Source organism: Carcharhinus amblyrhynchos, chromosome 14 (genome assembly GCF_965287045.1).
Source record: "Carcharhinus amblyrhynchos chromosome 14, sCarAmb.v2.hapA, whole genome shotgun sequence".
Taxonomy (NCBI): Eukaryota; Metazoa; Chordata; class Chondrichthyes; order Carcharhiniformes; family Carcharhinidae; genus Carcharhinus; species Carcharhinus amblyrhynchos.
The window spans coordinates 22,793,439-23,081,796 of NC_137337.1; the positions used below are offsets into that span (position 1 = coordinate 22,793,439).

Consider the following 288,358-nt stretch of genomic DNA (forward strand, 5'->3'; position numbering starts at 1 on the left):
ACCGAATAACCTCCTTCAGCACTAAAGGGATTCTATGATAAACTTCCTCCGAATCCCCTCAAATGCATTTACATCCTTCTTTAAATAAGGAGATGTAAACTGTACACAGTGTTCAAGATGTGGGCTGAAGATTTCCCATCTCGCCCACCACAGGAACCGTAGCAGGTGAGACAGAAAATTTAGCAGACTATGTATGAGCTCGGGCAGGAATTTCTGGTCCTGGGGCACGCGCAGCTGGAAAATCCCAGCAGTATAAATGAAGCATGATGTGGAGATGCCAGCGTTGGACTGGGGTAAACACAGTAAGAAGTCTCACAACACTAGGTTAAAGTCCAACTGGTTTATTTGGTAGCAAAATCCACTAGCTTTTGGAACGCTGCTCCTGCTTCAAGTTACAAGAATCAGTGTCCGAAAGCTAGTGGATTTTTCTACCAAATAATCCTGTTGGACTTTAACGTGGTGTTGTGAGCCTTCTTACTAAATGAAGCATAACATCCTGATATTTATGGAGAGAAAAAAGCTGACGTTTCAAATCCAGATGACCCTTTGTCAAAGCTCTGACAAGGGGTCATCTGGACTCGAAACATCAGCTCTTTTCTCTCCTTATGGATGCTGCCAGACCTGCTGAGATTTTCCAACATTTTCTCTTCTGGTTTCAGATTCCAGTAGAAATTTGCTTTTATCCTTATATTTATATTCAATTCCTCTTAGGTAAAGGATAGCATTGCAATCGCCCTCTTCGTAGTTGAGCCCAGAGGCGGTGTAGGCGTGAAAGTAAAGTAAAGTTTATTTGTTAGTCACAAGTAAGGCTTACATTAACACTGCAGTGAAGTTACTGTGAAATTCCCCTGGTCGCCACAGTAAGGTGCCTGTTGGGGTCAATGTACGTAACCAGCACGTCTTTCAGAATGTGGGAGGAAACTGGAGCACCTGGAGTAAACTCATGCAAACATGGAGAGAACATGCAAAGTACACACAGACAGTGACCCAAACCAGGAATCGAACCCAAGTCCCTGGCACGGTGAGGCAGCAGTGCTAACTACTGTGCCACTGTGCTGCATGACTGAGGGTTTCAGCAGCAGCAGCGGAGTCAAGACAGGAGGGAAGATCTTACAGAATTGGAAATAGTAATGGTGTGGGTGTGTGGTTCGTAAACATGTACTTTGCCACAAAATGATTTTGGGAGGATAATGTCAAGGGATTCAAGGAGCTCTACATTCTCTCTTCCACCTACTTCCTTCGGGAAAAAGATACAAAAGTCTGCGGTTGCCTACCAACCAACTCAAGAACAGTTCCTTCCCTGCTGTCGTCAGACTTTTGAATGGATTTATCTTGCATTGAGTTGATCTTTCGCTACACCCTAGCTATGACTGTAACACTGCATTCTGCACTCTCTCCTTCTCTATGAATGGTGTGTTTTGTCTGTATAGAGCGCAAGAAACAATACTTTTCACTGTATGTTAGTACATGTGACAATAATAAATCAAATCAAAAGCTAATAAATCAGGAACAGTCGCCTTCTTTTAATCTTGTGCACCAAAACCAACATTTGAAGTTTAGTCAGCAGCCTCAGCTTCTGCATCCAGATACAAATGGCTTTGAAACCTCTTTATAGTTTTACCTTCAGGTGTAAATTAATTCCAGTGTTGTAAGGTGCTGAGAGTTAGGGGTTATTCTGCAATGGTGATGCTATAGCAGCCCTGTGGTAATTTAATCAGGATTGTAAAGTTTATTATTTGATTGATCCTGTAGTATTAAAATAAATGAGAGGTCAGGTATCCTGTTGTAAGGTTGCAGTTTAATCTTGAACAGTTATGTGACATGCACACATAACTTGTGGTTGGCTCTCATGTTTTACGTCATCATCTAATCCCCTCAAGTCTCATAATTCAGTGCCAACCATCCGACCTTCAATATTTAATTAAAATCCTGATCCAGATTTTCATTCCTCCCTCATATTAATGCAAACTCCTGATCTGTCTAACCACAACACAACATGCCTCACAGCTATCAGAGCAGAAAAGCTGTCCCTTCCACTAATTTTCACAGTTGCTTTATTTTTACACAATGCTCGGAGCTGAACGTCCGTGGCCCGCCTCCCCCCAGCCGTCTCTGCTGCCCTGCAGCCTTTGTTCTGGCAATGGGAGAGGACATAAAGGGAGGACCATTTGTTCCAAAGATGTGATCCGAAATTTATAGCTAACCTCCCAGTGGTGACTGCTGGGAAAAAGCAGGAGCTTGGCCACGTGGCACTTGTGTTTGACCATTTTCGCGTCACTTCCTACAACCAGCATTGAAATAGAGGAGAGCACAGCGGCACTGTGATTAAAACTACTGCCCCACAGTGCCAGGGACCCAGGTTCGATTCCTGCCTTAGGTGACTGCCTTTATACTTTCACCCTATGCCTGCTTGGGTTTTATTTTATTATTTATTTACTAGTCACAAGTAAGGCTTATACTAACACTGCAATGGAGTTACTGTGAAATTCCCCTAGTCGCCACAGTCTGTTCGAGTTAATGCACCTAACCAGTATGTCTTTCAGACTGGGAGGAAACTGGAGCACCCGGAGAAAAGGCACGCAGACACGGGGAGAATGTGCAAACTCCACACAGACAGTAACTCAAGCCAGGAATCAAAGCTAGGTCCCTGACGCTGTGAGGCAGCAGTGCTAACCGCTGTACTGGGTTTCTTCCAGGTGCTCCAGTTTCCTTCCACAGTCCAAAGATGTGTGGGTCAGGTTGATTGACTACGGAAAATTGCCCCTCAGTGTCAGGGGGATTAGCAGGTGGGGTTACCGGGATAAGGCCTTGATGGGATAGTTGTTGGTGCAGACACAACGGGCAGACTGGCCTGCTTCTGCACTGTAGAGGTTTTATGAATCTAATTGCTAGCTTGCCAGACACATTCATTGTGTCTGGTGCCTGGAATTCATTGTGCTCTACGTGCCTGCGGTGTTACACTCACCCAGAGGAAAAGGAAAACCAAGACCACTGGTTCTCAAGGGGAGATTAATTGAAGGCTGTAGGTGCTTAACTGTATAATCAAGTGAAGTTAAGAGATCCATTGCTCATTCAACTTTGCTTTATTCCCCAAAAGGGATGTGTCTGGCAAGCTAGTAATTAGAATCATACAATCTCTACAGTGCAGAAGGAGGCCAGTCAGCCCATCAAGCCTGCACCAACAATCCCATCAAGGCCCTATCCCCATAACCCCACGTATTTGACAACGTGCAAATTCTGGATAGTCTGTTCGATGGTATATCTATCTTCCTGTTTAAGTTGAATTGCAGGCCGTTGGAAATTTTATGTCATTTTATACTTGCTCTGTAAACTGTATAACCATTTCCTGATCTTTTGGGGTTAGAAAATGTTCTGCTCTCAATACCTGGCATCCCACAAAGATAATTTCTAACTGGCTGAAGTTCTCACAGATGTACATTTCTCAGAAGTGTTGAGAAGTGTAAGTGAATAGTGGGAGATATTTGAACTGGGTTTCAAACCCACTGATTATATTTAAAGTAGTTAATTTGAATATGAATCGGGTTTCTGTCTCCTGTGGGTAGGAACCCAATCGAGGCTGGCAGCCTGGCCTGGAATGGGTTTGGTAACTATTGTGGTACCCATTTTTCCACCCACTCCCAATTCTCTGGGCCATCGTGATCCACGCTGCAAGTTAGCAAACCCAGAGAATCTGGAATATAGAGAGGCAAAGCCTAGCTGTGAGAGAGAGCGCACAAACCTCTCAACCCCTCATCCACCAAAACCTTCAATGACCACCTGCCTCACACGTGGCACAGCCTGCAGATGGTGCAGTGGACCTATCAGACTTTTCAGAACCCATCAAACTGGAGGAGGGGCAAGTCATCCTTGATCCTGAGGGGCTGCCCATGGACAAGGTTTGTGTCAGTAAAGTTTCTGTCCCTTGGTTCTCTCTACCCACCCCCATCTAAGACCTCCCCCTCAAGCCCCTAACTCCCATCCGCCACCAACATTTTTCCACTTCCTGCTGGCTCCCCGACTGCAGCCTGGAGTAATAACCTCCCCATCCAACAGCCAACCAGCTTTCTCAAGCTAGCAGTTGTGACTGGGAAATGGATATTAAAATTTTTTCATGTCCGCTATGACTCTCATTAATCTTTACAGCTGCACGACAGAAAGCATCCTTTCCAGATGTATCACATCTTGGCACGACTCCTGCTCTGACCAAGAATGCAAGAAACTACAAGGGCTTGTGAACAAGGCTCAGTCCATCACACAAACCAGCCTCCCATCCATTTACACTCTCTATGTTTCCTGCTGCCTCAGAAGAGCAACCGGCATAATCAAGAACCCCTCTCAGCTTGGACATACTCTCTTCCACCTTCTTCCATTGTAAAAAAGATTCACAAGTCTGAAAACATGTACCAACCAACTCAAGACAGCTTCTTCCCTGCTGCCAGAAGCTTTTGAATGGCCCAACTTGCATTAAGTTGATCTTTCTCTACGCCTTAGCTACACCCTGTAACACCACATTCCGCACTCTCTCTTTTCCCTCTTCCCTATGTACTCTGTGAATGGTATGCTTTGAGTGCATAATGCGCAAGAAACAATGCTTTTCACTATATCCCAATACATGTGGCAACAATAAATCAAATCTAATCAAAATCAAATCAAAAAATGGTAATTAAATGCTGTATTAAATTCCCTCAGATCTCTTGACCTAATATCCCCCTCCACCTTAACTTCCCCCCCACCCCGTGCACCTCCTCCCACTCCTCCTTATAAATGGTGACCACTGTGCTTGTACAGCTCTTTACCGGGGCCATACTTCCTCCAGAACATGGGTGCTCTCATTTCCACCATCATTGGTAAAAAAACTGCTGTAAGATATTTATCTATCATCTCTGCCATATCCTTACTTGTGCGATCAGAATCCATTCTTAACCCGTGAGTTATCCTTTCGCTTTATTTTTAAAAACTCTTCTATTTCCTTCTAGAATAGCAGCTATCTTTTCTTAATAGTACTATTGAATGCAATCATGAAAAGAACTATGGATAGTTCTCCTATCATTATTCCCTCAGAAGTGCTAAGACCAACAGTGGCATGGTGGGAATGATATAGAGGCTCAGGCTAATACTCTGGCAGCATGGGGTTCAAATCCCGCGATGGAAGCTGGCACAATTTGAATTCAGTTAATAAATCCGGAATATAGAAACCAGTAGCCAGAAAATCATTGTTGATTGCTATAAAAAAAACCCATTTGGTTCACTAATGCCCTTTAGGGAGGGAAATCTACTCTTCATACCCCATCCACAGCAATGTTGACTCTTAACTGTTCTCTGAAATGGCCTGGTGGGCAATTAGGGATGGACAACAAATGCCGGTTTTGCCTGCGATGCCCACATCCCATAAAAGAATAAAAGAATTTCAGCTAATTGAGACCAGATGAGAAGCTGGAACCTCCAGTGAACATGTAAAGCTCACCAACTCACTGAGTCATTCGACGATTAGATCAATTGTTACTTAGAATGTAAGGGACAGATTAAAGTTTGAATAACATTTGGAGGACAGTAAATGAAGATGAACTGTTTCCATAAATTGATCGGTGTCAGTATATTAAAATTGAAGATTTAGACTTTTAAAATCTGTCAGGTAAAACTCCTGCTTTTTTTTGTCAGCTCTCTAAATTACTTTAAATAAAAGCAGTCCCTAATTTTCAATAATATTAAAGCTAAACCAATGGCTCTCAAAGTGTGGTCCACAGATCACTGGTAATCTGCCACCCCCCTCGAGTGGTCCATGGACTATCCCAAAATGGAAGCCATTGATTTGCAATGTCAGGGCTGAGTCTGCGTGTGAGAGTAGGCCCGAAGCCACCTGATCCCCACTACTTGTAATGCATCACGCGAGCAGACCAGCTTCTGTGTAGGTGACATGGGCCATCAGGAACAGTGTGGCTTTATCAGCAGGATTCCTGTTACTGTTACAATGGCAAGATCAGATTTACAACACTTGCGGGGATAAAAATAAGGAAGAGGAACCAGCTTAAACACAAAGTCTGGCATGAGATTAAGGTTCTCCAGCTTGGAATCAAATATTACCACATCAGTGTTTCATCGAAAGCAGCTCCATCTTCCCATGGATTCTGATAATATTTTTTGTGGTGACAAGTGAAAGTGATTCTGGCAGTATCTGTAGGTGTAATAGATCAAGGGTGACTCAATGTGGCTTGGATGAACTATTATTGCCAAATAAAGAATAATATATACAACAAGTTCTGACTAAATTACCCTACTCATAGAATCCCTACAGTACAGAAGGAGGCCATTCAGCCCATCGACTCTGCAGCAACCACGGTCCTACTCCCGTAACCCCGCATATTTACCCTGCTAATCCCTTGGCGCGAGGGCCAGTTTAGCATGGCCAATCAGCCTAACCCACACGTCTTTGAACTATGGGAGGGAACTGGAGCACCCGGAGAAAACCCACACAGAAATGGGGAGAAAGTGCAAACTCCACACAGACAGCGACCCAAGCCAGGAATGAAATCCAGGTCCCTGGTGCTGTGAGGCAGCAGTGCTGCCCTCGAAGACTCTTTGGCCCCTTGAACCATGATATGTGCCCTCCTGCTGATTGGCTCAGCTTCCTGCTGACACGATCCATAGGTTCCCTCATGATCATGTGGCCCTCGCAAAATGCCCCACCCCCACTTAAAGAGTCACACTACTCCAGGAGGTAGCCAATCTCTGTGATCCACAGACAAAAAGATCAGAGAGTCACTGAGGGGGAGCGTGGCCAACTACAACCAACTCTCATCATTCACTACTCATCACTTCAATTACTCCAGCAATTGTTTCTCCTCCAAAAATCCTTCTGCGTTTATTACGCCAACTTAATAAATAATGAGTGCCATATAAATAACATACCAACCTATGCAATGCAGTCTGAAAACAAATCTACAAATGAACCTTTTGGTAGGAATAGTGCTTCTCGAGTCTGCATTGACTTGCATAGAGCAGATCACAGCAGCCCTGGATTTAGGGTAAGCATAAATCAGCTGTGGTTCTCCGTGTGAAATCCCATCCGGAGATCCCTGTTAGACGTACATATGTGTTGACGATATTTGAGATTAAATTGGGCTGCAAAGCCCCATGATTAAAGAGTTTGTTGAGTATGATAATTCAGGCTCACACTTCATCTGGGTACTCGAAGACAAGAACAAAACAAACGCTAGCCAACCTAGGATTGAGTCATGAGGGAAAGACACTGAGTGATTCCAGGAATTTGTCTTCTCCAAGTTGCCCAGTACGTCTGTGAATCCATTAAAGTCCGGCTTGTACTGAGATAATGCTGCTACAACTACATTTGACATAGAATCATAGACTCTCTACAGTGCAGAAAGAGGCCATTCAGTCCATTGAGCCTACACCAAAAATAATCCCACCCAGGCCCTATCCCCATAAACCTATACATTTACCCTGCTAATCCCCCTGACACTATGGGGCAATTGAGTATGATTTGTCACTGATACAACAATGCTTCATAAGTGGTTTTCAATGGTCCGATATCGTTTATGTTGCGATGGCCAAGATTCCTTCAGGACACAGCAGCCATCTGGGACCTTGCTCTTCCACTGTTGTGTACATGAGACAGATTGATAGTAAAATGGGGGCAATCACAATATCTGACCCTCTTCCTGTCCCCATCTAATGTCCACACCTCTCTATTTTCAAAAGGGTTACTGAATAACTCCCTAAGGTCACTAAAGCATTTTTAATTGGTGTTGTTTGACACCAGACTTCCATTGTATTCACCTGCTTCGGGGGCCTTCCTCATCGGACGTTGACCTGCAAATTGAATAATTTTTTATCGTACCCATGGAGACAAGGGAGCTGGTTCTGAATAGAGAGTTGACCCCATCAGTTGATGAGATGAGGGAGAAAACTGGAGGATTCAAACACAGGGAGGCACAGTGGGACAATGGTTAGTACTGCTGCCTCGTAACACCCGGGACCAGAGTTTAATTCCCGGCTTGGGTCACTGCCTGTACGGAGTCTGTACGATCTCCCCATGTCTGTGTGGGTTTCCTCCAGGTCCTCTGCTTTCCTCTCAAAGTCCAAAAGACGTGCTGGTTAGATGCACTGGCCTGGCTAAATTCTTCCTCAGTGTAGCCAAACAGAGGCCAGAGTATGGCAACTAAGGGATTTTCACAGTAACTTCACTGCAGTATTAATGTAAGCCATACTTGTGACATGAATAAATTAACTTTACGTGCACAGAGAATTAGACCTTCATTCAGAGACGTGATACTGTATACTGGCAATTTCATACTGTACCCAATAATTGTTCCTATGTGAATTTTACAAGTGGTGAATTAAAAAAGAATATTTATTATGCTTACGAATGCATCATCCCAGGACATGCTCCCACAAGTTCAGCAGTGTTTAAGAATCTCTGTTGAGTTGTGAGTCGAGACAATGAATATCAGAAGGGATCGGAAGCTCACAGCAGAATCTCAGAGTGCACAACTGTACACATTCTAGCATTGGATCATGGTCAGGAATGCCAGATTTTGTTCCTTTGTTAACCCAGGGTGTCTGAGGCTGACTGCAATGGCCCTACCACTACAATGGTGAAATCAGCTAACAGCATGGAAAACATCCAAATCTGGCATCGCCTCAGCCTGTGTGACTCAGCTGCTGTCTGGACGACACAATTGCTCAATCAGTCTTCAGCACAGCTTTTATAAGCATTATTTTTTAAATGATGGCATTTGTTGATCAATGACATAAATTGTATCGTTGAACAAGTTTTTCAAAGTAGTTTCCAATGCTGGCAATGTCTCTTTAAGAACACACTCAACTCAAGAGCATTGTGTTTAGCCCTTTGTACGGGGCAGATAATTAGCACCATAACTTACACTCATAACCCAACTAAACCCATGTAAGCAGTAAACTCAGTATAATCAAACAAGGCTGTTTAGCTGCCAGGCTGAACGATCAGGATACAATGTCAAGCTCCCTTTACAGCACCCTCAGAATTCCCAGTAACCTTTAGCTGAGAAACACAATTGCTGTTTGTAAGTACTGTGGCAATTTAATCCTTCTTACATCCTGACCCTGTGAAGTGGCAGAGTGGAATTGTCTAATTGGGGGTTGCTTTGTGCAGAAATGACATGCTACCTGGGAACTGGATTAAGATGTCCCTTCTTGTTATCTGTTCCTGTGACAGCACGGGCGGATGATTATTCTAACTGTGTGGCTGGAGCTGAACTACTCCCTGAAGCCGAGAGAACTATCTTTAAACAGACTGGTTTTGCAAGTTACTGTTGCATTTTGTTTCATCATTTTCAAAGCCTGTTCATATTTCCTGGTTTTGCTGTGATTAATTTGGTCCCTTACACTGTAATTTAAATTCCAGATAAATACATCTCTGGTTACGTGGATATTGCATGCATCACTCTCTGACTATCCCGACTACACTGAAATCTGCTGCAATATTTTATTCTCAACTGAATCATTCTCAAGTTCTCAAAACTCCAGGCTGCGCAATATTTGGTTCCTTTTTGTTTCATTGAGAAGGACATCTGTGCAGGTGACACCCACATGCTTCAGGGGCACTTGACGCAGCGTAATCCTGCGTTCATACAGTCCTCAGGGCTGCTGAGATGCCAAACTTCCTCATCTGAACTATGCAGGCCCATTGTGCGTCATTCTACAAAGAGCAAGCTTTGAGCTACAGAATGGGGCCTCAAGCAATGTTGTGTAAAGTGCCAGACATCTGACATGCTGTTAATTTGGTTTTGAGAAGAGGTCGCAAAGTTCTGCCTGGAAGCACACGAGGATGCTTCCGGAGCGACTTTCCTGACTTCCTGGTTTGGTTTGGGGGTGGGGGGTGGGGGGGGGTGATGGTGGTTGGGGAAGGGTAGTGGTGGTGCTACTGCAGGGAGGATAGAGGGTTTGGATAAACTCAAAATACTGAGGATGCTGGAATCTGAAACAAAAACAGAAAAATGCTGGAAAACCTCAGCAGGTCTGACAGCATCTGTGGAGAGAGAACAGAGCCGACTCTCCTTCTTCTCAGTTCTGAGGAAGGGTCATCTCGACTCGAGGCTCTCTCTCCACAGATGCTGTCAGACCTGCTGAGGATTTTCCAGCATTTTTCTGTAGAGGGTTTGGAGGCTGCACACAGTAAGGCAACAATATATGTACAGGGGCCACAGTGACAGTGTCTCTGGGGTGGCAGTACAACAGGGAGCTGGAGCAGAGGCTATGGAGGGGGCAAACTCCGTGTGATTCCCTCCATTAACTTGGAATTAGACTTGTCCATGCTCCTTGAGAGCGACTGGAGGATATCTGTCAGGTCAACCAATGCACACAATATTTGGGAGAGCAAATCCATCAGTGATTTCCACATGCCATCTCCATTAGGGTTCTCATCTGATTCTTTTGCAACAGAAATTGTCTGCAGTCCACATCCTCTGGTAACGCCAACCACCCATGACTCAGTAACTCACCACACACTGATCTCAACTCTAAACCAGTCTCCAGGGTATTTGCAGTGCCAATGCCTGAGCTAGTGACTGTTAGTGTCAGAGTGAATGATGGGGCAATGATGTGTTGTTGGCACTTTTCCTCCCCCTGGGCTGCAGGGACAGGGCAATTGGTTCTTGTAAATTCAGAAGGGGAAGGTTGGTACTGAGGGAAAGGCTTTTGGTTGGAAAGTAAGGTAACCATAGTGACACCATCTGCCACTTGCCCAGTATGCCATTAGGCAGGATAAGGGAGGGTTGGAAGTTGAGAAGGGGCAACTCATCCTGATTGTATTCAGTGATGCTGGATTCTCGTGGCATTGCTACCAGGTCCTCATGAACTGTCTAACCACCTGTTCCCACAATTGCTTCCGAAGAAAGCCCTCAACAGGCTCCCAATCTCCGGCCCACTTCCACCACTAACCCCTCCAGTGCTGCCTCTGTCACCCCGGAACCCTCTCTCTGCCCTGGTGGAGCATTTTCCATGTTTTAAATTGCAGCGGTAAGATTCAGTGCAGCTTTCCATTTCAGGAGGACAGACTGCCTTTAAGAGCAGCGAGCTGGCTGCACCATGCATTACTCAGCCCTCTCAGAGTGCAGAGACAGGCAGAAGTGCATAAGTGATGCATGGTCCCACACTATAATCATGGAATGAAATGGCAGTGGCAAATTCTGTTGCCCATCTCCAACTGAACCAATGATGAATCATGTCTCCTGTACAAGATTATATCACTTTTAGCCCCTGGAGTTTATTATTTCCCTCAGTTTAATAATTGTTTCCCCTGATTTACCAAATCTGCACTTTTGTGACTTGGAGCTATTGGTTTTGGCCCCTTTTCTGTGTTTCTCAATAGAAATTGGACCAACATTTGAAGTATTCAACAATTAAACTCTCATAGAATCCCGGCACTGCAGAAGGATGCCATTCAGCCTATTGAGTACACATCAAGTCTCTAACGGAGTATATTAACTCGGCCCACCACTGTGCCCAATCCCTGTAACCCCGTACAATTGCCATGGCTAATCCACCTAACCTACACACCTTGGGACAATGGGAGGAAACTGGAGCACCCGGAGAAAACCCACACCGGGAGAATGTGCAGACTCCAAACAGACAGTCACCCAAGCCGGGAATTGAACCCAGGTCCCTGGCACTGATTATGCAACCTTAATGTGAGATCGAGATGAAGGATATAGTGTTAGTCTGTGGAATTGGATAAAGGCTGAAAAAGGACCCAGCAATCATGCTGTGTGATAAACCTCTACTTGTTGCTACCAATGCAGGCATCTTGCTTCCTGCACACTTCAATGAGATCTGTATGCAGGCATCTGGTAAACATGCTGCTATGTGGTTGTAGTCCTCTGCAGGAAGTACAAAACTGTGAAAGAATAGAATGGTTTAAGCTAACCTGCACCACCAAAGGCTAATCTGTAACATTCCCATCTTTCCAATGCCGTATCCCTCAATCAGTGCCATTGAGTGGGGGACCCCTCCCAATCCCGGGAGCCCACAAGGTTTGCTTGTGGTGCTGCTCACATGGTAATACCCATGCCCATCAGTGGATTAATGCCAGTGACAGCAGAATGAAATGCCAGGGCAGAAAGGTCTTCCTGTCACAAACGTGACCAAATGTAGATGTGAGAAATTGGCACGGTCCCCACCTGCCACCTTCCTGCCCGATCAAATGCCTCCCATCACCAAATGCACCTTGGGGGAGGGCACCAAATTCCGCCCCAAGGTCTTTACCTGGTGCCACACTGCTCCCTAAAGATTTCACCAATTTTTCATGACAGTTCATTCCTTCAAACACTTCTATCAACAGCCAGCAGAAATCATGGAAACAGAAAAACAAAGAAAAGCAGGGAAAGGCCATTCAGCCCTTCGGGCCTGCTCCACCATTCATCACAACCATGGCTGATTGTCCAACTCAATAATTCTGTTTTCCCCCCGTAACCTTTAAACTCATTCACCCCAAGTGCTGTATCCAGCTGCTTGTAGAATGCGTTCAGTGCTTTGGCATCAACTACTTACTGTAGCAATGAATTCCACAGGCTCACCACTCTTTGGGTAAAGGTGTGTCTCCTTATCTCTGTCCTAAATGGCCTATTCTGTATCGTCAAAGTGTCAGCCCTGGTTTTGGACTCCCCTACCATCGGGAATACCCTCCCTGCATTTACCATGTCTAGTCCTGTTAGAATTTTATAAGTCTCTATGAGATCCCCCTCATCAAACAGCAACGAACGTGAAAATAGTTGATGATCCTTTTATATAATCCTTCCTGCTGGTGAATGCATGCCAGCTGGATGAGCTGAAGAAAGAGCATTGGATTGCATGCTGAGCTGAGAAGTGGCACAGCTCACTTTAAGTCAATGTTACAAGCTGACCCTCTGTTTATGCCTGGTACACACTCCCAGTACCTGCGCTGATGACCTACGCAAAACAGAACTGGCCACAGCTCGTACAAGAAGTGTTCAGCTTCGACGTCATTTTGGATCTGAAGCTGCACTTGCTGTGGTGGAAATTTGAGTAGAGGCAACTGAATTTTGCTTCCTACAACATTAGATGAACCTAATTACATACAAATTGCAGGTATTGCATTTAAGCAGGGGGCGGCACAGTGGCATAATAGTTAGCACTGCTGTCTCTCAATGCCAGAGACCCGGGTTTAATTCCTGGCTTGGGTCACTGTCTCTGTGGAGTTTGCATGCTCTTCCCGTGTCTGCGTGTGTTTGCTCCGGTTTCCTCCTACATTCTAAAAGACTGGCTGGTTAGGTGCATTGACCCGAACAGATACTGAAGTATGGCGACTAGGGAAATTTCACAGTAACTTCACCGCAGTGAAGCCATTGAGACTAATAAATAAATTTTACTTTAAGAATGTGAGCTGGCCGTCTAACATGACACTGAAGCTCTGGGTTACTTTCAACCTCTATCATAAATGGTTTTATTGTGTGATAACTATTTCAAATTAATTCCATTTCGTACTGCTTTCAAGATTGCATAATCTTGGCCATCCAATGGACACAATTCTGGGAAAGGTTTAATTTTTAATGATGTAATTCCAAGGTAAGCTTTATTGTATGTTCACGAGACGTGAATGTTGCTGGCATGGCCAGCATGTGTTGCCCATTATAAATTCCTTTCAGAAGGTGCCAGTGATCACCCGCGATCTTACCAGCTCGTCATGCTGATCAGCCGAGATCACCACCTCAGTCTTTCCTGAATTAATTGCTGTCAGTTAATGCGGCAGTACAGAAGTTTATTTACCACCAGTACTCTTGGCAAGGCTAGTGTTTGTTGCCCATATAAATTCCCTTGAGAAGGTGGCAGTGAGCTGCCTTTTTGAACCGCTGCAGCCCATCTGATGTCGATACACCAGTGCTGTTAGGAAGGCAGTTCCAAGATTCTGGCAACCATCAGCTCTAACATCTTGGAAGTAAAAATGACTCAAAGCCAAGCTGACCTGATTTCCAGAAAGCAGGTTCTGCTGGATGTTTGTATCCATGTCACCATGTGGAAACATTTATGTGGCTTTAAGAAGGATATAATCAAACAGTATCCTTGCTCTAAATGTAATTTAGTTGTCTGCATATCTTGTGGCATTAACCAGCCAAATGTATTTCAAAGTAAGTTATAGATCTCTGTAGAATATGCAAGTCCAATGCCCAGTTTAATCCATGGTGATAATATAGAGATATTATATGTCAAGGAATTATTTGAAGCAAGTTAACATTCTCAATTTAAATGGTCAGTTAGAATTTCAAATTTAGTCTTTCTTGAGTTAGTTGCTGCCAGTCAATGCGGCTGTAAAGAGGTTATATTCCCATTGGTAGCCTTGTCAAGGCTAGTATTTATTGCCTATATAAATTCTCCAGAAAAGGTGGCCGTTCTGAATCGCTGCAGTCGACCTGATGTTGTTAGGTAGGGAGTTCTAGGAGTTTTGCAAGCATCTTCCCTTGGGATTGAGAAAGGAAAATGGACCAGGTTTCACACTCCATATGCTATCCAATAAGCCTAACAGCAAGTATTCTTATACATGTTGAAGGAGGGCAGAATCAGGCCTATCGATATTGCCCTCCCAGTCAGATAACTTTCCAGCTCCCACTAATAAGGCTCAATACAAGGTTGACTGTTCCTTGCACTCGGTGGCGGCCTGGTCACACTGGGAACTGGAAGATTTCCCAATTGTACACATGAATGCTTCCATAGCACTGCATTGTCAGCGCTTCTTCAAAGAATTCTGTGTGTTTTGCAGGGTGAGCCAGTTTTCCCCATGCTTGCATGAGGTCTGGTGAGTTTTGGAAGACTTCTGAAAATATACCTTGTTTCAGAGTTTGTGAACCTTGAGGGAGATCTGCTAGTTTGGTTACAGTTACAAGTTAATTGTGTTTTTGCTGCAGTGATTGGTCATAGGGTTCAGTCCTGTAAAGATAAGTTGACCATCACATTGACCAGCATTGTGTAAGTGTTGAAATGCATTAGAATTCATTTCCTTTTGGGAAGAATGCTATTATACATTCAAAACAACAGAAAATAAGTGCTTGGAAAGTCTAGTATTATGCTCCAAAGTGATTCAAATGTCCACAGTAACTACATTTTTGAAAATACTGGCCTGCAACTTTCATTCAGAAAATGATACAGGCACCTAACCTGGTATGCTTTGATTGACAGGCCAACTAGTGCAGCTTAGGAAAACCTAGCCATCTGTTATTTCAATTTTCTGAAAAGGCTTCATTGTTTGCAGTTGCAAGGCTTAGCTTTGACAGCTGAGTTCATTGTGAATGCTTGGCTAAGCTTCAAAAGCTGTTGAACCACTTTTCTCAGCAGGGGTTTACACTGTACACTGTTCGACAGTTTTAAAAGGCTGTTAAAGGAAGATCTATTTATGAAATAGCTACTGAGTAGATGCTTGGAAATTTAAGTTTTTTTATTGAGCATGGAAAACTTTTTCAATTTGAATGGTTGTGTTTTTTCAGTGGTAGCTCTATTAGGTTGTTAAAAATTTGTGTTTTATCATATCCATTTCAAAGATTTCAAATATTGTTCCATGGTTCCAGAGGACTGTACATAGCGGTTACTGGGTGAGTGGCCATGGGGGATAGATGAGGGTCTGGGTGTGACAGATGGGTGAGAGCTATGGGGCATAAGAATAATGAGGAGAGCTGGGCTGATGTCCCAGTGAACAGAAATAGTCTTCAAAACAAAACAAACTGCTGACAAGCCCTCCTCAGCACTCACACTCCAATGATGCTGCCTCAGGAGATAGGAACCCGAGCCCTGCTGCTAGGAGTTGAAAATATGGTGGTACATTGAATCCCTACAGTGCAGGAGGCCATTCAGCCTATTAAGCTTGCACTGACTCTCTGACAAAGCATCTTACTCAGGCCCACCCCCTGCCCTATACCCCATTAGTTCCCCCCACCCCCGCTGCCCGACCTACACATATTTGAATGCTAAGGGGCAATTTATCATTGCCAATCCACTTAATGTGCATATCTTTGGACTGTGGGAGGAACCCAGAGGAAACCCACACAGACAAGGGGAGAATTTGCAAACAGTCAGCCAAAGCTGGAGTTTCTAAATGGGAAGGAATGGCTTGAATCATGTTCCTTAAACTCAACATTGAAATCCAGCCTATAGAAATCCAATGTAACACTAGGGAACGCTTATAAACAATGGGCATGATTCTTTGGCCTCCCAGCCACATATTTCCCGCTGATGGGAGGTGATACGATGTTTGCTAGTGGCAGGATTCTCTAGTCCCGCTGCTGTCAATGGGAATTCCCATTGACATCACCCCATGCCAGTGGGAAGCCCAGGGCTGCAAGTGGAACCGAAGAATCCCGCCAGTGTGAATGACCGGAGCCGGCCTATCTGTTTAGCAGAAGAAGGAAGAAAAATTGCATTATAAAGAGACAGGGAGGGAGGTGAGAACAGGAAAGTAATTTTAATTCAAGGCGTCAATCAATTTAAAATGGAAATATCCCGGTGGTTTTGTGCCAGAATTGGTAAATATGCTTCATATTACCTTCTTGACTAAACTCCGCAAGAAAGTCGTGGAAAGTTTTAATAGCCTAACAAGATAATTGCAAATTATCAACAAAATTAATTAAGGCAGTGACCACAGAGTAAAGTTGAAGATGATTTGTTGAGCTAGAAATATCAAAGGATAGAAACCATAATTTTAAAGGAGATAAGTACAGTTAAATGAAAGAACAGCAAAGAAAGGCCAGCAGAGATTGTCCAAAAATACTTCAGCAGAGGACAAGAGGAAAAGTATAATGCTGAAAATGAAGGATAGGTATATTCACCAAAGGGGAAGTTCAACGAGGCAAATGTGGCCTTAAATTGGTTAATAAATTAAAGGCGAGAGGAAGGGGTAAACAAATCTTGTACAAATCTGGCTAGGAGAAAGATTGGAGGAATCTAAGAGACCGTTGAAAGATATGCACGTTAGTTGCATTGACCATGCCAAATTCTGTAAGAAATCTCACAACACCAGGCTAAAGTCCAATAGGTTTATTTGGCAGCACAAGCTTTCTGAGTGTTCCTCCTTCATCAGGTGAGTGTGGACTCTTCCTACCCCAGTCCAATGCCGGCATCTCCACATCATGCCAAATTCTCCCAGAATGTATGCGAACAGGCACCGGAGTATGACGTCTAGGGGATTTTCACACTAACTTCATTGCAGTGTTAATGTAAGCCTACTTGTGATATTAAATAAACTTGAAAATGTTATTAAAATGGTGATTGCATGAGAGTCACACCAAAGGGTAGTTACTGAGGTGAAACATGGGTTAAAAAAATTTAGTACAGCGACAGATAGAGGACAATCTAAAAACAATTATGAAATCATAGGCTCAAAACTGTTGGTGAGCATAAATAATAAACATTTTGAATAATTACTTCTTCCAAGGTAACGCCACATACACCATAGAAAGTCCAATCAATTCTTATCTACAGTAGCAATCAAAGTATTGTACACATCAAAGGGTTCCAGTTTGCACATCAGAAGGGGCTTTCTGTCTGAAACATGCAGGCATTTTTACTGTCTAATATCAACTCCCTTTAAGAATAATAGTAGCTTGACCGTTTGGTCACTGTATCCCAATTTAGATCTTCACCAGCAAATGGGTGTTGGGCCGAAGGGCCTGTTTCTATGTTGTAAACAACTAAATCTCTAAGACTCTTTCCAAGTAAACGTTGGCTCCAAAGGTGGAAGCCATTAGGAATCTTTGAAGAAATGGTTGAACGTTGCCTGTTGGAGGACGAGGCGGATGGGGACAGAGAAGAGGCTTCTGGATCTCCCACGACAAATAACATGAGTTTAAGTTTATTTCTTAGTACCAGAAATTAGCTTACATTAACACTGCAGTGTAGTTACTGTGAAAATCGCTTAGTTGCCATATTCCGGCACCTGTTCAGGTACACTGATGGAGAATTTAGCATGGCTAGAGCACGTAACCAGCGTATCTTTCAGACTGTGGGAGGAAATCGGAGCGCCCAGAGGAAATCCATGCAGACACAGGGAGAATGTGCAAACTCCACACAGACAGTAACCCAAACTGAGAATCGACCTCATGTCCTTTGCGCTGTGAGGCAGCAGTGCTAACCACTCTGCCACCATGCCTCCCCTTAGGTAACCAGGATATACATCCATCAATTATCAAGTGTTCTTTGGCAGACTGTGTTCCAATTGCCTCATTAGCCACTTTGGACATAGCAAGTCCCTTAACATTAATTGGCCTCTCTCAGCAAATCATCCCAAAGGCACAAAATCAAACACTTGTTTGTCTATCAGCTTGTTCTTGCCTGTCCAGGATTCCAGCAAGAAACCCAAATAAAGTGAATTGTGCAATTATTGTGCTATTGCTGCATCACTCCCCTTGCATGATATAAATGATGGCTTCTTTTGAAAAAAATCTATAATTACTGATGTGCTGCTTTTTTTCTGACCTTTCAGAATCTAAAACAGAAACTGAACTGAGCTCAATCACTCTGTGTCTTGTAACTAAAGCTGAGAGTACGGGAGCAATCAACGTAAAAGGTTTGATTGCTTCGATGACATTAAATCATGGAAAGTTTGAAATAGGTTCTCTTTTGTTTTATTTCACCCAATTTTTCAAAATAATTCTGCTCAGTGTCACACAGTTTTCCTCAGCACCATTCTTACAGGATTCTTGTGAGCCAATGTTCACTGTGCTGTCATCAGCAATTCAGGTTTACTTCAATTTGTTAACAACAACTTGCATTTATATAGCACTTTTACATAGCAATGTATCCCATGATGCATCACAAGGGCATTTTCAAACAAGATTTGATGCCAAAGTCACATGAGTGACACTTGGCCAGATGATCAACAGCTTGGCAGATGGATTTAAAGATGCGTCTCATTAGTTTATCTCGGCACAATGGTTAGCACTGCTGCCTCACAGTGATAGGGACCCAAATTTGATTCCTGGCTTGGGGCACTGTCTGTATGGAGTTTGCATGTTCTCCCCATGTCTGCATGTGTTTCCTCCAGGTGCTCCGGTTTCCTCCCACAGTCCAAAGATGCGTGGGTTAGGCTGATAGGTCATGCTAAATTGCCCCTTAGTGCCAGGGATAGGAATGGGGCCTGGGTGGGATTGTTGTCAGTGCACACTCGATGGGCTGAATGGCCTCCTTCTGCACTGCAGGGATTCTAAGTAGGCTTCCATTAACACTGCAATGACGTTACTGTGAAAATCCCCTAGTCGCCACACTCCAACGCCTGTTCAGGTACACTGAGGAAGAATTTAGCATGGCAGCTAAACAGTTCATCTTTCAGACTGTGGAAGGAAACCCGAGCAACCAGAGGAAACCCAAACAGACACGGGGAGAATGTGCAGACCACACACAGACAGTGACCCATGCCGGGAATCGAACCCACGTTCCTGGTGCTGTGAGGCAGCAGTGCTGATCACCGTGCCACCCCTCAAAGAAGTGAAGTGAAGAAGTGGAGAGGTTTTGGCAGAGAATTCCAAATATTCGGTCCTCTACAGCTGCAGGCGCAGAAACCAGCTGTGGGTCACTGGAATGTGAGGGATGTACGACAGGAGGAGGTGACAGAGATAGGGAGCAGCAAGGCAGTGGAGGAATTTGAAAATTAAAATCAAGGCATTGTTCAATTGGGAATTGCTGCAGGAATTGTGTAGCTGTCATGTTTAAGTGTGGGTTCACCCAGTGCCTGATGTCAGGATTCATGGATCAGCTTGTGGGCAATTTAGGATATGTGCCAAAGGCCACCTCTTTACTCACTCATTTTCATTTGTTGGACATGGGATGTCATTGGCTGGCCAGCATTCATTGCCCATTCCTAGTTGCCTGACGGCAGTTGAGAGTCATCCACATTGATGTGACCCTCGCGTCACTTGTAGGCCAGACCAGGTAAGGACAGCAGATTTCCTCCCCTAAAGGAGAAACATGAGTTCATAACCCAACAGGTTTAGCACAGTGTGGGGGGAGAATTATGTCAACGAAAAATTAAAATCATTGATTATTCATTGGTTTATTAAGTAAAATTATACAGCAACTTGGACTTTATGGACCTAGCACCTTTACATGAGTAATATTAGAAAGGATTGGCACGGTTATAATTAGGATGTGCAAATATAGGTTAAACGCTTTGGTGTTGCATTAGGATTAATTCAGGATTTAAAAGATTTATTTTCAAACTCTACTGACACAGCAATCAGTTCTGGCATAGCAAAACAATTGTATTGGAAACCTGGAAATGAGACAACATTTCATTGATCAAATTATTTCCTTAATTGGTTCATATTGGGTGGCATGGGGCACAGTGGTTAGCACTGCTGCGTCACAGCTCCAGGTACCCGGGTTCGATTCCTGCTTGGGCCACTGTCTGTGTGGAGTTCTCACATTCTCCCTGCGTCCGTGTGGATTTCTTTCAGATGCTCCAGTTTCCTCCCACAGTCCAAAGATGTGCGGGTTGGGTTGATTGGCTATGCTAAATTGACCTTTAATGTCCTGGGATGCATAGGTTAAAGGGATTAGCGGGTTAAAGATGTGGAGTTACGGGGATAGGGCCTGGGTGGGATTGTTGTCGGTACAGATCTGATGGGCCGAATAGCCCCCTCTGCACTGTAGGATTCTATGATTCCATACTAATTAACAGGAACATTTCACAACTCTATTTGTAGTTGTCTACCTGGTTCTTTGAATTTCAGAAGTTCCCCAAAAGGTGCAAATGGTGGTTTACACCTGGAAATGATTTGTTGGTGACGTTAGCAAATGAATAATTTCCTACCACTACATCCTTTTGTCAACTATTTTAATGCAGGAATTAACATGGTTATTTTAAATATGCTTACACCATGGGCTAACTGTTTAAATAGCAAACAGATAAAAATGGCCTGAATGTGTGCAGTATTCATTGGTTAAAGTTGAAAGTTTATTTATTACTGTTACACGTAGGCTTACAGTAACACTGCAATGAAGTTACTGTGCAAATCCTTGAGTTGTCAAACTTTGGCACCTGTTCGGTGCCAAACAGAGGCAGAATTTAGCACGGCCAATGCGTCTAACCAGAATGTCTTTCCGACTGTGGGAGGCAACCCATGCAGACATGCGGAGAACGTGCAAATTCCACATAGACAGTGACCCAAGCCGGGAATTAAACTTGGGTCCCTGGCGCTGTGAGGCAGCATTGCTAACCACTGTGCTACTGTGTTTGCATTTAAAGGATGCAATGGTGGGGGGTCTCAGTTGGGGAACCAAGGTCCTATTCTACCTTGTAGAGAAGACTCACTGAATCAATCAAACACTTAACTGGACAGTGCTAACCACTGTGCCACCACAGGAAACAGCAATTTCATGTCATATAGTCATTGAAGTATATAACTCTGACAAAGGTCCTTTAGCCCATCATGTCTGCACCAGTCAAAAACACCTAGCTATCCTAATCTTATTTTCCAGCTCTTGGTGCATACGCTTGTACGCCTTGCTATCACAAGTGAACATCAAAATATTTCTTAAATGTTATGATGGTCTCTGCCTCTACTACGCTTTGAGGCAGAATTCCAGACTCCAACCACTATTTGGGTGAAATGTTTTTCCTCACGTTCTCACTAAAGCTCCTGTCCCTTACCTTAAATCTATGCTCACTAGTCATTGATCCCTCCATCAAGAAGAAAAGTTTCTTCCTGTCTATTCTATGTCCCTCCTAATTTTATACATCTCAATCATGTCCTCTGCAAGATTCTCTGCTCCAAAGAAAACAGCCGCAGTCTATCCAATCTCTCTTCATGACTAAAACTCTCCAGCCCAGGCAACATCATAGTAAATCTCCTCTGCACCCTTTCCAATGCAATGGCATCCCTCTTATAATGTGGATTCCAGAACTGCATATTACACTCCTGCTTGGCCAAACCAACAATTTATACAGTTCCAGCATCATCTCCCTGCTCTTGATCCCTGTCAGGATGTGTGCAAGAAGAGGGAAGGAATCTGACTGTATTTGTATTTTGTTGATAAAGTATATTTCCTTTACATTTCAGGTATATTTCTTTCAGGAATATTATTTTGGGATACAGTACAAGAAGAGTAATTTAAGACATGACATATGACAAGTGTCGCACACTTGGGGATGAACGGGTAACTTTGGTTGCCAAAGTTTTCCACAAAAGGGAATTTTTCTCATCTTGTTCCTTGGTCTGTTGAAGACCTATTGATACAAACTAGCTCCACAATTGGACAATAAGTCCATTAGCGTTGACCTGATTTTGCTCTCTGCAGTAAAAAGCAGCTCTTGCTATTCACCATGTGTGCAATTGCCCAAAGACACTTTGTTGGCTTGCCAGCAGAAATTTCAACTAACGTCATGTCTGATCCAGAGTGGCACTCTCTACAGGGGATCTGTGGTGTTTGTGAGTAGCAAGACAGCAGCAAGGGCTCTTCAATAAAAGGGAATGAAGAATTCTCACTGAAACATGCAGACTGCTAACTCGGAAGTGAGCAAATAGAACTAGGGGGCAAAGCCTCAAAATACGGGGGATCAGATTTAGGACTGAGCTAAGGAAAAACTTCTTCATCCAAAGGATTGTGAATCTGTGGAATTCCCTGCCCAGTGAAGCAGCTGAAGTTACCTCATTAAATGTTTTTTAACGCAAAGATAGATTTTTGAACAGTAAAAGGAATTAAGGGTTATGGTGAGCAGGCAGGTGAGTGAACCTGAGCCATGGTCTTATTGAATGGCGGAGCAGGCTCGAGAGGCCAGATGGCCTACTCCTGCTCCTAGTTCTTATGTTCTGGATAGGAAATTTAAAAATTGGAACATACCGCTGCGATTAACAGATAAAAAGGAACAAGAAAAACATCAAAAAATACGTCTAAGAATCTGCAACATTAATTTTTTTCTGATAGAATTAGGGTCCATACCTTTTTAGGATCAGAGAGATTGATAAACAGCAATAAACACGTGGGTGGCACAGTGGCACTGTGGTTAGCACTGCTGTCTCACAGTTTTAGGGGCTCATCTTCAATTCCGGCTTTGGGTGACTGTGAGTTTGCTTGTTCTCCCTGTGTCTGCGTGGGTTTTCTTCTGGTGCTCTAGTTTCCTCCCACAGTCCAAAAGATGTGCAGGTTAGGTTGATTGACCCAAACCAAATTGCCCCGAACTATCAGGGAATTTGCAAGGTAAATATATGGGGTAACAGGGATAGGAGTGAGTGGGGTTGTTGTCAGTACAGGCTCAATGGGCTGAATGGCCTCCTTCTGTACTGTAGAGATTCTATGAACATTTATTAGGCTCTTGAGAACTCAATGCATTAGCTGACTGCATTAACCCTGACTTTTCCAGCATTTTTTGTGCTCAGGTAGTGGGAGATTATCTGAATTCACCACGTTACAATGATTTTGGTGTCAAATCAATTGGCATGAACAACAGTTGCCTTTGTGAGGAGGAGAGATCGATCTCTGACAGCAAGTTCTAGATTTCCACTCTTAGCCTCACTGTTATTATTACAGAAAAATCCAGCCCATTGTATCATTGACTACCGGGATGGTAGAAGACAAGATGAATGGGCTTTGCTTATCATTTGTCTAGCAATTTCTACTTCCTAATTAGAAGGGAGAAAGGTCTAAAGCAAGAGGAACTTGTACATTCTTAGGTTACTTTGGGAACACTCCTAATCTTTGACTGCTTTTGACCCAGTTCTGACATATTATTTTACTCAAATTCTCAGACACAACTCTGAAAAAATGGCAGGACCTTCTTTGGAACAATTAATACAAACAAAAACACACGAATCAAATGTGAAGATTCAATCCTATCCACTTTCTAATTCAACATTGGCAAAGGTTAATTATCCTTCCTCATCCTTCTCGACTTGCTTGCAGTCTTGGACAAGAACAAGCACACCTTACTTCTTAACTAACAAGAGAGTCAAAGCTTATTGGGAGCAGGCGAAATGTGGAGTTGAGGCCACAATTAGACTAGACCAGTACCACTCAGCTTGACAACCGTGAAGAGGATTAGAAGATGGTGTATGAACATATGAATGGTGGAGCAGACTGGAAGGGCTGAATGGCCTATTCCCACTACTAATTCATATGTCAAACTGGATGGAACTGCTCTTGCCTGGTTCCATTCCTATCTACCTAATCATAGCCAAAGTATCAACTTGTAATGGTTCCTCTTCTTGTTGCCTCAATGTTAAAGTCTAGTTTCTCCCACGGATCTTTCTTCGCCCCACTCCTTTTTCTCATTGAGATGCAGCCCCTTGGTTACATCACCTGAAGGCACCCCACACATTTGCTGATGACAGTTCCAGCTCTCTCAATTCCTCCATTGCCGTTAAATTATCAGACTGCTTATCCAATGTCCAGTCCTGCCAACGTCAAAATTTCCCCACAGTCAAACTTTGGGGAAGTTTGAAGTCATTGTTTTCCAAATCTGCTTCAAACTCTACTCTCTGGGTATTAACTCCATTTGCCTGGCTCCATCTCCATATGTCTCCATCTGAGACAAAACCAGACTGTTTACAACCTTGGTGTCATCTTTGAGATGAACTCCTGCCCATACATCCTCAGCATCACTAAGACCACCTCTGTATCATCATGTGACTTTGCCCTACCACAGCTCAATTGCTGCTGAAACTCTCATCATGCCAACAATCTTTTTCAGATATCTGCACTCACTTAATTCTGACCTCTTCAGTATCCTCGATTTTAATCGCTCCACCATTGGTGGCTGCCCCTTCAGTTGCCTAGGCCCCAAGCTCTGGCATTCCCACCATACCTCACCTGCTTCCTTTAAGAAGCTCCTTAAATCCTTCCTCTTTATGTGGCTCTGTATAATACCTTCTGCATTTCTTCTGTGAAGAACATTGGGGCAATTTGTTACATCACTTGTATCATATAAATATAGAAACATAGAAGATAGTGTTAGAATGTAACCAATAACTTTGTATTGGATGTAAGGTGACCAATAGGAACAATGTGCAAGGGTCAGCTGACCTAGTAAAACATGGAACCCATTACAGAGTGATGGGATAGTCAGCTGACCAGCTGATTCACTAAAAATAAGGAACTGTGTAGAATTGTGGGGAGCTTGGACTGGCTCAGGCTGAGGCCCCAGGTTTGGAGTAATGATGTTTTATTATTAAACCCTTTCTTTGATCCATAAATTGGAGCAAGTTTTATGTAGTTTCATTAGCTGCATTTTGAAGAGTTCCTTCTGAAGAAACAGATAGGAGCAGGAGGAGGCATTTGGCCCTTTGAGCTTGCTCCGCCATTCATTACGATCTTGGCTGATTGCCCAACCTAATAGCCTAATCCTGTTTTCTCCCCATTAACCTTTGTTCCTATTAGCTCCAAGAACTATATCTAAAAGTTGTTACAGTTCACGTTGACTTTCTGTTTACCTTGTCACTGAAATTAAAATGTAATAAGGAATACAGAAAAATATCATTTACTCTGACATTCTTGGATAACCGTACACAGCGGCAACAACTTTGACATGAAGCAAGTACAGCCATAGCTAAAGTGTTGTCGACTCCCTCAGCCTAATGTACACAAGGAATAGTTTGCCGTGTTCATCAGCAAGCTATGCAAGATTTCTTCTTGGCTTTTTGGCTAAGGCCAAGTGGCAGAACAAGCCCAAGATCAGGTGCAATATATTTCCTTGTCAGCTTAGATCTTGTATGTCTTCCTTATGGTGACCATGAATTGGATACAATTTGAATTGGTTTTTGGAAGTAAATAGGGAAGTGGATTTGAGTCAGTCGGGTCCACTCTGCACATTGGCTTTGTAACTTTAAATATGGAGTAAAATTTTTAAAAAATAACCACTATGAGACCAAATCATAGGGAAAGGGTGATCTGTTACAAGTGAGGGAAGGACATTGAAGAGCAGCTTACACATTTGCTTCCACTTAACCTGAGTTTAATTGTAAGCAAAAAGTCACATTTAAAAAAAAACTGGTCAACTTTAATGAGACACAAGACTGTACAATTCAATAGGACAACAGCAATACGTTATTGACGGTACTGGATAATCAGCACAGGCAGAAACCCTTTTGTACCTGCTCCCCCCACCCCATGCACGAGTTTACAAAAATCCACTCAGAATCAGTTTATTGTTTCTCATGCCACAGCATCTCGCGTATCGTGCAGCTCCAAAAAAACTGGCCCGTTTTAATCTTTTGAGAGCTTTTTAAATACAAAATAAGCATGTTTTTAACGTTTATTTGCCAACAGCTATAACATATATACACAAGACAGCGCACTGTCTCCATTCCATATGCTGCTCCAATAGTGCATTGAAACTTTAAGATGGCTACTTCAGGCAATCAGTAAAGTACGAGGTAAAACAACATGCTGGCTATTCCATCCCGCCAATAAACAAATAGGGTCCCTGAAGACAGATTTCTACTGCAAAGAGTCAGTTACAGCTTGTGAAAGTGCAGAATTGCTTCCGCATAACAGATTTCTGTTTCTTGCTAATAGATATGCAGCTAATTAAATACCTAGACAGCCAACTTCAAATGGAAGATGCATAATTTAATAAGGGTTTGCCGTGACAATACTTACTTGTAAATGACTGCTCCATGATGACAATCAGCACTGACATTCAGAAAGGCAAGTTGGAGGAGAGTTAATGGATAACAGCACAAAGCCACTGGATTTGACTAAGTTACACAGCACAAAAACGCATTATAAATTGCATGCCACTTCTCCCTCAGCAACTTAAAATAATGTTTGTGTCTGAATAAACTCTCTGCATCATCAAGACGCAATAACAATTCCACTTGATTGAGGTGGGTGCCAGGGATTGTCAGGGTTATGAGATTGTCTTCCCATTGATGAATCGGGATTCATATTTCATGCACACGTTGCTTCGGCGACAAACGAGAATCCCTTAAATTCATCCTGATTGATCATTCGGATCAGAGTTTCATCAATCGGTGTCAGCACAGGCTTCTCGGTGGTGAAGTCTCGATCAAAGTTATTTACATCCCGGCTTGTTTTCTGACGGAAAAGATAAACGAGACACCTTATGAGTGGACTGATCCCATTTGTCATGAATATCCACCTTTAACCAAGCAAAGCATTCAATTTTAAGCATTGCCATTTTTCTTTATTCTCCGATGGGGTGTGGGCTTTGCTAGCAAAGTGAGCATTCACTGTCCGTCCCTAATTGCCCTTGAACTGAGTGACTTGCCAGGCCATTTCAGAGGGCAGTTGAGAGTCAACCACATTGCTGTGGCTCTGAGTCACATGTAGACCAGACTAGGTAAGGATGGCAGATTTCCTTCCCTAAAGGGCATTAGTGAACCAGGTCAGTTTTAGGCCATGAAACCATAAGATATAGGAGCAGAATTAGGCCAATTGGCTCATCGAGTCTGCTCCGCCAATCAAGTTTTTTTTGTGACAATTGACAGTGGTTTCATAATGATTAGACTCTTGATTTCAGATTTTTTAAAAACTGCATTCAAATTTCACTATTTGCCATGGTGGGATTTGAACCCAGTACAGGGTAACCTGAGTCCCCAGAGCATTACTCTGGGTCTCTGGATTATACTTCAGTGACAATACCAATACATCTTCACCTCCTCTTTTCTGGCTCTACATGCAATCTCATGTTTCGTCCCAGATTGAGGACACAAAGGTTGCCTTGTGCTGGGGAAAGTACCTACTTCAGTATGTAGTTACAGGAGAGCTTAGCCTGGGTATTTAGATAAAGGTTATTTTTGATAACTCATTTGTTTCAAACTGGTTAATGCCAGCGTTCAGTAAAGCCAGTCTGAAAACCAAAAGGTGACATCCATAAATTCAGTGAATTAAAGGGCCATGCAGTGGGAAGTTACAGCTGGTCAGGTTTAGCAAGACATATTGTTTTACATCTTTGAGTGTTCAAAATATTCCACTATTGTCAGTTTATTCATGTTCAACATTTACAATGTACTTAACCTTTGCACATTTTCAAAACATTACACTCTTGAATACCTGCACAGTTATGGCAGACATTGTAATTACTCTCCTCAACTTCCTAACTCCCATCTGTCAAATGTCCATTCGAGTGTCACCTATTTGCAGAGTTATTTACTACGCATTATAACAAAGTGATACCAGCCATTTCATGTGACTGAAAACAAGAAAAAGAGCCATTCGTTGACTAAATGAGATATAAAGAATCATAGAAACCCTACAGTGCAGAAAGAAGCCATTCAGCCCATCGAGTCTGCACCAACCACAATCCCAACCAGGCCCTACCCCCATATCCTTCATATTTACCTGCTAATCCCTCTAACCCTACACATCACAGGACTCTAAGGGGCAATCTTCAGCATGGCCAATCAACCTAACTCGCACATCCTTGGACTGTAGGAGGAAACGGGAGCACCCGGAGGAAACCCACGCAGACATAAGGAGAATGTGCAAACTCCACACAGACAGTGACCCAATCCGGAATCGAACCCAGGGCCTTGGAGCTGTGAAGCAGCTGTGCTAACCACAGTGCTACTGTGACGCCCATTTATATAGCATGATGGCACAGTGGTTAGCACTGGTCTCTCAGTGCCAGAGACCCAGGTTCAATTCCCAGCTTGTGTCATTGTTGGTGCGGAGTCTGCATGGGTTTCCTCCAGATGTTCTGGTTTCCTCTCATAAGGACTCACCACAAAACATTACTGTACATCTCACTTCTTTGGGGCCTTTGGTTCACATCACTCCTATACAAACTAGCCCAGAACTGATGCAGTTTATAACTGTCAGAGATAATTTTGGTCATTTACTCTTCCTTAGAACATGTAACTTGTCTGAATGGACAATAAATCTATGGGTTTCATGAAGTAAGATATATACAGACTGAATGTACTTGGATTGATTGTGCAGGATCTGTAATAGATTTTATACACAGAAGCATGGGACATCTTCCTGCATGATTAAGTTGATGGTGTGAAGGCCAATAGACAACCTGCCCATCCTGGTGCCAATTGAGGCCCTTAAGTCCCTCACCTTGTGGCCATTGCTGCTGATGTTAACCCAGCAATGCTGGGGCTGGGGGCTTGCCATGCGGGTGCACAGTGGGCAAACCTATGCAGTGTTCCTCATGGGCTCCCAAGGAAGTCACTCTTTCGAGGGCTATTGAGACCCAATCAAAGAAACCACCATTGGGAAGGGGGGTGTCGCTCAGAGCCACCTCCCCCCTCCTCAACTTTGCTGATGACCCTTTCCATCATCACTCACTCACTCCTGGCCTGGAATCCAGCAACAAGCCTGGGCCTTGGGTGAGTGTTGTACCAGCAGCAACCATCACCTCCTTGGTGGAGCTTCCATTCAATAGAAGTGCTGGCCTCTGACTTGCTGATGTCTCTTGGCAACCCAGGGTTCTTGATCCTGAAGAAAGTGCCTGATTGATTCAGTGGGTCGTCTCTAGGAGGTAAAATGGGGCTTTGGCTCCCCAGTTGAAACGCCCATTGCCTCCTTTAAATGCAGACACAGTGGCACAGTGATTAGCACTGCTGCCTCACAGTGCCAGGGACCAGATTCGATTCCCGGCTTGGGTCACTGTCTATGCGGAGTCTGCATGTTCTCCCTGTGTCTGTGTGGGTTTCCTCTGGGTGCTCCGGTTTCTTCCTACAGACTGAAAGTGTACCTGAACAGGTGTCAGAGAGTGGCAACTAGGGGATTTTCACAGTAACTTAATTGCAGAGTTCATGTAAGCCTACTTGTGACTAATAAATTACTAATAAACCATGGTGTGAAAATTAGGCCACAGCTATTTATCCTTCTTGGCATTAGCTGGGCATTGGCAATGCTGTTTTTAACTTAGTGTTACCCAACGGAAACCCTGACTTCAGGATGAATGCTGCGAAGTATACATAGGATCATAAAAACCACAGAGTGCAGAGGGAGGCCCTTCGGCCCATCAAGTCTGCACCAACAACAATCCCACCTAGGCCTTATCCCTATAACCCTACATATTTACTCCGCTAATCCATCTAACCTACGCATCCTGGGACACTAATGGGGCAATTTAGCATGGCCGACGCACCTAACCTGCACATCTTTTGGACTGTGGGAGGAAACCGGAGCACCCAGAGGAACCCAGAGGCACACAGACGCGGGGAGAACATGCAAACTCCACACACAAAGAGGCCAAGAATTGAACCAGGTTCCTGGAGCTGTGAGGCGGCAGTGCTAACCACTGTGCCACCATGTCACGCTGGGTTGATTCTGAAGAAGGCAGCAAAGAGAATGACTCGCGGGAGTATTTGTTCCTCCACTGTTAGCGATGGCAGAGTTAAAACAGCAGCATAAATAGCTTCTGCTAACGACATGCGTGTCAGCTGGATGCACAGACTCAATCTTTCATAGCTGGCGGCTTGAGCAAATGTGGTTATTGGCCGCACAAACTTTCCCAGGTCTGCAACTTTGGAATAATTGACCACCGCAATGTAAACCAGACAGATTCCACAGCTCCAACAGCCAAGTCAAACAGAACGGCTTCTATATGAAGTGTGCCGGTAAAATGGGACTGAAAAGTGAGGCAGAATGAGCAGAAATGCATAGGCAGCCACAGCAATCAATATTGATCATCTGCCTTTTTAGCCCTGCTGTCAATAGTTTAAAACTGATTATAAAAGCTTTGGAGCTTTAAGGAATCACACAAATTATCTTTGGGCAGGCAGAACTGCAGGTAACTGAGGTAGGAGAAGATCTATGTCTTTTAAAACGCGCTCCAGAAAGGTTTTATAATGTTGTCTCCATAGGGAAACTACACACTGTCGACGCTTTTAAATCTTGTTGCCAAAAGGTGACAGGCTTCCATTTTATGATCGCTTAAGCGCAGAGCACATTTGTGTCAGAAGCAGGAAGCAGTAGCATAGCTGAATCATATAAAAGATGTGTGTGAGAGAACAGCGTGTCCTTGCCTATTATCACCCACATACAAGCGGGCAGTCTTTTATAAGGAGTTGGAAGGGAAGCATCATAAAACGCTTTTTCATCTAACTTACAATCCTGGGTCTGAAAGGCGGCTTGACTCTTCGCTGTTCGAGCAGATCCCAGTCGATTCCTTGGAAGAAGGGATGGTTGAGAATGGCCTGTTCCCCACCTTGTGCTGTGACACAGCCGAGGCGTTTGTTTGGATTTTTTATCATGAACTGGTACAAGAGAAAAGAAAGGACAAGATGATTATTGTTCAGTTACATAGATTCAGAACTTGGGGAAATAGTTAAACACCTAAACATCCAGCACCGATGGGTGGCACCGTGGTTAGCACTGCTGCCTCACAGTGTCAGGAATGCAGGCTCAGTCCCAGATTTGGGTGACTGTCTGTGTGGAGTTTGCATGTTCTCCCCGTGTGTGGGTGGGTTTCCTCCAGGTACTCCGGTTTCCCCCCACAGTCCAAAGATCACAGAATTCCTACAGTGTAGGAGAAGGCCAGTCGGCCCATCGAGTCTGCACCGACCACAATCCCAGCCAGGCTCTATTCCCGTAACCTCACATTTTTACCCAATTAATCCCTCGACACTAGGGTCGATTTAGTATGGCCAATCAACCTGGATTGTGGGAGGAAACCGGAGTACCCAGAGGAAACCCATGCAGATGTGCAGGTATGCTGGTAAGGTTGATTGGCCGTGCAAAATTGACCCTACCCTAGTGTCAGGGGGATTAGCAGGGTAAATGGTTACGGGAATAGGGCCTGAGTGGTGTTGTGGTCAGTACAGGCTCGATGGACCAAATGGCCTCCTTGTGTACTGTAGGGATACTATGAATCCCTGACCAACATTTTCTGCTCTGCTTTCTTGACTGCAATAACCAGGAACAGATTATTGATAGTCAGCCATACTTCACTTTCTTTTAATATTTTGGTCTCATTCTACTTTTGATCGATCCATTCTTAAGATCTTTCCCAGATTAAATAAACAAAACCAAAAGCAGTTTGTTAGATAATTACAGCATGTGGTGTGGGAGGGCAGGGGGTGGGGGGGTTGGTGGGGAGAGGGTGCAGGCAATCACTATAACTGGCTTCAGCGTCCCTGAGTCGAGGGTTAGGAGAAAGGAGAAATCAAACATCAGATATACTGAAACTGAGACACTGTGAGGCTTGGCATGTGGGCAGGATGTCTTGATGACGCTGATTGCCCACACAATGAGATATCCAGAACACTCACATCCATAGAACTGTGTTTCAATATGAGTCAGCACATCAAAGGCATAGGGCTTCTCTGAAAGTTGTAAAGCTGCTGACGGTAAAATGCACATGTATGTCAGCATCAGCCCAGAATGTAGGAAATCACCATTTTCTGAGGGTGCAGATGGAAACAGACTCAAGACTTCAATACACTGCCACTTTCCCTTATAGTAAAACTAGCCTTTCGCCAGAAGCATCAAATTCTAATTCACTGCTGAAATCAACCACATTTCATCTTTTGACAACTCTTAATTCTGCCTTGCCGATGGAGACATTCCAAAGGCCAACTATCATAGAATCTCTACAGTGTGGAAGGAGGCCATTCGGCCCGTCAAATCAGCTCCAACTCTCTGACAGAGTATCTTAGTAAGAAGTTTCACAACACCAGGTTAAATTCCAACAGGTTTATTTGGTAGCACAAGCTTTTGGAGTGTCGCTCCTTCTTCAGGTGAGCAACTCTTCACTCACCTGAGGAAGAAGCGACACTCTGAAAGCTTGTGCTACCAAATAAACATGTTGGATTTTAACCTAGGTTGTGAGACTTTTTACTGCGCATGCCCCAGTTCTACACCGGCATCTCCACATGAACAGTATTTTACCCAAGCCTTGCTTTATTCCCATAACGCCACATATTACCCATGGCTAATCCATCTAATCTTGTGACACTAAGGGGTAACTTAACATGGCCAATCCACCTAATCTGCACACCTTTGGAGTGTGGGAGGAAGCCAGAGCACCCGGGGGAAACTAAGGGAGAATGTGCAAACTCCACACAGACAGTGATCCGAGGCCGAAATTGAACCCGGGTCCCTGGCACTGTGAGGCAGAAGTGCAAACCACTGTGCCACTCCCATAAAACATGGTGTAAAAGGAATGCCTCAGAGGTGTGCTGTTCTAGAACGCTACCAAAGCCTAAGCGCCAAACCTGGGGTATAAGACGATCTTATTTTGTAGGACCCAAAATTGTGTCTTTGCATATGCCGGGGCTCTCTAATCAGCCACAACATGCTCTGTTCACATTAATAGTCAGTCTCAATATTTGACTCCATCAAAGCCTGTTTTACTTATAACTGGACACAACTGATTGAGCAGATCTTGCAAAGGAGTTTAAAACCTATTTAAACAGGGCAGATGCCCCATGGCGGATAACAAGGAGAAATTAGTTTTACCCCAATAAAATGAATGAAATACGAAGCTGCTTTCAAGCAAAAAGTTGTAACCTTTGCTAATGTGTCAAATTACTGCTGCAGCGAGGGGATTCAGTGCTAGCGTAAGACTGACCACACAACACCAGGTTAAAGTCCAACAGGTTTATTTGGTAGCACAAGCTTTTGGAGCACTGCCCCTTCATTAGACACATCAGCGCGGCTCCTTCATCACTCATCTGATGAAGGAGCAGCGTTCCAAAAGCTCAGGCTACCAGATAAACCTGTTGGATTTTAACTTGGTACTGTGAGACTACTTACTGTGCTTACCTCAGTCCAATGCTGGCCACTCCACATCATAGCGTAAGACTAGTGCTAAAAGAAAGAATCCACCCTGAAGATACCCAAGATTAAATGTGTCATCAGAACAGTGACCAGCCAGAACACTGGCCTTCCCTGAAGACAGTAAGAAGTCTCACAACACCTGGTTAGAGTCCAACCAGTTTACACACCTGACGAAGGAACACCGTTTCAAAGCTTGTGGGATTACTATCAAATAAACTGGCTGGACTCTAACCTGGTGTTGTGAGACTTCTTACTGTGTTTACCCCAGTCCAACGCCGGCATCTCTACATCATGACTTCCCTGAAGAACCATTGATCAGAATTGGTCCTCAAAAATCATCAGATTTCAGGGGACCAAAAAAGATTTCAGAGCAACAAGTGAGTTGACCTATCAACTATTAATGTATCTGCTTCATGGATCAAAGGTGTCTCGTGGTGCTGCAGAAGATCAAAATGGCTCAGAGATGAACCGAAAGACCCTGATATCAAGATGACCAGTTGCCAGTGGCAAAGTGCCAATCATACCACGCCGACAGCACAGTTGAAATGCTCATGAACTTCAACATGCCCATAATCGAACTGTGGAATAGAAGGATTTGAAAACGGTTCTAATGAAAATGACAGGACATGAGGAGATAAGGTTTATGGTAGCCCACATAGCTGCTGGAATTAAATTAAATCTTATGGTAATTTTCAAACATAAAACTGTGCTGAAAATTCAAATCCCCATAGAGGTTTTTGTGCGTGTCCATGACAACGGTTAGATGGGCGAGGATAGAGTGAAGTTGTGGGATCGATAATGTTTGGAACAGGAGTCCCAGTGGCCAACGTAATGGATGCAGCTTTATTAGTGTGGGAGATGTTCAGGTCCTATATAAGAGGTTCCTGTAAAGAAATAGTATCTATATTGCTGTTATATCAGGGGGTCTGATGTCCTTAGTTCAATCTTTGGTTGTGTGTCTCAAAGGGATAGTGTTCGTGCTAAATGAGATTGCGGGATCATTGTCAGAGAAAGTAATCTTCATCCAGAGTGGAAATATGTGCGAACTTTGATGTTTTGTGCGATTTCATCACCAAATCATGGGATGGCTATTTGTGAACACAGATTGTTCCAGAAATGGGAAATTTCTAATTCAATGGACGGAGAGGAATATGATTTATTTTTGGAGGGCGATTACAAAACTGAAAGCACCAAATCTGATCCATTGTGAGATCCTGACAATGATGCCATAGCCAAAGTGATGAATTTGACAAATTCTTTGCCTCAGATGAGGAAGGCAATGAATTTGAAGGGTTTTAAAGTGCCTTCACTGGGGCTAAAAATATCCCTATACGATTAATTCATTCAACAAGTTGTGCCACAGTAATTTATTGTGTATGACCGGAATCATAGCTTTTTTCACATTAGCGTGTGTGACAACCCTGGTTCACATCTTATACTCGCCGTTTAAGTTGACCCCTATTTTTGGAGTGACTTTTTTGGGGTTAAATGCCAACACGGAATCACAAAATGTTTATGACACAGAAAGAGGCTGTTTGGACTCGTTTTGATGCCAGCTGGAAAATGACCCACCTAGCCTGATCCCACTTCCCAGCTTTTATTTCATAACCCTGATGCTTATGATTCTTGAGGTGAATATCCAGATGCCTTTTACACGCACTGGGGGTTTCTGCCTCCATCACCCTGTCGGGAGGTGAGTTCCAGACTCCACAACCTTCTGGGTGAGAAAGTATTTTCTCATCTCTCCTCTGAACCCACTACCAATCATTTTAAATCTGTGCCCCCCTTGTCACTGATCACTGATAGACCATTCCCATTCACTCTGTCCAGGCCCCTCACAATTCTGTACATCTCAATCAAATCTCCCCAAACAGAACAATCCCAGCTTATCCAATTTTGCCTCATAGCTGTAACTGACCAGGAGAACAACCTCATAAATCTCCTCTGTAGCCTTCCTTTTGCAACACACCCTTTCTGTCATGACGTGCACACTGTATTTAAATTGTGATCTAATTAATGTTTCATATGACTCCAGCATACCCTCCCTGCTCTTATTCCTCAGCTAAGGTAGGATCCCGTCTGCCTTTTTAGTCACTATGTCAGCCTGTCTTGCTACCTTCACGGATGTTATTGCAATAATAATGTTGTTATTCTTGACTCATCCAAATCCAGACTGTATTCCACCCTTTCTGTCCAAGAGTTGATGTGAATTATTTTTGCTAGGTTCTAAAGTGTATTGAAATAAAGACAATGCAATCATTGTTAAAGTAATACAGTATAATTATGTAAGGAATGACCCAGAGGTGAGCTGGCAGCTACTGCACTGGAACATAAATCAGAGGTGGACAATATTTGGTAACATCAGGAGGGGGAGAATTTCCCGTCCCGCCAGGGGAATCACAGCGGGCGAGAGGCAGACCTTGAGTGGATTTTCCGGTTTTAGGGTCTCTGGGACATTAAAGTTTATTTATCAGTGTTACAAGTAGGCTTACATGAAGAAGGCAATGAATCTGATAGGTTTTAAAGTGCTTTCATTGGGGTTAAAGCTATCCCTGTACGATTGATTCATTTAACAAACTGTGCCGCAGTAATTTATTGCTTATTACCGGAATTATGGATTTTTTTCACATTTCGATGCGTGACAACACACAGCCACATTGCTGGTTCATGTTTTATACTCATCGTTTAAGTTGACCTGGTTTTTGGAATTTTTCTGGAGATTTAAATGCCTGCACGGAATCATAGAAAGTTTACAGCACAGAAAGAGGCCATTTGGGCCATCATGTTGAGGCCAAATGAGCCACCCAGCCTGATCCCACTTCCCAGCTTTTATTTTGTAACCCTGATGGTTATGGTTCTTGAGGTGAATATCGAGATGCCTCTTACATACGTTGAGGGCTTCTGCCTCCATCACCCTATCGGGAGGTGCGTGCCAGACTCCACAACCCTCTGGGTGCAAAAGTATTTCCTCATCTCCCCTCCGAACTTTCTACCAATCACTTTAAATCTGAGCCCCCTTGTCACTGATAGACCATTCCCATTCAGTCTGTCCAGGCCCCTCACAATTCTGTACATCTCAGTCAAATCTCCCTTCAGCCTCTTCTGTTCCAAGGAGAATAATCCCAGCTTATCCAATTTTACCTCATAGCTGCAACTGACCAGGAGAACAACTCGTAAATCTCCGCTGTATCCTTCCTTATGCAACACATCCTGTCATGAGTGCACACAGCATTTAAATTGTGATCTAATTAATGTTTTATATGGCTCCAGCATACCCTCTCTGCTCTTATTCCTCAGCTAAGGTAGGATCCCGTCTGCCTTTTTAGCCACTATGTCAGCCTGTCTTGCTACCTTCCCAGATGTTATTGTAATAATAATGTTGTTATCCTTGACTCATCCAAATCCAGACTGTATTCCACCCTTTCTGCCCAAGGGTTGATGTCAATTATTTTCGCTAAGTTCTCAAGTGTATTGAAATAAAGACAATGCAATCATTGTTAAAGGAATACAGTACAATTATGAAAGGAATGACCCAGAGGTGAGCTGGCAGCTACTGCACTGGAACATAAATCAGAGGTGGACAATAGTTGGCAAAAATCAGGAGGGGGAAAATTTCCCATCCCGCCAGGGGAATCACAGCAGGCGGGGGGCGGGGTGCAGACCATGCATAGGTCCATTGACCTTGAATGGGATTTTCCAGTTTTGGGATCTCTGGGGCATTAAAGTTTATTTACATTAATAGTAGGGTTACATTAAACACTGCAATGAAGTTACCATGAAAATCCCCTAGTGGTCACACTCCAGCACCTGTTTGAGTACACCAAGGGAGAATTTAGTATGGTCAATGCACCTAACCAGCACGCCTTTTGGACTACGGGAGGAAACCAGGCACCCAGAGGAAACCCACGCAGACACGGGGAGAACGTGCAGACCCAAGCCAGGAATCAAACCCGGGTCCCTGGGCACTGTGAGGCAGCAGTGCTAACCACTGTGCCACCATGTTGCCCTTTAATTCATTCCTCCAATCTCTTTCCTTTTGTAGGACAAGTGGATATTTGGTAAGGCAAAAGGTAGTGTTGGGCTTTCCCAACACTAAAGTGCAGCTCTGCTTTGTGTACTTTCAATGTTGTCTGAAAGATTTAGACCTACATACTTGTCAAGCAATTAAATTGCTCTCCTGGCAACAATTATACCACCATGAAACAGATGCCTGCTCTAACCTGTTTGCCTAGACAGCTTGTTGATATTGGCTTACAAAACCAGTTCCAGATTCTTTTGTCCTCTTACAAAGTTTTAGCAATCTACCACACAAAGATTAATCAACAACTGATAACACTCTCCCCTGAAAACCAAGCGTTGATAATCAGTTTACAATATTCTGAAAATTAAACCAAGTATTACAGTTCGGGAGATGGATAGTTCATACTGATCCTCTAACTTATGGAGATTTCGATAAGACAGAATAGACCATTAAAAATCAAGAAAGAGGAAGAGGAGATCAAAGACCATGGAACCGTATCTCTCCAATAAATTCAGTCTCTGAAGAGTACCAGCTTTCTATTTGTGAGGCTGTCGATGGTTAGATAAGTGAACATTTCCAGTTAATCGTACTCCTTTTATTGTAAATACATGTTTTTGGGATGGCTGAGATTATGTACAGAGCAGAGGACTGTGTGTAGAATATTAAATCTAAAAGTATGATTAAATAAATGAATCACACACATAGTAGGACGTTGTATAGCGAATGGTGTTGCAAAATTACACACAACTGTTATTTCCTCTGTTCAAATTGTTAACATTATTTTTTCTCCTCCAGTTTAGAGAAAGTCACACACAAACAGACAGACTCACACACATGCAAACTCAACCTTTTACACACACACACACACACACACACACACATCTATTCAGGCAGATACCATGAGAGACACATGCACATAACATAAAAACACACACAGACACAAACTCACACACACGCAAAATCACTGCTTTTTACATACACACATGCAAACTCATTTTACTTTTTACGCACACACGCAGTCCAGCTGGTTTGAGGTGTTCATCCTTTCTGCCCCATGGAGGGGCCTGTGGCTGAGGAGAAGGTCAATGATACAGCTCATGGTAATACCAGCTCTCAATGGAAAGAGCTGGTGTTACCTTCGGCGCAGGGTTGGAGGGCCGATCGTGATGCCTGCCTAAACGAAAACCGTTTGTACTTATGGAGTCCATATCCTTCCATTCCCATCCTATTCATGTATTTGTTTGGTTGTTCCTTAAAATGCCGCCACTTCCCCAGGCAGCATGTTCCAGACATTCACCATCCTCTGTGTTAAAAATTGACCTCGCACATCTCTAAGCTTTTCCCCACAAATCTTAGGGATGGCACGGTGGCACGGTGATTAGCACTGCTGCCTCTCAGTGCCAGAGATCCGGATTTGATTCTTGGCTTGGGTTACTGTCTGTGTGGAGTTTGCACATTCTCCCCATGTCTGCGTGGGTTTCTTCCAAATGTTCTGGTTTCCTCCCACAGTTCAAAAATGTCTGGGTTAGGTGGATTGGCCATGCTAAATTGACCCTAGTGTCAGGGGATTAGTAAGCTAAATATGTGGGGTTATGGGAATAAGCCCTGAGTGGGATTGTGGTTGGTGCAGATTCGATGAGCTGGAAGTCCTCCCTCTGCACCGTAGGGATTCTATGATTCAATGTCCCCTCGTACTTGATTTTTCTACCCTTGGAAAGAGCATCTGACTATCCACTCTGTCCATGCCACTCAATCTTGTAAACCTCTATCAAGTCATCCCTCAACCTCCAGTTGTTCCAGTGAGAACAAACCAAGTTTATCCAACCTCTCCTCATATTTAATAACCTCCAGAACAGGAACATCCTGGTAAACCTTTCCTCCACCCCCTCCAAAGCATCCTTCTGGGAGTGTGGCAACTAGAATTGTACACAATATTCTAAATGAGGCCTAACTAAGGTTCTGTACAGCTGCAGCATGACCTGCCAATATTTATACTCAATGCCCCGACCGATGAAACATATACCTTAACATGGATTCCTTCAGCTCAGTCAATAGATCTGCACAGGTCATGGAAAGCTGCCAATGTCATGAGGCAACACACACCTTTCCTGGCACATAACTTTGAGATATCTGATTAAACTGAAACCATGCCATTAAAGCTGAAGGCGGTGACATTCTTATCCAGATCTTTCTGGAAAGGAAGTTAATGTTATTATTTATCGCAACGTGATGATTTTGTTTTTACTTTTTCCGTGTTACAAATCCACAAGCCTGACGCAAGTGAGCATCAGCAAGTTATTTCACCAATGTTCCAGTCACTATTACTATCCAACAACCTCACTGGATGTGTTTATACGTGTGTGCTGGTTTGTATTGTCAAATTCTTGGAAGGTACTTCAACGCCCCCCTCAGCTGCACTTCTTGCTGCCAGCCTTGACATGGGGAGATGCTGGCATTGGACTGGGCAGGACACAGTAAGAATTCTCACAACACCACGTTAAAAGCCAAGAGGTTTATTTAGTAGCATGAGTTTTTGGAGTGCTTCCCCTTCATCAGGTGATTCCTTCATCCTTCAGAAGGATGCGGATGTGGATGCTTTGGAGAGGATACCGAAGAGGTTTATCAGAATGTTGCCTGGTCTGAGGGGGTATTAGCTATGAGGAGAGGTTGGATAAACTCGGTTTGTTCTCACTGGAGCAACGGAGGTTGAGGGGTGATCTGGTAGAGGTTTACAAGATTATGAGTGGCATGGACAGAGTGGATAGTCAGAAGCTCTTTCTTAGGGTAGAAAAGTCAAGAACTTGTGGACATCGAATCCCTACAGTGCAGAAGGGCTCACCTGATAAAGGAACGATACTCCGAAAGCTTGTGCTATCAAATAAACCTGTTGGACTTTAACCTGTGATACTTTTTATAGTGCCCACCCCAGTCCAACACCTGCATCTCCACATCAAACCTTCACAAGGGCACAGGAGCAGGTTTGTTACTTAACTTTTCACCTCTTCTGAGACAGGAAAGCAAATACCACAGCACCAAGCACAGGAGCTACCTTCTCCTCAGTCACAGGCCCCTCCATGGGGCAGAGGGGATAAACACTATGACCCAGCTGGAAGAAGGACCAACACAGGGTCTACAGGCACAGTGGCTGAATGACCTCTGTCTGTGCTCCATCGTTCTATGATTGTATCCAATTTGTTGACATGGGAATGATCATCAGTGGCATATAACGGAGCCCAGTTCTGACTAACTACTGATTTAAAATTAAATTCTTGCACAGTTTCTGTCAATCAAGTTCAATTTGTGCTGTTTCCCTCTTCTGCTTGCAAGGAACAGAAGCTCCCAAACAGTTCAGGAAAGGCAGACTTGGGAAGGATAAAGAGCAGGATGCCAACTCCACGTGGGGTCGGTAATGTTGTACTAAATGAGCAACTGTGCTTCCTACTCAGGTCTTGGAAGCGAAAAAAAAACGCACAATGTTCCTCATTTCTATACTTGGAGACAGGACACCAGCACTGATGATTCACTCGGTATTTTTCTCTGTGCATCAAATTAGCAATCCTGTGAACTTGCCCTCAAATAGCAACTGAATGTGAAAAACCACATTTGCAGAAATACTTGGTAAAATATTAAAGCATGAAGAGCGTGACTGCTACTGCAAAAACAGGTAATCCCTCTCCGATCGATCAGAGCTTCACTAGAGCCATCGAGTTTTGTATTTAAGGGAAGGTAAAAGCTGTAGGGATGGTTTATTGCAGCAAAGGGGAAATTCTGCTGTGGAAAAAACACAGGTGTCACTGTGCAGTATACACACTGCACAGCAAGTGGATAGGGTCGGGCTATTGAGCTGATGGTCTTCATGTGCACCATATAAGTTACGGCTGGACTTCAGAGGGAACAGACTTCTGTTTTAAGTTTATTTATTAGTGTCACAAGTGGGTTTACATTAACACTGCAATGTCGTTTCTGTGAAAATCCGCTAGTCACCACATTCTGGCACCTGTTCGGGTACACCGAGGGAGAGTTTAGCACAGCCAATGGACCTAACCTGTATGTATTTGGACTGTGAGAGGAAACCAGAGCACCCGGAGGAAACCCACGCAGATACAGGGAGAATGTGCAAACTCCACGCAGACAGTGACCTAGGAATCGAATCGCTGGTGCTGTGAGGTAGTAGTGCTAACCGCTGTGCCACTTTCCCGCCCTGTATTGCTGCAGGGATAACTGGAAACTGCACTGTGATGTGGCAACACAGCTCAAAACAAGTGGCTGTTATTAATTGCAAGATTAAACTTCACCTTCAATGTCCAGAGTTATTCATGGTTTTGATGAAGAAGGAAAATACTAAAGGATAGTTTTGTTTCACCTGTTCTTGTGCAACTCTGTTGACTAAAAATGAGCTGAGGAAAGATAAAGTTGAAAAGTGAATGGTAATGCCTGGAGGAAAGTGATAAATAAACTGAATTCTTCACTCAGGTATACTTGCTGTAAGATAGTAACAACCACATTCAGTCAGTGTACGTAATTAACTTGAATTTCTCAAGGCCATTTGATAAAGTTCTGTTGTTGAGGCTTTTAAATCTGCTCAATAGCAAAGGCCAGAAGAAGGTGGTGCCAGTGGTGGATTAACCATTAGGCTGAGTAGACTTAAGCCTAGGGGCCCAGAGGGAGGGGGGCCCGAGAGCCACTTTCAGAAGTACATTCAAGGACAATCCGGTGATGATGTCACTGTTACTGGGATGTATCGAGCTCTGGCAGGAGATCGACTGCACGAGGTGTATCCAAATACATACATTTGCTTTAGAATTTATCTGTCCTTAACGATCACCAACTGTTCGGGTCAGCATTCATTTTTGGCACTGAAGAGGATCAAAATCTATCTGCGGTGAGAAACTTAGTCATCTGGCACTCATGCACATTGAATCAGATATACTTTGATCTGCTGATTTACTTGCGGTTATCGACACTTTTGTAAACCAAAAAGACACAGAAGCTTTTTAAAATACAAATGTAAAGAAAATGAAAAACAAATGAACAAAAGGGCTACCATTGATTCATATAACTTTATGATATTACACATGTAGCACATTGTACATAGTACAACGATTTAAGTTATCTAACGTCACTTTATTTTATTCATCAAAGGGTGGGCAGGAGGCAGGGGGCAAGGTCAGGGGGCCTTACTAAAGCTCAGCCTAGGGGTCCGGGTGGTGCTGGAGTGAAATCCTCTCGGTAGCTAATCTTAACCGTGGCAACCATTGGCATACCACAAGTGACCTCAGGAGGGGACAAATTTGCCAGGATTCCCACTCCCACTTGTTCTCTGGTGATTACAATTAAACTTGGCCCAGCAGTGGTATTCCCCCAAGTCTGTGCTGCCACAACTCACCCTTGTAGAATGAGGACCTGCTCACATGAAGTAAGACCTGGACAACATTCAGGTTTGACAGCTAAGAGGCAAATGATATGGAACTCTGAGGAGAGCATGTTATAAGATAGTTACTCAGAAACAAGTCTGATCACCATCAGGTGTCAATAGATGATACATGGAGGGGTGCCAAATTTTATAAACTCAATAGACATGTTATTATCTCCTCGAGCAAGCTGAAGGAAATGTGTGGTACAGCAGTCAAAATGTTTGCAACACACAACATCTGACTCCAGTGATAATACATTATCTGTGATATAATCGTCATTGCCTACAGTGGAACATTTTCAGCACAGTTTTAGCCAGTGCAACAACAGAACTTTGACCTCCCTCCCCAAAGGCTCAAAAACATCTTTTGTTGAATCTGAATGAGCAAACTGTAATTGGAGATCAAGGTTGGAATTTACACGACAATAAAGAAACTGGCACTAAAATGAATACAATGTGCTTGATTTGAAAAGCCCTATAATGCAATGCACGAGGAGGTAGGGGCATTAATAGTGTAATGACTTCAACTAGACCCTTAAGGTTGGCCTATTGGAGTATGAGCTCCCTGATTGAGGCCACAATTACCTGCCCAATCACGGAGTCTCACCTGCATATAAATATTCGAGTGTCAGGTCAATGGACACTCTGGATTCTGACTTTGTATTTGAAGCGCTCTTAGGAATGGAACTGAGTTTGTAAATAAAGGGAATCTGGTAAAGAGACACTGGCCTCGGAGGAGTTATTTCAAATAGGTAATAGTTTTATTTTGTCACAGCTGAGGTTTCTCATTTACCCTTTGCATGCTCAAATGAAAACCAGATGGAAAAATTCTGCTATTTACTAAACTTACATTTTCCACTTCTTTCTCTGTCACGACACAGGGACATTTAAACGTTAAAGATTTCAGTGAATTGTCTTTCATTGGTGGGAAAAAATAAACTCAAAATTGGGGCCTAAATGGTGCTCCCTGTCCCACCAGCATTCTTAAGAAATAAGAACATAAGAACATAAGAAATAGGAGCAGGAGTAGGCCATCTAGCCCCTCGAGCCTGCCCCGCCATTCAATAAGATCATGGCTGATCTGTCGTGGCTCAGTTCCACTTTCCCGCCCTCTCCCCATAACCCTTAATCCCCTCTCTTATCAAGAACCCATCAACCCGCTTCTTAAAAATATTTAGCGAGGCAGCCTCCACCACTTCAACGGGCAGAGAATTCCAGAGATTCACCACCCTTTGAGTGAAGAAGTTCCTCCTCAACTCCGTTCTAAACCGCCTCCCCTTTATCTTGAGGCTGTGCCCCCTAGTTCTACTGTCTTTTTTGAGCGGGAAGAGTCTCTCCACCTCTATCCTATCCATCCCATTCATCATCTTATATGTCTCAATGAGGTCTCCCCTCATTCTTCTAAACTCTAGCGAGTACAAGCCTAGCTTATTCAGCCTCTCCTCATAGCTCAACCCCCTCAACTCCGGTATCAGCCTAGTAAACCTCCTCTGCACTCCCTCCAGGGCCAAAACATCCTTGCGCAGGTGCGACGCCCAAAACTGCACACAGTACTCCAGCTGCGGCCTCACCAATGCCCTATACAGCTGCAGCAAGACCTCCCTACTTTTATATTCAATCCCCCTCGCTATGAAGGCCAGCATCCCATTCACCTTCCTGACCACCTGCTGCACCTGCAAGCTGGGTTTTTGCGACTCATGCACAAGGACCCCGAGGTCCCTCTGCACCGTCGCCTGCTGCAGTTTTTCGCCACGTAAGTAATAGTCCTTCCTACCATTCTTCCTACCAAAGTGGACCACCTCACACTTGCCAACATTAAATTCCATTTGCCATTTCCTGGCCCATTCGCCCAGCCTATCTAGATCCTTCTGCAGACTCTCCACACCCTCCGCACAATTTGCCTTTCCCCCAATCTTGGTGTCATCAGCAAATTTCGACACCCTGCACTCGGTTCCCTCCTCCAGATCGGGACTAAAAGAAAGATGGCTGCTTCAGCACCATATTATTTTTGTGGTACTTTTATCTATAAATTAATTCTCCTCCCTTTCTCACCTGACCACCCCAGTTTCATAAGCCTTACAGCACTGTTCCAAGACCAGCACTGAATGTGCCCAATAGCCATGAGATTACTTTGTTCTGTTTCATTTTAAAGTTTATTTATCAGCGCCACAAATAGGCTTACATTGACACCGCAATGAAGTCACTGTGAAAATCCTCTAGTCACCACACTCTGGCATCTGTTCAGAAAAACTGAGGGAGAATTTAGCATAGCCAATGCACCTATCCAGCTAACCACCTTTTGGACTGGGAGGAAAGCGCAGCACCCGGAGGAAACCCATGCAGACATGGGGAGAACGTGCAGACTCTGCACAGACAGTGACCCAAGCTGGGAATCAAATCCAGGTCCCTGGAGCTATAAGGCAGCAGTGCCAACCACTGTGCCACCACGCTGTCCTTTTTCCATTTTCTCCTTTTCCAAGGAGTTGGATCAGGAACTCTGTATAGGTCACCAAAGCTTTGGTAGATTAATGTGCTGCACCACTGAGAGACTTTCTTCAGCACTTAGAGGTAGAGGAATGTTGTGTTCTGCGTTGTAAGGCATGAGGAACGGGGGCTGGAGGTCTTACCCAGGCCAGTTTGAGAAGCATTCAGATGGGAATTTTTGCCCTTTATTTTGTTAAAAGATTCAGTGAAAAGAGATGCCCTGGTGGTGCAGTGGGTGAAAGCAATGCTACAATACTAATTCAAATAAACTAGAAAAAGCCACAGACCCACTTCCTAGCCCACACTGAATGAAAAGACAAATGAAACCTCTGCAGTTACGTGGCATCTTTCACAACCTCAGTGATCTCAAAAAGTACGTGAGATGTGTTTCGGTTATCGTTCACCATTATTCTCCTCGGAGAAGTACAGGAACAAGAATATTTGCCTCAGCCCCTTGAGCCTATCTGCTATTTTGTTGGAAGAGTGCTGCTCTGTTTCTATACCTGATCTTCTTGCCTTATTTCTGTCACCTTCAATCCTCTGACACAACAAAAATCAATCTTGTTGAAATTTTCAATTGACCCCAGCCTTAACAGCTTTCTGTGGAGGGTTCCAGAGTTCCTCTACTATTTGTGTATGGGGTGTCAGGGAGGGGTATTACCTTTGAAGGGGGAACATGTCACGTCCTTTCAGGGCAGTTTGTCTGTCCTTTGTCCCCACCTGGCACTCAGCTCTCACCTGTGACTCCCCGTAGCTGTCTGCATGTGGCCACACCCCGGGCAACGGCCTTGACAAGACGGCTAAACCAGGTGAGGGTAGCCGACGGGTCTCAACTCTTGGTGAGATAGGGAGATGTCTGTTCCAGCAAGTGAAGGCAGAGTCTGGCGGATTGAGCGGATGAGACCAATGGAAGGTCCAATGGTCAAGAAGGTGGTCTCTGCAAGCGTCGTGGAACGCACAGAGCAGGACAAGACACAGAAGACGCCCTGGTCATCCACTGCGCCAAGTCCACCTCCAGCCGCCTTGACTCTTGTCTTGCCACTGGACGTAGATAGGAATTGGGAAGAGAGAGTGAGGCTGACGCTGCGCAACTCTCCCTCACTTTAATCCAAATCAAGCGCTAGTTTCGACACCATCATCATCGTCATCAGTGTCCTGTTCAACCCTTTAAGTCCTGTGGCGATGGGCAAGCAACAAAGCAGCAGGTGTGGATACACTGGGAGCTGTAGTCACAGACCTGCACACAGGCGGCTCAGGTCTAATGGTCATTTTCCGCTGACCGAAGCAGCAGTGGAACTCAGCGTCTACCTGAGCGACTGAGCAGTCCTCTTCAGGAACGCACTGCTCACCTCCGTAGAATGAGGAAGGGGCTAGAAAAGGTGCCCTAAACATTGCCTGCTTCACTACACCCTGGCCAGTTTATCGCAGCTGGCGGGGATCCCATCTTGCGGTCGAACTAACAAATAAAACACAAGGTGACACTGCTCACCACTGGCACTTGGAATGTGCGCACGCTTTTGGACAACCCTACAGCAGACAGACCAGAGAGAAGAACAGCCTTAGTTGCCAGAGAGCTTGCAAGATACAACATTGACATTGCAGCCCTGAGCGAAACTCGTCTTGCCAACCTAGGTCAGTTGACTGAAACTGGAGGTGGATACACTTTTTTCTGGAGCGATCATGGCAGCGATGAGCATCTTGATGTTGGAGTTGGATTCGGATTCGCCATCAGGAATCACCTTGTTCGGAAACTTGATAGACTACCCAAGGGTGTGAACGACTGGCTTATGACATTACAGCTTCTGCTACAGAACAGAAGTCAAGCCACCCTGATCAAGCGCCTATGCCCCCACAATGAACAACCCAGACCGAGATGAAAGACAAGTTCTACGCAGAACTAGATGCCCTACTATCAGCCGTCAGCAGTACCGACAAGCTGATCTTGCTTGGCGATTTCAATGCAAGAGTAGGGTGTGACTCTGCAATCTGGCAGGGAGTCATTGGGAGGCATGGAGTGGGCAAGTGTAACAGTAACGGCCTACTCTTAATGAAGACCTGTGCAACACACGACCTCCTCATCAACACAACCTTCCGTCTGCCTACCTGTAACAAGACCTCCTGGATGCATCCCCGTTCTAAGCACTGGCATCTTATCGACTATGTCATTGTCAGGAGAAAAGACAGGCAGGATATCAGAGTGACCAAGGCCATGTGTGCTGCTGACTGCTGGACAGGCTCATTGTCTCCAAAATGAGGCGCCGCATCAGACCCAAGAGGCGACCACAAGGAAGCAAGGTTATGAAAAGAATCAATGTGGCCAAGATAAAGAACCCCAGCATTGCTTCAGCACTGGCTGAAGACTTAGAAATCAAGCTTGCTGACCTTCACCTCGCAGGCAGCACTGAGGATAACTGGGAATGCTTCAGGGATGCTATCCATACATCTGCGCCAAAGACACTCGGGCCCTCCAGCAAGCAGCATGATTGGTTCGAAGAGAATGATGAGGAGATACAGGCTGTACTTGTTGAAAAGCACTGTCTTTATCGGGCCTGTCAGAACGACCCATCTTCAGCTGCCAAGAAAAATGCTTTTACCAGTGCTCACAGGACAGTCCAATATAAACTGCGTAAAATGCAGGAAGCCTGGCTGAGCGCCAAGGCAGATGAAATACAGGGACATGCTATCAGAAACAACTTGAAACGGTTCTATGAAGCCCTCAACACTCTCTACGAACCTCAGTCTCTCGGGAGTTCCCCCCTCCTGAGTACAGATGGTACAACTCTCATTACAGAGAAGGCTCAGACCCTGCAGAGATGGGCTAAATACTTTGAAGCCATCCTCAACCAACCGTCATCTATTAACGATGAGGCAATAGACAGGATTCCCCAGGTTGACCCCATGGATGACCCACCAGTAGTAGCCGAAGTCACGAAAGCTGTCAGCCAGCTAAGTAGTGGCAAAGCCCCAGGGGCAGATGCCATACCCGCAGAGATCTATAAAGCTGCATTTATCGAGAAGCTCGCCGAGTTGTTCCAGTCCTTTTGGAAGCAAGGATCCATTCCTCAGGAACTTAAAGATGTTTCCATTGTACACCTCTACAAGAAGGACAATCGGCAAGTATGCTACAACCGAGGAACCTTGCTGCTTTCCATCACAGGAAAAACCCTTGCAAGAGTCTTGCTAAATTGTCTGGTCACTCATCTGAAGCTGGGCCTGCTTCCAGAGTCACAGTGTGGCTTCTGAAAAGGTCATGGGACTACTGACATGATTTTTGCTGCGCGCCAGATTCAGGAGAAGTGTCAGGAGCAAAATCGTGAGCTCTACACAACCTTTGTTGACCTCGCGAAAGCCTTTGACACTGTAAGCCGACAAGGCCTGTGGAGGATCATGTCAAAGTCTGGCTGCCCCCCGCCCCCCCCCAACACACACACACACACACACACACACACACACACACACACACACACACACAAATTCATTCAGATGGTACACCAGTTCCATGATGGCAAGATGGCCAGAGTACTGGATGGCGGAGAATCCTCTGAGGCATTCCCAGTCACCAATGGCGTCAAACAGGGCTGTGTGCTCGCACCCACACTGTTCAGCATGATGTTTACTGCCATGCTGAATGATGCCTTCCAGGACAGTGTTGCTGGAATCAGCCTCAAGTACAGAGTGGATGGGAAGCTCTTCAACCTGAGGAGACTTCAAGCTATTACCAAAGTGAAGGAGACTGTTCTGAGAGATTTCCTGTTTGCCGATGACTGCATCCTGTACGCTGGCTCACAGCCAGAGATGCAAGTCAATATGGACACGTTCTCCACGGCTTGTGACAACTTTGGACTCACCATCAACATTAAAAAGACAGAAGTCATGCACCAGCCTGCTCCTCATGCCCCATACACAGAACCCATAATCACAATCAAAGGCCAGAAACTACAGGCAGCACCCTTTCCCAAGCAGTGACTATTGATGCAGAAGTTAACTGCAGAGTAACAAAGGCAAGTTCTGCTTTCGGTAGACTGTGCTCCACTGTATGGGAATGTCGAGGACCCAGCCCAGCAACAAAACTGAAGGTTTACAGTGCTGTGGTTCTCACTATCCTCCTGTATGCCTGTGAAACGTGGACTGTGTATTGAAGGCATGCAAGACAGCTCAATCATTTCCACATGACTTGTCTTCACAGAATATTATGCATCTGATGGCAAGACAAAGTACCGGAGACTGAAGTTCTCTCTAGAGCAAGTCTACCATCAGTCCACACGCTGCTGATGAGAGCGCAGACCCGGTGGGCAGGTCATGTCATCTGTATGTCAGACGAGCACATACCCAAGCAGCTCCTTTTTGGGGAACTCTCTGCTGGAAGGCGCTCGCATGGAGGGCAGAAGAAACATTTCAAAGACACACGCAAGGCCTCCCTGAAGTTGTTTGACATTGACACGACCACCTGGGAAACACTGGCACAAAACCACCCTACCTAGTACTGCCTCGTCCACAAAGGCTGTCAAGCTCACAAAGCAAGGTGTATTGCTGAAGCACAACTTAAGTGCGAGCTGCGCAAGTCCAGAGCCACCAGCGCAACAGCTACAGTGTCTACACAAGTCTGTCCAATATGTGCCAGGACACTCCGTGCCCGAATTGGCCTGATCAGTCATCTTCAGACACACCGCAACCAGCCTCAAAATGACTAATAGTGTCGAGGTCCTCATCGATGACGACGGACGAACGACAACCCCAAAACATTTTGTTGGCAATGACGCATTTATGAAGTGTAGTGGTTGTGATAGCAGGGGAAATGCAGCTTTCAACTTGTACACTGACAGCAGAAAGTGACACCTTTGGCAGTGCAGCACTTTCTCAGTACTGACTGGAACGTCAGCCTGGTTCACTAAGTTCAAGTCTTTGGAGTGGAACTTGAGCTTACAGCTTCAGTGTCAAGGCTAGACTGGAACCAACTGAATTAAGCAATCTCAGTCAGGCCATCAAGTTAGCGTGCTAGAATTGTAGTCAGTGGGCTGAATGTCTCAATTTTACTTTCCAAAGTGTTGTCCAGTGGGAAAAGAGAATACCTATATAGTTTCTAGTACCATCATTAATTTACTATCAAATTATAAGACTATGAATACCTTAATAAGACCTAACGAAGTATGTCCAACATTTTACAGAACATAACTACCAATTCTATCCCTCTGCCTGGCAACTGTCTGAGGCTAAACTAGGCTGCTGGTCTCATATTTAACCCTGAGTTGAGATTCTAACTACATTTAAACACATTGGGTGGCACAGTGGTTAGTACTGCTGCCTTGCAGTGCCAGGGACCTGGGTTCGATTCCCAGCTTGGGTCACTGTCTGTGTGGAGTTTGCACATTCTCCCCATGTCTGCGTGGGTTTCCCCTGGGGGCTCCGGTTTCCTCCCACATGCTAAAGATGTACGGGTTAGGTGGATTGGCCACGCTATATTGCCCCTTAGTGTCAGGGGAACTAGCTAGGATAAATGCATGGGGTTACGGGGATAGGGCCTGGGTGAATTGTGGTCAGTGTAGACCCGATGGGCCAAATAGCCTCCCTCTGTAGTGTAGTATTCTACGATAATTTTTGTGTTAATCCTAAGGCCACCAATTTCTGTCTTCATAACATTATGTGATTTCACTCCTGTCTCAGCTCACCCACTGCTAAAACCCTCATTCATACCGTTATTCCAATGGAGCTGATTATTCCAGCGCACTCCCAGCTGGTCTCCCACAATCTTCCCTCCGGAAATCTCAGAGGTCCATCTGAAACTTTGTTGAACGCGTCCTAACTTGCACCATGTCCTGTTCCCCTATCATCGCTGAGCTCACTGATTCCCCCCCACCCTCCGACCCTCCTCCCTATTTTGGGAAGCTCCTCCAATCCCAAACCTTTCATAATACCTGCACTCCTCTAATTCTGACCTATTGAGCCATCTCTCCACTATTGGTGGTCAGCCTTCAGCTCTGGAATTCCCTCCCTACACCTCTCTGCCTCTCCAACGCATTCTCCTCCTTTTGAACACCACTTAAAACTTAGCTCTCTGACCAAGCATTTGGCCACCTGATTTAATAGCTTGAGTGGCTTGGTGTCACAGCTTGTTTTATACTGCTCTAATGAAGTGCCTTATATTAAAGATACAATATAAATACAAGTGCATGCTGTCGATGTTAGAAACAGGCTGCTGCTATCAAATTGCACTTTAATAGCTTTAGGCAAGGAGGGCATAAAGTAAATCATAGAATATCTGCAGCGCAGAAAATGGTATTTTGGCCCATTGAGCTGCACAATCCCACCCAGGCCCTAGTCCCGTCACCCACATATTTGCCTTGCTAATCCCCCTGACACTAAGGGCCATTTTATCATGGCCAGTCAACCTAACCTGCACATCATTGGATTGTGGGAGGAAACCTGAGCACTCGGAGGAAACCCACGCAGACACAGGGAGAATGTGCAAACTCCACTCAAGGCCGGTGCTATGAGTAGGAGTGCTAACCACTGTGTCACCCTGCAACAGCACGTAGTGTGGGCGGTATGGTGGCATAGTGGTTAGCACCAGTGACGAAGGTTCACTTCCCAGCTTGGGTCATTGTCTGTGCAGAGTCTGCACGTTCTCCTCGTACCATCATTTATATCACACAAGGGGAGTGATTCAGCAAGCACAATTTACTTGACTTGGGTTTCTTGCTGGAATCCTGGACAGGCAAAAACAAGCTGATAGACAAACAAGTGTTTGATTTCATGCCTTTGGGATGATTTACTGAGAGGGGCCAGTTAATGTTGAGGGATCTGCCAAATCCCAAGTGGCTAATGAAGGAATTGGAGCAGAGTCTGCAAAAGATCACTCAGTAATTGATGGATGGACATCCTGGTCACCTAAGGGGCATCACAGTGGCACAGTGGTTAGCACTGCTGCCTCACAGCACCAAGGATCCTGGTTCAATTCCTGGCTTGGATCACTGTCTGTGCGGAGTCTGCACATTCTCCCCATACCTGCGTTACCTCTAGGTGCACCGGTTTCCTCCCACAGTCCAAAAAGCGTGCTGGTTAGGTGCATTGGCTATGCTAAATTCTCCCTCAGTATACCCGAACAAGCGCCAGAGTGTGGCGACTCGGGGATTTTCACACTAACTTCATTGCAGTGTTAATGTAAGCCTACTTGTGACAATAATAAATAAACAAAGCCATTTATTAACTGAGCCACCAGGATAATGGGAAATGCTTTGTATATACTTTTGGATGGCCAGGTGGCACAGTGGTTAGCACTGCTGCCTCACAGCGCCAGGGGCCCAGGTTCAATTCCCGGCTTGGGTCACTGTCTGTATGGAATCTACACGTTCTCCTCACGTCTGGGTGGCTTCCTCCGGATGCTTCGGTTTCTTCCCACAGTCTGAAAGATACGCTGGTTAAGTGCATTGGTCATACTAAATTCTGGCTCTGTGTACCCGAACAGGCGCCGGAGCATGGCAACTAGAGAATTTTCACAGTAACTTCATTGCAGTGTTAATGTCAGTCTACTTGTAACATCAATAACTAAACTTTAGGAGTTACTTCAAGATCATTAATTCCATTTCTGCCTTGGCCACTTTGCCCTGGAGTTGCAAAAGCAGTGACTCAGCCTAGCACGCCGCTGAGAGTTAGGGAATGGATCTCAACTTACTGCTTTGAGGATGGCTATTGCACGGTCACTCAGCCAGACTGGGTAAAGGACCTCGTCATTCAGGATGGATTCAAACAGGTCGTCTTCATTCTCAGCCTCAAATGGGGGCTGGCCGCACAGCATCTCGTACAACAGGACACCCAGTGCCCACCAGTCCACAGAGGAACCATACTGCAACTCCTGCAGAATCTGTCCAGAGAAACAGAATTCCCGTCAATCCACCAAATTTAACCAGAAACTTCAATACGGTAGCAATGTTAAGATTCCCGTCTGAATGGGATTGCAAAGCATGAAAGCAACACAGTCAGGAATGCTATATGTGTCACCAACAGTGGGGACCCAGAAAATCTGTCACTTCTCCCAGTCGCTTCCATCTGGCTTACTCCATCTCAGCTGTGCGATCAAATGTCCTAATGAGTTGAACAGACCTATAACTGTACCATGTGCTACCTAGGAAATAGGTTGTGGGTCAATGAGGCATAAAACACATAACAGATCCAGAACTCTACTTTTGTTTGACAGATGCTAGGTGCAGCAGTTACCATATTAATTATTTGATGGCATTCGGGCCCATTGAGGCATTTCATGACTTCAGAACCCTGAATTAGAACATGGATATCTGCTTCAATTACCTCCAAGGTGCAAGGCAGATGGACACCATTAAGCAGACTGCCTGGAACATCTCAAGTGAAAAAGAAAATCTAAATAAAACAAATAGCTGAAGGAAATTCAGGTAGAAACAGTTGTTCTCAGTAACACAATCTGTCCACCTCCGTGGATAAATACTTAAAAGGTTTAAAGAATTCAGGGAGAAAGAGTAGGGGGGAGGTTGGGATTATTTTGACAGCTCTTTCAACGGGCTGGCATAGGCGCAATGGGCCAACTGACGACTTTTCGTCTTCCATGATTCCGTGATCGCGCATTGTGTCCAGTTCTCCAACACACGTGCCTTAGTTGGAGAACTCCGCACACCTCGAAACCCAGAAGGGAACATGGTTTATATGGGGAGTGAGAGGGAGAGTGAAATTCTGGCATACCGTGACCAACTCAAACTAAATTACTTGGCGAACCATTATTGAGCAGTGCTGAGTAGCCGGCAGGGGTTGGAGGGAGCGGGAGGAGAATAATGCAGCAACTTGCAACATCTTTCATAATGTAAAACAGCCTAGGAGCACATGATACACAAGAGCAGTGTCAAACAAAATCTGCCACAGCCACAGGAGAACATCTCAGGCAGGTGGAAGAAGTGGATTTTAAGGAATATCTTAAAGGTGGGAAGAGAGGTAAAGAGCAGGGAGGTTAAGGGAGGGAATTCCAAAGCCTAGACCTCAGCCACTGTAGGCATGGCCACCAATGGTCCAAAGGTGAAGAAATTTAATCAGGGACTGTGTAAGAGTTCAGAATTGGAGATGTCTCTGAGGATTGTAGTGAATCATAGAATCCTACAGTGCAGAAGGAGGCCATTCGGCCCATCGAGTCTGCACCTACCACTATCCCACCCAGACCCTGTCCCCATAACCCCATGTATTACCCCAGATAGTCCCATGACACTAAGGGACAATTTAGCTTGACCAATCCACCTAACCCGCACATCTTTGGAACAGAGGAGGTAGTGAGGGCGAGATTGAGGAGGGGTTTGAAAACAAGGAGAATTTTCAAATCAAGACATTGTCGAACTGGGTGTCAATGAAAGTACGAGATGATGGGTGAACAGGACTGAGTATGAATTAGGACATGGGCATCAGAGTTGTCGGTGACCTTGGCTTCATGAAGAGTGAAAAATGGAAGGCTGATCTGGAGTGTTTTGGAATAGTCAAACTTGGAAGCAGCAAAGTAAGGGGCTTCCAGGTGAGCTGAGGCAGGTGTAGAGGCAGAGGGTGGTATGGACACGGAAAAAGTATCCATCATCATGGTGCAGATAGGTGATCAGGACCTCAACTCAGACCGTGGCCAGGGATGGAGTGGGTGGCTAGAGAACAGAACTTGTGGTGATAATGAGTCACACAAGGCCTTACAAGGAACTTAAGCTGTGTTCTGGCCATGTTGAGTCACTGATTCATTTGCCACTTCAGGAAGAGGAATATTCAGTGAAGACGTCCACTGGTCTGAGGGGTCAAGGTTCAAATTCAGTTCAGATCGATTTAATAACATTCTCTTCCATGAAACATTGTGGGCGGAATTTACCAGCTGTTCGTGCCGGCGATATTATCCGATCTCACTACAGTGAATGGAGATTTGGCTGAGTGCCAAGTTCTCTGTCCTCGTCTGCAGGGCCAGCAGGGCATGAGCAGCTGGAAAATTCCGATCCTAGTGAGGGCCTTACTTGAAAAAAAGCATTTGAGTAACCTCAACCTACATCCTAAAGGAAAAGGCTCAGAGTGCAACACTGCACGTATCACAGAATCTCTGTAGAAGTGTAGAAGGAGACCATTCAGCACTGACACTCTGACAGAGCATCTTACCCAGGTCCACACTCTGTCCTGTCTCCATATTAATCCAGCAAAACATTGGCAGTATAATGGTGATCTCTATCAGAGACCAAAAGTCCCACACTATACTCTCAGGAATGCTTCTACAAAGGTATTTTTGAACCAACATGGTTCTAAATTCTTGCATCTGATCATGTCACAAGCGGCTGAGAGGAGTGTTTGACAGAGACAAGGGATAAGAGAAGTTACAAAGTGTCTCAAATTTGTCCAAAATTTGCATTTCCAATCTTACAAACACAACTTTCAGCAAAATAGAGATTTTGAGCCCAGCCTGTCAACATTACAGCGAGAACATTGATTGTTACTGCTATCACTCAACTGATATGAAGCATTCTTATATGGCTGTGTGGATTTGTTCTGAATGCCGTATCTTTGAACATCTGAGCCTTGGCAGTTGATCAGATAAGGGAAGGTTTTCAGTCATCCTATTTTCATTATGAAGCGCAGATCGTTTGGAATGGATGCTGAACTGAACTCATATCTCTGAGAATGCATGATCATCTCTTGAAGTGGTTCGGAAACACTACCTTCTGGTAATTGTCACGTGGCACAGTTTACACCATACTTAAGCTACTTGTGTGGACCGGCACACTTGCAAAGGCGCAACTGTTTCTAAGTCATAAAATATAATTTAGTTCCTGGTTCCTGTACTTTCCCCAGTTCTCAGGGACAACACTGCCAAACCAAAGTGTCACTGCTCAAAAGATAAATGTGTCGCTGGATATAGCACAGATCGAAAGGAACCAGTTGGGCTTCTGGTAGACACAGATAACTGATGACAGCCAAGACAGTAATACAATGCCAAACCCATCTATGATTTTAGGCTTATAATGTAGCTTCTGAGGCTCAGCAGTGTTGGAAATGCACATGATAGACTTTCCGGCACATGTGAAACAAGGGGAAGTATTTAATGGAGACAAGAGCCCCATGTCATTTCTTTTAGAGAGGGTTGCTGAGAGAAGTTCAGGCACTTAACTGGGCAGCAATGGGTCTTCCTGGGATCAAAGACCCCAAGGGCAAAAGTCCTGTCCGCTGAGAGCTATGAACCAGTGGCTCTACTGTATCGCTGAGGCGGTGGTGGCTTCTGCCTGCATGATATCTGGCCATGGTCTAGAATCGCCACTGGATCCTAGGCATAAGTGATGGTGGGAGAATGGTCATAGATTAGAGGTTGCGGGAGGTCAAGGGGATGGGTGCTCATCATAGGCATCCCCCTTTCCCACTGCTGTGTTCCCCAGGTGCTGAATGCATTTGAATTTGGACCTGCTCCTGAGAGCCACGAAGCAAACTCACACTGGTTTGTGTGTCGTGTTCCCTGCAGGGTTAATAGAAATGGTGGCAGGATGAAACCCTTAAGGGCGTCAATTGGCAGTGGAGGTGTCCACAGGCCCTTCCATTGTGTACTTTACTGGATTAGAGGTGAGAAGGTGGCAGGAACACCAACCCCACCCTCCCACCTGTTTAAATGACCGTCTGCCACCAGACCTGCTGTGATGAGGTCATTAAATAATCCCATAATGGATCAAACTATGCTAAAATTTGATTTGATTTGATTTATTATTGTCATGTGTATTGGGATACAGTGAAAAGTATTGTTACTTGCACGCCATACAAAGCATACCGTTTATAGGGTACATGGGAGAGAAAGGAGGAGAGGGTGCAGAATATAGCAGCAAAGTGGTTAGCATAGCTGCCTCACAGCGCTAGGAAGCCTGGTTCAATTCTGGCCTCGGGTCACTGTCTGTGTGGAGTTTGCACATTCTCCCTGTGTCTGCATGGGTTTCCTCTGGGCGCTCCAGTTCCCTCCCACAGTCCAAAGATGTGCAGGCTAAGTTGATTGGCCATGCTCAATTGTCTCTTAGTGTCAGGGCAATTAGCAGGGTAAATGTGTGGGGTTACGGGGATATAAGGCCTGGGTGGGATTGTGGTCGGTGCAGACTCAATGGGCCGAATGGCCTCCTTCGGCATTGTAGGGTTTCTATGATCCATGATTCTAGAAAGATCAACTTAATATAAGGTCAAAAGTCTGAAGGCAGCAGGGAAGAAGCTGTTGTGGAGTCGTTTGATACGAAGTCCAGTACTTAGCACCATGTTGAGAGTAGCATAAGTTTGCAGGCAGATAGCTTCAGAAATAGTGGCAAAAGCAAGGATTCAATATGGTGAAGAAACATCAGCTGATACCCAGCTTCAAGGGAATCCTCATCCTTATTCTCAACTGAATCTCTAACAAAACTGTCTGCCAGGAAGGATTTTCATTTGCCTTTGACCTACCTCTGGTGCAATGTAGTCGGGCGTACCACAAAAGGTCCCAGTCGTGTAATTATTATAGATACCCTCTTTGCACATTCCAAAGTCCGCCAGTTTGCAATGTCCCTCTGAATCCAACAGAACGTTATCCAGTTTCAAATCTCTGTGAGAGAGGAAAATACACAATGACACATCTTTGCGACTTCGGAGTAACAGAGGATCTTATACATTGTGTGACTATATCTACTGAGTATCGGATCAATGATAAAATAGGACAGTATAACTGGGTTGTCAGATGAAAAGGTAATAGATTTCATTACAAAGCATTCACTGTTCTTCTGTGCAGCACCTGTTAAGCGTTTTACAATGACTTCAGAGAGCGAGAATTTGAGGAATGATAAAGGGACAAGAGCTGGGTTTGTAGTTCCTGATTGTTATTAGTGACCCTGTCGGAAACACAGTGTGTGAACATACCCAGCAGTGAAGCATTCTAGGGTCGAATGGCATTCCAACAATTATTATCCTGGCTCACTTCTGGGACAAAGCACCTATGCATTTGGTGGAATATGCCAGCAAGAATAAGTATAAGGGGCAGAAAGAAAGAATGCTGACAGTGATTCTCCCATACCGGAGTGCTAATCTTTTAGCGCCTTGGGACAGGGGATTCTCACATCGGCCGATTTGTGGGGTTCGCGCACTTGTTCCCGCTGTGATAACGTCTCCCAGCGCCAGATTTCCAGCGGCATGTGTTTTATGCTGGAAATTGGCAGGGAGACAGGAGAATCATTGGCATATCCATTTTTAAGGGGTGGCACAGTGGCACAATGGTTAGCACCGCTGCCTCACAGCTCCAGAGACCCGGGTTCAATTCCCGGTTTGGGTTACTGTCAGTGTAGAGTTTGAACATTCTCCCCACGTCTGAGAGTATTTCCTCCGGGTGCTCTGGTTTCCTCCTACAGTCCAAAAGATGTGCTGGTTAGGTGCACTGGCCATGTTATATTCTCCCTCAGTGTACCCGAACAGGTGCCGGAGTGTGACAACTCGGGGATTTTCATAGCAACTTCATTAGTGTGAATGTAAGCCTACTTGTGACTAATAAATAAACTTTAACCTTTCATGTAATTTAAATGAAACTAGTATGACAGAACTGAAGTCTCCGGGCCCACCAAAATCCCTCCCCCCACCCCCCCAGCCTGCAGGGATTACAATAGGTCCCCACTTTTGAGGAACTAGCAGCTGGACCCCGCTGAAGTGAAAAGGGGGCTGGAGACAATCGGGGACCAGCTGAGGGTCGGGCAGCTTGGGGTGGGGGGGGTGGGGAGCTGGGAATTGACACCCTGGCAGTGCCAGCCTGGGTCCCCTGACATTGCCCAAGGGGCAAAGTGCCAATGCCCACAAGGTACCTTGGCATTTCTCGTTGGGCATGGGACAGTTGACAGACTTCTTACTGTGTTTACCCCAGTCCAACGCCAGCATCTCCACATCATGACCACTATCGACAAAGCTTGCGAGTTTACTATCAAATAAACCTGTTGGACTTTAACCTGGTGTTGTGAGACTTCTTACCATTGGACAGGGCCAGGGGATAGGGCTGGATGGGGGTAGGGGGGATAGGTGGGGTGGGGGGGGAGGGTCCCTTTGCCACTTTGCAGTCGGAATCGATGGGGGGGGGGGGGGGAGGAGGGAGGCCAGTGATTGGGGAGAGTTTGGGAGGGTGACAGCCAGCTGTCAGGGGGAACACTGGGGGTGGGTGGGGGGGCTGGAGATCGCAGCGGGCTGCAGGAGGGGGGGGGTTCAGGAACGATCAGGGGCTAGCAATCCGGCTGTGGGGAGGTGGTCGGGGCGGGGGGGGGGGGGCGGAGTTTTGCACAGCTGGCATTGTAGGGATTGCTGGTTCTTCAGCTTTACACTAGCTCTGTTCAGAATTGGATTTATTCCTGTTGAGAAATTATCCAGAGTTTGGAAAAGCAGTGGGAGGGGTAATCGGGAGCCCCAACTAGCAGCAGGGGGCACAGAACCCATATTAGACGTGATTAATTTCACGTCCGGAATGGATATTACATTCCTTGGCCTCCCTGTGTCATACTGTGGAATTCTTATGAATACTTTGCATCCAGTCACCAACATGTTGGAAATTTGGCTACAGAACACGTCCAGCAACAGTCAGTGCTGTCAGCTTCCAGAAAACCAACAAGTAGGCCTCTCTCCCAAATTCAGCTGGAAGCAGAACAAAAAAAAACCCTGAAATGACAGCAGTTTTTCCAGTAAGAATGACAAGGCTGACTTGAGTTCTGTGTCTATTCCATTTAAAGGCTGATTCATGAACCAGATCGCGAGTATTTATTTTTGAAAGAAAGAACAGTTGCATTTACATTCCGCCCTACGTATCCTCAACACATCCCAGAGAATTTTCCAGCCAAATTACTTCAGAAATGTGGTTACTGGAAGCAGCCAGTTTACAGTGGGGAAAATTGGCTTCGAAAATACATGTGTCGTATCAAACAGCTGACAGAGAAAGAAGAATATACAAAATGCTGCAAATTGGAAATAGAAAATATCGGCAACACAACAGATCTGTCAGTGCCTTTCTTTTACAGATATTAATGGACTCTGTGAATTGTCTGTCTTTGCTCTATTTTAGTTGTGTTACTAAATTCAATTGGATTAAGACAGCATTTTTACAAATCTGATTAGAAGGTTAAGTGGGGGGGATAGTTGGTGATGGAGATCCTTCTGCCCCTTCTACACTCAAAATCAAACATTGCCATGGCAACCGGGTAGAGCAAAGCTTGTGTGTTTCTTGATTGGATTTCAAGATGTTTCTAGGAATGACTGAAACGGAGAGAAGATTACACTGGCCACAGGGTTTCAGATCAGCGCTCGAGGGATGGACCATCAGCCTCAGTTGACACTGACATAGCTAGGACTGGACAAAATCCAAATCACTTTGTGCATCCATCTCCAGCTGGAGTTGAAATGCTAATGTTCCGGATGCTCATGCTTCCTTCAGTATGAGGGTGCTCTTGGCTAATTTGTTGAAGAGATTGTAAGTGGCAAATTGTGACACATGGGAAGAATGCTTTCTCCCTTCAATATTCTCCCCATCACTCCCCCTATGCTCCTGAAGCGAGTGACTCGAACATTTGACATGTACCAGCAGCCTCCAGTCACTTAAAGTTTCATGCCAGGTCAATAATAGTAATATCTGTGGGACAAGGCCAGCTAGTCATGGGAACACCTTCGCCGCCTAGTTCCTCTCCCAGTTATGCATCATTCTAACTTGGACATTTATCACTGTTCTTTCAACATCACTGGGTCAACATCCGGGAACTTTGGACTGAACAACATCGTCGAGTGTGTGCACTACATCAATGGCAGTGTTACAAGAAGGCTTAACACCACCTTTTCAAGGGTGCCACACTTTAGGAGGAATGTGGAGAATTTGTACAGAAGAGCTTTGCTGGAATGGTTCCAGGGGTGAGGGATTGCAGTTGGGTGGACAGACTACAGAAGCTGGGCTTTCTCCTTAGTGCCAAGCATACAAAAGAGGAGATTTGACAGGGGTGGTTAAAATCATGAAGGGTTTAGGCAGAGGGAATAAAGAGAAACTGTCCCCAGCAGCTGAAGGGTTGATAGCCAGGGGCTACAGATTTAATCTGATTGGGGAAAGAACAAGAGACAACCTGGGGGAATTTGGAATGCACTGTCAGATAGGTCGGCAGAAACAAATTCAACAGTGGATTTCATAAAGGATTGGACAATTACATGAAGTAATTACAGTAATGGAAGGATATTGAGAAATAGTGAGATTGCGGTTACTAACTGGATTGCTTTTCAAAAGAGTTGGCACAGGCTTAATGGGCCCCTCTCTGGTAATTATGAATGGGCAATAAATCCCAGTGATACCCACAACCCGAGAATGAATTTTTAATCAGTCAATAAATGTTCCTGAGCCATTTGATTGCAACAGCTTTGCATTAGGGATCCTTGCACACACATGCCCTGGCGTGTTTGCTGTGACTGAGTGGCGAGCACTCCTGTCTCTGCATCACTTGGTTCAAGGTTCAAGTCCAACCCCAGGTCTGATGCTGCTCTTGGCATGTTCTCCTACCCTCTCCTTTGAACCATGATTAATGATAATGTCAGACTGAGGGATATGCCAAGACATATATCAAGGCTGACACTCCCCTTTGTCATTCAGCAACACTATCATCGCTGAATTCGACACCATTAGCGTTCTGGGAGCTTGCCCAGAAACTCCATTGGACTAGCCACACAAATACTGTGAGAGCAAGTCAGAGGCTAAGTATTCAGCAGTGAGCTACCCAGCAACTGACTCCCCAAAATCTGTCCACCAACCACAAGGCCAAATCAGGAATGTACTCTCTCTTTACCCAGGTATGTGCAGCTCCAAAAGCACTCAAGAAGCTTGACACAACTCAGGATGAAGCAGTCCGCTTGTTCAGCATCCTATCCACCATCTCCCTCCAGCACTGGTGTGTGGGGACAGCAGCGAGTCCCATCTGCAGGATGCAGTGCAGTAACTCACCAAGCTGCCTTCAACAGCACCTTCAAAACCCACAACATCCAACACGTGGAAGGACAAGGGCAACAGGCGCCTGAGAACACCTGCAAGTTCCCCTTCAAGGCCAACAACATCCAGATTCGGGAACCGTTCCTTTGCTGTCCCGGGGTCAAAATCCTGGAAGTCCCTTCCTAAAGCACTGCGGGCGTACCTATAATCACAGGGACTGCAGCAGTTCAAGGCAGCAACTCACCACCACCTTCTCAAGGGGCAATTAGGAATGGGCAACAAATGCTGACCTATCCAGCGACACCCACCTTCCCCCCAACCCCCCCCCCCCCCACATGCTCTGAATGAATAAAAAGAAAAGAAGAAGGAAAGAAAAATCCTGATTGAAAACAATTCTAGAGATAAGGAAGTTTCTAGGCAAAACTGGGGTGGCACGGTGGCACAGTGATTAGCACTGCTGCCTCACAGCGCCAGGCACCTGGGTTCGATTCCCAGCTTGGGTCACTATCTGTGCAGAGTCTGCAAGTTCTCCCCATGTCTGCATGGGTTTCTTGGTGCTCCGGTTTCTTCCCACAGTCTGAAAGGCGTGCTAGTTAGATGCATTGGCCATGCTAGGGTGGCATAGTGGTGAGCACTAGTGCCTTACAGCTCCAGGGACCCGAGTTCGTTTCCTGGCTTGGGTCACTGTCTGTGTGGATTCTGCATCATATCCCTGTGTCTGCATGAGTTTCCTCTGGGTGCTCCGGTTTCCTCCCACACTCTGAAAGACATGTTGGTTAGGTGCGTCGGCCATGCTAAATTCTCCCTCAGTGTACCCAAACAGGTGATGGAGTGTAGCGACTAGGGGATTTTCACAGTGCCTTCAGTGCTGTATTAATGCAAACCTGCTTGTAACGCTAATAAATAACCTTTAAATTCTCCCTCAGTGTATCTGAGCAAGTGGCGGAGTGTGGCGACCAGGTGATTTTCACAGTAACTTCACTGCAGTGTTAATGTAATGTGTGACACTAATGAATAAATTCTAAACTTTAACTTTGATGTTGGTATGTTTCCATATCTTTCCATCGTTGCTCATCTGAAAATAGTATTACTCCTTTAATAAACAAAGCAGCATTCACTAACTTACACAGAAACAATTGTAAAAGTGAACGTGCCTTCCTGAGGTTTTAAGATACAAATTCAATGCTTCTGTGACAAATCTATAAGCTCGACATTAAAAATGGCAGGTTAGGCTTGACACAGGATTGGGGTGTAACACGCTGCCATTGAGGGTTAAGATCAGGAAGGATGGGGACCGTGAGACAGGATCACATTGCCACTGACAGAACGTGGCATGCTGCCAACCTTAATGTTACAGGAGTGTTTTAGATCAAGTAGTTACGGGTTTTGTTATTCCTGGCAGCACTCCCAGTATCAGCAGAACTATAAAGTGTGAACGTCCTGTATACTGCAGTTGAGTTTAAACAAGCAAGTTTAGAGTTATCTTTAAAGTATTCTTTGGCAGAGTGAAACTTTAGCTAACACATAAGGGACGTTATTTTCTCAAAGGAATCCAAAAAGTTGGGTTCCAACCAACTTTCTTTAGGAAATTAGTTTATCTTTGACACTGTAGAATGCCAAATGTAGCTTATTCAAAATGCATTCTGCAGACGAATAAGAAAACAATAAACAATTTAAATGTTCTAATTTATTCGTCCAAGTTTTTAACCTGGATAGGTTAACGGCAGGAAAAGACAATTAAACTTGTCCCCTGAATGTCTACCCTGAGGCAGGATGATTACCTTTGCTTTATTGTTGATGAAGTGTGTCATTCGCTTGCATAGTCAATATTTTCTCTACCAAGAAAATAAGAAGAATCATAGAATCCCTACAGTACAGAAGGAGGCCATTCGGCCCATCCAGCCTGCACCGACAGCTATCCCACCCTATCCCCGTAACTCCACATTTACCTTGCTAAACCTCCCCCGACCCTGAAACTAGGGTCAATTTAGCCTGACCAATCAACCTAACCCGCATATCATTGGGAGTGTGGGAGGAAACTGGAGCACCTGGAGTATATCCCCGCAGACAGAGGGAGAACATGCAAACTCCAAATAAAGCTGCCATATCAGGAAAACTCTTTTTTTAAAGAGAAGAATAATATAACTGTACTTGGAAACTCAGTGTCCTTTGAATTTCAGTTCCAAGATCATCATAATAATTTAAAATGGTCACTTCAGAAACTGCCATGTTTGAAGGGCAGAGTCTATAAATTGCATCAAGTTCAAAATGTGGCCATAAAAAGACAACTGGTGTGGAGTGAATAGAGAACAGGGTTAAACAACCCAGCCTGTGGAGTAATGCTCGATTAACCTTTAAAGGGGAACTTGTGGAGCGGGCAGCAGTGCACGGGAAAATAGTTTAAAGAACCGCAAAATGAATAGGGTAAAGCCATATTTCTCCATGACTTTGTGGGCCTTTTCTAGAATTCATTATTATTCGATATGGTCTTAATGTGAGCAAGAACATCAGATATAGGGGAGGCAATGACCTGGTGGTATTATTGCAGAAACTCAGCTAATGTTCTGGGAATGTGGGTTTGAATCCTGCCACAGAATTTGAATTCAATAAAAAATATCTGGAATTAAGAGTCTACTGATGACCATGAAACCATTGTCAATTGTTGGAAAAACTCATCTGGTTCAACAATGCCCATGAGAGAAGAGAAATCTGCCGTCCTTTGGCCTACATGTGACTCCAGAGCCATAGCAATATGGTTCACTCTGAACTGCCCTCCAAGGGCAACTAGGGATGAGCAATAAATGCTGGCCAACCAGCGATGCCCATGTCCCACAAATGAATAAATTGTGAGTGCTACATAGAAATAATGGGCAGGATTTTCCAGTGGCAAAGAGAACCAGCTATTGGCCAGCGTGGGATCTTACAGTCCCGTTGATGTTTCCGGGGTTTTGCTTGATCTGCCCCCATCCCGGTTAAGGCTCACTATCAGCAGGACCGAAAGGTTCTACCGGCAGGAAAGGCTGGAAAATTCCGCCCAAGAGAAAGAAGAAAAGAACTCGCATTTATTTGGCGCATTTCATGATCACACAATGTCCCAAAACACTTCCTAGCCAATGATATCATTCTGAAGTGTAGTCCCAGTGAAAAACAGCAGCCAATTTGTAAGCATTAGGGCCCCACAAACAGTAACATGATAATAACTAGGCCATCAGTTTCAGTGACGGTTATTGAGGGTTAACTGTTGGACAGAACACCAAGAGGGCCTCCGTACTCTCTGCATAGTGCAGTGGGATCTTTCTAACTGCACCTAAGGTGACGGACTGGCTTTGTTGTTACATCTGTCGCATAGTCAATGGGCCAAATGGCTTCTTTCGCACTGTATGGATTTTATGATTCGATGATCTCTTTCTGAAAGACGTGGCCACTAATCAGGAGTGCTTCAGCATTGAACCACTCTGTTATTTTGTTTCATTTGCTCCCCGTAATCATTATCAGCCGGTCTCACATTTCAGGTTAAAGGGAAACATGTCACTTAGTTTGTTCAGATCGATGATCGTTAATAACGGATCTTATGTTCAGATTGAAAGACAGTGTGTAATTTAGCTGATTCAGATCAATCCTCCAATTGATTCTGATGCACACAGCTTTATTAATTAAACCCATTCATTGTTCTATTCTGGTGGTTTCATGACCTTCCAGCTAACCGTCACGTTTGTAAAGCGTCCGTTTTTTTAAGCTGGCAGCTCCCAGATCTGCCGTATGGTAGGGTGACCCAATTCACCTTTTGGTTGACCTTGTAGAGCCTCCAAGCTGCTTCCACTGCTCTGGTCTGATCAAGCTCGGATCACACAGGCTTAACCGTACACAGTGACTTACAGACCACACTCACTCCCACAATGTTAACCTTCATGTTGAAAATAAGATTAATGCGACACGAGAACAGACCAACTCCCCAAGGACAAACTCACAATTCAGATTCCGAAGTACTTATACAAGAGTGTCAAATTGAAGGCTGCACTCTAAGACTTCTCATACTTAGGATCATAGAATGCCGATAGTGCAGAAGGCAGCCCTTCGAGCCTGCACCGACCACAACCTCACCCAGACCCTTTTCCCGTAACGCCACATATTTACTCTGCTAATCCCTCTGGCACTAAACGGCAACATACCGTGGCCAATCAACCTAATTCGCACATCTTTGGATTGTGGGAGGAAACCAGAGCACCCTGAAGAAAACCCACACAGATACGGGGAGAATGTGCGAACTTCACACAGGCAGTGACCCAAGCCAGGAATCAAACCCAGGTCCCTGGCTCCATGAGGCAGCAGTGCTAATCACTCCGCCACCATACCATGCAATATCTTCCCTTTGAGAGAAAGTATAAGTATTATATGCTTAACAATTAAAACACTGAGGTATCAAGGATGGCCAAGCACAGTGACCATTTGAGGCAGTTAAGATATGGCCGCATCTTAGCGTCACAATAATAGATGTCCCACTGGACTTTGTCAGGTGGTTCAATTTTTAGTCACATTTAGGTAAGAGCTTGATGAACTCCTGCGGAAGTTGTCTCTGATATGTGAAATATCACACAGAGCAACCTTTCACAGAAAAGGTGAGGGAGTCTGGGAATGTTTCCTCTGTTAGCGTGTTCTCTGTGCACATGGTCAGAAAGGCTGCTTCCCCAATTGTTTCACTAACGGGAGGGAATCTCCAATCCTCTCCGCGCCTGCCCCACTGCAAGAAAGAATGGAGAATTTGGTGGTCCAGCCAAAACTCCATTCACTTCCGGAGAATAAGGATGGAGGTTCTGGCTGCTGTGGATGTAGCCTGACAGAAATCTGCATCGAAGTGGTATTGCTTGTGTATTTTGCACTTTCCTCCTGAGTTGGCCCATTGTCTATATAATGATTCTTCACGTGTGAGCTTCAAAAGCAAAGGTCTGCAAGGTCAATGACTAAAGAGCAACCTGCCTGTTCTGTATTCAGAGATGTCATCACACGGACTTTCTGGAGGTGTAACCACAGCAACCAGATATCGGCCATGTTTCGACCCTTCCAGCCCATCCACACCAAGACTTCTACTCTTAAAAGCGTCTGCATGGGTTTCCTCTGGGTGCCCCGGTTTCCTCCCACAGTCCAAAGATGTCCAGGCTAGGTTAATTGGCTATGCCTCAATTGACTCTAGTATCAGGGCAATTAGCAGAGTAAATATGTGGGGTTATGGGAATAGGGCCTGAGTGGGATTGTGGTTGGCATGACCTGATGGGCTGAATGGCCTCCTTCTGCACTGTAGGGATTCCATGATTCTAAAAGGCAGAGAAACCAATTACACTACTGCAGGGGGAGACCCACTAACTCTGTAGAGACCAGGATCTCTCTGGACTACATGGCTCAGCTGCCCATTGACCTCACCATTTAACTATCCTTGAATTTAACCATTGGAGCTGGTGTTGATAACAGCTGACCAGAAACTGCACCAGATATGTGAAAATGGGGACAGAAATAGAAATTTCCCCACTGTTACGAAGCCACCATGACCAGATTACATAATGAGGCACCTGATTGGATTTTACTAATGTTTCATTCTTTCTGGTTCAAAGCACTGCTGCGAACCTTACTGAAAATAGAAGTCAGAGCCAGTAGTAGGGTGTGGGGAACGTCTCCATTTCCAAGATACCCTTAAGCAACTCTGCCTTTATTGTTTCCGAGATATTGAGTCAGCCATTTGTGTATGTATTCACAGGTGTTTTCTGGCATCCCAGTTTAAAGGATCTCCTCAGTATCCAGGATAATTACAAAGAGGATATTCAGTGGTTTGGATGCCTCCTGTGACTGTCAGATTTACAGGGAGTCTCTGGGTGCCCTCCTTTTAGAGAATGCGCTTCTGTTGTGTACACCGATAAAAGCCACTTTACTGTAGCACAGAGCTTTTGCTGAAAATAGCACAGTGCATATTAAATTTGCTTACAAACAAATCCCCCTGGGCATGAAACACAGAAAGTAGCAAAGGCTGGAGCAAACTGCTTACATCAAGTAGAAGTATAATATTTCTATAATGGCTCATCCTTCATGCTATCAAGTTACAGTCACAAAGGCTCATTCACAGTGTACAGATGTCTCAACTACCATTGTAATAAATTGCAGTGAAGGCCTGATCTCAACAGAGTGTGTTTAGATGTGTATTTGATTTTTAACTTTATTTATTAGTGTTTCACAAGCGGACATACATTAACACTGCAATGAAGTTACTGTGAAAATCTCCTAGTCACCCCGCTCCAATGCCTGTTTGGGTACACCAGAGAGAATTTAGCAAGGCCAATGCACCTAATCAGCCCATCTTTCAGACTGTGGGAGGAATCCAGAACGCCCGGAGACAACGCACACAGACATGGGTAGAAAGTACAGACTCTGCACAGACAATGGCCCAAGCTGGGAATCGAACCTGGGTTCCCTGGCGATGCTGGGCAGCAGTGTTAACCACTGTGCCACCGTGTCACCCAGTTATTCGTAACAGTGGATAAGGTACCAACACAAACATGCTCTAAACTCACTTCTCTCCAATTGGTTTGGCAATGCTGAGTGCACTCACTGAACCCATTGATCAATTATGATGCAAATGTTTAAACATTGGCAATTTATTGTGCACCCATTATAACCGAACCAGCAACCAGGGGATAGCAGTGCAGGTGGCATTTACTAGAAATTATGACTTTCAGATCAAACATTGCAAGGGTTTGCATTATGGGCTCTTAACTGTCTGAAAAGATCTCCGCTTTCCATCATTTTTAAGGGTAGGAAGTGATTCATCACAACACAAGTACGTCAGAACAAATCATGCAATTTTTACCCAACGCTCCGCTTTCCCCTCAACTTCTCCCACAATCATTGGACTTTAAATTTAAATGTCTAATGCTGAACAAAATATCGATCTGATCCCTGTCACAGCTCAGCTTACAGTCAACAAATGCTCAGCTCCCTGTTTACTCAACAGCATTTTTTTTTATTCATTCATGGGACGTGAACATCGCTGGCTGGCCAACGTTATTGCCCAGCCCTAATTGCCCTTGTTTAGAGAGCAGTTGGGAATCAAAGTCATTATTGTGGCTCTGGAGTCACATGTAGGCCAGACTGGGTGAGATGGCAGATTTCCTTCCCCAAAGGACGTTAGTGAACCAGATGGGTTTTTTTCTGACTAATCAACAATGGCGTCATGGTCATCAGTAGATTCTTAATTCCAGATTTTTAAATTAAATTCGAATTCCACCATCTGCTGTGGTGGGATTTGAACTCAGTTCGCAGAACATTAGCCGAGTTTCTGGATTAATAATCCAGTGATAATGCCGCTCGGCCATTGCCTCCCCCTAAAACAAGCAGCTGAATAAAAGAGCTAGCAAGCAGCTAGCCTGCTTATCGTAAGAACGGCTCATTCCTGCCCTATATTAAAAATCCTTTCGTTGTTTGATAGGTGGAAAGACAGTACTGATTAAAATTAAAGTTCAGTGAATAGACAAAGTTCATGCAATTTTAAACAGCAGCAGTTACAGCTGCTCTCAGAGTTTACAAATAATTCAGTTCCACTCCACTCACTATTTCCAAATGGAATGAAAAGTGCTAGTGGTGGAGTGATGGTATTGTCACTGGACTAGCAATCCAGACACCCAGGGGAACTGGGGACCTGGGCTTGAATCCCACCACAGCACGTGGTGAAATTTGAATTCAGTAAAAACCTGGAAAGTCTAATGATGACCATGAAACCATTGTTGGATTTTGTAAAAATCCATCTGGTTCACTAACGTCCTTTAAGAAAGGAAATCTGTCGTCCTTACCTGGTCTGACCTACATGTGATTCCAGACCCACAGCAATGTGGTCAGCTCTTGAAATGCCCTCTGAAATACCACTTGGTTCAAGGGCAATCAGGGATGGGCAATAAATGCTGGCTCAACCAGCGATGCCCACATCCCATGAATGAATATAAAGAGAAAGGCCCACTCCACAACAGACATTAGGATTGGATCAGTGAAGGACCAACACAAAATGGATGAGCCATTATATCCGCTGTAAATTTCTATGTGATTCACCACTGAAATCATTTGAGTCACCTTGTACATCTTACAATGGTGCTACACGGTTATGTAAAGACACAGACTTTTATCCTTACCGGTAGATAACTTTCTTACTGTGAAGAAAGATTAACGCTGATGTAATTTCCGCGGCATAGAACTGCGCACGTGCCTCGTCGAATTTCCGCACTTGTTGGATTTGGAACATTAAATCTCCCCCGTTGACATACTCCATCACAAAAAACATCCGATCCTGCAAGAAGTAACACACAAAGGTTAACACATCATCACCAAACCTACAAACCAGAAGTTGAAGGCTGAAGTGAGAGACTTGTCATGAATGGGGAGATTATAAAGAAGGTGGGGAGGGGGGAAATAAAGACAAGTCATAAGAACATAAGAAATAGGAGCAGGAGTAGGCCATCTAGCCCTTCGAGCCTGCCCCGCCATTCAATAAGATCATGGCTGATCTGTCGTGGCTCAGTACCACATTCCTGCCCTCTCCCCATAACCCTTAATCATAAGAACATAAGAACATAAGAAATAGGAGCAGGAGTAGGCCATCTGGCCCTTCGAGCCTGCCCCGCCATTCAATAAGATCATGGCTGATCTGTCGTGGCTCAGTTCCACTTTCCCGCCCTCTCCCCATAACCCTTAATCCCCTCTCTTATCAAAAACCCATCAACCCGCTTCTTAAAAATATTTAGCGAGGCAGCCTCCACCACTTCAACGGGCAGAGAATTCCAGAGATTCACCACCCTTTGAGTGAAGAAGTTCCTCCTCAACTCCGTTCTGAACTGCCCCCCCTTTATCTTGAGGCTGTGCCCCCTAGTCCTACTGTCTTTTTTGAGCGGGAAGAGTCTTTCCACCTCTATCCTATCCATCCCATTCATCATCTTATACGTCTCAATGAGATCTCCCCTCATTCTTCTAAACTCTAACGAGTACAAGCCTAGTTTATTCAGCCTCTCCCCATAGCTCAACCCCCTCAACTCCAGCATCAGCCAGTAAACCTCCTCTGCACTCCCTCCAAAGCCAAAATATCCTTGCGTAAGTACGGCGCCCAAAACTGCACACGGTACTCCAGCTGCGGCCTCACCAATGCCCTGTACAGCCGCAGCAAGACCTCCTTACTTTTATATTCAATCCCCCTCGCTATGAAGGCCAGCATCCCATTTGCCTTCCTGACCACCTGCTGCACCTGCAAGCTGGGTTTTTGCGACTCATGCACAAGGACCCCAAGGTCCCTCTGCACCGTCGCCTGCTGCAGTTTTTCGCCACGTAAGTAATAATCCTTCCTACCATTATTCCTACCAAAGTGGACCACCTCGCACTTGCCAACATTAAATTCCATTTGCCATTTCCTGGCCCATTCGCCCAGCCTATCCAGATCCTTCTGTAGACTCTCCCCACCCTCCGCACAATTTGCCTTTCCTCCAATCTTGGTGTCATCAGCAAATTTCGACACCCTACACTCGGTTCCCTCCTCCAGATCATCTATATAAATGGTAAATAGCTGAGGCCCCAGCACCGACCCCTGAGGCACTCCACTAGTCACCAACCGCCAATCTGAATAGCACCCATTGACCCCCACTCTCTGCCTCCTATTTGACAACCAATCCTCTATCCACGCTAACACCCTACCCCCAACTCCATGTCCCCTGACCTTCTGCAATAACCTCCTGTGAGGTACCTTGTCAAACGCCTTCTGAAAATCCAGAAAGACCACATCCACCGGCTCTCCTCTATCCACCGCCCTAGACACATCCTCATAGAACTCCAGTAAATTTGTCAGACACGACTTCCCCTTAACGAAACCGTGCTGTGTCTGCTCTATCAAGCAATTCCTCTCAAGATGCCTCGTTATTTCCTCCTTGATGACGGATTCTAACATTTTACCTACAACAGACGTTAAACTAACCGGCCTATAATTCCCTGCCTTTTGCCTGGCACCCTTCTTAAACAATGGCGTAACATTAGCCGCTTTCCAATCTTCCGGCACTTCCCCGGAATCCAGCGACGTTTGGAAAATAACCATCCACTATCACCTCCGCCATCAACAAAGGACAGATTGCAATCTTACAAGACAGCTTCTCATCCACAAGTAAAATATAATATCAACCTTCACAGCCAATGACGCACCATCCAAGAACAAGTACTTGGATTTCTCACCCATATTGTTGGGTCTAGCTCTCTTCCAGGATTGGTTAAGGTGCTCACTAAAGTGGAAGCTGCCACTTTAGCAGCAAGGCTGCTTTAGAAAATGGTTAAAACCCCAATATCAGCTTGGACGAAGGATTTCCTGACATTCTTTTCAATAGATCAATGCTGAGAACTTTTGGTGCATGGGGTTTCGGGGATAGGGCCTGGGTGGGATTGTGGTCAGTGCAGACTCGATGGGCTGAATGGCCTCCTTCTGCACTGTAGGGATACTATGAACACTATTAATACTGAAATTCCAAATACAAAGAAGAAAGTTGCCCAAAAAACTGGCTATTATTCTGTGTGTTGTATTGATTCACTACCAGATATAGAAAAACTAATTGACCATTAATCTATATTAATAACATAGATCTACACTTTTTTGCTTCAATGGATTAAATCATGACAGTATTTACGAATGCTACTTTTATTAAAAACTGCATTGTAACTACACTCCCGGGAATCTGTACTGGAACCTCAGCTTTTTATCAAACATACATTAATAACCTCCATGCAGGACTGTGTATTCAAATGTTGTCGATGACACACATTATGTTATGAGGTATAATGTGTTGGGCGGATAAAAATTACAGAGGGATATAGACAAATTAAGTGAGTGCACAAACAATGATAAATGGAACTCAAAGTGAGAAACTCTGGGGTTGTCTATTCACAAATCTGAATCTAACTTCTCAGTGAGAGACGAGGATTTGATCCGATTTGAGATGTGAATGAACCGAAGAATGTAGCCGCCATGCACACAAATCACTCAAAGCTGGTTCACTGGTACAACTAGTAATCAGAAAGGCGAAAAACTTTTAATATCAAGTGGGCTGGAATTCGGAAGTGTGGAAGTGATTGTTCACTTGTACAATGCCTTGGTCGGACCTGACATGAAACACTGTATTGCTTTTGGCCATGTTGTTGTTGAACGGGGAATATTTAATCTGTTTAAGCAACTGACTGCAAGAATTGAAGTGTTTTGTTGGTTATCTATAAGTAAGACTGCCATTGAAGCTTGGCACTGTGGTTACCGATTGCCTTGATTAATTGCCTAAGATCAACACTCCCCTCTTGTTCATACAGTTGCCACACTATCAGAATGAAAAGTATTGTTGGAGTTTTACGATGTTTAAACAAGCTTGTGCTAAAGAAGCCAATATGTAAAACAGTACATGCAAACTAAATTCAGCATGTTGAGACATCAACCCCTCTATCATCATAGCCTAAGTATGAATAGTTTCTACATACCATGTCTGATTTAATTTGCAATCTACCTGACCCAAATTTGGAGCTATTAAATTCTTCCTGTGCTCGTTCTTCTTGCCCAAGTTGCTCTCACAGCACAGTTCCACCTTTCACTTGTTGGATGCAAGGTCCCCGCACCCCCCTAGATTCTTAACCCTAGACCATGACCCCATCCTAATAAAATGGTGCTGAGTTCAAAAGGATCATGTGTGCTCAACACAGACTGGATAGAGATTGTGCCTGGGATTTTCCAAGTCAAGGTAACTTAGAGATTCATTTATTAATTTGCTGAATAATCCCACAGTCTTATTTATATCTGGAATGTATGTGTACCTCCTATAAAATGGAAAAAATATGGTCTGCATTTTCCACTATTAATATAAAATCTCTGGTCAAAGTTTCTACACATATGATCTTCATAGAATCCCGACTGTGCAGAAGAAGCACACTCAGCCTATCAAGTCTGCACCAACTCTCTTGTAGAGTGTAGGGAACCTGCTTTCCCTGGCATGAAGGTGCTCTTGACTCTCAGTTATCCTGGGTGCGGAGTCTTCTGTTACCCGCAGACGTATCGCACAATGCCTGAAAAAAAGCAGCAAGTCACTCATCCTGACTCCAAGCAGGAAGGATCATCCTATCCTTTGCCCATCAGGCAATTAAGGGCCTTCTTCCCAACTGAGGACCCTGGGATCTGTTGTCTGGCCCGCCTACTGTTGCTGGCCAATTAGAGGCTGGCAGCTCTTACACTTGGTAGCACCATGGAGGAGGCTGTGGCCATTGACAGAACAACAGCTACCCGAGTCCTTGGATTGCAGAGAAATGCAGGAAAACAGTAAGTGTCTTTGAGGAGGTGCAGGTTCCGTAAGATGGAGGCCCTGGGGAGTGGCAGCAAGAGCAGTGGGGGCTGTCAGGAGCCAATCCTCTGCCTGATGTCCATGTCTTTGATCATGTACAGATTAGTGCAGACCAAGGGACATCATCCACCAGGTACACGGTACGTACACTTGCAACTTGGCCAACATTGTCTACCTGATACATTGCAGGAAAGGATGCCCTGAGGCATGGTACATTGGGGAGACCATGCCGATGCTACGACAAGAGATGAATGAACATTGCTCGATCAAGGGACCTTCCATTCCAATTGGCATGAAGTCTATTCAGTTTAACCCAACAGCGGGCAACCTGCAGCCTGGAGGCCACATGCAGCTCATTTGAATTCTGAGAGACGCCACGAGACCTTTTGTTGGCTGTTGCCAATGCGCAGAGTTGCTGCATGCTGCTGATTTCCATCTGCATAGTTTATTTCCTCCTGGTATGACTGAGGTCTCACGCTGGGGCAAGTGAAATGCAATAGATGTTGGTTTCACACAACATTGACTGGGAGCGCTGTGCACTCCCTCTGTGTCCAAAGCGGAAATAATTTTATTTTTACCATTTTAAGTTGATGACAGTTCTATCAATATATAAATGACTAAGCATTTTCTATAGCTTATTATAAAATATTCAGTGTGTATTAAATATATCGAATCCAGTTCATGAGGCCATGCTTAGTGAACAAACCCGATTTCAATCTCGCGGCCACTGAGATGAAGGAGGACTATTCATGCAGCCCTACTCACTAGCCTAGGTTGCCTATCACTAGCTTAGCCAGACATGCTGGTACCATGTCGGCTGGCCTGCCTGGAGCATGGGGAATTGCAGCAGAGGCAGGAACAGGCCCTAAGTGATCATTAATAAGGCTCCAAGTTGAGGCGGGGAGGGAAGGTTAACCACGGACCTTTCTGCCTGGGACATGCTTCCAACAGGTGGCATTGGGTTCTGATGCCAAACCACCTCATTTTCAGGCCTTCCTGCTTCCTTCCTCGTCTCCTGCAGAGGCAGAATAGTCTGATCCACTTTTATTATTGAACAACGTTTGCATTCAAATCTTTCTTGCCACAACCCACGGTGTCCATACTTCCTCTTTCATAGAATCACAGAGGTTTACAACATGGAAACAGGCCCTTTGACCCAACTTGTCCATGCCGCTCCTTTTTTTAAAACTACTAAGCTAGTCCCAATTGCTTGCATTTGGCCCATATTCCTCTATACCCATCTTACCCACGTAACTGTCTAAATGCTTTTTAAAAGTCAAAATTGTACCCACCTCTACTACAACCTCTGGCAGCTTGTTCCAGACACCCACCTTTTGTATACCCCCCTCTCACCTTAAAACTGTGCCCTCTAGTTTTAGGCTTTCAGTTGGGGCAGGCAGCCAGGATTATTGACCCAGCTGTACGATCCTGAGATCAGGTGAGTCACCATTAATGTCAGCAGTGGCAGGAGCACATTGATTCCCGCCAGGGCTGCAAGATGGAGCACTCCATCTGCTGGCTCCATTTAGAACTGGAACCACATGTCCATTGAAGTCTCAGCTATTAGAAACCATCCTTTAGTTTACAAGTTCAGCCGAATTGCATTTGAGCTGAAAACCTGTAATTGTTTTAAGTAGTTTGTCTTGTGATGCGGGCAACATAGACACACCCAGATTTATTCCCCATCTTCAGTTGGTTTAAGAAGATGCAGTAGAGGTTCTTGTTCAGCTGCTTCACTCTATATGGTGACAGTGCTCCCATGTTGGGTCTAGGTAGGTCAACTCTGAAATACTGAGCCCGCAGTGATGCATGAATGTTTAAATTATGCATTTTCATTTTCAAACACAAGCACATCAATCAGGCGCATAAAGAATAAAAGTGGGAACAAGCTACATCTCCAGTGAAGCGGAGAGGAATTGTCCAGACTGGTATGTTATTTAGAAATAACGCGAAAATGCATCTGGCAAAGCCTAATCAACAATAACATTCATTCTTCAATGAAGCAGTTGGAGTGGTTTAAACGATTGACTGCAATGACTGATAGGATTCTGTCACTATCACAGCACAACCAGTATCAGCTCATTGTGGGACTGTATTCATCCGGAACAGTTCCACAGACTGTTCAGAAACTTCTGAGTGGATGAAGAATTATATTCATTCACGGAGCGTGGATGTCGCTGGCTGACCAGAATTTATTGACTATCCCCAATTGCCCTTGAAGAGGTGGTGATGAGCTACCTTCTTGAATCACTGCGGATGCAGTAGGTACACGCATGGTGCTGGTAGGTCGCAACTTCCAGGATTTTGATCTACTGACGCTGTCGGAACATCAATGGGAAGAGGGATTTTACAACCTCGCCCGTCCCAAAACCCGCCCAAGGTCAACGGACCTTCCCATGGTCTGCCCCTTGTCCGCTGGAGGGCGGGAGGGTAAAGTTCCAGCCGATGTATTTCCAAGTCAGTGGTGTGGAATTTGGAAGGAGACTTAGAGGTGGCGGTGTTTCCTTGTCTATCTAAGTGGTAGGGGTAGGGGTTACAGATTTAGTTATCCTTGCTGCAGTCCATGCTGTGGATTGTACACAAAGCAGTCATGGTGTATCAGTGGTGAAGGGACTGAACCCTCACAGTAGCGGATGGGGTCCCCCAACCAACCACTGAAAGCATGAAGCGCAGTTAAATGTACTCAGGATTATGGAGTTGTTTTTGGATCCGGGAAGTCACAAACTGTTCCCTTTGGTATTACATTTACCGGCATTCTAAGTAATTCGACAAGGATAATTGCTCGGAAATCAGGACAAATTAAAAGGTCGAACACTGACATCAGAAAGGGAATACAACCACAGGATTACTGCAGTTGTACCAGGGGCACTGGATAACACTGATGATTTCACATCCCCCACAGACAATGACTCGACCATCGGTTCCACTGATTGCACTAAATAATGCAAAGCACACACACAGACACACACACACTGCTTCTGGATAACTGCCAGGCGAACCTGATCTGGGATCAACAAATAATGTCAGTGCCTTTCTGCTGGCAAATGGCCCAACAGGCTGGGGGGGGAGCGGGATGAAAACAAAAGGGCCCAGTTCTTGTGTATCGACACGGGGAGACGAGCTGATACAGGACGGGCAGAGCATTGAAAATATGAGTGCCAGCCAGCTCTAATAAGATGTGCAGCCGACAGGAAAGAATAAAGCCTGTCTAATCTGCTTACGCTCTTAATTGTGTGTCCTTCCCCCCTTTGAAAAGACGCAGTTTCCCATAACCCTGCAATGGAAAAGATATAAACGTAACTGTCACTGGATGGTTACTCATCAATCAGGACAATGCGAGGAGCTGAATCATTAACAGTAACCATTGTTCATTTAGGGCACTGCACCCAGTTCTTCTGCCATATAAGCACTAACTAGATTTAAAATGAAATGGAAATCATTTGATACGATTAAAATTGAACTTTAGTTTGAAAGACAAACCAAGGTGCTTCAATGTGACCAGTACTCTTGACTATAATTGAATTGGACATTCGTTTCAGATCAGTTTTAGTGTGCCTCACTGCACAAGCAATTCACTTGCCCTTTCTGTTCATGCAATCTTTCACTGCACTCTATATTTCCGCAGCGATACATTAGTGAGTCATCCACAACAGCAGCCGAAGATGATACCATGAACAGAAAGACGCATCACGGGCATTGGTGCAGTTTGAGACACTGTTGACCAAGAATTACTGCTCGAGTTTCTGGCATCTCACCTTCTTCAAACACTTATGGTGCGATCATTCATTTTTTTCTCCTCTCCGAAAATAAGTCGACCAAATGGCAGCAATGACAAATAGCATTTTCACAGGGTAGAAAGAGCTGACATGATCGAGTGCCTTTTCACAGAATCGTACGGTGCAGAAGAGGCCCTTCAGCCCATTGAGTCTTCACCAGCTCGTGAGAAATACCTGATCTCCCACCTAATCCAATTTACCAAAACTTGGCCCATTGCCTTGAATGTTATGATGTGCCAAGTGCCCATCCAGGTATTTATTGACAGACGTGTGGCAATCCTCCCCCACCACCCTCCCAGCAGCACATTCCAGGACATCACCACCCTCCAGGTAAAAAAGTTTCCTCCTATCCCCCCAACTGTCCCACCCCTCACCTTGAACTTGGGTCACCTCGTGACTGACCCTTCAATTAAAGGGAAAAGCTGTTCCCAATCTGTCCAGTCCATGGCCCTAATTGTGTACACCTTGATCAGGTTGCTCCTCAGTCTTCTCTGGTCTAATGAAAACAACCCAAATCTATCTCTTCGTAACTTAAATGTCACAGCCTCTGCAATCTCTTCCCCTTTGCATCCCACAGCCTGGGACACAATTCACATGGACCTGGAGATTTGTTCACTTTTAAGCGTGCCAACACCTTCAATACCTTGTCATTCCCGATGTTAATTTGTTCCAACACCTCGCAGTCTCTTTCCCTGTTTTCCATGTCTTCTTTCTCATTCTCTTGGGTGAAGTATTTGTTCAGCATCTTATTGATGTCCTCTGGCTCCACCCATAGATTGCCCCCCTTGAGCCCTATCCTTTCCCTGGTTATATTCTTCCCATAAAGAATAACTTGGGATTTTCCCTACTTTTATCAGATGGAGCTTTCTCATATCCCCTCTTTGCATTCCTAGTTGCCTTCTTAAGCTCATCCTGTACTTTCTGTACTCAACTACTACCTCTGCTGATTTGCTCCCCTTGTACCTGCTAAAAGCCTCTCTTTTCCTTCTCATCGCATGCTGAATATCCCTGGTCATCAATAGTTCTCTATTACTGCTTCCTATCACCCTAGAGGGAATATGTTGGGCCTGCGCCCTCCTCACTTCCTTTGTGAACCCACCCCCTTCACCCTTCCTCCCTCCCCTTTTTTGTAGCCTGGAAGGTAGCTCATCCAGGCTTCAGAAATGCTGTGCATTTTTGCGGGCTTTTTGACAGATTTGGCCAATCTGTGACATTTCATCGCTCCATATATGTCAAGGACAGATAGGAATGCGTCACTCTGACAGAGCTGCGGGAGGAGACTCCTTACATTGTGTGTCTGGAGAGCGTCATCTCTGACCATGTGTGTCAAGTGGCTTCCCGCGATCACTGTCTGGGCATCCTCACCCTGCCTCTAAAGAAAAGTGCTCTAGATGTGCAACATTTTATTTTGATGTCCCACAAGCATGAAGATGGCCTCAACCAGGAATTTTATCAATCAGTTCTCCAAAACAGCTGTGAGGCCCCAGTTGCACATGTTTGGTGCCTGTGTCAGGTACACACAGAATGCCTACAGAGGGGCATTTCCAGCCTGGTGGGGACTGCATTTCTGGCATTGCATGATGTACTCTTGCCACCTGCCAGTTGCCATTTTAACCTCTTTCCGATCCCAAGGCCAAAACAATTGGAAATATTAGGGTGGCACGGTGGCACAGTGGTTAGCACTGATGCCTCATAGCACCAGAGACCTGGGTTCAATTCCCAGCTTAGTGTGTGTGTCTGTGTGGAGTTTCCACATTCTCTGTTTCCTTTCACAGTCCAAAGATGTGCAGATTAGATGGATTGGCCATGCTAAATTGCCTCTTAGTGTCAGGGGAGTTAGCTAGGGTAAATACATGGGGTTATGAGGATAGGGCCTGGGTGGGATTGTGGTTGGTGCAGACTAGATGGGCCAAATGGCCTCCTTCTGTACTGTAGGATCCTATTAGCAAGTTTTAAACTTTGAAGTGGGTGATAAATTATTTGTAAATATATTGAGGGGAATTGGGATGATGTATATTTTGTCAGGGATTTGAGTTTACATGTTGACTGTGAAGTCTGTCAAAGTACATGCAGTCTGCATTTACAAAGCAGCCTATTATAATTTCAGTTGGTTTGGAGAAAGTGCATTTGCGCTAATTAATCTGTTTTAATTAATTAGTGGCTGGAATACCAATGCCATTGTACACACTTGTCTCTCCTGTTTGATCCTTCCTCATTTTCTGTAAGGATTTGTTAAGTCAAAAACATTCATTTCCATTTAACCCTGATTTTAGGTGCTGCATTCACAAAATTGAAGGCTGGGGTGAGGAACTTTAACACCGGGCACCTATTAAAGCTCAGGTACAAGTTTACCTGGAGTTTTGGGTATATTTCAATCAGTAACAAGATGAAGTTATGAGCTGTTATGATTCAATGACATATTGAAGCAATCATGTATATTTGAATACAAAGGCAAAACAACTCTTAACTAACCAACCACCTCAAGGACCCCAAAGAACAAGATAAAGATGCTCAAATTATTCCTGGAAGGGACAATCAAAATATAACACCATGATCTCTCATTAATACTTCTCCAAAAAACAGCCTTGATTGTTACAAAATTGATCCTGTTGCCAAGGTAATTCATGGAATCCCTACAGTGCAGAAGACTATTCGGCCCATTGAGTCTGTACTGACCACAATCCCACCCAGGCCCTATTCCCATAACCCCACACATTGACCCGAGTGTCAAGGGGATTAGCAGGGTCAATTTAGCATGGCCAATCAACCTAACCCACACATCTTTGGACTGTAGGAGGAAACCAGAGCACCTGGAGGAAACCCATGCAGACATGGAGAGAATGTGCAAACTCCACACAGACAGTAACCTGAGGCTGGAACTGAATCTGTGTCCCTGGCGCTGTGAAGCAGCAATGCTAACCACTGCCACCCCATCATATAGAGGAACCCCAGTACAGAGGGTTTAAATCTATAACTTTCTGACTCCTAGGTAAGAATGCTATCAACTCAGCCACAGTTTTAGTTGAGTTAGCTTCAAGTAATTGAATGGTTCTAAAATTAGTCATTGAAAGTCATTTTTATATTATAATTTTATAGGTGCAAGTAGTTTGCACATCTCAAACCTGTGATGCCACTGAAAACTATTTATTTACACTTGTGAAATAACTCCTCAGAGGCCGGTGTCCTTTCACCAGATTCCCTTTATTTACAAACTCAGTTCCACTTCTAACAGTGCCTCAGGTACACAGTCGGAATCCAGAGTGTCAGTAGCCCTGACAGTCTTCAATATTGACACAGGCGAGACTCCCTGATTGGCCAGGCAAACATTACCTCAATCAAGGAGTTCATACTCCAAGAAGCCCACCTCATGGGCCTTGTTGAGGTCATTCTAACCTGACATGGTGCAACTAAACCCTCCCACTGATGGCTCCATACCATTTCAATTTTGTATCTCCCCAGTTCCTCCACTCAAAGCCGCAAAAATGCATCAGACTGCTTTGCAGCCAAGGATTTACTTCTGAAATGCATTCACGGTTGTGATGTTAGGAAGCAAAGCAACACATTTCTGTAGAGCAAGAACCCACAAACAGCAATGAGGGCGTTGATAAGATCTGTGTTGTTGATGTGGGTTAAACTGCAAAAAAATTCTAAGCTCCAGTGACCTCAATTTCACCTCTCAAATTAACTCACCCATTGCTGCATAAATAATCTGAAAGTATAATTAAAAGTGGCAAAATACATGTTTAAATTGGGGGCATGTTGCATTTATTATATTTCTTATTGAAAAAGTTATGCCTATTCACCCGAAGATTATACTTGGTCTTTACTACCCCATGTGTCATACCAGGAACAAATAATAATTAAAAAAAACTTTCTTGTGCAACATGGTCAGATAGGGAAGTTACAGCACAGAAGAAGTGCCATTTGTATCAGTGCCAGCCAAGAAAAAAAATGAACTCATTCCTCAATGTGCAGCATAAGAAACACCTTTATGCACCCACTGTGTAGTGTAAGGGTCTGGCACACATCGGGTTAATGAGGGACTGAGTACACTGCTATCCATACAGGAAGAACATGATCCATGCTCAGGGTCAGTCGATTGTTGGACAGAGCTAGCACAGAGACAGCCTTTAACATGTACCCTTTATTGTATATGTGTAAATAATCCTAAGAGTGATTGAAAACTTACAGTTAACCTATGTATGCTTCAGTGCAACAGGATTGGATACTGTGGCAAACTGCGCAGGGCAAAAACTCTGAAACACATAGAAGGCCCAAGGATTATCCATGAGGTCAGGACTGCAAGCCCAGAAGAGATAAAGGGAGTGATCTTCCCAAAAAAAATTCTAAGTCCAGGACAGGTGGGAAAATGGGACAGTTTCTCATCTGTTTTCTGGGCGAGTTTAAATCCAGAATTATATGCACTTTGTGCATGCAAAAATGGGCTAAACCATTCCCTGTCTGTACGGGATGGGGCCGGGGCCTAAATCACTAGCCAGCTTGCTGTAGCGGCACAGGGAGCTATTGCGCATGTGCAAATGTTGCTGGCTGCATATCCACAATTGCAACAGCAGAGGCCTGACAGGTCTGAGAAAGAGATCTTTCAGGCCTCTGTGGCTGCAGGCAGCCTTGACCCAGTTCTACCCCCTTGCAATCATGATCCTACATCGTCTGGAAATATTGCCACCTGCCCTCTCCCTACCACACCCAGACCGAATGCACTTCCTTCCCCCCAACAAACTCCTGTAGAGTGGTGGCAGGGACCCCCTCCCTACCCCACTGGACAGCCCTGACCCCTGACTCTGCCCCTTTTAGGCCCAACCTCCATAGGCCCCTTACCTTCAGGTTCCATCCCAGCACTGCCCGGTGGGCAATGCCAATGTCCCAGGCTGCACTGCCAAGGGGCACACCCACCATTGCATTCTACTTCCTCAGCTTCAATGGCCTCCAGTCCTACTGGTGAGACCATCACAACTGTTCCCTGTTCCAGGTGTTTTCCTCTGGTAAGAACCTTTTACGGCGAGGCCACAAAGGCAAGTCAACCAGGATGATTGCATCCTGGGCTCATTAAATCAATGTAAATGGGCGAGAGACTAATTGTACCGGATAAGCGGTGCCAGTAAGATTGCGAGAGGCAATCATGCTTCTTGGGCGAGGCCAAAGATCTTACTTTCAATTTTTGGAATTCGGACATTTCAATCAATAGGCCATTTAACAAATTTGAAGTTAAACATAGGAGAACTAGAACAAAGTCCAGCTGGACAAATTACTGTGGCTAAAAGACCTCTGGATTCAAACAAGAGACACATGGGCTCAGAGAAGTCTGACTTCCAGTTATAGGCATGATTCTGGAACTACTAAGATATAACAGCAAAACAATGTTTGAGCCAATGTACATCATCCATAACCAGCCTTTCTCTCTCTTCAGCAGAGATGCCTGTGTAGCCCTGGATTGCCACAATACGGCAGAAGATGTCAAAATGTCAGAAGATGTAAAGACAACTCATACATCACCACAACTCTCACAATGACAGAGGAAGTGAAGAGGTAGCTGAGAACAATGCTTTTCCACCCTGAGTTAGGATGGCAACCACCAATGGGCACAACGGCCAGACTGACCAAGCGCGGTTCAACACGAAGAAAAGGCTGCAAACATACCCAGATAACCAGAACAAGCTCCAAACCTCCAGGAAGAACCAACAGCCACAGAGCCTATCATCCTTCCTCCACCAGTAATGTGAACAAACTACTTTAAATTCAAGGACTCAAAGATGGGGTAGTGATAACGTGGTAATGATAATGCAAATGTGTGCAAGTAATTACAATGCAAGACATTTAAACTATAATCACTGAAAATATTTTTGATTCAGACTTGGGGAGGAGGCAAAGCGTAAGAGCTTGGCGCACATAGGGTTAACGTGAAACTGAGTACAGTACCACCCTACATAGAGAGCACACGATCCACACTCAGGGTCAGTTGAGTGTTGGACAGAGCTGTGTGTAGATGTAAGCGTGGAGATAACTCCCCTTACTGAATATTAGCAAACAGTTCTAAGTTTGATATAGAGCCTTGGGCCCAACTTGTCCATGCCACCCAGTTTTCAATCACTAAAATAGTCCCAATTGCCTGCATTTGGCCCATATCCCTCCATACCCATCTTACCCATGTAACTGTCTAAATGCTTTTCAAAAGACAAAATTGTATTCGCCTCTACTACTACCTCTAGCAGTTGTTCCAGACACTCACCACCCCTCTGTGTGATAAGATTGCTCCTCTGGACCCTTTTCTATCGCTCCCCTCTCACCTTAAACTTATGTATAATGATGCAGACTTTTCCAGACCCACCAAGCTTTAACCGACACCCTACAACACATTCTGACCATCCCAATAGGTAGGAAGAATGAATTCTGGTCAATGAGTATTCTTCCCCAACTATCTGCTTTTAAGGGTGATGGATGTCACTGCACTGCAGTAAACACTTACACTAACACGTACGTTTAGCAAAAACCTCCCAAAGTACCAGAGGGGAAAGCAGACATTAAACACAAACCTGAAGGATCAGAAAAGTTTATTTATTAGTGTCACGAGTAGGCTTACTTTAACACTGCAGTGAAGTTACTGTGAAAATCCCCTAATCCCTACACTCCAGCATCTCTTCGGGTACATTGAGGGAGAATTTAGCATGGCCAATGCACCTAACCAGCACGTCTTTCAGATAGTGGGAGGAAATCGGAGCACCTGCAGGAAACCCACAAGAGGCACGGGGAGAATGTGCAAATTCCGTACAGACAGTGTCTCAAGAATCGAATCTGGGTCCCTGGTACTGTGAGACATCAGTGCTAACCTCTGTGCCGCCGCAGAAAAATGACTAGAAGCATGTTTAAAGAGGGTGGTTTTGAGGGAGCAGAAAGGTTTCGCAAAGGAGAGGAAATAGTACAAACGTGGAATAAAATCTAGTCGAAACATGGGATAGGCGTGAGTCAGTCGGTTAGACAATGCTGATATATTCTTCAACTCCATTCCCACGTCAATTCTCCATTTCACTCCATACATTTACCCAACAAAGATATCTCCAAGGCAGGTTCACTGCTTTCAGATATCTGAGGCAAGGGCACTTTATGGTGATTAAATAAATTAAATTCTGATTTTCTGAAATGATATTCCAGGATCTTACATATATTCCTGGGATAACATCTGAACCACACACCCTACCCACTCATTGCTGCTGTTTACAAGAATCCTATTTCTAAATCCATTTCAAAGTAAACAGAAAAACAAGTCATTTTCCCTTAATCAAGGGCACTGAGTTATAGTAACAAGATAGATCAAATTCTATCCTTATTGCAATTTGAGGATGGCATACAGCAATCTGAATCAGGTTTCCACGGAAACCAAAATCTGATGGCACATTTGTTCACTCACTTTCTGTTAATCGCTCTCTATCCATTCAGCCCTGTCTCTCTTTCTGTTCACCCCTCTATCTCTCACTCTGTTCACCTCTTTCTATCTTCTTCTCTCTCTCTCTTTATCCTTCTTGCGCTTGCAGCATGTTTGGAAAAGGCAATACATTCCTGCTAGTTTTCCCAGTCAAGCCATTTTTCAAAAAAATCACCACATTGAAATCTCTGTACTGTCTGCCCCCGAGCATCAACAGCTCTCTGTCATTCTGAAAATCCCCTTGGGAGTGATGCAAATCTAAAAATAAAACACACAGTAGCATTTCAGAGCCCAGACCGAGGTTTTATTTTTATACTTGGACACGGATGTACTGTACAAAACATATCTCAGGTGCCCCCTCACCACGTGCACACACACACACTATGTACAGATACACATATGAACATTATATACAGATATACAGACGAACACAGTATATAGCCATATACACAATGACACACACACACACACACACACACACACACACACACACACACACACACACACACACACACACACACACACACACACACAGACACACACACACACAGAAATTTTGTCATTCTGCCCACCACGGGAATCGTAGCGGGTAAGGGTCGGACCATGGAAAGGTTCATTGACCTCAGGCAGGATTTTCCAGTTTCAGAATGAGCATGGCCAGAAAATCCCACCCAATATATAGCCACATACACAGTGATACAGGTACACAGACAGACAACACACATTAGATTCTGAATTAACACACAACCAGGAAGCACATTCTATTTTCGCTGATAGTCAGATTCAAAACTGTGCTTTTATGTGCAGGAATACAAGAAATCCCAATCATGTTTTATTGCCACACTTTATATGATGGCCCAGTGTACATAGAACGGAATATTGCAGTTTAGTGCAGTGGCATGTAGTGCCTATGTTGTTGTGTGCACATACATGTGTGCTGCAGTCTATCATGCACATAATTACAGGATTTAAATTCCAGTCTCATGCATTCTCCACACGAACACGTTGCAAATTGCAATCTAGTGCATTATGTATTATTATTCCTCTTAACAGGTATAAAGGTGATTATTTGTGTGATGTGCAAGAAGTAATTACTTTAATCCTTAATGAGGTTTATCACTCCCTTATTGCTTTTCAATTACATTTTCCATCCTTCTTTCCATTCTGATTTCTTACAGATTTGCAAAAATGTGACTGACGTCAGCACCTAAAACCACCTCAAGGCTCATTACAATAAACTAATTCACAACAAAATATTTGAATAACTAAACATACTAATGACCTCTTATTCCCAATTACAGATTAGAACTGCACTTTTCTCTAATTAGTACCAGTTTGTTTACAATGATAATTGTAGCCTTCCTATTTAACAGCATTAACCCACTGTGTGAAGAGGACTGATCCAGTAATTAAACTAACAAGCACCAGTGTATGTTTGCAAGAAGAAGGTGGAAGTACTGTCTCTCTCTCTCTCTCTCTCTCTCTGTGGAAGGAGAGGCTACAGGGCCAAGCTTCCTGGTGGAAGTTTTCCAGAGTTGGCACTGCAAAACATCCAGAGTCTTTACCTGATCTAGAACCTAACCGACTGGAAAATTACAGCTTTCCATTTTCGTCTAATCATTGATCTTGGGAAAATCATGGAACCAGGAACTAGTCAGATACATTCAACAGTCTACAAATCATAGAAAGATAGAAACTAGAAAGGGTAGGCCATTCAGCCCTTTGAGCCTGCTCCACCTTCATATTGATCATGGCTGATCATTGAATTCAATATCCTGATCTCCCCCTTCCTCTCATATCCCTTGATCCCTTTAGCCTCAAGAGCTACATCTAATTTCTTCTTTAAATCAGACAATATGTTTTGGCCTCGACTACATTCAGTGGTCGTGAATTCCACACATTCACCACACTCTGGATGAAGAAATCTCTCCTCACCTCAGTTCTAAAAGATTTACCCCTTATCCTCAAACTATGACCCCTGGTTCTGGACTCCCCCACCATTGGAACCATTCTTTCTGAATCTATCCTGTCTAACCCTGTTAGAATATTCTAAGTTTCTATGAGATCCCTTCTCACTCTTCTAAACTCCAGTGAATATAATCCTAACTGACTCAGTCTCTCCTCACATGTCAGACCCGCCATCCCAGGAATCAGCCTGACAAATATTCACTGTACTCTCTCTATAGTAAGGACATCCTTCCTCAGATAAGGACACCAAAATTGCACACAATATCCCAGGCTGGTTCATCACTTCCTGTATTGGGCTTGATCTCATGATCCAAGCTGATTGGAGCAGGCATTGCACCTCCTCCAAGGCTTGATCTCATTTGCATCTTAACTAAGCCATGCCGGTGCTTTATGCTGATGGGCCGAAGGGCCTCTTTTTTGTGCAGTTAAACTCTACGACGACCACATGTTCTGTTTTAAAAGCCCCTTATCATCATTCTGGCTGGGACTTTCCCCTGTTAGGGAATGATCAGTATGCACACCATCAGAATCAGTATGACACAATTATCACCCAGGGGGTTTTAACATGTGAGGAAATGATTGTCTAAAGAGATTTTTCAGTACCTTTCAATCTTTCAATATGAGACTTCAATCTCATTTGGATACCGGAGACCAGAATCCATTGCAAATAAATCTGGTTCCCTTACCCCTGTAAGCAGTCACATGGGTCTGTGATAAACTGAGGATTACAAGTCAACCATTGGGACAAGATAGCTGGATTTTGTAGGGAGACACTGGGCACCAGCTCATTGACACATATCCAAATTAAAACAGGAACAGCATTAAAGTATCCAATTGTTACAGGGTTGCCCAAGAGTGCTGATACTGGAGAGAGCATCAGAAGGCGGAACCTAACTAGTCTCATCATTATGTTTACCATAAAGCACTCAGCGTTATGGATCAGTGAGTCAAAAAGCAACATTCAGACACTACCCGTTAGCAGCTGATTGTGGAAATCAGGAAGTTGTTGCCCAAGCTTCTCTCTGATCAGTAACCCAGAGATGAAATATCCTGTGAAACGCATGGGAAGTGTGAAGATCCACTACTTACTCAGAAGTTACCCACTCAACTTTCCGAAAACAGGTTAAGGCTTGTCCATTCCAATATACGTTGATATTTACTGGCATGATAAATCTTAATTACTGGCCAACAACCTTTCCAGCACTGAAAGTTAACTTTAATAAAGTGATTAGCGCTGCTGCCTCACAGCGCCAGGGACCCGGGTTCAATTCCAGCCTCGGGTGACTGTCTGTCTGAAGTTTGCACGTTCTCCCTGTGTCTGTGTGGGTTTCCTCCGGGTGGTCCAGTTTCCTCCCACAGTTCAAAGATGTGCAGGTTAGATGGCTTGGCCATGCTAAATTGCCCTTCGGTATCCCAAAACGTGTCGGTTAATGGATTAGCCACAGTAAATATGTGAGGGTATGGGGATAGGACGGGAGGGGGTGGGCCCAAGTAAAATACCCTGCCAGAGAGTTGGTGCAGTCTCGATGGACCGAATGGCATCCTTCTGCATTGTAGGGGTTCTATAAGCATAGTCTCATTCCTTTAGCTTTTGATTACTGTTGAAGATTTAAACTGTCAAAAAAAAATCAATTTGTGTTCCTTTGATAACTCTCAATTTAACATACTTTTTTCCTCTTTGTGTGCTGTATCTAATTTAATGTTGAATTCTGTATTTGGACTGACATTTCCTGGTTTAAACTTTGCACTGCTGATTAAAAATTCCTCAAACTAATTGATTAACAAGGTACACAGTTTCTTGTCCTATTCAGACAGAACCTAAATACCATGTAGAAGATGCAGCACTGAATACAATTCCAATCACTGCCCATGGAAAATCTGCAAGTTGCTGAACGGACAGATACGTTGCCAAAGTTTGTGGTTTTGCACTCATCAGGACATATGCAATAATGTCAAATTTCAAGCAAACATAACAGGAGGCAAGGGTGTTGATTGGTTGGCAAGTTGACTCCAGTTGGCTGAGGCATTGCCATGGGGAAAGCGACAGGGAACTATAGGTTCCCCAAGCTTCCAGCTAACTCTAAAAATGTGCAAGGCTTTAATACAGTTAACCAGCAGCACTTTTATCATCTGTAGTACAAATTGTGACTGTTTCAAATTTGGCATTTGTGTGTTTATCCTTGGGAGTGCATGATGAAAATCTTTGGCAACATGTTACTTTTTTCAGCAAAATTGTGCTCCTAAGTGGCTGTAAGCGGAAATAGCAAAGTTTTCTGTTGACACAAAATGTTGCGAATTATAAACTTGGAGACACACCAAGCTAGTCAAGGGTGTGATACTGCATAACCCAAGACAACAGTGTCTTCATCTGCATAAAAATGAATTCACTTCAATAAACTCATTAAACTAATTGCACTTCATTCAAGTGTAGTTCTAAAAATGCCATTTTTTTCAGTATCTCCTATTTGTTTAATACAGTAATCTAACTTTAGCCACCGTGTGAGCTGAGTAACGTTACCAGATGCCATCTGTTGTTGGAGTCAAGGCACTGCACAATAACATGGCCATCAGGTGAAGCAGGACAAATAGAAAAGGACCACAGGATTTCACAAACTAAATCCTAGTTTTCATGTCACCATTCCTACAACACCACACCAGTCACGACTTACTCCTTTCCTTCACAGACATCCACAATGCAACCGCACTTCCTGGTGGAGCTGTGGGAAGATCATCTCGAACACCGCATGGAGAGATCAAGACCATTCTCTCAAATACCACGTAGAGTGATCTTCCAAGTGAATCCAACCAAAACTGCCAGCTTTTCACAGCATGGTGGCACAGTGGTTAGCGCTGCTGCCTCAGAGCGCCAAGGACCCGGGTTCGATTCCCGGCTTGGGTCACTGTCTGTGCTGAGTCAGCACATTCTCCCCGTGTCTGCGTGGGTTTCCTCTGAGTGCTCTGGTTTCCCCCCACAGTCCGAAGGTGTGCAGTTTAGGTTGATTGGCCATGCTAAATTGACCCTAGTTTCGGGGGGGGAAATCATAATTGAATGGGATTCCCATTGGAATCAGGGTAAATATATGGGGTTATGGGGATAGGGTGGGTGCAGGCCCAATAGGCTGGATGGCCTCCTTCTGTACTGTAGGGATTCTATGATTCTTTACATGTTCCTCCTCAAAACCCAGTGAAAGCAGAGAGTGCAAATAATCAACAGCTTCCACTTTCACTGCAGCTTCCATGTTGAAGAGCCCATTGGGAGATTTGCAGAGGAGATAAAGGGACACTGAACCTTTCAGCGGGAGTTGATAGGTGGTCAAAGAGATGGAGAGATAGAGTTGAGGTTTCAATCAGATCAGCCATGATCCTATTGACTAATGGAGCAGACTCGAGTAACCTACTCCTACCTTGTGTGTTTGTCTGTATGTTCGTGCGGTAATATTTCCTCTATTATGTTTCTAAATGTAGTAATCAAAGAAATGGGTAATGGTAGGGGTCATGGTGGCTGCTTATCTGTTTGTTTGCCTATTGTCATCTTTGACTTTATTGTGATAAAATACGTTTTAATTAATAATCTGACGTGTAACATCACCACTTTTGCCAGGGCAGATCGGTTCCTACCCTCTAACTCCATGCTGAGCTGGTCTGCATGGACAGCACTGTACTGCTGGACCCACGGACCCACCTGTGTCACTGACTCAGATCAGTACTGTGCCTGGGGTTGGGGAATACAGGGCGTCTCCTCGTCCCTGGTACCACACACCAGTGTCTATCTGGGCAGTCCTGTCCTGCGGGATTCATGCAGTCACTGCAACAAAAGTCCGAAGTTTGAGCAGGGGTGGAGAGTGAGATGAGGCTGGGGTGGTGGCCTGACAATGGAAAGAGGGCGGAGGGGCAATGTGGAGGGAGAGCTGTGCAAGGAGGGGGTGGGGGCAGGGCAAGGGACTCACAAAGTCAGGCAACGAGCAGAAGGGTGGATGAGGAAGATGAACAATGGAAGGCAGATGGAAGACGAAGGGGAGAGAAGCTGGATCCTGACTAGGGTGCATGAGAAGCTCCCAGGCAAATGGGTTAAAGAGATACCACATTGCCTACTGGAAGGAGATAGATGAAGACTCCAGATGTGATGGGTAGAGGTCCAAAAGGGGTATTGGCACCCGAATAGACACAAGAACCAGACGAGAGGGAGTAAAGAGAAGGATTTGTGGATGGTGTCAGGATGGGAGGAGGTTTGGCATAAACACTGGCACGTATGAACTTGTTGGGTGGAGTGACCATTTTCTGTACTGTAAATACCATACAATGCCTCTATTCATTCTTATGCTCAATAAATTACTACACCAGACTTGCAGAACCAAAACATGCACAGGCTTATCTTCCACTTCCCATGGGAATCACATTCAATTATGATGAATAAGAAAGGTATATGCAGCAATATAATAGCAATGTTGTGGTGTGTGAGACAAGGTCGTCACCGGAGACACTTTTTGAGACACTCGGTTTAATTGATCTCCATGTTACTCACTGCGGTTTGGAAGCAACAGAAGATCTGTGTGAGGTATGGGTGGTTTTTGGCTAGTGACAGGATCCGTTTCTCAGTCATGGTACACTCCACGTCATCGTCTTGGAGAATCATGTCTTTCTTCAATATCTTCACTGCGTACACGTCCTCCGTGCCTTTTAACTCAGCCAGCATCACCTGGAGACAGACAGCGAGCTTATACAGGTGGCATTTCTGGCTCGGTATAGAATTAACAAACAAATGGACACTTCCCTCTGAATGGCTTCATCGGTTAACATGTTTGTTCTGATTTGCCACTGCTCCAGTTTATAAAATAAATAATTAAGTGGGCCTGAGCCTCCTCAGAGTGGCAAACAGCATCAAATTGCCATTCCATGCCTGATAACTTATCTCATTCTTTTATCGATTCTCTCCTGTCTGACCTTCTGCCACAGGCCAAAGGGGAGCCGGGCAGAGCAACGCCCCCTAGAGCCCAGCACTGAAGCCCAGGAGAGCTGAAGTGGAAGAGGTCATACTCCTTTGTTGCAGTAGTAGTTGTCGCAAACCAGGTAAGTTAGTTTGAAGACCCCATGATGTTTAAAGGATCTTGACAGGCCAGGGAGGTGGTGGTGGTGGATAGGATTTGGGCTTTGGTGGGGGGGGGTGGGGTTCAGATTGGAGGTCGTGTGACATTAGGTCAGGGTGTTGAGTGGACTTCAGGGAGAGGGGAAATGCGTCCTCAGGGTGGTGAGGGGGTTAGTGTCAGGTCTGCAGGCATGGGGTGTAGGGGAAGGTGTTGGGCCTCAGGTGGAGACTGGAGGGAAGTCAGGCCTTGGTGGAGTGGGGAATGCGGTGGTGCAGGGGTGGAGCATAGGTTGCTGGGGGCCTTGGTTTGAATCACAGCTGGCCTGGAGGGAGTTGGGCGTGAGAGTTAAGAGTCTATTTATTAGTCACAAGTAAGGCTTACATTAACACTGCAATGAAGTGAAATTCCCGTATTCACCTCACTCCGGCGCCTGTTCAGGTCGAGGCACCTAACCAGCACGTCTTTCAGGCTGTAGGAGAAAACCGGAGCACCCAGAAGAAACTGGATGCAGACACTGGGAGAATGTGCAAACTTCACACAGACAGTGACCCAAGCTGGGAATCGAACCCGGATCCCTGGCACGGTGAGGCAACAGTGTTAACCACTGTGCCGCCCCTCTCTGCGGGGTTTTGTGTGCCCTGCATCCTTTGCACACTGGGGAATGTGCTGCGGGGATTACAGGGGGTGGAATTCTGTGAGATTGGAAGATCCTGCCAGTGGGAAGGGCTGGAAAATTTTGGCAAAAATGTCCAGAAATGAGTTCATTCAGAATATAGATATTACTCTGACAACATTGTGGGGAATATAACTGAATAGCTTCATACATAATGGATTGATTTAAAAAGAGGACCAGAGAAGGTCTTCTCATCCTGTTACCACAGGCAGCATGTGCGCTGTTTTGTTGTGTTCCAACATGAGATTATGTTAGATATCAGTGTGTGAATGGCCATATTTTGTTCTTTCTGGAATCCGGTTTTCCTCCATTTTCTCCGACATAAGAACATAAGAAATAGGAGCAGGAGTAGGCCATCTAGCCCTTCGAGCCTGCCCCGCCATTCAATAAGATCATGGCTGATCTGTCGTGGCTCAGTTCCACATTCCCGCCCTCTCCCCATAACCCTTAATCTCCTCTCTTATCAAAAACCTATCAACCCGCATCTTAAAAATATTTAGCGAGGTAGCCTCCACCACTTCAATGGGCAGAGAATTCCAGAGATTCACCACCCTTTGAGTGAAGAAGTTCCTCCTCAACTCCGTTCTAAGCCGCCCCCCCCTTTATCTTGAGGCTGTGCCCCCTAGTCCTACTGTCCTTTCTGAGCGGGAAGAGTCTCTCCACCTCTATCCTATCCATCCCATTCATCATCTTATACGTCTCAATGAGATCTCCCCTCATTCTTCTAAACTCTAATGAGTACAAGCCTAGTTTATTCAGCCTCTCCTCATAGCTCAACCCCCTCAACTCCGGTATCAGCCTAGTAAACCTCCTCTGCACTCCCTCCAAGGCCAAAATATCCTTGTGTAAGTGCGGCGACCAAAACTGCACACAGTACTCCAGCTGCGGCCTTACCAATGCCCTATACAGCTGCAGCAAGACCTCCCTACTTTTATATTCAATCCCCGTCGCTATGAAGGCCAGCATCCCATTCGCCTTCCTGACCACCTGCTGCACCTGCAGGCTGGGTTTTTGCGACATGTGCCATTTTCCCCTATTTGCAGTTTGGGAATGCCCAGTGTGCAAACCAGCCACTGCTGAAACCGGGACAAAGACCAGATTTCCATTTTCAGCTGTGGTATGGGTTATTGGACAGCAATTGAAAGCACACCAAGGTCTGCGAGTTAGTGAAGAAAACAGAGAGTTAAGGAGTTGGAAGCACTCTGAAAGGTGTATATAAAGTGTTTTTCACACCTGCAAATATCACCACTATGTGCTGAATTATAATGTAGATGTGGTTTCAATGCAGTGATTTATCCTCTGAGGGTAAGTTGACCCTAATAGTGACCAGCTTCCTGGATTTGTTCACATGCATTTCAAAGCTTTTCCAATGGAGAAAAGGAAGAACGTTCATGGTTTATGGAGAGAAGGCAGGGAAATGACACTCGGTGCGTTGCTCATTCAGAGAGCTGGTACAGACATGATGGGCCAAGAGGCCTCCTTCTGTGTCATAACAATTTTGTGATTTGGTGATTCTACAGCCAGTCTGTTTGTACTGTGATCTTTTCTACTGTGATTTAAATGACTCTGGCTGATTTAAAAAATGATTTAGACACTTAACCTTCATACTGATTGACAGACAGTCTAATTGGAAATTGAAACTAGTGCGATAGGTATTCCATTTATCTGAGAATGAATGACAGTTTGGTAGAAACTGTCTCAAGATTGCCCCTTGGGGTATGGTTTCTGGTTAGTTGACAAAGGCTAATAGAATTATAAATAGTATTACAAGTTCCTTAATGTGGCAGAACTACTTTTTTTCTCATTATCAATGATATGGAGACTTTTATTAGATGGTGAGAGGTTTATTTTTCTCCTGAGAAATAGGAAATATTTTCCACTGATATTGCATGTAATCTGAGGGCTATATTTAGGACATACTGGCTCAATGGCTATAAAATCATAGAACAGAACCACAGAAACAGAAGGAGGCCATTTGGCCCATCTAGCCTGCACCAACCACAATCCCACTCGGGCCCTATTCCTGTAACCCCATATTTAGCCTGCTAGTCTCCCTAACTCTAGTATGGCCAATCAACCTAACCTGCACATTTTTGGAGTGTGGGAGGAAACCGGAGCACCTAAAGGAAGCCCACGCAGGCACAGGGAGAACGTGCAAACTGACAGTGACCCGATGCCAGAATTGAACCCAGGTCCCTGTGAGGCAGCAGTGCTAACCACTGTGCCACCGTGCCTTGCCTATGGAGTATACATGGGAGACATAGTGAAGGCATAGGGGGGCATGGGTGATCTGAGTGGACATGGAAGAAGCAAGGGGAACATAGAGATGGCATTAGTTATCTGAGGAGGCATGGCTGATATGGGGGTGAATGGGGGAGGCAGTAAGAGGGAGGTAAGGAATGCGGTTTAGGGAGCTTTAAACATCACTAGGAACCGTGTTGCTGTGTTGGGGAACCAATTTGAGGGCCATCTATGTGACGTACAAACCGCACTGTGAACCTGACCCCGGTGTGACAAGATAAAAATGACATGCAAGATCACCCATGGGTTGGGTGTGCGGAAGAATATTCAGCTTCAGGTCATAACGTGTCCCCAGTTTCTTACCTTCCCGAAGCTGCCTTTCCCTAAAACACTGAGGAAGGTGAAATCGTCGATGCCCAGTTTGCGTTGTACTTGCTGGCTGTTACTGCTGTCTACGGTATCACCCAAGGCCTCATTTTCTTTGTGGTTCTTGTGACTTTGCCTCTTTTTAATGAAAAGAAATATAAAAAGAGTTACTGCAGAGAACTGAATAACGCACTAAAGTTTGAAGCTTTAAAGTTTAAAGGTTAAGTTTATTTATTAGTCACAAGTAGGCTCCCATTAACACTGCAATGAAGTTACTGTAAAAATCCCCGAGTCATTACACAGAGAGAATTTAACGTGGCCAATGCACCTAACCAGCACATCTTGCAGACTGTGGAAGGAAACCAGTGCACCAGAGGAAACCCATGCAGACACAGGGAGAACGTGCAGACTCCACACAGACAGTGACCCAAGCCAGGAATTGAACCCGGGTCCCTGGCACTGTGAGGCAGCAGTGCTAACCACTGTCACTGTGCAGCCCAATAAATGGTCTACTGAAACATATAAATGTCCTGGGATTGCGAAACCGAAAGAGTGAAACAAAGCATGTTCTTCAAAGGGAACAACAGAGATAGACTCACAAGTATCAAATCTGACAGACACAACTACTTCATAGAATCCTACAGCAATGAGAGAGACTATTCAGCCCCTCACTCTGTGATGGCCCTCAGAAAGAGCTAATAATTAGACTCTCACTTGATCTTTGCCCATAAATTCACCTTTTTTTTACTGCTTAATATTGTAAACCACTTATTGCTATTCTTTCTGTGACTGAGTAACAGTCAGTACTCAATTCTTGCAACATGATACTAACACTAGCAATGTTTCTATTGTCAGAAATAATGTTTGAAAACAAACAATTCCAACAATGGAATTTAGTGTTCCATCGAAACACAGTACATAAACCTCTTTTAATGAGGACAATAGAGTTGGAAATCTGTATCATTTAGAATCTTCACAGTACTGAAGAAAGCCATTCAGCCCATTGAGTCTGTACTGACCACAATCTCACCAGGCCCTACTCCCATAACCTCATATTTATGCTGCTAACCCCCTGACACTAAGGTCAATTTAGCACGGCCAATCCACCTAACCAGCACATCTTTCAAACTGTAGGAGGAAACCGGAGCACCCGGAGGAAACCCACACAGATACAGGGAGAATGTGCAAACTCTGCACAGACAGTGACCTAAGCCAGGAATCGAACCCGGGTCCCTGGCGCTGTGAGGCAGCAGTGCTAACCACTGTGCCCCCATGCCAACTTTGAACTGGACATTCTCTTGTCGCAGCCTACGTGGTGCTTACTCACGTGTGCATCCGGAACATCACAGTTGAGCACAATCCTGTTCTCATCGGCCATCGGGACAGTGACCTGGAGCAGAAGCCAAGATCAATGTCTCACTCTCTGGGGCAGGATATCTGATGCTGACTATAGAAGGCAAGCTGCCCAAGTGGAGGTTAGTTGAGTGGACAGCGATAGAATGGGTTTGATTGATGCTCCAGTAGTGATCACCCTCCTCAGCAAAGAATATGGATCACACGTGGGATATTCTTGGTGCGTGTAGCTGAATCACCCACTGGATAAACCTACTGGGTCTACAGAGTCCTAAAGTCTTGGTGCGTATGGGACAGTTTTGTTCCTGATCCAAGTAAATTTAGATACAAGGGAAGCAATGTCCTGAAGAATCACATCTTAGAAATTGGTGCCATCCATCACTTTTTGGCCATTATATTATATTAGAATGGTTGGAAAATGATCTGTTGAATTTCTAACGCACATTGTTGATTGGCAAGGCTACCAGTTGGGAATGTGGAGTTGGATGAAAAAAATGTCTCGCGTTTCTCTAGCATATTTACATTTTCTGGGCGTCCCAAAACACTTAAGAACCAAAAGAGACACTTTGTAAAACGTAGTTACTACTGTAATTGGGGTAGGCAAGGCAAGAGCCACATCACTGCCAGTGTTATTCATCACTGGTTACCAGCACAAACAATACAAACTTGGAGTTATCCCAGAAGCCGGTTAGCAGCATCCTTACCGTCTGCCTCCTCTTTAACGTGGATATTCCTCCCGCGCTGAGTCCCATCTCCGCCAGCTTCCTCGCCAGTTCCACAGAGTTCACTCCGCAGCTTGGGGCAACATTGTTCTCGCAGCGAATGTGAATGTTCATTTTGCAAACTGATGGAAAGGGGAGAAAATGTTTTTGCATCAAAGTTTTACAAGAAGCAAATCCCAGTCATAAACGTCAGCATCTTAAATGTGCCAAAGGGGAAAACAAACTTCTTGGTGGAAGCCTACGTGTCCCACATACTTTCTAACACCTCCACCTACACCAACTCTTAATAGGTTTACAGGAAATAACACAAGCTCTCACAATCACAATGACTCCCTTCAAATTATCATTAGCAGGTTAGTGCCTCCCTTGGTAATTCTGTGGCTGACAGGGTACCTATTAAGCTGTTCAGATTAAAAGCTGCGCTTATTGTTCATATGAGTGGCTCCACCCTACAATCTTCCCATTTCATTACCACAATCCTACAATAATCATAGAATCAGAGCAGAAAGGCCATTTGGCCCATTGAGCCTGCACTGACAACAATCCCACCCAGGTCCTATCCTGCAACCCCAAATATTTACCCTCCCATTCCCCCTGACACTAAGGGGCAATTTAACACGGCCAATCATCCTAACCCACACATCCTTGGACTGTGGGACCAAACCGAAGCACACGGAGGAAACCCATGCAAACATGGGGAGAATGTGCAAACTCTGCACAGACACCCGAGGCAGAATTGAACCCAGGTCCCTGGCGCTGTGAGGCAGCAGTGCTAACCACTATGTCACCAAGCTGCCCACCCCGCTAATGTCTTGGATGAAATGTATAATGTGGCTGCATTTTCTTTAGGACGGCTCAAAGTTTGAGTTGTATAGAGACACTTGTATAGAGTGTGGAGAATGGATTCCTACACTCGGCACGCTCAATTTAATCCCGTTCGTAATCCCTTCTGATAATTTCTGTTACTGTTCCAATGACAGCGGGGTGCACGAGAATTGTGTGTCTGATCAGGAAACAGCTTTTCTATTGGCTCTGTGGGATGTAACTCTATAAGAAAATCCAAAGGAAGTCAAAGAAAACATCATCACACAATGAGGAGGGGGGTGACAGCCGTTACTATGCCAGCAATATCCAACACACTGCAGTTAGATAAATATTGGATTTGGGAGGATTCTCTCCTCTTTTTAAATAACTTTTCAAACAAGTCATCTTCTGACTCCAAAGTTCTTGGACAAAGAGTCATCTGGACTTGAAATGTCAGCTTTTTTCTCTCCTTACAGATGCTGCCAGACCTGCCGAGATTTTCCAGCATTTTCTCTTTTAGTTTCAGATTCCAGCGTCCGCTGGAAGTTGCTTTTATCATTTTCTGACTCGCCTCGCATCACTCACCATGAAGTGAATTGAAAAGCATTGTGTGGGAGCCTCTCACCAGACAACCTTATTGTCTGTAAATATGGACAAACTCGGCCTTTCTCTTTGACCTCAGGAAGTAAAGGAAGGGTGCCTAATGGCATTAGTTACCTTTACACTGTTTTCCTTGCCTCATCAGCCCATAGAGAAGAGAACCACAATGATCACAGAAAGTTGGCACCTTGTAGTTGTGGATGTTGAATTGGTGACGTACGTTGATGCTGAATCTTTGCTCACATACCTATCGAATATAATTGCCAATAATTGAAGACAGATGAAGACACAGATAAACAAAGTTTTTTCCCCACTGGAGCCATCATGTAAGGCCTGATTTTATTTCCAAAGCTACTTTTATTTCTCTCTCCCATTAGGGACCTAAGCTTTACAGGCAGAACTTTTCACTTCTCTTATTATAGAATCTCCACAATGCAGAAAATTATACAGTTCTGGGGCACACCAATGGAGGTGGACAGGTCAGGAGCCCAAGGGGAGCAGGTTCACAACCAGGACCAGCCCACAAACTTAAAACGCACTCCCGAAAATTGGAATGCCCCCAAGAAAGGCCTTGGGAATCCTGCAACCAAAAGAGAAAATGCTGGAAAATCTCAGCAGGTCTGGCAGCATCTGTTTTGACAAAGAGTCATTTGGATTCCAAATTTCAGGTCTTTTTTTCTCTCTCCTACAGATGCTGCCAGACCTGCTGAGATTTTCCAACACTTTCTCTTTTGGTTTCAGATTCCAGCATCCGCAGTCATTTGCTTTTATTGGGAATCCTGCAAACCGGTCCTGGCCGTCGTTTTCACCCCTTCACGGAGTCTCCCCGATTCCATGGAATTCCAGCCTTCTGTTGCTCATCTAGATGAAGAGCCATATGGTGTGCAAACACAGGGGGTGATGAAAGTATTCAGAGAGCCAAGAATTGTATCCAGGGACGTCTGTCTTACTGAAAGATGTGAATGAGTCAGAATCTCCTTCATCTGATGCCTAGAAAGGTTTAACCCTGCCAAACCTGTCTCCATGGTAAAACCTTCTGCCATTGCGCCAACTCTTTCAAGGCTCAACATTATCTCCCTTTCTTCCCTGAGAACCGTCCTGACTTTATTTTACGTTGAAGGCACTGTATGTGTGTGGATATATAAATAATAGAGCTATTGTTAGGGCACGAGAGATTGGGATGAAGAAACCCATCTGCCAACTTTCCATTTTGAGTACGTTCTTTTGAATATCGAAACCGGATTAAGTCCATTTAAGTCTCCAGAGATTGTACCACCATGCAATTTGATCTATATCCTAGCTCCAGCTTTGTCCCATATCCCTTGGTTTCTTTAATTATTGAAAATCTACCAATTAATGTTGCTTTTGATATTTCCAGTTGCCTTAGTCTCAGCAGCCTTCGGTGAAAGTGTTCCAAACTACCACCACTCTGCCTGAGAAAGTGCTTCCCAAACAAAAGCCCCACTCTAACATTAAACTTGTACTTTCTTGCTCTGGAGACCTCCACCAGAGAAAATAGTTTCTCTGGATCTACCCTGTCAGCACCTATGAATGTTAAACATCATGTTAGATTGAATTGAAGAAGGAAAACATGAATTTTGATCTCGCGGGACTGTCAAAAGTTACGGACACAGGGTTCCAGGTGCTGCTAACACTGGAGACAAGGAGTGATCAAGCACAAGGAGTATTTCTCAGTCACTCCAGTCGGTCAATGGAGAGCATTGAAATATTGCTGTTCACATTGTTAACCACCAGGGGGCGCTTGTGCTTCATTTATCACATTGGCACCATGAAGCAGGTTGGCAAACAGAGAGAGACTTTAATTGAGGATCTCAAAAGTGTCCACTTCTCGATTATAAAGCAACTCCTGGAAAGAGATTAATTTTGTCCATGGATAATTCCCAATGGGGAGGAACTGAAACCACCCGCCCTCAAGTTAGTGTGGTGTGGACTCCATTCTGTTGCATGGCAACTACTGCAGCTACATAGAGCAGTTTCACAGATTTCATGGATGGGCTGGACGTTTTAGACTTTCCAGGCTGTTATATCATCCCCCCTCACACCCTCCCCTGGAGGTGGGGAGCCCATCACATTCATTAACAGCATGTTGAGGCCTGTTAACTGAAGCCAACTGGGATTTTCCATCTGGCCCCAGGTTCCTCTGGATGGCTGGTGGTGAAAGGGGAGGAGGGGGGTAGTGAGGTGAGGGGGTGAGTTTACCCGTCTGATAGCAGCCTCCCAGTGGCAGGCCAAGGGACCAGTGCTCTAGGCCCCAGGAGGGCCAAAATGAAAGGTTTCGATTCTGGCTGATTAGAGCACTGGTAAGGAAAAACAGAATTCATGGAACCCTTACAGTGCAGGAGGCGGCCATTTGGCCCATCGAACCTGCACTGACTCTCTGACAGAGCATGCCACCCAAGATCTATCACTGTAACCCCACACATTTACCCGCTAATTCCCCCTAACCTACACATCTTGAGACACTAACGGCCAATCCACCTAACTGCACATCTTTGGAAATTCAGTCCTGTTCATACCTCCTCTTTCTTGTCCTTTTTTATTCGAGGACAGGCTGTGACAATTAACTGGTGGCAGCGTTTGTGGACCACGCACGTACACACTGTGAAACAAACAGCAGCAAAGGTTAGTGTTACAAACTGCCCACTTGGCCATTGACAGAGCAACAAATCCAAATTGTTTTTAAATAACATCACATTTCCTTTCTTGCGGGTTCATTTCTAACGGTGGAATTGTTTATCTCAGTAAAGTCCTCAGCGTCGGAAGTATTCTTAAAGAATCAGTTCTCACATCAGCCACACAAGAGCAGAATTAGCCCATGCTGAGTGACTGTGGGGAATGAGATTGATTCATTGGAAGGTAGTTTGATCACTGTGACAACTGGTAGCTCTTCACTCACACAGCGGAGGGAGCACCAAAACACATGAAGCTGCCAAACCTTGGATGAGAAGTCTAGCAGATTTTAGAAGTGAGAGGGACTGAATTTTAATAACAGACTTTTCATAGGAATTAATTAATCATAGAATCCCTACAGTGCCTTTTGGCCCAACAAGTCTGAACCGACAACAATCCCACCCAGGCCCTATCCTCAAGCCACATATTTCACCCTGCTAATCCCCCTGGCACCAAGCGTCAATTTAACATGGTCAATCAGCCTAACCCACACATATTTGGGAGGAAACCGGAACACCTGGAGGAAACCCACACAGACATGGGGAGAACGTGCACTCTGCACAGACAGTGACCCAAGCTGGGAATTGAACTCGGATCCCTGGTGCTGTGAGGCGGCAGCACTAACTGCAGTGTTGCTCATCTCCAGATGTCATCCATGTTCTCCAGAAGCCAATGAGTTGGCAACTGGTGATTCACTGCCAAGGACAGAAATATTTCTCCTGGTCAGCCACGTTCATCGACTGCCTCGTCTATTCCACGAACGCTATTCACTTTTATTAGAGGAACCTGCGGTCAAAATAAGAACAAGCACAGATTCCCAATCAAGTCCAACCCTACAGTGGTCGACGCAGGGAGGATATTCCCAACGGTGGGGGAGTCCAGAGCCAGGGGTCACAGTCTGAGGATTTGGGGTAGACCATTTAGGGCGGAGTGAGGAGACATTTCTTCGCCCAAGGAGTGGTGAGCCTGTAGAATTCATTACCACAAGAAGTAGTTGATGCATTGAAGAGGGGAATGGATATAATACTTGGGGCAAATGGGATCAAAGGTTATGGGAAAAAAGCAGGATTAGGCTATTCAGTTGGATGCTTAGCCATGATCGTAATGAATGGCAGAGCAGGCTCAAAGGGCCAAATGGCCTCCTCCTGCTCCTATCTTCTATGAACCCATTACTGGAGGTTTGGTTTATGTGGTTTCTTCTATGTTTCTATGGGCAACCTCGGTAAAATTGAACCCGAAAGACCGGGTAAAATTGAGATATTTGTTCTTGGCTGGATCTCTTACTTAAAGTCAGGAAATGGACTGGAAAATTATTCATCTGTGTGACTGCATTTTAATGTCCATTCCTCAATGTACTATTTACCTTAATGGGATGATTACATTAAAATCAATTACCTTGACACTGGTATCCCTGCTTTCCAAAGATTCCCCTGTGGATAAAAGCGGATGAGAATTAGCAGATAATTCTAGAATTAGTCCAAAATAATTCTTAGCTCCTGAGGGTTTATTGCTTCTTTTATTTTGCCAGTCTCAAAACTTTAATTCTAGAACTGTCTTTTCTTGGAGACTTCTCCCTCTGGCTAAAGCTAGGCAAATCTTCCAGCCTCCCCACGAATTTGATCTTCCCAATTTGAGCATGAACAGTAAACCACAGAGACATCTGATCTCTAGCTGCTCTCTCTAGGACTCTGAAAAATGAACCTGTCTGCGATACTCAGAACAGGTCCCTTTTTACCTCAAATTCAATGTTTCAAGAAGGCGACTCACAGGGCAATTAGGGTTGGATGACAAATACTGGCCTAGCCAGCAACACTCAGATCCAGTGAACTTAAAAATAAGACAATGTCCCAAAACATATCAGCAACAAAATAAATAGTTTTGTGTTTCTTGATGTCAAGTCAATTTTCAAGTGTTAAATGGGTCATACTAGAAAATAGTTTGGATCGTGCGACCATAACTGTTAGGATAAGCGAAAAAGGTGGCTAAATCTTCCATTTAATTAAAAATAAACATTAGTCTTTCAAAATGTTATGATGTGGAGATGCAGGCAGAGGTCTAGGGTGGGCACAGTACTCTCACAACACCAGGTTTAAGTCCAACAGGTTTATTGGTATCACGAGCTTTTGGAGCTTTACATCACAAGCTCTCAACTGATGAAGGAGCAGTGCTCCAAAAGCTTGTGATACCAAATAAACCTGTTGGACTTTAACCTGGTACTGTGAGACTTCTAACTGTCTCAAAGTGTTTGTAAGAAGTCTCACAACACCAGGTTAAAGTCCAACAGCTTTATTTGGTAGCAAAAGCCACTAGCTTTCAGAGCACTACTCCTTCGTCAGGTAAGTGGGAGTTCTGTTCACAAACAGGGCTTAAAAAGACACAAACTCAATTTACAAAATACTGGTTGGAATGCAAGTCTTTACAGGTAATCAAGCCTTAAAGGTACAGACAATGTGAGTGGAGAGAGGGTTAAGCACAGGTTAACAAGATGTGCATTGTCTCCAGACAGGACAGTTAGTGAGACTTTGTAAGCCCAGGCAAGTCGTGGGGGTTACAGATAGTGTGACATGAACTCAAGATCCTGGTTGAGGCCTTCCTCATGTGTGCGGAACTTGGCTATCAGTCTCTGCTCAGCGACTCTGCATTGTTGTGTGTCATGAAGGCCACCTTGGCGAACACTTACTCGAAGGTCAGATCCGAATGCCCGTGACCACTGAACAGGAAGAGAACAGGAAAGTGTAATCCAAGGTGGCCTTCACAACACACGACAACTCAGAGCGATAGCCATGTTCCACATGTGAGATCGGCCTCAACGAGGATCTTTGGTTTATGTCACACTATCTGTAACCCCCATGACTTGCCTGGGCTTGCAAAATCTCACTAACAGTCCTGTCTGGAGACAATGCGCATCTCTTTAACCCGTGCTTAACCCTCTCTCCACTCACACTGTCTGTATCTTTAAGACTTGTTCACATGTAAAGACGCACATTCCAATCACTATTTTGTAAATTGAGTTTGTGTCTTTACATGTCCTGTCTGTGAACAGAACTCCCACTTACCTGACGAAGGAGCAGCGCTCCGAAAGCTAGTGGCTTTTGCTACCAAACAAACCTGTCAGACTTTAACCTGGTGTTTTGAGACTTCTTACTGTGTGTTTATCCCAGTCCAACACTGGCATCCCCACATCAAAACGTTTGTACAGAGAAACCAAGAGACATAGAAAAGTGCAGTAACAAAAACATCTGAACATCAGGGGTCACTATTGACTATCTTTATTCACACAAGATCATGAAGTGCTTAGTTGACAAACATTCTAGAGTGGAAACTGAAAGAGAAACCTTTGCTTCTTGTGTGCAAAAGGGTAACGGCCCTGAATTACCCTCAACGGATGTTCCACGTTTAAGGATTTTAGCCTTTAAACAAAAAGCAGAGCATTTATTTAACATCTGGGACTGAACACAGAAGCTTCCTACCATATGAATTCCCTGCAATGGGAGCAGTATGTGGGCTGCCGTAGGTACGTGGCCATGAACTTATGATGGTTGACCTGATGAATCTTGCGTCGCATCGCACCTTGCCGTTTCCTCGAAAATATCCGCTCCTTGAACGCTCTTTCATTGGAATCAATTTTCACTTGTTCTTCAGGATCTAAAAAGAAATTGTTAAAAAATACTCTATTAAAAGAGCACACCAAACTCAGGTCATCCACCCCCATCTCCCTCTGTTTGGCCCCACCACACTCCTCCGCCAGGCAAAGGAGGTGTTTTAAATCAGAATATTCAAGCCCACATTTTGTGATTCAGTCACGAGGTGTGGAAGGCTTGAACTGAGTGTCTCTCACTTAGCCATTTCAGAGAAGGTAGTTACTGTGTATCTGGAGTCACAGGCCAGATTACGAATGGCAGATTTCCTTCCCTTGAGGGCATTAGTGGAGCAGATGGGTTTTTTTTTTGCATGGTCACTGTTAGACTTTCAATTCCAGGTTTTTATTGAATTCAGGTTTGCTGCAGTGGGATTTGAATCCAGGTTCTGAGAGCATGATCCTGGATCTCTAGATTGGGAGTCCAGTGTCAAGACCACTACACCACCACCTCCCCTCATATCAGCATCACCAAGAGATTGGAGATCTTCCTGCAGCAGTTTTGCACTGACCTTCCAACATGACTTCATTTAAATGGCGGCTTTCCATGTTTTGGCGGTTTTCCCTCGGATTTATAGAACATATAGATATACAATCCTTACAGTGCAGAAGGATACCATTTGGCCCATCAAGTCTGCACCAACAACAATCCCACCCCAGGCCCTATCCCCGCAACCCCATACATTTACCGCATTAATTCCTCTAATCTACACATCCCAGGACACTTATGGGCAATTTAGCATGGCCAGTCAACCTAACCTGCACATTTTTTGGACTGTGGAGGAAACCGGGGCACCCGCAGGAAAAACATGCAGACTCCACACAGATGGTGACCCAAACTGGGAATCAAACCTAGATCTCTGATGCTCCGAGGCAGCAGTGCCATTGTGCCACCACATCGCCCCAAAGCCAAAGTACACCTGATTTTCTTTCCTTCAACAGTAACATGACAAGAGTGTCACTTTTTCTACTTCCCGTTAGCGCTGGCTATTCTGGGAATATCACATTAACCTTTTCAAAGCACGGCGCAGGTGATAGTATTCAATGGCTGTTAATTAAGACCTATTGTGTATGCAGCACAATAGACATCACAAAGGTCTTTTATGTGCTCTAAAGGAGGGCAGCTTTAAATGGACAAGTGTTTGGAAAATAAAAACCGTTCAACAAACGCAACACTTTATTCCTGACTCACGCCCTCCCCAATCAGAAAAAGGATTGCAATATAGCTTTTTATTTTTAGTCAATGCCCGTGACTTCCTTTGCCAGTTGAAAGTAGATCTGCCACCCAGTCAGGGAGTGGTCTGTCAGATTGCAGCCCTCCATCCTGCGAGATTAGGTAACGCCCCTTCCCGTTGCTGGTACATCCTGACACTTCGCTCATTGGAAAGCAAGAGGAGGAAGGTGATGCCAGGGAGATGAAGTTTTCTTTGCTTTTATAGCAGTGGTTAAAATAATCTGTTAAAAGCCAGGGAAAGCTGTAGCTTCAAGAACAGAGCTCCCCCGCCACTGTGTGACACCACCATGGTACGTGTTGACCCAAGCAACTCAACAAACCTGATAGGTGGCTTCAAAGAAAAATGGCTGCCCTATAAAAGCTGACATCTCAAGAACAACTCAAAGATCTGAGATGGACTGAAACATGAGGTCAGATCGTCGGTTAGAATTATATTTGTTGGAGTTGAGAAAAATGCGGGGCGATCTTCTTGGAACCTAAAAAATTCTAACCGAACTAGACAGGACAGATGCGGGAAACATATTTGTAATGGTGGGGGAGTCCAGAACCAGGGGTCATTGTTTGACAATATGGGATAAACAATCCTCTGACCAAGGCTACTACTTCATGGCAGCCAAATAAATTAAATTCCCTTCCACTGCGTTGGAATTAAAGAATTTTAACCAGTCTTCTAGAATTTCCTGCAGTGATTTTGTTTATTTTTGTATCGAACCAAATGATCTGATGTGTAATCCATGAAAAGAATGAATTACAACAGCAATGAAATGCCACAGACACAACTTAAAGCTACAGTCTTACATGAAGTGGCCATTAAACGACAGTGGGCACCACTGCCATGAGGGAGTGTACTAAAAGGTGCCACCCAGAGAGTTGGTTAGCTCAGTTGGCTGGACGGCTGGTTTGTGCGGTCGAGCGACACCAACAGCGCAGGTTCCATTCCCATGCCTGCTGAGGTTACTCACACCCTCTCAATCTTGCCCATCGCCTGAGGTGTGGTGATCCTTAGCTTAAATCACCATCAGTCAACTCTTCCCCTCAAAGGGGAAGACAGTCTATGATCATCTGAGACTAGGTCAACTTTGCCTTTATGTAAAGCTAACTGCATTACAGTGGTCTATTCACAAATCTCTGAGGGGTGGATGCATTCTGTTGGTAGGCAAGTCTACTTTCTAGGGACAGCTAGAAGCACATTCCTCCAGCAGGGTGTCCTTGTATCATGCCCTTTTTCATAGACAAATAGAAAATAGGAGCAGGAGGAGGCCATTCTGCCCTTCGAGCCTGCTCCACCAGTCATTATGATCAAGGCTGATCATCCAAATCAATAGCCTGATTCTGCTTTCCCTCCATATCCTTTGATCTCCTTTTCCCCAGGAGCTATATCTAACTCCTCCTTGAAAGTATACAATGTTTTGGCCTCAACTACTTTCTGTGGTAGCAAATTCCACTGGGTTACCACTCTCTGGGTGAAGAAATTTCTCCTCATCTCAGTACTAAAAGGTTTACCTCATATTATCTGGACTCCCCCACCATTGAAAACATGTTTCCTGCGTCTGCCCTGTCGAGTCCTGTTAGAATTTTATAGGTTTCTATGAGATTGCCTTGCATTCTTCTCAACTCCAGCGAACATAATCGATGATCTCTCCTCATACTGCAGCCCCATCATCTCAGAAATCAGTCAGGTAAACCTTCGCTGCACTCCCTTCCTCAGATCATAGATCATAGACTCATAGAACCCTACAGTGCAGAAAGAGACCCTTTGGCCCATCGAGTCTGCACCAAACACAGTCCCACCCAGGCCCTACCCCCATATCCCTACATATTATACCCACTAAACCCTCTAACACTAACCCTGGACACTAAGTGGCAATTCTTTAGCATGGCCAATCAACCTAACCCACACATCTTTGGACTGTGGGAGGAAACCGGAGAACCCAGAGGAAACCCACACAGACATGAGGAGAATGTGCAAACTCCACACAGACAGTACCCCGAGCTGAGAATTGAACCCAGGACCCTGGAGCTGTGAACCAGCAGTGCTAGCCACTGTGCTACCGTGCCGCCTGCAAAGGGAAAGGGACAGAACCAGTCCCCTTGTCTGCATTTTCTGCTCTGAACCAGCTTAGCTGACAAATATAGAGATGAATTGACAGATTCCCCAACTGAGAACAAGAACTGAGAGGAAAAAAGTGCAAATCTCGCAGCTACCAGGCCAGGTTTCCAACAAATAATGTTTATTTTTCTATGAATTTTATTAATAAGGAAGGCAGCAATACAAACTGGCCTTCTCGTAAATGTGAATCTTGTGATTTTCAAGCTCCACGAAGCTGCGATGACTGCATGTTTTTAAAATGCTGATTTGATGCATGCGTTTACAGATGGTGAGGAACCTTCACAAAGCCAGTCTCTCATCACTTGATATACCCTCAGAAAGGCAACCGTTCTTAGATCAACAGGGCGGCTTGGTGGCACAATGGTTAGCACTGCTGCCGGGAACCTGGGTTTGATTCCTGGCTAGGGTCACTGTCTGCGTGGAGTCTGCACGTTCTCCCCGTGTCTGCGTGGGTTTCCTCTGGGCGCTCCGGTTTCCTCCCACGGACGTGCTGGTTAGGTGCATTGACCTGAACAGGTGCCGGAGTGTGGCGACTAGGGGAATTTCACAGTAACTTCATTGCAGTAAGCCTTACTTGTGACTAAAAATATAACATTAACTTTTCAATGAATCCTGCACCGAAGTTAAGCTGTCAGCGAGTTATAACCCAAATTACAACAACTGTACAGTTCTCTTTCCATCAATCCAAAATTACAAGTGTTTTTATTGAGATTTCCCATTACTTGATGTTTCAGTTCTTTATTTCAGAGACAGAACACTCCTCCCCCACTGACCATAAATCACTCCCAGTTTCTTTTCTGCAACTTGACAATTGGCCAGTTTATGAATTGTGTTCCACTGATCTCTCACTCACCCCTTGCACAAATTTTACTAGAGTAACTAATTCCGAAATATCTGTCAAATATTTTGATAGTGGTCAGAATTCTGCAACCTCATCCACAGTTGTGATTCTCCAGTCCCGCTGCAGTGAATGAAATTTTGACCGAGTGCCCGAATTCTCCATTCTCGCTGGCAGGGTGAACAAGATCGGAGAATCTCGGCCAATATCATCAACACGTCACTTTGTATGAGGCATAAAAGTAAAATGAGGGGGAGAAAGAAGCCATCAGTGATCAGAGAGAGATAGGGATAAAAAAGTCAAAACTACTGGCAGTAATCGTGACCATGAAACCATTGTTGGAAATCCCATCTGGTTCTTAATGTTCTTTAGGGAAGGAAATCTGCCATCCTTACCCGGTCTGGCTTACTTGTGACTCCAGAACCACAACAATGTGGTTGATCTCTGAAATGGCCAAGCAAGACACTTAGTTCATGCTGTGATGATACTGTGCCTTTAAGAAATGTATTTCTTATCATGTTTCTTGCCAGGGATGTATTGAAATTTAACTCTGTTTAAACAGTGCCAATCTGTGTGCTCCAGGTAGCTCACATGCAGAGGACACATAAGAATAATTGACCCTAGATATTAGGGTCTTTGTTTTAATAGCGTTAATGCAGTTTTGTTTTTTTTTGGGTCGTTCCTGGGGTTTCAGAGTAGGATTTAGGCTGAAGGTCAGAGGCCGAGTCAAATGTTTTCCTCATATTATTGGTATACAAACATTTTAAATCGATGGGCAGGAAATGACTGGCTGGCCTATCAAGCCTGCCCCAAGCACAAAATGGGTTCAGAACTGTGGGCTAAACTCTTCCTTGGTCCATCCCAGTCAGAATCCTTTGGGACGGCAAAGGAACAAGAAAACCCAGAGCCATACTTGAAAATTTTTCTTACTTATAGCACCAAATCAGTCCAGCAGATCACATTATTGCAGAAACTCTTTGCCTGTCTATTACTCCCACTCCTGTTACCAAGTAACCCACAAGAAGGCTGCCAGGCACAGCAGCAGCCTCTCCCGACTCCAACAAAATAAAAACAGAGGTGGAAGGTGGCCCTTTATTGGGCAGATACCTGCCTCCAGCGTCTGCCTAGGGGGCAGCCAGTCTGTCAAAGTTCTCAACGGTGGTAAAACGTCGCTGGCAACAGGAAGGCATCAAGCTCCCCCTCCCCATACCTTCCATTGCATTTTACCAGCCTACCCCCCCCTGCTCCCAGCCCATCTCCTGCTAAATTCCAGCCCCTGATCTACGTCACTTCAAGCTGATCGTGCCGCTAACATAATAGGCACAATCTTACCGGTTCGCTGTGCCAGTGTGGCTAATTAGGAGACTTGCATATAAGCCTAAAAACCTGATTTGTGCCAGGCACGAACTGATTTGGTATCTTCCTGACCCTGTTTTGCCACCAATTTAACTCACTTAAATGGCATTAACGCGTTTGGTACGGCTGCTTCCGGCCTCATGGATGATTCACCCATGAGACGTCACGCCGACAAGAATGCCTACTGCTCCGCAATAGCAGAGTCCAGGCATCATGGTCACACTGGGGGAACCAGAGGCCACTGGAGCCAAAGAAACTGGTGTGAAACACTCCAGTTTTCAGACTTTTATGACACTTCTTTGGGAAGATTCCACCCAAAGTCTCCTCTGTGTCTGTATTGCAACATTGTGCAGACACTGAATAACACAAAATATATTCTGTTTAAAATGCAAAGAATCAGAAAGTTTTTCAACTGGGTTACAACTATAAACGAAACTGAAAAACACGTCCCACTCATGCTGTGTGTGAATGGTTGGTAACGAGGATAGCCATATTCCCCAGTGCCCCTTCTCTCGACATAGACTGTTCAAAACAGAGCGGCACGGTAGCACAGTGCTGCTTCACAGCTCCAGGGACACGGGTTCGATTCCCAGCTTGGGTCACCGTCTGTGTGGAGTTTGCGCCTTCTCCCCGTGTCTGCGTGACTTTCCATCAGGTGCTCCCACATTTTGAATGACGTGCTGGTTAGGTGTATTGACCCGAACAGGCACCGGACTGTGGTGACTCGGGGAATTTCACAGTAACTTCATTGCAGTGTTAATTTAAGCCTTACTTGTGACTAATAAATAAACTTTAACTTTAAGACCTCTGTATTCTGACTCACAGTTAAATTTCCTTCAACATTCAGAAGTGTGTAACTTGTGCGTTTAAAAGCTTCAAATGCTTGAAACCTTCAGTCAGGAAAAGAAAATGCTGGAAATAGATAGCAGATCAGGACTGGCAAAAAATGAGGAGGCAAGATGGGAATTGGGGTGAGGCACTTTGTAAGGTTGTGCCGTCTAAAGCTCTCCTCTGAAACGTCAAATTGCCGCCTTCATTTGCAAATGCTGACTGACCGGGTGCTACATCTTTTTTTGATATTCATCAAATCCAAAACACAACGGGGGGAGGATCCTGATCCCATCATTCGTGGTAACGCGAAAATCATTAGTGCTCTAAAAGCTAGTGGCTCGTGCTACCAAATAAACCTGTTAGACTTTAACCTGGTGTTGTGAGACTTCTTACTAAGATTGGTATGGCAGTGTACGGGTAACATTGGTACGGCAGTGTACTGGCAACATCACTGGACTGTTAATTTACAGAATGAAAGTTCAAATCCCACCTTGAGAATTGAATTCAGATGCCAGTTTTGCCAACATCCACATCCTAATAATGAATTTTTCAGAGAAATAAAACACCTGTCTGCCTGCGAATAAAGTGGTCACACAGTCTTTAAACCGCCCCCTAACTCTCTGTGGGTGCTCTCTCTCCCTCCTATACACAGTCTATGTCTGCACATATGCAGAAGTGATAACTCACAAAGTGTTGTGAGACTGTTTGCAAAGTCCCAGGAGCCACAAACATGGGCGTCAGCACATGAGGAGCTCAAAATAGAGAGTTGAAACTATTGTCATGCATAGGAAAAACAAGTGGTTGACCACTTGTCAACTGGGCTGCATGGTGGCACGAGGTGATGCCTCAGAGTGCCAGGGACCCAGGTTCAATTCCCTGCATGGGTTTCCTCTGGGTGCTCCGGTTTCCTCCCACACTCCAAAGATACGTGGGTTAGCTGGATTGGCCACACTAAATTATCCCTTAGTGTCGGTGGGGGGGGGAGGGGGTAAAATACGTAGGGTTATGGGATAGGATCTGGGTGGGATTGTTGTTGGTGCAGCTTGATGGGCTGAATGGCCTCCTTCTGCACTGTGGGGATGCTATAATTTTAACTCTGCTCCATGTATTACAGTGTTCAAGTCAAAATACAAAATGGTGGGGGCTGTAGAGAAAAGATGCAGCTTATGTGCATAGCCTCAGTGATTTTGGTGAAACATGACCACGCCTAGTCCTCAACTGACCTTTGGGTGTGAGTTGGAATGCCTTCCCTTGCATTGAGGATTGCAGTGACTGACACATCCAGTGTTATAGTTGATCCACTACAATGCCCAATTTCACGTGCCACCTTGAGGCAGCAAAGCATACTTCCAAAACAGTAAGAGGTTGGAAAAGGGAGGAAATCTCCTCTCAAAATAAATACCTGTTGAGGAAGGGCATTTTCTCATCTTTGGCTATCTATCCAGCATCTACGTAGCTTTACAATTACTGATCTTTCTGCATTGTGATATTCACCAGTCCGAATGGGCTTTCTACCATTTTCAGCCCATGCCCCCTTGATCTATTGTTCCATTTTGCACCGAGTCAATGAGTGCTGCATATCCGGCTTCTATCATCTACTTTTCAGGTTTCATCTCTGCAATTTCTTCTGGCAGCTTGAAAATCCAGTATTTCTAGTTTTTCCTCATTGTTGAATCCATGGAAATAAATTTTGCGGTGCTTATCAGTTTGATTCAGCTGTAGGTGTAGAATATTACAGACTAAAGCCTCACCCCAGGACAAGAGCACATAATCAAAGCAAACTCCTCGAGGTGCCTTGCTGGAGTTGGAATTTCTTTAGCTCCACTTTCAGCCCATTACAAGATGGAGGTCAGAAGACCATAAAACTGTTAAACAAAACAGGATTCAGCCCTTCACGCCTGCTCCACCATTTAATAAGATCATGGCTCACGTAACACTCACTAAGTCCACTTTCTACTTTATCTCTGTAACCCTGAGATCGCTGAAGACCAACCTGAAATGAATATTAACTGTAGTTACGGTTAGAAACTACGGGAAACACACCATTTGCAGGAGATTTACATCAGGTCTTCTGCTTCGCTGCCAATTTCCCAAAGATAAATGTCGAGCATCGGATATCACTGTCCTGGGCTGCGCAATCCCAACGGGAATTTGTGGTAGGGCTTCATATATATAAAATACACACACATGCACACACACGAGGAGCAGAATTTTACAGCCACTCCCACCGGTTCTGGTCCTGCCGATGGACTATCGAATGCCTCACCTCGTTTGGTCCCTACCTATAATGACTTCAATTTGGAATATGAACTCCCTGATTAAGGAGTCAATGACTGGGCCAACCAGGGAGTCTTTTCCTTGTATTTAGCCAAGAGTGTCAATTCCTCAGGCACTCCCGAAGGTAGCACTCTGTGTACTGCTGTGGGAATTGTAAATAAAGGAATTTTGGTGAAGGGACTTCTGCCTCCAAAGACTTATTACACTCCCCCAGCGTGACAGGAATGTGAAATTCCTCTCAAGATTTCTGTTTGGTTTACGCAGTTGTCTGCAAAGCTGCCTTTGCAATTACCATGGAGTCTGTGATGAAGGCTTGGAATATTGCCTGGAATTTTCCAGCTCTTCACGCCAGTGGAATCTTCCGGTCCTGCTGATGGTGTGTCCCTGCTGCAGGTTTCCCAGCGACAAGGGGTGCAATCATCGGGAAATCCCATTGCCAGCAGCGGGACCAGACGATCCCACGGCTGGTGAAGGGCACACCACCTCCCGCCACAAGGAACGTTTCACAGCGAGGCCGGAGAATCCCCTCCCCGCCCCCCCCATTGTGTCAGAAACGGATTTTTTTTGTCCCATTTTCTGTCCAGGGAATGCTGCACAATGGACAGATGTTTACCCCCCACCAACAAATGTGAGCTTTTTCCATTGCTGTCCCACTCCTTCCAGTTATCGTCTGGAGTTGTAATGGGCGCGGTGAACAGTAAAATCACGCGAGAGCTGAGAAATCAGGGTCACGCCCAATTCCTCAGCTCCCACGATCTCACGAGAGCCGGATTTCCGACACGGTCAGATCTCGCCAGAAATGCAAGAGGCTGAATAAATTATCCAAGTATATTGTAACGTTCATTAGCATACTTTAGACAGCCCAGCAGCACTCAATCGTCCGAGCTCACCTACCTCCACGGCCTTGCCAGGAGACATTCTTCCTGGTGTTGGCCTCGCCTGTAGAACCGGAGGCCATTGAGGCCCCCTGGGGAGGCTGAGGGCAAGGAGGGTACCCCACGGGCAGTGCCAGCCTGGCACCTCAGTAATGGCCACTAGGCATCTTGGCACTGCCCACCACGAGTGCCCGCTGCCATTGTGCAGGCAGTCAGATTGGGGGGGGGGCGGGGAGGAGAACGGGGGTGGTTCCACTGTCATTCTGCAAGTGAACGGATTGAGGGGGTGGGGGTAGGGGACCCACTCTGCATTGCGATCGTTGGAGGCGGGGGGGGCAGGCACGATCAGTCCGTGTGACGGGGGGGGGGAGGTGGGCAAGGGCTGCATTTCGGGTGGTGTGGGGCTTGCAATCAGCTGCAGGCCTCCGCGATTACAGGGAGAGAGGGGCAAGGGCTGGGGCATGTGTGGGATTGTCATCAGTGCAGGCTTGATGGGCTGAATGGTCTCCTTCTGCCCTGTAGGGATTCTATGATTATAATGATTAGGTGTTATTTAAGTTCTGCTGTAAGCTGACACTGGCTGCTTTATTATTATAGAATCACTGAAGGAGGGCATTCGGCCCATCAAGTCTGCACCGACAGGCCCTGTAATCCCATGTTTTTACCCTGCTAATCCCCCTCGCCCACATATCTTGAAACACAAAAAGGGACAGTTTAGCATGGCCAGTCCATTTGACCCGCACATCTTTGGAGTGTGGGCTGAAACCAGAGCACCCAGAGGAAACCAACACAGACACACAGAGAACACGCAAACCACAGCTAGACACAGCAACCAAGGCCAGAATTGAACCCTAGTCCCTGGCACTCTGAGGCAGCAGTGCTAGCCGCTATATCACCACATTGCTCTATCATCACAAGAGCTGTGAAAGGGCAATGTGGAATAGTCAGTAAACAGCTCTATTTCTGAAGAAAGGTTATTGATAAAGCAGCTGATTTGACTGAGAACATTAACCCCAAGAGTTTAAGGCTATGGTGATTGGTCCCCAGATAATCTTGACCATCTTACATTTTACATCTTACGTCTTCGATAAGGTCCCCCATGCGCGATAAGGTCCCCCATGCAAGGCTTATTGAGAAAGTGAGGGGGCAAGGGATGTTGCTTTGTGGATCCAGAACTGGCTTGCCCGCAGAAGGCACAGAGTAGTTGTAGATGGGTCTTTTTCTGCATGGAGGTCGGTCACCAGTGGAGTGCCCCAGGGATCTGTTCTGGGACCCTTGCTGTTTGTGATTTTTATAAAATGACCTGGATGAGGAAGTGGAGGGATGGGTTGGTAAGTTTGTCGATGACAAGAAGTTCAGAGGTGTTATGGATCGTTTGGAGGGATGTCAGAAGTTGCAGCATGCAATAGGATGCAAGACTGGGCGGAGAAGTGGCAGATGGACTTCAATCCAGATAAATGTGTGGTGGTACATTTTGGCAGGTCAAATGGGATGAAGGAATATAACGTTAAGGGTAAGGCGCTTAGCAACGTGGAAGATCAGGAGGATCTTGGGGTCCGGGTTCATAGGACTCTCAAATCGGCTTTGCAGGTAGAGGATGTGATTAAGAAGGCATATGGTGTACTGGCCTTCATCAATCGAGGAATTGAGTTTAGGAATTGGGAGATAATGCTGCAGCTGTATAAGACCTGGTTAGACCCCACTCGGAGTACTGTGCTCAGTTGTGGTCTGACCACAGACAGTTCTGCTTTTGGTACATAGTCCGATTTATAAAGGCCAATCGAGTATAAAAGTTGGAGTGTTATGGTAAAGTTATATAAGGCATTGGTAAGGCCGAATTTAGAGTATTGTGTACAGTTTTGGTCACCTAGTTACAGGAAGGATATAAATAAGGTTGAAAGAGTGCAAAGAAGGTTCACAAGGATGTTGCCGGGACTTGAGAAGCTGAGTTACAGAGACAGATTGAATAGGTTAGGACTTTATTTCCTGGAGCGTAGAAGAATGAGGGGAGATTTGATAGAGGTGTATAAAATTTTGATGGGTATAGATAGAGCGAATGCAAGCAGGCTTTTTCCACTGAGGCTGGGGGAGAAAAAAAACCAGAGGGCATGAGTTAAGGGTGAAAGGAGAAAAGTTTAAAGGGAATATTAGGGGAGGATTCTTCACACAGAGAGTGGTGGGAGTATGGAATGAGCTGCCAGATAAAGTGGTAAATGTGGGGTCACTTTTAACATTTAAGAAAATTTTGGATGGGTTTATGGATGAGAGGGGTGTGGAGGGATATGGTCCAAGTGCAGGTCAGTGGGACGAGGCAAAAAATGGTTCGGCACAGACAAGAAAGGCCAAAAGGCCTGTTTCTGAGCTGTAGTTTTCTATGGTTCTATGGTCGCCTCATTTCAGGTAGGATGTAGAAGCCATTGAAAGGGTGCAGAGGAGATTTACAAGGATGTTACCTGGATTGGGTGGCATGCCTTCTTAGGATAGGTGGAGAGAGCTTGATCTTTTCTCCTTAGAGAGATGAAGGATGAGAGGAGACCTGATAGAGGTGTATAAGATGATGAGAGGATCAAGTGGATTCTCAGAGGCTTTTCCCCAGGGCTGAAATGGCTGCCACAAGAGGACACAGGTTTAAGGTGCTGGGGAGTAGGTACAGAGGAGATGTCAGGGGTAAGTTTTTCACTCAGAGGGTGGTGGGTGAGTGGAATTGGCTGCCATCGGTGGATGTGGAGGCAAATTCGATAGGGTCTTTTAAGAGACTTCTGGATGAGTACATGGAACTTAATAGGATTGAGGGTTGTAGGTAAGCCTAGTAGGTAGGATAAGATCGGCGCAACTTTTGGGCCGATGGGCCTGTTTGTGCTGTAGTTTTTTCTATGATTCTATTTGGTGCCTACTGACCATAAGTGTTTTTTTTAAGAGCTTGTTTATACCATATTTAGTCAAATACTGCCATAAATCCAGGGCAGCTTTTCCTTGTCGCTTCTGGTGCCCAGTTCCTCTATAGTGACAAAGAAATAGAGATGCATGGTTCCAGTGGCACATGAACCCTCTATTGCTGAGTTGGCATTGTTTAACATTGAATCCTTCGCTCACTTTACCGTTGATGAAATGCAAGCTGGTAGAGGGTAATTGGGCACACTAAGTTTATCTTGTAGCCTGTGGCTGTCCAAAAAAGCTCGGCTGCCCATGACTTTACTCACACTAAACCCATTCGCCTACACCCCTGTGCTTGCTGGCTTACACTGCGTCCTGGTCAAACAATGTCTCAATTTCAAAATTCTTATCCCAGTTTTCAAATCGCTCCATGGCTTTGGTCCTTCCCATCTCCAATGAGATATCTGAGCTCATCTAATTCCAGCCTCTTGAGCATCCTCGATTTTAATCACTCCATCATGGTGGATATATCTTCAGCTGCCTGTCTCCAAAGCTCTGGAATTCCCTTCCCAAAAACTCTTTACAGAAGCTTAACATGCTTTTTAAAACCTCATTCGTAGACAAAGTTTCTAACTATTTGCCCTAATATTACCTCATGTGGTTCAATGTCTAGTTTTGCTTTATAACGGCATGGTAGTGCACTGGTTAGCACTGCTGCTTCACAGCGCCAGGGTCCCGGGTTCAATTCCAGCCTTGGGTCGCTGTCTGTGTGGAGTTTGCACATTCTCCCCGTGTCTGCGCGGGTTTCCTCTTTCCTCCCACAGTCCAAAGATGTGCGGATTAGGTTGATTGGCTGTGCTAAATTGACCCTAGTTTCAGGGTGATTAGCAGGTTAAATATGTAGGGTTATGGGGACAGGGTGCAGGCTCGATGGGCTGAATGGCCTCCTTCTGTACTGTAGGGATTCTATGAACTATCTTGTGAGATGCCTTGGAATGTTTTTATTATGTTTAAGATGCTATCAAAATGTAAGTGGTTGTTGTTATTATAGCACCTGCCTGACCCCTCTTAAACATTGCTGAATAGATGCCAGCATCAAATTTGCACTGATCAACTTAATTAGGGTGAAAGTGAGTTCTTTAGGGTAACACCCTGGCTGTTATCAGCACCGACATCTCCAATGTAGTCATCACCTTTTAATATCACAAGGAGCCAACCAGATTGGCTGCACATTGGCTGCTCCAACACTGGTGAGCTTGGAAGAAGACCAAATAGGATCGTGCACTTTGCATTTTAGCTGATGAAACTGGGTGTGGAGTTTGCACCTTCTTCCCACGTCTCCGTTTTTCCTCTGGGTGCTCTCGTTTCCTCCCACAGTCCAAAGGTGTGCAGGTTAGGTGGATTGGCCAAGCTAAATTGCTCCTTGCTGTCCTAAGATGTGCAGGTTAGAGCGGTTATTGGAGTAGGGAATACAGGGATAAGGCAGAGAGTCAATGTTGGAGAGTCAATGCAGACTCAGTGAGCCAAATGGCCTCCTTCTGCACTGTAGTGATCTACGACTCTACAATAAACCTGCAAATATTTCAGTCTGTCCCGTGCACTCGTGAATCCAACAGTAATTGGGAATGGGGCATCTTTCTGCACTATAGGGACTCTATGGTTCTAACACAGGGCAGCTAATCATTTATTTCATTTGTCCTTTCTGGGATCTTGTTATGTAGAAATTGATTGAGATGCTTGCTCAAATAATCATGATAATTCAAAGAAAAGGGCTTCATTGTTAGGGTATGAAAGGTGCTTTATAAACATGAATTCATTATTCCTCCCCTCCGTCCTCTCGGGCCCAAATGTATTTTGGTGACTGAACATTTTTGAAATGGCGAACTAAATTGGTTATATTTTGATTTTCTATTTGAAAGAATGCATCAATGTGTGTAATGTCAAAAATGATAGGGCAACTGTTAATCCATTTAATATACCATGAGTGTAATCCAGATCACTCACTCACGTTAATGAATGAAGCAACTCATCGAGACTGGTGCCTGCCCAGGACAAATAGGGATGTGCGATACTAATCACTCGGCACTGAATCCGCAATCAGAAACAATATTCCTTTTCTGACTCCATAGAGATCTGTTCCATCAATAGACAGAGGAATCAAACCTCACATTATAAGTCAATTTGATTGCCACGTTGCTAGTAAATGCAATTCTGAGGAGGTCAGTGCTTGCACAATTGTGTCATGTCAAACTGAGAAGAAATCAGTCTCTTTGCTATTATGTTGTAGTGCCAAAATACTTGAAATAGTAAACCAGTGTGATCACATACCTTTTCCAAAACCATACTTACAAAGTATTATGCAAATACAGATATGACGGTTACAAAACCAATGCTCAGAGTGAATCAGGCAAACCCAAATCCATTCCTAGCTTGCTCCAAACAACAAATTCAAAATCCAATTGAATCCAATTCACGGTCTCCACAAGAAAGACAAACAAGATTCAAGCAGACAAGAGATGTCCCATGTTTACCCAGTGGCAGCTAATTCCTGATACCCCACATTTACACAGCATCAGCCATTGACAAATACCCCACATTTGCACAACATCAGCCATTGACAAATACCCCACATTTACACAGCATCAGCCATTGACAAATACCCCACATTTACACAGCAGCAGCCATTGGCAAATATCCCACATTTACACAGCAGCAGCCATTGATGGATACCCCACATTTATGCAGCATCAGCCATTGACAAATACCCCACATTAACACAGCAGCAGCTATTGACAGAAACCCTACATTTACACAGTAGTAGCCATTGACCGATTTCCTACTTGAAGGAGTACAGTATCAAGGGTAGGAGTCTTAGCAGTGTTGAGGAACAGAAGGACCTTGGGGTCCAGGTGCATAGGACTCTTAAATTGGCCTTGCAGTTGGAGGATGTGGTCAAGAAGGCATATGGTGTGCTAGCCTTCATTAATCGAGGGATTGAGTTTAGGAGTCAGGGGGTAATGCTGCAACTTTATAAGACCCTTGTCAGGCCCCACTTGGTGTATTGTGTGCAGTTCTGGTTGCTTCACTACAAGAAGGATGTGGAAGCTATTGAGAGGGTGCAGAGGAGATTTACAAGGATGTTGTCTGGATTGGGAGGCATGCCTTATGAGGATAGGTTGAGGGAGCTCGGTCTCTTCTCCCTGGAGAGACAAAGATTGAGAGGCGACCTGATAGAGGTTTATAAAATGTCGAGAGGTATAGATAGGGTGGATTCTCGGAGGCTATTTCCCAGGGCTGAAATGGTCACTACAAGAGGACACAGGTTTAAGGTGCTGGGGAGCAGGTACAGAGGAGATATCAGGGGTAAGTTTTTCACTCAGAGGGTGGTGAGTGAGTGGAATCGGCTGCTGTTGATGGTGGTAGAGGTGAACTTGCTGGGGTCTTTTAAGAGACTTCTGGATGAGTACATGGGATTTAATGGGATTGAGAGTTATGGATAGGCCTGGTAGGTATGGATATGATTGGCGCAACTTGTGGGCCGAAGGGCCTGTTTGTACTGTAGTGTTCTATGTTCTACATTTACACAGTAGCAGCCATTGACCGATATCCTACATTTACACAGTAGCAGCCATTGACAGATACCCTTCATTTGCAAGGCAAACCACAACGAATTTGCAAACACAGCTTCAGCATTTACATCTTAAACCCTCTCTCCAACCCCAATTGTATCAGATTGAAGAGATTAATCTACAAGATTATTTTGTGTCTCCAGAAGAGATTTCTCGTGAAGATTTAGCCCTTTGAGTGAAGCTTGGGATCCCACATCTTAAAACAGCATCTTTTTTCAAGCTGAGTTGCACCTCTTAACGATTGGAGATCACGGTACTTGGTATAAAATGGTTTACTAAGTTAAGTATAGTCACATTCCATTCCAGCAGACACACTTTGAGGAATATTAAACACAGGCCAAAGCACCAGATACATTTCATTCCAATTAAGATGGGAAAAAGAAAAAAGTCTCATAATATATCACTTTTTACAATCACTGGTCATGAAATTAAATAATAAGAAACACAAAAATTTCACAAACATTTGAAGTACAGTCTCTCTCAACACAAATAATTAGAACATCCAAATTGTCAATTACAGTTTGTAGAAATGAAGCTGAAGAAATGCGACAGTTCCTAAATTCAAAGAATGATATGGCACAGCAAGAGATCTATCATGTCTTAGCCAATTCTTTGATAGAATTATTCAATTGATCCTACTCCCCTGTCCTTTCCCCATTGCCTGACTACTTTTCCTTCGTCAAGTATTCAACAAATTTCCTTTTCAAGGTTATTATTAAATCGGCTTCCATCAACCTTCCAGGCTTATTATTTTAACTTGCTTATATAAAAAATGTTCTCCTCAAGTTACCAGTTGCACATTTATCAACTATTATAAACCCATGTCCTCTGGTTACAGACCCTTCTGTCATGGAAAATAATTTTGTCTTATTTACCTTTTCCAAAACTATTCAAGATTTTTGGCCAATTCTATCAAATATCCCCTTAATCTTCTTCGCTCTAAAGAAGGTAACCCAAGACTCTCTGGTTGCTTCATGTATCTAAAATCTTCCATCTCAGGTACATTTCCCAAAAATCTTCTCTTCATTCTCCATAAGGCTTTGATATCCTTCTTATAATGTAGCAACTAGAATTCAACACAAGATGCCAGCTGGGGCTTAACTAGTGTTTTATAATTGTTTTCTACAAAACTTTCTTGCTTTTATACTCTCCATCTCCATGTATAAAGAGAAAGATCCCTGAATCAGAATCATAGAATTGTTACAGCACAGAAGGGGGTCCTTCAGTTTAATGCATATATATCGTCTCTCCAAATAAGCATCATGACTTAGTGCCATTCCTCTGCCTTCTCTCCATACCTCTGCACGCTGTTTCTATTCAAACAAACAATCATCTAATGACCTCTTGAATGTTTCAATTGAACCTGCCTCCAGCACACTTCCTATCCAGTATATAACATCTTTCACAACTGCCACGTTCAAAGACTAGTGTATTAGTGTACTGATGTCTTGCTGATCCTGCACCCCCTTTAACATTGTATAATTCTGTTTGCATTCTCTTTGCATTCTTTCCACCAAGCGGATCACTTCACAGTTTTGTTTGTTAAACTTCATCTGCCACATATCTGCCGGCCTTTGTCCTCCTGGAATCTGTTGCTGTTCTCCTCACTGTTTAGCCCATTGTTGAGATTTGTGCTGTCTGCAACTTTTGAAATAATGCCCAAATTATTAGTATACAGAAGCAGAGTCCCAACAATGTCCAGTGCATCACTGTTGCCCGCATGCTGAAAAATAACTGTTCCCCACTGTTCTGTTTTTCGTCCCTCAGCCAATTTTGAATCTATACAGCCACTGCCCCTTTCATGCCATGGGTTACAATCTTGTTAACTAGTCTATTGTGTTGTGCAATATTAAACTCCTATTGCAAGTCCATATACTTTTATCAACTGCATTCCTTCATTCATGTTTTCTATTAGTTATTATCTAATAACTCATTCTATTCAATTTATCTTTTCCAAATTCCATGTTGACTTTCATTTATTAATCTGTATTTTCTGATATATCACTTAATTTTATTTGAGGTTATATATATCTTCTACAGTTTCAGCATTATTGATGCTAGTCTAATTGCTGGATTTACCCCTCTCCCTTTTGGTGAATGGGAATGTAACATCTGCAATGCTCCAGGCCTCTGGCACCATTCCCATATCTATGGGCTGGGAGATTGTGGCCACGTCCTTCACAATTTCTTCTTTCCTCGGCCACCTAAGGTGTCCCCCATTCAGATAGGCTGATCTGAATGCGTGTTGACTTACACCGTTCCTTTGATCAAATAGCAACAATATCGATGTGTTTCAGTACAAGCTTCCCTCATATGTACATCATTGCGATCGGAAATATCTCTTTTGCTATACTCATTCTATTTTGTCATGGCTTTAGCATTCACTATCATCATCAGACTCTCCACATTACAAAACGGGAACGGGTCTGACTAATAACAAAATCTCAATAATCTGATAAATCCTTCAGCAGTGCAAGATTCTTAGGCTTTCAATTGCTGGTCTTAAGTGCACATGACATTACAGGCCCTGGAACATGGCTGTTAATGGGTCATGAGAAACATGATTATTAAACAATAGAAACTGGTGTCTGGTGCATTAGCTACAGCTTATTTTGTTCCGAGAGAGGTAGAGAACTGGAGCTAAGTCATGGAGAGGCAAACTTATTTAACAAATATCGATTAATCTCCTTGCCCCATACAATAGGGACAAAATTAGCTCATATCAATTTACTCCAGCCCAACCTTTGCGCCTTGGTACAATTGGAAATTCACTTAATGTGTTCAGCCATGTTGTCTGTGCGGAGTCTGCACTTTCTCCCTGTGTCTGTGTGTGTTTCCTGGCATCACTGCAGCACAATTCACACATAACAATGGCAACTTTAACAGCTTTTATCTTGCACCCATAACAGAAAATTCTATCAAAACTGTCAAAACAAAAACTGCCATAGTAATCTGTAGGTTATGAGGAAGTGAAATGATGGACAGAAATGTTCTGGCTAACATTGGATAGGTAAGAAAAGAGCTATACAAGGGCAATCCTATTAACATAAACAATGGAGAAGGCTGTGGAGAAATCTGGTTGTCCACTTCAAAATCTAAGGGATTGGGAAAATATGCCACACCTTATTTTTTCAAAGAAAACTAATTCAAAACACCTTCTACTTAGGTATAAGAGGAAATCTGTGCAATTTGCCTCTCTCCCTTGTCCATAACATTTCCAAAGAGCCCCCACGCGGGTCGTTCATGCATCGCTCACCCGTTCCTTCGGGTGTTCCAGTTTCCTTGCATAGTTCAAAAGACATGCTGTTTAGGTGCATTGGCCATGCTAAATTTTCTGTCAGCATACCCAAACAGGAGCAGGAGTGTGGCGGCTAGGGGATTTTCACAGCAACATTATTGCAGTGTTAGTATAAGCCTACTTGTGACACTATTTAATAGATAAGCTTACACTTATTTGGAGACCCTTTCCTAATGCTGGATAGATCCATCAAAGCATTAAACTTAATAAAGGCTTGAGTTTGGGAAGAAATTGGAATCATAGAATCCTACAGTGCAGGAGGCAGCCATTCGGCCAATGAGTCTGTACCGACCACAATCCCACCCAGGCCCTATCCCCACAACCCCACGCATTTACCCTAGCTAGCCCCTGTGACAGGAAGGGCCACTTTAGCTTGGCCAATCCACCGAATCAGCACATCTTTAGACCGTGGGAGGAAACCAGAGCACCCAGAGAAAACCCACACAGACACAGGGAGAATGTGCAAACTCCACACAGACAGTGACCCAAGCCGGTATTCAAACCCGGAACTGATATATAATGTGGAGAGTGGGATTATGGTTCATCACACTGTGACAATGCAGGATATTTTTCATTGGGAAAAAGATATTTGTTACAGCTCCCAGTCCCTCAATAACACGGCTGATTTTTGTTTCATTCTGTCTCTGCTTAGCGTTAACAAAAAACATAAATAATTTATTTACGAAGACTAATTTAAAAAATGCAACATGTTGGTCTCAGCATAGTTATGTGTGTGGTATAGTCTGAATGAATATTATAAAATGAATATTGTAAATTGGTCATCTATCTGGCAAATGTGTCATCAAAGGAGAAACGATTACATTCTATTTGATGCCAGAGCGCAGAAAAAAAGGGTGAGTCTTCAGCTAATGCGGGGTCACAAGAAGATGCAAGTATATAGACCATTGTCATTACCACTTTCCTAGGTGGACATTAGCCAAGGACCTTTTCAGTTTACCTCCACTTAGACAAATAGATTGCAATACCTTGGTATATAGTACATGAATAATTTGAGACGTGCCATGTGATAAACATAGCATGTTTGGGAGGAAAACAGTGACTGATTTGATTCCTATGGCATGAAAAGAAATCCAACACTGTGTATCTAAAACTTTATCCTTAATGCTATTGTTTTTAAAAGCTGGATTTTTCTATTCAATAAAAGAACATTAAGATGGCTGCTACAAGTCACCTGATCACAAGGTTGGCCCTTTGTCTGGAAACTATTCCCAGCAGTTTCAAGGACAAAAAAAGTTCTCACAGCTTCGGGAATGCCACACCTTGTTATGCCTTGAGAGTTATTAACAGATTCGTATTCCACCTGGGACTGTTCAAACCAATGTCAAAGGGAACTACAGAGATGTTATTTGTATCCAATAAGCCCACCGTGCAGGTGAAGTCAGTGGATCTGCCTACACAATGGATCCCCAAAGATCAGGTCCTCAACATAAGTGGTATTTTTTTCAAAAATGAATGACTGAGGTATTATCAGTCCTGAAATCAAAGCCAATTTGAGACAGTGGATGAACATCCCTTTTGAAATCATTGTGGAGAAGGAAGGACACATGAACCAAACCTGCAGGCTTTTAGACAATTTACTATTAAACCTCTGCGCCTCACAATCAGTCTGTTGTTTTAACATTGAACTGGTGCACCAAGTAGAAGGCTCTCCAGAACTCATCTAGCCTGGTTCTGCTAGATTTTGTACCAATACTGACAGAAGTTATTCAATCTCTGCACACCTATTTCACCTTGCTGGATCAGCATCAACTAAAAAATGACTATTACATCTCCCCAGCTGAACTTGACTGCCTATGCAAAAGAAACCCTCACTGGACTTTGGACTCTGAAACTCACATGAACCAATATTTTTTTTTACGGTCTCTGTCATGTGAAAATGCTTTTTTTCTATTTCCCCATCACACTTTCTGTTTATTGTGTGTGTTTGTGCAGAGTGGGATACAGCTAACACTACCTGTTCCAGATTTTAATATGCAAAAATAAACTAACCTTCTGAGTTCATCCTAACTCAAGTTTGCTGTAGATTATTAGTAAAATTGGATCATTTTAAAAAAAACCTAAGGGATTGGGAGAACATGCCACTCCTTATTCTTTCAAAGAAAACTAATTCAAAACACCTTCTGCTTAGGTATAGACAATAAGAGGAAATCTGTGCTGTTTGCCTCTCTTCGCTTCTATAACATTTCCAAAGGTTCCCCACTGGGGTTGTTCATGTATCATGTCTGTTGTAGACTTACCAATTCTGAGTATGATTACAATGATTAGCCAACAATTCCATTATCATTATCAAGTTTCTATGAAGATGGTAGAAGGCAAATTAGATAGACCTTAGGAGCTGGAAAAATTAGAAAAATCTATATTTCTAAAACCCACAGTCAATGTAAAACTCAGGAATTAAAAAAAAAATCTCTTTGAAGTGGTCAACCAGATGTCGTCACAGTCTCCTCCATTGCTCATGTTAATGGGATTGCCCTTGCATAGCTCTGTTCATTCCTATCCAAAGCTAGCCAGAACATTTAGAACATAGAACAGTACAGCACAGTACAGGCCCTTCGGCCCTCAATGTTGTGCCAAGCTATGTCCAAACGCAAGATCAAGCTATCCCACTCCCTATCATTCTGGTGTGCTTCATATGCCTGTCCAATAACCACTTGACAGTTCCTCAACTGTCCGACTCCACTATCACAGCAGGCAGTGCATTCCACATCCCAACCACTCTGAGTAAAGAATCTACCTCGGACATCCCTCTTATATCTCCCACCATGAACCTTATAGTTATGCCCCCTAGTAACAGCTACATCCACCCAAGGAAATAGTCTCTGCACGTCTACTCTATCTGTCCTCCTCATCATTTTATAAACCTCTATTTAGTCACCTCTCATTCTCCTCCAGCCCTAGCTCCCTCAACCTTTCCTCATAAGACCTACCCTCCAAACCGGGCAGCGTTCTGGTAAATCTCCTCTGCACTCTCTCCAATGCTTTCACATCCTTCTTATAGTGAGGTGACCAGAACTGTACACAATATTCCAAATGTGGTCTCACCAAGGTCTGGTATAGTTGCAGCATAACCCCACAGCTCAAACTCAAACCCCTTGTTAATAAACACTAACACATTATAAGCCTTCTTCATAGCTCTATCCACTTGAGTGGCAACCTTCAGAGATCTGTGGATATGAACCCCAAGATCTCTCTGTTCCTCCACATTCCTCAGAACCCTGCCATTGACCCTGTAATCCACATTCAAGTTTGTCCTACCAAAATGAATCACTTGCATTTATCAGGGTTAAACTCCATCTACTACTTTTCTGCCCAGTTCTGCATCCTATCAATGTCTCTTTACAGCCTACAAGAGCCCTCCATCTCATCCACTACTCCTCCAATCTTGGTGTCATCAGCAAATTTACTAAACCATCCTTCAGCCTCCTCTTCCAAGTCATTGATAAAAATCACAAATAGCAGAGGACCCAGCACTGATCCCTGTGGTACACCACTGGTAACTGGTCTCCAGTCTAAAAATTTTCCCTCCACCCCACCACCCTCTGTCTTCTATTAGACAGTAAGAAGCCTGACAACACCAGGTTTAAGTCCAACTGATTTATTTGATAGTAAACTCACAAGCTTTTGAGGTTAAACTCTTCGTCAGGTGAATGGAGAGTTCTGGCCTCAGACAGAGCATATAAAGCACAGACAGTTTACAGATTACTGATTAGAATGCGAATCTTTACACCTAACCTGCTGTTCAAGTCTTAAAGTGGCGACATGGATGATATCATCACACGCGAGAACACCATCCACCAGGCACACGGCAAACACTCCTGCAACTTGGCCAACGCTGCCCACCCGACACACCGCAAGAAGGGATGTCCCGAAGCGTGGCACACCGGGGAGACCATGCAGACCCACGACAACGGACGAATGAACGAATGTCGCTCGACAACCACCAGACAAGACTGTTCCCCTCCTGCCGGCGAACACCCCAGCGGCCACAGGCACCCAGTCCCCGACTCCTGGGCAAGCACCCTCCAAGGCGGCCCCCACGACACACAACAGCGCAGAGCAGGTCCCAACCATCCTCGTGTGCGGGGCTTGGTTGTCGGTCTCTGCTCGGTGACTCTGCGCTGTCGTATGTCATGGGGGCTGCCTTGGAGGGTGCTTGCCCAGGGGTTGGGGGCTGAGTGCCCGTGGCCGCTGGAGTGTTCGCCGGCAGGAGGGGAACAGTCTTGCCTGGTGGTTGTCGAGCGACATTCGTTCATTCGTCCGTTGTCGTGGGTCTGCATGGTCTCCCCGGTGTGCCACGCTTCGGGACATCCCTTCTTGCGGTGTGTCGGGTGGGCGGCGTTGGCCAAGTTGCAGGAGTGTTTGCCGTGTGCCTGGTGGATGGTGTTCTTGCGTGTGATGATATCATCCATGTTGCCCACTCTAGGACTTGAACAGCAGGTTAGGTGTAAAGATTTGCATTCTAATCAGTAATCTGTAAACTGTCTGTGCTTTATATGCTCTGTCTGAGGCCAGAACTCTCCATTCACCTGACAAAGAGTTTAACCTCAAAAGCTTGTGAGTTTACTATCAAATAAATCGGTTGGACTTAAACCTGGTGTTGTCAGGCTTCTTACTGTGTTTACCCCAGTCCAACGCCGGTATCTCCACATCATTTCTATTAGACAGACAGTTACTTATCCAATCGGCCAAATTTCCTTCTATCCCACACCTCCTTACCTTCTTCATGAACCATGTGGCTGTGGTTTCACTTTCCCATAACCTACAGATCACTGTAGCAGTTTTTTTTTGTTGACCATTTTGATAGAATTTTCTGTTATGGGTGCAAGATAAAAGCTGTTAAAAGTTGCTATCGTTACATGTGAATTGTGCTGCAGTAACGCCAGAAGATATTTAGATTAGATTAACGGAATGTGTGGAGGCGATTGGTGTGATTGAAGTTCCACCTTGCAGCAAACCACTGGCTCCCTATTTTCCATGACCTTTAGCCTTTAACCATTTTGCTTTTTTACTTAAACCCAATCTTAAACAATAGCACCAGTCTTCTCATCATATGACTTATTTTACCTAACATTCTAATTCTAAACCTTTTGGAAGCTTCACTTTTATTTATTTAGCATGTGTACATTATTGCCAAATTTCCTGACCGACATAATGAAACCTTGCAAGCCCACTGCAGCTCTGGTTAATCAAATGTGATGCTATAGGTTTGCTGATCATATGTGTAGCATGTTAGTGATCACTTTGAACAGGTCTCAGCGAGAATTTATTCATCCAAGAAGGCGCAAGAAACATTTTTGGGCAAGGTATACCAGTAGGACATTATTTTCCAATATGGGGGCATAATTTGGCTAAAGCCTTTCTGTTTTTAAGTAAATATAACAGTTCTTGCTTATGGTATAAGGGGAAGGTTAGGCACACTGTACTGTTTCGTTATTGTGCGATCAAATCCAAAATACTGATCCACTTTCAAATGTACTAAATTCCACCCAGCTAACACAGCCTGACCACCGAATCCACCTCAAAATGGGAACAATGACTTTTCATCTGTCTCATCTTCTACCAACTCAACGGTGCAAATGAGTTACCCCACCCCAAAAATGTGCAAGCAGTCAGTTAACCTTTAGTTTGCCACTTTCAACCACCTCTGGAGCGCGTCACAATCTTTGTTAAGACTGATCATGTTTAAAAAGAAATGTGAACTTCCAGTCAATTGATGAAAGAATCAGGATTTCAGATTTCCAAATGCTTATTTGTAACAAATGACTCAAAGTACTATTGACTAAACAGTATTTTATTTTTGTATGCAATTTATGCCTTAAGCTGCAGAGAGGAATATTTCCCATTTTATACTCATCACATATTGCACTCTCCATGGAATACAGTGACCAGCCCATGTTTGTTCCCACTTTCCAAGGGGTTGTCATAGCCCTGCTTCACCGAGTAATAACTTCAAATGACTGTCTCCAGCCATGTTCCTCGATTTTCTGAGCCTGTTCCAATGGTTCTTCTTCCTCTAGGATATTCCATACAAAATCTTCTAGATTCCACGTAAGACAGTGGGATGCATCTCTCTGACTAGAGACCATCTTGCTCCAGAATCTGGTCAAGATAGCTTACAAAGTCAATCATTTTTCTCTACTGACCATACAGAAGTTTTGCTGTACGTCTGAGATATTCATTAATTTATAGAGAAGTCTGTAATTTGACCTCAAAAAAGGTCTCCCTTTCCCTCCTCCCCCTGGCAGTATGAAAAGTATAAGCCCTGTATCTGGGTAGAAGTACTAATTAGCTATCTTTGATTCCAACTTCCTTTGCTTTAGAAGTAAATGGATAGTTTTCAGCAATACTTGGGAGCCTTGGAATCCAATAATTGTGAACTCAGGGACTGCTGCCATTGTCTCCAAGTGTAAATACCTTGCATCATCTTCTCAGTAAAACAATCTAAACCTTCCTTCGATCTCTAACAAGCAAACCACCAAGGCCTCTCATTAGGCAATCTTCAAAACAGGTCACATTAGCTTCATCACATACCCTAAATTAAAATCTGCTGTCACAAAATATAATTACCTTCTAAACCTTATAATTACGACACCTTCTTTGTAAGGAATGAAAAGTTAATACCACAGTGTTGAATTTTGATAAACATTACCCAAATATAACAACTTGTAACCTTCTAAATTATAATTAACTTACTACATAAAGTACAAATAACATTACCATTTCCATACAGTCACCACCTATTAAACAGTCCATCATGGCAGCATCACAATGTATCAACCAGGCATATGTAGCAGTTAGGAGCTAAAGTCCTTTTTATGGAATCTTGAGATTATGGGTGGAATATTCCCAAAAAAAACTAAGGCTGGAATTTTACAGCCATTCACACCTCACCATTGCTGTAAGTGGGGCCAGAGAACTTGGCGCTCAGCCAGATCTCCATTCTGCCAATGAATCCCTCTTCAGGACCCCTGACATACTCTCCATCATGCAGCACTCCTGCACAACTCACCCTGCACTGCCCACCCCCCCCCCCCCCCCCACCCCCCCAATACTGCATGCCCCCCTCCCCTACAATCTTCCCAAACATGGCACCTATGGTCAATCAGGGTGGCGAGCCAGGAAGATAGTGAGAGAGGCCAAACAATTTGCACTAGGCTCTCCCTACCTTCTCAGCCCCATTTTACCAGTGAGAACAGCTTTTATAAAGCATGGACTACATTTAAATGTGCTTCCCGAGTTCGGCACAGCTGCATCCGCCCTTCCAGATGCTTCCCACCTTATCAGCAAGACATCACACCGGCAAGACTCATCACTGCTCTACAGTAGGGGGGACAACGCCCAATGGCCATGCCATGCCATTGAAGCCCCCGGGTTAGGGACATGGACAGGCAGTGCCCTCTGGGCAGTGCTACCCTGGCAGTGCCCAACTGTACCCTGAAAATGCTCGGTTGGCCACCATAGAAGTGCCAGGGCCATGCTGTGAGGCCTAAGTATGGATAAGGCCATCTCAGGGGGTGCTATGCATAATGATTGGGGGGGGGGGGGGCTTATGTGGGGGGGGGTCATAGACTCCAAGCATAAATATCTTGCATCTTCTCACAGTAGTTGGGGTCAAAATGTTGTCTGATTTCAAGAAGAAATTAGATTTAGCTCTTGGGGCTAAAGGAATCAAGAGTTGGAGGGGAAGGAGGGAATCAGGATATTGAATTTGATGACCAGCCATGGTCATGATGAAAGGTGGAGCTGGCTCAAAGGGACAAATGGCCTCCTCCTGCTTCCAGTTTCTATGTTCCTACCTTCCTCTCAGTAAACAATTCAAACTTCCATTTAATTTCAAACAAACAAACCTCCCCTTTCATTTACCCCAAATTTACCATCCCAAGATATAATAATCTTATAAACTTCATAATTGTAACAAGAGACATAATTAAACTGTTAAGACTTTGAAAGCTTTAAGAGATTTAAAGAGTGTTGATGGCAGAGTTTCTTTCCCAGGAAAAGATGCAAGAGGAAGTGAGCTTTGAAAGGTGCACGTGTGTGAGAGAGAGAGAGAGAGAGAGAACAAGGTGATCGGATAGCTTTATATTTCACATGTGTTACTGTGCTGTCCATCCTTCGCCGCACCATTACCCTGATCTCACCAGTTCCAGATACAGAAGACTTTTTAAATTAATTTATGGATGTGAGCATTGCTGGCAAGGCCTGCATTTATCGCCAAATCCAAACTGCCTTCGAACCGAGTTGTGCCTGATCCATTTCAAAGGGTAGCTAGGAGTCAGCCACATTGCTGTGGTTCTGAGTCTCATGTACGTCAGACCCGATGAAAAAGGCAGATTTATGCCCCAAAAGGACATTAACCAACCAGCTATTATTAATGCTACTGATGTTTTATTTCAGATTCATTGTCAACTGGGTTTAAAATTTCCCCAGCTGCTGTGGCAGAATTTGAGCTCATCTCTTCAGCCCAACTTGTTCATGCCTCCCTAAGCTAATCCCAATTGCCTGCATTTGGCCCATATCCTTTTGTACCCATTTTACCAATGTAACTATCTAAATGCTTTTTAAAAGACAACATTGTACCTGCCTCTACTACTCTGACAGCTTGTTCCAGACACTCAGTGTGAAAAAAATGCCTCTCTGGACACTTGTATCTCTCCCCTCTCACCTTAAACTTATACCCTCTAGTTTTATACTTCCCTACTTTTGGGAAAAGATATTGACTATCTAGCTGATCTGTGCCCCTCATTATTTTATAGACCCCTATAAGATCAACCCTCAGCCTCCTACACTCCGGAGAAAGAAGTCCCAGTCTAACCAGCCTCTCCTTATAACCCAAACCATCAAGTCCCAGTAGCATCCTAGTAAATCTTTTCTGCACTCTTTCTAGTTTAATAATATCTTTTCTATAATAGGGTGACCAGAACTGCACACAGTATTCCAAGTGTGGCCTTACCAATGTCTTGTATAACTTCAACAAGACATCCCAATTCCTGTATTCAATGTTCTGAGCAATGAAACCAAGCATGCTGAATGCCTTCTTCACCATTCTGTCTACCTGTGACTCCACTTTCAAGGAGCTATGAACATGTACCCCGAGATCCCTTTGTCCTGTAACTTTCCCCAACGCCCTACCATTAACTGATTAAGTCCTACCCTGGTTCCATCTACTGGAACATTAATCTGGTTCCCTAAACTACCAGCCCAGTGACATCACCCCTTGGTGGGTGCCTGGAACACGCTGCCAGAGGAGGTAGTGGAAGCAGGCACATTAGCAACATTTAAGAGATATCAGGATGGGTACATGAGTAGGGAGGGGATAGAAGATCGAGTAAGAACAGAAGGTTTCTTTTGTAGTTTAGTTAGAGCATCATGATCGGCATGGGGTTGGAGGGCCAAAGAGCCTGTTTCTGTGCTGTACTTTGTACGCTGGGAGTCTTTCAACACCTCTGAAACCGTTAGTTGGTGTTGTACAAGACTCCCACGTCTGGCCTTAGTGTGCTTCACACACTAATAACCCATCTGATATTGCTAACATCTACCAGCCTATATTCACATCCTGCACACCAATACCAGTAGCAACCCACTCCCACTGGTGATTTTATCTTAAGATTCAACTGATTAAATTCTTTATTATAGTCACTGACCGACCAAAATGCCAGTTACGGGAGGGAAAGGGCATTTAATGTCTAATAGCCTTCGTTCGGCAGAAAAATATTAATTGAAAACGCGTGCAGAGTTTAAGTTATATGGTGGATTATAATGATTATCAGAAATAGATAATAAAGTCAAATAGGAAATGGGGAAGTGGTATTCCACCCACCCATTGCGGGTATGTACTGAAATATCTTTTAAATGTGAACATCTCAAATAGGTGGGGAAAGTTTACACTGTTCGATAATTCCTTTGTTTCTAATGCCGTGATACCAAGTGACTCGAAGTAGCAGGTTTAGTTCATCTCAAATACACAGACATGATCGCCTTCCCTGTAACACAAGTTTGGTCAGCTACATGTTTGGTTTGGAGGGTGGAGCCTGCTTAGTGCCCCAGCCGAAGCCAGACGCTCATATACGCAGCAATATAAAAGTCACATGTTGTATTTTATAACTCAGCACTGATCTAATGGCACGATTAAGCTTTGATTCACTTTTATTCCAGTTCTAATTGTGTGTGACCCAGCAATGGAAACGTATATAAAACTGATCAACTCTGTTTTCATTCTCCAGGACTAACTGTTCCCATCGTTCTGATCCAGTTAGCGACAGTTTGACCAAGAATCTAAACATCTAATTTTAACCAACACTGCAAGATTTCTTTTTTAAATATAACAATAAACGCTTTTAAAACAAATTAAACAAAACAGAGGGGGAAGAGTCAATTGCTAGGGGGCATAGGCTTGAGATGCGAGGGGCAAGGTTTAAAGGAGATGCACGAGGCAAGTTTTTAAAAACAGAGCGTGGTGCCTGTCTGAAACTCGCTGCTGGGGGAGGTAGTGGAAGCAGATACAATAGTACTTTTACAGGGCATCTTGACAAATACATGAATAGGATGGGAATAGAGTGATATGGTCCCTGGAAGGATAAGGGTTTTTAGTTCAGTCAGGCAGGCTTAGCAGGCCAAAGGGCCTGTTCCTGTGCTGTAATTTCCTTTGTCCTAAAACACAATCAGTATTAATGGCACATCAATCTTAAAGTTATTTAATTCTGTAGGGATTAGGCGTACGTATATCACGTTCCTTTGGAGAATTCTCAGCCCCCAGTTATCATCAGAGCAACTTGAATCTTGTTTCTCTTTCTTATGAGGACCATGAATTGGATTCAATTGGATTTTGAATTTGGTTTTTGAAGCAAGTGAGGAATGGATTCGAATTTGCCTGGTCCACTCTGAGTATTAGCTTTGGAACTTTGAGGATGGAATAAAATAAGAAAATTTAAAAATAACTTTCATTTCCTATCTCTTGATTCTGGATGCCTTGCTTTAGTTACTTTCTCAATACTTCCAGACTAAATTAAGCTGATTACTTCCTTTTGCAACAAGACACTTTGAAGTCCGTTATAAATTCTCTCACAGCTTTAAAGAAGAAATCTTCCAGCTTCTGGTCCCTTACAAAATTCAAACTGAGATTGTGCATTCCACATGGTGAATGATGAGGTTGGGTTTATGGTTCTGGCTCAGGTCCATTAACCTGTCATTTAATTTGACTATCTCTTAGTGAGCTGCAAACTGCAAAAGTCTAATCTGCAACTAACTTTTCCAGCAGACTGCCAGATGAATTGAAACCAGAGAACTCCCATCAGCTCTATTCATCTCCATTACCTGATAGCCTCCTCGGGGCTGTCCTCAAACCAACCTTGAGGTTAATTATCCATCATTTTCAATTTCACCTTCAGGTTCAGTAAATGCTATTAAATACAGCTCCACCTCCCAAAGCAAAAACAACTCTCTGGATCGCAATTCTCAAAAATATTGCGGACGTTACGTCCCCAGATTTTTAGCCCACTGGCTGTTTTCATAGAATCTCTACAGAAGAAGGCAGTCATGTGGCCCATGGAATCTGCGCCAACTCTCCAACAGAGCATCTTACCCTTTCCCCGTAACCCCACCTATTTACTCTGCTAATCCCCCTAACCTACACATTTTTAGACACTAAGGGGCAACTTGGCATGGCCAATCCACCTAAACTGCACATCTTTGTACTGTGGGAGGAAACCTGAGCACCCAGAGGAAACCACTGCAGACACGAGGAGAACATACAAACTCCACACAGTCATCCAAGGCTGGAATTGAGCCCGGGTCCCTGGCGCTGTGAGACAGCGGTGCTTACTGATTCTATATAGTTCTATATTTTCCATTCTGACTCTATTACACAAATATTGATTATCTTCTGAATTGCCATTTCTTTAAATAGGCTGACAAACACTAAACCCATCTTTTTAATTACTTTCCCTTTCTGAAGGGAATGTGGCCCCAATCTTTAAATGTAGTCGGCACCAAACTTGCTTTAATTATGTTAATTTCATCTTTGTACAGTTAAATTTTATTTCCAAAAGCTAAAAATTATATACCAAAATACACGAACTAGATGTTTGCAGAATTGTTCACCTCAATGAATACAGCAGTAATTTTAGCAGACTTGACTCGGCTTTATAGAATCATAGAATCCCCATAGTGCAGGAGGAGGCCATTTGGCCCACCGACTCTGTACCGACCACAATCCCACTCCTGCAGCCCCACATATTTACCCTGCTAATCCCCTTGACGCTAGTGTCAACTTAGAATGGCCAATCCGCCTAAGCTGCACATCTTTCGCACTCTGGAAGGAAACTGGAGGAAACCCACACAGACACGGGGAGAATGTGCAGATTCCACACAGACAGTGACCCAAGACCGGAATATAACCTGGGTCCCTGGCGCTGTGAGGCAGCAGTGCTAACCACTGTGCCACCCCATTTTGATTACAAACAATGTAAGAACTTCAAAACGTTATTTGTTAAACTTTGTGTGGCATTCCTGGAAACTATAATTTGTTATTCAGATGGGAACCACATGAGTGATGTCAATCTCCCAACAGATTATCAACAAACAACTGTGTTCATTAACTGGGATGGAAGGGTTCCTGAGCATGATGGTACAGGGAAGGTGGATTAACATCCACACAGATACGGGCATTGTGGTTCCCTTTACTGGTTCAGTGAATAAATACAATACACAATATTCGGCCTGTGGCTTGTGCTTAGTCCATTTCAGCGGAGACTGCAGTGATAGAATGACTGACAAGGGAAGGACAAATGGAAGCCAACTCAGGATTACCAATCTTGCTCACGATTGAACACTGTTGAAAGTATGTGCATGGAGAGGTTAGCTAAGATGCTGATGCTCCAATGGATTAGCCCGCTAACACACTGGGCTGTTTTCACTCAGAGTGGGAAACAGAGGCTAGGACTGTTTACAGGTGGGGAAGGAGCGGGTAAATGTCATTTACCCGCCTCGGTGGCCAATATCTGGTCTGGAAACAGATTCACCATCCACATGAGGATGTTGGAAGGCTGAACAAGGCAGCTATTTGTGAGAGTAAGATAGAGGTGACCCCTATCCAATCTTTAGTTACTAGATAGATTCAGTGCCAGGCTGCCACTGACAGTAGAGGGGATCCTTTATTCTTTCGTAGGATGTGGGCAGCGCAGGCAAGACCAGTATTTGCTGTCCATCCCTAATTACCTTTGAAATGAGTGGCTTGTTCAGCCATGTCGGAGGTCTGTTAGGAGGCAACCACATTGCTGTGGTTCTGGAGTCACACGTAGGCCAGACCGGGTAATGTCCTTCCCTGAAGGACATTAGTGAACCGGATGGTTATTTAAAAATGGGTGTTGGTGGTCACCATTGCTGAGATTAGGGATGGAGATTTACTGGCTCCAAATCGCCCCAGCAGGAATCCTGATGCGCTGCTGAGCATGGCATTGGCCAAAAATCAGTGCTCCTGCCGGGCGAAGGGAATCAGAATTCACCCAACCCACCCCATCGGCCCCAATCGGGTTCCAGTCCAGAGTGGGTGGCAAGCTGATTATTTTTCAAAACCCTGGTTTTAAATCTCATTAGTGGGCTTGAAATCCAACTCAGTGCCCTCCCACCATTCACCCACTTCCCCAGTGGGCATTGCACCAGATAGGCTTTGGTGCTGGTCACGATCAATGTGGAACTGCTATGTTGGACTCAAAGGTGGAGTCAAGGTGATACGTCCATTGGCCATTTGTCCCTCTGCCAGGCTGTAGAAGGAGGGTCCTTGGAGTTGGATGGGCTCAGGTTGGGGGCAAGGGGTTGATCTCAGCACTGCCTCCTGCAATGGGTGTCCCGTGGCTGGACTGCCCTTTCTAGCCTTAACAGACTTGAATATCACCCCCAGCATGGTGATTTCAGGCAGCTCTCAACTCAACACCTTCATTCCTACCTGTCATCAGTGAAAACTTTAAAGTGGCCTGGTCACTTTAATCTCCATGCACTCTGGTCATCTGGGAGGCCTTTAACCCATAGCAACACCCTACTCTATATCAGAGATTTCCCTTTCTTCTTGGCAGAAGCTGTAGGTGTGAGCAGACCCCTTTGAAGTCCTCTGACAGGGAGGAAATGTCAATTTCACTGAGGGAGAGGGGTTCCCTATTCACTCAGCTCCAAAGAATTCAGCTTTTATTTTAAGTCTTGGAGGCTTTGTAGGAGTTCAAATTCTGAAACACTCTCTACTCCATAGAAAATCTTTGATCTTTCAATTTTACAATGCAGTGCTTTGAAATAGACTTTGATTGACAGCTTAATGTTTTTCTGCTCAGCCTCCAGTAAGCTGTACTCATTTACATGTCTTTTCCTTCCTGAATGCATCTCAAGTACTCCCAATGTTCTTAACTGCAATGTTTACAAAGGCTCTAACCCTCATTGACAGCTGTGATTTCTTCAATGGGGTTGAGTGGCTTCACTTTCACTTATTCCCGGGTCACCTTCATGCCTGCATTGTGTGTGTGTGTGTGTGTGTGTGTGTGTGTGTGTGTGTGTGTGTGTGTGTGTGTGTGTGTGTGTGTGTGTGTGTGTATTTGCACGTGGTGGACAGAAAGTTGACCTGTTATTTCAGTGGTGGGGGAGGATGATGTCCCCCTTTGCTGAGGGCTTGGCGGTGCTGCCCTGGAGATGGGGAAGGCATTCACAATTTATCTTGGAGCAGATGGGAACCTGTCCACAAACGCAGAGATCAGGACACTCTTTAAAAACAGTGCCTCTGAAGAGTGGGTCTGGTCAGTGTGAATCGGGGGTGGGGTGGGTGGAAAATGAGTGAACTTGCATCCATCAGGTAGGTGAATCCTACCTGGCTGACACTCCCAGCACCAGTGGGAAACACCCCCTTTGCACGCCAGCTGCAGCACTTGGGAGTGAAAATGGGAGAATTCCACCTAACTTCCAATTCCAGGTTTTCTTATTCAGTCAATTTAAATTGCAGCAGCTGCTATGGTGGGATTTGAACCCATGTCCAAAGGGCATTAGCCAAGACTTGTGGATTATTCATTCAATGACATTGCAAATATGTCACATATCCCCTTCTAAAGAGCTGTGTGTGTATGTTCCTGTATTCTGGCAGGCAAGGTGGGTGGCCAATACCCAAAGGGGCATAGGTGTAAGGAGATTGGCACAACAGCCGGGTGGCATGAGGAAAATCATTTTTGTGCAGCAAGTAGTTATAACTGGAAGCATCAAACAATAAATTCTTGAAGGAGACAAGAACAGCAGGGATGTGAGGAAAGACTGGAGGAATGGGATTGGAATAATTTTGTGAGGGCACCATAAATTCGATAGGCTGAATGGCCTCTGCCTCATCCCATTCCTCTACGATGCATTTAAGGTTGAGCCAGATTAGTACATGAGGAAGGATTAGTTGAAGAGAGGTTGGAGGAGGCCAGTGTGGAGCAAACACTGACATGAACTCAGTGGGCCGAATGGTCTGCTGTACATTCTACATCATTTATCCTGAGGTAAAGTACACGTGCGGAAAGATGCTCAAAACAACTCCCAGCTGGTGCATTCCCAAATAGTTGGGAAAACGGCTGTGAAAGGTACGCTTGCAATAAGTTATAACTTGAGAAATTCCACACTTCCAAAAAAAAGCCTCGGTGCAAGGTGAGAGCTTGAGTCAGGGTGTACACAAAAACTGGAGGGAGGGCTAGACGAGGTGAGTCAGGATGTACGGTAAAACTGGAGGGAAGTCTAGACAGGACAAGTCAGAATGTATGGTAAAACCAGAGGGTGGGTTAGATGAGGCAGGTTAGAGTGTACACCAAAACCAGAGGGTGGGCTAGACGAGGCAAGTCAGGATGTACACTAAAACCTGGGGGGGTGGGGAAGGGGGGCGTTAGGTGAAGCTTCACAGCCTTACAGCATTCACTGTTTTTAGTTTGGAGTTAGACAAGGTATTGAAAGACACCTGTGGAATCACTGGAAGTCAGTGCTCAATAGAGTGACATGAATATTATAAATGAGGACATTATATTTAAATTCCCCTGCATTTAGACAGAGGCCCTGTCTGATAATGACAGAGAGTCTACCCGCAAAACTAAAATGTCAGTTTAACAGCTTCCAACATGCTAGTAGCACTGAGCAACCCATTCCCCCACACCAGGGCTCAAAGGTGAGTATAGCCCCTAGATAATGAGGTAAAAAGCTGGACAGTGCACTGGCATTGTCCCCTGACACCCTGGCAGTGCCCCCTTGCCTCCTGGCAGTGCCGACCTGTGTCAAACTCCGGGGCTTCCCATTATGTGAGGGGTGGGGAAATGCCTGCATTGTGTGTAGCAGGGTGGGAGGAGGGGATGCCTGCATTGCAGGTTGGTGGCGGTTCTAAAAATGGCTACCCAATTTCTGTGGAGTCAACCTTGCCAGTGTCATTTGGCCCTATCCCCCAGGAATGATGCAAAGCAAGTCCCCTGCTTTTTTTTGACAAAGTGACAGGAGATCTGGAGAGAAACACATTGGTTTTCAGTCAGAACCTGATACTTTGCCATTTTCTTTGGAAGGTTCTGCCCAGAGCTTTATCCATCGAGTCAAGTCTAACATGGTGTGAATTTGGAATTCCTCCTTGCTCCAGCTGATATTCACAACAAACAGCAAGCGGAAGGAATCTTCCCCAGCTGGAGATTTTATATCAACATGAAATTGATCTGTGTAATAAGTGTCTGAACATTGAAAAGATTCTCATGAGATTCCTTATTGTGCTGCAGGAGATTTAAAACAAATTTTAAATACTGGGTTTTCAGCATGAGGGCAGCACAGTGGTTAGAGCTGCTGTCACACAGCGCCAGGGACACGGGTTCGGTTCCCGGCTCGGGTCACTGGCTGCATGGAGCTTGTACATTCTCCCCGTATCTGCATGGGTTTCTTCCGGACACTCCGGTTTCCTCCCACAGTCCAAAGATGTGCGCATTAGGTGGATTGGCCGTGTTAAATTTCCCCTTCGTGTCAGGAAGACTAGCGAGGGTAAATGCATGGGGTTATGGGGATTGGGCCTAGGTGGGATTGTGGTCAGTACAGACTCGAGGGGCCAAATGGCCTCCTTCTGCACTGTAGGATTCTATGATTCATATCATGTGTCACTATCACACAACAGGACTTGCAGACCAATGACTTTACTACTTTACAAAACGCCACTCATTGGAAATGGAATCATAACAATTGGTATTTTGGGTGGGCCCCTGGTCAGATGTTGCAGCAATAAGATGTCAATGCACTGAAACAGGAGTGTCAGAGTGCAGTGTGTGCAATGGTGAGTGGTTGTTTACAGTGCTCACGTGCTTTGCAGCCAGTCCTTTCTGAGCAATGTGTGGTCAGTGGGTGCAGCAAATTTGCTATTTATTTTCTTAAAGTGGTTTTCAACAGGAAGTTAAAACTTAAGCATTTTTGCAGGGGTTTCAAACAAAATGTCAAGTGCAAAGCAAGTAACACATTTTAAATGGTGCTCTCCATACCCAGAGCATACAGAGTAAATTATTTTGTGAAAGAAAATTATCCATACTAGAAATTGAATTGCTGGTGTTTATGCAAACTTCGCTAATCACATCTATCCTGGTCGATTAATAAGGTCCAATTTGGGCCAGAAGGCTTTACGTTCTAAATTTGCTGCCTAGGATATCATTTTCATACTGCTTTCACTTCAGAAACATTTACAGGCTCTTTAATAGTTCAAATGTGATAGATGCAAGGGGGATTTTCACAGTAACTTTACTGCAGTGTTAACGTAAGCCTACTTGTGACAGTAACACGTAAACTTTAAACTTACAATGGTTATACAGATCAGTAAGAAGTTTCACAACACCAGGTTCAAGTCCAACCAATTTATTTGATAGTAGTCCCACAAGCTTTCGGAAACGGTGTCCCTTCTTTTCTGAAAGCTTGTGGGGTTACTATCAAATAAACTGGTTGGACTCGAATCTGGTGTTCTGAGGCTTCTTACTGTGCTTACCCCAGTCCAACGCCGGCATCTCTACATACGGATCAGAAACATAGAAGCACAGTATACCTACAGTGCAGAAGGAAGCCATTTGGCCTATTGAGCCTGCACCAACAACAATCCCACCAAGGCCCCATCTCCGTAACCCCAAATATTTACCCTACTAATCGCCCTGACATTGCCCTAACACAAAGGGGCAATTTAGCACGGCCAATCAACCTAACCTGCACATTTTTGGACTCTGCGAGAAAACCGGAGAACTCAGAGGAAAGCCATGCAGACACGGGGAGAATGTGCAAACTCCACACAGACAGTGACCCAAGTTGGGAATTGAACCCGGCGCAGTAAGGCAACAGTGCTGACTACTGTGTGAGCTTCAATCCCTGGTGTCAACGAGGTTGGCTGACCTGTTCTATGCCTGAGCACTACCTTCAGCACACTCCGACTAGGGAGCAGAATTATTATCCCTTCTGGCCTTTAGGCTAAGATCAAGCTTCAGATCAAGATGCAATGCCTAAGCTTGTTTGTCTCCCTTGTGGGGACTATGAATTGGATTCAATTGGAATGTGAGTTTGTCTTTTGGAGCAAGCAAGGAATGGATTTGGGTTTGCCCAGTCCATTCCGAACAATGGCTTGGCAATTTTAAGGATGGAGTTAAAAAAAAATTAAATGTTATATCTGTATTGGCATATTACTTTGTAAGTATGGTTGATTGGTACCCATACATTGCAGAGTAAATGAGGTGCATCTGTATATATTACTGTGTAATTTCAACAACAACTTATATTCATATAGCACCTTTTAAAGTAATAAAATATCCCAGAGTGGGTTTAATAAATGGAATTACACAACAGCAATAACAGAGGAGGGGGAGGAGTTTGGATTTGGTTTTTGTAGCAAGGTGATGGATTTGGCTCAGCCCAGTCCACTTTTCGCATTGGCTTTGTAACCTTAAGAATGGTGTACAATTTTAAAGAAGAATGGTGTACAATTTTAAAGAAGAACGTTACCCTCAACACGCTCGCAGAATTAAAATGAATCAATCAGGGTTCTCAGTCCTGACCATTACACAACGGGGTTTGAGAAAAAAGGACCTGTGAAAGTTTGGTGAGGAATTGATTGAGTTAAATGGTGATGAGCCTGCCCCCTCAATTAAATAACTCACTAGTAGCTACTGTCCAGGTTCACAGCCGCCTGGGAAAGTACCAGTGACGTACCCACTGCTGACTGAATCAGGTCTGACTAGAAGTTATTAATTCCAGGAAAGGACAGGAGGATATATTTAAGTGAGAAAAACGGTTTATCGATTTACAGATCTGATTTAGAAGCGTTAGCCGGGGCTATTGGGTGATCTGGGTCAGGAAACTGTAGGCCCAAAACCCCTTTCTAATACTACAGCACATCATGCAGTGCAGCACAGTATGATGGCTAGCCAAGCACTAGGTGAGACGAGACATTACGTAGGAACAGGTTAAACAGGAGTAGGAATAGGCCACACAACTGTTCCACCAGTCATTAAGATCATGGCTGATCCAGTTGTGGTCTTACCTCCAAATTTCTTGCCAACATCCCCTCCGCTTGACTTTCTTGTCCTGACCCAGCATCCTGCCTCCAAACTCAAATTCTATCCATTGTTACTTCAACCCCTGAACAGAAAACTCTGGGGCAAGATTTTCCTGTTGGAGGCAGGAATCAGATTCAATTGGGTGGCACAGTGGTCAGCACTGCTGCCTCACAGCGCCAAGGACCTGGGTTCTATTGCTGGCTTGGGTGACTGGCTATGCGGAGTCTGTACGTTCTCCCCATGTCTGTGTGGGTTTCCTTCGGGTGCTCCGGTTTCCTCCCACAAAAGAAGTTCTGGTTAGGTGCTAACTTCTCCCTCATTGTGCCCAAATAGGTGCAGGAGTGTGGCAACTAGGGCATTTTCACAATAACTTCATTGCAGTGTTCATGTAAGCCTACTTGTGACACTAATAAATAAACTTCATGGGTTTTAGAAAAGCCATTGGTCGTTGAATTTAAGGATTTTCTATAAATCCAGTTTTGTAGACCCGAAAATAAATTTTTAGCTGTATTTTAATGATACTAACCCTCAATACTCCAGCCATAACTACTTGTGATACTAATAAATAAACTTTTAAACTTTAAACAATTCTGGGTTGTGAATGCCCCTCCATCCCAGCATGCCATGAGGTGCGGTTGCCATGGGGCCAGGCTCTTACTGACCCTAGTTACATGTCTGCCATCCAAATGGTGGGTGGCAGTGTCACAAATGGAGGTGAGACATCAGAGATGTGGGCCAACAGGGCAGCCATTACTAAGAGTGCCTTCTGTGAGTGTTCTTAAAGAAATGAAGGGAGGATCTTCAAGGTGATTTGGACAAGTTGAGTGAGCGGACAACTACATAACAGGATAATCATGAAATGCAGGCCGTTGTTATTCAAGCACTTTGAAATAGCTTGTGAGAAACTTGGATGAGATTAAGTAGATGCAAGGTTTATGTGTCTGTTTAATTCACAGTGAACGTAATCTGACTCTCGTTTCCTGCTGGACCGTGACACAGAATGGATACGAAGCCATCTTTCTGATTGCGGCACATTCTTAGAAGCTCAGATATCTCATTAGCAATGTAAAACTTGCACGTAAAGTGATTAGCCTGGACAACCCGATAAGCTACAAAAGCAGTGTTTATCCCAAATCCGAGTAAATCATGTTCTGCTTGGAATGGAGATGAATAATCCAGCCCGTAAGCATTTCATGAGAAGGTACCTTATACCTGAAGGTAATCGAGAACTGCATCCACCCCAGCTGCATTTTAATAGATTTTTAAATATTCATTGCAGCGGAACCAAAGTGGTTCCCTCCTCCTGGTGCAATACCCAAGCCAACACGCAAATCCCACGTCTAAATCTGTATAGAAACTGCAATGCAGCACAGTTCAGAGTAGGTGGTGCTGCCTATTGAGATGAGATAGCAGCAAATATGGACATAATTCAAAGAAAGAGCAGATTTTATGGTCAGCCTGTTGTAACGTATATCATAGAATCCATACAGTGCAGAAGGAGGCCATTCAGCACCAACAATAATCCCACTCAAACCCTATCCCCATAACCCCATGTATTTACCCTGCTAATCCCCCGACACTAAAAAGACAATTTAGCATGGCCAATCCATCTAACCCACACATCTTTGGAGTGTGGAAGGAAACCAGAGCACTCAGGGGAAACCCACACAGACACGGGGAGAGTGCGCAAACTCCCCACAGACAGTGACCCGAGGCCAGAATTGAACCCAGGTCTCTGGCACTGTGAGGCAGCACTGCTAATCACTGTGCCTCCCCATCCCATTGCAGATCAGAAAATATTCTGTTAAAATATCGTTACTGCAATCAAAACAACTGGGTTTGGGACGCCCACAGCGCATGGCAGTGGTTACATAACGGCAAATGTGACCAATGACAACGTTCTCACTGTTCTGTGATCCAACTGTTGAAATGCTCCCCAGAACTGTTCTTAATCCAGTTTTAGGTGCACCCTGAGTTATGGCAACAGTCTCCATCAAACTACATTAGCTAGTGCTCCCACAGACTGTTTGACTGAGACATTCCCATCTGCTGTCCAGGTAATCTATCTCTAAAACCATTGCCGACACTACACTGCAGTCAAAGAGACACTTCAAATAACAGGAAATTAAAATTTTACACGCTGGGACTCTTGAAATAAAAGCAACTTTTGAAAATGTTAACTTATCTCCTCTTCACAAACGTTGTCTAGAATGGCTCTGTAATTCCTGGATAAAATATTACTGCCCCCACCCTCTTCCCATTCTCAGCCCATTTCTCCCTCTCAAACTTGTTCAGGAGACTGATTCACAGCGCAGGAAATGCACAACAAGTTTTAGACCTGCATCCCTTTGTCTACAAGAATAAGCTCAAGAAGCCCCGGATTCAGGCTAATCTAAAATCAGAAAGTGTTTGAAAAACTCAGCAGGTCTAGCAGCATTTATACAGAGACACAGAGTCGAAGGGTGAATTTTCCAACGTGGAGGCTAAGTGTAATGGTGGCCGGTTAAGGCGGAGCAGGGAGGGTGGAGGGTTTCCATCGTCAAATTGCCTACTTTTCACCTCATTGCATACGCATTAACAAGCAGCAAGTCATGCCTCGTGGTGGGGCAGCCTGATATTTGCCTCTGCCCTCATTACCTCACTGACACATATTTCTGGGCACTATATTTGAACAGTACCTGTGCACACAGTCACTCTCTACAGTTTATGCCTTGTCATGGTGAATAATGGCTTTGAGTAGAGTCAGTGCCCCAGTTCAGCAACGAGGCACTGGTGACATTTTGAGGCAATGAAGACTAGTGGGTAGTTCTTTAGCCCCATGATGGGAGCCAGAGGTGAACTAACCTCACAACCAGGGCTTGCGTAGATGTCAGGGCAGCCAGCGTTTCACTGGAGATGACTAGTGCCCAGTGTAGGAAGAAGCTGAATGGTCCAATCTGCTCTGCCAGGATAAGTCAAATTTCCCCTTGCTCTCACAAAGCCATCAGACATTCAGAGGGTTAGGGTGCACAGGGATCTCACATACTACCAGCACAAGGAACACCATCACTGATTCTCTTACACACACGTTTACATCATTGTCTCTTGCCACATTCTGCACTAACCCTTTATATAGGTCCACTCGGCACAGCCAGCAGGCAGACATGCTGACCATCCGCTGTGGCATTCGTCTCACTCGCAGTCTGTCTGTCCGAATGCAATAAAAGGTTATCCACAACAACAGGGAAAGGTCCCAGATAGGAAAGGGGATTCTGGAGCTCAGGTCAACACCTCTTCCCAGGAGCAGACAGCATAGCTGGCTGGTAAGGACAGGGACCAGTAGTTTTCCAAAGATAATTCGTCAATAGGCCAGTGAGGTTCCATCCATACCCACTGAAAGAGTGAGTGCTGTTTAATATTGGTGACTATTCAGCCAATCACTAATAATCTCTTCCCTCTATTACAACCACCAGCAAGATGGACGCACACCATCAGCCCCTGCCTGCAGACCACCTCTTGTGAAGGTCCATTAGATCATAAACCTCACTGTACTCAACTGCACCCTTCACTAGGATGGAGACACACACCCTGATGGGATCTAGTTTCGGAAAAAACTTGGGGTCAGTATCTGGTGAGCAGATTCAGTTCCGCAGCAGATGGAGGACTGGTGGAGACCAGGCCCCTGCTGAATCCCTGAAGGGCATTAGTGAACCAGATGGGATTTTCCAACAATTGACAATGTTTCGTGGTCATCAGTAGATTCTTAGTTCCAGATATTTTTATTGAATTCAATGACGGGTCTCTGGAATCGGCCCTCAGGGCAGTCCAAAGACAGGCAGGGTAGATCAGGCAGGGATGGTCAGGCCATCAGCAGATTAGAACAGAGTCAGCCCATGTTCTGTCTGGCGTCATTATGCTGACATAGCAGCACTTTAACATTACCATTGGAAAGATGGTGTCTGCCATGGAGACCCTAGTCCAACGGTTTGTGCTAGATATGCACACAGACCTGCACACCATCACTGTAGCCATGAGTGGGATGCATCAGTGGTTACGTGGTAGAATAACAAAGGCCAATGCCATCCACAACGAGCATTTCTACTTGTGAATTTTCTAGTCAGCATTGCGAGTAAACATTATTCTCAGGTCATGACCAAGTCTCTATTTCCTGCCTTTCAACAGAAGGACAAAGATGTGCAGGTAAAGTTGATTGACCATTACTAAGTTAACACTAGTGTCAGGGGATAAATATGAGGGGTTACAGGAATATGGCCTGGGTGGGATTGTGGTCAGTGCAGACTCGATGGGCCAAATGGCCTCCTTCTGCACTGCAGGGATTCTATGACAATATTTAATGGTGCGCATCTAGGCTCACTTCCTTCAATTCAATGTTTTATGACAGAAGCTTTACAGTCGTTAAAAAATAGGCCATTTGGCCTATCATGCCTGTACCTGCTCTTTGTTCGAGCAATTTCACCACATTGGTCTCTGTTCGTACCTCTGTTTCCTCCTTTATTTCAAATGGTTACCCATTATTCTTCATTTAAGTTACACGTTTGTCTCTTCCCTAATTTTTTTAAAAAAACAATGACGACTTAAAGTGGTTTTGGATGCAAATATCAGCATTGTTTCAGCACAGGCTGGGTCTTACCTTCAGAAGTCACCTCCTTCATGTCTATCAGGATGTATAGCTTCCCCTCAGGCTCCAAATCAACCTAGCAAAGAAACACATGCAATCATGAGGACAGATTCAAAAGCAAAATCATGCAAATAATAGTAATGAATTAGGGGAGGCGATGGCCTTTAATGTTAGGCTATTAATCCAGAAACTCAGTTAATGTTCTGGGGACACGGGTTCGATGGGGAAACTTGAATTCAATTAAAATATCTGGAACTAACTATCTACTGACGACCACGAAACATTGTCAATTGTTGGAAAATCCCATCTGGTTCACTAATGCCCTTTAGGGAAGGAAATCTACTTTCCTTACCTGGTCTGGCCTACATGTGATCCAGGGCCACAGCAATGTGGTTGATTCTCAACTGCCCTTGGGCAACTAGTGATAGGCAATAAATGCAGGCCAGCCAGAGGTGCCCATGTCCCATGAACGAATAAGAAAAATACACGCATAATGTCCGATGACAAGCGCATGGACTGTGGGACTGTAGAGATTTACAGCACAGATAGAAGCCATCCAGAGCAATCCAGGACTAATCCCTCATTCTCTTCCCTATTGCAGCACCTCTCATTTATCCATTTTTCTCTATATTGTTACCTTTGGGAGATTTATAAAATAATTATGTTTTATGATTGTACCTTTTGTTTCTAAGGTAACCGTATTTTGGGACTAAAACAGAAAATGCTGGAAAATCTCAGCTAGTCTGACAGCATCTGTGGGAGAGAGAATAGAGCCAACTTTGAGTCTGGATGACCCTTTCAACAGCTCCCTGTGGTAAGAACATGGAACTCGCTACCACAGGGAGCTGTCGGACAGATGTACAATTGTATTTAATGGGAAACTGGAACAGCAGACTTGGGAGAAGGGAATAGTGAGTCCCGATAATCGATTTAATGGGGAAAGGTGAGAGGAGCTGAGAGTGCAGCATAAATTCCAGCGTGGGCCAGTTGCGGTGAACGTTCTGTTTCTGTGCTGTATACCCTACTTAGTGATAGCCCACATATCTCACACCATGCAAATCAAAGAGTGGCCTGACCAGTTGAGGGTTTGCAAAGCAGACAATGTTAAACGGACTGCCCTACATTTGATTGCATTGACTGCAACGGAATGGAATAATGGTGCTGTGTATAATGGCAGCCAATCTGATACTACACATTTTGCTCAACCCCCTCTGCGCAATGAGTATTCAACCTTATATATGTGTAACTTTAAATTCCCACAGGAATCAAACTCCATTTACTTACTTCACTCAAGTATTAATTATAAAAGTAACTCCACAAAAAAAAAAATGCCCACGAAACAACAAAATATGTTTTGCCTCTCAGCAATTTGTTTTTAAAGGGTTCTACGCTTCCTTCTTGAAAGGTCAAAGTTCTGGACTGAGATGCCCTAGATTCTTGCAGGAGAATATTAAAGCAAGAGCAAAATGATTTCAGTTTAAAAGTCATGTTTGCCCTTTTGCCCCCTTCATTTTACTGTTCCAGACAAGTGAGAGGCATTTGTTTAATAAAAATTACAGATCTGAAAAAGAAGCAATGGCCAGGACAGCTGATGAGGAGAATCACATAATTAGTGGTTTGGATTAGGACAGAAAGCATAGTTATAAAGGCTGCAACAGGTTAAATTACTGTTCGAAGTCTTGTAGTTCGGAGATTGTCAATGACTTGTCATTTTATTTTTTTGCCACACTTGTGAATCAATTGATTCATTCTCCAAATGTTGTTGTTCTTCTTCATCGGAAGCAAATGAATTGGACTGCACTTACAATTGGTAGATGTAGGAAGGATGTTCCCAATGGTGGGGGTGTCCAGAAACAGGATCACAGTCTGGGGATACAGGGTAGACCATTTAGGACGGAGGTGAGGAAACATTTCTTCACTCAAAGAGTGATGAGCCTGTGGAATTCATTACCACATGAAGTAGCTGATGCCGAAACACTGAACGTATTCAAGTGGGAGCTAGATATACCACTCGGGGTGAACGGGATCAAAGATTAAGGGGAGAAAGCAGGATTAGGCTATTGAGTTGGATGATCAGCCATGATCACGGTGGATGGCGGAGCAGGTTTGAAAGGCCTCCTCCCGCTCCTATCTTCTATGTTTCTATGAAGTATAGATGCTACTCAGCTGAATAGTTATGGCAGGTAGAAGGTTATCCTACACTGAAGAATATATTTTATAATTAATATTAAAGAATTCTCCCCCCCAACCCCACCAGAAAGTAATGGAGGCTAAGTCATTGAATTTATCCAAGGCTGACCAAAACAGATCTTTAATAACTCAAGGAGTTAAAGGTTATGGGGGCAGATGGTAAATTGGACTCAAGCCACAACCAGGTCAGCCATTATCTGACTGAATGGCAGAGCAGGCGAGAAGGATTGAATGGCCTACTCCAATGTTTTAATGTTATCGACAATGTGGATCATAGCAGAATGGGCTCATCACCGGTGTGGTGTGTGTTGATTTCCATAGAGAGAGATGAAAGAGAAAGAAAGGGGCAAGGAGAGGGAGAGGGAGAGACTAATTGAAGTAAATGTAAACATGCCAAAATGACGTACTGAAACAACAGGACTTATTCACAGCACTGAGATATAGATGGAATCTGATACACAGTCAAGTTGACTCAGCAACCAGACGTACAATTACATCACTATATTGCTTATTTAGGATTAATGGCTCTCAGTTCAACTTCCCACAAAGTCAGCACACATTCTTGGGAAAGAAACTGAGCTGCAATGAAACTGTCACTGCCAGTTGTTTTTGCTAATCATATTTCTGAGAATTAGTATCGTATAAACCAGCTCAATAAAAACCAATTGCCCATTAACCACAACTTAGCATGATGGGTTCAATAAAGTCTCAATTAATTCAGGTCAGCTCAATGGAGTTCTGATGACATGTCTGCTTGTTTCAGGTAAACTGGTCACGGTTTAAGAATTAGAGCCAGACTTTTCCCAAAGTGAAATTAGAAAACATTTCTTCACAGAAAGGCTGGAACTTTACACAGTGGCAGTGTCTCTGCCCCCAGTTGAAAAGTCGGCGGGGGGAGGGAGGGAGGGAGGGAGGGAGGAGGAGGCGGCGGTGGTGGATGCGGGCAAGCCCACCTCTGCTTGACATGCCACTCTGCAGCCATTTTTAATGGCCTTCAGGCCATTCACTGCCTCAAGGGATGGAGTCCATCTCAGACAGCTGCTAGCCAACCAGGCTAACAGCTACATAGTCCCAACAGCGCCACTCAGCATAATGGCCACTAAATCCCCTCTTTAGTGGGGACTGACTATAGGCAGTTCTCACTAAAGAGCAGCCATGTTCCCAGACAAGGAGGGAAGTCTGGGGTTTCATTGGGGTCAAACTGCAAGGCCCTAGTTAGCAGAGTGGGAGACCGATTGCAACAGGGCAGGGCAGGCGGAACCATACATGCTAGGTGTGGAACTATCTTGGAGAGGGGCCTCTGTTGGGCACAGGGTACCCGAATAAGTGAGAACCTCCCTTAACCCACAAAAGCTCATTACATGGTGTTGACACTCCTGTTGCTGATAAAATAGAAATTCAGGACCTCAATCCCAGGCACAATGCAGCTGCCACGGCACACAGATCTACCCACTTCCCCGCTATCTCCAACACCTGCCTGCCTACTTCTGAGTGGTGGGGTGTAAAATCCCAAAAAGTGGTAGAGATTTGGAACTCTTTCACAAATGTCAATTGACATGACTGTTAAAGTTGAATCTGAGTTTCTTTTTCTCAACCAAAGGTACGTAGGGATATGGGACCATGATACATAGGGATATAGGATAAAAGTATGTCGGGATATAGAATAAGGGTGTAAGGGTGTGTAGGGATATAGGATAAAGGCACATTAGGATATAGGACAAAGATACATAAGGATATAGAATAAAGGTATGGTCGGGATATAGGACAAGTTTATGTCAGGATATAGGTTAAAGGAAAGCAGGGATATAGGACAAGGGTGAATGTGTAGAAATAGGTTGCAGATCAACCATGATTAGGTTGAATGGTTGAATAGGCTTGAGATCTAAATGGTCCACTCCCATTCCTATGTTTCTTCTGAACTGAAGAAATGGAAGCACATTTGCTAAATGGACCATGCCAAGTTGGAGCCAGATTACAATCAGAAACTGTTTTGGGGATCCCCTTTCATCCAGTAATTCTATTGAACAGGGAGACAATGATGAAAGGGCAGGAAAAGCACTCACTCCAGTAAATTAGTAAACTGGCTAACAATACAGACATATCTTTACATGTACATTCTATCTATGGTCTCTCTGATGTTGGCTCAAGTTCATTAATGATGGAGACAGATTATTCACTTATATTTTACAGTCTTGGATCATTGCCAGTTATTGAATTATTGATAAAGAATGGAGCAATTTTTCAATACTTCCCTCAGCAATTTATTGTGTTTACTGGAGAATACACTACAGCTTATTCTTACATTTGTTTGTACAATTCTGTTTGGTGTGAATGATCCTGTATAAAATGGCACCAGAACTTATGCCTATTTTAGTTTCAATCTTGAGGCAATGTCTAGCTTTCTATGGACGAAGGAAAACACAAATATTAACTGAATATGAAGCATGTGATCCTCTACTGAAATAGGAGAGAAAAATCCACTAGCTTTGGAGTACAATTTCTGGACAATTTGCAATTCCACCAGAATTGAGAAGAGATAATTTGCCTTTTAGAAATAGATCTGCAGCAAGTTTTTCTTTTGATTGGGGCACAGTAAAGTCCTTAAGCCTTTTAATTAAATTTGTAACGTTTACTTTCTTGTCCTTTTTGATATTTTCATTTGATTTATTATCGTCACATGTATTAGCATACAGTGAAAAATATTATTTCTTGCAGGCTGTATAGACACAGCATACCGTTCATTGAGAAGGAAACGAGAAAGTGCAGAATGTAGTGTTACAGTCACTGTTGGGGTGTAGAGACAGATCAACTTAATGCATGGCAGGTCCATTCAAAAGTCTGACGGCAGCAAGGAAGAAGCTGGCTTTCATTATGGCCAAAAACATGCCTGGGGGCAAATGTCATCAGTAAAAAAAAGTCACTGAGGGTTTCTGTCGAGCAAACTGTCGCGAGAAATCGCTGACCGTCAGATGAAATTGCAGCACACTGAATACTTTAATAAAGTCCTTGTTTCAAATGAGTTGCTGTCTGCCCATTGCATGCAGTCTTATCAAACTCACTGTTGTGGTTTCTTTCTTCATTTCTGTTGCACATCCTTTATTTGCAGTGTGGTTTCTTATTCAGTGCTGCATGCATGCTTCATTTTTCAAATCAGCAATTGAAGCAAGTAACGAAGTACCTTTAAAACACTTTTACAACTGGAGTTTCGGCTCACGAACAATGACGCTATTCAAAAGAGCAATTTTGAAATTCACTGGACACGCATGCCAGCGAAAGGAGTGCTTCAGTTCACCCAGTTTACAGGAGGGACAGACACAACCCAATCTAAAAAGATAGGTCTGTAATGTACGTGCATTAAAATGGCGTGCTGATCTGAATTAGCAGGCTTCAGCAAAGGAGCTGTAGTCCATTAAAGTAAAAGTAAAGCAGCATTACCAGCCATGATTTTCCAAGTCAAGGATTCTCAATCATTTTGCTTCTGAATCCCCCTTCCAATGTTCTAAAAATTCCAGGAACTCCTTATAACACAACACAGGTATATTTTCTGTATTAAAATTAGTCCAACTATTTAACAAAGGGCCAGAACTGATACAATGAGCCAACTGTCCTGTGCTCTGTGATTCTACAAGAGGCAATTCATCAGTTCCTCATAGTCTGAGGACAAATCATAGAATCCCTACAGTGCAGAAGGAGGCCATTCGGCCCATCAAGTCTGCACCAACCACAATTCCCATACCCCCAGATATTTACCCAGCTAATCCTCCTGACACTAGGGTCAATTTAGCATGACCAATCAACCTAACCCGCACATCTATGTACTGTGGGAGGAAACCAGAGCATCCAGGGGAAACCTACACAGACAGGGGAGAATATACAAACATTTATCATGCTGTTCCACCTAACCTACATATCTCAGGATATCGCTGGGCAATTTAGCATGGCCAATCCACCTAACCTACTCACCTTTGGACCATGGGAGGAAACTAGAGCACACCGAGGAAACCCACACAGGCACAGGAGGAACGTGGAAATTCCACACAGACAAACACCCGAGGCTGGAACTGAACCCGGGTCCCTGGCGCTGTAAGGCAGTGGTGCTAACTACCATGCCGCCCCATTGGTATCACCTTTGAAACAGTTCCCCTGGAAGAAAAACTTCCTCAATACTGCATAGAATAAATTTCATGTACCCATTTCTAAAGTAAGAAGTCTCACAACACCAGGTTTTAAGACCTTAAAGCTGGTGTTGTGAGACTTCTTACTGTGTTTACCCCAGTCCAATGCCAGCATCTCTACATCATGACCCCATTTCTAAAGAGCATACATGTGCTGTTCACTCACTGAGTAGAGGAGGAATCTGGAACAGACCTTTTCTTAACATAGGTTTATTTACAAAGCCCAGAGACCAAGTGGGCACAGAGTTCTTTTCCTTCCCCTCCACTAAGATGCAAACCAGTTCTTATGTACACTTAAGAATAATGCCCCAACCTTTCCCCAGTTAATAACGGTTACTCTCACCTACAGCTATAGCATGCATTTCACTGTGCCAGGATTGTAACATTAACACCTAGTTACTGAGCTCCAGGTGATGGGAATTTATATCAGAAAATGGGGCACAGAGAGATCAGTCCTCCAAGTTTCTGGGCTGCATGAATTATCATTCATTTTTCCCAAATTGCTCTTCTCTTTCATGAAGTTTACACACCTGCAGCACTCAGTTATATGATACAGATTTCCAACTCTATTGTCCTCATTAAAAGAGGTTTATGTACTGTGTTTCAATGGAACACTAAATTCCATTGTTGGAATTGTTTGTTTTCAAACATTATTTCTGACAATAGAAACATTGCTAGTGTTAGTATCATGTTGCAAGAACTGGGTCCTGACTGTTACTCAGTCACAGAAAGTATAGCAATTAGCGGTTTACAATATTAAGCAGTTAAAAAGGAAAAAAAAGGCAAGTTTATGGCAAAGAGCAGGTGAGGGATTAATTACTAGCTCTTTCTGAGGGCCATCACAGAGTGAGGGGCTGAATAGCCTCCCTCACTGCTGTAGGATTCTATGGAGAAGTCATGTCCGTTAGACTTGATACTGGTGAGTCTCTCTCTATTGTTCCCTTCGAAGAATATGTTTTTTTTCACTCTTTCGGTTACACAGTCCCAGACATTTATTTATATGTTTAGTAAGACCTTTGTTGGGTGGCACGGTGGCACAGTGGTTATCACTGCTGCCTTACCGCGCAAGGGACTTGGGTTCAATTCCAGGCTTGGGTGACTGTCTATGCAGAGGCTGCATGTTCTCCTTGTGTCTGCACGGGTTTCCTCTGCGTGCTCTTGTCCCCTCCCACTATCCGAAAGAAATGCCAGTTAGGTGAATTGGCCATGCTAAATTCCCCCTCAGTATACCCAAACAGACTCCTATTTATGTCAGGCTCCTATTTATTGACTACAGCTCAGCCTTCAACACCATTATTTCTATGAAACTCATCTCCACATTCCGTGGGGCCCAGCTCCTCCCTCTGCAACTGGATCCAGAACTTCCTAACTCACAGACCGCAATCAGTGAAGATAGGCAACACCTCCTCCATGATCATCCTCAACACCGGGGCCCCACAAGGCTGTGTTTTCATCCGCCTACTATTTTCTTTATACATCTATGACTGTGCAGCCAAATTCCCCTGCAACTCGATTTTCAAGTTTGTTGATGACACCACCAAAGTGGGTCAGGTCTCAAACAATGATGAGATAGAGTACAGGAATGAGACAGAGAATCTGGTGAACTGGTGTGGCAACAATAATCTCTCCCTCAATATCAACAAAACGAAGGAGATTATCATCGACTTCAGGAAACGTAGAGGAGAACATGCCCCTGTTAACATCAATAAGGATAAAGTTGTAAGGGTCGAGAGCTTCAAAATTTTAGGTTTCCAGATCACCAACAACCTTTCCTGCCATGCCGACACTATAATTAAGAAAGGCCACCAACGCCTCTACTTTCTCAGATGACTAAAGAAATTTAGCATGTCAGCTATGACTCTCACAATTTTTACAGATGCAACATAGAAAGCATTCTTTCTGGTTGTATCATTGCTGGGTTTGGCTCTTGCTCTGCCCAAGACTGCAAGAAACTAGAAAATTTTGTGAATGTAGCCCAATCCATCACGCAAACCAGCCTCCCATCCATTGACTCTGTCTACACTTCCTGCTGCCTCGGCAAAGCAGCCAGCATAATTATGGATCCCACGCACCCTGGACATTCTCCAAAGGAAAAAGCTACAAATTTCTGAGATCACGTACCAATCAATACAAGAAGAGCTTCTTCCCTGCTGCCATCAGGTTTTGAATGGTCCTACCCTGCATTAAGTTGATCTTTCTCTACACATTAGCTATAACTGTAACATTCCACCCTCTCTCATTTCCTTCTCTATGAACAGCATGCTTTGTCTGTATAGCACACAAGAAACAATACCTTTTATTGCACGCTAATACATGTGACAATAATAAATCAAATCAAACAAGCACCGGAGTTCAGCGACCAGGGCATTTCTACAGTAACTTCATTGCGGTGTTAATGTAAACCTACTTGTGACACTAATAAATAAAGTTTTAAAGTTTAAGTTTAAACTTTTGCAGCTCACAGTGGCCCCATGTGTGATTTTAAATGCCATTTTTATCTTGTCTTCAATGGTGTCAACTTCACAGTGCAGTTTCTGGCTCAATCTGATGGCCCACCTCTGTTCCCCCAATGTAGCAAAGCAGTTCTCATAGATACTCAAGAATAATGCCTTAACCTTTCCACAATTAGTAACAGTTGTTCTCACTTACAACTACAGAACGCATTTCATTGCGACAGCATTACAACATTAACACCCAGCCCACCAGATATCTAAAAAAAATCCCCAGAAACATTACCAGAACATTGGCAATATTTGATGATAGTTTTGAAAACATCCCCCATGCCAGATACCAAAAACAAAATTCAGCAACGTTGGATCCAAGCAAGAGATCTTTTTTCAAGGGATTTATTTGCAAATAATGTATAATCTGTGCAAAGATTTGATGAATTCTGACCTATTCAGGTCAGCATGACATAAGCGGAGAGGATTAATTGATCCACAACACAGTCCTTTAGCCACGTTTATCACCTCGATGGTTCCAAATTGATTTTTTATAATCTATAGGTTTTACTTATGATTTGATTTATTATTGTCACATGTATTAGTATACAGTGAAAAGTATTGTTTCTTGCGTGCTATACAGACAAAGCCTACCGTTCATAGAGAAGGAAATGAGAGAGTGCAGAATGTAATATTACAGTCATAGCTAGGGTGTAGAGAAAGATCAACTTAATGCAAGGTAAGTCCATTCAAAAGTCTGATGACAGCAGGGAAGAAGCTGTTTTTGAGTTGGTTGGTACGTGACCTCAGAATTTTGTACCTTTTTCCCAATGGAAGAAGGTGGAAGGGAGAATGTCCGGTGTGTCTGGGGCCCTTAATTATGCTGCTGCTTTGCCGAGACGGGGGAAATGTAGATGGAGTCAATGGATGGGAGGCTAGTTTGCGTGGTCTATATTGCAAACAAAACATTGTGTTAACATGTTTGGTAGGATTCTTAATGGGTGTGTTGATTTACTGAAAATATGGCAAGCAAGCAACTGAAAGGGCGGGACGGTAGCACAGTGGTTAGCACTGCTGTCTGACAGCGCCAGGGACCCGGGTTCAATTTTGGCCTTGGGTAACTGTCTATGCAGAGTCTGAGCATTCCCCCCATGTCTATGTGGGGTACCTCCAAGGACTCAGGTTTCCTCCCACGCCCCAAAGTTGTGCCGGTTAGGTTGATTGGCCACGCAAAATTACACCTTAGTGTCAGGGTGATTAGCAGAGTAAATACAAAGGTGTAATGGGAATAGGGCCTGGGTGGGATTGTTGTCGGTGCACGCTCGATGGGCCGAACAGCCTCGTGCTGCACTGTCAAGATTTTAATTTCTTTAATAATTTTGATCTCCTTTGCAAATTTAACTACTGCAGTGTTATGATGAGAAATCAGACAGGCTGGTAATCTGCAAATTTAAAATGGTCACTAACGGCAGTCAAATCTTCTTTTTCAATTAGGTGAATCTTTAAATCTCCACATTTATCTCACACTGATAAGCATCTGAAAACTTGGTGAAACATCAAACCAGTTGAACAGAACATCTCAAAGTTAAATGCTAATGTCTGAAAACGAAATAACTGAGTGCAAAAATTGGACGGATCGTTCGAGGAGACAGGTTGCAGCTTTTTAGCAGAAACTTACCGTATAATGTTTTCATCAAGAATGCTAGTCCATGATATCAAGAATTGTGGTACAATTATTTCAGATGCAAATATATGTATTTTTTTTTAGAGGCTGCATCTCTAGAGGGATCAATGCAATCACATTACAACGTTGCTCAAGCTGCCCTGTGTAACCAATACCTCGGCTCTAATCCTAGTTAAAAAGAGATTGCCTGCCACTACATTACACGGTCTAACTAGCAAATGTTCCATGGGTGGTGAGCAAGCGTGTACAATTAAAATGAAGTGTTTCACAAAAACAATCATTGCCGCATGTGGAAAATGTTTGGTAATGCTATTGGTGTCCCTCTGACACATTCAGGAGTTAATCATGTTGTTTAATAAACCAGTTACAAGAGAGAAATTCACTGTTCCTCCAACACCATGTGATGCTGAAAGGTAGAGGTGTAGCTGGGTGAGCGACACCACATTTGTTATCCACCAGGGCAGCCGGTTGCCTTGGCATTGAACAGATCACTTAGTCTCCTCTATTGACACATTAAAATTGTCTGAGATCTCTGTATGAGGCAGCAGGGTATGGGGAAGTTCTCAATGTTTTATACCCAGTGGGTTGATTATTACACTGAGGGCAGGCCCCCAGCAACAGGACAAACTTGGGTTTGCTTAGCTGACTTGCTCCGCTTCCATTTTTTGGGTGATGGCCCTTCACTTAGCGGGGGGGGTGGGGGGGGGGTGGATTTACGCCCCGTACTGGATGAAGTCCCACCTCAGAGTTTCCGGCTAATCGGAGACTGGCAGCTCTGCACGGCACCAGCGCCAAGCACGAGTAGTGGTCATTGCTGGTGGTGCAGGTAGGCCAACAGAGAGAGTGTCCAGCGACGGAACTGGACATTCAACCAAGTCTGGGATCTTGCTGGGGACAAGCCAACAGGCCACAGCGAGGGATGGGTTGGACAAGAAAGAGGGAAGGGCTGGTGAGGGTGGACGTGGGGGAAGCATAGCCGTGGGCAAAGGGCCTCTGAATGACACCAGATGCCCCAGAAAGGAGGCACACTCCACCCCCTTACTCATTAATCCAACACAACTGAAGCAATAAATCTATTGCTAGCAACTTAGTAGATTCTCTGAGAAGCTGACAAAGTAACTACATTGAGTCTCTAGCTTTTGGAGTGTATAGAACCATAGGATACATACAGAGCCAACTCTCTGAAAAACCATCTAACCCAGACCCATCCCTCATCCTATCCCCGTAACCTTGTGCATTTACCGAGGCTAATCCACCTAAACTACACAACTTGGGACACTAATGGACAATTTTGCATGGGCCAATCTACCTAATCTGCACATCTTTGGAGTGTGAGACGAAACTGGAGCATCCAGAGGAAACCCACGCAGACACAGGGAGAATATGCTAACTCCATACAGTCACCTGAGGCCGGATTTGAACCTGGGTCGCTGGCGCTGTGAGGCAGCAGTGCTGATCATTGTGCCACTGTGCTGCCCACATTCAGTGGAGGGAATGTTCATCCATTATATTTGTAAAGCTGACTGTTAATAACTCTAGCTTTGTTTCGGGAAACCTTAGTCTGGTTCGGATTATAGTTTTCCCTGTGCGGCTGCATCTGGATTCAGCATTGTGCTCGTTAAATTAGAACACAAATCCTGATTTAACAACATGGAGACATGAAAGCTGCATTCTCCATCAGCCAGGTCGTATATTGTTAAAACTAAGTTTGAAGTAAGTATTGGCTCAGTAACTGTCCCGATCACTAAAGGGTAAACTCTGAAAGGACTAAATTGGATAGTCCCCAATAGCACTGAATGTAAGGTAACCGGAGATCCCCAATCCCTACCTCCACACCCCCTATCCTATCCCCTAACCCTGTGCATTTACCATGGCTAATCCACCTAAACTATACAACTTGGGACACTAAGGGGCAATTTAGCATAGGCAATCCACCTAACCTGCACATCTTTGGAACGTGGAAGGAAACCACAGCATCCGGAAGAAACCCACACTGACATGGGGAGAATATGCTAACTCCATACAGTCACCCGAGACCGGATTTGAACCTAGGCAATGCAGCCACACGCCAACTTTACACTGTCTGCTCAATTCAATGATTGTGGCATACAAGCAATGCAAAGTGTTCTGTTCATCAGTTGCACACATCAGCTGGGAGTTCAAAATTGTAACCTGATTGCAACAGTTGAAGATAACCTGCACTATTAAAAGGGAGGAGTATTGTGGCAGCAACCACAATAATAAGCGTGCAACAATATGAACATCTGCAACAATAAGTCCCAGAGCCATCAAGGGAGCATGCCAGATAAGAACAAAGTCATAGTCATAGAGATAACAGCACAGAAATAGGTTCTGTGGTCCATCGCCACTGCGCCAGTCAAAGACAAACTACCTAACTATTCTAATCCCATTTCTCCAACACTTGGCCTGTAATCTTGTATGGCTTGGCATCACAAGTGTACATTGCCAAGCACTGCAGATGCTCAAATTCTGAAAGAGGGGGACATGACCATAATAGATTCTGTAAGGAGCAATGAGCAAAGTTTAGGTAATGGTCTAACAGAAAGATTTATCTAAGTGATCACAATGTGATTGAGTTCAATTTAGTGGTTGAAGGGGTGAGGGGGGGAACAAAAAAACAAAACAGCTACTAAAATTCCACATTTAACCAAGGCTGACTTCAGTGGGATGAGACAGTGAGTGATATCGCAGTAAGCTAGGCAAATCTGTTCATGTGTAAAACAACAGAAGATCAGTAGAAGATACAGAGCCAGTTTAGACCCCAAAAGGTGCTGGAACATACGAATCAGGATCAAGAGTAGGCCATATGGCCCCTCCAGCTGCTCTACCATTCAGTAACATGGCTGATCTGATTGTGGCCTCACTTCCATGTTCCGTCTATTATCGGTAACCTTTGCCACACCTGTTCTTTACCTCTGCATTAAAAATGTCTGTCAACTCTGCCTCCTCCAGTTTCTGGGAAGGTAATTCCAAACATTCACAAATCTTAAGGAAAATGAAAGCCTCATCTCTGACTTAATGGGTGATCTATTTTTAAACAGTGTCCCTCCACCAAAGGCTCGATGGGCCAAATGGCCTTTTTCTGCATGGTAGGGAGCCTTTGATTCGATTCTATGGGACAGATAGATAGAGAGAAACTATTTCCTCTGGCTGGGAAGTCCAGGAATACAGGGCAGAGTCTAAACATGAGAGCTAGATCTTTCAGGATTGAAAACAGGAAACATTTTTTTAAAAAATTTATTTATTAGTGTTACAAGTAGGCTTGCATTAACACTGCAATGAAGTGACTGTGAAAATCCGCTAGTCGCTACACTCCGGCACCTGTTCAGGTACACTGAGGGAGAATTTCGCGTGGCCAATGCACCTAACCAGCACATCTTTCAAACAGCAGACACAAGGAGAATGTGCAGACTCTGCACAGACAGTGACCCAAGCAGGATTTGAACCCAGGTTCCCTGGCTCCCTGCTGACCACTGTGCCACCGTGCTACCCTGGCATTTCTACACAGGGTGGGCTTAAAGTTTGGAACTCTCTTTCACAAATTACAACCAACACGAGGTCAAAATCTGAGATTAAACCAAAGGGATATAGGGCAAATGGAATTGGGTTACAGGTCAGCCAGTACCTCTCAGAATGGAGGGGCAGGTTCAAGGGGCCAAATGGCCTGCTCCTATGTTCCCAGGAGGTGAATCTGACCTGTGAAACAATGAAGAATGGCACAACGTGGCGGAGAGTGCTCTCCAAACTTGGATGCAGCATTGGAGGTTTTGGTCGAAAAGATGAAAAACAGAAGACATGTCCCATATCCATTGGAGATGAGGAAGCTCTCCAGAGACCCACTTAAAAGGCAATGGAAGCAGGTAGCGATGGATGTCAACACACAGAGGATGTGGATACAATGCCACAAGAAGGTCAATGACCTCAGGGTCATAGAGGTTTACATGGAAACAAGACCTTCGGCCCAACTTGTCCATGTCGCTCACTTTTTACCAGTAACCTAGCCCCAATTGCCCGCATTTAGTTCATATCTCTCTATATCCAGTGAGTGATCACAATTGGTAAACACATCTTTGAATGCCATATCCTTTAAGTGCATTCCTTCATGGGTTGTGGGCACTGCCAGCAAGGCCAGTATTTATTAGCCCACCATAGCTATCACTAACCTTTGCAACTGTAATTCACCACACTGCCCATTACAGCATGCACACACAGCCTCTGCTATTTGTCTGGTGCTATAGTAACAAGAACTATACTTCAAAAGTACTTCATTCATTGGAAAATGCTTTCGGAATTCCCGACTTCATGAAAGACGCTATATAAATAGAGTCTCTTTTCAATACCTCATGAGTTGTTGTTGAGAAAAACAGTTACTTAGCCTTATGGTCTTAATATATCTTCAAGTCCAAAATGTAAATTCGAGGTAATCAGATTTCAGTCTGAAGGCTGCCTTCGCCATCCTAATCCTGAGTGGGGGATTCAAATCCAGCGGAAGTTTTACCTGCCATCTACCGGTCCACCTCTGTCCCCAATCACAACAACAGGTATCTCATATGCATTCCAGTGAACCAATTGAAGCCCTCCAAATTGCCCACTTAAGGGTCTCATCCTGTCACCTCCAGGGTTTAACCAATAGTGGGGGAGGCCCACACAGGGTGCCCCAGCCAGCAGCTTCCCTGCACAGGCACCAGTGACAGACAGGGGATGGATACTTGCTTAATGTGGCTATTGGTCTATTGGAGGCCCATTGGAGAAAAGAACGCTAAACACCTGAAGGTTTCTCTCCCCTCGTGGTGTCTCACTCCCCAGACCACCCTCGCCAGGGCCTCCCAGCTTGTCATCTGGATAGGCTTTATCACATCTCACAAAACGCTTTGCAATTCCAACTACTTTGTGGAGACACACAAATCTCAGGCAAAATGACGCATGGCTGCCCATTGCAGAAGGTGCAAATGCCCCTTAGGAAAATCCAGGCCCAGATCCCTCTGACATATGCAGTCTGTGTCTTGGGTAAATATCTGTCCTTTTGACATGTTCAGCCAGTGCAGCTTTGACACCAGGAGTATTTATAAACTGCTGGAAGTGCTTCTCTGAAAGTGCGATAACCAAGTTGGAAACTAGACATAAAGAGGTCACAAGTTCAATGTCCTGTGTCAATTCACAATATATATTCAAATGCATTTTAATGTCTTGGTTCTCAAGAAACTCAACTTGTTTATTCATCTTTTTATATACAATATTAAGTGCATCCAAAATGTCTGAAACAGTTTGTGAATTACTTTCACTTGTTCCCCTATAATGCAGTTAAAACACATGGGTCATTTTGCATTGGACTGTTGAGAGTCACCCTATGAAGCCCAGTACAACACACAAACCAGCCTCCCATCCACTGACTCTGTCTACATTTCCTGCTGCCTCAGAGAAGCAGCCGCATAATCAAGGACCCCACGCACCCCGGACATTCTCTCTTCCACCTTCTTCCATTGGGAAAAAGATACAAAAGTCTGAGGTCACACATTAAATGACTCAAGAACAGCTCCTTTTGATTTGATTTGATTTATTATTGTCATGTGTATTAACATACAGTGAAAAGTATTGTTTCTTGTGTGCTATACAGACAAAATGTACTGTTCATTGAGAAGGAAATGAGAGAGTGCAGAATGTAATGTTATAGCTAGGGTGTAGAGAAAGGTCAACTTAACGCAAGATAAGTCCATTCAAAAGTCTGGCGGCAGCAGAGAAGAAACTGTTCTTGACTGGGTTGGTATGTGACCTCAGACTTTTGTATCTTTTGCCCAATGGAAGAGAGAATGTCTGGGGTGCGTGGGGTCCTGAATTACGCTAGCTGCTTTGCCAAGGCAGCGGGAAGTGTAGACAGAGTAAATGGATGGGAGTCTGGTTTGCGTGATGGATTGGGCTACATTCCCAAGCTTTTGTAGCTCCTTGCAATCTTGGGCAGAGCAGGAGCCATACCAAGCTGTGATACAACCAGAAAGGATGCTTTCTATGGTGCATCTGCAAAAGCTGGTGAGAGTTGTAGCTGACATGCCAAATTTCCTTAGTCTTCTGAGAAAGTAGAGGCATTGGTGGGCTTTCTTAACTATAGTGTCGGCATGGAGAGACTAGGACAGGTTGTTTCCGACTGCCTTCAGACTTTAGAATGAACCTAACTCATGTTAAGTTGATCTTTCTCTACACCCTACCTATGACTATAACACTACGTTCTGCACTCTGTCCTTTCCTTCTCTATGAACAGTATGTTTTCTCTGTATGGTGTGCAAGAAACAATACTTTTCACCGTATACTAATACATATGACAATAGTAAATCAAATCAAATTCAACTTTGGCAGGATTGAAAGACCACAGTTGCTGGAAATCCCTGACACACATTGTTGGGCTTGTCCATATCCTGCCTGCACGCAGCTACTAATCTCACTAACTCACGCACGTAGGAGCTGCTGGTATCTGGATGTGCCTACAGACAACAGAAGGTGGTACAGTGCGAAGCAGGTCATGTTCAATAATTTCTCTGCGTCCCCGCCTTCCGCCCACCCCCCTTCCCCATCTCCCCCACCTTCCACCCCCCTGCCCCCCCCTCCCCATCTCCCCCACGTGCTGCATTTCCAGTCTCCCTTCCGAAAGGAAGTTTTGAACTTCGGTACCCAGGGATCTCTTCCTCACTGCTCTCTTAGTGTTCCTGTAAATACTGCTGAGCGCTGTCAAATACTAAAAAGCAGAACGCGAGGCTCCAGCACTGAGTGTAATCAAGGTCACGATTTCTAATAGGGTCAAATTATATTTATTTTCTTTCAGAAAGTAAAAACAAAATCATGCAATAAGATGATAATGCAACTGTGTAGGTCTCATGCCTTAGATTCTCGTACAGAGTTCCAATGCGTTTTCATTGAAACCAGGAGTTGTCAGATTTGGGGTCTGTGGCCTTCTCAGGGTCCAGGGGAAATGGTCCCCAGGGGGAGGTTATTAAATTGCAGCTACTTATCACTGAAATAAATGAAGTTCTGATAAGTAGTCAGGCAATAATTCTTTTCCATTTTAACTGCTGCTCAACCTGCTTTGTATTTTAAACATGCTGTGACAGAAATGATGGCTGGTAGTAATAGCAGATGAATGCTAATGCATTCCTCTGTCCACTATTTTAACCCAGTTAAAATAAATGGTACAATACTGCCCATGAAAAGCACTGCATGGGAAAGGTACGTTGGCTCCAAATATCATTTCTGTCATATAATTGCTTCAGGAGTCTGTCAAAAATGTTTTCTTTTCACGTATTGTCAATAAGAGCCAAAGCACCCAGTGAACATCACAAATCTAAAGCACATGAAATATGGTTTGGAGGAACGAGGAAGGTGTTCTGACTGACTGCCTCCAGTCTGAGATTTGTATCTTCCATTATGCTCTTGTCATTATTTCCCCCTCACATGTTGCCTGTAGTGTAATTTAACAACTGGCATTTAAAGCACCTTTTAACAAGGTGAATCGTCCCAGGTGAAGCACTTACACACAGGTGCTAACAGACAAAATAAGGAGATATCCAGGCAGGTGTCCCCAAAAGTTGGGTCCAAGAGGCAGGGTTTCAAAAGGAGTAGAGGGAGGTGGAGAGATTTAGTGAGGGAATTCCGAAGCTTGAGGCCGCAATAGCCAACGGCATGGCGGAATGATGATGGAGCGAATAAGAATCATAGAATCCCTACAGTGCAGAAGGAGGCCATTTGGCCCATCAATCCTGCACAGACAACAATCCCAGTAACTTCACATATTTAATGCTAATTTCCCAGACATTAAGGAGCAATTTACCACAGCCAATCAACCCAACCCACACATCTTTGGAGTGTGGGAGGGAACCGGAGCACCCGGAGGAAACCCACGCAGACACGGAGAGAACGTACAAACTCAGCACAGACAGTGACCCAAGGTTGGAATTGAATCCGCGTCCCTGGCGCTGAGGAAGCAGTGAGATGTTTGGTTGAAAACTTCTCTCAGAGTCAAACTGGACACTGAGGTTGAGAAGAGTTTGACTCAATTTAGCCTCAAACAGTCAGGCAGAAGATTGTGAGAGCGAAGTCTGTGGCAGGGGCCGACTCATCACTAGAAATCATGGTGAGGATTTTCCAGCACTGTGCTGACAGAAGTCACAAGAGAGTCTTGCCAGCCCAGTCAACGGTCCATCAACAGCAGAACTGGACAATCCCAGTGGCGGGCAGGTTTGGAAAATCTTACCCCGTTTCTTTTGTTCTTTCCCTCTATTTTGCACCAAGATCTTATCTCCCTGTGGGTTACAATGTCCAATGCCCTGCAAGGCAGACTAAAAACACACTCCCACTGGGCCACTTGAGGGCAAGCAGCAACAATAACAATGATTCATTCTCCAATTTCGTCTCAGTTTCTGGGAAAGCACTAAACAGAGACTAGCAAGAAATCTCACAACACCAGGTTAAAGTCCAACAGGTGTATTTGGAATCACAAAGTACTGCCCCTTCATCAGGTGAACCTCAAGTGTGTCTCACTCATCTGATGAAGGAGCAGCGCTCCGAGAGCTCGTGCTATCAAATAAACCTGTTGGACTTTAACCTGGTGTTGTGAGACTTCTTACTGTGCCCACCCCAGACCAACACCAGCATCTCCACATCATGGCTGAACAGAGACCATTCTTGATTACATAACCAAGACTGGGAACTCAAGAGGATTGGGGAGGGGGCTGAGGGAGTTGAGTTGGGGGTGCGGGGGCACTGGAAAATATACCATTCAGCTACTTGACACCGCATGTTGTCAATCCAGACTGTGATCTATTAGCTGAAGTTCTGCTCACACGACTCATGAGACACTGTGGTCGTACCTACGATACGACCTTCAGCAGTTATCTGCGTTCTAAGCTAACTGAGTTTCCCTTTAAAGGTAAGATACACATCAATTGTGCCATTTCCTGCTTTCACATTTTGGTACTTTTGTTGGTATTTTTAAAGTCTGCCTCCCCTTATTCAGAATTACTCTCGAGATTATCTTTGTTTTGTTTCCCTAATCACTGAGATATGTAAATGTTCCTCACAGGGAAATTATTCCGAGCAAGCACACAGTTCCTGACATGCATTATGCTGGTGTAAAGCTACATGATGGTTCAGACAGGTGAAAATGTGATTGATCTACCTGATGCTGTGTTTCTATTTGAAGCAATCCCCAACACGCCTACGAGGTGAGACGTTGCGTCATTGTGTGTGTCACACTCGGTTCAGGTGGGAGTTGTTCTGAAGGAGTGTCGAAGTATTTTAATAGAGCAATGCCTTTGCCAGTCCAGCCCACACCCTGGGCTAATTACAATCATACTTCTTCATTTCTCGGTATCAAAACAGCCCTTAGATCAAAATTAACTTCCAGGAAAATGAACGTACAATGGCACTGGATGAAAAAGACAGAAGAATTGTCTGGTAAATATATGACACATTTACCTAAGGACCTTGTTGCTAATAGTGAGAGAGTTTGCACACATAGTATGTTGTTTGGACACAGTTCAATGGAATTAGCATTTTGGAATGCACTCACAGCCTTATTTTAACGTTCATGTTCTGGAAATGTGATTTAATAGCTAAACCGCTCCAGCTCCACTTTTCTATTCCTTCCCTCCATTAACTCACTGCTGCCTCACAGTGCTTGGGATCTGGGTTCAATTCCTGACTTGGGTCACTGTTTGTGCAGAGTCTGCATGTTCTCCTCATGTCTGTGTGGGCTTCCTCCCACAGTCTGAAAGACGCGCTTGTTAGGTGCATTTGCCGTGTTAAATTCTCCCTCAGTGTACCCAAACAAGTGCAAGAATGTAGCTGCCAGGGGATTTTCACAGTTACTTCATTGCAGTGTTAAGGTAAGCCTACTTGGAGGCACAAAATATAAACTTTAAAATTTTAGCTGTTGTCAATTGATCCGTGAGCCAATGGCTTACAGACATCTCTATTCCTTCTTTACAGGTCCTGCCAGGAACGCTGCTTTCCAGATCACCAAGTGAGTAACAAATAACAAGGTCCAATGCCAAAAACGGAGCCCATTAGCAGACCATGCCTGACACCCCCAGAGAGAGCAGGCACTATTCATTCCACAATTGGGACAAAACAAAAACAAACCTCAGAAATGACATGGCAAACCTCCGATTGCCATCATGTCTGAAAGCTTTTGGCCCATAACCATCTCAAAGTCAAAGCCATATTTACATTGGATTTCGTCTCTCCCTATTTATGATTTGCAAGTTTGGGAAACTTCCATATTTAAATTGGAGTGACTGATCAGGATACTCCAAATCATTGTGAGAAATACCCACACAGTCCCTCACATTCCTGGTTATTAGATGAAGGTTCAGCTCTGATCTAGGGCTACCTCAAACTGTGCAAGAATTACCCGTGACCCAGAAGTCTAAAATTTGTAACATGCGAGTGAGTAGAAAGGGAGAGTCACATGTCAGGAGTGTGAAGGAACACTCTCTATTTGGCTGGATGACTATAGCTCCAACCACACTAAAGAAGCTCAACACCATTGAGGACAAAGCTGCCCATTTCATTAGCACCCCATACACCCACCATCTTACACATTCACTCTGCCCACCAGTCACACAAAGCTGGCAGCAGTGTGTACTATCTACGAGATGCACTGCAGCAACAGCACCTTACACGTAGAAGGAAAAGGACAGCAGATACATTGGACCACCACCTCCTGCAAGTTCCCCTCCAAGCCACTCACCTTCCTGACTTACATAAAAACATGGAGGCATAGAAAATAGCAGCAAGAGTCGGCCATTCGGCCCTTCAGTCCTGCCCCCCCATCTAATATGATCACAGCTGATCCTCTAATTCAATGTCACTCTCCCAATAAGCTTTGATGCCTTCAGAGTCTAGAAATCAATTTCCTTCTTAAATATATTCACTGACTTTGCTTCTGCAGCCTCTTCTATCCTTTGAGTAAGGGGTTCTCATTATCTCTGTCCTAAATGGCCAACCACATATCCTGAGACTGTGATCCCCCCTTGTCTAGAACACACCCCCCCACCCCAGCCAGTGGGAACAACATTCCTGCCGAGCCCTATCAAAATTCAGTTCAATCCCCACTTATTCTTCTAAATTCCAGTGAATACAGAGCCAGTCGACCCAACCTCTCCTTGTACGACAGTCCTCCAGGAATCAGTCTGGTGAACTTTTGCTGCACTCTTTCTATGCCAAGTACATCCTTTCTTAGATAAAGAGACCAAAACTGCACATGATATTCCAGACGTCATCTCACCAAGATCCTGTAGAGCTGCAGTAAGACATCCTTGTTCCTGTATTCAAATCCTCTTGCAATGAAGGTCATACCATTTGCCTTCCTAACTGTGTGTTGTACTTGCATGTTTGCTTTCAGTGACTGGCAAACAATGACACTCAAGGTCTGTTTGTGTGTAAACATTTCCCAATCGATAATACTCTGCTATTCTCTTTCTCAAACTTCACATTTATCATGTCATACTGCATCTACATGTATTTGCCCACTGCAGCAAACAGAGTTTAGTTTATTTATGAGCATCACAAGTAGGCTTACATTAATACTGCAATGAAGTTACTCTGAAAATCCCCCACTCGCTCTGGCACCTCTGGTACAGAAGGAGAATTCAGCATGGTCAATGCACCTAACCAGCATGTCTTTCAGACTGTGGGAGGAAATCCACGCAGACACAGAGAGAATGTGCAGATTCCATACAGACAGTGACCTAAGCCGGGAATTGAACCCAGGTCCCTAATGCTGTGAGGCAGCAGCGCTAACTACTGTGCCATTGTGGCACCCTAGAGGTAGTTTAAGTAATCTACATTTGTATTTGAGGATATTAGAAACAAGGGCTGGAATTATCCAGCTGGTGTTGGAATCTTCCAGTCCCACTGATGGTCTACCCCGCTGTGGACTTCCCTCTGGCATGGGGTGGGATCAATGGGAAATCCCATTGACAGTAACAGGACCAAAAGATCCCACTGCTGGCAAGTGGCCAAGAACTGATCCCTGCGGGACCCCACCTGAAAAAGATCCATTTATTCCTACACTCTATTTTCTGTCTGCTTATCCCCCAATCCCATGTGCTTCAGTATTGCAATCTAACCTCTCACATCAGACTTTGCCAAAAGCTTTCTGGAAATCCAAATATACCACAACCACTTGGAACAATATCATCATTTCTTGACTGTAGAGGCTCAAAATCTTGGAACTCCCTTCCTAACTGTATCTACACCACATGGTCTGCAGCAGTTCCACCTCCTTCTCAAGGGCAGTTAGGGATGTGCACTAAATGCTGGCCTAGTCAGTGCCATCCATATCCCATTAAAGAATAAAAAAGGAGATATGAAAGGAGGGAGGTGCTTCATGGCAGATGTGTAAGCAATATTCTGACAAAATAATGGTCAGGACTGTTGCCTTTGAGATACATTAAGGAGTATTTCCATACTGGTATGATTGGTGCAAGAGTGAAATGGCAGCTAATGTCAATGTATTATTAATCACAGAGTATGGCAGACCTTGTTAAGGGAATTGCCAGTTAAATATGTGACATTAATTGCCCTGGTAAGAAGTCTCACAACACCAGGTTAAAGTCCAACAGGTTTATTTGGTAGCACAAGCTTTCGGAGTGCTGCTCCTTCATCAAGCGAGTGCTCCTTATCTGATGAGGGGGCAACGCTTCGAAAGCTTGTGCTACCAAATAAACCTATTGGACTTTCACCTGTTGTGAAACTTCTTATTGTGCCTACCCCAGTCCAACGCTGGCATCTCCACATCATTAACAGTCCTATAAATTGAGACAGCTGGAATACTTTGTGGGGAGAGCTTCTTGTAGGTTTGTAGAACTGAGGAGGTATCTTATAATAAACTGAAAAGACCAGCCCGGATTGATTCTTCCACCACAGCCACTTGTTGTGAGATACACTCGAGGCTCTCCCAGCTCTGAGTGGGAAATTCCTTCGAGGAAACTAACTGCATGTTATATTGTGTGGGGGAGTGGGGGGGAGCATAAAATTTTGTCCATTAACATGAACCTGATCAATATAACGGGATGCAAATTCACAAGGAAATCTCAAGTTCAATCATACCATTAGCAAATGTGGTGTTAAATGATTCCATTGTTCAATTATCACCTCCCATTCATTCTGGGCATTTTCAATGAAACTTCACTCATTTCTGCCAACAGGCATTGGTGATCATGCCACATTTCAAAATATTGAGTGAGCAAGACCCTGTGTTTGAAGATCTTCATCGTGGTTTGAAAACCTTAAAAATGAGGAAATGAAGGCATTTCCCTTCTCTGGTCTCGATCAGTCACACTGTCTGATTCAAAATGTTCTTATTGCACCTATCAGAACCTTCTAGGCATTTGCATGCTTACATAAAATGTGCAGAAGTCCACTCAAAGTGATTAAAGTTTAAATATTTAGGCAGTGTCAGTGGCAGCCACTATGTTCATTGAATATTTTATGTGTTGGGTTTAAAAAAAGTGTTGTGTAGAGTAAGGAACTAAATACTTTTTAAAACCAGATTAACCATTTATCATAATAATATTTAATACATTAGCAGATCCATCACTGGTCTGAATGATAATGCCGCTTTGCAACAATGCTAAAGTTGCAGTCTTCACTTGCCTGTATATTTCACACTTGAAAGTGCAATCCTGCCAAGGAGATGTAGGCTGGGGTTGCTCCCTAATCCTTCTTCAACAGCTTTCAGCGTGCCTCACTAGCCTCTCCTGGAAGCAAATCTAAATGAATGTGACAGCAGCTCTCTGTGGCATTTTTAATTCCCCCATAAAAGAACTCAGTGCGAAATCAACTGACAGAATTACATGGATATTATACTTGACTTGGAAGAAAGCCACTTTGAACAATTGGTTCATATTGAACATATTCACAATGGTCGCTATTCCCAACCTGTATGTCTGCCCTGCTCTTGTAACCATTTCATTCACAAGCCTGTCCAGCCAATTATCAAACCTTTTGGCAATGCCTCAAATATTAACAACATGATTATTGAAGGAACCATTTTACTCTCAAATTGTTAATTCCTGACACAACTGATACCCAACCTCTTTTGTTACAATGCAGTCAAGTGAGTTGTCCTCACCCTCAGTATCCAGTGTGGCCTAACATAGCCAAGGGTGAGGCTACTCCTTAACATTACTAACACCATAGGACCATAACGCATAGGAATAGAATTAAGCCACTCAGCACATTGAGTCTGCTCTGCCATTCGATCATGGCTGATTTTTTCTCATCCCCATTCTCCTGTCTTTTCCCCATAACCCTTGAGTCCCTTATTAGTCAAGAAGCTATCACTGTCTTAAAGACCTTCAATGGCCTGGCCTCCACAGTCTTCTGTGGCAGAGTTCCACACATTCAATAATCTCTGGCTGAAGAAATTCCTCTTCATCTGTTTCAAAAGATCGTCCCTTTAGCCTGAGGTTATGCCCTCTGGTTCTAGTCTTTCCTACTAGTGGAAACATCCTCTCCATGTTCACTCTGTCCAGGCCTCGCAGTATCCTATAAGTTTCAAAAAGATCGCCCCTCATCTTTCTAAACTCTAACGAGTACAGACCCAGAGTCCTTAACCGTCCCTCATACAACAAGCTCTTCATTCCAGGGATCGTTCTTGTGAACCTCCTCTGGACCCTTTCCAAGGCCAGCACATCCTTCCTTAGAAATGGAGCCCAAAACTACTCACAGTACTCCAAATGGGGTCTGACCAGAGCCTTATACAGCCTCAGAAGTACATCCCTGCTCTTGTTGAGAGGGCTAGAATACATGAATGCTAACACTGCATTTGCCTTCCTAACTGCTGACTGAACCTGCACATTAACCTTAAGAGAATCTTGAACAAGGACTCCCTCTGTGTTTCTGATTTCCAAAGAATTTTCCCATTTAGAAAATAGTCGATGCCTCCATTCCTCCTTCCAAAGTACATAACCTCACACTTTTCCACACTGTATTCCATCTGCCACTTCTTTGCCCATTGTCCCCTCCTGTCCAAGTCCTTCTGCAGCCCTGCGATTCCTCAATACTATCTGTCCCTCTACACAGAAAGAATGTAAATCTAAAAACATTACTGTCCATTCCAGATAATAAAATAGCACGTAAAAAATTTGATTGAGAAAAATAATGTACAATTTATAGGATCGAACTAGTAACTGAACGATGACCAGCTAGAAAGTTTGTTTTTTCCCCATCGAAAGATATGGAATGAAAATCCAAGGCTATTTTGTGATGCTGAAGATATATGCATCAAAACAGGCTGCTGCACTAATAAAGATATTCCAGTGTATCTATGAGACTGCCAGATAATGTGGAACATTCATCAGGTCTATCCTGTCCATAAGAAAAACAGGGAAAATGCCAATATTTGAATGCTAAATGTAGTAAAATAAATCACAACTTTGATCTAAAATAAATCACAACTTTGATCTACACTTCAAAGACGTTAACCAAATGGCGGATGTTTCAAAGTAAAATTGCCTTGAAATGACTTTTGTCCAACCCAAATATCACATTTGCATTAATATTTAGAAAGCAATCTTGTCTCCTGTTCTAGCTTCTGCACTGCAACAAACCTTCCTTCAGTTCCATAAGACTGCCATCCTTAAATGTCACTGTCTTCAAAACAAACTATGTGCAAAGAAAAAGACTTTCATATTCACCGACCTTTTCAAGCTAGGCTTTATTTTGAATGCAGTATAATGAAAAATATGTACTTCAATTAACCCAAGCCAATGCTGCAAACACAACAGATTTTTATTTCATTTTATTTATCCATTCAAGGATGTGGGCAGTGCTGGCTAGGCTGGAACTTATTGACCATTCCTAATTGTCCTTGAGAAGGTGGTGGCGAGCTGCCTTCGTGAACTCTTGCAGTCCATGCGTGTAAGAACACCAATAATGCTGTTAGGAAGGGAGTTCCAGGATTTTGACTCAGCAACAGTGAAGGAACGTTGATACATTTCCAAGTCTGCATGATGAGTGGCTTGGAGGGGAACTTGCAGGTGATGGTGTTACCCTGCATCTCTGCCCTTGTCCTTCAAGGTGAAAGAGGTGTTGGTTTGGAAGGTGTTGCCAAAGGAACCTTGGTGAGTGGCTGCAGTGCATCTTGTAGATGGTATACACTCTAGCCACTGTGCATGGCTGGTGAAGGGAGTGAACTTTTAAGATGGTGGATGGGGGTGTCAGTCAAGCAGGCTGCTTTGTCCTGGATGGTGTTGATCTTCTTGAGTGATGTTGAAGCTGCACCCATCCAGGAATGGGCAAAGTATTCCATCCCATTTCTGACTTGTGTCTTGCAGATGGTGAACAGAATTTGGGAAGTGAGAAGATCAGTTACTCTCCATAGAATTCCCAGCCTCTGGCCTGCTCTTGCAGCCTCGGTATTCATGGGGCTAGTTCAATTTCTGGTCAATGGTAACCCCCAAAATATTGCTGGTGAGGGATTCAGGCATGGCAATATCATCTAACGTCAAGTGGAGATGGTTGTATTCTCTGTTGTTGGAGATGATCATCGTCCGGCTCTTGTGTGTTGCAAATGTTACTTGGCATTTATCAGCCCGTGGACTGAGTGCTGTCCATATCTTGCTGCATATGAACACAGGGTGCTTCAGTTAACAGATAAGTCTCACTTGTATTCTGCCAACTATGTCAGGAGATGTAGGGTGGAATTAAAGTGTAAGAACGGCGAGAACATCGGAGCAATCCCTACCGGTCTGTAAGGCACACTCCTGACTACAGTTGTCCCATATTCAGTCACTTTTGGGGAAAGTGATGAGTGCAGTCATTTTTTGGGAGGGTGATGAATTGTGCATCAGTATTGGAGGAATGGGGGGGACACCATTTTGCAGTGGCACCCCGATCTCTCAGTGTATTCGGAATCCCTGCGAAACGGTGTTAGGAAGGGAATTCCTAACAATGCAGAGCCGTTAAACCTCTCCTTTTTGGTTTCTCTCGTTTTCTTCCCTCTGGCTCTGTACTTATTTAAAAAGCTGACAATCTCCATTATCTGCCAATCTGACAATAAGTAGTTGATAAGACGTTAATTTAGTTTCTCTTGCCACAGGTACTGCTTTACCTGTTGAATGTTTCTATCACCCTTTCTTTTTAAACTTTAGATTTCTGGCTCTTGTGGCATTTTGCTATTGTTCCGCAGAGATAAGCTGAATCATACAATGAAATATACAGTAATGTTTTGGTTCACATGTGGCTGCCCACGCTCCACTTTCTCAAAGTACCGTGAGCTGTGAGACAATGTTTGTACTGATATAAAGTTGGAGGAGATAATAAATGACTGAGACACCATTCCCATCCTTCAAATTTTATTCTATTATTTTTCTGCCAGTTATATCGCAGTTTTTGGATCGAATTCTCTGAACTCATTCTCCCCTGCCCCCAGCAAGAACAGAGAATTTGGCACTCTGCTGAAGTTCCATTCACTGCAGCAAGACTGGAGAACCCTAGCCGCAGGCGAGTTCAGAAGTTTCTGGCCTGTGTGTCAAGGCTGCAGTAATCTCAGCCTGTCTCATTCAACAAAACCTTACACTTATTCAGTGCCTATGATGGAGCAAAACATGCCAAGCCACTTCAACAGAGAAAGGTCAGACAAAATTCAACCCAAAGCCAAAGAGATTTAGTTTGGGTGAGTGCTAAGAGCTTGGTCTTAGAGGCAAAGTTTCAGAAGAGAGAATTAGACGGAGAATTCCAGTGTTTATGGCCCAGACAGCCAAAAGTACGGCACCCAGTAGTGAACCATAAGAATTAGGGAACACACACAAGAGGCCAGAGAGTTGGAAGAGTGCTGAGCTGTTGGAGGAGGTGAGAGAGATAGGGAGTGAAAAGGCCATAGAGGGATTTGAACATGAGAAGTCAAATACTGTCAGGGGGACAAGATCCTGTGTAGGTCAGTGAACATTGATGAGGTGGGGTGAATAAGAACATAAGAGCATAAGAAATAGGAGCAGGAGTAGGCCATCTAGCCCTTCGAGCCTGCCCCGCCATTCAATAAGATCATGGCTGATCTGTCGTGGCTCAGTTCCACATTCCCGCCCTCTCCCCATAACCCTTAATCCCCTCTCTCATCAAAAACCCATCAACCCGTGTCTTAAAAATATTTAGCGAGGTAGCCTCCACCACTTCAACGGGCAGAGAATTCCAGAGATTCACCACCCTTTGAGTGAAGAAGTTCTTCCTCAACTCCGTTCTAAACTGCCCCCCCTTTATCTTGAGGCTGTGCCCCCTAGTCCTACTGTCCTTTCTGAGCGGGAAGAGTCTCTCCACCTCTATCCTGTCCATCCCATTCATCATCTTATACATCTCAATGAGATCTCCCCTCATTCTTCTAAACTCTAACGAGTACAAGCCTAGTTTATTCAGCCTCTCCTCATAGCTCAACCCCTTCAACTCTGGCATCAGCCTAGTAAACCTCCTCTGCACTCCCTCCAAGGCCAAAATATCCTTGCGTAAGTACGGCGCCCAAAACTGCATACAGTACTCCAGCTGCGGCCTCACCAATGCCCTATACAGCCGCAGCAAGACCTCCCTATTTTTATATTCAATCCCCCTCACTATGAAGGCCAGCATCCCATTCGCCTTCCTGACCACCTGCTGCACCTGCAAGCTGGGTTTTTGCGACTCATGCACAAGGACCCCGAGGTCCCTCTGCACCGTCGCCTGCTGCAGTTTTTCGCCACGTAAGTAATAATCCTTCCTACCATTATTCCTACCAAAGTGGACCACCTCGCACTTGCCAACATTAAATTCCGTTTGCCAGTTCCTGGCCCACTCGCCCAGCCTATCTAGATCCTTCTGCAGACTCTCCACACCCTCCGCGCAATTTGCCGTTCCACCAATCTTGGTGTCATCAGCAAATTTCGACACCATACACTCGGTTCCCTCCTCCAGATCATCTATATAAATGGTAAATAGCTGAGGCCCCAGCACCGACCCCTGGGGCACTCCACTAGTCACCAACCGCCAATCCGAATAGCACCCATTGACCCCCACTCTCTGCCTCCTATTTGACAACCAATCCTCTATCCACACTAACACCCTACCCCCAACTCCATGTCCCCTGACCTTCTGCAATAACCTCTTGTGAGGTACCTTGTCAAACGCCTTCTGAAAATCATAGGCAGAAATGAAGGCGAGGTGTACAATTACAAGCTTTACAATATTGTTGTGCTTTGAGAGTGCGCTTGGAAGATGGTCTAAGGTGTTCACACCCGGAGGCAAATGCCTGTGCTTACAGTGGTTAGACTGCTATGAAGGTCTCTAGAATGTCAACTTGTAAACTGCTATACTTTAAACTGTCCATTTTGATTCCAGGATAGGATAGAGTTGGAGTCTAAAGGATTACGAACAAACATTTCTACCTAGATATAGAGCTCATATGATTCACATTGTTGTGGAGATGTGTTTTGAGAGCGGAAGGATGCAGTAGAAGTGACTGTCAGATCAGACTATGATGTGGATGTGCCAGCGTTGGACTGGGGTAAACACAGTAAATAAATAGATCAGACTATCACAGACAAAGTTAGCCTGCCAGAATCTGGTAGAATAAAAGCTCTATCGTTCATCATTCAGGAATGTTGATGGCAACCTGCACTTGGATTGAATAGGCCAAATTCATGAGGATTTGGACAATGCTGAAAGATCCACCTAGCTTTAGACAGCAGGAGGATTTTCAGAAAAACCCTCACCATGAAGGGTGCAGTAGAAGTGATGGTCAGATTAGACTATCGCAGATAGAGTTAGTCTAAAATCTGGTAGAGAAAAAACAGCAAGAGGGAAAAAGCTCTATGGTTCATCACACAGGAATGCCAATGGCAACCTGCACTCAGATTGAAAAAGGGTAAATTCATGAGAATTTAAGATGAGGCTGGAAGATCAACCTAGCTTTAGCTAGTGGGAAGATTTTCAGGGAAAACCCCCACCATGAATAACGGTTCTGTGGTTAAAAGTTACCAGACTGAGAAAGGAAGAGCCTAAAGTAAAGCCTGAGGTCCAAAGAATCACTTTAGATTAGCTCCTGGAGAATTAAGTATCTACCTAAAGAACAACGCAACATATACCTGTGAAAGTGGATTTTTCCTGTGTTTTAGAAGTAAAATGGGAAAGCCATGTTCTGTAGTTTTAAAGTAAAGTAGAAGTTGCCTACAAAAGCAGTGGTTAGTCATTGGTGCTTTCAGTCCATAGCTGTCTTAAACTGTGAAATCTTGTTATGTCACCCTTTTTCAGCTATTAACCGGAAGTTCAACCAAAGTTATCGATCTTTGCAGGAACGTAACTTAAGGTACAAGTTGCGGAATTTTGGCTGAATTTAAGTTTGTGGAAGGTGGGAGACCAGCCAGGATAGCATCGGAATAGTCAAGTCTGGAGAGTAGGAGAAGACGACCAATTCAGCAGCAGATGGGCTGAGACAGGGAGGGAGAAAGGCGACTGAAACAGAAGCAGTGTGAAATCACCTCCAGGAAGTGAAAGTAGTGCAAAAAGAAATAAACTAGTAACAACAAGCCAACGAAAATCTCAACACTTTGGAGGCATTGAGACATTGGTGCAAGGAGGCAACTATATTATTTTGCGTTGATGGCTTTGACGGGAATCTGCAGCATAACTGGGTCATTTTGCTAAAGAAATTCTCCCAAACAATTGTTCAGCCAGCTGGTGCACAGCCAGACGGGGGTGCGTAGAATATTAAAAATAAATCTATCACGAGGAGCAAGCTGTTCAGGCACAAGTGCTGTCTCTGATGCTGAGTAAGCCCTATGTTGTCACAAATGATGAAGCGGGGTTCCTAATCTGTTTCCTCCACAGATGCTGAATGATCTGCTGATGCCATCTTCGTGCTTTCATCCATGGGGCACAGTGGTTAGCACCACTGCCTCACAGATCCAGGGACCCAGGTTCGATTCCCCGCTTGGGTCACTGTCTGTGCGGAAACTGCACCTTCTCCCCCGTGTCTGCGTGGGTTTCCTTCAGCTGTTCCAACTTCCTCCCACAGTCTGAAAGACGTGCTGATTAGGTGCACCAGCCATGCTAAATTTTCCCTCAGTGTACCCGAACAGGCGCCAGAGTGTGGCAACTGGGAGATTTTCACAGTAACTCCATTGCAGGTAAATATAAGTCTACTTCTGACGCTAATAAATAAACTTTTAACACTCATTCAAGTAAATTTATCAATAACGATAATGGTAATTCTGTGTGCCAAACAGATTCCCATGGGAAAACTCTTCATAGGGTTAGTATTTACAGCGAGTGATTCAGAAACAATAGTATAAAAGTAAAGCTTTGGTTAAAAAAAACTGTTCCAAGTGGGTTTCAAAGGGGTCAAGTGTACAAGGTGCACAAAACACAATGCAAACCACAAGAGATTATGCTGTGAATGTGATGAAACAATCAAACTGGGAGTTTTAGATTTTCAGCACTTGTTTATACTGAACCAATTCAAACTGTAAGATGGGAGTTCACACCCATTTCTCTAGTTTGCTGTTTTCCCTCCCTGATCAGGGACAAGCTCCCTTTATTTCCCCTCCCCTACACCACCATCAGTGCTCCAGAGTGATGACTGTAGTGCAAGCTATCAATCAACTAGTTACCAGTGCATGTTTCAGCGCTGCATTGTATTAACCTGTTCTTAACTCATTCTTGGAAGAGATTTCAACAATCAACATCTGTACTTATGTCTTGATTAACTAAATGTTTTTTTATGCAAAAGAAAGCAAAATTGTGTCAAATGCAGTGAATTGTGGTAAATTTATCCGAGGACTAGGGTGTTGCTCCATGTCAGAACATGCTCAAAATATAAAGCTTACGCAACTTACATAGAGAACATTTACATCAATTAATTGGCGCAATCATTTTCAGAAGCAAGAATCTTTATAAGCATGTCTGGTGCAATCAGCCACATGTTGTCATCAGAGGTACAACTAAGCAGAAAGATGGTCCTTTCAAACTACTAAAAGTAGACAATGGCCGGGATTTTCCACTCTCGGTGGCAGCAGGAATAGGAAATATCACAAAAAGGCTAAAGTCCCATTTAATGTCAGTGTGAAGACTTGCCACGATAGGTCCCCTCTTTCCATCCACACCGGGGTGGTGTTAGAACAGCACCAACCACAATCAGCTTCTAAAGGTGATCATCCAGCAAGTACCCCCTCTGAGGGAAGCAATCACCAAAATACTTTGGCGTATTAAAGGAGCTAACTGAGGGGTGGCCAGCTTCCAATTTGGGGGGGGCGGGTAGACTGGGTTAACAATGACCAGGCCTAGTCAGAGTGTACTGGGGGGGGGGGGGGGGGGGGGGGTTGGGGGGAGACTTTAGGCTAATAGGGATCTAGTTGGAGATGTTGATGTGGGGAGTGACTGGGCTGATGGGGGTGGGGAGGCAGTGCTGAGGATCTGACTCAGGAGAGGAGGTTTGATGGAAGGGTGGAAGGGAGGGGAGGGGGTGGGATAGAATAACTCAGGGGACACTGCCCAATGTGAAAAGCATTTCTAAGGTTGCCGCTTGCTGCTGGACCACAGGCTTCTTAGAAGGACCTGACAGAAGAAAGGAAAGATTGGGGCAGTGCAATGGCTGTTTGTCATCAAGGAGTAACAGTGCTACTCAATTACAGAGGAGGTGAGGGGTCCTCTAGAGGTAAGTTGTTGACAAATGCAAGGAAAGACATGTCAATGGTCATTATCAATCTGTAAAGTGTCATTTGCACAATACTGAAAAGTGTACATTATATCGTGTAATATCTGCAGGGTGTGTTAAATGTGGAATTACAGAATGTCACAACACACAACATTTAATCGATAGTATCTATGTCTCAGAGATCTCCAGTTAGTCCCATTCACCTGTCCTTTCTCTTCTATGTTTTTATTTTTTCAAATATACATCCACTTCATTACATTCACACGAGGGCAAACTTTTTCATGCAGAGTGTGGTTAAGATCTGCAATGTGTTGCCTGAGCGTGTGGTGGAGGCAGGTTCAATCAAGGCACACATGAGGGAACTTGATTACTATATGCAAAGGGAGCTAGTCCGGAGATATGGCTGGGGAAGACAGGGGAGTGTCATGGGTGAATTATTCTTTCATCATTGACGCAATGGGCCCAGTGGTCTGCTTTTGTGTTTCACTTTTATGATTCACTTCTTCTTTAAAAGCTATTTTAGATTCTGCTTTCACCACTATTTCTGGCATTCTATAGTTGACAACACCAAAATAGTTCTCCTAAACTGCCCTTTGGTGGCCTTAAACTGATGCCTGATAGTTATCAACTTACTGTTCAGTGGAAATCATTCTTCCTTAGTTATTTCAGCAAAATGCCGCACAATTTGGAAAGCCTCAGTGAGTACTTGGTTTTGCCTTCACTTTTCAAACAAAGACAGCACTGGTTTCTCTACTTTTTCCCCATAACTAAAGACTCTGGGTAGGATTCTCTGGCCACGCTCATCCTCTACATGGACTTTAGCAAGGCCTTTGACAAGGTACCGCATGGTAGGTTGTTGCATAAAGTTAAATCTCACTGGATTCAAGGTGAGGTAGCTAAGTGGATACAAAATTGGCTTGATGACAGAAGCCAGAGGATAATTGTAGAGGGTTGCTTTTCAAACTGGAGACTTACGACCAATGGTGTGCCTCAGGGATTGATGCTGGGTCCACTGTTATTTGTCATTTATATTAATGATTTGGATGAGAATATAGAAGGCATGGTTCGTAAGTTTGCAGATTACACTCAGATTGATGGCATTATGGACAATGAAGAAGGTTTTTTAGGATTGCAATGGGATCTTGATCAATTGGGCCAGTGGGCTGACAAATGGTGGATGGAGTTCAATTTAGCTAAATGCGTCCTGATGCATTTGAACTATGAGGAGAGGCTGAATAAACTAGGCTTGTACTCGTTAGAGTTTAGAAGAATGAGGGGAGATCTCATTGAGACGTATAAGATGATGAATGGGATGGATAGGATAGAGGTGGAGAGGCTCTTCCCGCTCAGAAAGGACAGTAGGACTAGGGAGCACAGCCTCAAGATAAAGGGGGGGCGGTTTAGAACAGAGTTGAGGAAGAACTTCTTCACTCAAAGGGTGGTGAATCTCTGGAATTCTCTGCCTGTTGAAGTGGTGGAGGCTACCTCGCTAAATATATTTAAGATGCTGGTTGATAGGTTTTTGATAGGCAAGGGGATTAAGGGTTTTGGGGAGAGGGCGGGAATGTGGAACTGAGCCACGACAGATCAGCCATGATCTTATTGAATGGCGGGGCAGGCTCGAGGGGCTAGATGGCCTACTCCTGCTCCTATTTCTTATGTTCTTATGTTCATTTTGATAGATTGAATCAGGGCAGAACTTATTCAGTGAATGGTAGGATGTTGGGGAGAGTTACAGAATAAAGAGATCTAGGGGTTCAGATTCATAGTTCCTTGAAAGTGGAGTCACAGATGGACAGAATGTTGAAGAAGGCATTCAGCATGTTTGATTCATTGGTCAGAACATTGAAAACAAGAGTTGGGAAGTCTTGTTGAAATCGTATATGACATTGGTAAGGCCACACTTGGAATATTGTGTACAGTCCTGGTTACCGTATTATAGAAAGGATATTATTAAACTAGAAAGAGTGCAGAAAAGATTTACTAGGATGCTTCAGGGACTTGATGGTTCGAATTATAAGGAGAGGCTGGATAGATTAGGACTTTTCCTCTGGGCTGTAAGAAGTTGAGTGGTGATCTTATAGAGGTCTATAAAATAATGAGGGGCATAGATTAGCTAAATAGTCAATATCTTTTCCCAAAAGGTAGGCAAGTGTAAAACTAGAAGACATAGGTTTAGATGAGAGGGGGGAAATACAAAAGGATGCAGAGGGGCAATTTTTTTCATACAGAAGGCGGTGAGTGTCTGGAACAAACTGCCAGGGGTAGTAGTAGAGGTGGGTAGAATTGTCTTTTAAAAAGCACTTAGACAGTTACATGGGTAAGATGGGTATAGAGGCACATGGGCCAAATGTGGACAATTGGGATGAGCTTAGGGGTTTAAAGATAAAAGGGCAGCATGGACAAGTTGGGCCGAAGGGCCTGTTTTCATGCTGTAAATTTCTATGACTCTATGACCCCAAAACCGGAAAATCCCCCCCAGGATCAATGGACCTTTATATGGTCGAACCCACAACCCACTATGATTCCCCCACCCTCTCTTTCTCAATTAATACCATCCCACTAATTTCATTCACTATTCCTTCCATGTCTTTGTCATTTTTCTTTTGGACCTTTTGGTACCTTATTCCAAGTCAAAAATCCAAATCTGGCCAAATCAGAGCCTCCACAAGAGACAAAACAGATTCAAGCTGACAAGACAGGCCATTCCTCCCATCTTGGACTCCATCAAACAAGATCCAAGCTGACAGTATGAGGCATTACACCCCCTCCGGACTCAATCTGAGCTCCATCTTAGCCAAAAGGCCCAGATGGCTTTAAAAAATTTCTGCAGGCAAGTTTTCAGCATAATCGCGTTGGCTTCAACCTGGGACAGGGTCAAAAGCTACACTTGATCTTGGCCAAAAGGCCAAGAAGTTGCCATCTACCCTAAAGTCAGGAGTCCAAATCCTGACTGCAATATTTTAACAATGGTTTAACTGATTATTTGTATAATTTAGCATTACTGCTTTCATTTGACTCCTATTTGAGAAACCCAGAATCTCATATGCATTTTTAAAAATAGCTTCCATCAAATTGCCCTCCCACAATATACACTGTCTTCTGAAAATTCACACCCACCAGCATGTGATGCATTATTCATATTCCAGGGAATGAACAGGGATGGTAGAGTGCAAGATTTGATTATCTCAGGTCTGAAATGTGAATGCTTTACCAATAAACAATGCATTACACTGTTGAGAAGCAGGAAGTGTTCATAAGCTTTGGCCCTGTATGACTAAGTATTCCCTCATTCAATATCTCCTGCCCGTACCATGACAGTTGCTAAACCTTGCAGCATAGAAACGTTGTGTTGTTTCAATTCCACAGGGTTTAACTACTGTCTTGATACAGCCGGAGGTTGCATGAGATTAATTACCCTTCAGGACATATACGCTGGGGATCTCCGACCTCGCCTGCGGTTGGGATGCTCCAGTGCAATAAATGGCGTTGAGCACCAAATTCTCCATTCTCACTGGTACCAGGGCAGCCACGGATGAGATCGGAGAATCCTGCCCAGAGAGGGCAATTCCAGGGCATCTTCCTTTACTGAAAAAATTTCTCTGCAGATATTTTGAGAAACTTCCAATTTTTTTTTAGTATCAGTAAAAATCATCAGGGAACAATGGGCTTTTTATTCTTTGCGAAGGATGAGACAGACATTTGTATTGTTAACAGATCATATTAAATTATATACCTATACTAAAAGTTATGCAAACAATGTATACTGTCGGTAAGTGCCACTCAGTCACGCATAGCCTGCTGCACTTAAGAATTAGTCATGGAACTTGTAGTCCTCCCATTTGTCCCCAGTCAGGTGGTTCTGCTTGCCTGAAGCCTATGAAAATTGGGCTTCTAGTCTCCTGCTTTGTCCTTCTCCCCATGCCTGCCTCCTACACCACAGGTGGCCAAATTCTCTTCCCTGTTCAAAGATATTGACAAAACACACCGCAAACATCCAGCATGTCAAGAAGCGTCCGAGGAGAGAGATGCCCAAAAAATGCGCAAGTTCGGTTGATTGGCCATGCTAAATTTCCCCTTAGCATCGGGAGATTAGCAGAGTTATTATGTGGGGTTAGGGCCTGGGTAGGATTGTTGTTGGTACAGCGTCGATGGGCAGAATGGCCTACTTCTGCACTCTAAGGATTCTATCATTCTATTAAGTAGAGTTAACATTACAGTCAATGATCTTTCATTACAGCTAGGAAAAATTAAGAGATGTAATGGGTTTTCTGTAAGAGGTGGGTGGGACAAGTGCAAAGAGGACAGCCAGATAATTAATAATGGGCATTCTCTCTTCCACTTTCTTTCCATCAGGGAAAAAAATACAAAATCTGAGGTCACATACCAACCAACTCGAGAACAGCTTCTCCCCTGCTGCCATCAGAATGGATCTACCTCCTATTAAGTTGATTTTTCTCTACACTCTAGCTGTGACTGTAACACTACATACTGCAGTCTCTCCTTTCCTTCTCTATGAACGGTATGTTTTGTACAGCACAAAGGAAACAATACTTTTTACTGTATGCTAAAACATGAAATCCAATCAACATCTGTGATGGGGTGGAAGACAGGAGAGATTGAATGACAAGACATATTAATCTTTCAGTGCTGAAGGGAACAGTGATGGGGTAAGAATGAATGTAGGTGCTGAGAACAGGTGTGCTGCTGACTGAAACCAAAACTTGCAAAGAAAGAGAAATAGAATGGGGGGGGGGCACAGAGTTTAGAGACTGAAATTTTGAACAAATGTTGAGTCTGGAAGGGTGCAAAGTGCCTAATTGAAAAATTCTTCAAGCTTACATTGAATTTCACTGTAACCGTGCATCAGGCCAAGGTCAGAGGTGTCAGCATGAGAACAAGATGGAGAATTAAAATGACAGACCGCTGGGAACTTGGAATCAGTGTTGCAAACTGAACAAAAATGTTCCATGAAGTGATTGCACAATGTAGAAGATTCCACATTGTGAGCAGTGAATACAATACCCTGACTGCCAATCTGACACTCACACCAGTGCCTTCCCAATTGCTTTCCTCTGCTATCTTGCTCATGGTGACTTCCATCCATATTCACAGCCCTGAACAAGGAGCAGTTTGAGATGTTTTTTTCTCTCAGACTGGGCAGGAACAGAAATCTTAAATTCCTCCTTTCTAGTCCAAACTGCCCCCCACCTTATCAGAAGCACTTCAGATCAGCTTTCAAGGAGTCCCAGCTGAGTATTGTAGGCACAGGCCTCCCTACCACATTCCCCACTTCTCCCTCAGGTGGTCCAGCGACAACTGCTGAACCCATCACCACAGATGTCGACATCTAACATGACAGTCGCATATGGGATTCAAACTCTCTCAACGGTGGGAATCCAACAATTTACTTTAGTTACTAGCAAGGCCTATCTTCAATTTTACTTTTCATAGAATAGAATAGGATCCCTACAATGCAGAAGGAGACCATTTGGCCCATTAGGCCTGCTTTGACTCTCTGGCAAAGCATCTTACTTAGGCCCACCCCCTGCCCTGTCACTGTAACCTGACACATTGATCCCAATAATCCCTCTAACCTACACATCTTTGGACACCGAAGGACAATTTGGCATGGCCGATTCACCTAACCTACAGATCTTTGGACACCAAGGGACAATTTAACATTTGCAGATTAGAATGCCCAACACACATTGGGCAGAGGTGTAAAGATCCAAGTTATGCTGGCAACCCTTACCATGTTGCATCCACTCCTAGGAGAATAATGTGCTGTTGCAAACAATCCCTTTTGTATACATTGTATCAAAACTGAACAATTAAACTGTGTTGTTCCGTAACTTGAGCAGTTTTTTTTTAAAATGATTATTCGTCTCCTGCGTCAAAATTCATAACTGTTCAGCCTGAAGCACTCTTCAGAGAGGAGTCAGCATCATGAGAGTTCCAGGGGTTAGTGTGTGCTAGGCTGCAATTATGCAATCTGATCATTCTTAAAATGTCATTAGGTACAATGATTTGAGGGACTTTTCTGTTTATGGTAACAAGGGAGAAGAGGTGGTCATTGAAGTGTCAAATTGTCATTTGGTTTTGGTGAATCACAGCAGCCTCAAACCAAACTGAATAAAATAATAAACTGACAGGTCGTGTGGGGCTAAGCTTGAAGAAATCAGAATAAATGGGCCAGATTTTCACAGATCTGTAGAAATGGCAAACAGGACCAGGTTACTGAAGCCCTGTTCCCTTTTCCAATGTTCCATTTTTCATAGAATCATAGAAGCCTCCAGTGCAAAAGGAGGCTATTTGGCCCATCAAGTCTACACCCACCACAATCCCACCCAGGCACTATCCCCCTAACCCCACGGATTTACCCTAGCTAGTCCCCCGACACTAAGGGTCAATTTATCAGGGCCAAAGACTGTGGGAGGAAACCGGAGCACCTGGAGGAAACACATGCAGACACGGAGAAGATGTGCAAACTCCACACAGACAGTGACCCAAGCCTGGTCCCTGGCACTGTGAGGCCACCATGATGCCCCACACGTGTGTAGAGGAAGGGGAAGAGTGTGATTCATACAGGAGGTTGGGGTCGGGGTGGGGGGTGGGGGGGAGAGATTGAGGGTTAGAGGTCCTAAGTCTCTGAAACAACAGGAATGAAACCATGAAAACCAAAGTAGGCAGTCATCTATCCCCTCTGTGACCACCTGCATCCAGCTTCCAGTGTTCTTGGGCCTGACTCCATCCCATACCCACCTCCCTGGAGTGAAATTGCTTCTGCTGGGGTACGTTATAACTGAGGCGAGTCAGGAAATTCCATGACACAAGCTATCCGCCTTCGTAGCCAAGATCTAGTTCCATATCTCCTTTGATAAATTAGATGATAACAACAGGATTTTCAATCAAAGATGCCAGCAAACTGTCTCCACTGTGCTGCAAGACATATAGGCTGGGATCCTCCCCAAAACATTCTAATTCCCCATTGTGTGTGAAAAGAGGAGTAAGCCACGCTGTTTTCTTTTTTAAAAACATGATTTTCAGATCGAATCTCCGACACTCTGAGCACTGCAGAGCGCCCTGGCGGGATTCCCTCTGGAAATCAGGGGCAGGGCCTTTTCCTGTTGATCCAGCCGTGATTTCTCCAATCCCACCTGTCTTCTCCTCTCGCCAGCAATGACTGTCCCCATACCCACCCCACCCTCTCCCCCCCCACCTCCATCCAGATGGCCAGCCCCAATCACTACTCTCCTTCCCTCTGCCACTGATCCGAAATACAGAGTGGCAGTAGGACCCCCCCCCCATACCCCCACCAATCACCTCCTATAGGCCCAGCCCTCTTTGGCCCCACCCCCTTAGCACCCCCACGGGCATTGCCAGTTTGCCCCTTGGGCAGTGCCAGAGGGCCAGACTGGCCCTACCCGGGGTCATCTACTTACCCCTGATCTTCAGGGGGTGGTGACTCAATAGCTTCTGTTCCCTGTTAGTAGTGAGCAGTTGTAAACCCTGCTGGAGTGTACCATTCCATTGAAGGGTGTGGCGGGGTGAGGGAGGCACTAACGGGCCTAGAGATCTCAGTCCCTGGTCCGCAAATCAGATGGAAATGGGAATTTAAATATTGAAAATGAGAAGGTTGGCATGGAGTTGGTTACGTCTAAAACAAAACTTGGAGCTGCAGACGCATGGAGGCCACAGCGCCCAGTGGGAGGCCCGCAAAATAGCCTCCACTGATATCTCCTAGCCTGTTGCATTGCTAAAGCAGAGAAGTCAGCTGGGAGAATTACCTCCTCAGTCAACAAAACATTAAAAAAAATGAGAACTTGGTGTATTTTGAATTCAAAGTTCTTCTGCATGACAGACTAAACTAAAGAACATGGAGGACTGTGGGCTACACTCGGTAGCCAGTGTACCACCATTTAAAGAGACAGCCAGAGGTCATTTGGGAGATGACTTTTGAAGTCGGTCACCCAATTAAGTGCCTCCCCCCCCCCCCCCCCCCAATCGGAAGTGGTTCACTCCAACGGGGGTTTACAACTGCTCCCCACTAACAGGGGGCAGGCAGCTGACCCCACAGGAGGGAACAGAGGCCATTGAGGCCCCCCCCCCCCCCACCAGAAGATCAGAGGTAAGGAGGCACCCCCTGGACAGTGCCAGCCTGGCCCCCTGGCACTGCCCAAGGGGCAAACTGGCAATGCCCATGGGACATTGGGTAGTACTAAGGGGGTGGAGCCAAAGAGGGCAGGATCTATAGGTGGTGATTGGTGGGGGTGGGGGGGGGGGTCCCATTACCACCCTGCATTTGGGATCAGTGGCAGAGGGAAGGAGGATGGTGATTGGGGCTGGTGCTTAGTACCAATCCAATATTTATTATGTTCTGGAGAACAATACACAAGAAAATGCAAGGCCCATTTGTAACTTGTCCACGGAATTCTGATAATATTAATGCCTCTCTTAGGAATGTACCATTTTTAGTGTACGGTAGCTGATTTTATCCATGCATTAGATTGAAGGGGCTTTCAGGGGCAGGCACTGAGATCTGACCCTGAGTAAAAGAAATGCCTGCCAGCATTTTGTTGGGGAACAGCATTAGCAGAGACAAAGACTTCCAACTGAAATAAATCACGCAGATCTCAAACACAAGGGGATCTGAACCACCAAGCCAGTGGCAGGATCACATGCAGATCACAAGACATTTTGTGGACCAAGCACAGTGTTACCACATTCTACTGGTTTCCATTTGCCTGGTATTTTCCCCACCAGTGTGACTGAAATAATTCACATGTAAAACAGGAGCAAGTGAAGTGAGGGGTGTGCTGATTGCACACAACATTGACCCCGAGGGCCATGTGTTCTCTCTGTGTCCAAAGGATAAATATTTCTTTTGTTTTTACCATTTGAAGTTGATGTATAGTAAGAAGTCTCACAACACCAGGTTAAAGTCCAACAGGTTTATTTGGATTCACAAGCTTTCGGAGGACTGACCTGATAAAGGAGCAGCACTCCGAAAGCTTGTGATTCCAAATAAACCTATTGGACTTCTTACTGTGCCCACCCCAGTCCAACGCCAGCATCTTCACCGCATTGTTAATACATAAATGATTAAACATTTTCTGTAAACCATTATGAAATATTACACATGTATTAAATGTGTTTAATCTTATTCAGGCAACTTTGGCTAATGAACAAGCTTGATTTCAATCTCGGAGCTCACTGAGGTGAAGGCGAGCCACTTATGTGGCCCACTCACTAGCCTGGGTTCTCCATTTCTGCAGTAAACACTGAAAGATACTGCAGATCTGGAGTTGTCGTCACGTTACAGAGATAGAACATTTGCAATCAGTTCTTTTGCTGGTGTAGCTTCTCCCAATGTGAGGCCAACATGCTCTAGATTTTGCTGGAAGTCGCAGCACCACCATATGTGCACGGCGACTCTTCCAACATTCGGAGTAAGCTGGAGCACCACAGTGTACAGGAAGTGTGATCAGACCTTTCACCCGTGCAGAAATGAATTCTTGGCTCCTTGTTTGTTATTTGGGGAAAATAAGATGCTAAGATGATGGTAAGTTTAAACCGTGCACATTAGAAACAACGCTGGATGTTAGATAGTTCTTCTTTCCCCAAATTGGGATCCCTGGAATGTGATCCCAGCTGGTGCAATGACTTTGCACCCCTTCATAAGGGAACCCACTTGTGATTGGGACAGAGATTCATCTTATAGAAGATGAGTTGATTAACGATCCATGTAATCTCCCACAATGATCCGAGATGGTGGGAGGGGAATTTCCTTACTTTTGGTCCTGGGATTTTCCCTCTTTCAGGAATAGACACGGTTCCAGAGAAATTGGGAAGTGTCTGAACCAGAAGGCTTCAGCCATCATGTGTCTCAGGTATGTTTGATGGACTGGGCTGATGTCTTCCTGCTTGTCACTTTTTCATGTTTGCATTTGAGCAGTTACAGGCACAATTTAACATATTTAGAGCAAATGATTTCATTCTAATATGGCAGCCATGATCATAACAATCAATCTGTGAGAAAGCCAAACAGAGTGACACCACATATCAGAAAGTTAAAGACTTGTGCACAAATGCAGGTTCTATAATTAAAAATGGAAAAATGTCAATCGTGCATGCACCCACACAGCTATTCCACCCACATATTTCTAGGACAGGTTGAGATGCAGACTGCCTTTGACGTTGCTGAAAGATTTTTTTTTTGTCACCAAGTTCGTCAAGCAAATTTTTGTCTGCAAAACAATATATGCAGGTTGAAGAACTATCAAGTTTTGATCAGCACGACACTGTCAAACATGGTAAATGTGGGTTGGCAATTATCCAAAATAAAGCCACATTTTGATTGTTTAACATTTAATGCATGGAAATACAAGACGGACCAAGGAGTGGAAAGAAACCGGTTAACAGATGCAAATGAAAATGAGCATAATGTTTCCCTCCAGGATCCCATGAGCAAACGTTAACAAATACCACAAAAATGATCACAGATACCACAGGCTGGTTTTACCATCTCTGATCAAACAGGTGGAAAAATGAACACTTTTTGGTTCATGAGAGGATATTAGATAATTAGCACCTGCACAACGTCCCGATTACAGTCATTTCCTGGCATTTGTTTATATGTGAATAAAAGGTACCATCCACCAGTTTAGCTCAGTTCACAAAGTAATCTGTAGTGGAGCCATGGATGACACACATGAGCAGAGTGTACGGACTATAAATGTTGCACTGATCTCTTCATGCAGATACGGCATTTACCACAGAGCTGTCCTGTTCCACATCAAAGAGGGTGGAGCTACACTTCCATTAAGCCCACTGTGCAGTCCATGTTGGTGCACTTGCTTCCTTATTGAATTCCAAGCGCAGTCATTATTTAGCACCCATATCGCTGACAAAACATTAAATACTTTTCATCGGGGATTTTTCATTTTAGATCGAAGCTAAACAACCAGGTATGGGCCAACAGTTCAGCTTTGCCCAAACAGCAATTTCACTCCATCGCAGCCAAGTTGTTAGTTGACCTTTCATTTAACATAACTTGGGCTTGATTCTCTGAGCTCGCTCACAGCTCAAGGGGCAGCACGGTGGCACAGTGGTTAGCACTGCTGCCTCACAGTGCCCAGGGACCTGAATTTGATTCCTGGCTTGGATCACTGTCTGCGTGGAATTTGCACATTCTCCCCGTGTCTGCATGAGATTCCTCCGGGTGCCCCAATTTCCTCCCACACTCCAAAGATGAGTGGTTCAGTTGGATTGGCCATGATAAATTGTCCCCTCGTATCAGAGAACTAGCTAGGTAAATGCATGGGATGTGGAGATACGGCCTGGTTGGGATTGCGGTCGGTACAGACTCGATGGGCTGAATGGCCTCCTTCTGCACAGTAGGATTCTATGATTAAGAGATGATAATAAATGGAGGTGTTTTGCATGATTAAGAGCTGTGATTCTCCAGTCCTGCTACAGTGAGCGGAGATTTGGCTGAACACAAATTCTCCACTAGGAGCAGTGGTGGAACATGGACAGCAAGGAGAATTCTGGCCTACACATTGTCAAGTTGAATACACTACTGGTCTTGATTCTGCATACACGATCACACTGGCAAAGGATGCACAAGAGCTAACTTGCAACTCGATGACATCCTAAGGTAGCAGTGACTATACCATGAGTAAACCTTACACGATCTGCAAACCAATACTTGGTACACAATCTTAGTAAGGGAAAACCTCAAAGCCATGAAGAGCTTAAACAACTTTAAAAGTGGTGTTAATAAAATTAAAGTGAGGATAAATGAGAATACTGTTAAAAGATACTCTCAACATGAATACACAGCAGGAGTTCATAAGTATAGATTAAAGGACTCTGGATGAATTAGTAAAATAGGAGGAAGAGAGAAACAAAAAGTTGTACAATATTTATAAAGGAGAATGGTAAAATGAAACACCTGAGACAAATACATGCACTGCTAAAGATGTACATAAACAGAGGCATAAAGACAAAGAAACTAAAAATAAGCACACTCGTTGCAGCGATATGCACAGTAAGAAAATCTTTCAGCGTTATTAAAAGGATTGAGATTTCTTACAGATACAAATGGCACTGAAAAAAAGGACCAAATAAAAGCAATTAGTATATTAAATGATTCCTGGAAGAAACGTATCCACTAGAGAAGACATTAAATGCACATGACCCATTGCAGAAGTTTCCACATCTAAACAACTAATGACTTTGACATCACCTGAATGAGTGCCCACTAATATCAAGTACTGGTGAAGTGGCCATGTTACTCGACTGGTAATCTGAGGGCTGTATTCAAATCTCACAGGAGCATTTTGACAATTTGAATTCAAGTTTTAAATAACGGGAAATGATTAAGGAAATCTAGTATCGGTCAAAGCGACCACAAAGCTGCAGGTTGGAAAGATGAAATTAACTCTTCAATATCCTAAGGAAATCTGCCAGATTGACTGACCCCAGACCACACAAATGTGATTTGCCCTTAAGTGTCCTCCGAAGTGGCCAAAGCACTGTAAGCAGTTCAAGTATTTCTCAGGACAACTGGAATGGACAATAAATGCTGGTTTCGCTAAAGACAAACATATCTTGGAAAGAATGAAGAAATAAAGTCTTGATTTGGATGCATATCATTGTTCCTTCATTCAATATACGCAATACATTTGCGGGATAGAACTGGAACCTAGTACTTATACACTGGAGTTTAGAAGGTCTCGCTGAAACGTTCAAGATTGTAACAGGGTTAGATCTAGAGCACGGAGCACAATCTCTGGATTAAGATGGATGGAGATGAGGGGAAATTATTCAAAGAGGTGTGTGGGAGCAGGATTCTTTGGCCACTCTTGCCTGAAATCAGAGATTCCGGCCAGACTTCAATGGACTTTACACCCACTCCTCCTCCTCCTCCTCCCCCCCCCACCCCCGAGAATCTCTGTGGGCGGCGGGCTGGGAGAATTCCGGCCATGAATCTTTGGAATTCTTGACCTCATAGAATTGAGGATGTTCCATCCTTAAATATATACTAATATTGGAATAGATAGCTTTTTTTTGTCTCAGGGAATCAAGTAGTATTGGGGTGGGTGGTAGAGTGGAGTGAAAGATTGGAGATCAGCCATGCTTAAATTGAATGGTGGGGCAGGCTCGAGGCTGTATATGGTTTAAACTTGCTCCTATTTCTTATATACTCTTCCAGGCCTTTATTTACAAACGCAAACATCTATTAATCTCAGTTTCAGCCTGCTTCTATATTTATTCTGAGTACAGGTGAATCCCCAGTTAATCTTCACCATTGTAATGTAATTAAACAACTAATTAATATACTATTAACATCAATGTGACTGAGCAGCACAGTGGTTAGCATTGCTGCCTCACAGCGCCAGAGACCTGGGTTTAATTCCAGCCTCAGGTGATTGTCTAATTGGAGTTTGCACATTGTCCCTGGGTCCACGTGGATTTCCTCTGGGTGCTCCCGTTTCCTCCCACAGTCCAAAGATGTGCAGGTTAGGTAGATTGGTCATGCTAAAGTACCCCCTAGTGTAGGGTTAGGGGGTTAGGATAGGAGGTGAACCTGGATAAGATGCTCTGTTGGTGGGTCGATGCAGACTTGATGGGCCAAATGGCCTCCTTCTGCACTGTAGGGAATCTATGTTGCTGGACAGGTAGTCTAGATTTGAGGCGCCTAGATAATTTAAATTCTGCAAATAAATAAATGTAGATAAAAGTTTGTTTCAGTAATGGCGGCTATGTAATTACCAGAATGTCATTAAAAAAAATGATGATTCGTTAGTATCCATAAGGAAGAAGATTTTCTGTCCTAACGCAGTCTCCAGGCCCATATACAGCAACGTGGTTAACTCCTAACTGTCCTCTGAAATAGTTTAGCAAGCCAGTCAGTTAAAGGAAATTGGGGATGGGCAATATATGTTGGCCTTGCCTGTGACGCCCACACTCTATGAATATATAAATAAAATAAAAACACTTCCGATTCAGGAAGATCCGGAATGAAACATTAAATATGGTAAAATTCTGAAGATATTTGAGAAGCAGATGTGAAGATGGAGGTAAAAGACAACATTGGGGATTTTTATTGAAGATCAGTTAAGAACAAAAATATCTTTCTGCTTTTATCTCAATTACAAATGCTGCCCTATGCAAAATGTCCCATGCTGCCTGAGATTAACAACTATGATGTGGGTATGCCGGCGTTGGACTGGCGTAAACACAGTAAAAAGTCTGACAACACCAGGTTTTAGTCCAACCGATTTATTTGATAATAGACTCACAAGCTTTCGGGGTTAGCCCCTTCGTCAGGTGAATGGAGCGTTCTGGCCTCAGACAGAGCATATAAAGCACAGACAGTTTACAGATTAAAAACTTGATGTCTGCTAACCCCGAAAGCTTGTGAGTCTATTATCAAATAAATCGGTTGGACTAAAACCTGGTGTTGTCAGACTTTTTACTGTGTTTACGCCAGTCCAACGCCGGCACATCCACATCATGACTACTATCGACACCGCAAACTGCCGGATCCAAGTGGAGAGGATTTCCAAGAAGATTGCGCATATCGACACAGACATCAAGTTTTTAATCTCTAAGCTGTCTGTGCTTTATATGCTCTGCCTGAGGCCAGAACTCTCCAGCACTATCGGTAACCCCCATGACTTACCTGGGTTTGCAAAACCTCACTTATTGTACTGTCTGGAGACAATACACATCTCTGTAACCTGTGATCAGTGCTCCTTCCACTCACATTGTCAGCCACTTCAGGTCTTGAACAGCAGGTTAGGTGTAAAGATTTGCATTCTAATCAGTAATCTCTAAACTGTCTGTGCTTTATATGCTCTGTCTGAGGCCAGAACTCTCCATTCACCTGACGAAGGGGCTAACCCCGAAAGCTTGTGAGTCTATTATCAAATAAATCGGTTGGACTAAAACCTGGTGTTGTCAGACTTTTTACTGCATTAATAACTATAGCAGTTAATGGCTGTTGGAACTAATTATTGACACAGTAGTGACACAGAGTGTAGCCAAAGGTAGAGTCTTTACTTCACTTTAATGTTCATTTTGAAACTCAGGGTCAATACACTTTGCATTATAACCAGAAACAGTCTGAAAAAAAACTGCAAGTTCACACAGACACACACAAGAAAACACAAGACACAGAAAGGGAAGGTAATTTTTGTCCATCTTAGCTCATTCACTTATCAAAAGTCATCATGCCGGGTAAGGATGCTTATTTTAGTTTCCTATTAACTGTGCATCAGCGTGCTCTAGCATTGAAAAAAAAATCATACGGCATAGAAGGAGGCCACTTGGCCTGTCAACTCTACGTTGGCTCCATGAAACAGCTATGATAGTCCCACACCCCTTCCTTTCTCTACTGCTCTAACAACTGTCCATACGGGGTGGCACAGTGGTTTGCACTTCTGCCTCAGTGCCAAGAACCCAGGTTCAATTCTGGCCTCAGGTCACTGTCCATGTGGAGTCTGCACATTCTCCCCATATCTGCATGGGCTTCCTCCAGGTGCTCCAGTTTTCTCCCACAGTCCAAAGATGTGCCCATTAGGTGGACTGGCCATGTTAAATTGTCCCTTAGTGTCAGGGGGACTAGCTAAGGTGAATACATGGGGTCATAGGAATAGGGCCTGGATAGCATTGTGGTCGGTGCAGACTTGATGGGCAGAATGGCCTCCTTCTGCACTGTAGGATTCTTTGATTTTCCCCAGGACTGCGTGGGTTTCCTCCAACGCTCTGGTTTCCTCCCACCGAACCCACAGATGTGTGGCTTAGGTGGATTGGTCATGCTAAATTGCCCCTCAGTGTTCCAAGATGTGCAAATAAAGTGGCATTTTGTGATTACAGGGATAGGACAGGGGGAGTAGACTGCCGTCCCAAAGGTTTAGTGCAGACTTGATCGATTGAATGGCCTCCTTCTGCACTATAGGGATTCTGTGGATCTACATTGGAACATTCAACTAGAGTAGGGGTGGTAGTGAATTACCAATACATCCTGCTCAAATCGATGACTTTAATTGGGGAGGTAAAATAAGGCTGTGTGAGCAATGGCAGCCAACCCACTGCCACACATATTACACCCCAGCTGAGTTTGGAAGTCCCACCCATCGTCCTGTAGTTACTGCAGCAAGTAATAAAAAGGGGAAAATCATGGTTTAAGGAAGCGCAAAGATTGTGAAAACGTGAAGCGATATTCAGTGATACGAATGAATCTTGGAATCAAAGTCAACAGGATCAGATGGGACAATGTTTCCTTCTGGTTTTCCCATTTTCCTCACTGCACAGAGAGGGATGGTGAAGGTGATTACAAGTTGACTTTTTAAAACTAATGGAAGTTGGAGCAGACCAGAGACGTTTAATATGGATTCATAACCAGAAAAGGACAACATCCAGATTCTATGGTGCTTCTCTGGAATTACTGTTGGGTGCAGTCCAAAGCAGGAGGGACACAATGTTCCCTAACTACAGGACAAAAGGAATCTGTTGCTGCTACCAAATGGTGTGGTTGGAGGTGGCTGAAGTGATGAACTAAAGGAACGTTGTGCCCTGGCATTGGATGCAGTTTAATAACCTAACCAGGTCAGAAAAGGTCATCCTACTGATTCACCTACACCCTGTGGTGTAAACACCAAATCCTCTGCACTCATCAATAAGAACATAAGAAATAGGAGCAGGAGTAGGCCATCTAGCCCTTCGAGCCTGCCCCGCCATTCAATAAGATCATGGCTGATCTGTTGTGGCTCAGTTCCACTTTCCCGCTTTCTCCCCATAACCCTTAATCCCCTTGCCTACCAAAAACCTATCTACCCACATCTTAAATATATTTAGCGAGGTAGCCTCCACCACTTCAACGGGCAGAGAATTCCAGAGATTCACCACCCTTTGAGTGAAGAAGTTCCTCCTCAACTCTGGTCCAAACTGCCCCCCCTTTATCTTGAGGCTGTGCCCCCTAGTCCTACTGTCCTTTCTGAGCGGGAAGAACCTCTCCACCTCTACCCTATCCATCCCATTCATCATCTTATACGTCTCAATGAGATCTCCCCTCATCCTTCAAAACTCTAACGAGTACAAGCCCAGTCTATTCAGCCTCTCCTCATAGCTCCACCCCCTCAACTCCGGTATCAGCCTAGTAAACCTCCTCTGCACTCCCTCCAAGGCCAAAATATCCTTGTGCAAGTGCGGCGCCCAAAACTGCACACAGTACTCCAGCTGCGGCCTCACCAGTGCCAATGCTAAGCAGTCTCGATCAAATCACCCCTCAGATCCAATTAATACATGTTGTGCACTTCCTTACCTTCCCACATATCCACCCAACACTGCTACTAACATCAATACTTCTTCAAATGGGATGTCCAATTGTCATCCTCACTGATTGCACAGTATCCATCGAGTGAATATGTGATTTTCTATCACTCACAGATCTGCTCTTTGGAGATAAATTTGTCCCTCCAATTGAGGATGAAGGGATGGAACTTGCCTAGTGATTGAATTTAAAATATCTCTTGACATGCGTGCTGCCTTTATTCAAGTTGGTGTGAGAAGCCAAGTACAGCCATTTGTCAAGATTGCAAAATATGTACCTATGAACATACGAATTAGGAGCAGGGGTAGGCCATTCGGCCCCTTGAGCCTGCTCTGCCATTCAGTCAGATCGTGGCCGATCTGTTACCTTACCGCAATTAATTAATTACTTTTTCTCTTACCTTCCATAACTTATGACAGAAAAGACATGTGAAAATGAATGATGATAATTGTCCTATATCTACTGAGGGTGTACAGTCATAGGACCACCAACCAGGCATCAGCTTAGATAAGCCCATCTCTGTGCATCCAGTTTTTCTTTTAAACATATCCTCATAGACATTTTTTCCTTCGAGAAATGGTTGTAGAAAAATTCCTGAGTGGATTATTGGCCTGTTGAACCATGTTTCTTCTGTGGACAACAGTTCCTGGGGTTGGACTTGAACCCTGAGCTTCTGGTCCAGAGGTAGGAACACTACCAATTGCACCACAAGATCTCCTCAAAAGGGAGTCCAGCTAGAGAGTTAACTGGCTTTTCACTTGCCGATTCACAATTCAAGAGCAAGCAGGAGATAGCATTGCTTTCAAGGTTCGTAAATCTCTCTAAGATGGAGACAAATGCTGAACACCAGTCACTGAGAACATGCCTAATAGTATACAGCAACAACTTTACAAAACATTGACAGAGGTGCCCCACACATTCTCCATAACAGTAGAGAGGTTGAACGTCAACAGTGAATTAGTGTCACAGGTAAATATGAGAATGTCGGCCCTGGAGAGAATGGCTACCCCCACAAAGTTTCAAGCACTGCACTCAAATGACTGGGAGGATTTTACTTTTGAATTACTTTTGAAACTTCAAACAATGAACTCACCCCTGGCACCCAGACAGCAATGCATCCACCTGGTGTGGCAATGGACCCCCCTTCTCATCCTCCTCCCCTCCAGTATTCTCATAATTTGAAGATGCTTGATGAGCACCTTAGTCATCCTCTTTACTCTGCAATGTTGTACAGAACATAGCACACCACAACCATTCTGAACACCCTGCTGGAATATATTGAAAGATGCCTCCAGACCTATCCAGATACCCAAATATAGCACACTGTCAACATGCTGAAGGCTTGCACAATGACACACTTCGTTATACACCAGAAAGCTGGGTGGCAAAGGCTAGAACTGGAGCCAATTGTTATTTACCTCGATACACATTATAAACATGCACTTCCTCATCCAACAATCACAGTTTCTGTTCCTTCTCATAGGGACAGAAGCAAATCCCAAGTTAATGCCCGTTTGCTTGCAGACAATTAATAATCAATTAACATATCTGGTGACCGTGTGGCTCTCATTGCGATCCTCTTATTTCACCTCACTTGCAAAGTCCCTCATAGATGTCACAAGCCAGTTTTGAAAGGAGTATTTCTTGTCCCCTGTGAGCCAGGATTATATATTTAAGAGGGTTACAGGTTGCTTTAAGATCTCATCACTTGATTTGATGTGATAACATTCAAATATTTCCAGGGTTTACTTTCAGTTTGTGTTACGCAGAGCAGTGAAAAGTTGTTATGTGTCAGTGTGAATCTGTGTGTGCGAACTACATTATCTTCTTTTTGTTAAAACCCACCATCTCTAACATAGTTCAGACATTACAGACAGTCCTTAAGTTCTGTTTCCTGGTATGAAGACGTTTGCGATATTGGATTACTGCACAATAGAAGCATCAAGACTGCTCCCAAAGAATCTCCTGTGTGAGCTCCTCCTTGTGATTACACACAGCGATGGAATGAAATTCCTTGCAGTTATTAAACCCTCCTACTTAATCTGGCCTTCCTTGAAATGTCATGTATATGTAATCAATGACACCCTGCGCCTGAGGGAGAAAAGCTGGTCAGAGTCACAAACCCAACTGCCGGCTCATTCCCATTCTTGCATTGCAGGGGTGGTTGATGTAATTCAATGCCCTGATCAACAACTGTGATGTCTCCAGTCACACACTGGAAGGAGCCAAAGAAATTGAGGGCAGTAGTGACTTTTAGAGGGACAAGTAAGGCATGACCATCAGGTCCAGAAGGGAGTAGTCCTAATTTGTAGTTGTCTGCAAACATTGGCCTTGTCAATCAGAGCCTGCAGAAGCACTACTTTTCAGATAGGTCAAGGAAGCTGACCCTCTACCTGTAGACCTTCTCATATGGATAGTGACTCTTCAGGCTTCTCCATTTGTCTCTTTCCTGCTGTTTACTACTGGGACCATTAAGAAATAAGAAGCCTCACAGCTTTTGCAGCTGTTCAGTAAGATCACGACTGACCTCTTCCTGAACTCCACCTGCCCCATACCTCTTGGGTTCCTCAGTGCCCAAATCAAATCTATCAATCCCCGTCTTGAACATACTCAAATGACTGAGCAACCATTTCCCTCTAGGGTAGAGAATGCCAAAGAGCGACAACTCTGAGTGAAGAGTGAAGAAATTTCTCCTGATCTCACTCCTAAATGTCTGGCCCCTTAGCCTAAGACTGTGACCCCCCACCTACTCTAGGCTTTCTCATTAGGGGACAAGGTATCTACGACTGAGTTGATGCAGCTTTATGATCCACACTTACTGGGATTTCCTGTCCTGCTTTCTACTCTGCCCTCAAGTTCAACGCAGAACTCCTGAAGTTCCTGCCACAGCACAATAATGTTGCCATGGATGCTAACTATCTTCCTCATCTGATGCCCTCTCAAATACCATTATACTGTGCTTCCCCACAATCCCAATGTTAGACAAAAGATACAGGTACAGAATTAGGCCACTCGGCCCTTCAAGTCTGCTCCACCATTCAATCATGGCTGATATTTTTCTCATCCCCAATCTTCTACCTTTTCCCCATAGCCCCTGATTCCCTTATCAATTAAGAACCTATCTCTTTCTGTCTTAAAGACACTGAATGACATAGCCTCAACAGCCTTCTGTGGCACAGTGTTCCATAGATTCACCACTCACTGTCTGTTGGAAAGTCTCTACAGTCACATAATGTTTGCCAGAGCAAACAGAGAAAGCAAATGTTAATATTGTTCACATTGGGCTGCTGAAAGTTCTGATTTCCCAATGAAGTGCCACATACTTACACCTCCATTTTACTGCTCGGTCCCCACCCTCAGGAAACCTGCAGTGGAGGCCTTAAATTGCGCTGAAATCTTTTGCAAAGAGTCTCAGTAGCCCATAATAATGATTGACTCATCACCAAAGAGCAAGTTACGCAGCCAGATATTCTAACCTAAAACTCAGGAATAACTGTAAGGAAACACAAAAACAAAGAACAGTACAGCAGAGGAACAGGCCCTTTAGCCCACCAGACCTGCACCAACACATGCTGCCTTTCTAAACTAAAGACCTTTTGCCTCTACACAGTCCATAGCCCTCTATTCCCTGCCTATTCATGTATCTGCCAAGTAACCTCTCAAACATTGCTATTGTATCTGCTTCTGCTACCTCCTCTGACAGTGCATTCCAGGCACTTACCACCCTCTGCGTAAAAAAAAATTGCCTCTCACGTCTTCTTTAAACTCTCCCCCTTTTCTATCCTGGGAAAAGGACAATGACTCTCCATGCCTCATAATTTTGTCAATGCCCCTCCGACATTCAATTGAAAACAAACCTAGTTGTCCAATCTTCCCTCATAGGTGATACCCTTCAAACCAGGCAACATCCCAGTAAGTCTTTTCTGTACCCTCTCCAAAGCTTCCAAATCCTTCAGGTACTGAAAGTTTCACTAGCTGCTTTCAATCCATTGGTCCCTAGCAATTAAAGAGTTACGTGATGGAAGGATCTGCTTACAAATTGTAATGAATTTCCATTATCAACGAAAGAATACCCTACAATCCACACAATAATCCCTCTGCCCTGTGTGTTTCAGGCAGTAAATTAATATTACTTCTAACCCTCAACAATTCTAGGATCACTATGCTGCCACAATGAGATTTGTACCAAATATCTTGAAGCTGTTATCTGAGTGGAAACAGAATACTCACCTCAATTCATCATATTGATAAATATAGAAAACAAGATCTGCTTTTTCACATCCTCTTGATATTAATTGATTTCAAATGTTTCCAACTTGACCACAGATGATAAAGTACACAATGGTAAAAAAAAAACCCATAAACCAACTGTGGCCAGAAGTTGTTCCAATGAATAGAAGCCCACTTGTAATGTTCAATACTTCAACATCTGAAACAAGTCAAAACAACAGTAACCTGGCAGACAGCATTATAAAAGATTGAGGGTTTGAGAGGAAGGAAGAGCAATATAAATACAATAATTATAATTCTGTTCTATAATTACTATACGGCAGCACAGTGGTTTGCACTGCTTCCTCACAGCGCCAGGGACCCAGGTTCAATTCCTGGCTTCAGTCACTATCTGTGCAGAGTCTGCACATTTTCCCCGTGTCTGCGTGGGTTTCTTCTGGGTTCTCTGGTTTCCTTCCACAGTCCGAAAGACGTGTTGGTTAGATGCATTGGACATGTTAAATTTTCCCTCAGTGTTCCCGAACAGGCACCAGAGTGTGGCTGCTAGGGTTTTTTCACAGTAATTCCATTGCAGTGTTAACTTAAGTCTGCTCGTGACACTAATAAAAACACTTAAAAACAATTGTTTGGGTAAGGGTTGCAGCAGGAGAGGTCAAAATCCAAGAGTGAGGACTGTGCTGCTGCTGGTGGTAGGGCAGGGTCATGGGGTCAGGGGGTGATTGCAACCGGTCAGACACAGACGTGGGACTGAGGTGGAGGGTTGGTGTCTGGGGTGGGAGGCAGATTAGCTTGGAGAGATGGGTTGAATCAAGTGGGCTTCTCCTGGCCCACAAGCCATGCTGGAAAGGCATTTCACACCTGCACAAAGTAATCCACAGTTCCCTTTGGCTACTGAATTTCCCATGGCCAGGGAAGCCAGGTGTACTCTCAAATACGATGATGCAGCAGCTTAATTTAAGTACTTAAATGAGTGACACTCTTGCTTTGGGTTGCCCATTCTCCCATCTATTAACTTTGGAAATGGGTAAGTTGGGTTTGGGTTTAAGATAATTTAACTTGTAAAATTTAACATCCCACCCAATCCCAATGTGAAGTTAAAATTCTCCTCAAACTATTTCAGCTGGGCATTGCTGCCTACGTCAAGAGCTAATCCAAATATAACTGTAGGGGCGCAAGCAAGGGAGTTCAGGAAAGAAGGGTCATTTAAACATAGGCACGCTATAGCAACAAAGCTAAGGTTTGGATCAGGATAATTAACAGCAGATTCAATACGGGCCTTCCTTGTTTACACATCTTGGCCACTTGCTGCCTTAGTCAGCTAGTCAAACACTATGGTTAATAAGTGTCTATTGCATTTGTTTGAGATATCCAATCTCTTACAACATTGTGATCATATCATGCTTCATCACAACATACACATCTGCAAAGCTAAACAAAGACACGTGTTGACCGGTGTAAACAATATTCATATTTCATAGATACATTACAATCAAATATAAGGGTGTTTTTAAGTATCATGTGTAGAAGGTTGGGATTTGCATATTTTTCTTTATGAGCAACCCGGTAAAAGATGTGCGGGTTAAATGCATTGGCCTTGTTAATGTACCTCTTAGTGCCCAGGGAATTGGCAGGTGTAGGGTTACGGGAGATAGGGCCTGAGTGGGATTGCTGTCAGTACAGGCCTGATGGGCCTAATGGTCTCTTTCTGCACTGCAGGGATTCTATTAAATGTTTTCAACTAAGTCAAGTTTTCTGTGACCACATCATCCTCCCTCAGCACACACCCACCTACACGACTCATGCATATTAGTGCCATAAAACAATATGTGGATCCACGGATTTGCAGTCAACAGAGTTCTGGGTTCATGCTGCGATGTGAGTGAGGCCTATGAATATTAATACATATGGAGCCCTTTCACACTGATGAAGTCAGCTGTGTACAAACATGCTTTGGAGCCAAACAAATAAAACAGAATGTTCCCAATCAAAATACTTTGGAGTTTAAACCAGCAGAGTAATTTTAGAGGAAATGAAGCACAAACCTTCAAGTAAATAATAAATGCTCACAATGGGTGTTGCAAGTATAACTCAAAAGGAGTTAATGTGTGGGATTTGCTGTATTCCGATTACGCCCTCCCTTATGGAATTTTACTTGGCTCTTGACAAGTACGTGATACAGGAAACCTCTTGGTTGGTCTAACCTTTTTTTTCCAGGAGCAAATAATGAAATGCTCGCACTAGTCAAACAAGGAAATACATCATATCGGAATTGCAATCTTCTGTCATTGGCACTTCAAAGCAAAATACTACTGGAAATCTGCAGTAAAATAAAACCCCAGAAAGTTCTGGAAAAAGTCAGCAAGTCTGTGGAGAGAGAAAATTAATGCTTCAAGTTAACAATAACTTCTTCTGAACTGGTTGAGATATCATGTGTTTCTTTTATTCATTCGTGAGACATGGGCATCGCTGGCTGGCCAGCATTTATTGCCCATCCCTAGTTGCCCTTGAGAAGGTGGTGGTGACCTGCCTTCTTGAATCGCTGCATTCCATGTGGGTTGACCCACAATGCCGTTAGGGAGGGAATTCTTGGATTTTGACCTAGTGGCTGCAAAGGAACGGCAATATATTTCCAAGTCAGGGTGGAGAGAGGCTGGGAGGGGAACTTGCAGGTGGTGGTATTCCCATTTATCTGCTGCCCTTATTCTTCTAGATGGAAGTGGTCATGAGTTTGGAAGGTGCTGTCTAAGGATCTTTGGTGAATTGACTTGTTTTATGCCATGGAAACGGGGGAGGAGAGAAGAACAAAAAGGAAGCTCTGGGATTAGGTAGAGGATAGGAGAGATTAAATGACAAAGGCGTTGTGAATCAAAGGGCAGAGGGAATGGTAAAATGACAAGGTATTTGTCCAGAGTGGTTTGTAAATGCCAGAATCATTAACAGCTCCATCCAAAAGCAAAAACACGAAGAACAAGATTCAAATCGACCCATATGGCAGAAACAACAGAAAGGAAGTGGACGACAGAGTTCATGTTCGAGTCCAGAAGGACGTAAAGTGCCCAACTGGAAGATGAGGTGCTGTTCCCCAAACTTATGCTGAGCTTAACTGGAACAGTGGAGCAGGCCGAGGACAGAGATGGCAGGGTGTTGGAATCCTTGGTTGAGGAAAATAAAGGAAAACATACCAGCAGCATTGTCATGGAAGGTTGCATCATCTGAACAAATGTGAGGGAGACGGAGAAACCGGGAGAGGGAATGGAATCCTTACAGGAAGCAGGGTATTACGTGGTCGAGTTAGCTCTGGGAGTCGGCTGGCTTATGAGTAGACAGCCTATCCCCAGAAAGAGAGACAGAGAAATCGAGGAAAGGAAGGGAAGTATTAGAAATGGACCATGGGATGATAAGAGAGGAAATTAGAATCAAAGTTGATATTTTTTCCAGCTCTGGACAAGAACAGGAAACAGTACGGATAGTAGAGTCATCAAGCTATCCAGGGCCATGGCGGGATGAGGGAGAGGGGGGTGGGGGGCATGGAGGTACACATATCTACACCTTTCATTTGGTAGGAGCAAAACAAGTTAAAAGAGAAACCGTTCAATGACAGAACAACTTCAGGCAGGCAGGGGAATGTGGTGGTGGATAAGAGACTGGTTGGACCACTGGTTAGCAAACAAAGAAGTAGAGAGCCTTTTCTTCAATTGTGTCCCCTAATTTTCATAAGATATAGGAGCAGTATTAGGCCATTCGGTCCATCGAGTCCACTCCTACCAGAGGAAACATTTCCACCCTATCAAATCCCCTTGGAATTTTATGCTTCAATATGACCACGTTTCAATCTTCTAAATTACAGTTGGGTACAGACCCAGTCTTTCCAACTTTTCTTCCTAAGATTCCAGGAATTGGTCGAGTGAACTTTCTCTGAACTATTTGTAACATAAAATTGTGTTCTTTTTCAAACAAGGGTACTAAAACTATACACTGTACTCCAGATGTGGTTTCACCAAGGCCCTACACAGCTGCAGTAAAACTTCCCTACTTTTATAAAAGCAAAACACTGTAGATGCTGGAATCTGAAACAAAAACAGGCCAGTTCCATTTGCCTTCCTAATGACTGGCTGTACCTGCATATTAACTTCTTGTAATTCATATACAGTATCAGGATACCCAGATTCCTCAGTACCATTCCTCTCAAATACTATACCGCTTTACTATTCTCCCTGTCAAAGTTCCCATTTTCCCACATTGGTCAACTTTCTGACCACTTGCTTCACCTAGTAGGGGCGGCACGTTGGCAAGCACCGCTGCCTCAGCCCAGGGACCCAGGCCCAATTCTGGCCTCGGGTCACTGTCTGTGCAGAGTTTGCATATTCTCCCCATGCCTGCATGGGTTTCCTCTGGGTGCTCCGGTTTCCTCCCACAGTCCAAAGATCTGTGAGTTAGGTTGATTGGCCATGCCAAATTGATCCTAGTGTCAGGGGGATTAGCAGGGTAAATGTGTGAGGTTATGAGAATAAGGCCTGTGTGGGATTATGGTCGGTACAGACTCGATGGGCCAAATGACCTCCTTCTGCACCGTAGGGATTCTATTCTATTAACCACCCCCACCCACCCGCTATATCAAATGCTGCCATCTCCAGCTCTACCCCACCGCATCTATTAAATCCCTATGCTTACCCAGTGTCACCTCTGGTCTCAATTTCCCCAGTGTCTCTTTGCTGGATTTTAGCTCTATCCCACATTATAAATTCATCCATAACTGGACAACTCACAACCTATTCCCGCTTTGCTACACCAGCCCAACCACTCCTGAGTATATCACTCATCTATTTCAGATACTCAGCATTGAAACATATCAGAGGCTTGTATTTGTGCTTTTTACCCAACAGATACCTATTAAAATGTCAGAAAAAGATAAGGCTTATCCATTCTAGTGCAAGTGATTTTTAAAAATATGCAATAAATCTTAATTACTACCAACTTCTCTGGCACTGAAAATTTACCTTCTAAAGTGCAGAGTTTTATTCTTCAGATTCTACTTACTGTTCAATGTCATTTTTCAATAAAATGCCTTTTTTCTCTTATTTTTCTCCTTTGTATTGCACATTTCTTCTTTATTTTGCTTTCAGTACATGGTCACATATTCACTTCCTGGTTTAGATTTTAAAGGACTCTGATTGGTTGGAAAGACAGGCTATTGCTTGCCCTGTTCACAAAAGTCCCTGTGGATGATGTGTGAAATATCAGGATTCCCCTCACTCTAACCTTCTGCATCAAAAACCCACAAAAAGGTGGGTGTAACAGACATTCTGCATCGTTCCTTTGCCATAGCCTACAAAATCTGAGCCAACAGGCAAGATTTTCCTGGAATTTGTCAAAGGCTGATGGCAGGGACGAAAAATATCAATATTGAAGCTACCCACAGCAATGGCAACTTTCTTGGAGTCTGGGGCCTTGAAAAAGAAATGCCTTGAAGAATCAGGTCCCACAATCATCACTGATGATGTGGCTGGGTGGATTGGCAATGCTAAATTGCCCTTTAGTGTCAGGGGAACTAGCTAGGGTAACTGCATGGGGTTATGGGGATAGGGCCTGGATAGGATTGTGGTTGATGCAGACTTGATGGGATAAATGGCCTCCTCCTGCACTGTCGGATTCTATGATATGCCCACACCGCCAGCAACTTAGACAGCCAAAGATTGGGGCGCCATTTTTTAAGGTAGGCCTAGTGCAGAGAGAGAGCAAAGGGGTTTGCCCAGGAAACCTCCCCCACCCCCACAAGCCACCACTCCCACACTACCCCATGGCACTGTGCTTTGGGCAGTTCCCAGGCATCATGACCCTCTCCCCACTGCACTCACCTCAGCCCCACCTAGCCCCCTCCTCAGCAATTCTGCTTGCCTTGGGAGAGCAGTGGTGATTCACAACATTCTGCCATAATGCCAATGTGGATGGATTTTCTGACAGGGGATGGGGTGGTATGATTCAGCACAGGGGCCTGGTAATTACATGGTAACATATTCAAATGATGTTCCCAGCATTTATCGTTACGTGACAGGGGGCAGGGTGAGGGACAATAGCACCACACATTTACACTGATGTAAAAGGTGACTTTACAGTTCACAATATTTTGCCTTCCCATCACCGAACCTGCTCAATGTGAACAGGATTGGTCAAGGTGTTCAAATCTTGCAGTAGGGATAGTGGGGGAGGCAGTGGCCTAGTGGTATTATCACTGGACAATAATCCAGGAGACCCTGGTAATGTTCTGGGGACCCAGGTTTGAATCCCACCACAGCAAAATAGTGAAATTTGAAATCAATAAAAATTTGGAATTAAAAACCTAATGATCATGAAACCACTGTTACTAAAACCAATATGGTTCACTAATGTCCATCAGGGAAGGAAATCTGCCTTCCATGCCTGGTTTGGCCTCCGGGTGATTCCAGACCCACAGCAATGTGGTCGTCTCTTGACTGCCGTCTGAAATGGCTGAGCAATCCATTCAATTCAGGGGGCAATTAGGCTTGGGCAACAAATGCTGGCCCAGCCAGCAACACCTACATCCCTTAAAAGAATAAAAAAAACTCTCAAAAGGTTTTACTTTAGGTGGTGAACATTATATCGTGGTTTTTCAAAAAAAAGAATTGAACAAACAAATCAGGGAGGCACGATGGCACAGTGGTTAGCACTGCTGCCTCACAGCTCCAGGAACCTGGGTTGGATTCCTGGCTTGGGTCACTGTCTGTACATTCTTCCAATGCCTGCGTGGGTATCCTCCCACCATCCATTGATGTGTGGGTTAGGTTGGTTGACCATGCAGAATTGTCCTTAGTGTGCCGGGATGAGTATGTTTGAGGGATTAGCAGGATAAATGTGTGGGGTTGTGGGAATAGGATTGTTGTCAGTGCAGACTCGATGGACCAAATGGCCTACTTCTGCACTGTAGGGTTTCCATGAAATAGCTGTGACTTAGTAAATTTATTAACCATGCAGGTGGGGAATGAATTTCCATGTTAGATGGCATTGACTCATGCCATCTGCCGCGTTACTTCAAGGAACAATCAAATGAAACCTCATGGTGTGAACTCAAATACGGTGAAACTCTTTACCGTGAAAACAGTTCACCATTTCTAATAATGGAAATCCACAAAAATATTCTTCAACCTTCAGCAATACGTCTGCTTATCATCCGCCCAGAGCACATTCTGCATCTAAAGGATTCAAATTTCTCAAAAACGTCAAGATTGTTGTTACTTGGCAAGGAAAGGATTGGGTGTGAATTTTGCCAGTGTTATCTCGCCGGGAGCAATTGTCTTCTTATTATTACATTCTGTAGCAGCATCATGTGTTTGTTTATAGCAGAATACATTTCCTCATTCTTTCAAACTGAAGTAGAGTTCTACTACAGCAGTGAGCCATCATAGCATCGTGCCAAGGCAATCATTCCTCACGTGTTTGTTTTAGATAATAATTGTTAGCAGCTCAGGGAGAAAGGGACATTGCAGTCAAGTACAGTCTTGTGCTCATTTACTTACTTACAAATCAAGCCATACTATTGTATCCTATACTGGCTAAGGTCAGCCAACTTAGGTGAAAGTCAGTATTCAAAGTAAAGGGCAAGAACTAGCATCCATCCCCATGGGTGGGTTTGATTGTGGAGGGGGCAATTAATCAAGCAGGATAGGGGCAGATACAGACACCACCACCTTTCGATTGCCACACCAATTAAATCTGTGCCCTGCTGCCAATTGAGACCTTAAGTGGGCAATTAGTGCCCCCTTAAGGGTCTTATCCTACCGCTGCTTGTATTAACACAGGGACATGTGGGGAACTCCCACCCAGGGGGCACAACAGGCAAATCCTTGCAGGCTGCTTGTTGACTCCCCAAGTGTGTGGGAGCCTTGTTCAAGGGCACAGCGCCTGATCAAGGGACCCAGCTATGAGAGAGGGAGAGGAGTGGGTCTGACTGGAGCTACTTGCAGGTGACCCGTTCTTCCCACTCCACCCTCGCTCACCTCCAGCAAAGATCCTAGGCCTTGGGTGGGCACTGGACCAGCAGCAACAACTGCTTCCCAACCTCTAATGGCCAGTAGCTCTTGATGGGTGGGACTTTCCCCTTCAGGTTGCTTATCCCAGGGGAAGCCCTGCCAAGTACTTGAGTGGGACAGGGTATGGTAGGCCTTCTAGGAAAGAGATGATGCAGGGCTTCTCACAGATTCCACCCAAAGCCCTTTTCGATTAAATGCATCACCAAAACATGGTCCACTGTTGAGGTCTCAGTCTTGGTTCAGTGGTAGCACTAAGCTCTGGGCAAAGAGGGTCATGGGTTTAAGCCCATGTCATGTTACAGCAAATTATGAACTTTCAGACAATATTTTAAAATTTTGAGCACAGACTATTAAAATGGTTGCAGCAAATCATGCAATCTTTGACGTGTTGAACTCCAGGCAGTTCCAAGTTTCATATTAAATATGGACATTCACAACCATCCAGAGAATTCACACATTCCTTTGTTTAAGGATGGAACATCAACAGAAGAGCTTTAGCATCCCAGCTGACCCATCATTCACCATGGACTAACCAAACATCGATACTCAACGTGTGTTAGGCAAATGTGGACGGGTCACATCAACTTTCCATTGTATTATTATGATCACTCATCCAAACTAGACAGGGTGAATTTCAAGGTGTCAAACGACAACACAGGATGTGCAATCAACATATCACTGCAAATATGAGACAACAAGTAACTGTTTTAAAAATAAAACTCAAAAAGCTTGCTGCTGGGGTTATTTAAATGGGGACAACCACTCAAGGGTAGAAAATATGAACATTTCACACAGTAATCACAGGTAGTAAAAAGAAGCATGCAAATTCTGTCCACTGTGACACCCACTGCATTATCGTCAGCACATGATGTAAGGTGACGCCTCAGTGCTGCACTGTGGATGGTGCCATCTTTAAATGACATGTTTAAACTAATACCCTGTCCGCCTTTTCATGAGCCTAAAAAGACCCAATGGCAGTTCTTGGAGAAGGGCAGGATAATTCTCCTAGTATCCTGCTCAATATTTATCCTTCAACCAACATCACCAAGAGACTACCTGTTCATTTATCTTATCGTTGTTACTGGCATTTGCTGTGTGCAATTGAGTTATGCATTCTCTGCAATACTGGAGTGACTACACTTAAATAATAACTTAAATTGTCTGAGAAGTGTTTTGGGATGTCCCATAAATGCAAGTTTTATTTTTCTATTCATTCATTAGGCTCTCAGGGCAAATCAACTGTCAAAGGGTATCCAAAGATTTGCAGGTTAGGTGAATTGGCCATGCTAAATTGCTCCTTATTATCCAACGATGAGTAGGTTAGATGGATTAGCCGTGGTAAAGGAATGAGTTATGGGGATAGGGCAGTAGAGACGGGCCTGGGTAAGATGCTGCTTTGGAGAGTCAGTGCAAACTCAATGGATCAAATGGCCTCCTTCTGTACTATAGGGATTCTGTGGATTTAAGTGTAGGTCAAGATTAGCACAAACAAACACTCTAACATGACCTATCCCCAGAAGAACACTTCAACTTCATCAGTGTGGCATTTCAATTTTCCACCTCTCAATTTTACTTTGTAGGATCTCCAATGCAGTCTTAATACCTGGCTTAGCGAAGTACAATTACATTCAGATCTCTTACCCAAGAATAACAACATTGACTATTCCAGCTGAATTCATGTACAAGTTTTAAAACTGTATCCTATCTTACTGTGCTACCAAGTGTCCCAGAATGCCCAAAGCTCAGAGGCATAATAATCTTTTACCAAAATTGGATTTCACATTGTCACTTTTATAACGTTTATACTATAAACTTTTTACATCAAAAACAATGGCATTGCTGAATTCTGACCCAAGCCAATTTTTAATTCCTTTGAAATAGCATGTCTCAGTTAAGTGTAAATATTAAATACTTATAAACATCTGTTCCTTAAGGAGAAAAAAAAGAAAAAGGAAGAACGAGAACGTACATCTTTCATGGTCTTAGATATTTCAAAGGGCTTCACGGCCAATGAAATACATTCAAAGTGTGGCCAACGTTATAATATAAGCTAAAATTAGTTAATTTGCAGCAGCAAGTTCCCACAAATAGCAGTGAGATAAATTACTAGATATTCTGATGTAACAGTGAAGAAAAACTAGTTCTCCTAATGTCTAAGCAAACATTTTTTCCCCTCAACCTGCAAACATAACCTGGAGACGTCCACTTGAGGTGAAAGATAGAGTCTTGGTTTAATTTCTCATCGGAAAGATACCACTTTGAGCAATGTACATTTCCCTCTGCACAGCATGGTGTGGCAGCCAAGAATATTTGCTCAAGTATCTGGTGAGTGGTTAGAAGCTACTACAAGCTTCTGACTCATAGGCGAGAACATGAACACTGAGCTTTGACCAAGTGGGATGTTAACACAAGGTCAAGTGTGCAGCACAGAAATTTCAGACATACTTCAGCACAAGTAGATGCAATCTTAGCGTCTTAGGGAACAAAATCAGCAAATTGTTCCCGCTCTGCTCGAAGGAAAAGATCTTATCCTACTATTAACCAACGGACAGATTTCACTTCGGCCAGTAGGCTTTGTGGTTGTACTTCTTCATGAAGCAACTAATTCTCTGGGATTGTGTGAGCCCCTGAGCCCCTCTCTCAGCCTGTACGTTAATCTTTACTTTACATACAGCACTCCTTTCCAAAGCAGCAAGCTCTATGAAAGCCAAAACAGCACCATGGGAGAAAGAATCAAGTCAAATAATGGTGAAAATTTGGGAACAACATTTTTGACAATTACTCAGAATGAAACTATGCACTAAGCTTGCCAAAAGTCAGACACTGAATGTTGAGCCTGTATATGGTTTGCTTTATTAATGCTAGGACTTCATTTTAAGATATCTTTGCTTATGGAATAACATTTAAATGCTATACTGTAGGAGTTAACTAACTTAGCTACATCTAAAGCTAACTTGACCACATTTGAAGATTCAGAAGGCATGCTGGGTTAGCTAGAACAATTGACTGCATTTTTGAAAGTATAATGCTGGCAAAAGCAGGCTTTTTCATAAGCCAAACAAAGTTTTTCATAAACAACATCTGCGAGGTCGCAAGATAAGGATGGACATACTGTGGGACTTGTGTTCAACTGGCAGTCTGTTTTCGAGAACTGTTCGGTCCGTTTTGAATTCTGATACGATCAGTGCAGGTCTGGCAGAAAAAGTTAGTATCTCTCTTTCTGTCCTTTTTTTTCCTTTTCCGTATTGATCTAATTTTAAGTTCTCTCCAATAAAAGAAATTCATTATATAAGTGCTGTCTCCATCTATTCAAAGAAATGAACGCACCCTACATGGAACACATCATCACATACAAATTTCATTACTCCTTGTTTAAGGAATGCAGTACAGAATGCAACAACACTGGAATGGTCCTACATATCTTCTAAACGTATTTCAAGCTCTGTCATTCTGGCCTCATTTGGGTATATGACAAAGATTTTGAATTAAAAATCCCCTCAGGTTCACACACCTGGCAGTTACATGTGTCTCTAGTGGGTAAGGATTACTCAAGACTTACAGGTGATCAAACCTCTGTTTATAGCAGGATGGAGCCATACGCCCAGCACAACCTCATGGACCACTGAGTCAATGAGTCAAACCAAATGATTGATGAGACTACTCCAGGAAGTACAAACCTTGCAGAAGGAGAGGGAGAACTCAGGATGCAGTTGGTGAAGTAATTGAACGCAACTCACGGTGGCACAGTGGTTAGCACTGTTGCCTCACAGTGCCAGGGACACAGGTCCAATTCGCGGTTTGGGTCACTGTCAGTGTGGAGTTTGCACATTCTCCTCATGCCTGTATGGGTTTCCTCCAGGTGCTCCAGTTTCCTCCCACAGTCCAAAGATATGTGGGTTAGGTTGATTGGCCATGCTAAATTGATCCTAGTGTCGGGGTACTGGCAGAGTAAATACGGAGATAGGGGCTGGATAGGGTTGTGCTCGATGCAGATGTGATGAGGCAAATGGCCTTCTTCTACACTGTAGGGATTCTATGGCAGCACAGTCCCGGAGAAATCGGGGTGTCAAAACATGGTCCCAAACAAAAAGAATCGTTGTTATAAAAATGTTTGCTGAGATGAAGCAAAGCTTCAGCTAGCAACACATTGATGAATAAACAATTATAAGCTTCTACCCTTTCTAAAACCCTATCTCAGAGGCAGCATTTTATTCAAAATCAATATTACTAACAGCTTGTTAAAATACATGCTTGGCAGATCATTCCACCCCCAGCCTTCCTAATGTAATTGAAGCTTCATTCAGGACCATGTGCAAAAGGCAAGAGCAAACTGTTATGCAGAAATGCTGTGTGCTAAAATAGAACCGACTATAAAAGTGTGACTCCACATTAATGAAGAGTGGGTGGTAATTTATATAAAATATAACATTAAAGCTGCGTGAAAGAAGCAAGAGCTTGGAGATAAGCTTCCCAAACTGCTTCGCAGGTAAATGGATTCCACTGTGTGGGACTCAGCCATGCAGTTCCTGAACCCACACAATTAATCTGTGCTTAGTTAACTCATCTCAGCCTGGCAGCAGTTGAGGCATTACAATTGGCATCAGCACCCCTGAGCTGGGGGGATGGTGGCAGCAGTGGACGTCTGCACTTTCGGTACCATCAAGCAATCTGTGTTAGTTTAGGGAGGGTGATGAGCGCACTAAGTTTGACTCTATGGCCCGTGAAAACAGTCCCACAACCTGGTTCCGACAAGATTGGGTCTTCCTTCAGGCCCTCCTTCGTACACAGGACCAGAGAACGGCCAATGCCAGGTTATTCAGACAATGGGCTGGCACAGTAGCACAGTGGCTGGCACTGCTGTCTCCAGCGCCAGGGACCCAGGTTTGATTCCAGTCTTGGGTCACCATCTGTGTGGAATTTGTACGTTCTCCCCATGTCTGCGTAGGTTTCCTCCAGGTGTTCTGGTTTCCTCCCGCAGTCTAAAGATGTGTGTTAGGTTAATTGACCATCTAAACCCTAGTGCCAAGGGGATTAGTAAGATAAATATGGGGTTACAGGAAATAGGACCTGGATGGGATTGTGGTCAATGCAGACCCGATGGGCCGAACAGCCTCCTTCTGCACTGTAGGGACTCTATTCTCTTCTAAGACAGGGTGGAAAGAGGGGGAACTGCATCCTATCCAAGCCTTACTGCAGCTTCAAGACTGCAATTGAGCATAAAATCTAGCCAATCTTTGATTCCCCTCATGGTCTCAAGGGACATGGAAACTTCCTGGCCTGTTTCACTCCATTCCATACTAGGTGCAGGCTCTGGATTTTACAACAAGTCCACCAGTGCCATTGAAGAGATAACACATCCCATTTCTGGTTATAGGATTAAGCATTATTCAGCAAATGCTTTCTGGAATTTGTAATAATACCCTCAACTTGGGCATTATAACAGAGCTAGTCCACAGGATCAACATGTTTTTCTTGCACCCTTCCTACACAATAACAATTACTTGCCTGAATTTTTAAAAATATGTAAAGGCAACATATGTTTACAAAATAAATAAATGTTTCCTTCTCTTTTTGCAGAGCAATGCTATTCAAATACATGGGGCCACCTGATTGAGGAGCTTGTAGACAGTGTGAGCTACTATAATCTGGCCACTGTTTTGGCATTAATAACCCTCAGTTCACTGTGCCAACTTCCTCAACACGTATTTCCTTGTCTTTGTGTTTCATTATGGGAATTTTAATGTAGATAATTTATTTGCATTAATACAAGATCATCATCTTTCACTTGAAGAGAAAGGTAGGAACATCCTTTGATATTTATTACAACTGACGTGGGAAGGGTCAAACCAGATGATATAGATCGAAGGTCACCGGAAGATAAACATAGAATAATGTGATCAGTCCTATTTACAAAAAAAAAACTGCCTGCATGTGGATATTGTGTGAAAATAATGGCTGGAATTTTACCGCCCTGCCTGCCACTGGAATCGGAGCGGGCGAGGGGTGGACCACGGGAAGGACCGGAATTTTATTGTCCCGCTTATCAGAGGAATTGGAGTGGGTGAGGGGCAGACCATGGAAGCGGAGTTTTACTGTCCCACCTGCCATGGGAATCAGAGTGGGCATGGGGCAGACCATGGAAAGGTCCATTGACCTGAGGTGGGATTTTACAGTGCTGCAACAAGCGAGGACATAAAATCCTGCCCAATGTTTTCAGAGTGAATGTTCACGACGGTGGGGGAGCCCAGAACTAGGGGGCCATTGTTTGAGGATAAGGGGTAAACCTTTAAGAACTGAGGTGAGGAGAAACCCCTTCACCCAGAGGGTGATGAATGTGTGGAATTCACCACCACAAAAAGAAGCTGAAGCCAAAACGTTGTCTGATTTCAAGAAGAAATTAGATATAGCTCTTGTCTAAAGGGATTGTGTGATATGGGGAAACGGAAGGGGGGGAAATCAGAATATTGGCTGGAATTTTATTGCCCTCCCCGCCAGGGGAATCAGAATGGGCGAGGAGCGGAGCACGGGAAGGTGCATTGACCTCGGGCTTATTTTGCGGTTTCAGAATGAGCGAGGCCGTAAAATCCCACCATCGAATTCGACGATCAGCCCTGATCATAATGAATGGAGTAGTAGGGGGCTCAAAGGGCCGAATGGCCTACTTCTAGTTTTTAATAAGATTCTAATGAACGAGCAAAAGCAATATGGGCTCTAAAAGGGACCGCTTACCCAGCCTTCAAAGGTTTTCGTGCCATTTTTCAACAACTCCTCGAACTGCAAAGTGCAATTGGCCACGAAGTCATCGTATCCGATAGGGGTGTCGTGGAAAACGGTGAGTTCGATCTCACTGCTCCTCCAGATCTGGGTGCTGAAGTCCTCGTTAAAAGTGGGCTGGCTGGTCTTCTGTTTGGTGACAGTCTGCCCGATCCTGCGGTTGTCGATCTTGACCATCACATAGGGGTCCAGGAGCTGGTAACTTTTGTTGGATATGGAATGCCTCAGGGCGCATCGCGTCGGTTTCAAGTCCACTGCCTCTCCGATCTTGACTTTCAAAGACCCGCTGTAAAGCACCATTCTCAGGGGAGGGGGTAGAGATTTGATAATACCAGCGGCAGTGGCAGGTGACTGTCCCTGTGACTACACCAGATCTAAAAAGTCAGAGAGAAGAGATAGTTTAAAAGACAGCAAAAAAAAACTACCAGGATTCAACAAAAATCACACACACACACGCATCTCACTCTGATTTAACCGCAGGGGGAAAGTTTTATACTGGAGCAAGAGGGAACCAGGATTTGATCTGGATTTACTCCTTCATTTGCCTCTCTTCCCCCTTACCTGACAGAGTGGCTCTGGCAGCAGGGAACATTGCAGGTATCTGGGATGTCCTCGCACTCTTGGCAGTCCCCACTTCCTACAGCAGGTTGCTGTCGATTCTTCACTCCCACCCCGGGATACTTTTGTCTCCAGCAGATATCTTCAGAATGATGATCACAGTTCAGCTCCCCTTTTCTCTCTCTCTCTCTCTCTCCCACCGTCTTTGAGTTGGAACAGTTTCCCGGAACGGCTCAATCCGCAGCCACTTGTTATTTCATTCTATCCGAGTAACGAGAAGCAGGAAGCAATCAAACGTCAAATTTCCGCGTATCAATTGTGTTGGGTTTTTCGTTAAGTAACGCACACCCAAAGAGCCTTGAGCTTCAGTGAAAAGGGGTGCCTTTTCCAACGAGTCAATCGACCTTTGGTATCAAAGCCCTTTTCTTCACAACATTTCCCCTTTTGTTAAAAAAAATCACATTTATTCTTAGGTTGTTTCACTTGTGCAATCTGCAAAGTATTCTGGGGGTTGTAGTCAGTCCCTACTTTCATAATTGACAAGTCTGAACACTGGGAACTACAGTTCCCAGAAAGTACAGCGTGTATCAATATAGCCAAGCTTTGATTGGGTTGGTTTGGGAGGGCTCAGATTGTCATCTTGAGAACCAATTGAACCGACTGATAATCATTGCCCTCCTGAGTGCTGAGGGAGAGGCAGCACTTGCAAATTCACCTGTTAGGCGGAATTCACATGTCAAGTGGTAATACTGAGTGAGGCGGGAGCATTTTATACCTCTCTGTTGTTAATGCTCACTAATCTGCTCGTAGCAATGTGCCCATTCGGTGAGCGAGCAAGCAGCCAACTCCGAGAGACAAGGCTGGAGGAGGGGGATTAGTTGGAACGCTATGTAGCATTTTGTACCAATCCCCCTTCAGCAACTGGACGATTTAAAGTTTATTTATTAGTGTCATAGGTAGGCTTACATTAACACTGCAACGAAGTTACTGTGAAAATCCCCTAGTCGCCACACTCCTGTTCCAGTACTCTTAGGGAGAATTTAGCATGGCCAATCCACCTAACCAGCGTGTCTTTCCGAATGTGGGAGGAAACCCACGCAAACACGGGGAGAATGTGTAAAATGCACACATATTATGACCCAAGTCGGGAATCGAGCCCAATTCCCAGGCGCTGTGAGGCAGCAGTGCTAACCACTGTTCTGCTTACATTGTTCTGTAATTAAAATCTAGTCAAGTCTACTAAATTAATTGCTGTATTAATTGAGGTTAACAATTCCAGAAATATCTAGTTCATGCTTCATGTATTTTAGTAGATAAAATCCGGCGCCTGTTCGGGTGCACTGAGGAAGAATTTAGCATAGCCAATGCACCTAACTTTCAGAATGTGGGAGGAAACTGGAGCACCCGGAGGAAACGGGGAGAACGTGCACAGAATGCACAGACAGTGACCCAAGCCAGGAATCAAACCCGGGTCCCTGGCAGTATAAAGTGAGGATACCTTCTGACCAGCCGTGACACCTTACAAGTATCACAGGAATGTGTCTATCTGATTGACGAACTATTGCTTATCTCATGAGAATGGCACCAACATATGTGAGAAATGATCTTTTTATTAACTAGGAACATTTGTGAAAGTGGAAGCTATTTTGTAATGTCACCTGATCAGGTGCTTCCAATAGGAAGTTTGGGTTTTTTATTTGTTAGGTTTTCTCACACTAATACTGCAAGCACAGCAAAATTGCCATTGAGACATCTGTATTAGATCATGGCCCATCCCATTCTTCAGGCTAAAGTGTACATGTTAGGGCATGCATATTGTGTGCACAGTTCTTTTCCAGTACATGTTAATACTGTCTCTCTTGAACTCAGGTTGGGCCAGGATTCCACAAGATCCAGGATGAGTTAAAATGCTGACCGGTATGGTTTAAAATAGTGGTTGAAGGAGGTTTAAAAATATGTAAATCATCATAAAGGATTGTCATTAACATCCTTTTGTCCCACTGTTTAAACAATTAGTACTAATGGTCGAATCCAAGAAACCAGTTCAGACAAGTTAATAAGCCCGACTGTAAAATAAGTCAATCAGCTTGTTACAGATTTAATGACACTAGAGGATTTGAAGATATTGTTACACACCTATGCTATACTGCAGCCAGCGCTTAAAGATACACGCAGCAAGTTCACCTTTTCCCAGGTGATAGTAAAATCTGTCCAAGTTACCAATGTGTTTGGGTGTCTTCACACTACCGTTTTAGTAACGGTTCAATACTCAACACGGCAGGATACAAACACAAGAGATTACCTGGAATTAAATAATCCAAAAAGATATGAAAGTGAGTGAGAGCAATAATTTTGCCCAGCAATGTTGGAATTAACACGCACTGTCTAAACTGAAGCCCCCTGTACTGAAAGCATCTGTAATAAGGTGAAATGACTCCTCCCATAAACGGCCTTATTAACTGGTCCGCATTGGTTTCCTGAATGCAGACATTAGCACTAACTGTTTAAATAGCATGGGACGTAAGGATATTAATGACAGTCCTTTATGACAATTTATATTTTCAAAATAATATCAAATCGCATTTAATTATGACAGAAAATATAGAAATTATAATTCTATAATTTCATAGAATTATAGAATCCCTACAGTGTAGAAGGAGGCCAGTCGGCCCATCGAACCTGCACCGACTGCAATCCCACCCAGACCCTAACCGGTAACCCCATGTATTTACCCTGCTAATCCCCCTGACACTAAGGGGCAGTTTTATCGTAGCCTGTCCACCTAAACCGCACACCTTTTGGACGGTGGGAGGAGACCGGGGCACCCCGAAGGAAACCCACGCAGACACGGGGAGAACGTGCAGTATCTGCACAGACAATTTCAACAACTGATACACAGTGATTTCATTTGATTTGAATGTTGCCCATTATCCAGATATCAGCAGTCTAGAAGGAGAAACGATGGAGATGGCAGAATTATTTGGGGGATTTTGAAATTTCGAACAGTTTTCGGGGCTTTTAGATTTAATTTATTGCTTGGCTGTCCTCCGTGTACGGAGTGCAGTGAACGTCTCTCTCAGCTTGCGGCAACTAATCATGACTGCACCATCTGCTGGATTTGGAAAGCACTGCACAGGATTGAACACTTCCTTCCATTGCCATGTGGCTCATTTCCAGTGCTGAATACACTGTACATTCTATAAATATGTTAAAATCTTTTTTTTTCACCTTTCTGGTTTTAAATCAAAATAATATAATTAGATCAATAACCTAAAACTACAATTTTTTTTATTTACAAGGATATTGGGAAGAGTAACGAATAAGAATTTTCATAGTAAAGAATGCAATAAAAATGTCAAGTAGAACAATGGTCTTTCATTTTTGCTTCCTTTGAGGAAATGGAGAGTATTACTGCCCTTCTCCAGGGAAGTGAGGAATGGACAATAAATGCTGGCCTTGCCAGCGAAGCCTACACCCCTACATTGAATAAAACAAAATCATGAATGATTGAAAATAGCGTTAACGTAAGAGCCTGGGAAACAATACTGGAAAAAACTGTATTTGGGTACTTCCAGTAAATCAATGTACTCAATTTCCATTACCCACTACTTCAGGATTTTGAAACTTAGGCACTGGTTAAGTGCAGGGTAAGTCTTGCTTCTTTTCTATCTCTATCAATGTCTTTACTTTCGGATTAATAAATTCAATCCTGCAGCACAGTGCACAGCCTCCATACTTTTTATCCTTTTAAATCCTTATCTGTAAGATTAGCAAATTAATGCCATTTAATGTCAAATTTTTGCCAAAGCTCTTTGATTTTCTGGTTTAATATTTCAGTGAGGATTCCAGCAAATGTAGGAGTTGGCGCAGTGGTTAGCACTGCTGCCTCACAGCATCGGGGGCCCAGGTTCAATTCTGACTTTGGGTGACTGTGTGGAGTTTGCACATTCTCCCCATGTCTGTGCGGTGCTCCGGTTTCCTCCCACAGTCCAAAGATGTGCAGGTTAAGTGGACTGACCATTGCTAAATTGCCTGTTAGTGTCCCAAGATGTGGATTTAGCATGGTATATGCACAGAGTTATGGAGATAGAATGGGGGGGGGGAGAAGGGGTCTGAATGGGACTGTCTTTTGGAGAGTCGGTGCAGACTCGATGGGCCAGATGGCCTCTTTCTACACTCTAGGGATTCTATGGTTCTAAGAGGAGAAGGATTTTTACCCCAGCAGTGTGGACCAGATGGTCCCATGGGCTAACAGTGAAATATTGCATGTCGCCATTGGCAGAGACTGAACTGGACTATCCATATAAATACTGTGGCTACAAAAGTTGGTGAGAGGCTGAAAATTCTGTTGCGACTCATCTCTTGACACCCCAATGCTATTTACAAGGCACAAGTCAGGGTTGTGATAGAATACTTGCCTGTTCCACCAGCACTCTAGAAGCTCCACACCATCCAGTACAAGGCAGCCCATTTGAGTGGCAACCCACCACTACTAACATCTACTCTCTCCACACAGACACACTGACAGATGGAGTGTAGATGGAGTGTACCATCTACAAGATGCACAACAACTCACCAAGGCTCCTTCGACAGCATCTTTCAAACCTGAAACCTTTACCAGCTAGAAGGACAAGATCAGCAGATGCATGGGAATGTCACTGACTGTAAGTTTCCCAACTAGCCACCCACCATTCTGACTTGGAAATATATCACTGTTTCTCGCCTGTTGTTGGGTTAAAATCCTGAAACTCTCCCAAAGGGCGCTGTGGGTGTCGCTGCACCACATGAATTGCAGCCGGGTCAAGTAGGCAACTCATCACCACCTTCTCAAAGGCAATTAGGGATGGGTGATAAAAATGCTGGCCTAGCCAACGATGTCCACATCCTGTGAAAGAATAGAGAAGGCCATTCAGTCTATCAGTCTGCCTCTTTATGTTTAATGTAATAACAAGTTCTGTACTGTTACCATGCTGCAATTTTTACAAACATTTTAACTCCATTATATATTGTATTTCTTTTAAAGAACATAAGAACATAAGAAATAGGAGCAGGAGTAGGCCATCTAGCCCTTCGAGCCTGCCCCGCCATTCAATAAGATCATGGCTGATCTGTCGTGGCTCAGTTCCACTTTCCCGCCCTCTCCCCATAACCCTCAATCCCTTCTCTTATCAAAAACCCATCAACCCGCTTCTTAAAAATATTTAGCGAGGCAGCCTCCACCACTTCAACGGGCAGAGAATTCCAGAGATTCACCACCCTTTGAGTGAAGAAGTTCCTCCTCAACTCCGTTCTAAACCGCCTCCCCTTTATCTTGAGGCTGTGCCCCCTAGTCCTACTGTCTTTTTTGAGCGGGAAGAGTCTCTCCACCTCTATCCTATCCATCCCATTCATCATCTTATACGTCTCAATGAGATCTCCCCTCATTCTTCTAAACTCTAACGAGTACAAGCCTAGTTTATTCAGCCTCTCCTCATAGCTCAATTTTAGTGATGTATTTTAATTTTAGTTATTTCAGCTAGGAATACACGGTGCTGCACATAGAATCATAAAATCCCCACACTGCAGAAGGCGGCCATTTGGCCCATCGTGTCTACACCAACTACAATTCAACCCAGACCCTATCCCCATAACCCCACTTATTTACCGCGCTAATCTCCCTGACACTAACAGGCAATTTACTATGGCCAATCAATCTAACCTGCACATCTTTGGACCGTGAGAGGAAACTGGAGCATCCACAGGAAACCTACGCAGATACAGGGAGAATGTGCAAACCCCACAAAGTTAGTCAGTCAAGACCAGAATTGAACCCAGGTTTGTGGTGCTGTGAGGCGGCAGTTCTAACACTGTGCCACCATGCCGCCTACATATATGGTGCAGTATTTCAACATGTATATTTCCAAGTGAGAAATGTCCATAGGAAACCAACTCTGGATTTAGTATTCATTCCTATGGGAACCCAGAATTCTGAAAACACAACCACGACATTAACTGAGGATTTTCTGTATTTTCATGCTGTTTATATATGCCAATTTGCCAGCTGTTCAAATTTTTTTTAAGTTTATTTATTAGTGTCACAAGTATACTTACATTAACACTTGCAATGAAGTTACTGTGAAAATCCCCTAGTTGCCACACTCCGGTGCCTGTTCGGGAGAACTTAGCAAAGCCAATGCACCTAACCAGCACATCTTTGGATTGTAGCAGGAAATCGGAGCACCCAGAGGAAACCCACACAGACACAGGGAGAACATGCAGACTCTGCATGGACAGCGACCTGAGGCTGGTATTGAACCCAGGTCTCTCACACTGTGAGGCAGCAGTACTAACCTCTGCGCCACCGTACTGCTCTTATTAGCTGATTGATATAAATCATTATAATGTGCCTAATTGATACATTCCTACAGGAAAGAGATACCACATTTTCATAAGGATCATCATCAAGAGATAAATTTGCATATCATGAATGATGAGCATGAGGCAATTGGTGAATCAGTCATCAATTAGTAATGGTTCAGGATATTTAAACATTTCACTTTTTCTCCAATTGCATTCTCCATATTACTGAAACTACTTGTCTATCGCTGGGTTATTGGTGTAAGGCTTTTCAGCAAACATACACCGAGGAAGACTCCTTGGACTGTGTGTTTAATTCTAACTGCATGTAACTTTATTAAACTAATTAATAGTAGTTTGAAAAGAAAATCTTGGAATGAATGGAACATATTCATTACTGAACTGAAGCATCTCAGAGTACGTTGGCATTCCAGAGAAAGTGTGAATACCATTACACTTTTAACTGTTATAACGATTTGAAAGGTCTTTCAGATTTTATATGAATAAAGTAGATTTTTGCAAAATCAAATTGTTCCATTATTGTTAGATATCCCCAGTACCTTAGCTATCTTCATGTATATGTTGTGATTGTATGCATTAGTAGGTTGCACTCTCCTGAAATGCATTGCCAGCATTAATCCCATCTCCACGTACAGGCCTGTATTTTTGAACAGTGAGCATTGAAGAATGATCAAGAGAAGGAACTTGTCTAGTTTTTGCCCTCCAGAGCAAAAGGTGAGGCGAGGGTCTCAATACCTGTCCAACTGAATTCTTTAATCCAGTGAAGTTTAAAGCTTTATTTATTAATCACAAGTAGGTTTACATTCACACTGCAATGATGTTACTATGAAATTCCCCTAGTCGCCACACTCCAGTGTTCGAGTACATGGCCAATTCAACTAACCTGCGCATCTTTGGCCTGTGGGAGGAAACAGAAAAACCCCGAGGAAACCCATGCAGACACAGGGAGAACGTGCACACTCCAACAGACAGTGACCCAAGCTGGGAATCGACCCCGGGTCACTGGCACTGTGAGGCAACCAGTGTTAATCCAGGTCATTGAGTGTCTTTAAGACACATTTAGATAGGTTCTTGATTAATAAGGAGATTAGGCATTATGGGGAAAAGGCAGAAGAGTGGGGATGAGAAAAATATCAGCCATAATTGAATGGCAGAGCAGGCTCGATGGACTGAGTGGCCTAATTCTGTTCCTATGTCCTACAGTCTTATGAGTAATGGACAGATTGAATCCAGGGTCCATTCAATTGCCTGGTTTATCCATTCAGTAGGTTTTCAGTGGAGTATCAAACTTATTTGGGACATTGAAACTTCAGTAATTGAACAGCACTTGAAGTTAATTATTAACTTACTGCACTAAACATGGTTGTCATTGGCGATGTCGCCATATCTCATTCTTATTACTTCTGACTATTTTCTTTTGGAAGATTATTATTACAGAAACCCACTCAATAAAACAGTGGAGTAAATTAATCGTGTCTCCAGCTGCACTGCCACTGACCCACAGGAGATGTAGCACATCATTAAAGCCATCTCATCCATCTCTTCACTGAATAAATTTATTATATGATATAACCGAAAACATTATGAAAACCTGTGGGATTTAATTTGTACAATTGGCTGTAACTCAGTCTTAACTTAATCATCTCTGATGTGATGTAAGTGTAATTATCCCATGATACTGCTTCCATTCAGGACTTATATATTTTAAACTTCTACTCCCATCACTATTTAAAAAAAAAGCTTCTTGACCTTTCCAGTTTGAGTCAGTCTTTTTATTTTGTCAGTCCCGAGGGACTTCCTATCTGTCATGTATGAGTTCTGATGAAGCAGCAGATTCCAGGGTTTTCTGCTCTAATTAGTGCACAGTTAGAGCTGCATCATTTCTCAGCAATGCAGGGCGGATTCAATTCTTGTAATCTTGTTGAAAAGGCATCAGAAGGTTAGGAAGCAATTGTACATTAATGAATGAGGCACCCAACTGCACAACTGTCCCACACATGGTTATCTTCAATAATTGGAAATATATCGCAATTTAAGCGTTTCTGTTTTAAAGCAAACATTTAAATAATGTTATCCAATTTGCAATTGGAAATTAAATTTGCTGGTGCTCGGTATAAGTGCGTGATGACTATTACCCCAGGGGTGTTAAGGAGATATCCCTGTACAACAACACTTGATGTAGTGGAAAGATATTGGGCGAGATTCTCTGGTCTCCCTGTGGCGTGTTTCTCAGTAGAAGAAAGTAGCATACTGCTGGCCAGCGATTTTCTGGTTCTGCTACTGTCAATGGGATTTCTCATTGATTCTACACCTTACCGCTAGGAAACCCGCGGTGGAGATGCGCCGTCAGCAGGACCAGAAGGTCCCTCCGATGTGAAGATTTCGCCCATTATTTCAATAAGACATAAAAATAAATCGAAAGTGTATGTATTAAAACTTCCATGTTTGTTATTTTCAAATGGACTTCTGCTGAACCACAAGGTGGCTGCCGCAGGTCACATGACTCACCGCTTTTGAAGGTTCCGACAGAGTATAAGAACAAAAGAGTTCCACTCCCACCCTCCGGAAATCTCACACCCCTCCCCATTGTAAAGCCACATTATAATCACAAGACTAGATGACTAACAGATGAACTGACTCTCCCAGCCAGGACAATAACAAAAACAGAGTCATCAAAATTTGTAATATCTGGTTAAAAGCCATCATTTTGCTCCTAACAGAAACAATGGATTTTAGTCAGGAGCACAGAAACCACCTGATAGTCATGTATATAATTTGTAAAAAGCTGAGGCCCTAACATTGATCTCTGTGGCACACCATTCATTACATCATGCCAACCAGAAAATGGCCCATTTTGCCTATTCTCTGTTTCCTGTTAGCTAGCCAATCTTCCATCCATGCCAAGAGCTTGAACTTTTCACAATAAACTTTGACGCAGCACCTTATCAAATGTCATTTGAATCTAAGCACAGTACATCCACTGGTTCTCCTTTATCCACAGCACATGACTCTTCCAAAGAATTCCAATACTTTGGTTAAATATGGTTTCCCTTTCACAAAAGCCTGATTGTCGTGGTTTGTTTTTAAGTGCCCTGCCTTAATATCTTTCATATTAGAATAGAATCACACAGTACAGAAGAGGCCCTTTGGCCCATCGAGTATGCACCAACATATTAGAAACATCTGAATTCCCACCTAATCCCATCAACCAGCAATTACATTACTGCTAACATTTTCTCTATTTCTCTGTTAGCCTTTTGGATTTGAACATACGAACATGAATTAGAAGCAGGAATTAAGTTAACCGGCCTGTAGATTCTTGATTTTTGTCTTCATTTTTGAATAAAGGAGTAAGATATGCTATTTCTCACTCTTCCCAGGCGAGAGAACTTTGGAAAATTCTAACCAATGCATAAATACCTCATGAGCCCCTCCCTTTAAGACCCTAGTTAAAGTCCATCAGTACCAAAACCTTTTTCAGCCCATGGCACTAGTAATTTGCCAAGTACCATCTCCCTGCTCATTTTAATTTTCCTGAGCTCCCTCCTTCCTTCCAATTCCAGATCTATTATTATTAATGGGATGTTTCTTAAATCCTCTGTAGTGAAGACTGATGTAAAATATCTACTCAATTCATCTGCCATCTCTTTATTTTCCAGTACAAATTCCCTAGATTCACCTTCTACAGAATGGGTGCTCAATTTGTTAACATCTCTTATTTAAGTTTCTATAGAAACTTGTATTATCCATCGTTACGGTTTTTATGGGGATAAGGTGGGAAATTGGAATTGAGGGTTATCACATCATGATCTCATTGAATGACCGATCAGACCCAATGAGCCGAATGGCCTCCTTCTGCTGCTATGTCTTGGGGCGGCACGGTGGCGCAATGGTTAGAACTGCTACCTCACAGCACCAGAGACTTGGGTTCAGTTCCTGGATTTGGTCACTGTCCATGCAGAGTCTGCATGTTCTGTGCGTGGGTTTCCTCTGGGTGCTCCAGTTTCCTTCCACAGTCAAAAAGAAGTGCTGGTTAGGTGGATTGGCCATGATAAATTTTCCCTCAGCATGTCCAAACAGGGGATTTTTCACAGTAACTTCATTGCAGTGTTAATGTAAGCCTACTTGTGAGATTAATAAATAAACTTAAACTTATGGTCTTTATATTTCAGGCTATCTTTCTCTCGTACTCTAATTTTTCCTTCCTTATTCAACTTTTTGTCATTCTTTGCTATTCTTTATATTCTGTTAAATCTTCTGATCTGTCACTCATCTTTCCTCAATTGCATGCTTGCCGGTAAAATCGCACCCTTAGTGTCTGGGGGTTAGCAGGGTAAATAAGTGGGATTAAATGGATAGGGCCTGGGTGGGACTGTGATCAGTGCAGACTCGATGGGCCTAATGGCCTCCATCTGCACTGTGGGGATTCTATCACTCTATGAACCAGCCCCAACTGATTTTTGCTTTGAACTGTTGAATGAGAAGAATTCCTCCTCCTGCTGGTCAGAGTGTGCATTGCTGGCTGGCTCCCGAGTTCCGCACGCATGAGCACGACCTCAACCAGGATCTTGGATTCATGTCGCACTATCTGTAACCCCCATGACTTGCCTGGGCTTGCAAAATCTCACTTACTGTCCTGTCTGGAGACAATATGCATCTCTTCAACCTATACTAATGCTATCTCCACTCACATTGCCTGCATCTTTAAGACTTGAATAGCAGGTTAGCTGTAAAGACTTGCATTCTAATCAGTATTCTGTAAACATTGTGTGACTTTATATACCCTCCTCTAATCAGAACCTTCCACACACCTGATGAAGGAACACTGTTTCCGAAAGCTTGTGAGATTGCTATCAAATAAACTGGTTGGACCCTAACCTGGCGTTGTGAGACTTCTTACTGTGTTTACCCCAGTCCAACGCCGGCATCTCTACATCAGGCTTGGTATTCCAGAAGGACAATGGAATGCTTGAAGAATCTCCGAACAACAAATTTCAGCAAGTGGATCATTAATGTTTTAGCATTAAGACTTTAAACACGACCTGTGAGGAAGAGAAATATAGAGTGTTACATCATTTAATTATCCAGTGTCAAAAATCTTAAATGTGAGTAAAGTAATCCCAGAATATAGTTGTAAATAAATAGCAGGAAAGCTGAAAAAGACAGCTGGGAATACAATAATTTCAATTCTTCATGGAATAACATCTCTGTTTCTAGACTCACCAGAAGAAATTGTGACTGCGGGTGAAACGACAACTAAACCTGTGAAAAGTAAAGGACCATCTGGCGAAGCAAGCTGCTCCATTTTATGTGCCTGAGGATATATTTTTGATGTATAAATGTTGAACATTGTCTCCGTTGTGCGCTCACAAGCACTCACAGCACTAAACCAGCAACTTAGAGCTAAATCTGAAGGAAAGCTCGGAAGTATTTCTTGCAGTGGTAACTGGTGAATTCACAGCGCCTGATTTCCCCGCAGCCTGCTGGAAATGGGCTGTTACAGTTGGCATCAGGCTCGAGGCCTCGACTAGGGAGAGGGGGGTTTGGCAGAAATCCAACTCCTCATCATTAGACGGTGACCTTTGTTGGAGGCTTGTATGTGGATGTCAAGTGGCAGCAAGATCAGGGACAGCTGTGTTGCTACCCTTTCCCATTGATAATTTCCTAATGTCACACTTGCCTTTTACATTTACCTCCTGCTATATCACTTCAAACAGTATGATGAAAAGACTATGGCATAGAAAGAAAATGCTAAGTAAATAGATATGAACAACACTCAAAAAATTCTAACAGGGTAGATTCAAAAAGAATGTTCCCAATGGTGAGGGAGTCCAGAACTAGGGGTCATTATTTGAGGATAAGGGGTAAATCTTTTTGAACTGAGGTGAGGAGAAATTTCTTCACCCAGAGGGTGGTGAATGTAAAAGTAAAGTTTATTTATTGATCACAAATAGGCTTACATTCACACTGCAATGAAGTTACTATGAAAATCCCCTAGTTGCCACACTCCAGCACCCATTTGGGTACACTGGGGGAGAATTTAGCACATCCAATGCACCTAACCAGCATTTCTTTCAGATTGTGGGAAGAGACCACTGCAAACCCACATGAACACAGGGAGAATGTGCAAACTCCACACAGACAGTGACCCAAGCCAGGAATTGAGCTCAGGCCCCTCGTACTGTGAAGCAGCAGTGCTAAGCACTGCACTACCGTGCTTCCTGTTATTAATCCATTTTAAGAAAAGGGCTTGAGCTTCTGCTACGATGTCCAACACAACTGCAGGGGAACATGAAATTGTCATCATTTAAACTTTCAATCATGCTCATTATTCAATCAGTCACTTTGATTGCTGGAGATAGCATCAAAGAAGAGGTGGGGATGCAGAGTTTGACAGAGTATTTGGTTAAACCTGGGCCAATTGGCCCCCAGATTTGATTCATTTTCCAGTATTTTGGAGTTTAGTGTGAGTTGGCCTGAAATGGAAGGTACTATCAATTAAATATGAAACGAAACGCAGTTCACAAAGATTTTATTGCAACTTTATACAACCCCTTTGACATTGGAAATCTAATGCTGGATGCATCATCTTAATTCGTTAATTGTAACTCTTTGAAATATGACTGGTGTTTTAGAATGCAATTAAAAGATTAAGCTAGTTCAGTGTCAGGTAGAGATCAATGTGTGGTTCTATCAGGCCCCTAAAACAGCCTCAGCCAGACTTGCAACTGCTACCAAGAGTCCTGGGCAAAGCAGTTTCATTTAAGTCTAATGTTTCATTATATGATTTATTATATTATTAATGGGTTGTGGAGAGTCTGCAGAAGGATCTAGATAGGCTGGGCAAATGGGCCAGGAACTGGCAAATGGAAGTTAATGTTGGCAAGTGCGAGGTGGTCCACTTTGGCAGGAATAATGGTAGGAAGGATTATTACTTACGGGGCGAAAAACTGCAGCAGGCGACGGTGCAGAGGGACCTCGGGGTCCTTGTGCATGAATCGCAAAAACCCAGCCTGCGGGTGCAGCAGGTGGTCAGGAAGGCAAATGGGATGCTGGCCTTCATAGCGAGGGGGATTGAATATAAAAGTAGGGAGGTCTTGCTGCAGCTGTATAGGGCATTGGTGAGGCCGCAGCTGGAGTACTGTGTGCAGTTTTGGTCGCCGTACTTACGCAAGGATATTTTGGCCTTGGAGGGAGTGCAGAGGAGGTTTACTAGGCTGATACCGGAGTTGAGGGGGTTGAGCTATGAAGAGAGGCTGAATAAACTAGGCTTGTACTCGTTAGAGTTTAGAAGAATGAGGGGAGATCTCATTGAGACGTATAAGATGATGAATGGGATGGATAGGATAGAGGTGGAGAGGCTCTTCCCACTCAGAAAGGACAGTAGGACTAGGGGGCACAGCCTCAAGATAAAGGGGGAGCGGTTTAGAACGGAGTTGAGGAGGAACTTCTTCACTCAAAGGGTGGTGAATCTCTGGAATTCTCTGCCCATTGAGGCGGTGGAGGCTGCCTCGCTAGATATTTTTAAGACGCGGGTTGATGGGTTTTTGATAAGCGAGGGGATTAAGGGTTATGGGGAGAGGGCGGGAATGTGGAACTGAGACACGACAGATCAGCCATGATCTTATTGAATGGCGGGGCAGGCTCGAAGGGCTGGATGGCCTACTCCTGCTCCTATTTCTTATGTTCTTATGTTCATATAGTTTGACAAGTCTGTGGGCTTCATCTTCTGCCCCCGCGCAATGCGTTTTCCAGTGGCAGATGTGGCTCACGTTTGGCTACCGGTTGGACCTTCTGGTTCCACTGAAGTCTGCGGCATTTTGTGTGGCTTACCCATGTTGCTGCAGGGGTATGTGCCGCAGGAGGTTACCTTCAGTGGGACAGGAAGATCCCACTGGCTGGAAAGGCTGGAAAATCCTGCCCTGTTTCTTAATGGACCCATTTTAGGAAAAATGTACCCCAAATTATGTAATCTTCATTCTTGGGGGAAGGGAACAGGTGTGTGCTCAAGTTGGGATTGCCGCACCAGGGAACAGTTCAAAGACCGACGTAGAGGTTGCTAAGTGCTGAGGTGAGCTGGTTGAAAGGCACCCTCAGTACTTTGGGATTTCAGATCACTTATGTTGTTGAATATTAGACCCTCTTGCCATCACCCTTCACATTAGCTTACTACTCCCACACCCCATCCATGCCAACTCATGCCAAACTATGATGCCCACCCAGCCCAATAGCTCTCAAGCCCCACATGCCAATCAATATCCCTCTACCCACTCCAGTAGCCCCATATTCTCCCTGCCTCCCATCCATCTTCAATTGCCCCTAATGCCCACCATGCTAGATCACCCAGTATTCACCATGTGTAGACCTCAGGAACCATGTTGAAATGAAATTAAATAAAGTTTTTAGTGTCTATTGCAGACTTCACTACATAAAAAAAATTCTAATTGATGGGAGCCCATTCAATACATTTAAATCCTCTCAAGTACATAATCCCAAATAAGAACAATAATTTGTGTTCACAACCCTACATGAATGACAGCTAATCTCTTAATAACCTTTTGGAATCAAACTATCAATCAAGTTGTAAACTTATATCCCCAATGTGATAATAATAGGCTGTGGAAGTGATATTTATGCTAATAATGACAGCACTTCGGGTTATGTCAATAAATAACTATTGAACTTCCAATCATCATTTATTTTCTAACTCAGGCATACAGGCAGGCTTTTTTTTTCAAAATTTAAAAAGCAGTGGATTTAAATAACTTGACAACTTGACATTCTGGACCCAGGGTACCAGTGCCACTTTAGATAAGGCATCAATTCTGGAAATCCTTGCCTGAAAGAGAGAAAATAGAGTGAGAAAATAGAAGTGGAGAGAAAGAAGAATAGAGGGAGGGAAAGTCAGGAAGAAAGGAAAAGACCCACAGAAAGAGAGGGAGAAATGATTTTTCAGTAGCTTCTTTGGATTGGCAGCAAGCATAATTATCAGCTGGCTGAGAACAACCCTATAACCAAATCCCTTATTAAGGTGCACCTAGTGGTCACCATGGAGTAATACTGACAATCCAGGCACACAGCTTTGGGGAGACCAGTCCTGTTTCCTCAATACCAACGTTATATGAACGTAGTGGAAAGTGGGGAATGGAATGAGAAATCAGAGAGGTAGGAAAAGAAATACACAAGAATTATTAAGTAGAAAGAGATCACCTTTATTAAGATAAAATACTAACTTACTTTTTCTTTTAGGAAAGCTCTAATTCTGCTTCAACTTGATTTAATTTTCTTATTTTAATTCTGTGTGGAATTTGCATGTTCTCCCCATGTGTGCCTGGGTTTCCTTTGGGTGCTCTGGTTTCCTCCCACATTCCAGAGATGTGCGGGTTATGTTGATTGGCCATGGAAAATTGCCCCTGAGTGTCAGGGGGATTAGCAGCATAACTATGAGGGGTTACGATGATAGGGCCTGGGTGGGATTGTTGCAGGCTCGATAGCCTGAGTGAACTCTTCCTGCACTGTAGGAATTCTACGATTATATGATTTTTAAAAATGAATATCTGGCAAATCTACTTCAATGTGAAGTCTTTTCCACAGCTGTTGGTTAATTAGCTTTTGAACCATGGATTTCACTAAACCTTTAAAGGTGTCATATTCTCAGCACTTCCAATTTAATTCCACAATCTGAAAGACATGCTGACTAGGAGCATTGGCTGTGCTAAATTCTCCCTCAGTGTACCCAAACAGACACTGGAGTGTGGCAACTCAGGGATTTTCACAGTAACTTCATTGCAGTATTAATGTAAGCTCACTTGTGACACTAATAAATGAACTTTAAACTTTAAAACTCAATCCCAATGTCGTAGTCTTCTCCTTCGCTTGTCTCATGCAATGACTGAACGCTGCTTCCAATCATAGGATTTCAGTTGAAGTACCGTTCTATAATTAGTCTTATTTTAGCAATAAACCGCAGCGTAGACCTTGTCCTGAAGGCTGCCATCTGTTTTTTGTACAACACAACCACCCATTGAGCCACGGGAGACCCCCTGCCGCCACCAGGCAACCAGTTTTATTGATTTTCTTTCCCCCCGACCCTTTAAAGAGATGAAAGTTCTTAAAAACTTTTTGATGGCTTGTGTTAATGAGCTAAGCAGCTGCCGGGTGAGCGAAGGTCATCCTGAAATGGATTACTGCGGGGCAGTACACCTAAAAGTTGTGCTGGTGTGGTGTGGCGATTACTAGGTGGTGACAAGCCCTCAAAATAATCACCTAAAAATGTGCTGTGAAACTATGAATCTCACAGAGAGTGATAATATGGTTAATAGCTGATGGGTTGGTCATTGATGTCTCTGTACCAAAGGTGTTGGCCCAGCTAGTGATTCAGTTACTTCTTTTGGTGGCGTGAACAAACAGATAGCACTGAACAAAAGGCAGAACCCTAAATATTATTTAAAAAGAAAGGGCAAAGGCTTTCATTTATAGAGTGTCTTAACACCCTCAGCATGTCTCCAAGCACTTTGAGGGCAACAAAGTCCACATTGCAGTCACTGCTCTGATGTAGGAGAAATAGGAGTAAAGTGGGGTCTAATTTTCTTTCTTGGGGAGTTAAGGACGGGGACCGCAAGGACCAGGAAGTGGGAGGGAGAGCTCAGAAAATGGGAAGGAGCGGCGAAGGGAGTGGGCAGCGGGCAGCAGGGAGGGGATGGTGGGAAGCAGGAGGGAGTGGCAAAGAGAGCGGCAGGGAGCAGGATTCCGTTCCCAACTGATTTCATGTTCAGCAGCAGGAGTTACGGTGATGTCTGAGACATTGCCTGAGAAGTAAATCACACAGAGTAGCCTATCCATCAGGCAGCTGGAGTCCTTCGTTAAGTTTTTTTAATGTGAGTCGGAAGAGTTGAGTTGTTAACAAGGCAGAGCTAGCATTGCATCATTAGTAATAGCATTATTTCCAAATGTTGCATACAGCAGAGCACCCCCCCCTTAGAAGGTCTTAAAGTCCAAGCACACTTTGTGTATCTTTGTATAGTTGATTGCAATTGCATTCTCCCTCAGTATAGCTGAACAGCACAGGAGGGTGGCGACTAGGGGATTTTCACAGTAACTTCATTGCAGTGTTAATGTAAGTGACACTAATCAATAAACTTTACTTTATACCTGTGATTATCTAAAGAGCAAATTCCTGCTTTTAAACTGTGCCAGAGTGGGGAAAGTGAAGAGCCAAAAGCTAGCCATTTCCCCTCAGAGAGGAGTGGAAGAAATGTTTACTTGTTCACAAAGTCCGGCTCAAGACTGTATCACCCCACTCAGATTCAGAGAGGCAAGGGAGCTGGGGAAGGAGAAAGAGGAAAGACAGGCTAGACTTCTATAAAGAACAGATTCACATAGTGAGTGCTGTTTTAATTAATAGGGTGTTCTCCCAGGGCACTCAGAATTAATATTGCTGACAGTAGGTGGATTATAATTTATTGCTTCCATTTTTACCTTTTTGGTTCCAATTCTTTTCTGTGTTAGAACAGTCTTCCCAGCAGCTATCGGTAAAGTTTTAAGGCTGGCCAGCTGCCTCTGCACTCGTCATCCTGAGACTAGGCGTGTAACATGCTACCACCAACTCTCAGAAGCCCATTGTAATTTAACACTCACTTTAGTGTTGATTGGCAGTGGGGGGTGGGGGAGAGGATGGGGGGAGAGGAGCGGGGGGGACTTCCATCCACCTTTGGAAGTAAATCCTAACTGCGAGAGCTGTCAGCTAATCAGATTGAAGAATGTTGCAGCACTCTGCATTCAGCGAAGGCCCAGAGCAATTTGCAAGGGAAGTCCCTGGGTTCTTGGAGGGCATGGGGTGCCTTGGGTGGCACGGTAGCACAGTGGTTAGCACTGCTGCTTCATAGCTCCAGGGACCTGGGTTCGATTCCCGGCTCAGGTCACTGTCTGTGCAGAGTTTGAACATTCTCCTTGTGTCTGCGTGTGTTTCCTCCGGGTGCTCCGGTTTCCTCCCATAGTCCAAAGATGTGCGGGTTAGGCCGATTGGCCATGCTAAAATTGCCCCTTAGTATCCTGGAATATGTAGGTTAGAGGGATTAGCCAGTAAATGCGTAGGGATATGGGGATAGGGCCTGGGTGGGATTGTGATCGATGCAGACTCGATGGGCCGAAGGGCCTATTTCTGCACTGTAGGGCTCTATGTTCTATGTAGGGCTCTATGAGCTGGAAGTGGGTGATCGCAGAATGAGGGAATAGGCCAATGAGGGGAGGGAGGGCAGGAACTCTCAGGTCCTGGAGGAGAGAGCCCCCCAAATCTGAAGGGGCCTTCAGATTGAAGTGCCCCATGCCTTCCCACCCTAGATGGAGAATAACTTATTTCTCTTTCTCGCATCCTACACACACACACACACACACACACACACACACACACACACACACACACACACACACACACACACACACACACACACACACACACACACACACCAGCCTTTAAACTGAGGTTGGGCAGGACAAGACCCTCAAGTGGCCAATAAGTGGCTACTTAGGGGTCTTAATAGATGAAAGGGCAGATTTCCCACCTGAGGGCCTGCTCATCCAATCATGAAATTGTGTCTGGGTTGGAGCAGGCAAGATCCTGGGGGGAATCTCACCCATACAAGTTTATGTTCCCATGTGCTTCAAAACCCACCTTGTGGGGAGTGTAAAATTCCACCCTATATCCAGAAAGGGTCTTACTTTCCCCTGCAATCCAGAAGCTATACTCTTCTGTACTCTGGTCCTTGCAGAGGTGTGCATCCAAAAGGTTAGCAAGTTCACCATTTGTAAATTATCCATTGGATTTTGGAGTCACACATTGTTCTACAGGTGGGATTTTCCGGCTGCACTCGCCCTAAAACTGGAAAATCCCGCCCGAGGTCAACGAACCTTTCCATGGTTTGCCCCTCGCCTGTTCCGATTCCCGTGGTGGGCGGAATGGGAAAATTCATCTCCACAAGCTGTCTTGGAAGCACACATATTGTTACACAGATCAGGGATTTACAAAAAACAACTATACTTACAATGAAGTGGCAACATAAACACAAAATTGGAAAATATTATCAATGCTGTCAATTCATCAACTCTGATTTTAACCTGAGATAAATTCAGGGCCAATATCAGCAAGGTCTAGGCAAGTTTGACTCTTGGAACTCATTTTAATTTTATATATATATGGAGGCGGCACAGTGGTTAGCACTGCTACCTCACAGCTTCAGGGACCTGGGTTCAACTGCGGCCTTGGGTGGCTGCCTCTGTGGAGTTTGCACATTCTTCCCGTGTCTGCGTGGGTTTCTTCTGTGCGCTCCAGTTTCCTCCTGCAATCCAAAGATGAGCAGGCTAGGTGGGTTGGCCATGCTAAGTGGATGTGTAGTTAGATGGGATTAGCCAAAGTGAATGTGTGGAATTGCAGGGGGTGGGGGAGAAGACCTGGATAGGATACTGTCTCAGAGAGTCAGTGCAGACTTGATGGGCCAAGTGGCCTCTTCTGCAATGTACAGATTCTATGATTCTATACTGTCTCCCACTCAATCAGTGGGAATGCCACCAGAGATGAGGTACTGGAACTGGAAAGACCCAGGATTGGGAAGAACCAAAATATCCTTGTCGATCACACCTGCGCCCCATGAGCCACAAAGATTACTCAGACAAATGTCAAAAATATACTTACCTCAGCATCTTCTGGCCAGTTTGTTGTCTCCTCCCAGAATTTTCATTGCATGGGCTTCCATTTTAAGTTTAAAGCACTGGTTAAGTCACTAGACCACAACTTCCCCCATTATCACTCTAACCATTGTGAGTCATCTCACCACTATCTGAATCATAGCAGTTAAAATAATACAGGGTGAGCAACCACAAAGCTGCTTATGGCCAGTTCCTCTACAAGTGGATCACACTTACCTGCACCCTTCCTGTCTGCAAGCTGGTGTATGGAGAGAATGTAGGTACTCACATAGTGCCCATAATCAGTATGTCTTTTCTTACTCTTGGTCTTTGTCTTCCAAATAAATGATGCAGCAACAAGCATTCATGAGTTTAAAATAAAGAAGGTTATTTACTCTTGAACACTTACCCCAAATTAATGCAACATCACACAACTGGTGTAACATACACGTATACACGCACACACACATACACACACAAACACACACACACTCTCTTCTCACACACTCTCTCTCTCACATGCACACACACACATACACACACATGCACACATACACATAGACACACACACACACTCTCCCTCTCACACGCACACACACACACACATACACACTCTCTCTCACACACACACACACGCACGCATACACATAGACACACACACACTCTCCCTCTCACACGCACACACACTCACACACACATACACACTCTCTCTCTCACACACACACACACACACACAAACACACACACACACTCTCTCTCTCACACACACATACACACACACACACTCTCACACACACTCTCACACGCACACATACATACACATACACACAAACACACACATTCTCTCACACACTCTCTCACATGCACACACATACACATACACACTCTCTCTCTCACACACACACACACACACACACACACGCACAGATTTGATAGAGATTAAAAATTGCACTTTTACAGATTACAGTTATTTCAGTCTGTGATTTAGGATCTCTGATTACAATTACAGTCTCCCACGTGACAGGCCTATGGTTTCTTGAATGGATTTAATGATTTAAGTTTTAATGAATCAAAGTTGATCCCAGAGATTTGGGTATCCCCACTTGGTAAAGACAAGTTCTCCCGAGCTGCTTCAATCTGCCTTAGTTTCCTACACTTGGGTGCTAATGATTCTTTGTAAAAAGTCTGACAACACCAGGTTTTAGTCCAACCTATTTATTTGATAATACTCACAAGCTTTCGAGGGGACTGCCTCTGTCACCTGACGAAGAGGCAGTCCCCTCGAAAGCTTGTGAGTATATTATCAAATAAATAGGTTGGACTAAAACCTGGTGTTGTCAGACTTTTTACTGTGTTTACGCCAGTCCAACGCCGGCATACCCACATAATGATTCTTTGACCAGCTTCTCCAGGTAGAATGTGATCTCTCCCGCTCTCATCCCTGGAATTTGCTCTCCTTCCTTCCCTTCTGAAATGCCAACTCTAGCCTCTGCTTTACTAGGTGTGTTTGGGCTAAGGCAACCTTATCTGTGTCATGTTCTATATCTTCTGCCTGTTCCATGTCTGGGGTGAGGCCAGGATTCTCAGTTAGTATCTTTAATACCTTGGGCTTCTGTATCTTATAGTATGTATCAAGTTCTGCCTGCTTAACTGTAGCTTTTCAATGTTCTGTGGTTAGGGTCACTAATTTAGCCTAAATCCCCCTGTTGCATGAATGCCTTTCCATTGACGTCAACAATCCTACGTTCTATTGTTAGTATTTATGAAGCTTACTGTTGTAATCTTTTTTGTTTTATTTCAACAGTTCTGGATGTGTTACTTTCTCTTCTACTTCAAGTTTTCCTTTCAAGTCAGATTTGATTCATTTCCTCGAATGGATTTAAAACCCAGACATAATCCCCAATTTGTCAGAGACAGAGGGAGCGATCTTACTGCCCGTTCTCACCACATCCCCATTATAGTGAGGTCAGAGAATCTGATGGCCAACCATGCCTCTGTTGACTGCGGTGGGATAGGAAAATCCCATCGACGGGAACAGCAGTAAGATTCTGGGCAAATGTATGCGCTACCCTGTTGCCCATAATCAGCATGTTTTGTACGGAAGGAAGTGTGCCTTTCTCTAATCATGGAGAGGAGTGTGTATTCAGCAGCAAGCTTTTGTTAGTTAAAATATAAAGCATTATTTACCTTCACACATTTACCCCAATTTAATGCAGTGTCTCTCTCTCTCTCCATCTCTCCCACTCTTTCTCTCTCTCTTTCCCTCTCTCTCTCCCCCTGTCTCTCTATTTCTCTGTCTCTCTCTCTCTTTTTTCTCTCTCTCTTATACACACACACACACACACACACACACACACACACAGATACAGCAGATTGTGAGATTTGTTTTAGTTGCATGCCTTGGAATTGGTTCTCAGGTGAACTTTGAAATTGGAACAGATTAAGTGCTTTGGCTGCTTGGTGACTGTAACTAATTTCTGAGTCTGGTTTTCAGACTGGCTGATCTCCTGGGTCCTGGATAATAATAGTGCACTTCCTGAAATTAGTTGTAATCACATGACTATTGGTTTAACAATTTTGAAGTCCAACCAGTCAAGTTTGAATGGAGAAGGGCATCATGATACAATGAGAGGTTGTTAGTATCTATTGTGTTGTAATCTTGTTTATCCAAAATGAAATTTGGAGACAGGTAGGCTGGAAACTAAATAATTCCTTTTGTTGGCCCATCCTTAAACAATGAGATGTTTGAATTCCACAAATGTCTGTGTGCCCTCATCTATGCCCATATTTAAGTAGGTATTCACCTGAGAGTTGATACTACAGGTAGTCAAAATACCAAAATTCACCTGACTTACAGCAACAATCTCAACAACTTGTCTGTGTCCAATTTTTAAACATTATTGACTGGAAGTTCCTAATATGACGTGTCTTTATTGAGCATGACTCTGGGTTAACACCTGGAAAAAAATGGAAAAAGCTGTAGAAGCCAATTAGCATCTGTGAGCTTTGTTTCACATCAGTAACTGTGTTGCTGAGAAATGTTAAATGTTTCTGAAGCATCTATTCCAGCTGCTGGAACCCTCATCTGTGCCTTTGTAACCTCTGTGCTTGAATATTCTGATATATTCCAACGCAACGTTGCCTCATCTCCCAAACTCCATTTTCCTTAAACTTGCAGCCATCCAAACCTTTGCTGCTGTTGTCTTACTCACATCTTCACCTATCACCCCTGTGTTGGGCCACAATGTTATGAAACAACCCCTTGGTAATAGAACTCTCATCCTAATTTTCAAGTCCCTAGCAAAGCCCCCATTCCATCTCTATAATTTTCCCCAGTCTCATAACTCTCTGAGAAATCTGTACTCTCCTAATCCTGGCCTCTTCGTCATCCCTGATTTCATCACTTCACCTTCGGTGGCCATGCCTTCAGCTGCCTAGTTCAAAGTTTATTTATTAGTGTCACAAGTAGGTTTACGTTAACACTGCAATAGACCCCAAGGTCCAGGATTCCCTTTCCAAACCTTTCTTTCTTCTTTAAGATGCTTCTTAAAATCTTTTGCCAAGCTTTTACCCTTTTCTCCGAACATTGCTTTGCGTAGCTCAATGTCTAATTTTGCTTTAGAATGCCCTTCTGAATTGCCTATGTTAAATAAATGCGATATTATGCTAAAGGTGCTGCATAAATGCAGGCTGATGTTATTTTCCTAGAGATTTGAAAAGCTTCTCGAGTATTGTTGTAACTGGGTTTGTTCAGGTAAGTGGAGTGTGTTCCATCGCAATTCTGACTTGTGACTTTTAGATGGTGGAAAGGCTTTGGGGAGTCAGGAGGTGAATTACTTGTCACAAATTGCCCAGCCTCTAACCCTGCTTTCTTCATTCGGGTATTTTTTGTGGCTGGTCTGGGTTAAGGTTCTGGTACAGGTAAGCTCCCAGGATGTTGATGGTAGGGGATTCAGCAATGCTGATGCAGTTGACTGAAAGGCCTGGATTGAGTGGAGGTGGGGAGGATGTTTCCATTTGTAGGCGAGACTAGGGCCTGAGGGCACAGCTTCAGAATAAAGGGGCAATCCTTAGCACTGAGATGAGGAGGAATTTCTTCAGCCAGAGGGTGGTGAATCTATGGAATCCATTGCCGCAGAAGGCTGTGGAGGCCTGTTCACCGAGTATATTTAAGACAGAGATAGATTGGCTCTTGATCGGTAAGGGGATCAAAGGTTACAAGGAAAAGGTGGGAGAATGGGGTTTAGAAACTTATCAGCTATGATTGAATGGTAGAGTGGATTCAAAGGCCGAATGGCCTAATTCTGCTCCTACATCTTATGGACTGTCAAGTGGAGGCAGTCAGGTTCTCTCTTGATGGAAATGGTCATTGCTTGGCACCTGTGTGGCACCAATGTTCAATGCCATTTATCAGTTTGAACTTGAATGTTGTGCAGATCACGCTGCATGTTGACAAGGACAATCTGAAGTGAATGATTATGATCTGTCAAGCTTTGTGGCACAGCTATGATTTCTGATGGTCTTATGTTCTCTGTGTCTCTCCAGTGTGAATGTGTCAGATGAACTTTGTGCACATGGATCTCAGGGGAGTCTCCTGTAATTCTTGCAGGTTTAACTTACTTTTAAAAAGAAAAAATAAAGAATTGTGTTTCTATAGCATATTTCATGCCCTCAGAACACCTCAAACTGCTTTATCACCAATGAAATACTTTCCAAGTATAATCACTGAACATATTTGCAGTAATTCCAGTTCAGCAGTTAGGTAAATAAATGTCGCGGTTGCTATTTACCTAACTGGTGAACCGGAATTATTATGTTATTAAAAACCTGTTTCTTAAGTACCTGATTTTGACTGCACTCCGAGGAGATTGGGCCAGATTCTCCAACCTCACCCGCAGCTGGGATTCTCCGGTCCCCCTACAGTGAACGGAGATTCGGCTGGGCGCCAAATTCTCCATTCTCATTGGCAGTGGCGGCTGGCCATTAACACAGAAATGGAAAAAAGATAAGCTTGGATAAGCTTTACCTGGAGACATCACTGTACTTGTCCAAGATAGTATGAATGGTTGTTAGATCTGATGTTATTGGACTTTACAAGTGGGAAGGATTGAAGTGGAGTCTTAAAATTGGAAAAAAAAAAGCATGAAAACATGTGGGCCTTCTCTCTTCGCTTTCTCTTTTAAAATTATTGCTTTCTGTATAAGAGTAACTTAACCTCAGTGGCAGTAAATAAAACTGGAGATGAATTCCTGGTAAGAGCAATTTGAATGAAGTGTAAATGAATAAGTAAGCATAAGTGTAAATATAGGGTGGTACAGTGGCACAGTGGTTAGCACTGCTGCCTCATAACGTCAGAGACCCGGGTTCAATTCCTGGCTCGGGTCACCGTCTATGTGGAGTTTGCACGTTCTACCCGTGTCAGCATGGGTTTCCTCTGGGTGCTCCAGTTTCCCCCCACAATCCAAAGATGTGCAGGTTAGGTGGATTGGCCATGATAAATTCTCTCTTAGTGTCCAAAGATGTGTGGGTTAGGTGGATTATCCATGCTAAATTGCCCCTTAGTGTCAAGGAGACTAGCTAGGGTAAATGCAAAGAGTTGTAGGGATAGGGCTCAGGTGGGATCGTGGTCAGTGCAGACTCGTTGGGCCAATTGGCCTCCTTTGGCACTGTAGGGATTCTATGATTCTATAATGGTGGGAGAATGCAGTGGCAGCAGTATTTAAAAATGCACCATCAGTTTGTCACCCACGCTGCTCTGTTGTCTTCATCAGTTACCACAGTAATAAAGATAGCTCTGTGTAAAGTGTCAGTCATCTAGATGAGATAGAGTGAAGTACTCGTTCAATATTAAAGAACTTCACTCAGCAGGAAAAAAATTGTCTCAGTTTTCAAATGATTGCAGATTTCAGTTAAGGGATCCAATCAGTTTTAATCTGACAAAGCATTCCAAGCATTAACAGGGTTTGCAAAAACCTGAGCTAGACATTGGCAATCACAGAACTGTAGGAGCTGGAAGGAGGCGCATGGTGGCATCATCTTCTTTATTGGGATCAAAGACCATTCAGGTTTGTTGCTGCTACCACCCTGGGGCAGATAGGAGAGAGAGGGGCCAATTAACCTCTCGGCTGCTGATTTAGCAATCATTTTCCTTTACAAGATTTCAACACAATCTTTTACTACTTTGTTTCAACCAATCGGGTACACAAGATGGTTTTGACAGGTTTGCCTTCACTAATTTTGTTGAAGCATAAGTTTGTTGGAACATGTTGAGCAACAATTTGTTGCAAAATCCAAAATGTTTAAAGCAATTTGTGTGGATTATAAATCATCAATATTAATTATAGTGCAAGAAGAGAAATCATTCTGAAATTGTAAAGCAGTGAATCATGATATTCCTCCTTCCAAAATAGAAATCCTTACTTTATTTAAGTTTATTTATTAGTGTCACAAGTAGGCTTACATTCACACTGCAATAAAGTTACTGTGAAAATCCCCTAGTCACCACACTCTGGCAACTGCTCGGGTACACAGAGGGAGAATTTAGCATGTACCTAACCAACACATCCTTCAGGATTTAGGGGGAAACCGGACCACCCAGAAGAAACCCACATAGGCACAGGAGAAGGTACAGATTCCACAAGGACAATGACCTAAGCTGGGAATCGAACCTGGGTCTCGGAGGGAGTGCAGAGGAGGTTTACTAGGCTGATACTGGAGTTGAGGGGGTTGAGCTATGAGGAGAGGCTGAATAAACTAGGCTTGTACTCGTTAGAGTTTAGAAGAATGAGGGGAGATCTCATTGAGACGTATAAGATGATGAATGGGATGGATAGGATAGAAGTGGAGAGACTCTTCCCACTCAGAAAGGATAGTAGGACTAGGGGGCATAGCCTCAAGATAAAGGGGGGGCGGTTTAGAACTGAGTTGAGGAGGAACTTCTTCACTCAAAGGGTGGTGAATCTCTGGAATTCTCTGCCCGTTGAAGTGGTGGAGGCTACCTCGCTAAATATTTTTAAGACGCGGGTTGATGGGTTTTTGATAAGAGAGGGGATTAAGGGTTATGGGGAGAGGGCGGGAATGTGGAACTGAGCCACGACAGATCAGCCATGATCTTATTGAATGGCGGGGCAGGCTCGAAGGGCTAGATGGCCTACTCCTGCTCCTATTTCTTATGTTCTTATGTTCTTATGTCTCTAGCATTGCGCGGTAGCAGTGCTAAACTCTGCACCACCATGTCGCCCCTGCAAGAAGAACCAATAATTTTTGATGTAGCTGTTTTCTCCCCATTCTTTTCATAGTGGAATCTGGAAAAGTTGACACCAAATGATTGGAGACACTTGTGGTGATCCACAAGAAAGTTGATTTTCTTCGATGTCGTGGCTGCAATCATCTTCGACGTAAAACTTTGAATGGACTACATCTGTGAAATATAATCATTCTTATCCCAATAACAGAACCAAGAATTCATGTGCAAACCACTTCCATATTCCAACCCTAATCCTAACCTTAACCCTAATCCTAGACTATTAATCCAGAAACTCAACTAATATTCTGGGGACCCAGGTTCGAATCCTGTCACGACAGGCAGTGGAATTTGAATTAAATAAAAAATGCCTAGAATTAAGAATCTACTGATGACCATGAAACTATTGTTGATTGTCAGAAAACCCCATCTGGTTCACTAATGTCCTTTAGGGAAGGAGTTGTGTTGTCCTTACCTGGTCTGGCCTTCAAGTGACTCCAGAGCCACAGCAATGTGGTTGACTCTCAACTGCCCTCTGAACAAGGGTAACTAGGCTTGGGCAATAAATGCTGGCCAATCAGTGATGCCCATGTCCCACGAATGAATAAAAAATACAAAACAAAAAATAATCTAAACTCAGAGGTTGAGGTTTCTGATCTCGAGACTGGATTGTACTTGAGACCTTGAAGGGAAACGTCAAGGATTTAAGGCTTCAGTTGTTTATCCTGGACTGCAATATCTACCTTTGAAACTACAGAGGGGACCAATGACACAGGCGAACCTTCGTTAATAGGGAAGTAAAAGCAGAAACTTACACAAAGTGTCTCAAAGTAATTGGCAACTTCCACTTTGTGTAAAAATGGGGAATCCTTTGAACTGCCACATCATGTTTCACGTGAACATCATCACACCTACATTGTGATGCAGTCTTCATGGTGATTTTGACTCTGAAGATTTTTAAAATTTTATTTCATCAGATTGTGGGTCTTGTTTGTAATTGTCCATCCTGAATGGCCCTTAAGGAGGTGGTAAGCCATCTTCTGGAATTCCCAAGTCAGTACTGCTGTCTGATTTGGAGCAGAACTTACAGATGGTGGTGTCTCTATTCTCCTGCTGACCTTGTTCTTTCAGATGGTAGGAGTTAAGGGTTTGGAAGGTGCTTTTGAAGGAAGATTGGAAAGCTGCCGCAATGCGTCCTGTAGATGGTACACTCTGCTGTCACTGTGCGCTACTGGCGGAGTGACTGAATGATTAAAGTGCCGGATGGAGTGCCAATAAAGCGGGCTGCTTTGTTCTGGGTTACGTTGAGCCTTTGAGCCCTATTGGGGCAGTATCCAGACAAGCTAGTAGAGAGCATTCATCACACGCCTTACTTGTGTCTTATAGATAGTGGACAGGCTTTCAAGAGTCAAGAGGTGAGTTAATCTCTGCAGAATTCCAAGCCTCCGACTTTCAGTTGAAGACATTGGGGAGAATGTTCCCGTTCTGCCCACCATGGGAATCGTAGCGGACAAGGGGCAGACCATGGAAAGGTCCGTTCACCTAGGGCGGGATTTTCCAGTTTCAGGGTGGGCGCAGCCGGAATATCCTGCCCATTGTATTTCCATCTCTGGTGCAGTTAAGTTTCTGGTCAATAGCAACCCCTCAGGTTGGGGACTCAGCACTGGGAATGTTGTTGATTGCCAAGGGGAGATAGCTGGACTCTTTTTTTTATTGGAAATGTTCACTGCCTGGCACTTGCATGAGTCAACTCCCTGTGTTCTGGAGAAGGCAGTAGAGATTCATTATTGAGTGTAAAATGAACTCCTGTGTATTTTTCTTACAGTTTGCTTGGTGCAGTGCAAATAGCGCCACAGCCAATATTCTTTTACTGCGGTTCATTTTATAGAGTTGTTAACAAGATTCTTGTACCTCCTTTTATTTTATCTCAAGAAGTAATTGAAGAATGTGAGGTTAGTTTAACAAGTGACAACATTTCACCTCCTGTTCTTACTCAGGGCCCTGTATTTTATATTGTAAAACAAGAGGAAGAAGTCATTTAGTGCCACATTAGAATATAATCACTAGATGGCACCATTGCATTTATAAAGTGTACAAGAGACACCTACTGGTAAAAAAATGTTTCTTCAAACCAAAGCATGAGTTTTTCTGGGCAATCGTCACAATACTTTCTGACTGTAGATTGCATCCTTAACCCCACAACTGTCTGCAGCACACATGGGGTTAGTTCCCCCAGAGGTACAATTTCACTGGAACACTCTCGACACCACGCTGCTTCTCAGAATAATACTACTGACACCTCCCCCCTGTTATGCACTGCCATTCAGCACTAGTGCGAAACCCCATTGCAATCTTCCCAGCCACCATGCCTTCATTTAATCTGGTTCCCTCCCAGTGAGCGAAGGAAGCAGTTTACTCCATTTGAGGCCACATTATCCCCGCTCCCAAAATTCTCTGCCCCTCGGATGCAGCGGGAACGCTGTAAGAATCATTACTGTTCTCCACAAATGGAGGGAAGGCGTGATAGCCATGCCAAGGTGGTGTGGCAGAGGGGAGTTCGGAGGCCAATGATTGGGGAAATGGCTGGGCGCCTGTCAGGGTACCAGGTGGGCACTGTCAGGGGCAGTACCACAGGGGTAGGGCCTGAGGGATGGGGTCTGGGGGGGCAGGAAGGACGTCATGAAGAAGGGGGGATATAGGGCGGGGCATGAACCTGATCAATTTAAAGATATTTAAATATCCCTAAGTGGCATTATGCCATATCTTCTGGGGCATCACATGTTCCCCTCCGCCAGTGGAATCACTATTGTTCTGCAGCAGTTGGGATGGCTGTGCTGGACAGCAGGAAGGCCAGTGTAGCCCCCAAGTTTTCAGGGACATGGCACAGCCAAGTGACCAGATGATGATGGGGGGACGGGGGGAGTATAGGGGAGGGTGATTGCCAGCGATAATATATTGGGGTGGAGCTGGGGGAGGGAGATTGTCAGCAATATAAAATGGGTACCCTGATTTCTGCCTGGCTGGCCTTGCCAGTGTCTTTAGGACCCATCTGCCAGAATGTTGGTGTAAACCTGGGTTTTTTTGATCGTGTCAAAAGACCTGGTAAGAAAATATGTGGCGGTGCTAATAGTGAGAAACATGTTGGTTTCCAGTCAGAATGTGGCTGGAATTCTCCGCTCAGCCAAATCTCTGTTCACTGCAGTGAGGACTGGAGAATCCCAATTGCTGGCGAGGTCAGAGAATTCTGGTCTATGCTTTTTTTTGGAAAATTCTGCCCAAGGACAAATCTTCCAATTTTGTTTTACTGACCAAGATTTTCCACTCGATTCTTTAATAAATGCAGTTCACTGTTATCTTGGCGGTTGGGGAACCTCAGTAATATTTACTTTCTTGTCTCGCTAAAAGGATGTAATTTTTTCGGGGACTTTGCTAAGACAGCAGGCTGGTGAATGAACAAAGCGACACCGAGTGTTAGGAAGCAGATCTGTGCTCAGATTTCCCCCACATGCTGAGTTCCTGCTCTGGCCTGAGCCTTCAAAGGGCGGTATGGAATGGAGGCAGCGGCTGGGCTATCCCACAGGAATGGAGGCCGGGGAAAAAAATCCAACAAACCCAGCAGGGTCTCCTCAGCACAACCGAGTAAATCTGTGAGGGAACAATTTCAAATGTACCTTATTCAAAAGTAAGAAGCCAGAATAAGACTAAACAATTTGACTTGTGAGGGATGTCTGTAATTATGAAGTGTTATATTTAAAGATGGAAAGAATGTAATTACACAGACACCTTTTCCCAAATGACTGCATTGATCATTAGGACACATCAAAATCTCTCATTTCATCAGGTATTAGATACAACAGAATTAAACTCACCTTCAACCCAAATTCTGTTAACTTCAAACAAGTCGATGATCCGCCGAATTAAAGCTAATGTTCTTCCTCCCTTTCTCACCAAAAGTGGGGAATGGACACAGAAAAGAGGTTAATTATGGGGGAGGCAATGGCCTAGTGGTATTATCGCTAGACTATTAATCCAGAAACTCAGCTAATGTCCTGGGGACCTGAGTTCAAATCCTGACCATGACAGATAGTGGAATTTGAATGCAATAAAAATATCTGGAATTAAGCATCTACTGATGACCATGAAACCATTGTCGGAAAAATCCATCTGGTTCACTAAGGTCCCTTAGGGAAGGAAATCTGCCATCCTCACCTGGTCTGTCTGACATGTGACTCCAGAGCCATGGCAATGTGGTTGACTCTCAGCTGCTCCTGGATTACTTGGGATGGCCAATAAATGCTGGCCAACCAGTGACGCTCATGTCCCACGAATGATTTTTTAAAAACTGGGAAATTTCATGAGTAAGATAGACATGAATGGAGAGTAGGAAGAACTTCCCTGGAAACCCCGCCAAGTACATTCCCTTTAGGACTAATGGAACTTACATCTTCAGGGGTCAGGTGTTTGTGACCCACAGGGGTGCAAGAAGAAATAAAACTACAATCAAATCTTCACGGCCACTCCAGGATTCCTGATAGGTGAAAGGCCCTGCCAATTTACTATTTCGCTGGTGTCCACCCCTTATATCAAATTGGAATTTGTCCTTGGAGTTTGCAAAGGGATCACGGTGAGGACAAACAGAGGGATGGAAGTTCTGTTCTGCACATCAGGCAGCACAGTTACACTGCCACATTTTCTGTCGCCATCTTGATCAATATGTATAATGCTCTGAACCTAAGAAAACAATATTGCTCACTATGGAAGCTGCCAAAAAAATTCACCAGAATATACCTTTTACACTGCATTCACAAAAGTAGACTTTTTGAAGTTATAGTATATACAGGCTTTTGTTCTATTGGTAAAAGTAATCCTTAAGAGAGGGGGGTCTTTGAGACACAATCCTGGAGTATACGTCTCCACTATTATGCTGCTGGAAGTCACATCTCAAGTAGATCTTTAGTAATAGCAGGGTTTGCATTTAAATAAATAACTGCAGAAGCTTCATTTCTTATAGTTACATGGCAAGAATGATCGGCTAATGGCCCTCTACCATTTTTCTGTTTCCGTCATTTGAGATGACCTCCATCACCCTAAAACAATTACTCCTTGCATGTGTATCAGTCAGAATTATGGCCTTGGAAGCATAGCCTTTGCTGTGAGCTATTATTCAGTGCTGTAGCCAAGATAGACACACCAATCAAGCCAATGTTTTTGGAAAGATTACTTTGGCATTGCCATCAATTGTTTATTGTTCACAGAGAGCTGATTAGAAAAAGTGGTATATATAACAACAACTTGAATTTACTTAAACCTCCATTAGGTAGGAAAACATCCTACAGGCGCTTCACAGGATTATAATCAAAGATGACATTGAGACAAAGAAGGAGATAATAGGGCTGACAACTAAAGCTTGGTCAAAGGGGTAAGTTTTAAGAGAAGCTTAAAGAAAGGGAGAAAGTTGAAGACACAAAGTGGCTGAGGGTGGGAATTTTAACGCTTAGATGGTTGAAGGCACTGTGGTCGGTCAAAAGAAGCAAGGTATGGACAAGATGTCGGAGTAGAAGGAATGCAAAAGTCTAGCAGGATTGTAGGCCACAGAGATAGGGGTTGAGGCCAAAGTAGGAATTAAACACAAGCTTATTAAAATTAGTTGCAGAGGTCAAAGTGGTGTCAAGTACATTGAGAGTGCAAGTTGTATAAAACGTGAACTGTTTTATCACTCATTTCTGGATATTGTCAATCTACTACACAATTTACACTGAAGACAGAATTCTAACACTTCAAATATTGACTGTTCAAGAGCTGCAGCTGCATTGCTGTAGAAAGCTTGGAATACTAACTCATTGTTACTTAACCCAAGAACACATGTTCCTAATTTTACTTTGATAGTTGGCACTCAAAATCTCTGCGAGTAAATTTTGGCAGCTGTTAACAAAGATTAATAACTCCCAATAAATGTTGGTTTGTGTATCAGTTTTCTGACAGTAAGGGTGTTCTGCATGTCTTCACCACTGAATGACCAATTAAGTGGACTAAGAAGTTGAACTCACAACAAATTAATCTCTCAGACTTGGAATACAATCTTTGGAAACCCTTAAACAAGTAACATCTCACAACGCTCACAGCCTACGTCTGGAAGGACAAAGCTGTGTTGTGGGTTGTGTCACAGGGCACAGTGATAGAAGAACTATAAAACAACAGATGGAATTCTCAACAGTCTAAATTTGGATGTTCTGTGTCATTTGGCAGAGATCACAACTCGTTAAGTTAGTTGATTGAAAAATCAGACTGCACAATAACTGTAGAACATTGCATTTTCAACTGTAGATTCACAACCAGAATTCTGGAGGGTATCTCAAATTTTAACATTGGAGAGAAAAGCTACCCCCGTTCACTTTAGTGAATAAAGAGAGAAGTATAAGGTTGCATTTATAGCACTTCTTAAACTTCAATCTAATTTTGCTAAAAATATTGGAAACAAATTTGACGACAGCACGGTAGCACAGTGGTTAGCACTGCTGCCTCACAGTGCCAGGGACCCAAATTCGATTCTTGGTTTGGGTCACTGTCTGTGTGGAGTTTGCACATTCTCGCCGTGTATGCGTGGGTTTCCTCCCAGAGTTCCGGTTTCCTCCCACAGTCCAAAGATATGCAGATTAGATGGATTGGCTGTGCTGAAATTGCCCCTTAGTGTCAGGGGACTAGCTAGGGTAAATGCATGGGGTTATGGGGATAGGACCTGGGTGGGATTGTGGTCAGTGGAGACTTGATGTGCCAAATAGCCTCGTTCTGCACTGTAGGGATGCTGCAATTCTATCCGATCGCTAATTAAAGATGTAACAATAACAGGGCAGAAAGCAATACAAAGTTACGGAAATTCAGACAAGCGTCCTTAATCACTATGAGTATATTACAGAACGAAAAAAAGAACTATGGAAAGGAAATTGAGAAAGAAATTTGTGAGCAACTTGCAGAAGTGTATCCTGATATTAGAGTTGTAATTGTAGATATTCATTAACCAGAAATAGACTGGGGATAAAGGAAGCAATTATTGGACAAAGGGAGCATTATTTTAGAAGTGTGTCCAAGACTGTTTCCCCGACCAATATATTGCTACTCCAATTAAAAAAAAAGCACGGCTTGGATCACTATCTCTGTGGAGTTTGCACATTCTCCCCAATATGCATGGGTTTCCTCTGCGTGCTCCTCCCTCTAATAAGTCTATGGAGGCAGACGTCCCTTCACCCAAATCCCTTTATTTATAAACTCTAACAGCAGTACACAGAGTGCTAGCAGTTGGCAGTTTACCTCCAGGGTCTCAGAGGAACTGACACTGCTGGTTAAGTACAGGGCAAAGACTCCCTGGTTGGCCCATCAATTGGACCCTTAATTAGGGAGTTCATGCTCCAATAGGCCAACTTCAATGGCCTGATTGAAGTCATTACACCCCACAGTCCAAAGATGTCCAGTTTATGTTGACTGGCCATACTAAATAGTCTCTTAGTGTCAGGGGGATTAGTGGGGTAAAAACATGGAGTTACGGAGATAAGGCCTGAGTGGGATTGTTGTCGCTGCAGGATCCATGGGCTGAATGGTCTCCTTTTGCACTGCAGGGATTCGATGATTGACCTGATTCTGGCCAATGAGGTGGACCCAGAAGTAGTTGTGACTGTAATAGATGTCAATTTACTGTGTGAACAGAAAAGGCAGGAGAAAAATCAAAGACAAGGAGTTTTTTTTGTTGAAAGGAAAAAGAAATAGCCATGTGGAAAGCAGATTGGACAATTAAATTCTCGGGTTAAATGGATTTGAAAAACAGAACCATGGATCAGCAATTGACAATATTTAAGCTAGACATGGAAAGGGTTAAAATAAAACATTCCAGCAAAGAAAAAGGAATGAAGACCTGGTTTCCATGGATTAAATAGGAAATTAGATCAAATTCAAAATTAAAAACATTGACATACAACACAGGTTGCAAGAAATGTAATCCAATATGAAGCAAATGCATTCATCGTTAAAGAATAAGATATTGGAAGGGGCAACGCAAAAGCTTGGTTATGAGTTTAAAGAAGGATTTTATAGGAGAGTGAGCGAGAACATTTCAGAATAAAAGGATGAAGATGTGGCTGCCATTGGCAGTACAGAGAAGTGGGAAAAGTCGAGGTATAGCACGACCAGGCCAGAGCGAGGGAAATAGGGAGCTCAGGAAGGCATTATTACACTTGGGAACGTTACAGATTTATGGAGATCTGCAACCATGAGTAGAATTAAACATGAGGATGTGAAAATGACAAATGAAGTTATTGGTTTGGTTTTAAGATGCAGCAATTCAAAAGCAAGGAAAGAGCATTGAACTTGTACATGGACATAGTTAAATGACAGACAGATATTGTGTGTTCTACTGGGCTATTCACTATGGGAAGAATATAAGAACAATGAACAAAGTTCCACACTGACTTGTTCGACAGTTTCTGGTTGGGGGGTGGTGGGAGACATTATAGTTATGAAAAGGAACTAAAGAAGTTTGGGGGTTTTTTTTCATTAGAACTGAGGAGGCTAAAAATCAATAGAGACCTTCAAAATTATGAAGAGTTGAAGATTAGAATCCTTACAGTGCAGAAGGTGGCCATTCAACCCATGGAGTCTGCACTGACAACAATTCCACCCAGGTCCTCTGCTGTAACCCCACGTATTTACCCTGTTAATCCCCTGACACTAAGGGACAATTTAGCATGACCAATCAACCTAACCTGCTCATCTTTGGAGTGTGGGAGGAAACCTTCACAGGCATAAAGAGAATGTGCAAATTCTACACAGTGTCCAAAACCAGAATCAAATCCAAGTTCCTGGCGCTGTGAGGCAGCGGTGCCAACCACTGTGCCAGTGTGCCGCTAGATAACAAAGAGAGGGAACAAATTTAGACAATCACAGAAAGGATGGGGTAGGGGGGAAGTTGGAAAATATCTTTACACAAAAAGTTGACAGAAAATCCTTAATTGAAGCAGTGGGAATTAACTAATGGGTGGGAAAAGAGATATCTTAAAAGGGGATTAGGAAAATTGGGATTAGATTAGACGCTTTTGAAGCAAATCATTAGTACCTAATTCATGAGCTAACCATCTTGCAGAAGAAGAGGGCAGGAAAAGAGAGGTTGCTAAAGGTACGCATACAGAAACATAAAACTAGAAGCAGGAGTAGGCCATCCAGCCTCTCAAGCCATTCATCTTGATCATGGCTGATCATCGAATTCAATATCCTGATCCCCCCCCCTTCCCCTCATTTCCCTCGATCCCTTTAGCCCCAAGAGCTATATCTAATTTCTTCTTGAAGTCAGACAATGGTTTGGCCTCAACTACTTTCTGTGGGAGTGAATTCCACACATTCACCACTCTCTGGGCGAAGAGTTTTCTCCTCATCTCAGTTCTAAAAGGTTTACCCCTTATCCTCAAACTATGACCCCTCGTTCTGGGCTCCCCCACCATTGGGAAGATTCTTTCTGAATCTACCCTGTGTAATCCTGATGGAGTTTCTATAAGATCCCCTCTCACTCTTCTAACTCTTGTGAATAATAATGCTAACTCCAGTGAATATAATCCTATAGCAATAAGTCATAGCAATAAATCGTCTTTAGATTTTAAACATTTGGTTTCTTCTAATGGACAATGTGACTTTTTTGTAAAACAGGCAACACATTAACATGGCACTAAATTTTCTCAAATTTTACATCTCTTTCTCTCATCAGGATGTTGGGCTTTGAAAATGCCCCTGCTTTGCAGATCCTCGCATTCAGCTCACACAACTTGAAGAAGCCGTTCCAAAGGCATTTGAAGATTTCACACCAAATGTGAATGATTTCCTCTTCTCATTCGCTGAGTTCCTTGCAGAATTGAACATGCCAGGCACGGTCTGTGCGCCATCTGTAAGTATTCTTTATTTACACTTGGAGCTGAAATGAAAAAACATATGCTACCCCTCAGTGAATTCTCCAATGAGATTGGGAAAACTTTCAGCGTTAACGTTCAGTCTGCGATGATACCAGGTCTCGGGTTTGTAGGGCTAGATGGATGTTACCAATTGGTGCTGGCACCCTTCAAAATGATGTGGGTATGCCGGCGTTGGACTGGCGTAAACACAGTAAAAAGTCTGACAACACCAGGTTTTAGTCCAACCGATTTATTTGATAATAGACTCACAAGCTTTCAAGGTGATTCACCTGACGAAGAGGGAAACCTTGAAAGCTTGTGAGTCTATTATCAAATAAATCGGTCGGACTAAAACCTGGTGTTGTCAGACTTTTTACCCTTCAAAATGGCAGGAGGGAAGGGGAAATTATTCCAGAATTCCTATTCTGGATCACTCCCACTGGAAACAAATACTGAATGATAGCATGGGGCTCAGGTTTGACATCCTCATGCAAAGGCTGCCTGTTAATATAATGGCCATTCAGGTGAATGGTTGGTAATCAGTAACTTTGGTGCATAGTTTCAATATGCCATGCAGTGGTGATGAAAAGCTGGGGTGGTGGGGAATGCTGCAAATAGTCAGCAGGTCTGATAGCATCTGTGGAGAGAGAAGTAGAGTTATCATTTCAGATCATAGAATCCCTACAGTGCAAAAGGAGACCATTCGGCCCATCGAGTTCTGCGCCCACTCTTACCCAGTAACCGCATGTATTTGCCCCACCAACCTCTCTGACATACACATCTTTGGACGCTAAGAGGTAATTTACCTCGGCCAATCCACCAATGCACATCTTTTAGACTGTGGGAGGAAACCCACACAGACACAGGGAGAATGTGCAAATTCCACACAGACAGTCACCCAAGGCCAGAATTGAACCCTGGTCCCTGGAGCTGTGAGGCAACGGTATTAACCATTGTGCCATGTGTGCCTCCCCTATGGCCTTTCATCAGAAGCGGAAAACGTTTAGAAGCGTGATAGGTTTTGAGCAACTGAAAAGGAGGGAAGGTGGGACGAAGGAAAAGAAGGTCTTTGGTAGGCTGGAGAACAGGACGGATTAAATGACAAAAAGTTTCATGGTTAAAGGCCAAGGGGTGTGGTAATGGGGCTAGTAAAGGAGTAAGTGATGTGTCTCGACAAGGTGAGAATGGCAGTCATAAGCAGCTGTTAACTACAAGCAAAGTAAAGGAGAGAATAAGAGAGAAAAAAAACAGCAAAGGTAAACAAAACAAAATGAAGGCAGAGGTTATGACCACATGTTACTGAACTTGAAATCAGCAAAATACTGCAGAAGCTGGAATCTGAAACAAGATCAGAGGACGCTGGAAAATCTCAGCTGGTCGGGTGACGTCTGTGGGGAGAGAAACTTATATTTCAAGTCCTTTGGCCCTTTGTCAGGACTGAAGGGAGGGAGAATGTGCTAGAGCTGTGAGTGATTGCAACAAAAACTGGCAACTTTAGGAAGAAATGATGGATGGTCTGCTATGGGAGGGGGAGGTGGGGGTGCGGGAGGGGGTGAGGGGAGGTGCATTGAGGCAATACATGTATTTAAAAAAAGGGGCTTTAAGATGGAGGAGAAAGATCAAAATCTAAAGCTGCTGAACTCAACGTTGAGTCTCAAGGGTGGCAACGTGCCCAATCGGAAGCTGAGATGCTGCTTCTCCAGCTGGCGTTGGGCTTCGCTGCAGCATTGCAGCGGGTCAAGGGCAGGCAGGTGGGCAGGAGAGCATTGGGTTAAACTGGCACGGCACACGACAGGAGGGTTGGGGTCATGTTTGCAGAATGAGTGGAACTCAGTCTTGAAGGCTAGAAAATGCTCAGTTGAAATATGTAAAGCTAAGCCTTGAGCTAGTGGTGATCTTTACTGGAATACAACAGCAGATAAAAGCCCTAAAAGGTCAGAGTGGGAGCCAGCCAGGTGGTCGGAACCTCAGGGACACATTTGTGGACTGAACATGGGTCATCCAGTCTGTGATTGGTCTTGCTAGTGTGGAGGTAAATTGATAGAAGCCAAAAGAGAAAATGCTGGAAAATTGCAGCAGGTTTAGTAGCATCTGTAAGGAAAGAAAAGAGCTGACGTTTTGAGTCCAGATGACCCTTCGTCAAAGCTAAAAGGCATAGGAAGTGGGAGATATTTATACTGTAGGTATACAGTATAAGGTCAAAGGACCTTCCCATTGTCTGCCCCTCACCCGCTCCAATTCCCATGTCGGGCAAGGTAGTAAGATTCTGGCCTTAATGTCCAATATTATAGAATCATAGCATCACTACAGTCTCTGTCAGATTCATGTCTGCACTGACTCTCTGATGGAGCAACTTACCCAGGAACACACTTCCCTCCCTATCCCTGTGACTCCACACATTTACCATGGCTAATCCATCTAACGTACACATCTTTGGACACTAAGGATCAATTTAGCATGGCCAATCCGCTTAAACCTCAGCATCCAGAATAAACCCATGCGGACAGGGGGAGAACATCCGCACATTCACCCAAGGCCAGAATTGAACGCTGTGTCCCTGACACTGTGAGGCAGCAGTGCTAACCACTGCGCCATCGTGCCGACATTGAATGACCTGGTGCTGCAGCACAGGTTAGAACCTCCTCCCTTGACAGTTCTCTCCAACTAGCGACAGGGAGGCCACTGTGATGAGTTCTGACACAGGAACAGCTTGGGTCAATGCAGAGAAGCCATTTTTACAGAAGTCCTCACCACATAACTCTTCTCAGCAGAGTGAGGAAAAACTGGAGGAAGGGTCACGACAGAATGCTCTTTCCCACAGCTTCTTACAGAGTGGCATTGGCAGATGTAGGGGAACAAGACACCCAGTCAGCCAGCCGACTGAGAATAGTGCACAGCAGGACAAAAGCAAAAGAGAGAAAATAACACCAAACATACACATTTTATTGAGTGTAACCCAACTCACGAAAGGGCTCCTTTCATCAGAGTCTGGATTTATTTTCAAAGATTCTTTTCAAGGAGTTCTCTGTTGGTGGATGAATGAAAGAATGTTTCTCTCTGCATGCACCCAGCTGAAAATAACCATTTTTGCATGAGCACAAAATGCATTTCAAATAACACGTTGAGCACCAAATTCACACAGTGCACTCAAACATCTTTCACTGGGACACATGAGGCCCTTTCAGTGGAAGAGGACAGTTGCATACCTGCACACATTTCATATCTGACTGTTGTTTGAATAACTTCTTTCTCCATCAACACTCACTGACTGAGTTTAGTGACGGCTGCGGCCATTCCTAGTTTACCAATGTTTTGGTGAACGTAGTTTGGTTACACGCTTCAGTTAAGAGTATGAATGTTAAAAATCAAAACCATCAAAAAATGTGTTCTCTTCACAAACAGGGCTGCATGCTGGTGTTGAGAGGTTGGCAGTGGCAACTTAGCTACAAATGGTTCTCCAGGCTTAGAAGTAGGCCAGTCTCCTTCTTGTTGTGAATCGATGTCCTGTCCACTATAGTGTGGACATTGGAGAGGGTGTTTCCACCAGTAGAAAGAACTAGAACCAGAGGGCACAATCTCAGGCTAATGGGATGATCCTTTAAAACAGAGATGAGGAAGAATTTCTTCAGCCAGAGAGTAGTGAATCTGAGGAACTCTCTGTCGCTGAAGGCTGTGGAGGCCAGGTCATTGAGTGTCTTTAAGACAAAGATGGATAGGTTCTTGATTAATAAGGAGATCAGGGGTTATTGAGAAATGGCCGGAGAATGGGGATGAGAAAAATATCAGCCATGATTCAATGGCAGAGCAGAGTCGATGGGCTGAGTGGCCTAAATCTGCTCCTATGTCTTATGGGCTGTTGAGCTGCATTCAGTGACTCATCGAAGTTCCATATGCAGATCAATACAAACCTCACCATTAATACACCCCTTAAGGAGAACAGGTTAAAAAGGATGCATAGTCATTCTAGTCCGACATTTCCTAGGCTGGTAATATTGGGTGAGATTCTCTGGCCTTTCAGCCATACTATTCTCGCTAGCGGGAGGTAGTGTGTTGTTTGCTACCAGCAGGATTCTCTGGTCCCACCACTGCCAATGGGAATTCCCATTGACGTCACCCAATGCCTGTGGGTTTCCAGCTGGCGGTGTGTGAGCTGGCAGCAGGACCGGAGAATCCCTGCAGCGTAAATGTCCACTGAATTCCGGCCATTATGTTTGAAGGTGTGAATAATCAGAGTAATTCCACACTAGTGCAATTCTCCATTTTTAAACAATTCTTACATGGGATGTGGAAATCTCAGAGAAGATCGGCATTTGTTGCCCTTCCCTTTTAGCCCTTGAACTGAGTGGCTTGCTAAACCATTTCTGAAGGCGGTTAAAAGTCAACCACTCTTGTGTCACACGTAGGCCAGACCAGGTAACGAATGCAGATTTCCTGCTCTAAATTACATTAGTGAATCAAATGGATTCTTATGACAATTAACATGGTCACCATTGCTGTGATTAGCTTTTCCATCAATTCCAGATGATTCACTGGATTTAAATTAAATTTAAATAGAACTGCCATAGTGGGATTTGAACCTGTGTCTCCAGAGCATTAGCTTGGGCCCCTGGATTACTAGTAATCACAATGCTACCATCTCGTCATATGAGTATGGTCAGACTGGGTTCAGGTGATGGGTATATGATATTTAAGCTTATACAAAACAGTCTTCATAACAAAATGTGGTCGTGTAGTTACACTGGCGCACAGAATGGGCTATTTTATATTATCCCCATTAAGCAGATCCTTCACACTCCAGTATCTCTTCGCTCTTTGTAATGGGTTGCCTTCAGAGGATGCTGAGGGTGAAGGATGCCCTCACTAGGAACAAGCCCCAATCACCCCGCATTCCCCTATCCTCGTTGTTCTACACTCTCTCTCAGTTAAACAATGCCCTGTTCTTAAAAATCTCATCCCTTTTTCCGGATTCCTCCTATGTCCCTGTTCCTTTATAATCTCCTCCAGCCCTTCAACCTTCAGGTATCTGCACCCCTCCCAATATTGGCCTCTTGTGCATTCTCCATCTTAGTCACTCCACAATTTGCGACCTAACCTCAGCAATCCCCCTCCTAAAGCTCCTAAACTTTCCCTCTGTTTTGAAGATGCTCTCTACAATCTACTCTTCTGGTCAAACCTTTGTTCCTCTGGTCCAGTATCACTTGTGGTTCAATGTCAATCTGTGTCCCCGTTTGTCCAATGAAGTATATTTCCCCATGTTAAGGAAGCTATACTGCAACAACACTGATTTGTTACGAAGGTAACAGATTTTGACCTGAGACTCCAAATCATAAACATCCAATGTCCAAAAGTATCTACAGATTATAAAGTAAAGTTAAGTTAAAGTTTATTTATAGATTCATAGAATAAATTCATAGAATCCTACATTGCAGAAAGAGGCCCTTAGTCCCATCCAGTTTGCACCGACCACAATCCCACCCAGGCCCTACTCCTATATCCCTACATATTTTACCCGCTAATCCCTCGAACCTAAGCATCCTCGTACACTAAAGGGCAATTTTAGTATGGCCAATTAACCTAACTTGCACATCTTTGGACTGTGGGAGGAAACCGGAGCACCCAGAGGAAACACACACGGACGCGGGGAGAATGTGCAAACTCCATGCAGACAGTGACCCAAGGTGGGAATCAAACCTGGGCCCCTGGCACTGTGAGGCAGCAGTACTAACCACTGTGTCATGGTATAGTGGGAAAGTAATGCAAAAACTTGTTCATTAAACTTTAGTACAAATATTGACTCAAACTGAAGTAAATCATGACCCTGAATTCCACAATATGGATGCGGAGTGCATTGATGGTGTTTTTGTGCCCATTTATATTGTATTTCTGAAATAATTTTCCGCCTGTGTTTACTATCACGGATGAAGTTGAAAAATGCCCTTTGGGTAAATTCCCGTGGAGACTGTGAACTAAGTCCTCATATGAAAGACTCCAGTTTGAGCCTCGCTCGTAGTCGTGCTGGTTAAGATAAGGCAAGGAAAACTGTCTGGAGAATGAGCATTCTGGCCAAGGGCCATGAGCTACTCTTATTCATACAGCTGACTACAGCCTGCACCACCCTGACTATTAAGGACCAAGAAGGCAGAAATCTGGGAAGAAGCCATTATACGGTAAATTCCTGAATGACAAGCCAGCTGGAAGTAAAATCTCACAGATGAGCAGCAGCAGTTTAAGAAGCAAACCAGCAAGGAAGTGCAAACACTGATTTTCAAATCGGATGACCAAACGTTCAGAGCACTGCGAGCAGAGTCTGGACACACACACAAAAAAACTGGCAATACTGATGTGATTTATTGTAACCAGCGCCACCGATTAAAATAAGTGCCTTTTTGCCTGATCCCTGCTTCAAAGAAGTACTCTCAGGGCTCATAAAATTCCAGAGTACAAATAGGTGCCTCTGAGTTCCAGTTATTACTCCATGCCCCACAAGTATCAAGACATATAATCTGTAAAACCTCAGCTTCAAAGCTCCATAGAGATCGGTGTTAACCCTGACCTCTGACCTTGCACTACTTGGGGTGTCCAGGCTCCTAACCAGGTGTTTTGAATAAGCACATTTTATTTGCAGGGTTGCATTCAGGATTTTCACGCTTTTGCGTTTGGGAGAGGAGCAACGTTTAATGGGTAATATTTTGCTTTCCTTTCACAGTCTATTATTTATTTTCTTCCATTTTTTAACTCTTGACATTCTGCCTCTCCACTGAACTTGACGGCATCCATTTCCAGGCAAGATCCCAGCAATAAAATACAATAAAAGTATATAGGAGCAAAGACATATGACAATAAGCCCAAAATGGGGAACGGCTCACATGAATACAGGGATTTATCCCTCTTTAACTTATTCTTAAGAAACATCAGGGCTGGAATTTTCTGGCCATTTATGCCAGCAGGGTTCTCTGGTCCCACTGCAGAGAACGCAGATTTGACCGAGCGCCAAATTCTCTGTCTTCGCTTGCAGTGGCAATGGGGCAATGGAACATTCCGGCCAAGGTGTCATTGGGCAGCCATTTTAAGATGGTCATTATTTAAAAGGTAAAATGGTGGATGTTGATGCTCACACTCTCAGTTTTCAAAACAACACATGCTAATGTAATGCTTTATTTCTGGACTTCTACTTGCAGCCTTTCAATATTTAATTGAAAATGAAGAAATTGTCATTTGGTATAACCACTAACTGTCATCAAGAATCTCAGTTAATCTCGGATCAGGACCTACCCATTGTGATTTAAACCAACCCGCTGGAGTTCTGTACAGCACCGAAACCCCAAGTGAGTCATGTTCATGATCCTGCAGTGCAGAAGGTTGCCATTCGGCCCATCAAGCCTACACCGACAACAATCCCATCCAGGCCCTATCCTCGTAATCCTATGCATTTACCCTGCTAATCCCCCCTGACATTCAGAGCAATTTAGCATGGCCAATCCACCTAACCCGCACATCTGTGGACTGAGAGAGGAAACTGGAGAAAACCCACACAGACATGGAGAGAACGTGCAAACTCTACACAGACAGTGACCCAAGGCTAAAATTGAACCCGGGTCCCTGGTGCTGTGAGGCAGCAGTGCTAACCACTGTACCACCCTATCTTTCGTGGACAAAAGATAGTTCAGATATATGCCACACAACTATGTCACACTTGATAGCGGTTAGCAGATGCACTCTGCGAAGATTTACTTGTCAGTGGTTTTGATGTGAAGTCAGGCTGTAAGGCTGTGAGGAGCAGCCTGCAAAAGCAGAACTTTCAGCAGTCTTCAAAATTGCCCACTTTCTGCACAAACAACTTTTCAAACATTAAAATTACAAGTACATTACAGTCTTCCTGGTTTTCAGCATTGAACCTGATGAGGACATACTGGGTCCAAGCGGAACTATAAGTGTCAATCTGGTGCATAAGTAACTGCATCAGAGGGAACTTTCAAATACTCCTATTTTTGAGTGCAGCAGTTGCAAATTGCAAATCTACTCCAGTCCCCCACCGCCCCACATCCCAATACCTGCTACTTGCTTCCTCCTCATTTTAATGATTTCAGCATGCAGCTGAGCAGCAAACACACTACTGGCTGGCTTCACACTTAACAGGGGGCTGCGGGCAGCATGTATTGCTCTTAGGTGCTCCAGCTATCTCCACTTCTTACAGGGGAACTGCACTCACTACACAGAAACTGCTGCACTCTGGCTGTGGATGAAGAGACAAATGGAACAGTAGGGAAGAGAGGAGGCTGACCAGTGCTAGCATTTCCCAGACACCGCTGGAAACATTAGCAGGGAGGCGGAGTGGAGGAGGGAAGTAATGTTTCCACAGAGCACAGGAGACCCTCCAAGCATACCTGGAGAAGGTAAAGGGAGTAGATGGCCAGAGAGGTTAATTCCAGAGTCTGGTAGCAATGTCATATCTCCAGTATATCATAAACTTCAGTCTGTATTTTGGGTACAGATGGGCTATTAAAATGGTCGCTGCAAATGATGAAACCATGGGCATTTTGGACCTCAGAATTCCCAAATCCCAAGCAATTATCTAACTAAATCTGGACTTTCACAGCCATCTGGGAAATTCACACATCTCTTTGCTTGAGGATAGATCAATGCAAAAGGACTATGGAATTCCAGTTGACCCGACTCCCTGTTTCACCGTGGAGAAAAAGGGACATCAAAACTCAAATGTGTAAGACAGATGTGAATGGATCCTATCAACCTTCCATTGTATTATGATAGTTTCCCTCATCCAAACTAGATGGGGTGAAAGGACAACACAGAATATTTGGAATTAACACATTGCCCTTTGTTTGGAATGAGAACTTTGAACTTGTGGATGTCACATGATGAGAGAATCATTGTTAAAACCAGCAAGAAGCTACTTGTAGACAGAGAAAGATAACAAAGTAGCTACAAGTCAGTAAGTAACCAAGATACTAAAGAGCGCTTTTTTAATGGGAGATTCCAACAAAGAGGACAATTTTGTCTTCTAAAAAGTATTTAGGCAGCTTCATGGGTAAGATGAGCACAGAGGGATATGGGCCAAATGCGGGCAATTGGAACTCGCTCACGAGTTCAAAAAAAAGGGCAGCATGGACAAGTTGGGCCAAATGGCCTGTTTCCCTGCTGTAAACCTCTATGACTCCCCCAAGCTCTTCCAGTTAAGGTTCACCTGGGAACGAACATCAAATTTGATTACAGGATACCTCACAGTCCGCTGATAATATTCTGCTCTCAAGATCATTACTTGAGCTAAAGCATTAACTTCTTCCACAAACTACAGAGCTACCAAAAAAAAGAGATAATTTAAAGCTGTAACAGTATATTACAGTGGAGCCTGGGGGAAAGGATAGTGTGTGTGTGTCAGCTCCCTAAAGGACAAGGTCTTAGCCAGGTTCTGCTGCAGGGGGCTCAGATGAGAACTTCAGTTGCCTGGTCTATGGGTGCAGACTGACAAATGTGCACATTAAGATGCTTGGTGCATCGACAGGCCTGTCAATCAGCCTGTTGGCAAAGTCAAGGAGAATGGAGGTGTCGGTTCCAACTCAGCACAGAGCTTGGAATCGGCCCATTCCAGCATGAAATACCAGCCAGCTCCGTGACAACACTTGTGGATCCATCTGTAATGTGGTGTCGGGTGGCTGAAGTTGCAGTTTCCATTGTAGCACAGGAAGAAGCCATGTGAACATATGAATTAGGAGCAGGCCACTCTGCCCTTTGAGCCTGCTCTGCCATTCATTATGGCCATGGCAGATCAGACCTCAACCCCACATTCCGATAACCTTTCAACCCCTTGTTAACCAATAATCTATCCAGCTCTGCCTTAAAATATTCAAGTATTCGGCTTCCACTGCCTTTGGAGGAAGCGTGTTCCGGAGACACATGACCCTCTGAGAGAAAAAAATTCTCATCTCTGTCTTAAATGAGTGAATCCTTACTTTTAAATGATGACCCCTGATTCTTGATTCTCTGACAAGAGGAAACAATCTTTCCACGTGCACCCTGTCAATACCCCTCAGGATCTGAAAGGTTACAATGTCTGAGTGTTGCAGTGAAAGATCAGACTCGGGCTATTGGTGTTCAGATTGCTGCTACCGGGGTTGTGAATACCACTGCTCAAAGTAAGCAGGCTGGCACAGCAGTCCAGGAACATGTCCTCCTTCAGATTACAGTAAGAAGTCTCACAACACCAGGTCAAAGTCCAACAGGTTTATTTGGAACACAAGTTCAGTAGCGCTGTTCCTTCATCAGGTGAGTGGAACCTGCGCTCACCCAATGAAGGAGCAGTGCTCCAAAAGCTCATGATTCCAAATAAACCTGTTGAACCTTAACCTGGTGTTGTGAGACTTCTAACTGTGCCCACCCCAGTCCAACGCCAGCAGCTCCACATCACCCCTTCAGATTAGCAGCGCTGTTGAATTGCTGCCTCAGGCTGTGTAACTTGTACTGCAGAGCACAAAACTTTGGGGGGGTGGAGAGAGACAGAGAGGTTTTGCCACACCAATACAGCTTAGTAAAACTATGTCTGGAGTACTGTGTACAGTTTTGGTCACCTTACTTATGAAAAGCAATGGCACGGTGGCACAGTGGTTAACACTGCTGCCTCACAGAGCCAGGATCTCGGGTTCGATTCTGGCCTTGTGGATGATTTGTCTGTGCAGAGTCTGCGCATTCTCTCTGTGTCTATGTGGGTTTCCTCTGGGTGCCCCAGTTTCCTCCCACAATCCAAAGATGTGTGGGTTAGGTTGATTGGTCATGCCAAATTCTCCCATAGTGTCAGGGGTACTAGCAAAGTAAATATATTGGCTAACAGGGATAGGGCATGGGTGGGATAATTGCTGGTACAGGCTCAATGGGCTGAATGGCCTCCATCTGTACTGTAGGGATTCTATGATAACTTCTATGAAAGGATATAATTGCAATAGGAGCAGTTCAACGAAGACTGCTTCCTGGGGTGAGGATTTTAGTCTAAGAGAATAGACCGAGCAGGTTGGGATGAGACCTGTTGCAGTTTAGATGAGATGTTATCTTATTGAAACATATACGATCCTGAGGGTAGGATGTTGGAAGGATGTTTCCTCTTGTGGAGAAGTCTAGAACTCAGGGACATAGTTTAAAAATTAAGCAGCCCCAATTTAAGACTGAAATGAGGGGAATCTTTCTCTTCCAGAGGCTCATTAGTCTGTGAAATTCTCTTCCCAGAGAGCAGTGGAGGTTGGTTATGGAATTAACCCAGTTAGACAGATTTTGATTGAGTTAAGGGTTGTGGCAGCAGACAGGAAAGTGCAGTTGAGGCCCTAATCAGATCAGCCATTATTTTATTGAATAGCAGAACAGGCTGGAGGGGCCAAATGGCCTTTTCTTGTTCATACTTCTGTTTTTGAGTGCGATTGAGTTAGGAAAATTTCAAATCCCTGATGGCTGGGTAAGATACAGAGATAGAGTCAAAGATGAGTTTATGATGTATCTGACTTTGCATCCTCATGTAATGGATTCCAGCTTATATTCGTATTCCACGGATGCTCATTAGCGCAAAACATTTTAAAAACTCAAATCTTATCTTCATGATAAATGCAGTGATTCAGGAGAATCTTGAGGCATCCAGTTTAGCTTTGTTTGAAGACAGTATGTACTAATTGGCTTTATGCAATTGTCTCTGAGGTCAGGGCTCTTTCCTTGTTTCACTCAATGATGCAGGAGAGGACGGCAACTTGCTTGGAAGCTCGGGATTAATGAGTCAGTTGTGAGAGGGAAGTGGAGCCAGGACCCAATAAAGGACAGAGGGTAGAGTTGGGAGCATGAAGGAGTGGAAGAAGGATAGAACTGGCATGATGCATAGGGTGGAGGGAGGGGTGGTGGGAGTAGTCAGTCAAGTTTAGAAAGTGAATGGCCTTAAAGGATGGTGTCTTAAAGAACTGTCCAAATGTTGGTCTCAGTGTGTTGGCTGGAAGAGTCCTCACAAGGCTTTGGGTTTACCAACAACATTCCAATTATCCTTGGATATGATCTTGGAGAATGCCCTTTATGTGGAAGGGAGTGCCAGCTGATCCTGCAGGTTTAGCCACATCCCACAGAGTGCCAAGTACAACACTGGACATCAACATGAACATTCAATAAAAAGTGAACAAGAAAAATTATTGGGTGGGATTTTCCAGCCTCGCTCACTCTGAACTGGAAAATCCCACCTGAATTTAACGGAGCTTCCTATGGTCCACCCCTCACCCACTCTGATTCCTGGATGGGCAGGATGGTAAAATTCTGCCCATTGTGTTCACAATTTTTTTGTAAATAGAACTGATCACATTATTCTATATTTTTCTCCCGATGGTCTTCAATCTACATTGTCTTGTTTGACTCTCACTTCAGCTGTAGTAAATGTCAAAGGATGTTACTCTATTTCACTTTAGGTTCCTGTGGTAGGTGGGATGCTAATATTTGCCCCATTGTTTCTCCCATGATAAAGGAAATGTCCCCAGTTCCCCTTTAACCATCAATGTCAGATAGTGGAATGACACATCCCAATACATTTAGTTTCAACAAATAATGATGATGCATATATGCATAAAGGGAAACCACTGGAACATGAGGAGACCTTGTGGTGCAGTGGTAGCTTCCCTGCCTTTAAACCAAGAGTTCTGGGTTCAAGTCCCACTCCAGGATTTGATAGGCATGGAAGGCGTGTTCATAACATAACCAAACAGAGTAATTATCAACACATGAACCATTCCAACACACCTATGGCAGGGGGTAAGAGTGAGAGAATCTCCTGGTCAGCCAGGCTTGATGTGGAATGGAGAAAGGCTGGTTACCTGTTCTAGGAAAAACCAATCTTGGAAATATGTCACCTGCCTTTTATACGACTGGGCATGGGAGGGAACAAAGGAAGGAATGTAATATTGATTATTTACAGGTGAAATTTAAATTAAAGGAAACACCCATGCCATTTTCATAGAATCCTACAGCACACAAAGAGGCCCTTTGGCCCATCAAGTCTGCACTGACCACAATCCCACCCCCATTTCCCTACATACTATACCCACTAATCCCTCTAACCTATACATCCCTGGACACTAAGGGGCAATTTTAGCCTGGCCAATCAACCTAACCCGCACTTCTTTGGACTGTGGGAGGAAACTGGAGCTCCCGGAGGAAACCCACACAGACACAAGGAGAATGTTCAAACTCCACACAGACAGCGACCCGAGCCAGGAATTGAACCCAGGTCCCTGGAGCTGTGAAGCAGCAGTGCTAACCACTGTGCTACCGTGCCACCCAAGTCTCATGTTAGTGGAAATAGAGTTGGGCGGGAAAGTTTTGGCTGTGATGCAAGGAATCACTGAATTATTACAGTGCAGAAGAAGGCCATTTGGCCCAATGTGTTTGCTCCGGCTCTCCAATCAGAGATTCCCTGTGTGGTAGCATGTCTCTTTAGGGAGGATCATGTGACAGGTTCAGCCAATCAGGCCAGAACGTACGAATCCCAGAGCAGAGCACAGGTTTTCCTTGCCACTTAGGAGTCTGGAGCTGTGGAATGCTGTAGCCTTTTTATCACTCTCTGTACATAGTTACTTACCTTAATAAACCATTCTTTGTTAATCTACTTGGTGGTCACCCTTCATTGTTAGATACCACATTTGGAAATGAGAATTAATCAGAGCGCCTCCTTACTGCTGCGGAAATCAAGAGATCTGACCCTGTATGGAAGTCTTTCTGAAGCAAACTCACTCAGCAGTCCAAATGACACTTTTTGGGAAACTAGAATTCAACCCCAACAGGGAGCAGTGGGTGCAATATGTCAAATGTCTGTGCTATATTTTTAAGGCCAATGAAATTGTTGGGGGATAATTAGCAGCAGGAAATCCTAGTAACAGCTTACAGGGCTCCAGCCCATAGCCTGATAAGAAGTCTGAATTCGCCAGATGCCCCTGACTCCAGAATGTTTGACAAGTTTGAGGAATAAATCAAGGGACTTCATCACCCAAAGCCCTCAGTGATAATGCAGTGATACAATGTTAATTGGATGACAAGAGCCCCGGGCAGACGATAAAGGTATCCTTGGCAAAACGCTGAACAGTTAGAGACAATGTGTTAAGAGACAGGTTAGTCTGCGGTGTCAACAATACGACTATACAAAATAAATTATTAACAGAGGCACAGCTTACTTTAAAGAAGACATTAGAGGTCACCCAGATTACAGAAAGTGTTAAAAAGGGGGCAGTGGAGCTGTAGACTGTGCAGGCAGGCAAAGACTACCAAGTTTGGCAGGAAGCCACTGGTAGTCAAGGCACTAGGGAGGATGGCACAGAGAGTAATGAGCAAAGAGGCTCAGAACAAAAGAACGTGCAGAGATATCGAGAATCTGGTCCACAGACCAGCTGCTACAAAGAATGTTATTTTAGGAGAACAGGCATTTCATTATTTAGAAAGAGGGATTCAGCCCCTAAAGTTAAGAAGCACGATGGCCAGGCTAGCAATATACATTGGGGAAGATTTAAAGATCCTAGGAACAACAACAATCCCTGTAAACTACTGGCATCAGTCAGCCCAACTGCCTCTAATAGCAATAAGGAGCCAAGAACCAAGTTTGATGGACCAAGATTGGTTTTGCCAAATTAGATTAAAGAGGCTGGAAATCTTCAAAATCAATGATGGAAAGTTCCATGATGTTTCAACAAAAATACCAACTGATATTCCAAGGTAAGTCAGGCTAGATACAGGGTCTCAAAACAAAAGTCCAAATTGATCCTGAGGCCATGGCAAAGTTTTACAGAGCCCGACCTGTACCCAATGCCTTACATGAGAAGATTGAGTCTGAACTCAAGTGGCTGGAAGAAGAAACCATCAAACCTATACAGTTTTCGGAGTGGAAGGACTTGGAGTTAGGTCATTCTATAATGCAGAAAATTCCTAATTCCAGAAATGATTTAGTCTGGATTGTTGTGTATTGTTGGGGAGCTTAGAGGGTTAAAACTAATGGAGATTTATGAATGTGGTAGTGTTCACTACATGGCTGCTTCTTCATTTTTTAAATTCATAGAATCCCTACAGTACAGAAGGAGGCCATTTGGCCCATTGAGTCTGCATTGAAAGCAATCCCACCCTTTCCCTGTAACCCCGCATATTTACCTTGCATTGAAAACAATCCCATTTTATCACTGTAATCCTCATATTTACCCTGCATTGAAAACAATCCCACCCAATCCCTGTAATCCTCATATTTACCCTGCATTAAAAACAATCCCACCCTTTCCCTGTAATCCTCATATTTACCCTGCATTGAAAACAATCCCACCCTATCCCTGTAATCCTCATATTTACCCTGCATTGTAAACAAGCCCACCCTTTCCCTGTAATCCTCATATTTACCCTGCATTGAAAACAATCCCACCCTATCCCTGTAATCCTCATATTTACCCTGCATTCAAAACAATCCCACCCTATCCCTGTAATCCTCATATTTACCCTGCATTGAAAACAATCCCACCCTATCCCTGTAATCCTCATATTTACCCTGCATTGAAAACAATCCCACCCTTTCCCTGTAATCCTCATATTTACCCTGCATTGAAAACAATCCCACCCTATCCCTGTAATCCTCATATTTACCCTGCATTAAAAACAATCCCACCCTTTCCCTGTAATCCTCATATTTACCCTGCATTGAAAACAATCCCACCCTTTCCCTGTAATCCTCATATTCACCCTGCATTAAAAACAATCCCACCCTATCCCTGTAATCCTTATATTTACCCTGCATTGAAAACAATCCCACCCTATCCCTGTAATCCTCATATTTACCCTGCATTAAAAACAATCCCACCCTTTCCCTGTAATCCTCATATTTACCCTGCATTGAAAACAATCCCACCCTTTCCCTGTAATCCTCATATTTACCCTGCATTAAAAACAATCCCACCCTATCCCTGTAATCCTCATATTTACCCTGCATTGAAAACAATCCCACCCTATCCCTGTAACCCCGCATATTTACCCTGCATTGAAAACAATCCCACCCTATCCCTGTAATCCTTATACTTACTCTGCATTGAAAACAATCCCACCCTATCCCTGTAACCCCACATATTTAACCTGCTAATCCACCCCCCCCACCCGGAAACTAGGGTCAATTTAGCATGGGCAATCAACTAACCTGCACATCTTTGGACAGTGGGAGGAAACCGGAGCACCCAGACACGGAGAGAATGTGCAAACTCCACACAGACAGTGACTCGAGCTGGGAATCGAACTCATGCAGTTGTCCGCGCTAGCGATCTGCAGTATCATTTCCAGTAAATACATGAATATATTAATCCACAGTGCTTAGTGAGGCTACCAAGAATCAATATTAATACATAATACCAATCATTCCAGACTCAAGAGTTTACAGTGCAACGTATTCTTAGAGAAACATCAATAAGCCAATAAGTGAAACCAACTTGGTTTCTTTATCCTTGTACATTTAGTTAAAGGGCCTCATGTTTCCCCATGGAAGACTGCCAAACTTGATAGTTTACATTTCCCCATTGCAAGATTTTTGTGGGACGGTGCAGGTAAATACTTGTCTCTCATTAGTACTCTGCAAAATACAGCTCAGCGGCTTGTCAGATGTTCAAAGAACTTCCTAGAAATCAGGCAGCGTTGGGTTCGCATTTTCTTAGCAAAAAAGAAAATATCAGTTTCTCAATATTCAACTTTACTCAGTGCAAAACAAAAATTGTGAATAAATAAAGCATAATGATGCAGCTGTAAAATCAGCCAGTCAAGAATACCTAGAGTAGACACACTCAGTGATTTATATATTTACACAGGGGCTGGGAACACCACCACCTGGAAGTTCCCCTCCAAGTCACTTATCATTCTGACTTTGAAATATATCACTGTTCCTTCACTGTCGCTGGATCCAAATCCTGGAATTTCCCCCCTAATGGCTCTGTGGGTTAACCTGCACCTCAGGGATTGCAGCGGTTCAAGAAGGCAGCTCACCAACACTTTCTCAAGGGCAATTAGGGATGGGCATTAAATACAGATCTATTAATGCTAATTTTAAAAATCCAGTGAGAGTCACCCAACCCTTCCTCACAACCATCACTGCTCGTTCCCGAAGTCCTGTAAGTTTGTTGCATACGGGTATGTGAATTAGAAAGAGGAGTAGGCCACTTGGCCCTTCGAGTCTACTCCATCATTCAATACGATCATGGCTGACCTGATTGTGTCCTCAACTCCACATTCTTGCCTATCCCCTGATAAACTTTCACCCCTTTCCTTTCATTCAAGTGTCCATCCAATTCCCTTTGCAGAATCATCAATTGTTTTTGCTTCCACCAGCATGCCGATCCAGTAGATCACCACTCGCTGGGCAAGGAAATTCTTCCTCACATTCCTCCTGGCACTTTTTGCCCAATACCTTAAACATGTGTTTAATTTTGTACTAATGGGACCAGATTATCTTTGTCTACCTCATTACCAAGAGAATATTTAGATCTTAGTTCAGCCTTTTATAGTTAATCCTGCTTACATGCACTTGCGCGCACACACATGTATGCGCACACACACACACTGTTATTTGTACTACTTATTTTTAAGTTCAAAAAGGCCAGCCAGTTAATAGTTATAAAGCTGATCACAATCAGCCTGCATTATCTTTGGAAACTGACTAAATTTGGACAGTAGAGGGCGAGAACATTGCATTTTCCAATGTCAATGTGGAAAGAATTCCTGATGAATGTCCAGACAATAGCAAAACCAAGTCTGTGTCAAGCAACACATTCTCCCTCTGAGAGCTCTTCTGCACAGTTGTCCATAAAAAAAAGATTAAAACCACCACAGTAAATGAACCTTTGTGTCCTTATTGACGCTGGTGGATGTGCCAGAGTAATGCAGTGCCATTTGGAAGATAATAACCAACTCCGACGAGACTTCAGTTCAGAACAGTAAGATGCATGGGTAAGGAACCCAGGGAATAGATTGTTTCCAAATTCATTTGCAAACCTCCCACAGTGGTATGGGGCAACCCAATGTACCAGCCCCAGGATTGGAAACACAACGAGAGCTGCAGTGTCCCACATGTATTAAATCATCCCCAAGCTACAAACAAAAGTCTGTTGGAAAGAATCCCATTTAAAGAGGGATTCTCCTTGGTGCAGTTACCAAGAGGTTTACTTCTTGCAGTTGAGGCAAACACCAAAAACATTGTGTATTTGTGGAAAGCACCGTCTCCTTTTACCCCCCAGTCTTGGATTTGTAACCTACCGGGAAAAGGTCAATGACAGGAGTGCAGATACCACATGTTCCAAAAATTAACCTTCCCTGCCAAAAAAGTGAATATTTTCATTAGGAATAGTGGAAAGGGTAAAAAGAATCGTAATGTGTAAGATCTTACTTAAAGTCTGGTCCGTATGCCAAAGAAATGATTATTGGAGAAAACAAAGGGCTATTGTACATTGCTCAGAGAAACTGTAAAAAAGGTTAATAATTGAAGACAGACAAGAATGAGCTGAGTGGGAAGTATTATCCAACAAAAACATAATTTGCCTACATGCTAAAGGTGATGCGAGAAAGCATTCAAGCGATTTGCTTTTGTACTAAAACACTTGAACTCTTGACTGCGAAGAAAGGGGCATCTAACTTTAACTTACGGAAAAACAGGCTTTGGCTAGTTTGCCTAGTCAAAGTGCAAGCTCCTATTAGCTGAATCATTTGCCAAATAGGGGATATGGAAAGTTAATGGCTTCGCCAGGGTCAGAGCATGTTTCTCCTTTGGGAGATTGGGAGGAAGGAGCCATTCAACATCCTAAACATGGAATATATCAAAATATATTACTTTACAAGCCCCTCTGCTGCAAGTGCAGGCACAAGATTTTGTTCCCTGCACCTACTTAAAATGCTGTCATAGATTAACAACTGTCACAACTTGAGGATGAAGGTGTGTAGAAATGAAACCAGGGAGTGATAATTTAATGCACTTTCACCCAATAGTGCAGATGCAGGAAAAGTACAATTCATGTCCACTACTATATTCAGACACAATGGCATGACTTATTGTGGCCTCTACAAAAAAAGTGTTCATTATAGAACGTACAATAACATTTCATAAAGTGAACACTATTTTTGATTATGGAAATTTTTTTGTTCCTTGACCTTTTTATGCTTCTGCTTGAAGAAGAAGCACTCATGTTCCAGTGGCTTATATCATCTAACAGTTCCTTTTAACCCAACTATTGAGCACATAAACAAGAACAACTAAAGAATGACAATGAAGAAGTTGGCAAGAAATAAAGTTGACTAGAACATACACTGAAGGATTGGGTATAATCAGCACAGTCGATTGAATAGCAGGGCAGCACGGTGGCACAATGGTTAGCATTGCTGTCTCACAGTGCCAGGTACCTAGGCTGGATTCCTGGCTTGGATTACTGCCTGTGTAGAGCCTGCACGTTCTCCCTGCGTCTGCGCAGGTTTCCTTCGGGTGCTCCAGTTCCCTCCCACAGTCCAGAAGACGTACTGGTTAGGTATATTGGCCAAACTAAATTCTCCCTCAGTTTACCCGTACAGGTGTCAGAGTTTGGCGACTAGGGGATTTTCACAGTAACTTCATTGCAGTGTTAATGTGAGCCTACTTGTGACTAATAAATAAACTTTAAAGATTAAAGTAATCTTTGCAGTTTTATTTTCAAAAGAATCAATTGCTCACCTGAAATTGGTCATATGGGGTAGAATATAATGCAGATTTGGAGGCAGGGCATCAATCAACCTGTCAGGAGGATGCCAGGTAGTGATCCGCTGCTTTCCCATTTCTGCCCAATTGAGTCCGGAGTGGGAAAACTCATGGATGGCCTTCCCTCCTGGATACAATCACAGTCCTTAAGTGGGCAACTAATATTCACTTAAGGCCTCATCCAACCACTGCTGCTGTTCAACCAATGGCAGGTAGGAGGCACACCACACTGGAAGACCAAAAGAACACGCAAAGATGGTCCATTTTTCAAAGGCACTCATTGAGGGACCCAGCATTGGGAAGTAGGTACGCTGAAAGCCGTAACCTTGCCGTTGCCTCTGGCACACACTCCCTCCTCCCATGACTCCATTTTGCCGTCAGTCACTGTTGGCCTTGTTGGCCTGAGCTTCCGGGGGGTGTACTGCCAGCAGATGCCACCGTTCCCACCTGGAATGACAAGCCACTAGCTTCAGATTGGTTCGCTGTTCTTTGCGGGGAGGTGGGGGGACACAGGATTTGAACACCCGAGGTCCTCAATCCCAAGGAAGACCTGCCAGTGGCCACTCATGCTGGGACTTTCCCAATGGAAACGTGTGGCTCTCTCCAGATCACCAGTCAATGGGTGAAACCCGCATTGCTTGATGTAAGTTCTGTTTGTGAAATCAGAAGACAGTACCAGACAAGTCTGCATCTGAAAGAGAATGTTTTGCATGTAACTCACCCTTAGATCTCTGTGATATGCCGATGTGTCACACTTCAAAACAGTAACTAGCCTTTCTCTGAGAGATGCTGATTGATCTGTTGTGCACTTCCAGTATTTTTCTGTTTTATTTTGGACAGTTTTTCATCGCTGAGAGCGTGACTGGCAATGCTGATTAGTGAGCTCTGTATCCGAGCAGTATTGGACTCAATCTAACCCCCTTAGCTCCTCGGTAATTCTCCACCATTCTTATTCTCAATTATAGGTCAGTTCAATCACTCCCTTTTGTGCACTACCCACTAATAACAGTTGTCATGCCTTCTCGCATTACCAAGATAATGAACTTACATTGGTATTATGTGACACCAACAAATCCCATCAGCATCTCAGTGTTATTCTGGAGAGAAATTACAAAAAATTCTTCTTTCAGATTTGTTAGATAGGGCCATATATTTATTCTGTCCAGCCAACTTTTAATGCACAAGTTATTCGACAAGTTACAGGCCTGGTCATGCAAATAGTCAAGGGAAATTTAGTTCAGGGACTGCTTTCAAAACTCAGAGAATTTTAAAGGCAATTGATTTATTTGATCTGGTCTGGTCAGTGATTTCATGCTAGAAAAATGAGTTTACTAAGGAGCTATTTTAAAATGATCCTGGAATCATTTTACTTTGCTTTCACCATTATTTAAGAATAAACATGAAAGGTTTAAAAGGGGGAGGAGTTACATTGATTAAAGTGCTTGAAGATCTAAAACATCACTGGAAACCTGCAGATAATCAGTAAATCCTCCAGCATTGACTTCATTTGTCTTTGTTGTGTTCCCATATCACTTCCATTTGACCTCATTAACTTCAAGACATCCCACAGTTAAAGTTTATTTGTTAGTCACAAGTAGGCTTACATTCGCACTGTAATGAAGTTACTGTGAAAATCCTCTAGTCGCCACACTCCAGTCCCTGTTCAGGTACACTGAGGGAGAATTTAGTATGGCCAAAGCACGTCTTTCAGACTGTGGGAGGAAACCGGAGCACCGGGAGGAGTCCCACGCAGACACAGGGAGAATGTGCAAAATCTGCACAGACAGTGATCCAAGCTAGGATCGTACACGGGTCCCTGGTGCTGTGGGGTTGTCACGATGTGGAGATGCTTTAACCTGGTATTGTGAGACTTCTTGCTGTGAGGTTGTGCCAGGTGCCACATAAACGCAAGTTTCTATTGAGCCTTGCTAACTGAGGGTTAAAAAAAAAGCCCAAGTTTCAAGTATTTTAAGTTAATTCTGAAGCGGTCATGGTTGAGATTTATGGGTCACAGACCAGCAGCAGAGTTGTTACTGAGCAGAATTTAATACCAATTGACCAGAGTCTATGGTGAAAGTTGTGGGAACATGATCCTAATGTGAGTTTCATTAAGCACATTCCATGAGAACTTTTCAGCACTCAATCTGCAACAATGTCCTGTGCTAATGAAGCTCTGGGCAATGCTCAAAGAACCTCTTGAGTTGGGAGTCCCACTGTTGACAAATGGTCACTTATGGATATCCTAAAACACATTTTCTTCTTCTTCAAAGTTTGCATTGATCTAGCCCTTTGTGGCCTATTATCTCTTTCTGGACAGCACTAATGAATTGTATTTCACCCAGAATATGTAGCTTCCCCAAAATCATTTGAATGTGCTGACAGTATTCCATTTCAGAAGCCGGACTAGGCTGGTTGATTGTAGCAGAAATTCCTTAATTTTAGCGGGGAATCATTGGGAAGGCACACGGCTGCTTTAATTGCAAGGAGGGAACAAATGCCTTTTATGACCTTTAACCTTCAAATATGTTATGACTTATTGGAATTTGAAGTCATTACAGTCAGGATGAGAACAGGGGCACTAAAATCGGAGCCAGGGAAGTTTAAAGATTTGGGATTTTATCTGTGTTGGAGGTCTTGGTGCTGTGACTCCTGTTGGGTTTTAATTAATTGCGAGGGATTCTTCAAAATACTTTTAAAGATATTGAACCTTGGTACACGAGTGGGTTGACAGCAAGAGAACTGAGGGCTTAGTGAGAGCTCATATTCGTAGAATGAGCTCAACCAGCAGAGATCAGTGATTGCCTTGTGCTTTTATTAAAGCCTTCAACTCCCTGCCCCCAATCCCAGTGGAATCTTCATTAGGACTAGAATAAAAGACAATCCATGGAAAAGGCATCTAAGTAAATAAACATCCAGAAGTTATTTCTAGTTAGCAACAACTTCTGTCAAAATAATCACTAAAATTATTTGCAAACTTAAATAGTGGGTCCATATTTAGTGCATGATTCAGTATGTAGAAGGGATAAAATAATCTCCTACTCATTTCCATTTTACTCGTGAAATAAATTTATCTTCCATGTGATCCCTATTCTGGGTGGTAGCGCTGTAGTAAATATAAATGTAGTAAATCATAACATTCATCGTGCTTTTCTTCTTTTAGGCTGATACGACTGATTTCAACATTCCAAGCCTGGAATGAGGACTAATTGGTTAGGGTTCCCTCTCCCAAGTGCTAGACAGCAACCCTGCTCAAAATACACCACACGGGCATTAGTTGTGGACAGGCTTGGGCCTCCTCGCTAATAAGTTACAGACACTGAAGAGAGAGAGTGAGAGCATTCCTGGCCAGGAATGCAGATGAGTGAGTGGCCAGCCCATCCTGGCACCGCAGCAGGCAGGCTGAGATCATTTTAATGGCCGCCAGGCCACATTCGTCTCAATATCGACTTCCCAACCAAAATGGGTAGCGGCTGCTATTCCGGGAGAGGAATCTTAGTTGGCAGAATCCATGGCTTCCTCCTGGTCCACACAGAGTGCTGAAAGAAACACTTTGCCTGGGATTTGGTGGCAGGGGGGTGGGGAGGGAAAGAGCGGGGGGAGAGGGGAGAACCTACCATCCCCACCTCCCCTTTGCTGTTTCACCATCCTGGGACAGCCGGGTTAACTACAAAGTAGAGATTCAAATTGCACTGGAGGAGCCCCCTATTTAAATATGTGCCATAAAGAGCTGGCAGCAGAGGCGGGCATGGCATGTGGAGGTCAGGTTACTATCCTGACAGGTGAGGGAGGGTCGTGGGAGAGGCAGGGGTTGTTAATATTCAGACCTATCTCCCCTCGCGCGCGCGCACACACACACACACACACACACACACACACACACACACACACACACACACACACACACACACACACACACACACACACACACACACACACACACACACACACACACACACGTTGCTGTCCCCAAGACAAAGCCAATAAACAGCAGAACAATCAAGAGAACGACAGACGACAGAACATGTGGGCTGCATTGCTTTGTGTATGACACAAGTTACAGATTAGCACTATGATCCTCAACTCGATTCTGATATCCCATCCATTCAACACACAAAGATATTGCTATATTTAGCCTTATTAAAATACATTTTAAGATGTGCCTAAGCTGTGCTACAAATTGGGATTCACTTCATTGGGAAGAAAAATGTGGACACTGTACCCCAACGTAATCTATATTTTCAAAAAAATCATCATTGCCACATCTGTGTTGCTGGGCTTGCAGCATTGTGTGTGCCCCGGACTAGCTGCAGCTATTTTGCGGTGGCACAGTAGTTAGCACTGCTGCCTCACAGCGCAAGGGATCCGGGTTTGATTCCTGGCTTGGGTCACTGTCAATGTGGAGTCTGCACATTCTCCCTGTGTCTGTGTGGGTTTTCTCCAGGTGCTCTGACTTCCTCCCACAGACATGCTGGTTAGGTGTACCCAAACAGGTGCCAGAGTGTGGCAGCTAGGGGATTTTCACAGTAACTTTACTGCAGTGTAAGCCCACTTGCGTAACGAATGAATAAACTTTAATCTTTAACTTCAATGGGAATTGACCCATGCTTGCTCTGTAAACACACCTTTTCCCACCCCGCAACTGACAGGAGGGGCTGAGTGGTTGGGGGGGAGGAGACTTAGAGGAAAGTTTTCCCATTGCACCAGCCATGGGGATGAGCTCGGCAGGAAAATCCTACCCATAGTGTAGTTGCCTCCTGGTTTCTAATGCTCCTGTGTAACCAGCCACCCAGGAGACAGGAAGCTTCTGTGTTCAAAAAAAAATCACAGCTACAGGCAGGCCTGTCCTCCACCTTGGGCATCAGCCCAGCACAACATACATCAGTGAGTTAAAAACAAATTACTGTGGGTGCTGGAATCTGAAACCAAAAGAAAAAAATGCTGGAAAATCTCAGCAGGTCTGTCAGATGACCCTTTGTCAAAGTGGGAGATAGTTATACTACAGGGTGAGGGAATGATAGATGAGTCAGAGCCACAGAAACAAGGGGAAAGGCTGCTGATGGTGGTCCAAGAGACAATAAAAGGTGTGAATGGCCAAACGGCAGAGAAGCTGAAATGAGAGGGTAAGCTGTGACAGATGAAGATGTGGGGGGGCAGCAGGAAATGGGTGGGAGAGAGGCAAAATTGAGAAAAAGGGGGAAAGGGGAAGGAAAGGTGGAGAAAAGGTAAGGAAAGGGGGGGATAGAAACTTTGACAAAGGGTCATCTGGAATCGAAACATCAGCTCTTTTCTCTCCTTACAGATGCTGCCAAACCTGCTGAGATTTTCCAGCATTTTCTCTTTTGGTTTGATATTTCAGTGAATTGCTGCCCTTTCATAGTAAGGTGGTTTTGATTTGACTTGATTTATTGTCACATGTACTAACATCCAGCGAAAAGTATTGTTTTTTGCACACTATACAGACAAAGCGTACCGTTCATGGAGAAGGAAACAAGAGAGTGCCAAAGGTAGTGGTACAGTCATAGCTAGGGTATGGAGAAAGATCAACTTAATGCAAGGTAAGTACATTCAAAAATCCAGTCCAAAGATGTGCGGATTAGGTTGATTGTCATGCTTAAATTACCCCTTAGTGTCCTGAGATGTATAGGTGGGTAAAGTATGTGGGGATATGGGGGCAACGCCTGGGTGGGTTTGTGGTCGGTGCGGACCATATAGATTATGTAGGGTTTCTATGATTTCTATGATGAAAAGTCTGACAACACCAGGGAAGAAGCTGTTCTTGAGTCGGTTGTTACGTGATCTCAGACTTTTGTATCTTTTTCCTGACAGTAGAAAGTGAAAGAGAGGATTCCAGGGTCCGTGGGGTCTTAAAGTACGCTGGCTGCTTTGTCAAGGCAGCGAGAAGTGTAGACAGAGTCAATGGATGGGAGGCTTGTTTGCGTGATGGATTGGGCAATATTCACAAACTTTTGTAGTTTCTTGCGGTTTTGGGCACAGCAGAAGCCATACCAAGCTGTGATACAACCAGAAAGAATGTTGTCTATGGTGCATGTGTAAAGGTTGATGGACATCGTAGCTGACATGATAAATTTCTTTAGTCTTCAGAGAAAGTAGAGGCATTGATGGGCTTTCTTAACTATAGTATGTCGTTTCACAACACCAAGTTAAAGTCCAACAGATTTATTTGATAGCACGAGCTTTCAGAGCATTGCCCCTTCATCAGGTGCCTCACCTGATGAAGGGGCAGCACTCTGAAAGCTTGTGCTGCTAAATAAACCTGTTGGACTTTAATCTGGTGTCATGGACTACTTTGCCTACCTCAGACCAACGCCGGCAACTCCACATCATTTCTTAACTAGTGTCAGCATGGGGGGACCAGGACAAGTTGTTGGTGATCTGGACACCTGAAAACTTGAAGCTCTCGACCCTTTCTACTTCATCCTCATTGATGTAGACAGAGGCATGTCCTCCTTTAAGCTTTCTGAAATCGATGACAATCTCCTTAATTTTGTTGACATTGAGGGAGTGATTATTGTTGCCGCACCAGTTCACCAGATTCTCTTTCTCATTCCTGTACTCTGTCTCATCATTGTTTGAGATCTGACCCACTACAGTGGTGTCATCAGCAAACTTGAAAATCAGATTGGAGCGGAATTTAGCCACACAATCATAGGTGTATCACAACTATAGTGGGGGGCTGAGAGCACAGCCTTGTGGGGCACTGGTGTTGAGGATGATTGTGGAGGAGGTGTTGTTGCCTATCCTTACTGATTGTGGTCTGTGAGTTAGGAAGTTCAGGATCCAGTCACAAAGGGAGGTGCCGAGGCCCGGGCCACGGAGTTTGGAGATGAGTTTCGTGGAAATAATGGTGTTGAAGGCTAAGCGGTAGTTAATAAATAGGAGTCTGACATAAGTGTCTTTGTTATCAAGGTGTTCCAGGGTTGAGCGCAGGGCCAGGGAAATGGTGTCTGCTTTGGACCTGCTGCAGCGGTAGGTAAACTATAGTGAATCTGGGTAGTCTGGGAGGCTGGAATTGATTCGCGCCATTCGAAGCACTTCATAATGATGGATGTCAGAGCACCGGCTGATAGTCATTAAGGCAACTTTTTTTAGGTATTGGGATGAAGATCGTCTTCTTGAAGCAGATAGGGACCTCAGATTGCTGGGAGGTTGAGGATGTCTGTGAATACTCCTGCCAGCTGATCCACACAGGATCTGAGTGCACATCTGGGTACCCCATCCGGGCCATTTGTTGACCTTCAAGAAAGCTGCTCTGACATCTGCAGTGGTGACCCCAGATACAGGTTCATCCAGAGCTTCCAGGGTGGAGGGTGTGCTCTCGCTGACCTCTTGCCCAAAATGGAGGTAGAATGCATTGAACTTTTCAGGGAGGGGTGCATTGGAGCTGGTGATTTTACATGCCTTCATCTTGTAGCCTGTGCTCTGGGGAGAGGAGGGTTAAAATGCATCATGCTCTGGATCTTCTGTTTACTTCAGCGCTATGAAAACACTTTGGTCATACGCGTCTTTGGCTGCCAGGGAATTCTGGTTTGACCTTTGCAGGAGGAGCACAGCTGTGGCAGTCAGCTAGAGAAGTGACAGATAAAAGCAAGAACATAGAGTGACTAATGAGGGGATCATTTGCTAGCCCTATGCTGACATCACAGAAACCAACATATCACACCCATAGTTACCAAGTTCATCTAATCGGCTTTATACAGTAAATATTTCTACACAGCCTTCCAAAAACTCCACGTCAAACTGGTAGACACACCAAAGCAGATTTTTTCTTTTGTCTTTTTAAAACAGCTTGGTTCTCAGAGAGTCCTAGAAAAATCTGGTGAGGAAATGAATGGAATTTAATACATTCAATGGAATTTTCCCTCCTGCATTTACAATTAACTCTTTTTTATCATTGAAGAAAATAGTCTTTCAAATAAAACTTCGATGTTCCAATTTTAAGTTCACTTTTTACAACTTTGGATAAGTTCTCCTGTTGAAAAAGCAGGCAGTGTGTAATCAGCAGGTCCTAGGGACTTATTTCACTGAACCATTACCATGCTGAACAAGCAGGGCTTCCACACAGATAGCACAGCTAAACGCATGCCAGGAGGATCTATGTGAAATTCATGCATTAAGCTTCCCCACACGGATTTCTCCAATGCATTCAGATTAACTTTCGGTCGATGAAATGTTAACCACTAAAGCACTACTGTTAGCTTATTGGAAAGTACTCCCATTTATTCAGCAGGATTAGAATTTAACTGATCCCTGTCTTGAACTGGAGCGTGTGCAAACATTTAATGCACCACGTGGGCTCAGTGCTGAGGCTAGAACACACAGCACAGTTCTTATACTCAGCTTTCTAGATTTCAGGAGGTTTTTGGAATGGGGTGGGGTGGGGGAAGGTGAGTCAGTTATCATTTTTGGCACCTTTTTCAGTTTAGCAAACCTTAATGTTTCATCCTCCTTCATTTCAACAGAAATATACAGGTTGAGTGTAAAATTAGATAATAGTGGGCTGGTGATACCTTCAATAAAGGAGCTTGGAGTACGTTCAACATCTTAGTCATGACTTTACTGTTGCAGATGGGAATTCTTATTTTTATTAATGTAACTCGGTCTGATGGAGAGCTCCTCAAAGCTATTTTATTAGCTTCCTAGTTTGATATTTCAAATTGGCATCTTTAACAATTTGGTGAATTTGTGCAGCATTTTTAACAGCATAACCTAGGATCTCATGCAGCCCGTAAAATCTCTCTTCCACCTCCTTCCGTCGGGAAAAAGATACAGAAGTCTGAGATCATGTGCCAACCGACCCAAGAACAGCTTCTTCCATGCTGTCAGGCTTTTGAATGGACCCACCTTATAATAAGTTGATCTTTCTCTACACCCTGGCTATGACTGTGACACTACATTTTGCACCCTCTCCTTTCCTTCTCCCCATGTACTCTATGAACTGTATGTTTTGTCTGTATAGCATGCAAGAAACAATACTTTTCACTGCGTACCAGTGACAATAATAAACCAAATCAAATCAAATCATATACATCCCAAAATTTTACTTTATCAGTTTTTATTCTTTAAATCCAAAGTCCAGGAATTGTGTATTATGAGATGTTTGAGATGATGATTAAATGTTAATACCTTTGTTAAAACATGTATTTAATTTCTATAACAAATTTTCTGGTTAGTGGCTGCCTAAAGCTCCAAAAGCCCAGGTGACCAATTGGACACCCCTCGATTGTGGTAAACAAAGGGACTCTTGTGATAATTCGTGTGATTATATAACTGACATTCACAATGAAATCTGGGAGGGCAGGAATGAGAAGCACAAAGTTCGAACAGGTCTTGTATGTGGCAGGGTGAAGACAACAGGGTTCATGGCCACTTGCTGGAGATCCAGCAAGAAACCCATGTTTCTTCCTTTGGCTTCTAATGAGTGGGCCCTTCCCCAGTCAGGCAATTAACATGATATCAGTGGGCCTTCCAGGTGATCAGGACCTGGGGGAAAAGGGCAAGACATCCCACCCACTGAGATCTGATGGCCAATCTTTCGCTCAGCAGTGCCACCTGGATACCGGTGGCTGCTGCTGGAATGACAGCCATCAAAGACTCAGGATTGAGGAGTGATCCAGGTCACAGGCAAATGATAGGAGGAGGCATTTCTCAGGATGGAGATCACTGGGGAGGTGGGTATAGGAGGGGTCTGCAGCAATGGGATGGCTCTCAGCAGCAGCTCCTGGATCTCTCCATCATGCACTAGCGGATTTTATGGCAAGATCGTAAAATCCCGTCCGAGGCCAACGGAGATTTCATTCTGGGAATGTTCTGGAAGGTGACAGGGTTTCGGGGTATGTATCTTTCAATGAGACATCCCCCCACTCCTCCGGGAGGCACAAGCAACTGCATGGATTTGCTTGTCATGTTCCCTGCGTGGTGAATGGCCTGCCTGGCATTTGTTTAATACCGGCAGAAGCAGGATGAGGCACTGAAGCTGGCATTAGTAGCCCACTTTATGGCCTTAGTGGGGCAGGAAGGCATCCATGGGCCTTCTCACATTGGACTTAATTGGGTTGGAGGCAAAAAAGTAGCAAGCTCCCCGCCCACATCTTGCCCAATGCAATGCCTTCCCTGCCTCCAAATGGGCCAAAAGGTCTTAAAAAGCAAGGGGAGCTATCAAAAAGAGATTAGCACACAGGTAGGAATTGACTTGTAGGCAAGGGTGAAAGAAAGCTTCGATATGGAAATAAAATAAAGTAGATGAAAACTGCAATTAAATCTGCCAATGTATCAAGCCTGAATAACAGCATCAGAAGTGACAGAATTTGCTACCCCAAAGTGTGCTGGATGCTGGGACAGTGAGTAAATTTAAGGAGGACAGATTTTTAATGAGTTGAACCATTATGGGGAGCAGGCAGAAAAATGGGGATGAGGAGCATATCAGCCATGATCGAATAGCAGAGCAGACTCGATGGGCCGAATGGCCTAATTCTGCTCCTTTGTCTTAATAACTTGTAATATATATTGGAGGTCATTTGTCGAATGTCTTTCTGGTGCTGAATTCTAATTCCCTTCCCTTAGATTGGCAGCATGTCTGCCATTTAATACATTCAACCCACTGTATGAATTGTAAGCAATCTAAGCCAACCGAAAATCCCATGTTAAATGAGGGGAAGTGCACCAACAAAGAATAAACTGTACCTCAGCGTGTATACATGGAATTCCATTCATACTTGGTCTAAACTGGATCAACTGTTACTCTAAAGGGACACTGAGTACACAAAAGGATCTGGCTTTCAAAGAGCTTCATTTACGAAAGGCGTGAATTAGTATTGAAGTGGGTGGAACGTGCAACACGGGAGTGAAATTTCTAATTCAGGTGGTAGATTTTAAGATTGTTAAAGCATTGCAGTTGAACTTATTTTAGCTACTGGGTCAGACTGAGCATTAATGGATGAATATGTCAATGAGCACAGGAATGATGCGTGAGCAGGTCTTTGGTGCAGGCTAGGATGCAGATATCATAGGCTTTGGATTAATTGTAGATTAATAGACCTTTGGAGAGGGTCCAGAGGAGGTTCACGAGAATGATCCCAGAAATGAAAAGCTTGACGTTATGAGGAGTACCTGAGAACTCTGCGTCTGTACTCGATGGAATATAAAAGGATGAGAGGGGATCTCACTGATACTTACAGAGTATTGAAAGGTCTGGATAGAGTGGACATGGGGAAGATGTTTCCATTAGTAGGAGAGACTAGCACCCGAGGACACAGCCTCAGGGTAAAGGGACAGCCCTTTAGAATTGCAATGAGGAGGAATTTCTTCAACCAAAGGGTGATGAATCTGCAGAATTCATTGCCACGGAAGGCTGTGGAGGCCAGGTCACTGAGTGTATTTAAGACAGAGATATCTGGGTTCTTGATTGGTAAAGGGATGAAGGTTTATGGGGAAAAAAGCAGGAGAATGGGGATGAGAAACTTTTCAGCCATGATTGAATGGCAGAGTGAACCCGATGGGCT

At 44.0% G+C, this 288,358-nt stretch overlaps 1 protein-coding gene across 1 annotated transcript; it reads right to left on the minus strand.

The window, feature by feature from the left end:
• Positions 1-25,959: 25,959 nt before the first annotated feature.
• prkcha (protein kinase C, eta, a) lies at positions 25,960-220,363 on the minus strand. The gene is made up of 15 exons (XM_080202405.1): positions 219,896-220,363; positions 219,290-219,708; positions 149,774-149,837; positions 106,096-106,270; positions 104,021-104,055; positions 102,472-102,554; positions 100,052-100,181; positions 98,513-98,652; positions 96,453-96,593; positions 92,614-92,787; positions 70,704-70,858; positions 58,032-58,170; positions 53,272-53,460; positions 31,014-31,160; positions 25,960-27,021 (listed from the first exon to the last, which is right to left on the minus strand). The coding sequence occupies exons 2-15, from the start codon at positions 219,632-219,634 to the stop codon at positions 26,875-26,877; spliced, it is 2,064 nt and encodes a 687-aa protein (XP_080058531.1). The 5' UTR covers positions 219,635-219,708; positions 219,896-220,363; the 3' UTR covers positions 25,960-26,874.
• Positions 220,364-288,358: the final 67,995 nt, after the last annotated feature.

What these genes read in the sequence shown, in the direction of transcription:
- prkcha (XM_080202405.1), bottom strand. Translation starts at nt 219,634, where the DNA reads ATGGTGCTTTACAGCGGGTCTTTGAAAGTCAAGATCGGAGAGGCAGTG. An exon ending in GAAGGAGGTGACTTCTGAAG is followed by an intron (nt 106,271 to 149,773) that starts GTAAGACCCAGC and finishes ATTTCTTTTTAG; the next exon opens with ATCCTGAAGAACAAGTGAAA. An exon ending in CCGACTACATTGCACCAGAG is followed by an intron (nt 53,461 to 58,031) that starts GTAGGTCAAAGG and finishes TTCTCTGGACAG; the next exon opens with ATTCTGCAGGAGTTGCAGTA.